The sequence below is a fragment of the Schistocerca piceifrons genome, unplaced genomic scaffold, assembly GCF_021461385.2.
Source record: "Schistocerca piceifrons isolate TAMUIC-IGC-003096 unplaced genomic scaffold, iqSchPice1.1 HiC_scaffold_2521, whole genome shotgun sequence".
NCBI classification, from domain to species: domain Eukaryota; kingdom Metazoa; phylum Arthropoda; class Insecta; order Orthoptera; family Acrididae; genus Schistocerca; species Schistocerca piceifrons.
Genome location: NW_025728467.1, coordinates 3,616,981 through 3,905,338, shown reverse-complemented (window position 1 = coordinate 3,905,338; position 288,358 = coordinate 3,616,981). Strand labels below are relative to the sequence as shown.

Genomic DNA, 288,358 nt, shown 5'->3' with positions numbered 1-288,358 from the left:
TTATACATGCAATGATAAAAACATTGTGCCCACAATTTCCCCGTGTAAAAAAGTCATAAACCACACTTAGCAAATGTAGGGGAACACCGTGGTCATGACCTAAAACATGAACGTTAATCTGACTGACAGTGTTGTTAAAGTGTGAAAGTGGTATGCCACTTCTCGATCTGTCCTGGCGTTCTATGATGGTTTTCTTTGCTGCGTTATTAATAAAATCAGATTGTACTGTTTCGACGATTAGCTGGTTCTAGCTGACAAGGTCTTAATTGCTGTCGTGTTGGATTTCTTGCTTAATAATTTCTGTTTTACGGTTTCTGTAGTCGATGAAAGTTTTCCAGTTGTTGTTGTCATTTTTGTCGTTTTTTGATGATGAGGAGGTGTTATATGGTAATGCTATCACCGTCTCAACGTCATTGCAGTGACTAGCCATTCGCCTTGCGCACATAATGTGATCTACTGTGGAGGTTCCAGCGTAACTGACGAAAGTAGATGAATTATTTAGATGTGCAATGAGGAAATCGCCTTTTTTTTTTTTTTTTTAATTCCTTCGCCAGCAACAGTTGATCTGGCATTAAGCTCTCCTGCCCATTGCGGGTTCGGGGGTTATAATAGGCCCGTGGTATTCCTGCCTGTCGTATCAGGCTTTATGTTTCGGCCTTTATGTGATGGCCGCCTGTTGGGTTTGACCTCCCTGTCTCAAAATTCTTCCAAACAGCGAGCCGATTGGGGAAGGGCGCCTTACATGGTGCATTGTGTCCATCGTGCGTTGAGACCTTTCGCCAGCTTATTCGTCGTTGCATTGCACTCCTGCCTGCTCTCCATCTCTTGGGCATGGCTACGTTCATTCCTGCTTTCCCGCCATGCAATGTGCAGTGCCGCTTTCTGGACTGACGATGCACATGGACTACTTGTTACCTAATATCCAGCACGGTAGCCAGTCCATTGTGGTGAGGCCGCCATGTACCCTGTTGGTTGTAGCCCCCTGACAACACAGGGATCGCTCTGCTGATGCCTGCGCCGTTAACTCCCCACGTATGCCAAGGAGAAGATGCCTATCTCCCTGGGGCATCGAGACTCCCAGCAATGGCCATCCTGCCAGGTGGCCCTTGCTGAGGCTGGGTGGCGCGTGTGGGGAGGGCCCTTGGTCGGAATGGGTGGCATCAGGGCGGATGACCCGCAATGAAGCGTGGTACATCATCTCTCGCTGGTGGCCAGCCGCCAGCAGTCTCTAAGCGTTCTCGGGCTCAATTTAACGCTCAGAAATACGATCCCAAAACGTTCCCCTCACTGGCCACGCCGTGGGAGGAGCGTAAGTCTCAGGATGGAAGTGACAGTTATTCACACCGGTTCCTAGTTTGTAAGAAAGCTGATGGGGAGTCTTTCATGTCCACAATGCCTCAGTTCTTCGTAGAGCATTTAGAGGACAAGTTTGGGGAGGTGCAGGGCTTGTCCAAAATGCGCTCTGATGAAAATGGCATCCTCTGCCCAGTTATGAAGGTTACTTGCTTGTGACAACTTGGGGGATGTTTCCATTACCATCACACCCCATAAGAGCTTAAATATGGTCCAGGGAGTTATTTACCATAGGGACCTTCTTTTGCAGTCTGATGACCAGCTGCACCCCAATTTAGAGTGTCGAGGTGTTCATTTCGTCTGGAGCGTTCATCAGGGTCCAAAGGATAATCAGATTGCTACTGGTGCCTTCATCTTGGCCTTCGAGGGTGATACATTACCAGAGAAGGTGAAGGTGATGGTCAACCATTGTGATGTCAAGCCTTATATCCCTCCCCTGATGCGGTGCTTTAAGTGCTGGAAATTCGGCCATAAGTCTTCCTTCTGTACTTCCAGTCTCACATGTCGAGATTGCGGAAGCCCATCACATCCCAATATTCCATGTGCCCCGCCTCCCATCTGTGTCAACTGCAGAGAGCATCATTCACCTTGCTCGCCAGACTGCAGGATCATACAGAGAGAGAAAAAATCATGGAATATAAGACCCTGGACCGACTGACCTATACTGAGGCTAAGAGGAAATATGACCAACTACATCTTGTTCGAATGACATCTTCATATGCTGCTGCTACAACAACCGTGTTAGCCCCATCAGCTCAGCGAATTCCAGCCCAATCGCCGAGCTGTGTAACTCCACATGCCTCCTTTCCTATGGGGTGCACTACCCACCCTGTTGCTCCTGCACAGCCTACCTCAGGAGCAACACCCCACCACCTATCGCGGACGTCTGTCCCTGCTTCTAAGCCGGAGAACTGTCCAACTTCTTCGGCTTCACTCGCCCGCAAGGGGCCCCTTGGGTCCCTCCATTCCCATGTTTCCACAAGGGGGAAGGATGATGCCCAACAGTCGCATAAGTTCCCACAGGCAGCTGGTCGTAGGGCTTCGTGATCCTCCTCCATCCCGAAGACTGAATTGCTGAAACAGCGAGAGAAATCCAAGAAAAAGACCTCTAAGACCAAGGTACTTGCGGTGGGGGCCTCCCCCCCCCCCCACTCACAACCTTCAAGCTCTGCGTCTGGGGTGGAGATTCTGACGTTCGCTGAGGACCTAGATCTCGCCGGTCCCTCAGACACGATGGATAGTACTTGCACAGGTGCTCAATTGGTGGCAGCAGATGACGTAGTGGCGTAATCTGCCTCCCCAGTCCCTTCACGACTTTCTCGGCCATGGACAATGTCATCCTCCAGTGGAACTGCAGCAGTTTTTCCACCATATCGCTGAACTCCGACAACTTCTCAGCCTTAACCCTTTCCTCTGCATTGCTCTTCAAGAAACTTGGTTTCCAGTGATGTGAACCCCTGCTCTCTGTGGCTATCAGGGTTATTATAGGAACCGGGCAACTTATGAAAGGGTATCTGGTGGTGTCTGCATCTATGTCCATCACTCTCTTCACAACGAGTCTGTCCCTCTACAAACACCTTTAGATGCTGTCACTGTTCGGGTGTGGATGCCTCAGGCTGTTACTGTCTGCAGTCTGTATCTTCCACTGGATGCTGATGTCTCGCAGCATGTCCTGGCTGCGCTGATAGCCCAACTGTCGCCACCTTTTCTATTACTGGGCGACTTCAATGCCCATAACCCTCTGTGGGGTGGAACAGTGGCAACAGACCAAGGCAGCACCATCGAGCATGTATTGGCACTGATTGACCTTTCCCTTTTAAATGATGGTGCCTTCACACATTTCAGTGTGGCGCATGGCGCATTGACCTTTCGATCTGCAGCCCTAGCCTTTAACTGTCTGTCCACTGAAGTGTGCATGACAACTTTTGTGGTAGTGACCACTTTACGATCTTTCTGTCACTGCCACAGCGTCACTCTGCTGGGCACCCTTGCCGATGGGCTATGAATAGGTACTTGTTCTTTTCCATTGCCACTATTGAGCCTCTTGCCAATGACGCCCTTTATGCGGCGGTTCACTTGGTCACCACTGGCATCGTTTTGCCGCAGAATCTACCGTTCCCTGTTCTTCTGGGTCCCCTTGGCGGAGGACTGTGCCTTGGTGGTCGCCTGAGATCTCGGAGGCGATTAACGATCGCTGGCGGGCGCTCCAGCTTCACAAGCCACACTCCTCTTAACACCTCATCACCTTTAAACCGCTCTGTGTGCGGGCCCTCTGCAATATTCGCCAACACAAGCAGGATTGCTGGGAACGGTATGTCTCCACCATTCGCCTCCATATTTCTCCATCACAATTTTGGGCCAAGATTTGGGGACTCTATGCCTATTGGACCCCTGTCAGCATCCCTACACTCTCACTCAATGGAGCAGTATGTACTGACTCTGACATAATTGCAAAACCGCTTAACAGAGCATTTTGCTCTGAGTTACACTTCTGCAACTTACCCTGAAAGAGTGGTTGGAATGTTGGAGGCATTCATTTCACAAGCACCACGCTGGATCCTAAAATATTCCTTTCAGTGAGTGGGAATTCCAAAGTGCCCTACCCGCTTGTCCTGATATGGCTCCTGGGCCAGATCGCATCCATTGTCAGACGCTCAAACACCTCTCAGCGGCCTGCCAGCGACACCTTGACCTTTAGAACCTTATTTGGGTCGAGAGTGAGTTCCCCTCGCAACGGCGGGAAAGCATCGTAATCCCCGTTTTGAAACATGGCAAGAACCCTCTGGAGGAGGACAGCTATCGCCCTATTAGACTCACCAACGATCTTTGCAAGTTGCTCGAACGCATGGTGAGCCGGCGGTTGAGTTGGGTACTAGCGTCTTGGGGCCTTCTGGCTCCATCTCAGGGTGGGTTCCGTAAAGGCCGCTCTGCCGCCGATAATCTGGTGTGCCTAGAGTCTGCCATCTGCACGGCCTTTGCCCGCCGTCAGAACCTCGTCGCAGTCTTTTTTTACATGCGGAAGGCATACGATAGGACATGGCGACATCACATCCTCTTTACTCTTCATGGTTGTTGTCTTCGGTGTCCACTGCCGATTTTCATACGAAATTTTCTGTCGCATCGTACCTTCCGCGTGCAAGTTGCAGCCTCGAATAGTTCCCTCCAAGTTCAGGAGAACAAGGTACCGCAGGGATCTGTCTTAAGTGTCTGCCTCTTTTTAATTGCAATTAATGGGCACACTGCGGCGGTGGGAACGTCTCAGCTTCCTTGTACGCTGACGACTTATTCCTCTACTATAGCTCCATTGGCATTGCAGCTGCTGAAAGTCAGCTGTAGGGCACTATCTGCAAGGCGCAGTCTTGGGTTGTAGCGCATGGCTTCCAATATTCGGCTGCCAAGACCTGCGTTATGTATTTCTGCCAGTGACGCATTGTTCACCCTGAGCCACGGATTTATCTTGACGGCGAACCTCTCGCTGTGGTGGAGTCACATAGGTTTTTGGGTGTGGTTTTGATGCCCAGTTCACTTGGCTGCCTCATATTTGGCAGCTTAAATGGATGTGTTGACAGCATCTAAATGCTCTGCAATGCTTGAGCCACAACAGGTGGGGCACCGACCGATCTTCCCTCTTACGGCTCTACCAGGCATTAATCCAGTCTCGTCTGGATTATGGGAGCCTGGCTTATGGCTCAGCATCCCCATCTGCGTTGCGGGTGCTGGACCCGATCCTACACAGCGGAATACGACTTGCCACTGCTGCCTTCCGGACCAGCAAGGTGCACAGCATACTTGTGGAGGCACGTGTCCCTCCACTGCGATTAAGACGCCAACATTTACTGGCCGCTTATGCTGCCCATGTTTGTAGCTTGCCCAGGTATCCAAATTATCGTCTCCTGTTCCCACAGTCAGTCGTCCATCTCCCAGAAAGTCGACCCCAGTCGGGTTGTAAGATCGCCGTCCGCGTCCGAGAGCTTCTCTCCGGGCTTATGGTTTTCCCTGTTCCACCTCCTTTCTGGGCTGCTCTGAGTACACCCCTGTGGCGTGTGCCTCGCCCTTGCCTCTGGCTTGACTTGGCACAGGGCCCGAAGGACTTAGTACCTCCGGAAACCTGCAGCCGCCGCTTTTATTCCATCCTCGCCATTTATCAGGGCTCTGGCGTTGTTTACACTGACGGTTCGATGGTTGATGATCGTGTTGGTATGCTTTAACTCTAGGGGACCATTCCGAACAACGTTCATTGCCAGCTGGCTGCAGCGTTTTCACTGCTGAGCTGGTCGCCCTCTTTCGTGCCCTAGAGTATATTCGCTCCTGCTCAGGTGAGTCCTTCGTTATCTGTAGCGACTCCCAGAGCAGTTTACGAGCAACCAACCAGTGCTTCCCTCGCTCTCGTGATGGCTGTCCAGGAGTCCCTGCATACTCTTGCCCGTTGCGGCCGATCTGTGGTCTTTATGTGGACCCCTGGCCATGTTGGGATACCTGGCAATGAAAATGTTGACCGCCTGGCGAAGTCGGCCACCAGTAAACCATCTCTGGAGATTGGCCTCCCGGCGACTGATTTGTGGGCAATCTTACGCTGCAAAATTTTCGATTTATGGGACACTGAATGGCGCAACCTGCCTGTGCCAAACAAACTCCGTCCTATCAAGGAGACGACGACTGTGTGGCGGACATCAATGCGGGACCATCGCAATGAGTCTGTTGTCCTCTGCCAGCTGCACATTGGGCACACACGGCTGACGCACGGCCACTTATTGCGCCGTGAGGAACCCCCTCTATTTCGCTGCGGCTCCGTTTTGTCTGTGGTCCACATTTTGTTGGTGTCGCCTTTTAGCTGTGCTCAGGCAGACGTTAGCGCTGCCAGATACGCTCCCTGCCCTTTTAACAGATGACTCTGCGTTTTATGTGGGTAGGGGGCTTTTATCGCTTAATGTAAGTGTTTGTCTTTTTGAGTTGATTCTGGCCTATGGCCTACGATTGTAGCCTGATTTTTTAATGTGTTTCTCGGTGGTTGGCTTTTCCTTTTTTGTCTCTATGGTCGGCCAAGCACCGTCACACTTTGTGTGATTTTATTTCGTCTTGTCTGGACTTTGTGTAAGTTTCTCTTGCCCTGTGTCGTCTGTCTTTTTCCATTGTCCGTTTTTATTCTTTGTAAGTGGTTTTAAGTTTTGGAACAAGGACCGATGACCATAGCAGTCTGGTACCTTTATTCCCCCAAAACCAACCAACCAACCAACCTTAATTCTCTGCATTGCCTGAGCCACACCAGCTGGGGGCTGATCAGTCTACCCTATTACGGATCTACCAGGCGATAATTCAGTCCTGTCTGGACTATGGGATCCTGGCTTATGGTTCAGCATCCCCTTCTGTGTTGTGGGTGCTGGACCCCATCCTTCACAGCGTGATGCGAGTTGCCACTGGAGCTTTCCGGACCAGCCCTGTGAACAGCATACTTGTGGAGGCAGGAGTCCCTCCACTGCGGTTACGGCACCAACGTTTACTGGCTGCATATGCTGAACACCTTTGTAGGTCGCCTGGGCATCCCAATTATCATCTCCTATTTCCTCAGTCTGTCGTCCATCTCCTGGAAAGTCGGCCCCAGTCGGGTTGTACGATCGCAGTTCGCGTCAGAGAGCTTCTCTCCAGGCTTGGGGTTTTCCCTCTTCCAGCTGTTTTCCAGGCCCTTCTGCGTACACCCCTGTGGTGTGTGCCCCGCCCATGCCTTCGGCTCGAATTGGTCCCTCCTGAAGCCTTCTACCACCACTTTCATTCCATCCATGCCATGTATCAGAGCTCTGGCGTTGTCTACACTTGCGGTTCGATGGTTGCTGGTCGTGTCGGTTATGCTCTCACTCTAGGGGACCATTACGAACAACACTCATTGCCGGCTGGCTGCAGCGTTTTCACTGGTGAGCTGGTCGCCATCTCTTGTGCCCCACAGTATATCCACTCCTGCTCAGGTGAGTCCTTGGTTATCTGTAGTGACTCCCTGAGCGGTTTCCCTCGCTCTCCTCTGGTGATGGCTATCGAGGAGTCCTTCCATAGTCTTGCCCGTTGCCACTCTGTGGTCTTTGTGTGGACCCCTGGTCATGTCGGCATCCCTGGCAATGAACGTGTTGATATGCTGTCCAAACAGGCTGTCGGTGCACCAGCCTTATCGATAGGGCTTTCGGAGAGTGACCTCAGGGAAGTTTTGTGGCAGAATGTATTTCGCACCTGGGGTGAAGAATGGCGCACCCTGCCTTCACCAAACAAACTTCAGGGCATCAAGGAGGCTACTGGTGCGTGGCACTCCTCCTTGCGGGTCTCTCGCAAGGAGTCTGTTGTCCTCTGCTGGCTGCACATTGGACACACCCGGATGACGCATAGCCACTTATTGTGCTGTGAGGACACACCTCTATGTCGCTGCTGATTCGTTTTGATGGTGGTCCACATTTTGTTGTCCTGTCCCGTTTTAGCTGTACTCAGGCAGACGTTTGCGCTGCCTGATTCGCTTGCTGCCCTTTTAACAGATGACACTGCCATCTCAGGCTTAGATTTGCGTTTTATTCAGGCAGGGGCTTATCACTTTGTCGTTTTTTTGTTTTGAGTCTCTCCTTTGGCCTACGATTTTAGACTGGGTTATTTTTGTAGTGTGTTTGTAGATGGTTGGCTTTTCCCTTTTTGTCTCTATGGTCGGCCAACCACTGTCACACTCTGTGTGATTTTACTTCCTTTTGTCTGGTCTCTGTCTGAGTCTTTCTTGTCCTGTGTCGTCTGTTGTCATCTCCATTGTTCATTTTTATTCTGTGTGGGTGTTTGAAGTTTTGGAAAAGGGACTGATGACCGTAGCAGTCTGGTCCCTTCAGTCCCACAAACCAACCAACCAACCAGCGAGCAGCAGCAGACTAGCACTGACCGACGGTTCCTAGCCTCCAGAGGGGCACTGTGGATGTTAGGCAGCGAACACTGGCGCCCTCCTACACTGGCCAGTCAGGGGGCCCAGTGAGTGGGAAGAGAAATTTCAAAGTTGATGCGACAGCTTGAGAGACTAAGAAGAGGAACAAGGTTGGTCATCACCTAGTATTCAAACTGGTCCCACGTGCTCCACATATAACAAAGATCGAGAGGGAAATGTGGTGCCATCATGGCTACAGTGAAGCTGCTGAACTGACTACACAAATAAAGGAAAATGCCCTGCGCACATCCTCTCTCACTAATCAGTGTGACACACTATGTGATCGAGAGTATCCGAACACCTGGCTGAAAATGACTGAAGAGTTCGTGGCGCCCTCTATCTGTAATGCTGGAATTCAGTATGGTGGTGGCTAGCACTTAGCCTTAAAGACAGCTTCCACTCTTTCAGGCATACGTCCAATTAGGTGCTGGAACTTTCTTGGGGAATGGCAGCCCATTCTTCACGGAGGGCTGCACTGAGAAGAGGTATCGATATCGGTCGGTGAGGCCAGGCACGAAGTCGGCGTTCCAAACCATCCCAGAGGTGTTCTGTAGGCTTCAGGTCAGGACTCTGTGCAGGCCAGTCCATTACAGGGATGTTATTGTCGTGTAACCACTCCGCTACAGGCCTTGCGTTATGCAGAGGTGCTCGATTGTGTTGAAAGATGTAATCGCCATCCCCGAATTGCTCTTCAACAGTGGGAAGCAAGAAGGTGCTTAAACATCATTGAGGCCTGTGCTGTGATAGTGCCACTCAAAACAACGAGGGGTGCCTGCCCCCTCCATGAAAGAAACGACCACACAGTAACACCACCACCTCCGAATTTTACTGTTGGCACTACAGACGCTGGCAGATGACGTTCACCGGGCATTTGCCATACCCACACCCTGCCATCACATCGCACGATGTCTGATGATTACTGAGGTTGCTGATGTGGAGTACCTGGCAGTAGGTTGCAGCACAATGCACCTAATATGGAAAAAGTATATTTTTGGGGGTGTCCGGATACTTTTGATCGCATAGTGTTTTTACATAAAAACTCATCTAGCCGCATAGGTATTAGAAGAGAGTGATTGAAAGTACTTTCGTTACAAAAAAAAAGTAAATAAGTAAAACATATAAGGCGTGTAAAGTGAATGAGAATGAAGTGCATGTCTTTCAACGTCAAAGGGAAATGGGACGCTCCTACTGTACGTCACCTCAAATAACGACAAGTCCATTGCGGTATGGACCGTCGAATTATAGGCACGCAGGACAGAGGGAAGATAGATATGCCAGTCATCGTGCCTGGAATGAACGAAATAAATTTAAAGGTTTGCAACAGTCTTGTGCACGCAATCGGTTCTCCCGTTGGTCTGCATACAAAGAGACTCGTCTGTAACTGGCGTATTCGCCGCACTTGGCATAATCGTTTCTTTAAATCTGAGGCAGATATGGTACTCTGATCTTTAACTATGTTATCAGGTACCCCACTGTTTAATAACGCATGTGCCACGGCACTCGCCAGTTAGTCTGGCATCGATACGATGGCCAAAACTCGAGATAAATGATCGACGATCGTGATAAAATACCTATTCCCTGCAGGTGTTGTATTAAATGGCCCTGAGGACATCCATCCCCAACATATAAAACGCTCTGGACGCATCTGGTAGTCTTTGAAGTGGAACTTCGCGATGCCCAATGTCGGCCCTTTGCACGCGTGGCACACAGTTCTTAACATACTGCTCCGTCTCCCGCTTTCTGTTGCTCCACTAAAACTGCTCTGCTACACGTCTATCCGTCGCACGTATCTCTCCGTTACCTGACAACAAATGATCACGAGCTTGCTGCAAAACTTCCTTCTCAAAAACAGGTGGAACCACCACAAGCGGTCGACACATCGTCTTTCTACACAACAGATCAACGTGAATAAAAAATAAGAGTGGCCGTGACTGAAATATGTGGCGCTCCATATATTTTGCCTGTGCCCCCTACCATCTTTCCACGCCCCTCCCTAACGTTAACATCAACGCTAATCAACGACTTAATGCATCTATGTCTGCATGTGATCTCGCTGGCTTATTAATTACATGGGAGATGAATTCACTGAGCTTAAGTATCCGCAGAATTAATATGGTAGACGCATTTTTGAAACCAAGCAACCATTTAAATAAGGTCTAGTCTGTCGCGACCTTAAGCTTCCTACCGTACAGGTAGAATCGAAAATACATACTACGTTACATGACCGCCAGCATGTCACTTTTAGACATTGAGTAGCTACGCTGTTACTGCAAAATTTGATAGTTACCTCCATTCTACCAAAGCTATCCACACTAACCGGAATCATCCTGTGAATGTCACGCACAAGTCCAAAACTCCAGCGGGCTACACAATGTGATCCATCCAACTCTTTACTGCTTGAGAGCGGCTCAATCACATATAATGTTTCTCTCTACAAATCAGTATCGACTGAAAGCCGCACTAGCTTCCACATACCTGCTGGTATTTTGTCCTGCTATTCAATCTATACTGAAAACGTACACAGTTCATTTGGCGTCGCCCCATGATAAGTGAACCGTGCGCCATTGCCTTAGTTGCAATTGTTTCTCCCAATTGAAACCAAGTTCCACTGAATTCTACTATGTGTTGCCAAAAATCAATCTTTGTCAAGTGTAGCGAAAGAATTGCTGAATAGTCCTCACCAATGCACAGCAATATTTCCGTCTGTTACCTGAACTTGGTTTCCCCAATCTCGGTACTGCTGTACCCAATGAGTCCACGCTTTTATCGCCACAGTCTCCACTTCTCAATGAGGAGCGGAATGATAACCTGCACAAGCGCCCTTGTGTCCATCAAGAATCTGTTCTTGCCACTCACCAAGCTTATTAAGCAGTATTTCATCTGTGTACTAACTTGTGCCATGTTATGGTCTATATTGATTGCTTTCCAATGGTTGAACCACTCTCGTGCATGTTTAACAGATGCTTCCCTTGCCAGTTCTCACCACCTTTTCCACCTCTACAGTCAAATGCCTGGTGACCCACTCCGCCACGTAACACTCTGGTTGTCTACATTGCTTCCCTATAAGCTCCTCCTAACAGCATATGTAACTCCTGATTTCAGAAGAAAACACTCAATGGCCCACTCTTTGCTTTGTTGCTATATCCATCTCCTCTATACATGCTGCGGTTTTAAAAGTTCCTGCTAAGTCCTCCGATTTCCCATTAGTACCTCCGTGACATCTCCGCAGGTATATGACGCAGAAAAAGCGCCCACCTGCCTCATGCAATGACACCGTATTAGCTTCCACACTCTGGCACCGCGCATATATCTTTGCACTCAGTTTATCGACTCTCTTAGAGAACACTTCCACAGACTCGTTGCTCTACATTGATAAAGTCCTTAGTGTCCATGTCAAAACCGTGCACTAGTTTGCTTTTGGTTCCGCTGGCACAGTCCAGAGGCCCACTTCTGAAACGACTCTACTTTGCTCAAGGGCTCGTGGTGTACAACATGTGCTTTGGCGTCCCTGCCAAACGCAGTTTCATCTGAACTCCCGTGCTCTGCGGCAGCGCACCTGATCTCGTTAATAAAAACTGTGGCGTCCTCCGTTGTCTTGCCAGAGAACGAAGTTACTAAAGTGACTACTGCCGGGTCGTTTTGAACAGGAAGCACACTGCATTCGGATCTGTTTCCGTGCAATTGCGACTGAATCTGACTCTCTTTCTTAGCTTCTACCTCACGATTAGTTTCGAATTTTGTCTACCTCTCGTGCTCCAGTTTCTCTCTTAACACGTGCACTCGCTGAGTTAAAGTTCCAGCTGCTTTCATACTAGTGGCAACACGTATTTCTCCCTTTTTGAGTAATCTACGTCTACCTTAATTAAACAGTTCAAAAGAGAAAAAAAGCACGCAGAAACTCCCGTTTAACCACATTACACGAAAAATTGAAACGCAAATTAATACCTCCGGCTAATCATCACCCATCTACTCTCAGCAGAGGTACTAGCCAGATGATGAAGTCGACAACACACAGAACAACCAGGTGCTACAGCACAGGTACACGGCAGTTCGTTCCGAGACAAATTACAGAATGAACACCTAAAAGGCACTACATTATCATATTCACCATTACCCCTAAACGAAGGTAACTAAATGGGTTCCTGTGGCTTTACAAAAGTAACTCTAAACGTCGCTTACTGTAGCTGACACCATTAATTCTGACACCAAGTGCTACCGCCAAAAGCAACGCAAAAAAGAACTAGACCCACTGAACGACATTGTGCTGAACTGATACCACCGAACCCACATAAAGTGCCACTGCCTCACTCACCACTCACTAAACCAACTGTCTCTCTCTCTCCAAACCATAGTGTTTTAAATCGATGAACTCTTTCTGACACGACTTGTTACGTTGCGAAGCAAAACGGCCAATCTCACAACAAATTGTTACGATCCCATGGTCTCAGGAGGCAGAATGTACCAGGATTACTGGGAGAGAAGGGTGAATCGGATCAGCCGTGCAAAGATGAATAGACAAGTTTGGCCTTGACCTTCATTCCGCAGAAGAATCCACTGTGCCCGTGTTGATTCAGACGACGGCGACGCGACATTCATACGAGTTTCAGCGCAAACACCACCGCCGGAGTCTGTTGCTACGGCACCTGACGTTCCGCCCCCTTGACATAATGGCTCCTGTCCTCGCCGAGGCGGTGTGGCCGGGGTGCCTGCCCTCCTAAGCGCGGCTGTCTGCTTATGGCCACCATGTAGGATGCGAAAGGGTAACAGCCAGCAGCCTTAGTTGTGGAAGAGGCACAGTACGTCCAGTAGCCCCCTCAGGGTGACTCTGTCGGTGATGGGGACAGCCTAGGGACCAGGAGGCTGTGAGGCCATGACCCAGCTCCATCCTTGCAGACGGCAGCTTGCAGCCTGCCGGACGACGTCACACAGAGAAGGAGACTGGTGACCACCTGCTCACAGCACCCATGCAGTGCCAAGTGTGAGACCTGCACTCCCACGGGAGTGACGTGTCTGTACCACAGAGCTTGGCCGTTAGGTCAGTGGGCCAGTTGGTTGTCGAAATCCATCTCTAGATAGTCGTTGTAGTTGGCTTGGAACTCAAACAATCGTCTTTCTGTCCAGCTCCAGACATGGGCAGAACATCAACACGACTGTTTACCTTGAGCCTCTGGACACCCTTATTTATACTCCTTTTCCTGTGCATCTGAGGTAGTTTTTCTGGAGGGGACGAGTGGAGTCCTCCTTAATAATTAGAACATCAACTTTTTCTACATCAGCTTCTTCTACCCCTCATCACCCCCTCCCCCTCACATGCAGCAAGTTAGACTCTGTTGTGACTGCAGTGTACAGGTATTTCATGGCACACAACGGCGCTTTGTCGCGCCTTATTACTCTGCACTTGTCACCACATTAATTGCTTATAATGCCTGCAGGCCATGCTTCCTCATCTGCGAGTGCTGTCGCAAACCTGCCTCGCAGAACTGATTGCTCAATAAGGACCTTTCCAGTGGCCATTAGCCAAATACCTGTAGGTCCTTTAACTTCTACCTTCTAGCCACAGCTGCGTAAAGTTTTCAAGAGTTCCGCAAATTGTGGCGCAGCAATATGCAGAGTACAAACCCGTCTTGACTGCTTGCATTAACAAACAAACTTCTGCATACACTGCATACAGTGGTACTAGACTAGTAACTTACCCACGAAACTGTATGATATACACGAATACTAGTGGGTCTAGTAGCATATGTCCAATTCAGAGCTGTAAGAATACTAACTGGCTATGAATTTTTTGTATCGATATCTCTGTGTTTTCCTTATGTCTTGTATATGTTAATAATTTCTCTTAACAGTATGTGCCATTAATTTATTGAGATCCATCACTTGCAAGAGTGTCCCTGATGCACATGTTGTGTCTTAGCCTCATTTTACAAGCAGACAGTACATATCTTTTTATAATCAGTATCTAATTAACATAATGTTTTCTTATTACTGTTTGTTACTATGGTTTAGGTCGATATGGTCATTCAAAACAAAGTGAATTTTTCTGATTCTTCTAAAATATTTAGTAGACATACTTCCTCCGTTGGCGGTCATATTGAAAGGCATTGTACTATTGGTTGTGCATTCCTGTTCTTTTTGGTGTAAGGGAAACAAAGACAATTTCATGATGGTGAGAATTCAGATGATCTGTGAACATTTTCTTGGGAATTCATGTCTATCCGTGGCATATGTCCACATGTTAACTTTTAAAAACCTTAAGGCCATATTTACAAGATTTTCTGAGGAAATGACAAATTCATAGTCGTACGGTGTTATGTGGTGCGAAAAATATTCTAAGGTTTTTTTTTTTTTTTTTTGCAGTACAGGTGTGGTCTGACACCAAATTTTTCCCAGTATGTTATGACAGTGCATAGACAAATGAAGTATTCTGGTTTATATAAAGCTTTCTTATGTTTTCCTTTTATTAATGTATAGCTTATTAGTGTAAATATTTTGAATAATATGTCACTGTAACCACATGAAGTTTGCCATTTCTTCTGTTTTTAGTTCAGATATTATGTTTCCTTCATTGAGTAAGTATTTTTTCTCCATACAGGTTCTTAAATATGTCAACGGGCGTGATTTTTGGTGGCAAAAGCAGTTGTTAATTATGCAGCCTGTGGTTATCTGGCGTGTGTATTCAAGTGAACTTTTTGTAATTTAGAGATCTAGAAAGTTTATTCTTTCTGTTGCCCTTGCTCAATACGAATTCAATAACCTTAGTAACTTATTCAACTATAAGTGGAATATGTATATATATCGTTGTGATTCATCAAATGAAATTAGTTTGTCATGTGCATATTTTCAGTAATAATGAAACCTACTATCCCATTGGGGTGGTTATAAATCATTTTTATGAAAATTTTGTGTGGACACATTAGCTAGTGCACAAGCAAGGCAGTTTGATAATGCTAAGCTCTATCCTTGTACATGTAATTAGTCGCATATACAATAATGAGCCAGTGCTAATGTATGATGTGTTTGTAAATTATGTTTAATAACTTAATTAGATTTGACAACTTATCCACTGTTGTACAAGTTTGTTCCATCTAAGACAAAATCTTGTGGTCTGTCTTGAATGTGATACCTGTAATGTGTTGTATCACATGACTCGAGCTCTTAATTGGACACTGATTTCTCAATATGTAGTTCTAAGTAAAAATGTAATTGATCTTTTGCGTGGTAGGAATTAAAGTTTAATCACGTTCTTTACTATTGGTTTGATACGACTGTTTTCTTTATGAATTTTTTGTTGGGTCTGCAGTTTAGAAGGAAATGGATTGCATTTTTCTTTTGCCAAATGGAAATTCAGTTTTAATTAAGAGTAGTTTAATTAGGGTTTTTTCACGTGGACTTTTTTTGCTGAATAGCCTTGTGTTTTTTTTGCTCAGTGTGTTTTTTTCATGATTACTGCTATATTATCTTTGTTAGTATTAAATAATTTGCCTTGATAGTTCATGTTTTCTCTCAAATGGTAGAGATATTTCCCATATTGAGGAAAAATATTGGATCAGATTAAACTTCCACTTCAACAAAAACTAATTTGAGAAAAAGCAAGAGAATACACGACCTAACATGATCACAAATTAATCATTCTCTAGGTGAATCCGATACATTTGCTCTATCAGGTGTTAATATTTTGAAGTGGCAGGTGAAAGAAAAAATATACTGGAGTAGGCAGAAGGAATTTTCAAAACAGTATCTGAATTTCACTGGCATGAAATTATCTTCATTTTCTCACTGTTAGAACAACAAGTTTAGTGACATTATATAATGGCTGCCAATTCCACCCGCCAGTGAAATAAGATGTATGCTAAACATTTTACAAGAAATTGAAACTTACAAATGCCTTATGAAATTTCGAGACATTATTTTGAACGAAGAGATGGAACTACAAAAAGGACCATTGAAGATTTCACCAATGTTAATCTAACTGGTTAATTTTAAAATACATTCCTTTCTTCAGATAATGTGTTAACATTGATGAAATTATTTGGAGGTGAAATTATGTAATCTGTGTTAAGGTCAAATTAATCATTATCTTTGGATGTAAAGCTCACTGCCACTGAAAACTACATAATAATCAAATTTATATGCTGATTACCACTGGCATAGAAGAAGATAAATATATAACTTACTTAAAAATGTCTTTGACATAAGCTAAGAAGTCAGTTTATGTAACCTGAAAGAAAATACAGTCGTATGTTAACTAACAAGAAACACTAATCTATTTGGAAAGATGTTTTGTCTTCTGTATTGCCAGTAGCGCTAATGATGGACAGTTACGCTCCTTACTATAACAGCAAAGAGTAAATAAAGATATTCCCTACTGCTAAGTTTATGCCAGTCAGCCCCAGTCAGTCACCAGCCCGGATGGCCCAAACGTTTCATAACCCAATGGAAAACGTCTTTTTGCCAGTTCAGCTTTTACAGTCACCATCTCATAGTATGTACATAAAATAGTCCCAGAGACGTACCCATTTGTTAAATTTAAATGTAGCACAGTAGTCATATCACCACTGAAGGCTCCAAATTATTCTCTTCCGTACAATCCAAGTTCTTACATATCAAAAATTGGTTCCTTGCCTCACAAATATCGGAAATCTTTTTCTTCTAACTTTATTCCCCATTCTGTTCTGATCATGATTCCTTACTTGTTGCTGCCAGCAGTCCCCAGAATCAGCAACTTCATTCATTACGCAAATACCTGGAATAATTAGATGAAAAATGGATGTGAAGAATCTGAACGCAGTACAAAACTATTCTTGATTTTGAGTAATGCACGTACGCCTAAAGATGTTTAAGAAACATAATAATCAAAGAATCTTAAGTGTAAATTAATGGAAAACCCTTCCAGGTTGGTAGATTTATCGGTTCCGATCTCAACCTATTTCTATATCTAACAAATTTTGTGGCTAGGAAAAGCATTTAAACAGTGATAAATGAGAGTCAGGTAGAATTCCATGAATTACGCTGCAACGACAGAAAACTGGAAAACTGATAAATTCAGTGCCTTGATACAGAGGTCCACCGATAATAGGTACTTTGTTCACCTCAAAATTATCTCTTATTACCAAATGAAGAACGTTACTTATAAGGTCCGTCCTTACCTGTATATACTCGTAAGATAAAATCCGGTTTCTGTTGGCGCGATTCCTTTCTTTGTACAATAACAGTTAGTTAAATTCCTACTGATATTCCCACCTCGATGTTACTGTCATCAAGCGTTTCGATCTTTCTACGTCCATCACTGTCAATACAGAGCTCTACAACTACTGTTTACTGATAATCAGTTGCTCCAATTCAGGTTTTTGGTATTCACAAGCACAAAAATTCAATTTTGGCAGTAAATAGGGTAATAAAATTATCGCTAAAATGGTGAACATAAAATCTCAAATTCTGACAGTAACTGAAGCTAGCAGCACATAAATATGCAACACATCAACTGCACTGGCGTAATAACATCAAAAACCTGGCACTGGGAAGAAGTTACGTCAGAACAAAACGTGTCAAGTAGAAAAAAATTTCAAAAAAGAGGATATAATGTCGTGTGAAGTAATGATGTTCCGTATGTAACTGGCTGTTAACATTGTTAATAATAACTGTTCCTCAGGAAAGCTACAACAGAAACAAGTAAGACACAATACCCTTATTATCTGGGGAAGAATGTTTGTTTGAATCTCGTTAAACATTCAGAGCTCACCGTATCATAATTGTGTTTCAAGCACAGAAAGTCCCACTTCTAATGCCCAGCGGTGTACAGTGCGACTGTTCGGTAAGCAGCTTCTACCTACTGGTTGTTTTCTTATTTTTTAGACTTTGTTGCTCATCTAGGGAACAACCGAGACATTTGTCGCAATGGTCTTTTAAACTTGTTACTATCAGTTTCGTAGATTGCAGGCAGGATTTAAATATATGATGCCAAAATCCAAACAACATTCTCAACTCACTTTGGGTTTCGTTTAACGCAAGCACGTTTATTGATTCCCCTTTGAGGTTGAATTATCACAACAATAGGGCTAAAGTTTCTCAAATTTACTGGCTAAAACTGTGCACGACATTATCTAGCATGAATTCCTAGAAAACTACCAAAGCTTCTTTTATGTCCAGTCACCTGTGCTCAAACTTAAATAGTTCCACAATAGCTAAACTTCGTGAAATTTTTCTGTCCAGCTCACGCTAAGATTGTTCAACATGCAAATACTTGCAACTCCGAACACTCGCTAACTCGTGGAAGTATTCTATGTTAAATCTGTCCAACTTGCGAGTATTACTACAACTTCAAGACACATACAAACATGAAAATATACCACTCTGAGATTGTCCCATTTGCAAGAATTATTGCAAGTTCGAAAACCCGCTAACTCGAGACAGTATTCTAAGACTACATGATCTGTTTATCAAAAATTTTGCATTTGCCCTGATTTGCTAACCAGCTGCATATAAAAGCATGTAGTGCACATCAGCCAAGTTTCCATTTGTTGCATGCCCTCTTGCTGGACAAGATCCTGAAATTTTTAATGGCACTTGTGTGTATTTGTTTCTTCCGTGTTAAATTAAGAATTACGCTGGTGGTAGTTATTCGTCATTGAATATTATAGACTTAAGTACTAACCTCTTTGCCAAGAGCTGGGAGGTGACAGGTCAGTGTGTTGCGTCTGCAAGAAACGACACAGAAGGTTTGGGCTATCTCTCAACTGTACGCTAGTGATGAGCGAGAAAGTGAGAAAAATATGAATAATGAATTGGTCTGGAATCGACATTGTGTAGGAGGGAAGTAATATTTTTAAGGTGGCTGTTATTTTAATGGACACTGCAAGGACTGTCGAATCAATACAGAAGGATAAAAGCCAGTCGTTTTCTTTGCTCCAATTTTTCTTTGTTTGTGTACTTCCATATTTCGTATTTTCTCACTACCTTTGCTGTCAATGTTATATTTTACCGTCTTTCATGCCATCGGAAATAATTATCTAACGATTATGTAGCATAACACATGCTCACACTCATGTCACGAGGGAAACACAATTGGCAGGGAACTAACAGGTTTGGAGTTAGCATTTTCAGTGCATGCGATGAGAACCTCTTACTGGGTCACAGCGACGATTGTTACGACACTTATTTTGTTATTATTTATTTGCTGGCAATTTTTAGTCAATTATTTTAGCTCTAAAATACAACATAGAATACATGCGAAAATTCTCATAGAACATGTAATGTATTAAGATAAGGTGTAAAATGTATTCATTTTTGTACCCATACTTATTACAAAACAGTAAAATGTCTACTGGCCACAGTTGCAGTGTGTCTATCCAAAGAGTTCCAGTGGTAACAAAAATCGATTACCAACGTTTAACACAATTATTGACACATGTAAGCAGTTTAAAATGCTATCACATTATACTCATTAAGAAAGATATGAGTACTGTTTCATTAAATGTTTATCATAGTAAGTAAAGCATTAACTCATTTGTAAAGTAAAGTTACTTGTAATGGAAATAAAGTAGTTTACGTATTATGGACTGCTCCTCTGACACGCAATTTTTCGGATTCAGAACTCAAAAAGCACACTACGTGCTAAGGTTCTACAGTACTCCCCCCATTCCTACACCACAGGTACTATTTAGAATTCTACATCACACTGAACCTCAGTGTTCTAGTGAGTAATTTAGCATCTCGTTGATGCCAATTTATTTTAAAGTCACATTTTTATATTTTTTGGCGGATTCAAAACAATTTTAACTTTCCTGTGTATTTAGTAAATCTCTTTATATTGCAGAGTAACATTCTGATATCAAAAATTTGTCTGAAAACAAAAATATGTACTTGCCCATTGTCTCTCTTGACCTTTTAAATGTGCCATGCTCTTGCGTGAACGTTACTGGCACTAATGAGATCTTCTTCACTTTCTATCTGTGTGTCTTCATCGAAATTCCACAACGTTTCGATGAATGCCTCTTCCATCATCTTCTGGCGCAATGTCGAGGTTCCATGGGTGTCCCATATATAGAATGTAACGCATTTAAGTGCAGATATGTGTATGTGGTAACTTAATATTTACGCTGTCACTGTTTTGGTGATTTCTTTATGTCGAACTGTCTTCTCGCAAACATGTCACTAATTTTTACTTGATGTTTTCTGCGTGGTCGTGAGTACATCACTAGGCAGACAACGCCTTTCGTTATAGACTAACCGTTTTCCATCCACGTGTTGACACTTCAGTCCCTGACCATCTGCCCAGGGTAGAATAGCCATTAATGGCTCGCTCTTGCCACACCTACTTGGAGATACCAACCAACCTACAAACATATGTCTTGTAACAGCTATAATTTTTGGTCTGCAAATGACGCGAATACTGTAGTAATGTCGAACGACATGCCGTCCTCAGTCAACAGCACAAATATCGGCACTTAACAGCCGTTACACCCTGTGTATACCTGAGCGGGGCCGACTCTCCCCAGGTGCGGCGTGTGGTGGGGGTTGTGGACCGCCGTTCGACTCTCGGTGCATTCAGTGCACAGACTCGCAAGGAGTGAACTGCTGGGTGCACGCTTGGCTTAAGGCTGCTAGAACAGGGTCCCTTGCCGAACTCAGGTAATAGCTGTCGTCCCTGCTGACGAGATTATCATGGAGCCTTATCTCACTAAATTCTTTGATTATACTCTCCCAAAATCCACTAGCTCGGCACACCAAATTCGCTTTCTCAAATTTGAACATATGCCCCTCGTTGAGGCTGCGTTTTTCCAGTGCTGATTTGTCTTTATGTCCCACATGTACGCATCTAGTGTGTTCCGTCCAGCGTTGCGGGATGCTGTGCTATGTTTGCCGGATCTATTGGGAGCCACACTCTCAATGAATGTCATATATACCCGGTATTCGCAAGTGTATATTGTACTTTACCGAACCAAACACATTATTCGTTTTTCGTAGTGATCGGAAGGTGGCCCTGATGTTACCTTTTTTCGAAGATTCTTCCAGTTTTGGCTTAGACGAGGTTCTGTTCATCTTCCTGTACCTCATATTTCCTGATGGCTGTATCATTCGTTTTCTTCGATGCACGTCAGTCTGCGCTCCGCTCCACTTTTTTTTTTTTTTTTTTGGTAACACACAGTGTTGCAGAAGAGCCAACACCGTGTTACTAGTGGAGGCCGAAATGCACGCGTTTTAGCTCACGCAGGCTGGCGTGACGAGGAAAGAACTATACTGACGTGACGTCTGGAACATGACAAGGAATGAGAATTCAGAAAGCGGACGTAATTCGTTTGATACTTAACTTTAATCCATTAATGATGACCGTCGCTCTTGACGATACATGATTCACAATATTATCTGTTCAGAATACATTCTTGAATATAGTACTTACAGTAACTGAATATGGCGCATTGCTAGGTCGTAGCAAATGACGTAGCTGAAGGCTATGCTAAACTGTCGTCTCTGCAAATGAGAGCGCATGTAGACAGTGAACCACCGCTAGCAAAGTCGGCTGTGCAAGTGGGGCGAGGGCTAGGGAGTCTGTCTAGACTAGACCTGCCGTGTGGCGGCGCTCGGTCTGCAATCACTGATAGTGGCGACACGCGGGTCCGACGTATACTAATGGACCGCGGCCGATATGAAGGCTACCACCTAGCAAATGTGGTGTCTGGCGGTGACACCATCGCCTGATGCTAGTTTGTTGCATGAACCTAGAGATCTGAGAGGGTCTTTTTCATAGATTGCATATCCTAGCGCACTGTCTGCATTTCCTCTTATTAGAATATCCAAAACTGGAAGACATCACTTATGTTGTAGCTCTGTCGTCAACTGTACAGTTTGATGGAAGCTGTTCAGGCGTCTGGGAACTAAGTCATGGCCCCTCTGCCATGTTCCCAAAAGGCGACGGTGTCATGCGCGTAACTTATTGGCACTTTATTTGGAAATATTTGCTATGAAAGTGACATCTACCATCGAGTTGCTGTGGATAAAACTGAGAGGAAACGTTTGCTTTCTTAACCAGTTCGCTATCGTTGAGAGGTTTGTGTTCCATGATAGGTTATCAGAGAACCAATGAGCATTTGCTCCATGTTTTTGCTACGTATTAATGACCAATTGATGAAGATAAACATGCTAATGGTTTGCAGAATTCTTAAAATTAGAGACTCCGCCTGAAGGTTGCGCTCTCTTAATTTTCGTTGTCACCGCTCTGCTCCACATTGTTGCATGGCTTCAGTTCGCGCCTGCAGATTGGCACCCTAATGAACGTATTTGCTAAACGGTTTGCTATCACACTTTCTTGGACCATTCGCCTCAATGAACTGCTCACACGTACCGACATTTGTCGCGTCACAAGCCGTACCCGTACTGAGAACCCGTAGCGTGAGTTACAAACTTGTAGCGATGCTCTGTCCACTGATGTGTGTCTTTCTTCTCCGTGTGTTGTCGTTTTCGCACATCTGTGTTCTGAAACACCACATGTCCCCCGAAAAACACTGTATGCTATATACCTTCCTGTGTTGCAAATTGAGATGATGGAAATAATTTTATTTTTTTTTCATATTAATGGTTTTCAGTACATCACGTCTTGCAGCTCTCAAATGTTCAAGGGAATTTTTTTTTAAATGTTTGCACCGAACCTACTAATTATTTATTGAATGACTGGTTTCTGATTTTGCCCATTTCCACAAGCCATCTATTTTGTACTTGGGGAATGCTTGTTGTGTGCAGCTATACTGATGTCATGATACTTATACGCAGCTCCGATATTTATTATCCTGCACGATGTAATCCACATGACTACCACGTTTTATATAAAACGGAGAATATGTTGCCACTTCGAACTGACAAATAAGCCTATGTGACACACAGTGTACTCTAGTGAGAACATATTCCTGCTATACATAAAATATTGTTATCACGTGGAGAAGATCATCCTGAATAACGAAGCTCTAAGTTACTCTTAAGTATGATAACATACTCTAGAGACAAAATGCATATCTTGTGAGAATGGGTGAAACGCCAAAACTACTTAGGTAATAAATAAAGAACAGCTTCGGTGTAAACATTTAAAAATGTCTTTCATTCTTTTTTTCATATTGTTAGCTCTCACTAGTTAAAATAACCATGTATTAACACAGACCATTCCGAAAAATAAAAAACAATAATAGATTGCCGTGAGAGGATGAAACCAGACTCCCTTCATCTGTCTGACGGTACAGCAAACACGCCTTTTCCACTTTTAGTTTTAAGCTAACTGAACTAAATAATTCGAGAACGAAAGCATTTAATGATTTCTTAGATACATTATTACTTAACTACAAGTCTAACAATTTCTAATAAAAATTTCTGGGTAAATATCTTCAGTGAGGTTTATTGGCGATCCCTTGGAATTTGTGAGTAATGCGTAAAGAGGTCCAGAGGCAAAATTTTGCTTCCTTTGAATTATAGACGCAAAGAGTAGGATTTATGATGATTGCAGTGAACTGGTAAAATAATGAATGGTATTTTTCAAAGTAACCTCGCCAGTCTCATAGTTAATTGCGTAGGTAGAAACTTCCGTTTTTAATATCATTTTATGTTTTGGTGGTGATAAACTTTCATAACTTCAGAAATTATGTAGTGCTTGTTCCACCGTTTTGAATAATAGTGAAATGATCTAATGAGTACAGGAAGACTATCACCTGAATGATAAGATTCAACTTTCAGCTGTACACAACCTTACGCTTCATCATTTCGACTGAAAGTGACTGTTTACCGATATGTGAAGATTAATGAATTTAGAAAATTTGTAGAAGTCTGTTTATCGCGCTAAGCCAAAATTATCAATTTGTATTTTCGTAATAGCATTCCCATTAAGATTAATGATAAAAGATTATAATGTCATAAGCTGACAACAAAATTGTTAGGAAAATTAAGGGCTAGTTTTCTGCGACGCTATGATCTCATAAAAATTGTACAAAGCTACTCATGAAAGTGTGGTTAGGACACTCATCTGAATTTGACCACTGCTTTCCTGTCAGCTGTCAAATGTTCATCCAAATGGCTAGTTACATCTGCGAAGTTGATAGAACAGGTAAAACATTGAATAGTACTTGTAGCCAAGATTATTTCATGTGAAAGAGTTCTGAGGCAAGCTAATGACTGTTAATTTACTATGAGAATTTCTCACAGTACTTCAAGATACATCTTATTAATCGATATCTGTGAAACAGTGACACATTTTATTAAAGCTGTGGCCACCAAGTAGAGTGGCCAATCATTAAATCAGAGAGCAACTGACAACTTCTCATCCTTGTACTATCTTGTTCCAGATACCTCACAAGTGGCAATCGATGTACTCTCTTATTGTACTCTTACAGGGACTCTTTAATATTCATCCTTGTTGAATTAATACGTTAGATCGCATTAGATGTACTTTTCATTCTCCAGATTCCTATCCCGGCTATCCTCAAGAAAATAGATTGTCTCTGGAAAACAAAAATGCACAGTACATATTAAGAATGATGAAAAGTTTATAATCTTTACACATATCCAAACTGATACAGTCATCATGCATGTGGATTAAATTGAAGAAACCTAAACATATTTTGATTTAAAGGATAATAAAAAAACTCCCACAAAAATTGTAAATATATAGAACTGAAGGGTGCATAGGATAATTTTTAGGCTGTTGTCACCACACATCGTCAAAGAGAAAAATCAGATTTCAACATTTATTTCCATTGATCACATCACTGCACTGGAGATATCAGATATTAATAATATATGCACAGCTCTCCATTTCACTAAGAAAACGGCTAGTCGAGCAGAAGAAATTAGCCACCAATAACGGGTTCTGGTAGTTAATGTGATACACTCCACCCAGATGAACTTATTATGCCTATAATTTCACACTACCAAACACTGACGTCTGCCTTTCGCCGTCTTTTAGGCGTATACTGTGGTGGAACATTTTGGAAGTTCCAAAATGAACACAACGCGTTTTTTCAAAGTTTCATGATAAAAAATAGCCTAGAAGTATGTTGTTAATGTCCTCGTTACTTTCGTTAACCGATCTTTGTAAACCATATATAAAATATATAGTTCTTATACAAAGGCTTAGCTTCAGCATATTTCAACATATTGGGAAACATTTCACTGATAACTGACTGTTTATTGCAATGGTCATACCATCTGTTACTGATTAGAGGTCATTAATATCCACTAGGAAAACTAAGGATCATAAATCGAATCTTGTGGGACTCTACATGTAAATAGTTCTTAGTTGGATGATGCATGATAGCTTAAAAAAGGACACTTTACCATTGACACCCCATGTTTTTATTCAGAGAGATACGGTTTCAAACACTTTGCAGCATTTCCTGTTACACCATAATGTTCTAATTAACATAAAGTATAGTCATTTACACAATAAAATGCAATTAATATATATATATATATATATATATATATATATATATATATATATATATATATATATATATTCCCACTGCTGTATGTGTAAATAGAATTCTTAATACCACAATGCAGTAGATGCCTGACGGTGACCTTGAGAACATTTTATCTGTGTCAACTGCTGAAGAACCATTTACTCAGTTCTTATACAAAGGCTTAGCTTCAGCATATTTCAACATATTGGGAAACATTTCACTGATAACTGACTGGCTACAGGGATAGCTTAGTATGTTACTAAACTCAGATAAACACTCTTTACATAACTTTGAAGATATTTTATCATAGCAGGTAGAATATTTTTTATTTTAAGATTTTTATCACGGATATTAATTCAGCTTTCATGGTAAGGATCATCTTCATACTACACGACCTATTTGCAGTGACGGTCTAAGATATTCCATTTTAGCACTTACTGGACTCGACAACCCCATCGGTTGAGTAACAGTGATGAAATGCTTGTTAAAATGTTTTGCAACACTGCATGCATCTGTCCATCTATCATTTAATCTTTATAGTATCAGTCTTCTTCATTAGTAACTCTACCAGTTTTCTCCTTCACTGTGTGGTATACTGCTATTATTATGATACCTTATGTCTCCATGTATTTCTCATAGTACTTTTGCGTAGCTTTCTGTATTACAATCTTCAATATTATGCTACACCACCAACTTGAGACCCGTTTCTGACTGAGAAATAATTTTCTTTTTGTTCTGCTAATACCTTTATTCCCTGAGAAATCTGTGGATTTTCTGTAGACTTTGCACTAATCTGGGTTACTTTTGCGGAATGATGATTTTAAAAATGGTTCAAATGACTCTGAGCACTATGGGACTTGACATCTGAGGTCATCAGTCTTCTAGAACTTAGGACTACTTAAACCTAACTAACCTAAGGACATCAGACACGTCCATGACCGAGGCAGGATTCGAACCTGCGACCGTAGCGGTCGCGCGGGTCCAGATTGAAGCGCCTAGAACCGCTCGGCCACTCCGGCAGGCTGATTTAAAAAAAAATATATAAGAATTTTATCAGTAAAAGTACCATATTTGTCATTCGTGCATACACCTCCCAGCTGATTCTTTTGAGGAGTTTCTAAAATAACCTAATTTTGCGTGACTGACTATTCTTTTGAATTAAGATTTTGTATCCTGATAGATATTCTCATTTAACAGAAGGAACTGAAACCCTGAGGGGCATTTGACTGTTGGTTTTGTAGTATATCTCTTGTTTATTGGACCTTTAAGTAAACATTTCATCAGTGGCTGTTTTTGGACAAACGACTAATCTAACTGGAAAGTTTAAAATATGGACTATGTTGAATAATAATGTTACCGAATGCAATAAATTCTTACTTGCCGGTTATTTAAGAAAATCTATATGAAATCACCAGAAACCATTATTTCCTTTTACATACTCTCAAATAGAGGAATCGCGTTTCGAAGTGATTTATGAACAGACTGCAATTTATTGCAAGTGTTGGGCATACAGTTACTAATACGAAGGGTTTAGTACGTAATTAAATGGCGTTTCTCAACTTTGTAAATAACAAACGAAACATCTCCTACAACGGTTTTTATTTCTAGTGACCAAATAATAAATCATTAATCATTTCATCATGTTATTTCGCTTTCAGTTTTTTGGTAGAAATCTTTAAATTATTATCTGAGAATGTCCATGTTTTAAAAGCTTCTTTGATATGTCCGAAGACAGCGTGAATGTCGCAGTGTGGTCGAAATTGGCGAACAGCAGAAAATAAAATTGTTGTTGTTGTTGTGGTCTTCAGTACTGAGACTGGTTTGATGCAGCTCTCCATGCTACTCTATCCTGTGCAAGCTTCTTCATCTCCCAGTACTTACTGCAACCTACATCGTTCTGAATCTGCTTAGTGTATTCATCTCTTGGTCTCCCTCTACGATTTTTACCCTCCACACTGCCGTCCAATGCTAAATTGGTGATCCCCTGATGCCTCAGCACATGTCCTACCAACCGATCCCTTCTTCTTGTCAAGTTGTGCCACAAACTCCTCTTCTCCCAAATTCTATTCAATACCTCCTCATTAGTCATGTGATCTACCCATCTAATACTGTACAGAATCGCCGCTCTGTGAAGCATTTGCGTTCTGTAAAGTCAGACTCCAGAAAGAAGAAAACTTGTTTTCTCAGTTTTTTCTTTTTTTTTTAAATGGTGGTGCTGCATTCCCATATCAAACGAATCAAATGGCATGCATCTCTACTTTCGAGACCAGTACAGATATAATGGTTGTAGAAGTAGGTATTTCGGGTTACAATATTTCGTAATTTGAGTGGTCGTTGGATAGAAGACAGCGTGTGGTCCATTGCCAGACACGATTACTTCTGCTGCTATACCTTCGATACAAAAAAACTGAAGTCAAAGCAGACACAGTATTTGTTTAAGTAGTAGAGTACATTGGGCGACGCTTGGAGAGTTGCTGAACGTGTCCACCGCTACTAACCATGTCATATTCCAGTATGGACCAGCAAAGCCATTGTGGAAGCACTGCCAGAGAGCTCCTCTGTGTGACCAGAATGCATCATTGTAAGGGAGTCGCCTGATGCTCCACACACACTGCACACTCTGATTCTGATGTAGTAAGTTTAACACTACTCACTGGAGGGCCTGAGCCACTAAGGCACAAGGCATCCCCATTTTCTGTGTGATGGACAAGAACACCCATCTGTACTGTGATGGCACAACGATGTGCATACAAGCAGCTTGCCATGTGGTGGTGCGTGTCTTCGATACTACTTAGTCACGTGTAGTGAACAAAATCCAAACTGACTGTCAAAGCAGGGTCTGACATAGTCTCATGTGCCATAAGACGAAAAGTTACAAGAAAATTTTCCAGCACACGCTTTTCTTGCGAATCAGCGTGGAGGTCAGGAGACTTTGGACGAATCAAACCTTACATCAGATCCCACTGGTAGCTGCGATGGCAAGTCACTTTTGAATGCTTTACGGTGTGGACTGATATTTCAAGTCATAATGATAAGCTGATAGCAATAGGGACCTCTGCTGTAGCTCCTGCACTGTCCAGGTCGCCAGGTCAGGACAGACTGAAAGAAGTCAAACAGAGACGTCAAAAAAAAAAAAAAAAAAAAGTAAAGAGAGAGGAGAGATACATATAGATATTGGTGGAATTTGATGGCCCTGTAAATGTTAGTGAGGTCTTTCTTTTTCAACTGCCTGTAATTGCCTTGAACCTTGGTAAGTGCCTTTGATTCAAATGCAATAGGCCAGTTAGTGGAGCCCCCACAGTGTGACATGTCTCGTATAAGTCAATTTTTGAGAAAAAATTACCTTTTCCTTATTCGTCCAATTATTATGGCCGAGGCTGCGAAAAAGACTCAACAACAGTTTGTGGACTGACTGTTGCTTTGAAGTATGCACACATTCTGAGACCACCTGACGGTTCCCTGAGAACAACCAAAGGCTGCGGGCACTAGCCTCCAGATATAGGCTTAAGCCGCCCACAGTCCTGCCACCGTTCTAACTGTTGGGCTAATGCCTCCCGTAAGAATGAGGGACAGGGCTAGCATGACAAAAGGTACACAGCGCACTGTGTTTTAATGTAACATGGGCTTCGAATCCTGACACTTTTCCTGAGTCTTCTCCAAACAGAGAACTCTACTTGTCACGGAAAGTACTGACACTGTCAAGTGGCACAGCTGAATTAACTCTCAGTATATTGCCATGAATGGTGAAACCAAACAAATCAAAACTGTCCATTCCAAATATATTCGTACTGTCAAATGAATATAAGACGTGAAAAAGAACTGTTTCCTCAGTGTCACGAAAAGTACCTGTCCCGCTGCACACGCCTAACACAGGGCTATCTTGACCAGTAAAGGATGTGAGGGTGGCAAATGGCTGCTCTAGCGGCAGGATGCCTAAACGTTTCAACGTTGCACGGTTCAGCAGCGTAACGGAAGCACTAGTATCGTAGTGGAATTTAATATTGTGGTTTCCCACACGCAAATCTACATACAACTAATTTGCTGCTTAACCACTGAGGAACTGTTTTTACAGCAACAGGTTGAGTCACTGAATTCTCTGGACGGCTTACTTACTGAGGGATAGAGTTCGGTTTATAAACTTTCCGTTTCCTGAAAGACTGCATGAACATCGTTTTTATGTCATTTCGCCTTGTTTTCTGCAGGAAAAGCCTCACGACAATGGTTCTGAGAACGTTCGTGCGCGCAATAGCAGCACGGGTAAGATTTACTTGTACGGTAGTCCGGCTGCGTACGCAAAATGCGCTACTTGCTAGCACAAAACTGGGACTTCGGGCCACGCCTGTGCTGCACGCTGGAGAAGAGCAGGGGAGTGGGGGGGGGGGGGGGGGGGGGAGGTGTCTGCGCCACAACGTTTCTTACTTTCCACAACTAAAAGTGCCGGAGCTTGCATATCAAGTTCTGTAACAAACTTTGACCTGTGAGTCTATAATAGACAAAACAGTATGGAAGTTCGGAGAACTCGACAATATGGGAACAGAAGCACGGCTATGTGCAATAGCAACGTTTTGAGTAATGCTGCCTCTGAGCATAACGTCACTGTAACTTAAGCCACGCGAACACTTAAAGTGATGCTGTCTGTGAAACGTTCTACTGTTACCCTACGTACTTCCGAGCCTACTGTGGAAGGAAAATGGAAAATGCGCTGGTCACTTGTGATGCTGTAGGCGTGGAAATGTGCTGTAAGCTGAGCCAAGGATTCCGCACAATGCACCTCTTTATCACGACGCGCTCTGAATTGCGGTGCGCAGTGCACATCACGCACCGGCTTTACTGAGGCTGGGGGTGGCTGCCGCTGTGGCGAGGCCAACGAGCTGCGTCACCCCGTGCAGCGTTTGTGGCAGCTGCTCAACGTGCTCGAGCCGGCTGGGGTGGCCGAGAGGTTCTAGGCACTTCAGTCTGGAACCGCGCGACCGCTACGGTCGCAGGCTCGAATCCTGTCTCGAGCGTGGATGTGTGTGACGTCCTTAGGTTAGTTAGGTTTAAGTAGTTCTAAGTTCTAGGGGACTGATGACCTCAAATGTTTAGTCTCATAGTGCTCAGAGCCATTTGAACCAACGTGGTGGCCCTGCAGCTGGACAGTCTGTGTCGGTGACAAGTCCGGCATTCGAGCAGGGAGGCGCGTGATACACACTATGGATCTTTGTACTTTTTGTCCGTGTATAGTGCATGAGAAGAACATGATTTGGGGATATGCAAGATGCAACAGTAGAACACAGCTTCTGACATCAGCTCTAAACTGGCAGGGTACAGAGCGGAGGAAAACGTGGATGACAGATATGGGTATGTCATACCATTCCCCTTCATCTGTAGACCAGAGTTCATCATTTTTAACCTCTGGTTAATGGTTTGCCGTCAGTGTCTCGTCCACTTACCATCAAATAATTTCATTCACTGACTCTTCTGAAGAACGTGCTGATCATGGCAACATTTGAATATCATCTATATCGAGGTAGGTCAGGATGGCACGGACCACTTGCAGCCTTGCACTGTGTAGCTGAAACATGAAATCACGAGTCTGGAAGGTAGTAAAGCAAGTTTTAATTCTAACCTAAAGCCATTTGTTCTGGATACTTCTTCCATCACATGACCGAATTTCTATTTAAACATGTGTATGTGGCACCCCACACCAACACACTGTACGCTGTGCAAGTATGAAAATGTCATATGCAATCAGGCAAGCTTCGTTCAGCTTGCAGACCACCACATGTGAAACGTGTACTGTGACGGTGTATGTAGACAGTGATTTGTCTGGAAAGGTGATGTGGTGCCACTCCTTTGTTCATTGCAATGCCACCCCTGCTCGGACACCACAGAAATGTCCGCCGTGCTGAGGTCTCGAGGTGCTCCTGACGCTGTCTCACTGCGGTTGTGGTTCTTGTTTTGATGCAAACGACCCATGAGCTATGGAGACACTGCATGGTGCCGAGTACTGGCAATCATGATACGCCGACCAATGCAAGCAGCAGTGTCGTGGATCGATTAGCTGCAGTCCCATGAGAAAGCGACACCGTCACAGCCAAACTGCGACATCTGCTGGTGGTGAGGCGTCCTTCTTAAACGATCCATAACACGATTTCCTCACAATAACTGCTACTGAAATATGATTTCTGAATGACATACTCGCAGCATAATCTTTTCTTGTGAAATGAGTGTAGATGACTTTGCTCCAACCTACAATGTGTGCCTGCGCTGAAATGCTGATCATTTGCATATCCAAGCATGTTTTGTGTGTACACTCGACAGACTGGATGTTTATTGCAAGAGGCCTTCGTGGTCGTTGTGTTGCAGATTCAGTGGACAGCAGCAAACACGCATTTCGTACAAAATTAAATTTCAAAAGTACACGGGTGTTATTTACCACACGTTGTTTTGTCTCAAAGACACTAACCTGTTTACCAAAGAAGATGCGGACTCCATGCCTCTAAAGGTCGGTGGTGAGTTTTGTTCCAGCCGCCGTCGCCGTTGTGATTGCTGAAGTATGGAATAAACACTGGAAAAAAAACTTTATGTTTCGAGTGTATAAGACTACTCGAATGATTAGAATTGTCTCCTAACTGTACTTTCGTAAAGAACTAAGAAATACAGTAATCAATGCATGGAAAATGTATTGGTCTACAACAGACGTGGCATTGGCTGGGGACTAATATCTTTAAAGTTTGAAAATAACTGTTTCTAAGGTATACAAAGCAACACAAAGCCGTCAATTCGCAATAAAAATGAGCAGTCATTAACGTGGTCCACATGAGTATAGAAAAAATTTCATTTTGTCATCCAACTTTACTTTGCTTCATGATTTATTTGTTCCAGGAATATGCCTCACAGACTGTTTTTGCAAGGGATTTTAGACAAGGTAATGTTCATGCCTACATGAACTCTTTAAATGAATAAAGGGTAATTACGAAACTACTAAGTGAGCGGACTACAGTTACGAACGTGAGTCTGGAACAGGTGAATAGAAAATGCATTCAATATTGTGGATGCGTGGAAGGTTATCACAATTCACCTTGTTTTGCAGACGTTATCTATGGATAACAGATTGGCCGAGACTTGGTAGCCCTACTTTGGTTGTATAAAACGACTACTTGCTATTGCTTGTACAACGCGAACATGTTCAAAAGTATCAATGCAAATCTGATAACCGCACTATTAGTAAGGCAATCCTGGTGGGAGCTGCCAAGTGAAAGGTAACTACAAAACATAAATGACTGAACTTAGCAAATTAATTAATCCTGGGAGCTGTTTCCAAGTGAAACAAATATCTGTAAGTCCCTCTCTAATTTAATTGAAATGACGTTGTGCAAAACTGAGTGAGAGCTGAACAGAATTACCAGTAGAAAGTTTAAGCCTTCCAAGTATGTAGTGCTCGCCATACATTAGTCTCAATAGGTTATCCTTTGTAGATATATCCCAAGCAACGCGCATGTCTGTGCTGTCTGTATCAGATTAGTAATTACATAAAGAAGATTCAAGGAAATATATGTGCGCCTAGTCATGGGAATAATATCATCACAAATGTGTCTACAAATTCACAGAAATTGTTATATGCATCAACAAAGGACAAAAAGTGCTTATATATTGTGCATCCGACTACAGTCATATTTCTGTTGCTTTATCTAAAAGCTCAAATAAAAACGGAAGCATGGGCACGCACTGGCATAGAAACAAGATAGTGTCTACCAATGGATAGACAAGAGATATTACCACGATTCCAGAAAAATTATCGGTGCTGCTTAAATAAATTTTACAGACTCATCAGTAGCTAAAGATGTGAACACTGACGTCACATACCAACAACCAAAAGAAAGTCAGATTAGCAATATAGAAAAAAAATTCAGGTTCTTACATAAATTACAAGTGAAAAACAGTAACGAAATCTACATTTATAACATGATTCTATCAAAGCTTCCCCAGAAAGGCGTCGGCTGGTGCACAACATGAAACTAATAAGAAAGTAAACATGGTTCCCAACCTTATGAAACGAAATAAATTCAAAATGTTCAAATGTGTGTGAATTACTGAGGGACCAAACTGTTGAGGTCATCGATCCCTAGACTTACACACTACTTAAACTAACTTATGCTAAGAACAACACACACACCAATGCCCGAGGGAGGTCTCGAACCTATGGTGGGAGGGGCCGCGCAATCCGTGCCATGGCGCCTCAAACCGAACCCAGTGCGCAGGTCATACCAACCTACAAGAAGGGTAATAGGCGTGATTCACAAAAATACCGTCCAATATCACTGTCACTAATTTGTTGTAGAACCTTAGAACATATTCGCAGCTCAAACGTAATGACGTATCTTGAACAGAATGACCTCAATGCCAAGCAGCATGAATTCCGAAAACATCACTCAGTGTGCAACACTACTCGCACTTTTCTCGCATGACATGTGCAAAGCATTGGATCAGGGAAGGCTGGTAGATGTATTTCTTGGCTCCCAAAAGGAATTTGTTTCTGTTTTATACCTAAGCTTATTGTCAAATAGGATTTTATGGAGTATAAAGTGAAATTTGTGACTGGGGTAAGGACTTTTTAGATGGGAGGACGCAGCATGTTATCTTGGACGGACAGTGTAACGTTCTCTGGCAGCACGCATCCAAAGAGAAAGTTAAAGGAACATTTCGATGTATAATGCTCACTGTAAGAAATAATTTCTATGTATTTCTGTTAATTGAATCTCAAAAGAACACTTAATTTTGTGAGGGAAAATGATTATAAATGATTACTCAAAGAGTGTGAAATACTATCTGTGGCGGAGGATGTGAAAACCGCCACAGAAGAAACGATATGTAATTAAAAATGACAAAGACTGTACAAGAACTAGTTAAGATATAAATAGGCAATATATTGTAATAGAATAGCTTGTCTTCTGCACGGACTGAATGGGAGAGGAACCCGTGACGTTGCATTAGGCTCTTAGGTAGTCTTCATTTGTCATAAGTCGATGATCGACGCCGTTTCTAGCTGCGATTGTAAAAGGTGTGTAAAGGTTTTAGTTGCTTCTGTTAAAATATATTTATTTAGTAAAATCTGTTTGTCACAATTACTGCAAAGTTCGCACCGGACACTACCCATTTTATTTAAGAAATTGCAGCATTTTATCGGATATCGCTGGCGGTGCGGAGCTGCACCGCGAGCGAGCAGTCTGCAGCAGCGGCAGATTTAAATATACGATCGCAGTAACGACCACATCCTAAAAAAGGTACAGGTAGAGGTGAAGGAAAATAATAAAGTGTTCCTTTTCACAGCATTCCAGACGCAGAATAAAAAGAGATAGTAGATTTTATCTTGTGCACTCACAGGTGGATACAAGCTGCAGCTTTTGTAAATTCTCATTCAAAAAAGTGATAAATTCTGAACATATGGTAAAGTGTATTTAAAAGTGGATAATTTTCATGAGAGCTTAGCAATATATAAAAAAAGAAAACATTTTCATATAGTAAAGCTAGTCTTATGCTTCAAAGCTAGTCGGGATATATCCAATTAAACAAAAATTCACTGCAACGTGAAAATGTTTGCTAAGTTCGATGGACAATAATATTTTCATTCTTGCAGAAACAGCTTTACTACTTGAATAAAAGAAAAACTTGAGTCATTATTTTGTAATATTCAAAGAAATTCATTTTTATTACTCTACAACAGAATATTTCATACGTAAAGTAATAATCACATACGGAAAATTTATTGCAACCTTGCATTTCTCATGTTCATCCATGTCTATGTTAAGTTCAATCTCAACGGTTTCGCAATCAAATTAAACGCAAAAAGCAAAGAAAGCTTAAAACCAGACGGTCAACTCCCGAATAATTGAAACAGACAGAACCACACTAAAACAGTCTTCATCAGAAGTAGAAGTAACTTAAGGTTTGCCCAGGGACGTGTGCTGGGACCCTTGCTGTTCATGTTGTGTATTAATGACCTTACACATTGTATCAACAGTTATTTCATTCTTTCTTTCACTGGTGCCATGTCCCGCGCTGTCGCAGTCGGCATTGTTAGGCACAGATTTCGCAAGGTTAGTGGAAAGGGGTGGCCGGATGCCCTTGCACCTAGACTTTATGGCTTACCCAAAGTGCATAAACCTGAAATTCCGTTGAGGCCAATTGTCAGCGCTACAGGCGGACCAACACACGAGTCAGCTAGACAGCTTGCCTCATTGCTGCAACCTTACGTTGGTAGGACTGACAGTCATATTAAAAATTCAGTTCATTTCATTGACAAGTTAAAGGAATCGAGCGTGGGCCCGGATGAGAGCCTCGTCAGTTTTGATATTGTGTCGTTATTTACCATGATTCCGGTAAACGAAGCTACATTATGCATAGCGGATATTTTTCCTACCCATATTGTGGCATTATTCCGACACTGCCTCGCCACAACCTCCTTTCAAAACAATAATAACTTTTATGAACAGATTGACGGGGTGGCTATGGGCAGTCCTCTTAGCCCTTCTGTGGCTAACTTATTTATGGAGACTTTTGAACAACGATCTTTGCAGACTGCCAGTAAGAGACCAGCCAGATGGTACCGCTATGTCGATGACACGTTCGTAGCATGGACACACGGAGCAGAGGAGTTGGATGCCTTCCTGACACGTTTAAACAGCATTAATCCGAAAATCCAATTTACTATGGAGACGGAAAGGAATGGGCAATTGAATTTCCTGGATGTGTCTGTGATTAAACGACGGGACGGAACGTTGGGCCATAAGGTGTACAGAAAGGCCACACGTACTGATCGTTATCTACGCAGAGATTCAAACCACCACCCCAGACAAAAGAAAGAGGTCTAATGAAAACCAAGGTAGACAGGGCGTACAAAATTTGTGAACTTGTGTATTAAAAAGATGAGATTGAATATCTACGGTCAACTTGCTTGTGATCGATACTAATGCCTTGCTGAATTATTCTTTAGTGTGCACCTGCCATGAAACTAGCATTATTTTGTTGTGGAAAGGTGGATTGGATTCAGCTGAGTGTGGTTTATGTTACTTCAGGTCCTATGTTATCCCTCTTCGGAAGTTTGTTTGGAAAGTTTCTAGACGTCACAGGGGATGAAATTCGAATCTTACACGGAAATAGCAGAATTATACAGATTAATAGCACTTGAGGGCGGAAATATTATTAAATTATAACTGTCAAAAAAGATATGAAGAGAAGTGAAAGACCAGGAGGGTAATGTTTGCGGAGGAAGGGAACAATCTGAGTTACTTAATAGGCTAGAAGCTACTCCAAGTCAGATTGGAGCGAGTCAGGTTAACGAGCAAGTAAACAGTCGTGTGACAGCTTTGGAATATCTTGAACACAGAGTAGAAGTATTAAAGGTCAACAGACAAAGCAGCATAGCAAGAATCAGAGAAGGTTGATCAACTTTCTACTGCTATAGCCAAACTGGCTGCTGGTGGTAAGTAGAGCTCGGATATCCCAGTGCAGGCCATTGTTTGAGGACTGAGCTAACAGTTTGTCAGGAGGCGCTGGTAGATGCACATGGTGACCACACAGCACACGTCTAACCAGGGTTGAAAGATAAGTCTGAATTAGGATTATTTACAGTAAATGTACAACACGATTTAGGCGTTAATGTGATAGGGGAGGAACAGGATGAACTAGCTACATAACCTGTCATAGGACTAAATGAAACTGAATTAGTAACAGATGTAGACGTAGCAAACCAAACTTTAGAAAGGCGAAGTGACTTCACACTTACAGTCGTTTTGAGAATGCTATTCTTACAAGGAGTAAATCTTCAAAACACGAATTTTTTTAAACTAACATATGCCTGTTTTTGTTGCTAAATGACCGTCTGTAATAGCCTCAGTGTGAATGGCAATTTAAACTCTCGTCTTAGAATCTACAGAATTTATGCAGGGTCAATGCCGACCTCAGTATGTGATACTTTGGAGGTACCGTATTTTCTGAGTTCAGGTGTCTGGTGTAACGTATGTAGTGTTTTTGCTTATGCCCTGATTTCGTTTATTTGTGTAACTAGACAGCTTGCAAGTCTTGTCCTTTGTGCTTATTTCCTCGTTTTAATTTTAATTTTAATTTTAATTTTTTATTTATTTATTTATTTATTTTTTGCATGAGTGAGGCCTTAGTTATATGTCTTGATATCTTCTTCCGTATGAGTGGCAATATAGCCAACGGTCTTGCCACGTTGGGTGTCACACAATCAAAAAAATTCAGCACCGTCAAATCTGGTTAGTATATGGCTGGGTTATCTTCTGGATAACCCAGGTGCTATTGGATTTGAGAGACTGATACTTGGTTGTTGCACAATATGAGTTATGACTACAGTTAAAACATGTGATGAAGAATTTAGTACTCTTGGGGAGTACTATTGATGAGAGGGTGTACAGTAATTTTCTTAATTACAAGGCCAAGTGAGATGATGTACAGTGCTCTTACACATGATTTGATTAGAGATGTGTTTACCATATGTCATGCGCGAATAAAATAGAAAGAAACATTCCACATGGAAAAAATATATTAGAAACAAAGATTCTGTGACTTACCAAATGGGTAAGCGCTGGTAGATAGACACAATAAAAAAAACACACACACAAAATTTCAGGCTTTCGCAACCCACGGTTGCTTCCTCAGGAAAGAGGGAAGGAGAGGGAAGGAGAGGGAACATTTTCTATGTTGTAAGGTTCAGTACATGCTGTGAATGATATGTAGGATGATTTATGACAGTTATGTTTAGTCTTTACTTTATACTTCATTTTATATTTCCTTGAATGAGAGTTATTCTTCTTTGACAGAAAAGAGTCCTTATGGAAGATATATGTAGGCACGATGCGACATGTTGTGGATATTTATACTCATCAGAAGTTTCTATTGTAGCTGTCGGGTCCCACAGTTTTCTGGGTGAAGAGATGGCTCTGTCCTAGTATGTTGAAAAGTAAGTTTTGATTGGCAGTGGTTGTTTCTTGATCTGTGTCAGATACGATGCGAAAGATGCCTCGTTTGCTCGACATTTGAGCCAGAGTGAGTACGCTGTGTGGATGAAAGTGAATCTGATGTGCTGTGAGGTTACCACTTGGCACTCAGCGCTTTAGTAGTAACTATGTATATGACGAGTGTAGAAAGCTCAAGATCACTCCTGTCGAGGCAGTGCATTTCGCCCTCCATTTTCTGTGCTGTTTTCTAGTATTATTTTGCACTATGTCTGTGTGAATGTAGATTTATTCAAGCACTGAGTGTTGTCTGAGAGTTGTTTGTAAAGGTTGAATATCTACAAGAAAATGTGTACCTCCACATGATACAAAATGAAATGATTCTCTGGGGTTGAGTGAGGCAAAGTGGGTTGCGTCAAGAGAAGTAATAAGGTCTCGATATGAATTTCGTTTCACTGATGCTTGACTATGTTTTATGATGGTTTCTCCAGATTTTCGTGGTGTTTAAGACTGTGCAACAAAGCAAGAAGCAGTAATAATTATGTCCGAGATTAATACTAGTATAATTTTTGTAGCGGGTAGATTTTGCGAACTTTGGTAGCTCATATTTGACGTCCGAGTGAAGACAGTGACGAAACATCGTTTACATTTGCCTGCGTCAGTTAGTGATCATGGCCTTCTTCTGTTGACGTATCCTGTTGTTCCTGTACGTCCATGTAGCATTTGAACCTCTTTGTCGACCTTCCATCTTCTTCTGAGGAACACAGCCTCTCAGTCGCCTCTTGCAACACTCTTTCTTTCTAAAAACATTCGAGTTGTTGTTCCTGAACATTTCTCTTTAACTTAAATGAAATAACTTATTGTGTGCTTCCAGAACTGTAAATTCGTGCAATTTATATCCTTGCATAAGTAAATCATTTCAGTCTTGCTATTAAGAGTTACTAAGTGCTTGAAAGTGTAACGTAGTGAAAGAAGTAAGGCAGCTGTGATTTGTCTCCTACGGTTTCCACCGATGAGAAATTACATGTAGAGTTTGAGTGAAGCTAGCCACACTATACCTGAATATACTGTGCAGCAGACTTGATAACATCCATTATTATTTGTACCCCTTGGCTGTGTTGTGCAATACTACGCAAGGGGAAATTTTGAAGATTTATGGTCTTATTATTTACAACACTACAGACTTCTAATAACTACCTGAGAGTCTGGTAAAGATTAATGTAATAGGAACGTATTCTACAAGCTCGTAATCATAGATCACTGTTGTAGAATTTAACTGCAGAGCAATCCATGTTCATCAATACTGCAGTAGCTCAATGTTCTTTTTAGTTGTTTTTTTTCAGAGCACATCCCAGAAAGGTAACAAAATCACGGTGCAAGTTGTAATGAATGACAAGGAGGCCATCAACATCCGCGTATCCAAAGGAACGACGCCGTAAAGCTGATGAGTGGGACTCTGGCTGCGGGCGAGTCTGCAGAAGTGACGCAGCTTTGCCGTTTCTGATCTGCGGAGAGTCGAACCCAGGATTAGCTGGCACAGAACAGGAGCTGTCTGCGCCGCCTCCCTGGACAACGCGTGCGAAGCTAGTGTCACTACTAACACCAGTGACGACTGCCACGATATATGCAAAAGAAATCTCACCACCAGCTCTTTCTGGTGATGTAATGAAACAGCGGCAACTGCACTCCAAGAAATACTGCACAGCGCTGTCACCATGAATAAAACTAAGAATATCTGGTGGGACAGGCTGCACAGTGCGGCGTAGACTCTCCTCAGCTTCCGGTAGCGGTCCGCAATTGGTCGCCGTTGGCATCTCACTCGGGCTGTAGCTCTCAGACACTGGTTGAGCTGGCGTAAGTCACTCCTCACAAGAAGAACGAGGCCCACATACCTGGCAACAGCGGTAAGTGCAATACCACATGAGAATAGTGTTAACATGTGTGTCCATTTCACTTCGTTACTCAGAAATTCCAACTTCACAGCAGTTACAAGTAGCGCGAGATAGCCTGCGAGTGCCACTTTGCTGGAGATCCTCACCGCCGCACTGGAGAAACGGCGCGACTCCAGGATGCCGCTGTCCCGATAAGACAATAGACTGAGGATCCTCTGGTACTTGTGGGTGTTTCCAAACAGGTCTGCTGCGACCGCCATCACCGTGGTGGCGTAATGCGTCGTCACATGGGCTATCAGCCACACAAAGGTGATGGAATCCTTTTTTCTCGCGTACATACCTTGAAACGAGTTTACCACATGTGCATTTATTACAAGGTTGATGACGAGAACAACAGCTGCGAACAGCGTACCAGCACGTGTCCTCCGTAGCTCACACTTCTCAGCGTCCACTGTGAACGGCGTCAACCCGATAACCCTGCAGACGGTGTGGTATGGTGCTGCAGATCTTAAGAGGTCTCGTCTATTCACCATTTCAACATCGGCTACCACTCCAGGGTGCCTTCGTTAGCTGTGATGAAAGAAAAACGTTCCCCAATTAGAGTAAGCAAGATGCTTGCATTAGAAAGAGAATTAATCTAAAACCATCGACATACAATTGATTATCAGAGTACACTCAGCCTTAAAATAGCACTTGCACGAGAAATGAGTTTCCCTTGACTCATGTTTTCATAAAGCATTTTGAGCACTATGGAGTAAACGTAGGCATGATTAAGAAACACCTTCATATTCACCTATGAAACTCATTGCAAGATTTACTGTTACGAATATGTTTAACGAGTCTTGCTTACACCTCAGAGAGAGACTGAAAGATTTACACATTCTGGGTAAAGCAACAAAATAAATAAAATAGTAAAGAAGGAAAGTTAAGAGGAAATATGGGATCATAGTGGGAACCGTTACAGACGGGAAGTGATGGCTGCCACATGAAGGACTTGTGTCGACAGTCAGCAAGGTAAGCCAAGCAAACCTAAATCATATGGCAGGGTAGAACTTCATATCCCGCTTCACCCATACACTAGTTTAGTAAGTCAGATTTTATCGACAATTTTTTTGCCAATATGATATGAGAGTGAACTGAGCTTTTTTGTTATCATGTTAAGGTAATGCTGCCTTTTACTTTATTTTACTTCTATTTAGGTGTAGTTTTTTTGTTATACGCTTTTTCGTGTAAAGTGGAATAGCAGCCATCGTTTTCTGCTATACTTTTCTATTTAAGTTAGATCTAAAAAGTTAATTTTATTATGGTGTTCATGCGCGATTGCAAATATATTTTTGTGTGAATTCAAATAATGGAATAACAATATGGTAAGAACGGAAGGCTGCTCACAACATGAGCAGACATTGAGCTGTGGACATGCACAATGAAAAAACAAGCTAAATACTGAGCTTTAGGACAAAGTCCTCCGCCAGAAACAGAAACCATACACGTGTTCAGACAAGCAAAACTCACACAGGCATGACCAATACCTCTGGGCACTGGGGCCTGACTCACGCCAAGTCGTGCTCCAGCACCCAGAGACAGGGGCCACGTCTGTGTGGGTTGTGCTTGTGTGAATGCGTGTGTGTTTCTTATCTCTGAAGAAGAATTTTGCTCTATAGCTCAGTGTTGTAACAGTCATTTTGGTCGAACCTCTGTATGACTCAACGCCTCCGGATGTGGTGAGTAGTAACCTACCCTTTCCATATTACTTGTAGTTTTGTAGTCAACATGCTGGGTGCCGAAGAATAAGAGCCAGCAGCCGCCAGAGAAGAAGAAGTAAATATTCCAGAATTCGAATCGACAACAGCTGCCACCATGAGTAACGTAGAAGTAAATATCCTCGGAGTAGTGAAGCAACTTAAATCACTTAATAAAAGCAAGTCTTCTGGTCCACACTGTATACCAATTAGGTTCCTTTCGGAGTATGATGATGCATTAGATCCATACTTAACAATCATATACAACCGTTCCCTCGACGAAAGATCCGTACCCAAAGACTGGAAAGTTGCTCAGGTCACACCAATATTCAAGAAAGGTAGTAGGAGTAATCCATTAAATTACAGGCCCATATCGCTAAAGTCGATAAGCAGCAGGAGTTTGGAACATATATTGTGTTCGAACATTATGAATTACCTCGAAGAAAACGGTCTATTGACACACAGTCGACATGGGTTTAGAAAACATTGTTCCTATGAAACACAACTAGCTTTTTATTCACGTGAAGTGTTGAGTGCTATTGACAAGGGATTTCAGATCGATTCCGTATTTCTGGATTTCCGCAAGGCTTTTGACACTGTACCAGACAAGTGGCTCGTAGTGAAATTGCGTGCCTGTGGAATATCGTCTCATTTACGTGACTGGATTTGTGATTTTCTGTCAGAGAGGTCACAGTTCGTAGTAATTTACGAAAAGTCATCGGGTAACACAGAAGTGATATATGGCGTTCCCCAAGGTAGTTGGGTTGTTTTGGGGAAGGAGACTAGACAGCGAGGTCATCGGTCTCATCGGATCAGGGAAGGACGGAGAAGGAAGTCAACCGTGCTCTTTTAAAGGAACCATCCCGTCATTTGCATGGAGTGATTTAGGGAAATCACGGAAAACCTAAATCAGGATGGCCGGACGCGAGATTGAACCGTCGTCCTCCCGAATGCCACAAGGTAGTGTTACAGGCCATTTGCTGTTCCTTATGTATATAAATGATTTGGGAGACAATCTGAGCAGCCGTCATTGGTTGTTTGCAGCTGACGCTGTCGTTTATCGACTAATAAAGTCATCAGAAGATCGAAACAAACTGCAAAACGATTTAGAAAAGATATTTGAATGGTGCGAAAAGTGGCAATTGACCCTAAATAACGAAAAGTGTCAGGTAATCCACATGAGTGCTAATAGGAACTCGTTAAACTTCGGTTACACGATGAATCAGTCTAATCTAAAAGAAGTAAATTGAACTAAATACCAAGGTATTACAATTACGAACAACTTAGACTGGAAGCAAATGTTATGGGGAAGACTTACAAAAGACTACATTTTATTGGCTGGACACTTAGAAAATGAAACAAACCTACTAAGGAGACTGCCGACACTACGCTTGTCCGTCCTCTTTCAGAATACTGCTGCGCGGTGTGGTATCCTTACCAGATAGGACTGACGGGGTACATCGAACAAGTTCAAAGAAAGGCAGCACGTTTTGTATTATCACAAAATATGGGAGAGAGTCTCACAGAAATGATACAGGATTTGGGTTGGACATCATTTTTTAAAAAAAGGGTGTTTTTCGTTGCACCGGAACCTTCTCACGAAATTCCAATCACCAACTTTCTCCTCCGAATGCGAAAATATTTTGTTGGTACCGACCTATATAGGGAGGAACAATCACCACGATAAAATAAGGGAAATCAGAGCTGATAGGGAAATATATAGGTGTTCATTCTTTCCTATACGAGATTGGAATAATAGAGAACTGTGAAGGTGGTTCGATGAACCCTCTGCCAGGCACTTAAATGTGATTAGCAGAGTATCCATGTAGATGTAGATGTAGATGTAGATGTAGTAGGTCCGCGAGATCGTTCCCAGGCCCCGTCCTTGCAGAAGGCGGCTCGGAGTCCTTCGGACGACGCCAGCCAGGGAGCGGAGGCCGGCTGCCCCCCTCCTCCCCGCCAGAGTGAAGCGCAAGTAAGTGTTGGACCCGCCTCGCCACGGGTGTGTCGCGTCTGTACGGCGGAGCGTGGCGGTTGATACAGCGGGTTGGTAAGCCGCCAGTATGCACTGCTAGAGGGGGGCCGTGGTTGGCCTTCTATTTAAACAGTCGTTATTCTCTCTAGTTCTAGAGGCGGATAGAACGACGACACATGTGATTGCCTTGAGCCTCTGGGCTCCCTTACATATACTCATTTTCCTATACCTGTGACATAGTCCCTCTGTAAGGGTGAGTGGTATGTCCCTTAAGAACTAGAAAATCTTGTTTTTCTTGCTCACTTTAGACCCGACGTACAGGTAGTTAGGAGCCGTTGTATTCGTCCTCGTCTCCACAAATGTTTATAGTGTTTGTGAGTGGTTTCATAAACCTGCCACGTGAAACCTTTGCGCAGTAACAACATCGCCAGTGCCTGCTACATCGGTCTGCTAACTTCTACCTTCTGGAGATAGCTGTCCTAAATTTTCAAGAATTCCATGAATCCATGACTACATTATTCGTGGCGCAGCATTCCTCATCACTTCCGAGAAGAACTGTCCAAATCTTCAATAACTTGCTCCCACTGAACTACCTCAATCCCCCCGACGCACAGTGTAACGTCCCCATACTCAGCTGCTTCCATACTTAACCAAATGCCACATAGCCCTATTATGCCCTTACATACTAAATGAGTGCTTAAAAGTTATTACCTCCAAGGTCAACGCTGGTCAACAAATCCACTGGTAATTGGTGTATTGGCACGTCTAAGCGTGTGCCTGCTGGCATATTACCCAGAAATGCAGAAACACGACACTAATGGCAGCCGAAACCCTTACTACTAACACACCGTGCTGCTGCTGTTTCGGGAAATGGTGTATAACGCTTCCAGATTTGTTCCCTCGAAAGTCTCTCTTACTGGGACTTTATTAATTTTCCCCACGAGTGCATACGATATGCATTGAGCCTGTTATTAAAACAGGTTAAATTTTGAATTCGGAGCCATTTCCGTTCAGTTGCAATAGAATCTGAATCGCCTTCCCAGCTTTCAGCTCACGATAAATTTCGAAATTTCTCTGCCTCTCGTGCTCCAGTTCATCTCTTAACGCTGCTTCTCGTAACGCTGCTTTCGTGTTAGTGATAACACGTGTTTCCACGATTTTCTGTACTGTAGTTGTACCCTAATTCAAGTGTTTAAGAAACACACACATTCACTTTTAACCATTGCAGACACAAGCATCTAACCACACATTAATCCTTCCAGTGAATCATCGACCATTTTCACTTAACACAGTTACTATCCAGATGACAAATTCGCCTACACTTAGAACAATTAGATGCTGCAGCTGTGGTATATGGCAGTTCGTGCCCCGACAAATTACAAAATTGACGCCTCAATGGCACTAAATTATCATGCCCATCACTATCCATTAACAAATACATGTAAACAGGGTTCTGTGGTTTCACAAAAGGAGCCCCAAATATGGCGTAGCCGAGCTCACACAATAACCTCTGACACCAAAAGAAAACATCAAAAATAACATAAATATAACTTGGTAGGAATGCAAGTTTAATCAGTTGTTTGCTTTTGGTGTGACAGGGCTGCTTTCATCATTAATTTTTGGTTGGGTCCAGAGTTAAATAGAAGATGGCTTCATCATGTTCCATTAATTTTCTTTGTTAAACAGAAGTTCCGTTTTACCAAGGAATAGGACAATGAATTGATATTTTCGGTGCCTTTTTTGTGAATGACGTTTTTTGCTGAATAACCTTAGCTTTCTTTTGATACACTCTGTTTTGAACACGTTTCTGCCATATACCATTTGTTAGCTATAATAATTTGGCCTTTATACTTCCTATTTTTTGTCAAACAGTAAAAATATTTCCTACGTTGACGAGAAATAGCTGATCTAATTAAACTTACAGCTCAAAAAACCCAGTCTGAGAAAAACCATCATAAGAAAACATAATGTGATCACAAATTTGCCATTCCCTAGGTCAATCCTGTAAATTTACACGACCATATCTTTATAAGTTGGCGTATGGCAGTTAGAAGCAAATATACATTAGAATATATACAAGGAATTTTCAAAACGATATTTTATCATATCTGAATCTGAATCTTCTTGGCAGATAAAAACTGTGTGCTGGACTGAGACTCGAACTTGGTACGTTTGCCTTTCGTGGCCAAGTTTTCTACCATCTCAGCTAGTTCTACAAGGCTCGCAGAAGAGTTTCTGTGAAGTTTGGAAGGTAGGAGGCGAGGTACTGTCTGAATTGAAGCTGTGAGGGCTGGTCGTAAAGTCGTGCGTGGGTAGCTCAGATGGTAGAGCACTTGCCCGCGAAAGGCAAAGCTCCCGAGTTCGAGTCTCGGTCCGGCACACAGGTTTAATCTGCCATGAAGTTTCATATCAGCGCACACTCCGCTGCAGAGTGAAAATCTCATTCTGGAAACATCTGAATATCACTGTCATGTAATTATCTTCATTGGCTCAAAGTTAAAACAACAAGTTCAATAACAGTATACAGTGCTTGTCAGTTACACCTACCAACGAAAAAGGATTTGTGTTAAATGTTTTACAAGAAATAGAAAGTTTCATATATATGACGAAACATCCACACAGTATTTTCAACGAACAGATCTAGCCAAAAAAAATTCATTGTAAATTTCATCAGTGTTACTCTAAACGTTTCATGTTGAAACACATTCCCTTCTTTAGATAAATTACTAACATAAACAACCTTATTTAGGAGTGAAATTATATAGTCTGTGACATAGCAAAGTTAATCATTATCTTTTTATGTATAGCACACTGTCATTGAAAACTACACAATCTCCAACTCTATGTGCTGATTAATACTGGCACATAACCAGTTTAGATTATATACGTTACTGGCTAATTCTCTGACATGTGCTAAGAAGTCTGTATATGTAAGATGTGTGAAAATACAGTTTTCACGTTAAGTAATAAGAAACACTACCACTCGACGTAAATCTGGAAAGATATTTTGTCATCTTTAATGCCAGTAGCGCTAATGATGTACAGTTGTACTTGTTCTTTTCGCAGCAATGTGTAAATGACGAAATTCTTGATTGTTCAGTTTATAACCCCAATGCCAACAGCCTGATGCCACGTATCTTTCGTAATGCAGCACGAAAGCTCGTTTTCCCGGTTCAGTTTTAATAACCACCATCTCCCAATGTAGTCTCAGACACCTACCTATATTTTAAACTCTAATGCAACACACTCGTCACATCACAAGTGGAAGCACAAAATTATTCTCTTCCTGCAGAACTTAAATATTACATACCTCCTAGTTCTTAGATACTAAAAATTAGTTCCTTCCCTCATCTGCAAGGAAAAACTTTTTTCTTCTAACTTTATTGCCAGTGCTGTCCTGATCATGATTCCTTACTTATAGCCACGAGCAGTCCCCGCTATCAGCAGCTTGATTCATAACATAAATGACTTGAATTACTAGATGGAAAACCGCAGGTGCACAAATTTTGAATGCAATACAAAATTATTCTCGCTTCTGAGTAATACACATGCCCCAAAGACGTTCAAGCAGTATAAAAAAATCAAAGGATCCTGAGTGAGAATTGATGGAAAACCTTACAGGTTGGTAGATTTATCGCTTTCGAGCTCAAACAATTTCTACATCTAAGGAACTTTGTGGCTAGGAAAAGATTTTAACAGTGTTAGATGGGAATCGCTTAAGAGTCCATGAATTCTGCTGCAAGCACAGAATATAGTAACCGGGAAACTGACAAAGCAAGTGCCTTACATAGAGCTCCATCGACATTAGCTAATTTTTTGACCTGAAAGTAATCTTTTATTATCAAGTGAAGAACGATTCACATAAAGCCCGTCCATATCTTAATACATTCTGAAGATAAAATACGGTTTCTGTCGGCATGATCCCCTGCTTTGTACTATAAAAGTCAGTTGAATTCGTACTGGTATTCCCACCTCGATGTTTCTCTCATTAAGCGTTTGGATCTTACGACGTCTAACACTGTCAGTAGAGAGCAATATATCTATGATGATCTGTTTACTTGACGGTCAGTTAGTCCAATCCAAATCCTGATATTCACAAACAAAAAAATTCAGTTTTGATTGTGAGTCACGTAATAAAATTTTCGCTAAAAAAGTTCGACATAAAACCACCATTTCTGACACTGACTAAATCTAGCAGCACATAAACATACATCACAGTACCAACTATATTGGCATAATAACATCAGGAAACTGGTACAGGGAAAATGTCATGTCAATACTACACATGTGGACTAGAAAAAAGTTTGAAAAACAGAATATAAAATGTGTAAAGTAATGGTGGTCCTTACTACCAAGCTCTTTTTAAGCCCTACCACTTTTGTTAGAGGTTAAAAAGTTCCGCAATAGCTAAAACTCATGACATTATTTTAAGTCCAGTTGATTCTAAGTTTGTCCAGTATACGAAAATTATTACAAGTCCAAAAACTCGCTGATTCATGGAAATGTATGTTTCTGTGTTGCATCTGCCCGACTCGAAAGTATTCTTAAAACTTCAAAATACTTACATACTCAGAAAAACTTTGAAAATGTCAAACTTAGAAGAATTATTGCAAGTTCTAAATGCACATGATTTGTTCCTTACAAATTTGCTACGTTTTCTGCCATCAATGCTCTGGTAATTTCACAAGTCCATAAACTTTTACTTGGAAGATTACAAACAATTCAGATCTCGACTTTCTCACCGCTCACATACACATACGTCTGTACTGCTCCAGATCTCCTGAACGACTGTTGTAGACCGAGATAGCCAAAGACTGTTGAAGCCTTTAGACCGTTATTCCAAAAGATCTCATACAATGTTTTCCTTACAGTATACCAAACATATAATATAGTTCATATATATATAGGGTGGTCCATTGATCGTGACCGGGCTCACGAAATAAGCGCCAAACGAAAAAAATACAAAGAACGAAACTTGTCTAGCTTGAAGGGGGAAACCAGATGGCGCTATGGTTGGCTCGCTAGATGGCGCTGTCATAGTTAAAACGGATATCCACTGCGTTTTTTTAAAATAGGAACCCACATTTTTTATTACATATTCGTGTAGTACGTAAAGAAATATGAATGTTTTAGTTGGACCTCATTTTTCGCTTTGTTATAGATGGCGCTGTAATAGTCACAAACACATGCTCACAATTTTAGACGAACAGTTCGTAACAGGTAGGTTTTCTAAATTAAAATACACAACATAGGTACGTTTCAAAATTTTATTTCGGTTGTTCCAATGTGATACATGTACCTTTGTGAACTTATCATTTCTGAGAACGCATGCAGTTACAGTGTGATTACCTGTAAATACCACATTAATGCAATAAACGCTCAAAATGATGTCCGTCAACCTCAATACATTTGGCAATACGTGTAACGACATTCCTCTCAACAGCGAGTAGTTCGCCTTCCGTAATGTTCGCACATGCACTGACAATGCGCTGACGCATGTTGTCAGGCGTTGTCGGTGAATCACGATAGCAAATATACTTCAACTTTCCCCACAGAAAGAAATCCGGGGACGTCAGATCCGGTGAACGTGCGGGCCACGGTATGGTGCTTCGACGACCAATCCACCTGTCATGATATATGCTATTCAATACCGCTTCAACCGCACGCGAGTTATGTGCCGGACATCCATCATGTTGGAAGTACATCGCCATTCTGTCGTGCAATGAAACATCTTGTAGTAACATCGGTAGAACATTACGTAGGAAATCGATAAAATGGGGGCCAATTATCTTTCCTCCCATAATGACGCACCCTACATTAACCCGCCCAGGTCGCTGATGTTCCACTTGTCGCAGCCCTCATGGATTTTCCGTTGCCCAATAGTGCATATTATGCCGGTTTGCGTTACCTCTGTTGGTGAATGACACTTCGTCGCTAAATAGAACGCGTGCAAAAAATCTGTCATCGTCCCGTAACTTCTCTTGTGCCCAGTGGCAGAACTGTACACGACGTTCAAAGTCGTCGCCATGCAATTCCTGGTGCATAGAAATATGGTACGGGTGCAATCGATGTTCATGTAGCATTCTCAACACCGACGTTTTTGAGATTCCCGATTCTCGCGTAGTTTGTCTGTTACCGATGTGCGGATTAGCTGCAACAGCAGCTAAAACACCTACTTGGGCATCACCATTTGTTGCTGGTCGTGGTTGATTTTGTGTTAGCAGAAGAGCCAACACCGTGTTACGAGTGGAGGCCGAAGTGCACGCGTTTTAGCTCACGCAGGCTGGCGTGAGGAGGGAAGAACTATACTGACGTGAGGTCTGGAACATGACAATGAATGAGAATTCAGTAAGCGGACGTAATTAGTTTGATACTTAACTTTAATCCATTAATGATGAACGTCGCTCTTGACGGTACTTGATTGACAATATTATCTGTTTAGAATACATTCTTGAAGTCATTAGTAGTAACTGAGTATGGCGTCTTGCTAGGTCGTCGCAAATGACGTAGCTGAAGGCTATGCTAAACTGTCGTCTCTGCAAATGAGAGCGTATGTAGGCAGTGAACCATCGCTAGCAAAGTCGGCTGTACAACTGGGGCGAGTGCTAGGGAGTCTCTCTAGACTAGACCTGCCGTGTGGCGGCACTAGGTCTTCAATCACTGATAGTGGCGACACGCGGGTCCGACGTATACTAACGCACCGCGGCCGATTTAAAGTTGACGTTTCACGTGTGGCTGAACACTTCCTGTTTCCTTAAATAACGTAACTATCCGGCGAACGGTCCGGACACTTGGATGATGTCGTCCAGGATACCGAGCAGGATACATAGCACACGCCCGTTGGGCATTTTGATCACAATAGCCATACATCAACACGATATCGACCTTTTCCGCAATTGGCAAACGGTCCATTTTAACACGGGTAATGTATCGCGAAGCAAATACCGTCCACTCTGGCGGAATGTTACGTGATACCACGTACTTACATGTTTGTGACTATTACAGCGCCATCTATGACAAAGAGAAAAAAGTAGTCCAACTAAAGCATTCATAATTCTTTACGTACTACACGAATATGTAATAAAAAATTGGGGTTCGTATTTTAAAAAAACGCAGTTGATATCCGTTTGACCTATGGCAGCGCCATCTAGCGGGCCAACTATAGCGTCATCTGGTTTCCCCTTTCAAGCTAGACGAGTTTCGTTGTTTGCAGTTTTTTCGTTTGATGCATATTTCATGAGATATTTGGCCCAGTCACTATCAATGGACCACCCTGTATATATGACGTACCATACAGGGATTAACTTTTGTCACCTTTAAGGTAATGTACTAAGTTTTTTCTTGAGTCTTCTAGATTTCTCATAAACTACAGTATTGTCATTGTAATCGTTAGTTTTAGATGTTTTACTGTGTGAAAATTATAAATATATAGGATTTAATATATTTGCACATAAATACAGTAGCCTAATTTATTACGATCCGACTACTTTCCTCACTTTATTACTTGTTTTGTGTACAACTGACTGTTTTATATTCTGTCATATAGTTTAAATTATCTTGTATGTGCAAGAATTCTGTTTATACTTTCTGATTGAGCTCTCCAGGCTCTATCCATTGGGACATAGTTCATTCATCTCGCCTAAGGCATTGATATGATATGAGAGTATTAATTTTTAAATTTCATATTATTTGCAAAACCTCGATAATTCATAAATCAGAAACTACTTGCCTGCTTGAAGGCATGTTTACAAGCAGACATCGGACTTTCCCCTATGTTTAGTTATGTTACAGCTTTCTTGGATTGGGTTTTACGAGATATTGGTCTATTTGGTAAGTATAATAGTCTCTCGTATCCAGCGCGGTGGCTAATGTCACGTTCCTCTCCAGTGACCAAGTGTACCTGGGTTTTGCCAGTCTACCACTTTACCTGCTCCCTGAAACAGCAAGGGCCTCCCACTGTCGAGCATACCTCGCATGACATTGGATATGAACCTGTTGATCCTATCAGTTCCATAGTCTCATGACTGTCGAGGGACTCCGATTGACGCAAACAGCAGTATTGTGGAGCAATAAGATGCAGTCATGATAAACCAAGATTCTGATGCTGTCGACATCCGGCAGGTAATGTTATATCTTAAACGAGGCACATCTCAGCCATCTTAGAAACAACTAACGTGGAAATACGGTTTTTGAACAAGAGACACCATGCTTGTTCTTCAGTTACATTCAATCTGTAGATGGCATTATTCCTATCCACGTTGTGCGTTTGCGCTGATATGCAAACCATCTGCATCTAAAATCATGTAGTGCACTTCAGTTAATTTGCCGTTTATTGCATGATGCCTTCGAGGTTAAAGTCCTATAGCTTTAATGACCATTGGTGTAGATTTGTTTCTTCCGTACTAAATTACAAACTAAATGGATGGGGATTACTGAAGCCACTGTTTCGTAGTATAGTAATTGTAGCAATTATTTTGATTTGAATTATTTAGTTGAGTTATTAAGTCAGTTTTTTGAAATTTACAAGTTTATTAACATAATAAAATAACGTACTTATTTTCAAGGAAAGTAAAGTCTTCAGAATAACAAGTAGGTTTTTCAGTGTTTTGTTTTTAACGGTAGAAGTATATGTTTCAGACTACAGCGATATCTGCTGTTCTGTTAGCTCTCCCTCAGTCAGAATCTCGGTTACATTTATGTTTGGTGTTGAAAAGTATCATTTGTGAAAGTTTCGTTTCGTAGAAGTTACGAATAAAACAGAATCAAAAGTAACCCCTGATTCAGCTTCGTTATTTAAGGATTTTAGTATGTGCAAGTATTGAAGTGTTACGATCTTACATTTGAGGCTGACTGGTTTAAAAATACTAGACTGCACTTATTATAATTTTGAACTCAAGCTCAATTCAACAGCAGTTAAACGATTTTCATGAGAAAGTTAACTTCCGATCGCAGCACACAGCGATCGGTCGTTTATTTTAGGAATTTGACCGACTACATTGTAACAACCTCTGTGACTTTCTGCTTGTAATCTGACGTGAAAACTTGATTACGACGAATATAAAGTGTCAAGACATTTGTTTTCAATTCTGAGTGCTTGCAATTAATTATAATTAAAAACAAGTAGTACTTGTTCATCGAATTAGACAGAGCTTGCTTAATAACGTGTTCTGAATAAACCATTTACGACGGTATCAAGCTACGTTACATCTGCTGTTACTGTTTCAAGAGATTTTAATGAAGTTCTTGACTCGTCCTGCCAGCTTTAAATAAAGATAAACTGAACAGGCCCTGTGTATCAAAGGCATCGTCACCCGACATCTTAATAAACTATATTTTAGCATTCATGCAAAAATACGAAAGGAGGAGGACCTACATTACTCGTCATACAGTATTATTATCTACGAAAGCACTAACCTGCTTCCCAAGAGCACGTAGTCCATTTGCCTCACCAGTTACGGCTGAGAGTTTTCACTGAGCCTTCCTCGGCATTTGTGGTTGCGCTGAGAGTTTTCACTGAGACTTCCTCGGCATTTATGGTCGCTGGTATAACATCTGGGTGGTGACTGATAAGTGTGTTGCGACTGAGAGGAACGACGCAGAAAGAAGGTTTGAGTTGTCTCTCAATAGTACATTCGTAATGCAAGAGAAACACATTGATTAAAACAGGAAAAATGAAGTGGTCTGAAACTGACATAGTGTAGGAAGGAAGTAATATTTTAAGGAAGTAATATTTCTTAAGGTGGCTGTCATTTTAATAGCCACCGCAGGAACCGTCAAGTCAATACAGAAGAATAAAAGCCACACGTATTATTTTCTGCTCCATAAATTTTTGTTTGCCCATTACAACATTTCGTATTTTCTCAAAGACTTTGGTGTCAATGTTACATTTTATCGTGCTTCGTACAATCGGAATTACCCGATGATTATGTTACACTACGTAGGCTCATATTCATCTTACGAGAGAAACACACAGGGGCAGAGAAGTAACAGGGAGGGAGTTAGCACCTTGAATGGAGGCAGTGAGAACCTGTTTCTGGGCCACACAGCAGGAGCGACGAATGTTGCGGCAGTTTTTTTATTATTATTTACCTGTTGACTATTTTTAATCAGTTATTTTAGCTCTAAGATACCACATACGTAGCATATGAAAATTTTCATACAACCCATAATATATTAAGATACATAATGAAACAAGATCCCACTCTTTATCGCAAAACAGCAAAAGGTCACCTGGGCAAAGCTACAATATGTCTAGGCATGGGCCTCCAAGGGCAACAAGAAATTTTTTACGTTTATATAGTATAATTATTGACATATTTAAAACGCTGCCAAATTATAGTCATTAAGAAGTATACTACTGTTCATAAGTCAGATGTTTAGCACAATATGTCAATATTAATTGGTTTATAAAGTGATGTTGAAGATGTTTTTCAATGTGAAATTGATTCATTAACTAATCAGGATATTTTTGGGGAGGGGGAGGGACAGTAGCAAGTTAATTATGTAAAAATTAAATATGTAGGATCTGAGAGAAACAAAGAGGATAAGATAAATTACTTGTTATGAAACAAATTAGCATACTAACTATGGATTGTTCCTGTGACAATCAACCAGGTGTAGGACCCAGATAGCACGCAACGTGCTAGTATACTAAAGTAGTCTTCCCTTTTGTTACACAACAGATTCCCAAATGTAGAGTTTTGCAGTACTTAACGTCACTGCTGTATTGAGTAATTTAATATCTCGTTGAAGCAGACATATTTTAAAGTGAAATTTTCTATTGTTTCTGTGCAGGTTCACAACAATTACTACTTTGTTCTGTATTTACCAAAGCTCTTTGCCTTACAGAATGACATTACCGATTTCAAAGATCTGTCTGAGAATAACAATACTTACTTGTAATTTTTCTCTCTTGACCTTCGAAACCTGCCGTGCTCGTGCGTAAACGTTACTGGCAATGTCGATATCTTCTTGGGGTTCCATCCGTGAAGCTTCGTCGAAATACCGCGACATTTTGATGAATGTCACTCCCATCACCTTGTCGCGAAATGTCGAGATTGCGTGGGTGTCCAATATACGTGATGTAACGGATATAAATGCTGTGGTACCTTGATAAGTACGCCCTTGAAGGTATTGGTTGTTTTCTCTCCATCGTACAGTATTCTCAAAAAGACCGCTCAAACTTTACGAACTGATGTTTCCTTCACTGTCTTAACAACACCACTAAGTTGACTGCACACTTCAGTGCAGACTAACCATCTTACGTCCACGTGTCCACACTTCAAAATCTGACCTGCTGCCCAGGGGAAATAAGCATTAATGGTATCCTCTTGCCACACATACTTGGAGAGGCTAACCAAACTAAAAGCGTAAAATGCTATAATTATGAGTCTGCTGATGACGCGAATACTGACGTAATGTCGTTCATACCACCGCCCTCAACGAAACGAACAACAGGATTACCTGCACTTATAGCCGTTACACCCTGTATACACCAGAGTGGTGGCTGTCTCTCCCCATGTGTGCCGTGTGGTGGGGGGCGCGGACCACCACTGGACCTTCGGTGCTTCCAGTCTTGATCCCGACCTCGCGAATCGTCAACTGCCGGTTGTGGACTCGGCTAAGGCTACCAACACAGGGTCCCTTGCCAAACTTAGCTGATGGTCCTTGCCTATCGACGAGACCGTCATGGAGCTTAATCTCGCTAAATTCGTTAATAATGCTCTCCCGAAATTCACTAGCTCGGACAACATGTTTGCTTTCTCAAATTGTAACGTAAGCTCTCGTTGAGGCTGAGTTTAGCAAGTGCTTATTTGTCTTTATACTCCAGACGTACGCATCTAATGTGTTCCAGCCACCGTTACGAGATGCTGAGTGCTGTGCTGCGTTCCCCCGAACTGTTGGCAGCGACATTTTTGAGGAATGTCATATAAATCCGGCATTCGCAAGTGAATTATGTCCTCTACCGACCTAAACATACTTTTCGTTTTTTATATTGATCGAAAAACGGCCATTTTTTTCCCCAGAGTTTCTCCCAGTTTTTGATTACAGAGTCCCAACACAGGGAATAAAGGCACGTTTCTGTTCCTCTTTCCCTTCCTCTTATTTTTGGATTGCTGTATCACTCAGTGCACGTCAGTCTGCCATTCGCTGTACTATTTTCTTGGCAGCATACAGTCTAAGCTTTTGCAGAGCATCTCTGCGCCAGTGATGTCGGCTCGTTGCATAAAGGTACAGATCTGAGTGGGTCTATTTTCCGTAAGCTGCATGTTCTAGGAGACCATCTGTATTACCTATTATCAGCATGTCCAAAACGGAAAGACATCTCTTATGTTCTAGCTCCATTGTCAACTCTATGTTTCCGTGGACGCTGTTCAGGCGATCCAGTAACTCAGCCAAGGCCTCTCTGCCACGTTCCCACAGGACGAATGGACATCCACGTAGATTATTGGCTCTTTATTTGGAACAGTTTGTGATGAAAGTTATATCTACCGTCGATCTAAAGTGTATGAAACCACCAAGGGGAAATGGTTCATTTATTAGCCCGTTCACTACCATGAGCTTACACCAAGTACGAAAATTATAGTGCTGGATATTAAAAATAGAGTAACACAAAGGACAGGAAAATATTCAGTTCTGTTTATAGTGCGACACTGCGTATACAGTACGGCAGAGGAAAACCTGATTAAATTTTTTCATTGTCTGAGGACAGACAGAGTGCAGCATAGCTTCAGTACGGCGATTGTACTCAGCTACACTACTGCCGATTATGGTAATATTGAGTGCTGTTTGGCCACGCAGCAGAACTGGAGCCATGTGCATACCAGTTAGTAAGTCTGAAAGTTATTTGCTGTGAATAGATCGTTCTCACCTAAAAAGATTACAGCATAATCAGCAGCAACAGCACAGCATGAAGAAATCGCGCCAGCGGAAATATGCTAAAGTAAAACTAAACTACTGGGACAAATATTGGGATGATTTCCTAATACTAAAAAATGTTGTTACTTCAAATGAAAATTATAATTCGTTCATTATGATGACAATGCTCTGTTTTAAACTTGTATTTCACAAGAACAAAAAAACTGTCAGGAAACCATAAGCTTTTCATTCTTCGCAAAACTCATATGATTCAATCCTTTTACTCTTACGCAAATTGAAACGAATTAAACGGAAGTCACCTAAACTTATTCCATGTCCGACACACGGCTACTCTCCGCTCTATGACTGAGCCAAAGATTCATAAATTCAGAGATGCCGCTGTTACTGTCGCGAGTCAGCTATTACACACATGTGCTTCACTCCCGTAACATGAAATTTCCACTCATTCTGAAACCATCCGCAAATAAATGTCCAGCCCACCTATAAAAGTCCATCTTTTAAGTGATGGAAATGTGAAATAAACATTAATTTATTTATTCCATTAGTTACAGAATTTGTGTTTTTGCCATCAGCAGCGAGTGTCAGACGTCGGCCTCGGAATCTTAGTAACGTGGTGAACTCAGTAAGCAGCCTGCACAGACTCGACAGTTTACACCAGTGGCTGGCTGAAGTGAGGTGTCACGGCGTCAGTACTTGGGCAGGCGGAGAACTGCCAAGTCAGGCCCCTGGGCCGCGATCACGCTCCTCTGGAGGCGAGGAGAAGAAGGCACGATGCTGCGAGTGTGCTGAGGTATCCCAGTGTGGACAGGAGCGACAATGGCCTGCAGAACTAGAGTGTGTCGCCACAAGACGGTACAAGACAGCGTGCAATAGGGGTGCAACATCTCTACGGAGTGAGCCAGTGAGTGCTCCCCAGGCTGCAGGCAACAGTTCGACACTCTGCAGCATCAAGCCTAGGTCCTGCTAGTAGCAGCTGGTTGGAGGCCACGTCTAGCAGCGGCAGCTAGATGAACCATACCATGACGGTGAGTGGCATGGAGCATTTCTCCAACTCTGCTGGCAGTGGCTGATACTGCCTGGCCAAAATTATCTGGGATTTTATCCAAGAAAGGTTCGCTGAGCCAGCATATCTTGTCAGACAGGACAGATAATAGCCAAGTTTTGGGCTAGGACATGTGCTAACTCTCGTAAGCGTTATTACAGCCTGGCTCCTTTACTTCTGCTGTGTCATCAGTGTTTGGCCGTGGTGGAAGCAATGAGCAGTAACTTTATATATAACAACCCCTGGATTGTGATTTTTGCTTCGTTAGCCCAGGCCATCCAAAGCTTCCAGCCACAGAAAGTCTAAGCGCCCTCCTCTCTCCTGCTATTCTGAACCTTCCTGCGTCAAGGAATGATGGCGACAGACATTATCTCTCCCATAAAAAGAACAAAGAAACCGTGGCACAAAAAAGTGTGATATTTAGAACATTGAGCTTCCACCTCTGGCGGTAACAATGGCTCTAAACACGCGGGGTATGGAGTCGAAAAAGAGTTTGATACAGGAATGGTTACGACATATCATTGTGCTTCTACGCTGTCCTGGACTTCAATACCATAGTGGTTGGTTACTGCTGACGGAATTCCAGTGTCTAGGGAACTTATTACTAGATAATTTCACTGGATGACACATTTGCAGATTATGGTAAGCTGGGTAAGGGTCGAATATGAACAGTGTCAAGGCAGATCATAACAGGACTGGTAGCCTGTGGCTTCGCAGTGTCGTGTTTCTGCATGATGTAATGGGGCCACCGGCCCGAGCAAAAGCATAATAATTATTCTTCATCTCATCGACGATGCTAACCAGAAATTATCGTGTAGGGTATCCAGCAACATCCCATAACAATACGCCGTGTGCTGCGTCCAGTGACAGTGTCGTCTTCATTACAGAGCCTTCCACACTCGGATACGTCTCTCGTGACAGTTTATGCGGAATAGAGAGTCGTCTGGAGAGATGCCGTGGTGCCACTCTTGTCTCCATACGTCTGCTGGTGAGCCTCCCTCTGCTCCTCCAAGAATGGTCGCCGTGCCGATATTCAGTGGTAATCCACACCTCGTCGCACTGTGCTTGCTGCGAGAAAGCAATCATTTCCTGACTCAAGGTAACTAATGTTACTATACGATGTTGTAGGGACGAGACGGTTCTCTCGGAATCTAGTTGCCTGTGACCATTGAGATCCGTGGTGTTGAGTATAGCCCTTCCGAAGCTATCAGTTTCATATTTACCCGGCAGTCGTTCGATGCCAATCGACGCGTGCAGCAACATTGCGGAATGATAGACTGCAGACCCGATAGGTTACGATACTGCTGCAGTCGAACTCCAAAATTTGTTGGTCCTTCTAAAATAACTTACGACAACCAACATTCAAAGGCAATTTATGAATGAGAAATGCGCTATGTAACCTTTTCTTGCATACAGGATGTAGATGCCCTTAGTTTTCCCTATTCTGGGTGGTTCTGCTGAAAGGATAACTAGTTGCATAGCCAAGTCTGTGGTACAAGTACACTTCATGCCAAATGGTCGTTTATTGCATGCCATCTTCATGTTCGTGTTGTTTCAATTTTAATGTGCAGCAGTGTACAAACACTTCTTATGTATTAAAATTATAAAATAAATAAAATAAAATAAAATATTAATTATTAATTATGTATGATAGTGATTGGATGTAATTAATATTTGCTTATCTGGAACGTGGACGTTTAATTATTCGGTATCAGACGCTTGACAATGGCTTTTTCGTAAATGTAATGTTATTCGTAGTTGACCGTGAAATAAGACTCAAATAATCGGACTTCGTATTTAAATCGTTTCCAAAGACTGCTGCGGTAGGTGCGGACTCAAATCTAAATCTCAATATTAGAATAATTTGCCAGCCAAGTCAATACGTCGTACAGAGGTGACTGTCTACTAAACATAAAAAGTTTACACAGTTAGTTAAATCAGATATATTCAACGAATAAGCCTACAGTTAAATAATTCTACTTACTTTCATAAATATAAATTCTTTACAGAATCGAGTGCCTAGTAAGATTGCAACTCGCAGTGTTCTTATATAACATCAAATATGGCGGTGTGCCAGTCAATAAAATATACGTGCTTCCCGCACCAATTGTTGTACAAGACCTCTCCTTCTTAATGAAACATAAGAGTATCGTAATTGTGTTTTGTTTTATCAGCGACACAGCGCTGCAGTTCCGTGCCATAGGCTTTATTTATTTGTCACAGATTAATTATTTAATTAAGATTTCGCGTTTCCGAGGAAACTCACGCACGGCATGCAAATGTGCCTTTATAAAATTCAACGCGAACGGGTGCCATTATTGTCATACATTCGTCTGTCTGAAAGATACTAACCTGTTTAACCAAAAAAAAAGAAAAAGAAAAATGCTTGGATGACTAGAGCTATGTCTCAGCAGCTGTACAAACTTAAACAACAAGGAAAAGGGAATAAATTTGTGGACAAGGGATTGGCCTGAGACAGACGTGGCGGTGGTAGGTGGTCATTTGTGTACAAGCGACAGCCATTTTAATATCCTGTCTAAGTAACATGGAATCGATACTGACTATCTTTCCAATTCACAAAAAAAGACATTAACGGTTAATGTGATGAAAGGGAATTCAGACGTATGCCAAAAAATTACATTTTATCTTATAGATTTTCTTAACTTCACAATTTATTTGTTTGTGAAATTTCTGCAGATCATTTTGTTCAAGCCTACCAGAGATCCTCGATATTAATGACCAATTATTTAATAAACTGCGAGTGGTTGGGTTCAGAAAAAAGTCACTACAGAAAGAAAGTTGCACAAGGAAACAGAAACTGCTTACGGCATTGTGGACGTATGAAAGGGCACAACAGAACCCCTTCTTGTGTACAGGCTATTTCTCGTTAACTGACTGGCGGAGGGATGGCACTTTGGATGCGAGCAGTTAGAATTTGTTATTGCGTAGTACGACTAGAACGCATTCATAAGTATTCATACGAACCTACAAACTGAATTATTATTTAAACAATCTTGACAGGAGCTGCTAAGTGAGAAGCAACTACCTAGAATAATGACTTAATGAAGTAACTCTGTTAATACTGATGGTTCTTGCAGACGCATGCATATTAACCTACTAAATGAATTATTAGTTAGACAATACTGACAGAAGTTTCTCAGTGATAGGCATCTACGAAAACTGATTGAACTTAGTAACTGAATTAATACTGGTGCTTGTTGCCAAGTGAATGCCGTATCTTAAGTTTACCGAGTTAATCATTGAATTTCTGCTCTGATAAACAGACTGGAGGCTAAACAGGCCAATCGAAAGCTTAGTCCGGTTCGAATCCTGCTCGGGCATGGATGTGTGTGATGTCCTTAGGTTAGTTAGGTTTAAGTAGTTCTAAGTTCTAGGGGACTGATGACCACAGCAGTTAAGTCCCATAGTGCTCAGAGCCATTTGAACTTACTTGTAATTTTTCTCTCTTGACCTTTTAAGGGGGGCAGGACGTCAAACGGGCTGACTTGCAGCAGGAGGACACCACAGGATATTTTAATTTCCACTGTCCATACTTTTACAAGTAAATTCATAAAACTTTATCAGCATGACCAGGAAGGATTCGGGATTCACTCTCATAGCAGTGGAAGTTCAAAAACATTACAAAATAAAAGTTTTTTACGTGTGAAATTTCATCATTTTTTATCTTATTTTTGGCTGCATTTGTTGCTATAGGTACACTTTCCTTCATAAGTAAGAGAGATTCTTCGATGAATTCTGCACGGCATGCAAACCATACTTACAGGTGTATGGAATTCTAGAATTTATTTAATTTATGAAGAAATGATTGAGCCGTTACATTTCAAACGTCATGTTTAGAAAAATCTAAAATTGTTAGTTATCTCAATTTCAACCACAGTTTTCAATAGATTTGGAAACTTCTCGAGTTTCATACAACTGTAAGTATGGTATTTTATGCTGCTCAAAATTCATCGAAGAATCTCTCTTACTAATGTGAGAAAAGTGTACCTATAGCAACAAATGCAGCCAATAGTAAGTGAAAAAAAATGATGAAATTTCACACGTAAAAAAATTTATTTTGGTGTGTTTTTGAACTTCCTCTGCTGTGAGTGTGAATCCAGGATCCTTTCTCTTCATGCTGACAGAGTTTTATGAATTTATTTGTAAACTTATAGGCAGTGGAAATTAAAATTCCCCGTTGTGCCTCTCCTGCTCCAAGTCGGCCCGTTTGACGTCCTACCCCCTTAAATGAGCTTGCTAGTGCGCGTACGTTGCTAGATGCAATCTTCTTGTGTTTCCCTTCGTACGGCTTCGCCGAATTTCCAGGACGTTTTGATGAACGTCACTCCCATCACCTCCTGGTGAAATGTCGATGTTGCGTGGGTGATGCATATACAGGGTGTAACGGGTATAAGTGCAGTGGTACTTTAATAAGTACAGTCATGAATGTGTTGGTTGTCTTTTCTCTCCGTCGTACAGTCTTCACACAAAGACGTCACCATCTTTATTACTCGATGTTTTCTGTACGGTCTGAACCACACCACTTCGGTATAGACTTACCGTTTTGCGTCCACGTGTCCACACTTCAACACCTGAGCTGCTGCCCAGTGGCAAATAAGTATTAATGGTTTCCTCTTGCCACACATACTTAGAGAGGCTAACCAAACTACAAGTATACGACTTGTGCTAGCTATAATTAAGAGTCTACAAATGACGTGATTACAGATGTATTGTCGTTCAATACACCGTCCTCTGTCAACAATAGGAATACCTGCGCTTATAACCATTACACCCTGAATATACGCGAGAGGTGGTGGACTCTCCCCAGCTGTAGCGTGTGGAGGGGGCGCTGGCCGCTATTCGACCCTTAGTGCATTCAGTGTTGCCCAGACTGGCGAAGTGTCAACTTCTGGGTGCGTTCTTGACGTAAGGTTGCCAATACAGGGTCCCATGCCGAACTTAGCCGATGGCCCTCGGCTATTGACGAGACTGTTATGGAGTCGTATCTCACTAAATTCTTTGATGATGCTCTCCCAAAGCCAACTACCTAGACGCAAGTTATTTGATGTCTCTTCGTCTTTATGCCCCAGGTGTACACATCTAATGTGTTCCATCCATTGTTGCGAGATGCAGTGCTGCGTTTTCTCGATCCGTTGTGGCCGACACTGTCTACGAATGCCATATGCATCCGGTAGTTGGTTTTCTTTACCGATCTAACCATATTTTTCCGTTTTCGTAATGTCGAAAGACAGCCAGTTTTTTTTCCCACAGTTTCTTCCAGTTTATGTTTATGGAGTGTCAACACAGGGGATAAATGAAAGTTTCTGTTCCTCTTTCCCTACCTCTTATTTGCGGACGGCTGTATCATTCGTTTTCTTCAATGCAAGTCAATCTGCGCTTCGCTCTACCCTATTCTTGGCAGCAAACATCCTAAGCTGTCGCAGAGTATCTCTGTACCAGTGACCTCAGCTTGTTGCATGAAGGTACAGATGTGAGTGAGTGTTTTTCTATAGACAGCGTGTCCTAGGGGACCATCTGTACTTCCTCTAATTAGCATCTCTAAAACTGGAAGATATTTCTTACTTTCTAGTTCCATTGTCAATTGTATGTTTTCATGGACATTGTTCAGGCAGCCCAGTAACACAGTCAGGGCCTCTTTGCCACATTCCCACTTGACGAAAGGTCATCCACGAAAATTACTTGCTCTCGTTTTGGAAATGTTTGCGTTGAAATTGATATCAACCGTCGAGCTAGACTGTATGAAGTCGCTAGAAGAAACGGTTCGTTTATTAGTCCGTTCACTACCACTGGGATATATGTGTCGCGTGATACGTTGCCAGAGGTCCATTGGGCATTTGCTGTTGGTTACTACTTTGTGTAATATTAGAGACTGCAACTGAAGGTTATGCTGTCTTAATTATTACCTAGAGTTGCGACTGTATGGCAGATGTTTTACTTTTATTTTTTGTGATGTGATTGCTTTTCCACTATTGAACATCCTAGGACGTGTATCATGGAGCTCTTGTAACGATTTTGCAGAATATGGGACTCCTTCCAAAACTAAATTAATAGCACTTACTCTAACCAAAGCGAAACCGAAAGTTAAGTTCAGAGGAGAAATTTCAGAACCATTCCTTATAAAAACACATTTAAGTCATGATGACTGTGTATCACCATTGCTGCTCAGCTATGCGCTGGCATATACATTATAAGAAGAAAATGGTACAAGGACCTCCCAAAGAAGTGCTAAAAAAATATAAGCTTGAATTGCTTGGGATTTTCTGACGATCTTAGTCTCCTAGTCAACAATGTTCACGCGAACAGGCAACAAGTTAAATTACTACAAGACATAGCACAGAAAAACTTCCTCAGGCTGTCATTAAAAAAAACAGGTTATGCTAACTGATTCACCACTTGTAAACAGAATAACAAGAGGAGAACAATAAATCAAAATTGTTGATCAATTATATGTCGGTGAAATCGTAACTTACAGTCTAAATGAGAGCCCATCATGTAAAAATGGAATAAAAAACTGAAAAAAGCAACTTACATTACCAAAAAGAAATACGACGAAAGAAGCCTCCCAATTGATGGTAAATTAAAACATTAAATAATGCTTAAACGCCCAAAAATGACTTATGCAATTGAAACCATCTTCAAAACAACTAATACACCAGAAATTGATAAAATACTCAACACAAAAAGAAGAATAATTAGGACATTTGTACATAAACACTATCAAATAAATAGGCATTGGAGAACAGCTTCAAATGAGTGTACAAGAAACAGCAATGAGCATAATCAGGAACAAGCGTTTATCGTTCTTTGGACATCTGATGAGAACACCAACAAACAGAATGAGCAAGGGAATTATTAAAAAATTGTGCAACAGTAAGAGTAACACTGAATGGACCATATAAATTAAGGAAGATATAAGGGAACTCCAAATTACAATAAATGAAATAAAAAACTAAACAGAGAAAATTACAATACTGCAAGACACACAAGCCAGGCTACAAATGAAGACTAATAAAAGAGCTACAGAAGAGTGATCTCAGACGGAGCTAGGAAGAAAATATCCGAAAGAATGAAAAAGTATTGGGCAGACAGATGGGCAAATCTCCTTCTTTAAGCAATAAATTTCAGTAATCCCTAAATAACCACTGCACTATCGGACTGTATTATTGCATTATTATTGAATTTCATTGTATTACTGAATAACAGCAACCTGTATAAACCTTTATATAACTGGCTAGAGTGTTCCAGTGAGGACCATAAAATAAAAAAATGAAATAAAAATAAATTCATTGTTTTAATTTCCCCTCTTGTGTTTCTGCGTAAACGCAAACTTAACTCACGCAATCTAATGGGGGGCAGGTGTTGTGAGAGGAGAGTTATATGTGTTCACCTATAGAAAATATTGTACTCTATTCAGGCACTTTATACACTGACTGAAAAACAATCGCAGCACCAAGAAGGAATAGTGTTTATATATACGAAAGATGATAGGCTCGTTCCTACTTCTGAAGGATGACGTCTGTTCACATTTCGCGCCAGTCCCATAAGAGTAGTGCCAGGAGCACCGCTATGAGGATGCAGATCAGGTTTTTTTTTTTATTCGTATGGCTGACACCACTTTAAAATTACAGGTGTATAACATTAATAATACTATATATAACAAGAATATGAAAATACAAAACTATCTAAACGTCAATATCTAGGTTTCTAATCCATGTAAGAGCCGTATCGTCAGCTTTCATGAGGTCACTCCAACTCTCTTGGTAGGAAGGCAAGAGGCATTCACCTCTAATGCGCTTGATTGTCTGTTTCGGAGCCCCACAGTCACAAACTGGAGACTTTGTAGCACAACATTTGTAAACAGAGTCTGCGCATTTTCATGCCCAGTACGAGCTCTATTCAGTTTGAGCCACAGTTTTCTGTCGAGTTCCGTGCCAGCAGTATTACAATTATACTTTCGAAACCACTCACGCTCTTCAGGATTTTCAATGATTTCACAGTTTTGGTTCCACAGGTCTCTCACCCCAGTATTACTGGCACTACCTCTTCTGCTTGCAGTAATGGTGGGTTTCTTGAACGGAGTCTATTTTGCCGTAAACTTGGTATGTCTTCCTGTATGGGTAATTCCAGGTTCTGCTCTAACTTGCGGTATTCCCTAAGGAAGGCCTCGCTTCTGCGGATTGCGTGTGGGTTGATGTTGCTCACGAGAGGGAGGGAATAAATCGGCGTTATTCGTATTGCCCCAGTTATTAAGCGCACAGTGTTGTTCAACTAAATGTCGATCAAGTTGGTGTGGCAGCTGTTTAGCCACACGGGAGAATAATACTCGGTTGCTGAGAAGACAAGCGCAATGAATGATGTGCACGAGGTATCTGCTGCAGCTCCTTATGCCATTCCACAAAATTTCTGAATAATGTTATTACGCGTTTTTATCTTGGCAGCAGTATTTTCAAGATGTTTCCTACATGAGAAGGTGCAGCCAAGGGTGACACCAAGGTACTTACAGTAGTTGTTATGGCAAAGAGTGTTCCGTTAAGTTTCACTCTGAGCTCCACGTTAGCTCGTTTGTTGTTAAGATGGAATGTACATACTTCAGTTTTACTTGTACTGGGTTTAAGTCACCATTTTTTAAAATAGGTACTCCTGACGACTAGATCTTTTGTGAGAATTGTCTCCGCCCATCCTAGATCCTTGGTTCTACAAGCAAGAGCAATATCGTCCGCGTAGCAAAATTTGGTTGACTTGGTATTGAGGAAATCGCAGATATATAGCTTGAAGAATAGGGGGGCTAGGGCGGAGCCCTGTGGTAGACCATAACTTCCTCTCCTTGCTCACAGGTTCTCAAAAGTAAACACGAAAATATCTACTGTTTATTTGGTATTGATGAGAGTTACAGTTTTTCGGCAACGGATTGTTTACAAATACAGCTCAAAAGGGAAATTGCTCTGAAGCTTTAAGGTTGGTCAGCTGGTTTACCTGGTTTCAAAACTGCCACTATTTTTGTTCTCTTTAGCTCGTTGGGCAGTGATCCACTGTCTAGGATTTTGGAGAAGAAACGCACCAGCCATTTCGCTCCACCATTACCCATGTTTATCGGAAATTCCGGTGCTTTACCTTTTTCTTTTGTTTCATGGCTTCATCCCATTCAGTCAGTGTAAATGGGGAAGAGAATTTGGATTCGTTTGGGTTCTGAGCTTTTAGAGAGGTGAGTTCTTGTTTAATTTTAGAAGCGTATTGTTTGTCATGGGATGATCTAGATGTTTCAACTATATGGTTAGCGATTTGGTTACCTGAAATACGAGGTTTCTGCCTGGATTTATTGGAGGGTCCGTCTGCAATATCGCTGTCGCCAGTTTCGCTATACTGTTCATAAAGTTGTTCACAATGTTCATTCCAGCCTGGTATGTATTCCTTTTTAATACCCAGGAGGAATAAACTTCTTCACAGCAGTAAGAACAGCCCCGACGAATCGAAGGTAGTTTTTGGGTTCTGATGGAATAAAACAGATATGTTTACCTAGGTGGTCAGCAAAACTCCGCCAATCAGCCCTGCGGAAGTTCCATCTATGTTGTGGTACAGATCTCGCTACTGGGACAGAGAGCTCCACATGCAGGATTACTGCACTGTGCTGGCTGTGTAGGGAAATTAGGTATGACCTCTCAGGATGTAGGCACTGGGTGCCCTCTGCATTCCCGGGACAAAAAGCAGAGATGCGGGTTGTAATGTCTTCGCCAAGCTGCCGATCTGAAATTTCCCAAATGCTTGTCATCATAAACAAGGTATAGATTTTCATTTTCAGCCCACTCGTTGAGTGCAACATCACACTCATTGTCACCTGCGTAGTTCCAGTGACCGTGGTGACCATTAAAAACTCCAGCATAAATCGATGGGTGGACAGTAATTGGCTGAACGTACAGTGGTCATGGCACAATTGGTGGATTGTAAATATTGTTTATAATGGTTTCCTCCTCTTGCGTAGAGACGTAATGGATCTCATTTTCTGAATCCGTTGACATGAGACGAGCTGCTCGATATTGCCAAGTGGCATTACCGAGAGGGAAAGCCATCGTTTTCGGCGTATGGCTATGGCGTGCCGGACGCACTGAGCCCAAACCATCGCGAACTGCGACTTTAGTGATGTCAAGCGAGAGCTCATTGGATAGCTGGATGCATGTCTGCTGTGTTTCCTGATGAACGTTGGTTCTGCCACAGCGCCAGTGACGGCTGTGTGTTGGTTAGGAGGCCATTGTAGGGCCTGCAGCCAATCTGTTCACGTGCCAGACGACACACTGGACCTACACCTGGAGTTATGGTCTGGGGTGCAATTTCATATGACAACGGGAGCACGTCATCCCGATTGCGAAACTGTACTTCAGTCTGGTTATTCGACCTGTTGTGCTGCCGTTCATGAATAATATTCCAAGGGGTGTTTCCCACATTCGAGGGAATATCGGACATCATGGGACGACAAACGTATTCCGGAAATTTCATTATTCTGCATAAATTATTTTTTTGCTGCAATTTTTTCCATCAGTGTATTTTAAAATTTTGAAAACATTTTTGTTTTCAATGAAATATTCTACGACATTTCATAGTTTACATTTTAGGGACCTAAGTTCGACATAAATCTCTTTAAAAGGTTTGCCGTGAGTGTAAGTAATCAGTAACTAACGAAATTAGTATTTTTAAAATTTTTGTGTGGTGGTCACAAAGTGTCACCCACGTCCTTGGCAGAACGTGTGAGTTATTATTGCTAAGTGTGTGTGCTAAAAGACAGTTTCAGGTACTGTACCCTACTTACAGATCTGTACCTCTTAAAAAAGGTGTTTTTATTATAAACGAACGATCATAAAATGTTGGGGCAACGGTGTGTACCTAGCGAAGAGATCTTTTGCTTCTAATTTCTGCCTGACAGAATTTAAAATGGAAGTGTTCGAAAACAGTAAAATAATTAAACTTTCAATAGCATGCAGCGCCTTTCAAGATCAATGCAATAATGAGGTTGATGACCCGTGTTAGACGTAAATACCAAGGTACCGAACAGTGCCGACATTAGGTAACACCTGGTCCTCCGCTAATTCAGAATTAAATATAATCAGTTTGACCATAATCATCAGTAACTGTTATCAGTGCTAGCGGGTGGCATTGGTAACAGTCGGTTATTTTACAACACGCTGAACATTCGTACAAGTGTCAAAACTGCAAACTAGTAATACGTTAGCTAACCACCTGTTGTGCGAGTTTACACAGTCAACACCGAATTCCTCATGTGAAAGAACATGTGAATGCTAAGTAAAAGATCTAGCAAATGGACTCAGTGATAGATTAGCGAAAGGACACTTCTGTCTGAAATAAAAATCCTGATCAGTAAGAATGTACTTTCTTTAAAAACAAACTGACAGTTCGGTTAAATAATGGCCTCAATTAACACTGGGACATCGAGTAGTTCGTTAGCAAAACAAGCCAACCTATTAAAGGTTTGGAAAGCGAGTGTCTGAAGCGTAACGTATTTCAGCTGCTCTAACGGGATGGAATATCCGATATTCATATCTACGACGCACTAATTCACTTCAGCTCAAAATGATGTTTGCCTTCTAACACTATACGCCGCAGTAACAGGTTCATCGTATTCATAAGAAGGTTGCACACTAACTGTTTGAGCTGGGCACAAGATGGTCGGTTGGTTTTCGGGGGAGGGGGGGGGGGGGGGGGTGGACTAAAGAGCGAGGTCATCGGTCCCATCGGATTAGGGAAAGATGGGGAAGTAAGTCGGCCGTGATCCTTCAAAGGAACTATCCACCACTTTCCCGAAGCGGTTTAGAGAAATCACGGAAATCATAAATCAGGGTGTCCGGTTAAGGGTTTGAATCGTCGTCCTCCGGAATGCGAGTCCAGAGTGCTAACCACAGCACCACCTCGATCGCTCTGAGCACACGTTTCCCGCGCTCGCTTTCTTGCCTTCGTTATTTCCCACATTTTCTGATAGAATAATTAATGTACACCGAGCCCTTTCAATAAATCAATGCACGAGTGGTGGAGTAATAACTGCACGACGCATATAGTTAGCGCTGTCGTGTGTTCTGTGGTTGACTCGCTTGGACCTGTTCTCCTGATCACAATTTTGATGTCAGATTATTCTTCACCGGCGTCAGTATACATTAATGCCGGACCACTAGCATCGCTTCAGGTTCATATTTTCATTTGCTGTCCGCAACTGAAGGTGTAATGCGTCAATCTTGTTTCACTGCGTTATACAAATTCAAAAATATTTCAAATTATTCTCTTTTTTTTACGAAGAACAGTTTATAATACAAAATCACAAATTAACGTTCACTCAGTAGCGGTTACAATGGATTCAAACGAAGTAATACAAAGCAAATACATCCATGTAAATTACTTATATGTTTGGGTCCCACTTTAATCGAGTTAGCGATACAAGATACCAGCATTTTCATTCAGTAGACTTTTGCGGTAGCTACAGAATTGGTCCAAACTCTCCATTAACCCACAGTCAAGTAAAGCACAGGATGTGGCAGAAAAAGGAACTATTTTAATTAATCTCTAGGAGTGGAATGGTATTATTGGCAACAATGTCAGTCACGCGTTCCAGACAGGTCCGCCATTTGCCGAGATGGAGCAGTGGACAGGGCCTGGGCGTGCTGTGGCTGTGAAGGCCTCTCACGAGGACGGTGGCTGTGCGTCGCTGCTGCTAGACTGGAATACCGCCGTCAATTCGGCGTTAGACGGAGTGATGCCTTACCGTCGGCACATGAAATCATGTTGTGGGTGAAAAACTGTGAGACAACGGGAAGTGCACTTCAGCTGAAAGGCCCAGAAGTTGTCACTCACAGGAACGGATAGAGGACGTTACTGCCGCGAGGATAATGCTCAACAGCTCCACAAGGCCCCTTACACGGCCAGAAAGCCACAGTTTGGTGCACTGCCTCCTCAATGGCCATAATCGATCCTTTCTTTTTTTGAAGACGAACGTGAACTCGCGACCACAGCCACATCTCAGCGGTATACTGCCATTGTTGGCACATTCCTCGCACCTCAACTTGAACAGCTTCCTGCCAATGACTACTGGTTACGGCAATATGGCGCTACGTCTCAGTTTGCTCAAATTTCAGTGGCAGCACTGCCCAAAGGGTTTGGCAACCACATCATTTCAAGGACTAGGGACATTTTGTGGCCTTTAAGACTAGCCGACTTATCGATCTGTGACTATTTCTTCTGGTAGTCCCATAAAAAAAGGGCGCAAGATAGACTCCTGCACACAGTTGCCGAACTGAAGGACAGCATTCACGCTGAAATCTGAATCATTGCTTGTACGTCCCATAAACGATTTACAGTGAAGATTGCCCGGTGGGTCAACGTAACAATGGTGGCCATCTACAAAACATCATTTCCCAAACATGAACGGTGCGTGAAATGGCAATACGCAAGGGTTTCGTAGTTGTGATTGAAAATTTCTTACAGTATATTTCTCTACCTGTTTCGCTGTATCCAAATAGACCCGCTTTTCTACTACGCACTGTATTTGTTAGCAGTTACAGATTTCTCCCAAATACGCTCACAGCCGCTACAACTCTCTCTACGCGCTTAGTACCCCGTTTACTGTAATCAATAATTCTTGAATTAGTGTCTCGATCATGCACACCTCCCCACAACTATTTGTCTGCGTCCCCCGCTACAGACTTCTACGCCAGCTACTCTCATTGTTACGTTCCGTGAACGCAGCACTGGTCCGTTGCTAGGCAATGTTCTTCTGAACCGGTCAACCGAGTTGCTCTTGGTGCATTTAGAAGAAGTTTCGCTGCTATACATTGCCGTACTTTTGCAACCGGGTGGACACCGGACACCTACTAACCAAGGTAAAGAACATACGTATTCTGTGATACACCTTAAATAGTCTGTGTACTGTCCTTTTCACGCTAAAAAGTATGGATTACGGAAGGCCGATATATACTTTCTTAGATGTGAAACAGCTGAAAATAAAAGCTCACTTGGGTGTACAAATGTGTCCAAAAAGTAAAACGTGACAAAATAATTCTCTGGGTACAGTGAATAATGAAGATTCGTTTCTCTGACACATGGCCAATATTCGTGGTTTGTTGACTCGCTTTTTATCGTGACGGTTACCATCTATTACTTTTGGGGCAACATTGTGTTTGGTTATCAAACTAACTTGACTGAAAGTCTGTTGGATTAGCTCCTCCTCCTTACACTGGGAAATTTTTGTGTTTTGGTGTTTAATGTATCGATCATGTTTAAAGTGAAATACTCAATGCTCCCTCGAATAATGATACATGTCAAACAGGCCGGTTAAACGTTATGCCTAAATTAGTCTAGTCTAACTTTATAGCTTATGCTCCTCTTCGTCTTTCATTAACTAATCTATTAGCTCTAAAACTTTGCTTTCACCATTTGCAATAAATGGCAGCAGCGGAAAGTGGTGATTTTGGTGGCAGGTAGTAAGTGTCATAAAACAAGCTGATGCATTTGTGAGCTTAGCGCCATCAGAATATTTGTCTGTTTGTGATGGCATCATAGAGATCTAGTCGCCTGTTAGGAGAAGAAATCTGCGGCAGAGACTCATCAAATGCTGGGAAAGGTCTATGGTGGAATAACTTGCAGAGAATGGTTTCTGTGCTTCAGAAACGGTGATTTTGACATCGAATACCGGAACGGCGATGGAAGAGAAAAGATTTTCGTAGCTATTGGAACCGACGGAAACAATCACAGGAGATAGTTCTCGAAAGCAGTTGATGCATTTGAGCCCAATACTGGAAGACAAATGGCCACAATACAGCGATCGTCATGAAAAGGTGATTTTGTAGCATGACTATGCCACGGTTTGAAGATGCCAAGTTAAGAAGTGTTGAAAATACAGAACAATAGTGTAAAACTATTTTAGCAAACGGACTTAACGAAGCGAAATATCGCGTAGGAGAGGGTACTGAAGAAAGATGGTGAGACTGCCGAAACTATACAGGCTAGAAAGAAGCAATTGAGGTCCCAGGTCTGGTTTCATGAAGATTGTAGGAGGAAGATACAAGATAGAAGAAAGGAAAGAGGCAATAAAAAGAATGCTGCAGAGGAGAACAAGAATTACTGTAAAAGAATACGAGGAGAAGAGAAGTGTGCCGGCCGAAGTGGCCGTGCGGTTAAACGCACTGCAGTCTGGAACCGCAAGACCGCTACGGTCGCAGGTTCGAATCCTGCCTCGGGCATGGATGTTTGTGATGTCCTTAGGTTTAACTAGTTCTAAGTTCTAGGGGACTAATGACCTCAGCAGTTGAGTCCCATAGTGCTCAGAGCCATTTGAACCATTTGAGAAGAGAAGTGCATAAGGAAATAGGAGGAAAAAGGGGGAATTTGAAAAACGGTGGATTGATGAATTAGAAGAGAGAAAGACTGCTCAGGAAACAAGGAAATTCTATATGCGGGTGAAATAAATAAATAAAGGACCCGAACTTAGAGCAGTTACCTGTAACGATAAGGAGGGAAATCTGATTAGAGAAAAAGATCAGTTTTAGACAGATGGGTGGAGTATTTTAGTGTACTGAATACAGAATCGGAAAACGATGGTGAGGTTAATGCTAGAATCGTAGAGGAGCTGAAGCAGGAAGTAAACAGAGAAGAAGAGTACCAGGTATCAGTCGACGAACCTACGCTGGCGAAGTTAACGGTAGTATTAAGATTCTTAAAAACAATAAAACTTCGGGAGAAGACAATATTACAGCATAAATGAGAAAATATGGCGGAGAAAAGCTAATAAGGGTTTTTTATGAGAGTATAGTGCAAAGAAAATATGGCTGGACAATGGAATACAGTAATACTCTGCACTCTACAGAAGAAACACGACAAAGCCGACTCTGCGAGTTATAGAGGAACTGCAATGCTCTATATAGTATATAATGTATTAGGAAAAATCATGGCTGGCCTTCTAACAGGATATGTATAAGAGTATCTAGGAGACCACCAGTGCGGTTTCGGAACTAATAGATCCCCTACAGATCAGATATTTTTCATCAGTAAAATCCTTGAAATATTTTATAACATCGATGTCCACCAGCTGTTCATTTATTTCAAACAAGCTTACGATAACATCAAAACGGATCAACTCTCGAAAAGGAAGGAGTACCCAACAAACTGGTAAGACTAGTTCAAATGACTGGAGGAGAACAGTTTTTAAAGCAAAGGTTGAGGGCGCATTATCAGAGTTATTTGAAGTTAACCGAGGATTGCGGCATGATAATGTGCTCTCCACTATTCTGTTCCATGTCGCCTTGGAGAGAGTAATACGAAAGACACAAAGCGGCAACCCTGTGGGACCACTGTTTAATAGAGTGACTCATGTATCTTGCATGTGCAGATGCACTGAAGAGCGAAAGAAATTCGTACACCTGCCTAAAATCGTGTAGGACCTCCACCAGCACAAACAAGTGCCGCAACACGACAAGGCGTGGACTTGACTAATGCCTGAAGTAGTGCTGGATGGAACTGACACCATGAATCCTGCAGGGCTACCCATAAATCCGTAATAGTACGAGGAGGTGGAGATCTCTCCTGAACACAGCCTCCTAGATATGCTCAATAATGATCATATCTGGAGATTCTGGTGGCCAGCGGAAGTGCTTCAACCCAGAAGAGCGCTCCTAGAGCGAAGCCACTCTGTAGCAATTCTGGACGTTTCGGGTGACGCATTGTCCTGATGAAACTGCCCAAGACCGTCGGAATGCACATTGGACATGAATGGATGCAGGTGATCAGACAGGATGCTTACGCACGTGTCACCTACGAGAGTCGTATCTGGATGTATCAGACATGAACACAAAACTGCACAGAGCCCGCATTACTACAGAGCCTCCACAAGCTTGAACAGGCCGCTGCTGACATGCAGGGTCCAAAGTTTGATGAGGTTATATCCATACCCGTACACGTCCACCCGCTCGATACAATTTGAAACAGGACTCGTGCGACCAGGCAACGTGTCTCCAGTCATAAACAGTCCAATTTCGGTGCTGACGGGTCCAGGCAGGCGTTAAACTTTGTGTCGTGCAGTCACCAAGGGTACAGACTGGGCCTTTGGGTACGAAAGCCCATACGATGATGTTTCACTGAATGGTTCGCACACTGTGACTTGTTGAAGGTCCTGCATTGAAATCGGAGAAATTTGTGGAAAGGTTGCACTTTTGTCACGCTGAAAGATTCTCTTCAGTCGTGGTTGGTCCCATTCTTGCAGGACGTTTACCCATCTTCAGTGATGTCGGATATTTGATGTTATACCGAATTCCTGATATTCACGGTACACTCGTGAGATTGTCGTAGAGGATAATCCCTCTTTAGTCGCAGCTTCGGAGATGCTACGTCCCATCGCTGTTGCGGCGACTATAACACCACGTTCAGACCCACTTAAAACTTGATAGCCTGTCACTGTAGCACTTGTTGTCTTACATAGGCGTTTCTGGCCGCAGCGACGTATTTTGAGTGTTTACATATCTCTCCATTTGAATACATATGCATAAACGAGTTTCTTTGGTGTTTCAGTGTATATTGATTTGTTATCCAGGAGGAAAGAGGACCTGGGAGAAAACTTTAAAAAAATTAGAAACATATGGAGCGGAGATATAGCTGACAATTTATCAGTCAATGTCCAAGTGTATATTAACAACTAGGAAAAGGTATGGTAAAGGAGAAATAAACATTAATTTGAGCGGGAAGGAATATGTGCACTGTGAGAGCTTAAACTATTTTGGACCCCTGATAACTGAGAATAATGATATGAGAGAAGAAATACATACATTAATTGCAGCTGGTAACAGGAGTCACTTTGCATGGATTAAAGTATTAAAAGCAAGAAGCCTTAGTAGGAATCTGAAGCTGATTGTGTAGCATAAAGTAGCGAGACCTGTGGTGATGTATGGTTCGGAGACTTGGACGATAAGGGAAAATGATGGGGAGTAGTTGGAGAGATGGGAAAGGAAATAAGAATAATAAACTACGTTGATTGAGGCGTGTGAAAAGAATGGAGGAGATCAGCACAGTCAAGCATGTTTGCAAAGGAAATCCGGATGGAGGCCGTATAAGGAGCAGACCAGGGATCAGATGGCTAGACAACGTGGAGGAGGACTTGAGAAGAATGGGAGTCAGAAGATGGAGAGCCAAGGCAGCCAGCAGAAGTGAGGGCGAGGTCCTACACGAGCTGCAACGGCAAGGAGTAAGTAAGTAAGATCTATGGTGATGGACCTATAAGTGAAAGTACTTGTAGATAATGGTTACAGCGCTTCACTAACGGTGATTTTGACGTCGGAGACCGGCATGAAAGTGGGAGTGGGAAGCTTTTCAAAGCGACTGACACCGAGTGAAAACAGTCACAAGAGATACTTGTCGAAAGCAATCGACACGTTTGAGCCGAACACTGGAAGGCAGACGGCCACAGCACAGTGACAGACATGAAAAGTGATTTTGCAGCATGACTGTGCTCGACCTACTGACGCAAAACCCGTCAAAACATACCTGGAAACGTTGAAATGGGAAGTAATACGTCAGTGGTCGTATTCTGCAGACATTGGTCCCCCTGACTACCACCTTTCTTAGACAGTTACACAAGGCCTGGCTGACCAGTGCTTCCAGTCATATGAGTAAGTGCAAAAGTAGTTCGATTCATGGATCTCCTCAAAAGACACCCAGTTCTTCCGCCACGGGATTCCTATGCTATCCGAGAGACGGGACAATGTGGTGACCACGGGCGATTTGCGAATGTGACGAGGTCTGAAATGTTAAATGACTTCACACAATTTCTTGAACAGCACATGGTTGGCTGTGCTTGAGATCTGTAAGCGTACCTGGCGCTGTACAAACATCAGCACGCTGCCAAGGCATTTACTAGCGCCAGGGAGCACTGAACTGTGTACAGCGACATCTTCTGGCGAATAAGTCTTTTGCAACGCTGCACACTGATCAGAGACAGGTCACGCCAAAAAACGTTTTCCTGTGTGCTGCTGTTCGTACCGAATCGGTTATCATTGCTACACCTCTCAAACTCGACCAGTTGCGGAATACTCATGATCCCCCTGCGGGTTCGGGAGTAAGAATAGGCCCGCAGTATTCCTGCCTGTCGTAAGAGGCGACTAAAAGGAGTCTCAACTGTTTCGGCCTTTAACATAATGGTCCCCTAAGGGGTTTGACCACTACCTTTCCAAATTTTCCGTTAGTGCGTACCATTTGGGGAAGGACGCCTAACGTGGTGTGTTCTATATCCATCTTGCCCTAAGATCTGGCACACCCGATATTGTCATCGAGTTGGACTTACACCAAGCTTCTGGCCACATCAGCTGCAGTGTGTTCTGGGTAGCATACATTCCGTCCATTGCACACTTCCATCTTTGCCCTCATGATATACATGGATATTCGACACCCGACATCCAGCATGGTAGCCAGTCCAATGTGGTGGGGTTGTCATGTATCCTCTTGGTGGTAGCCCACTGACTACACAGGGATCACACTGCTGATGCCTGAGCTGCTACCTCCCCACGTGTGACGAGGAGTAGATGCCTATCCCTCTGGGGCATCGGAACTCCCGGCAAAGGCCATCTTGCCAGTTGGTCTTTGCTGTGGCTGGGTGGCGCCCGTGGGGTGAGCCCCTGGTCAGAGTGGGTGGCATCAGGGCGGATGACCCACAATGAAGCGTGGTACATCGTCTCTCACTGGTGGGCCTCCACCAGCAGTCTCTAAGCGATCGAGGTCTAACCTCAACGGCAAGAAATACAATCCAAGACCATTTCCCTCCCTGGCTGCTCCATGGGAGGGACATATGGCTGAAGAAGGCAGTGGGGATTATTCACCCCGGTACCTCGTCTGGTTGATGGTGAATCATTTATGTCGATGAAACCTCAGTTTTTTTGGAGCATGTAGAGGACAAGTTCTGGTTCAGTTCTCATCAAAATAGGCATCCTCTGCCCAGTCAAGGAGGTTGCTCGCTTGTGACAAGTTGGGGGATGTTTCAGTTAGCATCACGCCCCGTAAGTGTCTAAACATGTTCCAGGGTATTATCTTCCACAGGGATCTTCTTCTGCAGTCCGACGCTGAACTACGCGCCAACCTAGAACAACGAGGTGTTCACTTCATTCGGCACGTCCACCGGTGCCTTCATCTTGGCCTGCGAGGGTGATGTCTTACCCGAAAAGGTCAAGGTGATGCTTTACCGCTGTGATGTAAAGCCATATATCCCTCCTCCGATGCTGTGTTTTAAATACTGGAAGTTTGGGCATATGTCATCCCAATGTACTTCCGGCATTACGTGTCGAGATTGTTGACGTCCTTCGCATCCCAATATTCCATGTGCCTCACCTCCCACCTGAGTTAATTGTGGAGAAAACCTGCTCGCCGGACTGTAGGATATTCCAGAAAGAACAGAAGATAAGACACTGGACCACCTGACCTACACTGAGGCTAAGCGGAAATATGAGCGGCTACATCCAGTGCCAATAACATCAACCTATGCCGCCACTGCAACAACGGTTCTATCATCTCCCGTGTCATCATGTGTGGTTGGCTCTATGATCTGTCAAATTCCACCTGCCCCCTAAATTGTGGGGGGCACTTCACTCCCTGTTGCTCCTGCTCCATCTAATTCAGGAGCAACACCCCCCCCCCCCCCAACCATCGGGGACATCTGTTCCCACTTCCCAGCTGGAGAAGCATCAGACTATTTTGGCTCCTCTCGCCAGGAAGGAGTCCCTTGGGGACCACCGTTCGCTAGTTCAGACCAGCGGAAAAGCAGACACCTTCAAGTGGCTTGAACAACAACTGGTCGCTGGTCGTAGGGCCTCACAGTCATAGTCCGTCCCTGAGACTCACCCAGTGAAGCCCTCCCAGCCTGAACCACCGAAGGCACAGTGAGAGAAGCAGAAAAAGAAAAAGGTTCCCAAGAATCCCGACATTGCAGTGGCACCCATCCCACCACTTCCTACAAGCTCAGTGTCTGAGGAGGAGGTCGAGATTTGGCGTCTGCTGAAGACCTGAATCTCGCTGGTCCGTCAGACACCATGGATGTCACTCGTACAGGTTCTGAATCGGTGGCAGCGAGTGAACAAGCGGCGTAAATTGCCTTCCTAGTCCCTTCATGCCTTCTCAGCAATGGACAATTTCATACTCCAGTGGAACTGCAGCGCTCTTTCCACCATTTAGCCGAGCTCCGACAACTTATCAGCACCCTTCACCCTTTCTTCTACATTGCTCTTCAGGAAACTTGGTTTCCAGTGAGGCGAACCCCCGCCCTCCATGGCTATTGGGGCTATTATAAGAACTGGGCAGCTTATGAAAGGGTATCTGGTGGCGTCTGCATCTATGTCCTTCAATCTGTTCACAGCGAGTCTGTTCCTCTACAATCACCTTTAGAGGCTGTTGCTGTTCGTGTGTGGACGCCACATGCTGTTACTGTATGCAGTTTGTATCTTCCACCGGATGGTGATGTCCCGCAACATGTCCTCACTGCGCTGATATCCCAATTGCCGCCACCTTTCTTGTTACTGGGCGACTTCAACGCCCATAACCCCCTGCAAGGTGGGTCAGTGGCAACAGGTCGAGGCGCCACCATTGAGCATGTATTGGCACAGCTCGACCTTTCTATTTTAAATGATGGTGCCCTTAGACATTTCAGTGTGGCACTTGGCACGTACTCCGCCATCGAACTGTCGATCTGCAGCCCTAGCCTCTTATTGTCTGTCCAATGGAGTGTGCATGATGACCTGTTTGGTAGTGACCACTTTCCGATCTTTCTGCCACTCCCACAGCGTCAGTCTTCTGGGAGCCCTTGCAGATGGGCTATGAATAAGGCGGACTGGGACTTGTTCTCCTCCATAGCCGCTATTGCACCTCTTTCAAATGAAGTCATTGATGTTGTGGTTCACTCGGTCACCACCGGCATCGTTACTGCCGCAGAATCTGCCACTCCCCTTTCTTCTGGGTCCCATCCACTGTTAGATGCTCAAACACCTTTCAGTGGACTGCCAGCGACGCCTCCTCGACCTATTCAACCGTATCTGGGTCGAGGGTGAGTTTCCGTCGCAATGGCGCGAAAGCATTGTTATCCCCGTTTTGAAACCTGGCAAGAACCCATTGGAGGTGGACAGCCACCGCCCCATTAGCCTCACCAACGTTCTTTGCAAGTTGCTCGAACGCATGGTGAGCCGGCGGTTGAGTTTGGTACTCGAGTCTTGGGACCTTCTAGCTCCGCCTCAGGGTGGGTTCCGTAAAGACCGCTCTGCCCCTGATACCTTCAGGGTCCACTGCCGATTTTCCTACGAAATTTTCTGTCGCATCGTACCTTCTGCGTGCAAGTCGCAGCCTCCCATAGTTCCTCCACAGTTCAGGAGAACGGGGCACCACAGGGATCTGTCCTCAGTGTCAGCCTGTTTTTAATTGCAATTAACGGGCTCGCTGCGGCGGTGGGAACGTCTGTGTCAGCTTCCTTTAATGCTTACAACTTCTGCCTCTACTATAGCTCCATTGGAATTGCAGCTTCTGAACTTCAGCTGCAGGGTGCTATCTGCAAGGCGCAGTCTTGGGCTGTAGCGGATGTCTTCCAGTTTTCGGCTGCCAAGACCTGCCTTATGCATTTCTGCCGGCGATGAACAGTTCACCCTGAGCCACGGCTTTATCTTGCCGGCTAACTCTTTGCTGTCATGGAGGCACATCGGCTTTTGGGTGTGGTTTTTGATGCCCGGTTGACTTGGCTCCCACATATTCGGCAGCTTAAACGGATGTGTTGGCGGCATCTTAATCCTCTGCGATTCTTGAGCCACACCAGCTGTGGCGCTGTCCTATCTACCCTTTCACGGCTCTACCAGGCGTTAATCCAGTCCCGTCTGGATTATGGGAGCCTGGCTTATGGTTCAGCATCACCCTCTGCATTGCGGATGCTGGACTCAATCCTTGCCACTGGTGCTTTCCGGACCAGCCCTGTGAACAGCATACTTGTGGAGGCAGGTGACCCTCCACTGCAGTTACGGCGCCAACGTTTACTGGCCGCTTATGCTGCACATGTTTTATCTTGCCCGGGCATCATAATTATCGTCTCTTGTTCCCTCAGTCAGTCGTCCATCTCCCAGAACGTCGGCCCCAGTCGGGTTGTGCGATCGCGGTCCACATCAGAGAGCTTCTCTCCAGGCTTGGGGTTTTCCCTCTTCCACCTCCTTTCCAGGCCCCTCTGTGTACACCCCCGTGGTGCGTGCCCCGCCCTTGCCTTCTGCTCGAATTGGCACAGGGCCTGAAGTACTCAGTCCCTGCAGAGGCCTTCCGCCGCCGCTTTCTTTCCCTCCTTGCAACATATCAGGGCGCTGGCGTTGTTTACATTGACGGTTCGATGGTTGTTGGTCGTGTCGTTTATGCTCTGACTCTAGGGCACCATTACGAACAACGTTCATTGCCGGCTGGCTGCAGCGTTTTCACTGCTGAGCTGGTCGCCATCTTTCGTGCCCTAGAGTATATCCGTTCCTGCTCAGGTGATTCGTTATCTGTAACGATTCCCTGAGCATTTACGAGCTATAGACCAGTGCTTCCCTCGCTCTCGTCTGATGATTTTGGTCCAGGAGTCCCTCCATACTCTTGCCCGTTGCGGCCGCTCTGTGGTCTTTGTGTGGACCACAGGCCACGTTGGGATACCCGGTAATGAACATGTTGACAACCTGGCCAAACAGGCCACCAGTAAACCATCTCCGGACATTGGCCTGCTGGAGACTGATTTGCGAGCGATCTTACACCGCAAAGTTTTCGAAATTTGGGACACTGAATGGCGCAGCCTAACCACGCCAAGAAAACTCCGTCCTATGAAGGAGACGACGGATGTGTGGCGGTCATCCATGAGAGCCACTCGCAGGGACTCGGTAGTCCTTTGTCGGCTCCGCATTGGCCACACCCGCTTGATACACGGCCATTTACTGCGCCATGAGGACCCGCCTATATGTCGCTGCGGATCGGCTTTGACAGTGGTCCAAATTTTGTTGCCCTGTCCCCTTTTAACTGTGCTCAGGCAGACGTTTGCGCTGCCTGATACGCTCCCTGCCCTTTTAACAGATGACACTGCTATGGCAGGCTTAGTTTTCCGTTTTATTCGGGCAGGGGGCTTTTATCACTTAATCTAAGTGTTTGTCCTTTTTGCATTGATTCCGGCCTTTGGTCTACGATTTTAGTCTGAGTTTTTAATGTGTTTCTCGGTGGTTGGCTTTTCCTTTTTTGTCTGTATGGTCAGCCAACCACTGTCACACTCTGATTGATTTTAATTCGTTTTGTCTGATCTCTGTCTGAGTCTTTCTTGTCCAGTGTCGTCTGTTGTCGTCTCCATTATTCGTTTCTATTCTGTGTGGGTGTTTTTAAGTTTTTGAAAAAGGGACCGATGACCGTAGCAAAACACAAACGAACCAACCAACCAATACTCATGAAATTATATGACTGTATATGTGTTTAACGAGTTTAACATTATACTGAAAGTGCCTACAAAGAGGAAACATCGTGGTATACAAAGTAAAAATAAAATAGATATAAAAAACAACCAAAACAGGAATCCAATTTCTTTCAAGAAGTTTGCCATTGGCAAGGAACCTGTTGCAACTAAATGAGATTGTAGCCTAATCGGATTTTGAGCTTTTTTTTAACATTGTTGTTTGTTACTTGCTAGTTTCTCAGTGAGCATAGAGTGCTATTTGTCACTTATCGATTAATATATAACTGCTTTGTATATCTTCAGTACTATATTATTTTCGAAAATGTGATGTGATATTGCAGTTCATTTCCTTTTGTGTTTCAGTAGTGCTGAGCCGTGGCCCTACACGTCACCATTCTTTCATTTCTTATTTTTACGTATCCCAGTATTTTGTTTCTTATAGCTACTATGTAAGTCAACTGAAGCTTACGTTTATCTTTTGCTTTCTCGCTGGTGTGGTACTGATTCCATCTCACTGATCTCCTAACAAATATCTTGCTGTGGTACCATCTGTTGCTACGTGCGTCCCTCTAGTGGAATACATTTGGTATTCAATTTTGGTCTCGTCTCTTCACGATTTTGGTTCCTCTTTAGATACATACTGCTATCGATAAAAATATCAGTACGGAGTCTGTTTCTGACACATGTGTATTACCGAGGAATGTCTGAAACTTTTTGCACATATTACGCCTAATTTTCTCAACAAATTTTATGTCAAAAATTCTAATAAAGAGAAGCAAATGAGATTAGATGTTAATCCGCAACTTGTCGTCTGCAATCGACATATATAGGGGAGCGCTGTCTTTATTGTACGGGCTCCTAATTCATACCCCAACTACAAAATACGTACCTCACGCACAGTACGACATTTTGTGACTTCGGCGTGAAATATGTGCTTCTTGGAGACATATTATCGGTTGGTTATTGAGGAACAGGTCATCTGAAGACAGCTTTCATTTTGTTGTAGGTTTCTTCTACCGTAGACTTTTTTTTTGCGCACGAGGATAAGAAAATTAATATTACAAGCTAAATGGCAACATAATATTTTATTTTTGATTAATGTACATGAAACAACATTAATTTACAGACGTGCATGACTCTGTATTGGTTGTTGTTGATTTGTTGGAAACTGACAAAAGGGGAAAGGCGAGGTTGCCTGTAATGTACCGCTAAAAGTTTCCGGTACAATTTAAGAAACTTGCTCCTATACTGGAGTTGAAAAATATGCTTATCATTATTAGTGCAACATAATGTTTAGATATGATGTGGTGCATTTTATCGTGCGGTTTTTATGCTAAGTTATTAATCGAACAATAATGTAGTATTATAACATGGTAACAAAATGGTTCAAATCGCTCTGAGCACTATGGGACTTAACTTCTGAGGTCATCAGTCACCTAGAACTTAGAACTACTTAAACCCAACTAACCTAAGGACATCACATACATCCATGCCCGAGGCAGGATTCGAACCTGCGACCGTAGCGGTCGCACGGGTCCAGACTGTAGCGCCTAGAACCGCTCGGTCACTCCGGCCGGCAATATGATAACACAAAGACGTTATGGAAAGTGAAGCGCAGATAAATTTTACTTAGTTGTACCAGTATATCTAAATGGCAATCATAGATTAAATGCATGTGGACAAATATAAAATGTCCCTAAGCTAAATACATCTACATCTACATCTACATCTATACTCCGCGAGCCACCTTACGGTGTGTGGCGGAGGGTACTTATTGTACCACTATCTGATCCCCCCTTCCCTGTTCCATTCACGAATTGTGCGTGGGAAGAACGACTGCTTGTAAGTCTCCGTATTTGCTCTAATTTCTCGGATCTTTTCGTTGTGATCATTACGCGAGATATATGTGGGCGGTAGTAATATGTTGCCCATCTCTTCCCGGAATGTGCTCTCTCGTAATTTCGATAATAAACCTCTCCGTATTGCGTAACGCCTTTCTTGAAGTGTCCGCCACTGGAGCTTGTTCAGCATCTCCGTAACGCTCTCGCGCTGACTAAATGTCCCCATGACGAATCGCGCTGCTTTTCGCTGGATCATGTCTATCTCTTCTATTAATCCAACCTGGTAAGGGTCCCATACTGATGAACAATACTCAAGAATCGGACGAACAAGCGTTTTGTAAGCTACTTCTTTCGTCGATGAGTCACATTTTCTTAGAATTCTTCCTATGAATCTCAACCTGGCGCCTGCTTTTCCCACTATTTGTTTTATGTGATCATTCCACTTCAGATCGCTCCGGATAGTAACTCCTAAGTATTTTACGGTCGTTACCGCTTCCAATGATTTACCACCTATGGCATAATCGTACTGGAATGGATTTCTGCCCCTATGTATGCGCATTATATTACATTTATCTACGTTTAGGGAAAGCTGCCAGCTGTCGCACCATGCATTAATCCTCTGCAGGTCCTCCTGGAGTACGTACGAGTCTTCTGATGTTGCTACTTTCTTGTAGACAACCGTGTCATCCGCAAATAGCCTCACGGAGCTACCGATGTTGTCAACTAAGTCATTTATGTATATTGTAAACAATAAAGGTCCTATCACGCTTCCCTGCGGTACTCCCGAAATTACCTCTACGTCTGCAGATTTTGAACCGTTAAGAATGACATGTTGTGTTCTTTCTTCTAGGAAATCCTGAATCCAATCACAAACCTGGTCCGATATTCCGTAAGCTCGTATTTTTTTCACTAAACGTAAGTGCGGAACCGTATCAAATGCCTTCCTGAAGTCCAGGAATACGGCATCAATCTGCTCGCCAGTGTCTACGGCACTGTGAATTTCTTGGGCAAATAGGGCGAGCTGAGTTTTACATGATCTCTGTTTGCGGAATCCATGTTGGTTATGATGAAGGAGATTTGTATTATCTAAGAACGTCATAATACGAGAACACAAAACATGTTCCATTATTCTACAACAGATTGACGTAAGCGAAATAGGCCTATAATTTTTCGCATCTGATTTATGACCCTTCTTGAAAATGGGAACGACCTGCGCTTTCTTCCAGTCGCTAGGTACTTTACGTTCTTCCAGCGATCTCCGATAAATTGCTGATAGAAAGGGGGCAAGTTCTTTAGCATAATCACTGTAGAATCTTAAGGGTATCTCGTCTGGTCCGGATGCTTTTCCGCTACTAAGTGATAGCAGTTGTTTTTCAATTCCGATATCGTTTATTTCAATATTTTCCATTTTGGCGTCCGTGCGACGGCTGAAGTCAGGGACCGTGTTACGATTTTCCGCAGTGAAACAGTTTCGGAACACTGAATTCGGTATTTCTGCCTTTCTTCGGTCGTCCTCTGTTTCGGTGCCATCGTGGTCAACGAGTGACTGAATAGGGGATTTAGATCCGCTTACCGATTTTACATATGACCAAAACTTTTTAGGGTTCTTGTTTAGATTGTTTGCCAATGTTTTATGTTCGAATTCGTTGAATGCTTCTCTCATTGCTCTCTTTACGCTCTTTTTCGCTTCGTTCAGCTTTTCCTTATCAGCTATGATTCGACTACTCTTAAACCTATGATGAAGCTTTCTTTGTTTCCGTAGTACCTTTCGTACATGATTGTTATACCACGGTGGATCTTTCCCCTCGCTTTGGACCTTAGTCGGTACGAACTTATCTAAGGCGTACTGGACGATGTTTCTGAATTTTTTCCATTTTTGTTCCACATCCTCTTCCTCAGAAATGAACGTTTGATGGTGGTCACTCAGATATTCTGCGATTTGTGCCCTATCACTCTTGTTAAGCAAATATATTTTCCTTCCTTTCTTGGCATTTCTTATTACACTTGTAGTCATTGATGCAACCACTGATACCCTCTTCTACATTCACGGAGTCGAAAAGTTCCGGTCTATTTGTTGCTATGAGGTCTAAAACGTTAGCTTCACGAGTTGGTTCTCTAACTATCTGCTCGAAGTAATTCTCGGACAAGGCAGTCAGGATAATGTCACAAGAGTCTCTGTCCCTGGCTCCAGTTCTGATTGTGTGACTATCCCATTCTATACCTGGTAGATTGAAGTCTCCCCCTATTACAATAGTATGATCACGAAACTTCTTCACGACGCTCTGCAGGTTCTCTCTGAGGCGCTCAACTACTACGGTTGCTGATGCAGGTGGTCTATAGAAGCATCCGACTATCATATCTGACCCACCTTTGATACTTAACTTAACCCAGATTATTTCACATTCGCATTCGCTAATAACTTCACTGGATATTATTGAATTCTTTACTGCTATAAATACTCCTCCACCATTGGCGTTTATCCTATCCTTGCGGTATATATTCCATTCTGTGTCTAGGATTTCGTTACTGTTCACTTCCGGTTTTAACCAACTTTCCGTTCCTAATACTATATGCGCACTATTTCCTTCAATAAGAGATACTAATTCAGGAACCTTGCCCTGGATACTCCTGCAGTTTACCAATATTACGTTAACTTTTCCTGTTTTTGGTCTCTGAGGACGGACGTTCTTTATCAACGATGATAATGTCCTCTCTGGTAAGCCGTCAGGTATTTTATCGTTTCGCCCAAGGGGCGGGGGGGGGGGGGGGGTCCCTCTAACCTAAAAAACCCCCGTGTGCACGCCACACGTACTCTGCTACCCTAGTAGCTGCTTCCGGTGTGTAGTGCACGCCTGACCTGTCTAGGGGGGCCCTACAGTTCTCCACCCAATAACGGAGGTCGATGAATTTGCAACCATTATAGTCGCAGAGTCGTCTGAGCCTCTGGTTTAGACCCTCCACACGGCTCCAAACCAGAGGACCGCGATCGACTCTGGGCACTATGCTGCAGATATTAAGCTCAGCTTGCACTCCGCGTGCGATGCTGGTTGTCTTCACCAAATCAGCCAGCCGCCGGAAGGAACCAAGGATGGCCTCAGAACCCAAGCGGCAGGCGTCATTCGTTCCGACATGTGCTACTATCTGCAGCCGGTCACACCCAGTGCGTTCAATAGCTGCCGGAAGGGCCTCCTCCACATTACGGACGAGACCCCCCGGCAAGCACATCGAGTGCACACTGGCATTCTTCCCCGACCTACCCGCTATTTTCCTGAGGGGCTCCATAACCCGCCTAACGTTGGAGCTCCCTATAACTAATAGGCCCGCCCTCTGTGACTGTCGGGACCTTGCCGGAGAATCGGCCACTGGCCCAACAGGCGAGGCATCCTGTGGTGGCTCGGAAACGATGTCATCACCACTAGGAAGCACCCCGTACCTGTTGGAAAGGGGTAAGGCAGCTGCCACGCGGCCAGATCCCACCTTCGCCTTTCGGCCAGGCACGCGCGAGCCCACCACTGTCCGCCATTCACCCTGGAGTGATGGCTGACCGGTAAGATGCTCACTGCCGGATGACGCAGCGACATCAGGGGTTCCATGTGATTCCAAGGCCACCGAAGTAGGCATAGGTCTCACCACAGTTGCCCCAACGCCACTACGAGCCGACGCCTGCGCCTCGAGCTCGATGAGCCTAACAGACAAAGCCTCCACCTGCCCCCGAAGAGTGGCCAATTCTCCTTGCGTCCGCTCACAACAACCACAGTCCCTACACATGACTATGTTTACCCTACTCTATACGGTGACAAATTCCCAAGATAATCTTCTGATGAGCTACTCTGATAATCAAGAAACACTCACTGAAATACGAGACGCGAAAACTACGCTAGGTTTTCCCAGAAAAACTATTTAAAAGCTAAGCGCAGCAAATAAGTACAAAAACGCTTTCTACAAACAGTACTCGCTGCTGCTGGTGCTCTCGCTCTGGCTGTCACAAGACAACTGCTGATTCTAGTGACTAGTGGCTAACGGCCGCGAAACAAACAAAAGACGGTTTTAGGGCGTTTTCTGTTCTAAACGATCAAGAAAACACTAAGAAATCTAACACGAAAACTACGTAAAGTTTTATCAAGAACTGTTAGTTACTATGCAGAGCAGATAAACACAAATAGAATCCCTTCCTTAGTGGAAGGTCGTAAACAAAATGCAAAATAAACGCTTTATACAAACAGTACTCGCTGCTGCTGGTGCTCTCGCTCTGGCTGTCACAAGACAACTCAATATTGTGAGATATAAAGAAAATAAAAAGGAAAACGCTAACGGGAATGTTAAAATGTTTTCCAACGAAACTGACAACGAATTGGCATGATATACTCTTACATTTCAAGAGATAATGTTCGATTTAAGCTTCTCGGACGTAAGAGAACTTGTGTTAAACTTGGCAGAACGAGTCTGCTTGTCCCATAATTTCGATGCAGAAGAAACAATGACAGACAAAAAGTATGCTGGGGTACCCATCCAAGCAAAGGTGAAGAAAATTAGAACTACAGCTAGACCTGTGAAATGGAAGTGTATCGGAGACTGTGGGAGGCCATCACAGAAACTCATTCCTAAAACACAGAAATGGTGTAGTGAGTTTTTGGTGAAGACCGAATGTATGAAGTGACCAGACGCATGAAATAAGAAAATATGGGCTACTGCCAAGTGTACAGGGATAGCGAACGGAGGGAAGTGTTGTGAGAACTAAAACTTGGAATATTTCCTTAAACTTGGACTAATACGTATCTTTAAGTACAGGGATATAGTTTATAAGGGACTTACAGATTAAGAAACCAGATTCTCAGTTTCTTCAGCCTGTAGATGTTTAGAAAATTAAGTGTAGTGTGTTCAGTTTTCCAAGATTTTCAGTTCCTAGAATCGGACAACGAGAACAAAATCCGACAGTTAAGGATGGGAATGTATAAATAATGTTATAACGCACTTTACACTCTGTAATAAATAAAATCTCAAAAGTGGTACAGTTTAGACAACTCTTACACAGTTATTCAGGCTACTGTACGTAGTCTTAAGGAAAATATTATCTTAATAGCTACGAAATGACTTCTCTCTCCTTTTGCTTAATTTCAGCGTATTCGCTATCGATTGTACTATTTATTACAATTTCCACGGTTGTAATTTTGACTTTCAATCATTTTAAAGTGGTTGAATGTACTGAAAACACAGCAATTATCAATAAAACGCATAAAAAGGATTTAAGCCTGTGTTCAATTTATTAATGTTGAGAACTGCTGTGTTCCCAGTACAAACACAATTCTATAGTTTCTCGTTTATATTTCGCTGGTATCGAAGTCAATAAGAAATGCGACACTGTAGTGCAGCTTACGTCTACTCACAGATTACATCTGGTATACTTATTTGTTTGTGTGAAACACATTAGCAGGTAAACTGAAGTGGGACAAAGAAACGTAGATCTACATTTACATACATACTCCGCAAGTCACCGTGTGGTGTGTAGTGGAGAGTACCCTCGTTCCCTGAACCAATACTAGTCATCTCCTTTCCTGTTCCACACGCAGCTAGAACGACGCGAAAACGACTGTCTGTGCACTGATGAGGCGAAACTTACGACCACGTGCTTAATAGCGTGTCTGTTCGTCTTTGGAACGAAATGCATCACTCATTCCGCGTTTCAAGGATCCGGCAGTTTGTTGACAGGTTTGTGGAGGTATGTGGTATTCTGTGTCTACGGACAGATCATGTAATTCGCATAAATAACGAGCCGCTGATATACATACGTGGAGATGGGGCCAGATATCGACCAAGATGGGTTCCATAGGATTTACATCAGGCGATTTTGGTCGTCTAGACATTTACGTGAGTTCACTCCTCAAACCTCAAACCATTGTAGCAAGGGTCCTGTTCTGAGACACGAGCAATTAGACTGCTTGAAGATGACACCGCTGGCGGGAAAGACATCAAGCATTAAGGGATGCGGAGGACAACGTCTCGCAAAGCGTAATACTGCTCCCACCAACCTGTGTCCGTGCTGTGGTGCACGTCTCGAGCCTCTGCTCACTTCGATGACGGCGCTTGTGGAGACCACCAATGACTTAGTTTAGCAAAGGTGTGATTCACCGTATGGGTCGACGCGTTTCTATTAATCGACTGTAGAATCCCGATGGCCCTTTGACTATTGAAATCATAATTGACGATGTCGTTACCTCTTCGCGCACCAGCATTGTGCTCTTTTGGCAGACATGTCACGGATCATCATTTATCCTACTTTGTAGAACAGACGACTCTCTAAATTTCCACCATGAGAAGAAACTCGCTTTCCCTTCAGGAAGCATCTCCGTAATACTTGCGTATTGTTCGGACCTACCAGTAACAAATCTAGCAGCGTGTCTCTCTATGCTTCGATGTCCTCGCTTTTAATCCGACCTGGTACGTATCCAAACCAAATAAGCAGAATTCAGGCGTAGGTCGTACTAGTGTCTTACATGCGGTCGCCTTTACGGATGAAGCACACTTCCGCAAAATTCTCCCAATGAACCGCAGCTGACCATTCGCATTCCCTACCACAATTCTCACATGCTGGAAAGTTACGTCCAGATATTTAAACGTCAATGTGTCAAGCAGGTCACTGCTAATGCTGTATCCGAAAATTACGGGTTTGTTTTTCCTACTCATCCGTATTAACTTACATTTAGCTCTAGATGCCATTCATCACACCAAGTAGCAATTTCGTCTGAGTCATCTTGTATCTTCTTACTATCAATCAACTTCGACACCTTCAAGTACAACACAGCATCATCACCAACCAACTGCAGATTGCTGCGCAACCTCTTCACAGATCATTTACGAATATAATAATTAACAATGGTTCTGTCTCACTTCCCTGCGGCACTCCTGACGAGGGTCTTGTCTCTGATAAAAATTCGCCGTTGAGGACAACATACTGGGTTCTATTAGTCTTCGAGCCACTCGCATATATGGGGATCTATTCCATATGGAATCTGACTGTTTCCCTTATCCGTAATTCGCAGTATAGCATGTGAGAAAAGAGCATGAGTTTCGTATGGGAGATGCTTTCTAAAACCATGCTGACTCGTTGACATAAGCGTCTCATAAAAAATTTTCTTCATACCATTAAAACTGGGAATACGTTCACACATTCAGCAGCAAGCCGATGTTGCAGATATTGGTCTGTAATTTTGCGAGTCCTTTCGTCTGCCCTTTTCTTAGACAGTAGTCAAATTCACAAACCACCCATTAACCTGCATCTTACCCAAAACCACCTTCCATTCAACAGCAGATTAAAGCTTAACATGTTACCGTCGGCTTACCTTCCTTCACGGTACATCCCCGCTGTCTTTCTTCCGTCCACTGGGGAATCAGTATTTCTGTCTCATACTCAACACTGTCCAGATTTCCTCGAAACTACCTATTTCTTTAGTTATTCCCTTAAACTCATCTGCTAACTTTTTAGTATTATTTCTTTCTCTTCCCCGGAACAGTCATCCAATTCCTCAGATATTACTCCACCATAACTAGTTGACTTGTACTACTGTTGTTTATCATTGTTTCTATCCGAAAGGAATGAAACATTACGTGATAATTATGTAACACAATTTTGATAGCACGGGCATGACTGTAACAGCACACATTCACTTTCCGTAGTGTTGGTAGTAGCAGTATTGGTATTATTAGTATTATCAGGTGCAATTCATGAGCTAGGCTAGGTCCAGCGTTGGCTCTCCCAAGTCAGTCTAGACATAAGAAAGGGCTGAATTCCTTACTATTACCTCGTAAAATAAGTATGTAAATAAATTGATTTACAAATAAGTGAGTTTTATGTAGAAAATATCCTATAATTGTAAGTTGTTAGATGCACCCAAATTTCCTTAAGAGCTATATCTCGAATGATATACAGGGTGTTACAAAAAGGTACGGCTAAACTTTCAGGAAACATTCCTCACACACAAAGAAAGAAAATATGTTATGTGAACATGTGTCTGGAAACGCTTATTTTCTATGTTAGAGCTAATTTTATTACTTCTCTTCAAGCCACATTAATCATGGAATGGAAATACACAGCAGCAGAACGTACCAGCGTCACATCAAACACTTTGTTACAGGAAATGTTCGAAATGTCCTCCGTTAGGAGGATACATGCATCCACCCTGTAGAGTATCCCGTATGAAATCATGATAACGTGTTCCATTGAGCGTAGGTGGACGAAACTAAAATGAGCTCTAACATGGAAATTAAGCGTTTCCAGACACATTTCCACATAACATCTTTTCTTTACTTGTGTGTGAGGAATGTTTCCTGAAAGTTTGGCCGTACCGTTTCGTAACACCCTGTATGTTGGTGTACAGCCACATAATCACTAGAACTCATAGGACAATCAGCGATACAGTTAATGATCGCCAGTTTTCCATTTTCGTTATTCTTAGTTACAAAAGACCGCTATCGAACATTGTACAAATTTCGATATCAGATATATTAATCCCCGAAGCCTGGAGGTATTATTAAATTTATCTGCTTAATAACAGACTTTTCGAGGGTTCACCAGCGCGTACAACTAAATACTGCTCTTCACAGAACTAGTTTTCAGGGGTTTCTGCCAAAAACTATGCTTTACAGAAACATGTGGTTATGGGCGGCTCTGTTACTTCAGTACGACAACAGCTCATATGTTCAATAAAGAAAATCTTATCAGAGTCATTTAAAAATATTCTCAACTCAGCTTCATTTATACTGAGGTGACAAAGGTCATGCGGTAGCGATATGTACGTACACAGACGGTGTTAGTATGGCGTGCACAAGGTGTAAAAGGGCAGTGCATTGACGGAGCTTTTTCAGATGACTCATGTGAAAATGCTTCCCTTTGAACGTGGGACAGTAACTAGTGATTCACGCATGGGATATTCCATTTCGGTAATCGTCAGGGAATTCCGTATTCAGAGGCCCACAATCTGCTGGAGTACGCCTTCGCCAGCACACGGGTCGGCACTAGGAAACACTGTATACCAGGCGCTGAACTAGGCGTCCCTATGAGAAGAGGAGACCAGGACACGCCCGCAGGCTACGCGCCGATGACGCACCCTGGGCCGCGTGCATACAGGCAGCCGTCGACGACCGACCTGTCTCCCTCGTCAGCCCCCCTTTTCTCCCCTCATCTGTCCGGGTCCCCCCCCCCCCCTCTCCATCTGCCTTAGGCTGTGGTGTGTCATCTCCGTAACAACTTTTTAGTGCAGTGTTTAAGTGAGTGTTCAGTGTTGAATTTCCGTCATTTTACAATTTAAAAAGTCACCGTTTTTATCGCCTGCTTTTATTGTTTATTATCTTCTTATTATGTTTTTAAATATTCTGTTTAGGCTGAAGAGCGGCGCACTAAGCTGCGGGGAGGGGGAGGGGGGAATTGAAACCCAATACAGATAAAAGAGAGCTGTCCCATTCTCTCATCTAGGTACACTGCTCTATTATGTCGCATCAAGACTCAGTTGGCATTGCATCTCAATATGTCGCACTGTGGTCTAGTCTCCCACAACGTTAGTCGTCGTCTCGCACCTTAGCTTGCTATGGGGAGTCGTTAGTCACAGTATATAGGTGTGATATGGACAGGGACAAGAGTGAAGAATTAGTACATGATGTTTGATTGTTGTTAACCAAAGAACTTCAGATTGGACATCATGGAAATTAAGTACCACGTGTGCATTTTTTGTTGTAGTGTCAGGAAACCGTCCACCCACCTATCATGCTACCCTCACCTCATCCAGCCAGGAACGACAAATCCTCACAAGAGGGCACAACCACAAGTGGCGACGAGTCTGGTCGACAAGTTTTGTTTACTTTTCATGTGTTCTAGGTTCCTGCCAGGAAGCTATCGTTAATGATTCTACATACATCAAAAAAAGTTTTGCATCACCCTGGTTCCCAGAACTCCTGAAGACAGACGTCGCCTGTGGATATTTTACCACAGACATAGTACTTTCGACTGTTCAGAGATGCCATTAAACTCAGCCAAAGGTTTAAACAACTATGCTTGAGCAGCGCCTATTAGACGAAGGGTTCCGACAGCCGATCAGTTCCAGTCATTCCACCAGGAAGGAGATACCCGGCTCGCATTGTCTGTAGTTGTACCATGCCTATATAGTCAATACCGCATTCTGATCGCGTCCTCATTTTTATTTTGTGCCAGGAAGGGCTCTCAACAAGGGAACTGTCCAGGCGTCTCGGAGTGAACCAAGGCGACGTTGTTCGGACATGGAGGAGATATAGAGAGACAGGAACTGTCGATGACATTCTGCCTCGCTCAGGCTGCTCAAGGGCTACTACTGCAGTGGATGGCCGCTACCTACGGATTATCGCTCGGAAGAACCCTGACAACAACGTCACCAAGTTGAGTAATGTTTTTCGTGCAGCCACAGGATGTCTTGTTACGACTTAAACTGTGGGAAATAGGCTGCATGATGCGCAACTTCACTCCCGACGTCCCTGGCGAGGTCCATCTTTGCAACCACGACTCCATGCAGCGTGGTACAGATGGGCCCTACAACATTCCGAATAGACCGCTCAGGATTGGCATCACGTTCCCTTCACCGATGAGTGTCACATATGCTTTCAACCACACAATCATCGGAGACGTGTTTTGAGGCAACCTGGTCAGGCTGAACGTCTTAGAACACGAGTGCAGCAAGGTGGAGATTCCCTGCTAAAACTAAATGTCATGTGACTAGGGTCTCCCGTCGATTAGACCGTTCGTTGGGTGCAAGTCTTTCCTTCTGACGCCACTTCAGCGACTTGCGCGTCGATGGGGATGAAATGATAATGATTAGGACAACACAACACCCAGTCTCTGAGCGCATAAAATCTCCCTCCCAGCTGGGAATCGAACCCTGGCCCTTCGAATTGACATTCTGTCGCCCTGACCCCTTTTTTTTAACTCATTTTGTTCCTTCTCGTTCGTTGCATCTGCTCGGGGCGGACGTCGTAACACATCTGTTAAAGTTCGTCGTTGGTCAATTAACTCAGTTTTTTTTTATTACAGAGGGCAACTAAGCCTCTAACCGAACACGCTGAGGTACCGTGTCGGCGAGGGTAGACGATTCCCTGCTATCTTGGGGTGGCATTATGTGGGGCCGCTGGCGGTAATGGAAGGCGCCGAAAGGCTGTACGATACGTGTTGCCATCCTCCCAACGATAGTGCAACCATATCGGCAGCACATTGGCGAGGCATTCGTCTTCATGGACGACAATTCGCGCCCCCATCGTTCACGTCTTGTGAATGACTTCCCTCGACTAGAGTGGCCACCATGTTCTCCGGACATTAACCCTATCGAACATGCCTGGAATAGATTGAAAAGGGCCGTTTATGGACGAGGTGACCCACCAATCCCTCTGAGGCTTCTACTCAGAATCGCCGTTGAGCTGTGGGACAATCTGGACCAACAGTGCCTTTATGAACTTGTGGATAGTATGTCACGATAAATACAGGGAAGCATCAATGCAAGAGGACGTGCTACTGGGTATTCGAGGTACCGTTGTGTGCAGCAATCTGGGCTACCACCTCTGAAGGTGTCGCTGTCTGGTTTTACAACATGCAATGTGTGGTTCTCATGATCAATAAAAAAGGCGGAAATGATGTTTACGTTCATTTCTATTCCAATTTTCTGTACAGGTTCGCGAACTCTCGGAAACGAGGTGATGCAAAACTTATTTGATGAGTGTAGATCGATTACAAGTACTGGATATAGTATGACAGTTGTTTGAATAGGTTGATCATTTACGAGAAATGTGTATCTTCACACGATACAACGTGAAATGATTCATTTGGGTTGAGTGAGACATGGCGGACTGGTCATGGGAAGCAATAATGTGATTGAGGTCTCGATATGGATACCGTTTCATCGGTGCATCGCTATGTTTAATGATGGTTTCTCCAACTGACGTGATGTTGAAGACTGTGTTGGTCCCATTTCTCTATGCAGCAAAGCAACTAGCAGTCATGTTTACGTCCGAAATTAACTCTAGTATAATTTTTGTGCGTAGGTTCTTTAAGCTGCAGTCGCTCATGTTTGACGCCCACCTGAAGACAGTGACGAAACATCGCTTACTACGATAGCTAGGGGCCGTGGCCTTCTTCTGTTGACGCATCCTGTTGGTTTCTGTACTTCGATGTAGCATTTGAACCTCTTTGTCAACCTTCCGTCTTCTTCTGACGAACACAGCTTCTCTATCGTCTCTCTAAAAACATTCGAGTTTTTGTTTCTAATCTTTACTGGGTCACTTAAATGCAATAACTTATTGCGTGGTTCAAGAATTATAACTTTCCTACAGTTTATATCTTCGTTTAAGTAAATCCTTTCAGTCTTGCTATTAACAGTTACCAATTGCGTGTAAGCTTAACTTAGTGAAGAAAGTAGAGCAGCTTTGATTTGTGTCCCACGGTTTCCAGCGATGGGAGGCTACATGTTGGTTTTGAGTGAAGCTGGCCGAACTATAACTGGATATATTGCACAAGAGACTTGAATACGTCCAGCTTTGTACGCCTTGGCTCTATTGTTCAATACTAAGCAAGGGAAAATTTTGAAGAAATGAAGTCTCGTTATTTACATCACTACAGGCTTTTAATAACTACCTGAGATTCTGGTAAAAATTAATGTAATAGCGATGTATTCTACAAGTTCGTAATCATAGCAACACTGTTATAGGATTTTAGTGCAGGACAACCCATATTCACCAATACTGCTGTAATAATATTTAGTTCACTGTTCATTATATTTTTTCAGGGCGATTCCCAGAAAATTAACAAAATAATGGTTCAAGTTGTAACGAAAGACGATGAGGCCAATAGCATTAGCGTATCCAAGGGAACGATGCCGTAAAGCTGATGAGTTGGACTCTGGCTGCGGGCTTGGCGGTAGAAGTGACGCAGCTCTGCCGTTTCTGAGCTGCGGAGAGTCGAACCCAGGAGTAGCTGGCACAGGACAGGAGCTGTCTGCGCCGCCTCCCTGGACAGCGCGTTCAAAGCCGCTGACACCATTAACACCTGTGACGACTGCCACGATATAAGCAAAATATGTCTCACCACTAGGTGTTTCTGCTGCTGTAATAAAAGAGCAGCAACTGCATTCCAAGATATACTGCACAACACTGTCACCATAAATAAAACTAAAAATATCTGGTCGACCGAAATGACCTCCTGGGACACGTTGCACAATGCGGAGTAGACTCTCCTCATCTTCCTGTAACGATCTGCAAGTGGTCGACGCTGTCATCTCACTCGGGCTGTAGCTCTCAGACACTGGTTGAGCTGGCGTAAGTCACTCCTCACAATAAGTACGAGGCCCACATACCTGGCAACAGCGGTAAGTACAATACAACTTGAGAACTATGTTAACATATATGTACATTTCATCTCGTTCCCCAGACATTTCAACGTCACAGCAGCTACACGTTGCGCGAGAGAGCCTGCATACACCACTTTGCAGGAGATCCTCACTCCCGCAGTGGAGAATTGGCGCGACCCCATGATGCCACTGTCCCAATAAAGCAACAGACTAAACATCAACTGGTACTTGTAGGTGTTTCGAAACAGGTCTGCGGCGATCGACAACGCCGTGGTGGCGTAGTATATCGTCATATAGCCTACCAACCACACGAAGGTAATGGAGTCCTTTTTTCTTGCGTTCATAGCTTGCAACCAGTCCTCCACATGCGCTGTTATTGTTATTTTCATGACGAGAACAAAAGCTGCGTACAGCGTACCAGCAAGTGTTCTCCGTAGCTCACACTTCTCAATGACGACTCTTAATGGCGTCAACCCGAATACCCTGCAGATGGCGTGGTATCGCGCTACAGATCTTAAGAGGTCTCTCCTATTCACTATTTCAACATCGGATCCATCCCAGGATGCCTACGTTACCTGTGATGAAAGAAAAAAGTTCCCCAGTTATGGTAAGCAAGCTGCTTGCATTACAAAGAGATTTAATCTAATTATTTATTTAGCGTATGGCAAGTACAAATCACGTATGAAAAATCTAAAAGTACATAACACACAAAACAGTTACAATATCACAAACAAACATCTAGGTTAGAAATATAATCGATTGCACTGTTAGTCGCATTCATGAAGTCCTTTGTTGGCCCAGGGTAGGCCTCAGAGGGCATTCTACCACGATATGGTGAATTGTCTGCCTGTCATCGCCGCAGTCGCACTGTGGTGATGGCACTATGCTCCATTTGTACAAGGAGTCCGCACAACGGCCGTGGCTCGTCCTGACCCTGTTAAGGGTAGACCAGATTTTGCGGGGCAAGTCAAAGCCCCGAGGTCTGTTAGATGTTCCCAATAAGGTGTTAACCTGAGGCGGTGTCTTTTCCTCCCATTCTTCTCTCCAGCGGTCCTCAAGAATAAAAGCGTTCTTTACCAGATCTTTGGCACTTGCGAGAGGGGGGTGTCTGGATTTCAATCTATTTTGCTCAATTCCATTACTCAGGGTGTGGATAGGAAGATCTGGGCTATTTTGGATTTTTCGACACTCCCTGACAAGTGCGTGTTCTCTGCGCAAATGTGGTGGCGGGATATGGCTCAATACAGGCAGCCATTGGACAGGAGTTGACCTGATCGTTCCAGAGATAATCCTCATCGTTTGGTTCAAGACTGCATCCACCTTCTTGATGTGAGCACTATTTAACCATATTGGGGAACAGTACTATGCTGCAGAATAGACAAGTCCTAGTGCAGAGCTACGCAGAACGGAGGCAGTGGACCCCCAACTAGTGCCACAAAGCTTTTGGACAATGTTGTTTCTAGTTCTGACTTTTTCAGCAGTGTTTACAAGGTGTTGTTTATAGCTCAATGTTCTATCGAGTGTCACGCCCAGATACTTTCGTGTTCTATTATATGGAAGAATGCCGCCATCAAAGCGGATCTTGAGCTCTTTGTTTGCTAATTTGTTATTCAGGTGGAAACAAGTGGCCTCTATTTTGGATGGGCTGGGTTGGAGCCTCCAGTCACGGAAGTATTTTCCTAAAGTGGTCAAATCGCTGGATAGTGTGATCTCAGTTTCCTCCATCATTCGATGTTGTGTGGCCAAGGCCCAGTCGTCCGCATATCCGAACATTCTGGATCTCGTCCTAGGCATATCGGCTATATACATGCTGAAAAGCATTGGAGCCAGTACTGAACCTTGGGGCAGGCCATTATTAAGTTTCATGAATTTACTTCTGTTGTTACCGGTGACAACCTGGAATGGTCTATTGCAGAGCATTTAGTTGATAAGGTTAGCCGTTTTTAGACATGGCACGATGCGGAGGAGCTTATAAATCAGGCCCTGTCTCCAGACAGTGTCGAACGCCGCCGTCAGGTCAACAAATACCACTGATGTTTTTTGCTGTCTTTGAAAGCCCGCCTCGATGTAGGTTGTTAGAGCCAGGACCTGATCCGTGCAGCTTCTTTTCGGCCGGAAGCCCGCCTGTTCTACCGGTACAGCCTCCAGGATGACTTCGCTCATTCTGTTGTACTTAAGTCTCTCCAGTAATTTATAGATCATGCTGAGTAAGGCGATTGGGCGGTAGCTCTGAGGTTGGTCACTCGGTTTGCCCGGTTTTAATATGGCAACAACTTTAGCCTTTTTGAGAGTGTGCGGAATTTTTCCAGTTTGCAACACGTTAGAGAAGAATCGCGCAAGCCATAATCTTGCAAATTTACCACAGTGGAGCAGAAATTCTGGGTGAATCCCATCAAACCCTGGGGCCTTTCCTGGTTTTATATCGTTCAGGGCCATATTTAACTCTTCGACTGAAAAGGGTTGGGAATAAGATGTATTGTTCTCTGCTGTCGATTTTAGCTCTTTAAGCTCCTTTTTAATTTTTATAGTATGGGCTCGTTCCTTTGGGGCCCTGGACGTCTTGCTGATGTGAACCGCAACTGTATTTGGGGACATAGCACTGGTCATTCGCAGATTTTTACCTCCACCTCCAAGTCTCCGAAGCAAAGACCTCGCCCTTCTGCTTGATCTTGTAAAATCCATTTGTTCTCCGGTCTCCATCCACTTAGCACGCCTGGCCGCGTCTAGGCTACGTAATAGATCGTCTGCAATTTCTTTATCCCCATTGTCCAGAAACTGTCTATAAAGCCGTTCACTTTCCTCGCTCCATCCTGGCACATATTCGTTTCTGAATCCTCTGGGCATACTAACTTTAGCTGAGCTGATGACGGCTCCAACAAATCTTTCGTAGTTCTTATACGTTGGGGGTATCCATCCAAGGCATTTATCAAGTTTCTCCGAGAAAGCAGCCCAATCTGCCCTCCCAAAGTTCCATCTAGGACGAGGATAAGAGGATATCAGGGGAATAGTAAGACCTATTTCTAAGAGCACTGGACGATGCTGAGAGTGGGGGAAATCCTGAAGTACCCTGCGAAAGACCGGCAGGGGTTTGTTGTTCTTGTCAGTTGTAACAAAACTGAGGTCAGGGCAGGTCTCAGTTAGCCAAGCGGCTGATTTATATGTACCTCGGTCTTTGGCGTCAAAGATTAGTTGAGTATTATGATCTTCTGTCCATTTCACCAGGTCTTCGCCGTTTTGGTCAGATATTCGATATTTCCACAGTTCATGGTGGCTATTAAAGTCACCCACGTATATTGCTGGGTGAGGCAGGGTTTGAAGGGCTTGTGGGGGCCACGATTGCCCTGGAGGCTTGTATATATTATTTATTGTGACTTCACCCACTTTTATAATGACCTCGTGAATCTTGTTTGTGGTAGATGTTGATACGAGAGCCACTTCTTCGATATTTCTCCTGACGTATGTTGCCGTGCCATAATGTCTGTGGTGTGTGGCGCCTATTAGGCCATTGCCAGATACTATGCTCCTTGATCTTAGCTGCTCGTCATCTTCAGTATGGGTCTCCTGAATTGCGACTACGTCAATGTCGTTCTTTGTTAAAACTTTATGCAAGTACATGCATTTGGCTCTACTTATGCCTTCAATATTCAGGTGGCAGACTCGAAACGGCGATCCGAGTTCTCTAGTCAAAGGGTTCGTTTTGCTAGAATTCATCGTGATTTGCCGTGACCAGGAGATCAACTAAGGATTATCTGGTCGCCTGTACTTTGCTAGTTCATTTAGCGTTACCCAGGGTGCACGTGTAGTATTCTACTACGGACGCGAACTAGCTTTAAAATTAACGACATACGACTGATTAACAAATTACACTCAGACTTGAGATAGCACTTCCAACATAAATGAGTCACGGTTCCACAAATCAATAGGAGAACAATGAAGTAAACATAGGCATTATTAAAAAACTCCTTCCTAGTCACTATTTTCAGGCATCTGAAATCGATACAAAGGCACGACCATTATAGAAAAACAAAACGTAACCATCCAGTACAGTTGCTGCATCTTACAGACCGCGAATACTGAAAACTGTATAAGTTTTAGTGTAGAGCTACATTCAGCAAAGTCAGCTAGACTGACCTTGCCGTAATACATTTATTAATTACTACAAGTATTAATATTGTTACGCAAAAACCACCTATCAAGCTCATTGCAAAGTTTACTGTTACGAATATCTTTAAGTAGTCTTGCTTACATCTCAGACAGAGTCTGAAAGATTTCAACATTTTGGGTAAAGTAACAAAATAAATGAAAATAAATAAGACGTAGAGACAGAGAGTTAAGAGAATATATTGTATCGTAATCGGAACCATTACAGACGGCGCACTAAATCAGCTGGAGAGGGAAGTGGTGGTTGCCACTTGAAGGAGTAGTGTCGACAGTCATCAAGGTGAGCCAAGCAAACCTACATCGTCTGGCTAAATAGAAATTCGTATTCCGTGTCCCCTAAACATGAGTTTACTATCTCAAATTTTGTGGAAATTTATTTTGCCAGTATAGTGTGACAGTAAACTGATCTTCTTTGTTATCATATTGCTCGTTAGTGTAATGCTGCCTTTATTTTATTTTGCTTCCGTTTAGGTGTAGCTTTTTAATAAGAGTTTTGTCGTTCAAAGTGGAGTAGCAGCCATAGTTTTCTTCTCTTTTTTGGTATTTAAGTTGGATCTAAAAAGTTTATTTAATTATGGTGTCCATGCTCGATTGTAAATACATTTTTGTGTGGAATCAGATAATGGAATAACAATATGGGAAGAACAGATTGCTGCTCATCACAAAGACGAGGAATTGAGCTGCAGACAGGCACAATGAAAAAACAGCTTGAATCCTGAGTTTCAAGACAAAGTCCTTCTTCAGAAATAGAAAACACACACAAATTCAGACAAGCACAGTCCACACAGCCATGGTCATTGTCTCTGGACAGTAGGACCTGACTTGTGCTATGTCGTGCTCCGGCGCCTAGGGACAGTGGTTGTGTCTGCGTGAGTCGTGCTCGTGTGAATGCGTGTGTGTTACTTATTTCTGAAGAGGAATTTTGCTCTAAGGCTCAGTTTTGTAACAGTCTCTTTGATGTACTCCAGACGTAGATCCTCAGAAATTTCTTCCTCAAATTAAGGCCGGTATTTGATATTAGTAGACTTCTCTTGGCCAGAAATGCCCTTTTTGCCATAGCGATTCTGCTTTTGATGTCCTCCTTGCTCCGTCCGTCTTTGGTTATTTTACTGCCTAGGTAGCAGAGTTCCTTAACTTCATTGACTTCGTGACCATCAATCCTGATGTTAAGTTTCTCGCTGTTCTCATTTCTACTGCTTCTCATTACCTTCGTCTTTCTCCGATTTACTCTCAAACCATACTGTGTACTCCTTAGACCGTTCATTCCGTTCAGCAGATCATTTAATTCTTCTTCACTTTCACTCAGGATAGCAATGTCATCAGCGAATCGTATCATTGATATCCTTTCACCTTGTATTTTAATTCCACTCCTGAACCTTTCTTTTATTTCCATCATTGCTTCCTCGATCTACAGATTGAAGAGTAGGGGCGAAAGCCTTTTCTTACACCCTTCTTAATACGAGCACTTCGTTCTTGATCGTCCACTCTTATTATTCCCTCTTGGTTGTTGTACATATTGTATATGACCCGTCTCTCCCTATAGCTTACCCCCACTTTTTTCAGAATCTCGAACAGATTGCACCATTTTATATTGTCGAACGCTTTTTCCAGGTCAACAAATCCTATGAAAGTGTCTTGATTTTTCTTTAGCCTTGCTTCCATTATTAGCCGTAACATCAGAATTGCCTCTCTCGTCCCTTTACTTTTCCTAAAACCAAACTGATCGTCACCTAGCGCATTCTCAATTTTCTTTTCCATTCTTCTGTATATTATTCTTGTAAGCAGCTTCGATGCATGAGCTGTTAAGCTGATTGTGCGATAATTCTCGCTCTTGTCAGCTCTTCCCGTCTTCGGAATTGTGTGGATGATGCTTATCTGAAAGTCAGATGGTATATCGCCAGACTCTTATATTCTACACACCAACGTGAATAGTCGTTTTGTTGCCACTTACCCCAATGATTTTAGAAATTCTGATGCAATGTTATCCATCCCTTGTGTCTTATTTGACCGTAAGTCCTCCAAAGCTCTTTTAAATTCCGATTCTAATACTGGATCCCCTGTCTCTTCTAAATCGACTCCTGTTTCTTCTTCTATCACATCAGACAAATCTTCACCCTCATAGAGACTTTCAATGTATTCTTTCCACCTATCTGCTCTCTCCTCTGCATTTAACAGTGGAATTCCCGTTGCACTCTTAATGTTACCACCGTTACTTTTAATGTCACCAAAGGTTGTTTTGACTTTCCTGTATGCTGAGTCTGTCTCTCCGACAATCATATGTTTTTCGATGTCTTCACATTTTTTCTGCAGCCATTTCGTCTTAGCTTCCCTGCACTTCCTATTTATTTCATTCCTCAGCGACTTGTATTTCTGTATTCCTGATTTTCCCGGGACATGTTTGTACTTCCTCCTTTCATCAATCAACTGAAGCATTTCTTCTGTTACCCATGGTTTCTTCGCAGCTACCTTCTTTGTACCTATGTTTTCCTTCCCAACTTCTGTGATGGCCCTTTTTAGAGATGTCCATTCCTCTTCAACTGTACTGCCTACTGCGCTATTCCTTATTGCTGTATCTATAGCGTTAGAGAACTTCAAACGTATCTCGTCATTCCTTAGTACTTCCGTATCCCACTTCTTTGCGTATTGATTGCCCACATCTCGTGGTCGTGCGGTAGCGTTCTCGCTTCCCACGCCCGGGTTCCCGGGTTCGATTCCCGGCGGGGTCTGGGATTTTCTCTGCCTCGTGATGGCTGGGTGTTGTGTGTTGTCCTTAGGTTAGTTAGGTTTAAGTAGTTCTAAGTTCTAGGGGACTGATGACCATAGATGTTAAGTCCCATAGTGCTCAGAGCCATTTTTGCGTATTGATTCTTCCTGACTAATGTCTTGAACTTCACCCTACTCTTCATCACTACTATATTGTGATCTGAGTCTATATCTGCTCCTGGGTACGCTTTACAATCCAGTATATGATTTCGGAATCTCTGTCTGACCATGATGTAATCCAATTGAAATCTTCCCGTATCTCCCTGCCTTTTCCAAGTATACCTCCTCCTCTTGTGATTCTTGAACAGGATATTCGCTATTACTAGCTGAAACTTGTTACAAAACTCAATTAGTCTTTCTCCTCTTTCATTCCTTGTCCCAAGCCCATATTCTCCTGTAACCTTTTCTTCTACTCCTTCCCCTACAACTGCATTCCAGTCACCCATGACTATTAGATTTTCGTCCCCCTTTACATACTGCATTACCCTTTCAATATCCTCATACACTTTCTCTATCTGTTCATCTTCAGCTTGCGACGTCGGCATGTATACCTGAACTATCGTTGTCGGTGTTGGTCTGCTGTCGATTCTGATTAGAACAACCCGGTCACTGAACTGTTCACAGTAACACACCCTCTACCCTACCTTCCTATTCATAACGAATCCTACACCTTTTATAGCATTGTCTGCTGCTGTTGATATTACCCGATACTCATCTGACCAGAAATCGTTGTCTTCCTTCCACTTCACTTCACTGACCCCTACTATATCTAGATAGAGCCTTTTCATTTCCCTTTTCAGATTTTCTAGTTTCCCTACCACGTTAAAGCGTCTGACATTCCACGCCCCGACTCGTAGAACGTTATCCTTTCGTTGATTATTCAATCTTTTTCTCATGGTAACCTCCCCCTTGGCAGTCCCCTCCCGGAGATCCCAATGGGGCACTATTCCGGAATCTTTTGCCAATGGAGAGATCATCATGACACTTCTTCAATTACAGGCCACATGTCCTGTGGATACACGTTACGTGTCTTTAATGCAGTGGTTTCCATTGCCTTCTGCATCCTCATGTCGTTGATCATTGCTGATTCTTCCGCCTTTAGGGGCCATTTCCCACCCCTAGGACAAGAGAGTGCCCTAAACCTCTATCCGCTCCTCTACCCTCTTTGACAAGGCCGGTGGCAGAATAAGGCTGACTTCTTATGCCGGAAGTCTAAGGCCGCCAATGCTCCATATTGCTTATATTTTTCTATAATTTGTTTGATTCAGTGGAATATATCTATTTATTTTTCTGATCGGTCTTGTAATGTTAGGGTGTTATCTACACACCCGTACAAGAAGTAAATATTATTAATCCATGCGAGATGGTATAAGGAAATTAGTTGTCAGTATGGTGTAGTGACATACTAGCAAGTGTACCAACAAGGAAGTTTCCTTTTACTAAACCGTATTATAGTACATGAAGTAGGTTATTGGACTTGGAATAGTTATGGGAGAGCTACAATTTTAGTAAAGCAATGAAATTCGTCTACAACTATTGCGTTCATCTGACGATGTGTGGGTATATTATATTTGACAATTTCAATGGTCACATCAACTGCTCCGTTGGTGAACATGTTGATTACATTCAATAAAATGTTTTAAATGGTGTAGAATGTCGATGTCAATAATTTGTTGTATCATTTCACTCAAACTATTCACTGTATACTGACTTCTACTTATACAGTCTTGAGCAAGTATATACACTACCTTGTTTTTTTAGTCAGATTGCAAAGCTCTTATATAGTTTATTACTAGATTGAGAGGGCTGCTACGTATGTGGCTTTTTGGTAGTGACTGCAATGTATTTGCAGATGGGTTCATTATGGAGCAATATGTATTCTTCTCTTTTGTCAAGTAACTGTTGAAAACTATTTAGAGATTTTTAATTGTTTATGCAAATGAAACTCGAAGATTCTTTTACTACAGACTGTCTTCAACATGACCGCTACTCTATTCCCTTGTCAGTTACTATTGCGTTGCTAGTGTTTATTTTCTCATAAATGGTACCGATGGTTTACATACTGGGGAAAGTGTCAGATAATATGAAACGTTCATGTCAAAAGTCCAAGTTGAGAATAATTATCAGAACACACAACAGAAGACAAACTTGTCATTCTACGGAACAACCCTGTAAATTCACACATTCAGCAGTGTATAAGTTAAAATGCGGTTGCCATGAAATAACAATCATAGGTCTAACAGAAATATTTCAAAACAATATTCATGGAATTTTCGAACTTCATTGACATGAAACTGTCTTCACTTAGTACACACCTAAAACTACAAAAACTCAGTTAGTGACGTAACACGATGCCTGGCGGTCCCAGCGACTGCTGAAAACCGTAGGCAAGTAAATATTTTAGATGACAACATGAAGTTTTACATATGTGACGTAACATCCTGCATTGCTTTTAACACAGAGACGGGGTTAAAAGACAAAAAATGTATCGAAAATTTCACGAATTCTCTTACAAATGTTTACTGTTGAAATACATTCCTTTGTAAGGCATTCTGTTAACAATGTAATGTACAAATGATTAGGTGTAACCTGTGATCAGTCAAGTTAATCACCTTTGGATTTAAAGTACATCACATTTGACAGTCATCTGCCATATCTACAGGGTGAGTCAAAATTATGTGAAGAATTTTAATTTTGTTTCCTTTTTTACTCCAGTATGTTAGAACCGATGTCTGATAAACGCACACTTGAGCAGAGAAGAATGATTGCAAGCTTACTGGGAGTTGTGCTGCCGGTGAGAAAAGTGTGACGAAGGCCTGCAGAACGATTTTCAGGTAGATGGTCACCTGCTCGTTTACCAGATTTGTAGCAATTGGATTAGTAGCAGACAATTATCAATAAACTGTATTGCTGAATATTGAGTGCATTAGCTGTGTTGATCAGGTTGAGACTCTGTATAACGAAAACTCGGAGCAAGTCGTTTTTCTCAAATAGTATTGATATAATTATGACTCACTCTGTATGTGCTGAATACCGGTGGCATACGCTCAGGTAATAAAATGTAAATTATTGACAAAAGTTTTTGGCATGTGCAAAAAAAAAAAATATACGGAACTTGTTGGTTATATGAAAATATAAACTGATATGGGACACTATGCACCTGGGGAAATTGTCTTCTGTAGTGCTGATACCGCTGGAGATGAGTATGTATCCCTGTTCTAATTTGGAAATAAGTAAATAAGAATATTATCTATAGGAAAATTTACGACAGTCAGCCTCAGTCTATCACCAATCCTTGACAGCTCTGGTCTGTTGCGCTCGTTATATCTGCATATTCCATCTGTCTTTCGTATCCCAATACTTAAAGAGTCTTCTTTGCAGTTCACTTTTAATAATCTGCACCTCACAGGGTATCAACTAATTCCAGAGAGCAAACCATCGTATTAACTTTCATACAGCACACTCGTCCTATCAGAAGTGAAGGCTCCAACTCATTCTCTTCCCACAGAACTGAAATACTACGTGTCTCCTAGCTCTTCTTCTTCTTCACCTTTCCCGTTTACCAGTTGGCTACGGGATCGAAACTGTTATGTGTGCTGAAGCAATGCTGGTGACTGTTGGTGACCAGATACCGTTTCTGAAGCGACCACCCCCCGTGGCACACAGTCTGTGTACCTCATCTGTCTCCGTCTAGTGTACAGCTCATATCTGAGTGCGAAAGCTTCCTTCTGAATGTTTGTGCAGCAGGTATCTGGAGCGGGGTGGGGGCTACAGCCCAGTATTTACACTGGGGCCTGGGGGAAAGCGCATAAAAGCCACCTCTAGGCCGAGTGGCTGAAGAACGATCATCGTTAATGCGAGAGGAGAATTTGCGCGACACGTATCTTCAAATACTGTTCAATGAAGATTAAAAAGTGTGTGTAGTGAATACTCAATTGGGCTTGTTTAAATATTTGGGTTTGCCTCTTGCCAGGGCTTCTGCACCCGCCATTTTCCAATGGTATTTTGAACAGCTGACTGCTCAAGGTCCAAACTGTTCAAACTATTTTGACGATAATGTCATAGCAGGTCGTACACCTGAAGAATATTTGCAAATTTGCGTGCTGTGTTTCGTGTGTTATCTGATGCAAGACTGAAGTGTAGACTGGACAAGTGCGATTTTTTTAAACCTGAATTGAATCATCTTGGTCATGTCATAAAACGTCAAGGTGTAAATACTCTTTAGTCGCATTTGTTAGCTGTACGAGATTTGCCTGTTCCTCGCAATGTTACAGAATTCCAGTCAGTTTTAGGGAAAATGAACTATTGTATTTGGTTCATACCGAATGCTGCACAAATTACAGCTCCATTGCAGCGCTTGCGTCGGAAGAATCTCTCCTTTGTTTGGACAGTTGAGTACCAAGTAGCTTTTCAAAAACTCAATACTTAGTTCACTTTGATCCTGACAAACCGTATGTATTGCAAGTTAACGCTTCCTGTTACGGCATCGGTGCCGTACTTTCGCACAGAATTGGTGATGTAGAGAGGCCTATTCATTTCGCCTCAAATGTGTTGTCCAGAGTTCAGTGTAACTATTTACAAATTGAGAAGGACGCTTTGGCTATTGTGTATGGTTTCACCAAATTCCACCATTATTTGTATGGCACAAAATTCTACTTAATAACGGATCACAAGCTTTTTCGGTCCTTGTTTCATCCCACGAAACCGGTTTCTTTCCGAACCGCCCAAAAATTCCACAGACGGGCTTTGTTATTGTCTCAGTACCAGTAAAAGGTTGTGTATCGCCCGACTGCTCAGCATGGTAATGCAGACGCACATTCACGTCTTCCGATTGGCCCTGATACAGATTTTGGCGCTTCTGCTGCATGTCGTTGCCACATCGATGCTCGTTTCAATCTTATCCGCTGAACTATAGCTAAAATACACAGGCCACGGAACCTGATCCAGATTTGTACATTTCACTAACATTCATTCGCACATCTTGGCCTCGTTTCATGTGTAGCATAAAGAACTCTGTCGTGAGCCGATACTTTGCGTGTCGGCGTAGCCTCGCTATACAGAAAGGGGTGATTCTTGTTCAGAATAACAGTGGACATCCATGTGTGTTGATCCCTAAAGCTTTGCCAAAAGGTGTGTTCTAGTTACTTCACCAATGGGGATTGTTCGGACGAAACATTTAGCGCGTCGACACTGTACGTGGCAGGGTATGGACGCCCAAACAGAACAGATGACGTCACAGACTGACGCAGGTGCGGAAAATCAGTCTGTTCCGCCAGAACATCACCATGGCAATGCGTGCACATAGACTTTGCAGGACCTTTTCGGAACACTCGTTGGTTGATTGTGGTTGACTCATATAGCAAGAGTACTTTTGCTGTGCCAATGAACTGGACAGCGTCACGTTGTGTTGTCCTCTATTTTGTGCCTCGAAGGTTTACCTGAAGTAATAGTCTCAGACAACGGACCTCAGTTCACGTCAAACGAGTCTGAAACTTTCTGTGCACGCAATGGCATACAGCATGTAACTATCGCACCGTTCCATGCACAGTTAAGCGGCGAAATGCAACGTTCAAACAGTAAATGGCCAAACTTCGCTCCGCACACACCAGGGATGAAGCATTGGAGCTGTTTCTCGCCTCCTATCGTTCGCACCCACGAGATGCACCATCGCCGGCGGAATTTTTGTTGATAATTCTTCCGGGTTATATGGGCGTGGTCCATGGAATTCTTCTATTCCTAACGTTTCGTCCAATACTACGTTGGACATCTTCAGAGGTATGGCTGGTCCTGCTGGACTCCGGCAGGACTCAGCAGGACCAGCCATACCTCTGAAAATGTCCAACGTAGTATTGGACGAAACGTTAGGAATAGAAGAAGTCCATGGACCACGGCCATATAACCCGGAAGAATTATCAACAACAGTACCATCCGGTCGTGAAAGCCTTCATTGCCGGCGGAATTGCTTCACAGCCGGCGCCATCGGACACTGCTCCACCTGCTCCACCCTCCTCAGCATCCGGCGACGAAGAAAGGCCGCAAGTATCGCTTCGCGTCGCATGTTACTGTCTTTTACAGGGTGTTTAGCGGCAGCAGATGGTGGGCGCGAGGCGAGATCGTCCGTCAGCTTGGCGCATGCATGTACCTTATTTCAGGTTCAGACGGCATGTAGCACCGCCATCAAAATCAACTTCGCCACTGCCATGTGCACGGTGATCTTTCTGTGCCTCTTGACCCAGATTCATGGATCCCGAGGACAGCGCGGCCACATCGGCCGCCAGAGAGTGTCATCACGACACCGCGGGACGATCCCATGGAGACGGAGCCGCCGCCTTCTCCAGTACTACCACTGGAGCTGAATCCGCCCACACAGCAGCAGTCGACACCTTCCACATCAGTTTATTGGCCGGTGGAGGTGGATGCGTACCCTTCTGGTTGCTTTCCGGGGAACGTTTCCAGGGCGCAGGCCGGACGGAGCGGTGCGAGCCGAACCGGAAGTTCGACGCCCCCTGCAGCCACAGCTTCCGGTCCAGCGCAGCTTCCACCCCCCGGTCTCCCCCGCCGTTGCCGCGCTCTCTACCCGACGACGGTCCGTCTCCTTGAGGAGGGGGGGGGGGGGGGAGAGGGGGGAATTTTCCGGCGTAACATCAAGCGTCGGCACGTAGGCATGGAAACTCACAGTAGAGAAGGCTGTGAGACGACCTCAGCCAATAGTACGCTGACTAGAACGACACCACTATAGGAGCGGCATCTGTACAAGGACAATGTAAGTGCTCCTCCAGCTAGCTTCGATCGCACTAGAAGAGCCGCACTAGAGCTGTGATATAAACTCTATAGCAGTAACTTATGAGCTTGGATGATCTGCTTGCATGGAAATTCTATATATCGAGAGACATTAATTGTTTGCATGTCGCCATTTGCTTGTTGCCCATCTTGGTGGAAACGCAAGTGTTGTCAATTTAACATATTGAAATAAACTCTATTAATAGGATTTGTTGTTTAGCTATCCGAGAAAGGAGATTCCTAGGCACCCTACATTCCACGATTGGGCAGGATCCCACAAATAGGATCAGTCAGGTTCTTCGGAAATCTTCAGTCACCTTCCTTGGCCCATCAGTTGATGGTCACCATAAGAGCGCCTCATGCTCGGTGTTCTTCTTGCTGTAGAATGATTCTACTTGCCTCAACATTATCTATCCACTCATAGGTATTAACACTGATCCATCATATCATATCTAGAAACTTTTCGACAAACTCATTCTCCTTTTGTGATACAACATTGAAGTGATCTCGATAGAATCTAGCGTTGTGCTGTTTTATATTGGCTGTCCTGTTCCTTATACCACTGTACCCACCTCTCTTTGTTTCCTCAAATCTACTATATTTCAAATACAAAGAGTACACTGCTGGACATTAAAACAGAGCAAAAAAAGCATAGTCAATAATTTAGTTGTATTTTTAGTGCAACATTATGTAACGCTTGGCAGAGAAATACTTTATTTAATTTTTTCATTGAAGATGTACAAGGTGCAGAGTGGTGTCATAATTGCGCTTGTATTCAGGTGTCCCGCTGCTGATTATGGTGATTGTGAGTGTTATTTAGCTGCATAGAAGAATTTCAACCAAAGAGATGCCAGTTAGTAGGTCAGCGAAGTGTGAAAGAAAGATTAATTTATCCATCCCATTACTTATAGCAGTTGATTTGCTGCCCTCAGCAGCAAGTGTCAGACGTCGGCCCTGGATATTAGTAGTGTTAAACTCAGCTAGCAGCCTTCACAGACCAGCCAGTTTGAAGCGGTGATAGGCCAAGGAGAGGTGTCAATGGCGTCAGCGCTTTGGCAGGTGGAGATGTGTCTAGTCAGGCCCCTGGGCCAGCGTCAGGCTGCTGTGGAGGCGAGGAGATGCAGGCACGATGCTGTGAGTGTGCTGAGGTAGGCAGTGTGGGCGGGAGCGACAGTCGTGTGCAGAACTAGTGAGCCAGCAAAAGACAGCAGCCGAGTGTGCATGCAGTAGGGACGCAATGACTCCTCGACTGGTCAAGCCGAGGTGCGAACCCTAACCCACTGTCAGCCAGTGAGTGGTCCCCTGACTGAAGGTACCAGGTCGACACTCTGCAGCATCGGGCCTAGGTCCTGCCAGTAGCAACCAATGCAGGTCACCTCTAGTAGTGGCAGCTAGATGAATCACATCAGGTCAGCGAGTGACATGGAGCATTTCTCGAACTCTGCTGGCAGTGGCTAATGCTTCCTGTCTAAAATGGGCAGCATTAATGTGAGTTTCACCCACGAACGGTTTGCTGAGGCAGCATATCTTGCTACATAGGAAAAATAATAGCCAGGTGTTGGTCCAGAACGTGTGGTAACTCTGGTCGGCCTTGCTACATTCTGACTCCTTCACTTCTACTGTGTCACCAGTGTTCGGCCCTGATGGAGACGGTACTCCTAGAAGTATGGTAACTTTGTATATGGCAAGGCCTGAATGGTAATTTTTGCTGTCAGACCGGTCCATTCAGAGCTTCTATCCAAAGAACGCCCAGGCGCCCTCCTCTGTCCTGCTACCATGTACCTTCTTCTGTCAAGTAATGATGGCTACTGACATCAATCCGGCCACACTAAGTACAAAGAAACCGTGACACAACAAAAGAGTGACATTCATAACACAGAGCTTCCACCTCTGATGGCAACAGTGGCTCTAAACCTGCAGTCTACGTAGCCGAAACGGAACTGGATCATTGATATGGGCACATCATTCCATTGTGCTTAAACTTTGTCGTGGAGGTGGTTAATTAGTGATTAAGGCATTCCAGTAACTCTATAACTTATTACCAGATAGTTTCTCTAGATGACACATCCCACAATAAGCTGAGTTGGGCAAGAGTTGGATATCAACAGTATCAAGGTACGTCATAATAGGATTGGCAGCCTGCAGCTTTATAGTTTCTTGTTTAGATGTAACGTCATGGGGCCACCGACCTGATAAGAAATGCAATAACTATTGTTCATCTTATCGACTATGCGAACCAGAACTGATCGTGTAGCGTACCCAGTGACATCCCACACCAACACGCCATGTGCTGTGCCCATATGACAGTCTCGCGCTGACTTCAGAGGCTTGCGCACACGGATACGTCTCTCGGGACACAATACGTAGAACAGAGACTCGTCTCAAAAGATGCTGTGGTGTCACTCTAGTGTCCATTGTTGCCGTGCCTCTGCTGGTGTACCTCCCTCTGTTGCTGAGATTCCGTGGTGCTCCACTCGTCGTTGCACATCGCGTATACATTCTTGCCTTGCTGGAAGCAAGCCCATTTCCCGACTCAAGAAATGTGATGTTACTGTACGATGCTGTAGGGCCGAGCCAGTCCTCTCGCACTCTAGTCGCGTGCGATCCTTGAGGCCTTTCGTGGTGTTCGGCAAAGTCACTATGATCTCATCAACTTCATATTTACGTGGAAATCGTGGCACGCCAAACAACACGTGCAGCAACATTGTGGAACTGAAGACCCGATATGTCATGATACTGCTGCAGTCGAATACCAGAATGTGTTGGCAGACAGTCCACGTTCTTATGCAAATTACAGTAATCAACATTCACATACTATTTATGAATAAGAAACCCCTCTGTCTAACCTTTTCTTTTATACAGAATGTGGTACAAGTAGTATTCACGCCATTTGCTTGTTTCTTGCGTGCCATCTTCATGTTCGTGTTGTTTCACTTTTAATAGGCAGCAATTTACAAAAATTTCCTAATGTATTAAATTTCAAGGCACACGGGTGCCATTATTATCAAACATTACTTTGTCTGAAAGACACTAACCTCTTTACCCTGAAGACGCGGACCATGCGTGTACAGGTTCGGTAGCGAGTTCTTGTTCTACCGGCCATGGCAGCTATGGTCGCTGAAATAATGCATAAACACAGGGAACAGAGAGTTACGTATCTTTCGACTGTGAAAAAATACTTGTATGACTACAGCTATGTCTGCATTCGTAAAGAACAAGGAAGAGAAAATGAGTGCATGGAGAATGGATTGGCCTATAACAGACGTGTTGGTGGTAGGTATTCATTTGTTTCCAAGCGAGAGCCACTTTAATACCCTCTCCGAGGTAAAATAGAATCAACAAGGACTTTTCTTCCCAGTCCCGAATAAATAGCATTAGCCATTAATGTCATGAACGGGAATTCAGGGTTACAACAAAAAATTACATTTTGTCATATACATTTTCTTACCTTCACAATTTAGTTGTGCGTGTAGTTCGCAACATAGGCCGTATTTCTGCAAATAATTTTAGTAGATGTAATGTTCCAGTCCGCTTGAGTTTCGCGATATTAATAATGGATTATTAAATAAAATGCGAGTGGTTTGATTCAGGAAAAGTTCACAAGAGGAACAGAAAAAAAAATGGCTCTGAGCACTATGGGACTTAACTTCTGAGGTCATCAGTCCCCTAGAACTTAGAACTACTTAAACCTAACTAACCTAAGGACATCACATACACCCATGCCCGAGGCAGGATTCGAACCTGCGACCGTAGCGGTCGCGCGAATCCAGACTGTAACTGTAGCGCCTAGAACCGCTCCCCCCCCCCCCCTCCCCCCACCCGGCCGGCCAGAGGAACAGAACTGCGCAAGGAAGCAGAAACTGATTCACGGCATTGTGGACATACAGAAGATCACGACAGTACCCCTTGTTCTGTACTGGCTATTTGTCGTTAACTGACTGACCGAGAGTCGGCACTTTGAATGGGAGCAGCCAGAATTTGTGTTTGCATAGTACGACTCGAACGCACTGAAACATATGCATATAACCAACCAACTAAAATATTAGTCAGACAATCTGTACGGGACTTCCCAAGTGACAAGCATCTACAAAGCATTCTTGAAAAATCATTCATTCCATCTTAAAGGAGATGTTGGGTTACAGGCCTTTCCAACCGGTATTTGTATTCTGTGTTGTTGTGACGCCAATTATTTACGACAACTGGATCCTTATTTAATTTTGTAGAACTTTTAACTGACTCTAGATGGATAGCTGAGAGTAAGATGTTGTTCATTAAGTTTCTTTCGTGCCATGTTCCTGCATATGCCTTACGCCTGAGGGAAAAACCCCTCTGTCGATAATAAACCCCGGTCGAAATTTGTTGCTCGTTGTTCGTCTTACGTTCGTTCATATTGTCTCAGTGGTCTTGATAATGCTATAGTATGATTTTGTAATTCGTTGGTGTAGAAACGTTTCTGTCTAATTCTGTGGAAGACGCGAAACTTTAAAATCTTGCCGCTGCAGAGAATATTATCTTCTGCTATAGGAGTTGATTGAAGTAATTTTGCTCAGTAAGTTGTTCGCCTGTATATCAGGCTGCTACATTATCCCAAATACTTGTAGATGCTCTTGGTTTGTGGACAGTTTCATTGAGTTCTTCGTTTTCCAGAGGATTCTGTTGGAGTGAATTGGATACTGCTTCGAGAAAAATATAGGGGAAAATGAACTTTTGAATTTCGGAAAATTAAACGTTGTATTATTGGGCTACAAGAGTGATTTTGTGAGTCTGTTGTTACGTAGTCTGTTGATCCCGAATCTGGTGATTTCTTCTTTTACTCTGTGTAGTATGTTCTTGGTTTTAAGTGTTTCGTAAGGAAGTTAGTTTTGAAGCTATACCGTCGATCTTCAGCAGTGTGTTCTTGGTTTTAAGTGTTTCGTGAAGGGAGTTTGTTTGGAAGCTATACCGTAGATCTTCAGCTAATAGAAGCATCCTCTGGTTAGCAGACAGAGTTTATTTTTTCGTTTCATTAGAATGTAAGAAGAGAAACTGGTAGCTCCAGTCCATTTGTTTGATATTTCGTGAGACGTACAAAATTATGTCGGCTTTCAGCTTGTTTAACCTTTTCAGTCCTTGACGTTTAGTTGTGGAACAATTTCTTGTCCACAAAGTCGAATGTAGAGTTTTGGGTTATCCTGTAGTCGGCGATTAGTAAGATTGCCATGTCTGAAAAGGAAAGGTTTACTTTTTGGTGGATTAGATCAATCAGATTCTCCATTTACTGGGCTACGTTTCAAATTTGCTGATGTAGCTGTTGACTTGTTCATTGATTGCATTCGAGTTGGGCGCATGACACCAGTAAGTGTTGTCATCTGCATATAGAACCATGTCTTCATTCCACCACCGGGGTCTTGGGATATCTGCTGTGTATATCGTGCATAACTAAGTGGATATGACGGCAGCCTGAGGCACTCCGGGTCTGGGTGTGGAGTAGGATGATTTTTGATCCCCGTCTCGTAGTTGTACTTTTCAGTTTCAAATGAGTTTAGCTATTAATGGTACTACTGCAGGTGGGAAGTGGTGCTTTAGCACTTTGTGAAGATGTCTGTACCTTATCAAAAGCGCGTTCTGTGTCCAGAAAGAGGGTAGCAGTTGCACCTGTGAAATTGCAGGCTTCCGCTGCATTCCTAATTAGCCTTAATGATGGATCAGCGGGATTGTGTTTCTGAAACCAGCTTGTTCATGTGATATAATACTATTGTCTTCTGCAAAATGTTGTAGTATGTTGTTAACTTTGTCTTTCAAAGTCTTGTCAATTATTTATAATTATTTTTATATTTCTAAGTTTGGTTTCAAAGTCGGTTTGCTGAGTGGTGAGTTCGACACGGTTTCTTCTTTATTTCATGTAAATCACAAATTGTACAAGGTTGAATTCCTTCAGTCCAGGTATGAAAAGACTTAACGGTTTCCTTGGGGGTCCCGATTTTCAATGATAACAATTCTAGTTAGAACACTCAGATCAATCATTACTGGGATCTCACCGGATTCTGTGGACGTGCTGGAGTTTCATCTCGAGTTACGCCTGGAGCGTGCCTTTTAAAAACCTTCGTCGTTATGTATCTCAAGAGATTCCGTTTCATGAGGAGAATCATTTGTTTAGCAATGAGTAGCTGGTTGTTGGGCGCACTGAGATTGTTGAGGCTACTGAGATTGTTGGGGTCGGTTGGTGGCTGTTGAGATTCGACCGGTGTCGTTGCGTCAGATCTGATGATTTTCTCGCGTTTTTTGTTTAGCATGAAGAACGTTGACTCTGCATGGTGGAGATGGGATGACCTGAGCGTTCTCTTCATACAGTTTGTTTTGGACATGATTCCTGCCATATACCATTTGCTTTTTTTACTGATTTGACATTCATAGTACCTATATTTTGTCAAACAACGAAAATATTTGCTACGTTGAGGAAAACTAAGAAATCAAATTACACTTACACCTCAAAAAAACCCAGTATGAGAAAAATAAACATCATTATACGCAACATAATGAAATCACAAATATCTCATTCTCTAGATCAGTGCTGTAAATTCACTCGACCTTGTGTTTATAAATTGACGTATGGAAGCCAAAATAAAATATACATTAGAATAGACAGAAGGAATTTTCAAAACAATGTTCATACCACATCTGAATCTCACTGCCATGATATTATCTTCATTGGCTCACCGTGAAAACAACAAGTTCCACACACCAATGAACAAGGACATGTGCTAAATATTTCACAATAAATAGAAAGTTTCTTATATATGATAAAACATCAAGACATTATTTTGAACGAACAGGTTGAATCAAAACAATTCATTGTAAATTTCACCAATGTCATTCTAAATGTTTCATGTTAAAACATATTCCTTTCTTTAGATAACGTGTTAACGTAGATAACACTATTTAGGAGTGAAATTATATAGTCTGTGATTTAGCAAAGTTAGTCATTATCTTTGTATGTAATGCATCTTCCATTAAAACTTAAACAGTAACCAAATATATGTTCTGATTTCAACTGGTATACTATCAGTTAAGATTAAATATGTCACTGGCTGACGTCTGCTATGTAATTTGTGTGAAAAACCAGCTGTCATATTAACTAATAGGAAACAGTAGTCACTCGACGTAAATCTGCCTCGAAGTATATTTTCTCTTCTCTAATGCTAGTAGTGCTACTGATGGACGTTTGCTTTTGTTACTATCCCAGCAATGTATAAATAAAGGAATTCTATGTTGTTCAGTTTATGTGAGTCAACTCCAGTACCAACAGCCCTCGTGCCTCGTACTTTTCGTAATTCAACACAAAACCTGTTTTTTAATGGTTCAGTTTTAATAATCACTATCTCCCACTGTATAAAATAGTCCCAGAGACCTACCCATATTTTAAACTTTAAAGTAACACACTCATCACATCAAAAGTGAAAACTCAAAATGATTCTCTTACAGCAGAACTGGAATATTACATATCTCCTAGTTCTTACATACTACAAATTAGTTCCTTCCCTCTCCAGTGACTAAGTGCACCTGGATTTTCCTACTCTACCACTTTATCTGCAGCGCCCTCTTACTGTCGAGGATACCCCGCATGACGTCGGGTATGAACCTACTGGTCCCGTCAGTTCCATAGTCTCATGACAGTCGAGAGATCCGATTAAACCAAACAGAATTATCCTGGAATAATAAGATGCAGTGTTGATACACTAAGATTCTGATGCTGTCGACATTCGGCAGGTACTGGTATTTGTACTTCTCGTTCGAGGCATATCTCAGTCATCTCAAAACAAATAACGTTGAAATACGGTCTGTGAATGAGGGACCCCACACTTGTTCTTCAGTTATATTCAATATGCAGGTGGCTTTATTTCTATCCATGTCGTGTGTTTGCGCTGATATGCAAACCATCCGCATGTAAAAGCACGTATAGCACTTCAGGTAATTTGCCGTTTACTGCTTGTTGCCTTCAAGGTCAAATTCCTGCTGCTTTAACGACCATTGATGTAGATTTGTTTCTTCCGTGCGAAATTACAAACAATATGGGTGGCAGTTATTTGTCATTGAATATAATTCTGTATGAAACCACTAACCTGGTTACCAAAACATGTGGTCCATTTGTCTTCGCAGTTACGGCTTAGAGTTCTTACTGCGCCTTCCTCGGCGCTTTTGGTCCCTGAAATAACATGGGGGAGGTGACAGATATTTATGCCGGGTCTGTGAGAAACGACGCTGAACATTTGGGCTGTCTCTCAATTGTACGTTGGTAATGAACGAGAAACACATTGATTAAACCATGAAAATAAAGTAGTCTGTAGTTGATATATTGCAGGAAGGAAGTAGTTTTTTAAGAAAGTAATTTTTCTTAAAGTGGCTGTCATTTAAATAGCCACTGCAGGAACCGTCGAATCAATACAGAAAGCTTAGAGTCACTTTTTTTCTGCTCAGTAATTTGTTTCTTTGTTTACTTCAATATTTCCTATTTTCTCAAACCGTTTGATATCAATGTTATATTTTATAGTGCTTCGTACTATACGAATTTATTATCTAACGATTATCGAGCTCAACGTAGACTCATGTACATCTCATGAGAGAAAAAAGTCGGTCAGAGAAATAACGGTTAAGGAGTTATCACTTTGAATAAATACAGTGAGAACCTCTTACTAGATCACAGAACTTGAGCGACGATTGTTACGACAGTTTTTTATTATTATTTATTTGATGATTATTTGTTAAGAAGTATTCGACTATTCTTACACTAAATGTTTAGTACAATATGTCAAATATTGAGTCTTTTGTAAAGTAATGTTGAAGGTGCATTATACATGGGAGAGCGATTATTTAACTAATAAGGATTTTTCGGGGTGGGGTTAAGGGGCAGAGGGGCGTTTCTTCTATAAAAAACGAAAAGTATTTGGAATCTAAAATGATCAAGGGGAATAAGACAAATTACTTGTAATGGAAATAAATTAGTTTAGTTACTATGGACTGTTGCTATAACACGCACTCAGATACAGAATCCAGAAAACACGCTACATTCTCATATACTACAATACTAACCCACACCGCTGAAACACAGATTCTTAAATTTACAATTCTGCAACATTAAACGCCACTGCTGTAGTGAGTAATTTAATATCTCGTTGAAGAAGACGTATTTTAAAGTCACATTTTTTGTTGTTTTCTTTTGGCAGGTACAAAACGAATGTTATTGTCTTCTATATTTATCAAAGCTCTTTGTATTACAGAATAATATTACCTATGTCGAAGATCTGGCTAAGAATAATAATACTTACTTGTATTTTTCCCCATTGATCCTTCAGATGTGCCTCGCTAGTGTGAGAACGTCGAGATTGCGTGGGTGTCCCAGACACAGGGTGTAACAGGTATAAGTGCGTTGGTGTCTTAATAGGTACGCTCATGAATATGTTGGTTGTCTTTTCTCTTCATCCTACAGCCTTCTCACATATACGTCACTAACTTTATGACTTGATGTTTTCTGCCTGCTCCCAACAACACCACTAAGTCAACTACATCTTTCGGTATAGACTAATCCTTTTGCGTCCACGTGTCCACACTTCAGCACCTGACCTGCTTCCCACGGGAAAATAAGCATTAACGGCTTTTTCTTTCCACACATACTTGGATAGGCTAACCAAAATACAAACATATGACTTCTGTAAGCTATAATTATGAGCCTGCAAATGACTTGATGTAATGTCGTTCAATACACCCTCCGCAGTCAACAGTAGTGATATCTGCACTTACAGCCGTTACGCCCTGTATACAGCCGAGAGGTGGCCGACGCTCCCCAGGTGTGGCGTGTGGTGGGGGGCGCTGACCGCCATTCCACCCTCGGTGCATTCAGTCTTGCCCAGACTCGCGAAGCGTCAACTGCCGGGTGAGTTCTTGACGATAGTCTGATAGTAAAGGGTTGCATGCCGAACTCAGCTAATAGCCCTCGCCCCTGTTGACGAGAGGGTCGTGTTTCTTTCTCAAATTGGAACGTATGCTTCTCGTTGAGGCTATGTTTAGCCAGTGCTGGTCTGTTGTTATGCCCCAGGCGTACAATCTAATGTATTCCATCCATCGCTGCTAGATGCTGTGCTGCGTTTTTCCCTTTCCTTGACGCTGACAAGCTCAAGGAATGCCATATAAACCTGGTACTCGCAAGTGTATCTTGTCCTTTACTGAGATAAACATAGTTTTCGTTTTTCGTAGTGGTCGAAAAATGGCCAATTTTTTTTTTCGGAGTTTCTCCCAGTTTTGGCTTAGGTAGCCCCAGCACAGGGAATAAAGTTGAATTTCTATTCCTCTTTCCCTTCCTCTTATTTGCGATAGGCTGTGTCATTTGTTTCCTTCAATGCACGTCAATTTTGGCAGCATACAGTCTAAGTTGTTACAGACTATCTCTGTGCCAGTGATGTCAGCTCGTTGCATGAAGGAACAGATCTAAGAGGATCTTTTTTCCATAGACTGCATGTCCTAGGGGACCATCTGCATTGTCCTTGTTAGCACGTCCTAAACTGGAATACATCTCTTACGTTCTCCGTCACCGTCAATTGTTTGTTTTCATGGACCCTGTTGAGTCAGTCTGCTATCTCTTTGCCATGTTCCCGCAGGACGAAGGGACATCCACGTAGCTTATTGGCTCTTTATTTGGAAACGTCTGCGATGAAAGTGATATCTACCGTGGAGCTAGTATGTACGTAGTCAGCGAGAGGAAATGGTTCGTCTTTTAGCCTGTTCACTACCACTGGGAAATATGTGTCGCATGATAGGCTGTCAGAGAACCACTTGCTGTGTGAGAACCAGTTGAATATGCTGTATGTTACTACTATGTGTAGTATGGGACGATTGAGAGCATTAGAGATTGCCCTTGAAAGTTGTGCTGTCTCAATTATTACGTACAAATGGGAGAAATTTATCACCTTTTAGAACAGAGTGGAGTTTATAGAATTTCCTGCACTCTGTGTGGCAAATTATATGTAGATCAATCAGTTAGTGCTATAACTCCTAGACTAACTGAGCATGAAGGGAGTTGGAGACTGAGAAAGAAATAGTTCACCTTCGTTAAACATGCTCTGACTGAATGTCATCCATATGATATGAAGTGTGATATTCTGCATAAAAGAACTAAGGGGAGAAAGCTAACACTACTTGGAACTCTGGTCGTTAATAAACCACACTCAAAGAAACCTCACTTTGTCCTTAATGACCAAACACAGTTCCATTACTCATCCTTATTAAAATTGTAGCCAGCTATTATGCCCCTCATCATTGGCTAATAAGCTTTCTGTAACTGTTGTACACCCACATTCCATAGCCTTTTTCTTCCCCTCCCTTTATTTAGTCTGTTCATCACATCCACCAGTTTGTCCATATGACGTATGAGTCCATGCCATTACTCATTTGTAGAATATTTCTGTTTTATACGCTCACGTACTTTTAATATTTGAATATACTGTAATATAAGATTTATTTATTCAGAGCCTCTTTAGGTGCTTCAAAAATAGTTGAAATGGCTCTGAGCACTATGGGAGTCAACATCTAAGGTCATCAGTCCCCTAGAACTTAGAACTACTTAAACGTAACTAACCTAAGGACATGACACACATCCATGCCCGAAGCAGCATTCGAACCTGCGACCGCAGTGGTCGCGCGGTTCCAGGCTGTAGCGCCTAGAAGCGCTCGGTCACTCCGGCCGGCCTTTGGGTGCTACATCATACTTGTTTCGTATCGATATAGCCTTATAAGTCACACATCTTTGTACAGCATTCTATGTACACTTATAGATTCTTGCTGAAGTTCTGTGGATTAGCTGTTTAGCATCACGTTATCTAACGATGGCCTGAGAGGCTGAAAGCCAGTTCATAACAAACTAGTAAATAGTATTGTGGAACACTAATACTTTGTATTGAAGTTATTAATATGTATAATTTCCTCCAAAAACCGGCAGAATATTCTATTAATATTAATGTTCATTTTATATGTGGTTGATTCCTTAATGAGGTAATTTTCTACATCCATTGTGTAGCTTCTTCTTTCAGTATCAGGTCTGATTTGATGAATGACTAGTTTCATCATATGATTTTCATGAATATTTTGATGTAATATAATGGATTTATCTGAATAATGTATGACATAACGAGAAGATACAGGTAAGAACTTGCGTATGTTGCGAATCTCAAAGCGTGACGCGTGATTATCAGTGGATATTTTCTATGTAGTGAGGTCCAGTATGTGCTGTGAATTTTATGTGGGGGGATTTATGCCGGCCTCGTTTAACCTTTACTTGATATTCAGTTTGATTTTTCCTTGAATGGGTGACCTTCTTTGATAGAAACCAGGCCTTATGGAAGATACGTGTAGGCACTTATCTGATATGTTGTGGATATTTATATTTTCCAAAGTTTCTGTTATAATTCTATGGTTCCGCAGTTGCCCACATGAAGAGATGGTTCCGTCATAGTATGTTTAAAAGTGAGCTTCTATTTGCAATGATTGTCTCTTGGTCTGTGTGAGATGAGTGTATGGTGTGAAAGGTGCCTCGTTTGGTCGATATTAGAGTCATAGCGAGTACGCTGTGACGATGAGAGTGAATGTGATGTGTAGTGAGGTTACCGCCTTAACGCTTAGCGGCTTATACTGACTGCGTATGTGGTGAGTGCAGGAGGCTCAGTGTCACTCATGTCGAGGCCGTGCATATTTCGTCTTTCATTTTGTGTGCTGTTTCCGACTCTTGCTCCGCCTTGTGTCTGTGTGAGTGTAGATCTTCTACCATCACTGGACGTGGTGTGAGAGTTGTTTAAAAAGGTTGGCCATCTACGAGAAAACTTGTACGTCCACATGATACAAAAGTGAAATGATTCTTTCGGGTGGGGTGATAAATAGTGGATCGCGTCAAGGGAAATAATAATTGTTATTAAGGTTTCGGTATGGATCCCAGTTCACAAACGCTTGATTCTGTTTTATGATGATTATTCCAGGCTGTCGTGATGTTCAAGACTGCGATAGTCCCATTTCTCTATGCAACTTTACGTCCGAGATTCACACTAGTATAACTTTGGTAGCGGTAGGTTTTTCTACCTCCAATAACTCTTATTTGATGTCCGACTGAAGACAATCACGTAACACCGTTTACATTCGCCTACGTCAGGTAGTGTTCGTGACATTCTTCTGATGCCACATACTGTTGTTTGTTGCTGTAGCTCTGTGTCGCATTTGAACATCTTTGTCAACCTTCGGTCTTGTCCTGAGGAACACAGCTTCCCTAGAATCTCTTGAGACACTCTGTAACCACTGAACACATGCCAGTTGCTGTTCCTGAACTTTTATTAAATGGTTCAAATGGCTCTGAGCACTATGGAACTTAACATCTTAGGTCATCAGTCCCCCAGACTTAGAACTACGTAAACCTAACTAACCTAAGGATGTCACACATATCCATGCCCGAGGCAGGATTCGAACCTCCGACCATAGCAGCAGCGCCGTTCCGGACAGAAGCGCCTAGAACCTATAAAGGCACATTTGCATGCCGTGCGTGAGTTTCCTCGGAAACGCGAAATCTTAATTAAATAATTAATCTGTGACAAATAAATAAAGCCCATGGCACAGAACTGCAGCGCTGTGTCGCTGATAAAACAAAACACAATTACGATACTCTTATGTTTCATTAAGAAGGAGAGGTCTTGTACAACTGGTGCGGGAAGCACGTATATTTCATTGACTGGCACACCGCCATATTTGATGTTATATAAGAACACTGCGAGTTGCAATCCTACTAGGCACTCGATTCTGTAAAGAATTTATATTTATGAAAGTAAGTAGAATTATTTAACTGTAGGCTTATTCGTTGAATATATCTGATTTAACTAACTGTGTAAATTTTTTATGTTTAGTAGACAGTCACCTCTGTACGACGTATTGACATGGCTGGCAAATTATTCTAATATTGAGATTTAGATTTGAGTCCGCACCTACCGCAGCAGTCTTTGGAAACGATTTAAATACGAAGTCCGATTATTTGAGTCTTAATTCACGGTCAACTACGAATAACATTACATTTACGAAAAAGCCATTGTCAAGCGTCTGATACCGAATAATTAAAAGTCCACGTTCCAGATAAGCAAATATTAATTACATCCAATCTCTATCATACATAATTAATAAATAATTAATATTTTATTTTGTTTTATTTATTTATTTTATATTGGCGACTGCGTGTCGGACTTGTTATTTTGTCATTTGTTACATTGTTCTCTTTGTTTCATGTGAAAAATCAACTTTCTGGACCTGGACGTGAATGTATGAGAAATAACAAAAATCTGAAGATATTTTCCAATTCTAAAATTTTGCGGGAAGACGCAATGAAGCTTCCAGCAAAATAAGGTAAGACGCAGCATCTTTGCATTGGCAGGCTTGACCAGGCGCATAATTCAGTGTATTAGCTCTTCAGTAGATTCTGTAGTATTTCTTTCGCGCGTAGCAGTTTTCAGTGATAAATTTCATTCTCAGTGCTTTTCCTTAAACAATAACTTCTGCAACAATACCAATACACGAGTGTACAATATGGCCGACTTCTGTACGATACGTTGTAACATGGCCAGCAGCCATTAAGAATGATCCGATATTCAGTTTACATTTTTAAATTAACAAACAGCCATTGTTGCTACGAGCGATTCATGTTCAACTGCATTTTATTTTAAAACCAGTGTCAAACTTTATTTTCTTGAAGCATACCATACCTGTGGCATGGTCATAACTAGAAAACAATACGCAAAGATGGAACAGCAAAGACATACTATTCAGACGCATTCCGACTCGGACGAGAGACAAACGTTAGAAAATGATTTTACGACATCAACCGGTAGTGACGATTCATCAACTATTGACGCAAGTGTTAACGGAAATTTTGACAATAGGCCGTCCACCACAAAAATTTCAAAGTCTCAGTCAGAGCCCATGTTAATACATGACGACACGTCTAATGACGGGCGGAGGCAGAGACCTTGCAAACAGTAAACATTGCCAACATGTTACAAATGCTAATGAAACAAAACGCAGAAAATATGGCAACCTTAAGGATGCAGAACGCGGAAAACATGGCAACCTTAAAGACACAAAATGAACAGTTAAAGACACAAAATGAACAGTTAAAGACACAAAATGACGAAATTAAATCTGACCTCATAGCAATCAAGGCATGTAATGACACTTTATGTAAACGTGTGGAACTTATAGACGCCACACTGACCAAACAGATGACTGAGCTCAGTACGAAATTTTCCAAGCTTAATACGATACAAGAAAAGACTACAAATGACGTAGCACTTTTACAGACACAATTAAAAAACCTTAATGTCACGTGTGAAGCTCTTACTGAACAAATTCAAACATATCCTTCAGTACACGACAACCTTGAAAAACGAATTACTGACGTGCAGAATAAATTTGACGATGTTGAACAACACCTGACTGACATCTTACAATCTGATGCCACAGCTCATTTTCAAAATATTAATAAAGAATTTCATGATTGGGTAGAGAACAAAGACAAACATTTTGATAGATGCATACGTGAAAATTTACCAACAATTGTGCACGACTCCGTAGCGGAATACATCACAAATAACAAACAGCTGATTAGTGACGCAGTACAATCTGTCACTGCACCCATGAGACAATTCACCGATCAACCACAGTCTGAATGTAACGAAAATATCAGTCAAAATGTACAGTTCAGAAACCAATATACATTCGAGAATGACGCACACATACCGCACACGACAAACACACAAGAACAAAACACACCACGACAACAACACATACCACGACGTGCAAACACAAACACAAGCTATTATCATGGTAAACCACAGCAACATTATCGTAATTACTCGCCAGCTGAACATTGCAGTAATTACAGTGGAACAAATCGATATCATAATGCAAAGGAAGAAGAAAGCTTAATAAAACACAGGCAATTTCAGACTTTTATCCCAGAAAAACGAACCATTCATCCGGTGATTTTTCTTAAATCTTTTAGTAACGCATTTCCACGCACTTGGAGTGACCGGAAAAAGATTTCATATATTGTCGGTTACATCCAAGGCGATGCAGCTGTCTGGGCATACAGTCAAGCTGACGTATGCACCACGTACAGTGAGTTTGAGCGTGCCTTTCTGAACAAATTCTGGTCGCAATCCGTCCAGGAGCGACTCAGAAGACAAATTTTAGAACCTGAAACTTTTAACAGTAAAAATGGTAACTTACGCAGATATTTTGGAAAATACTTGAACATGGGACATTTTTTGGACGAACCAGTCGCAACACGTGATATACTCCGTGCGTTGAAGGCCAAATTGCCTTTCAACATTAAAGAAAAACTCTTACATATTCCGGATGACGATCCAGATTATTTTTTAACAGCTTTAGATTCGGTTGACATGTTACTAGAAGATCAGCGCTTCGCGCGGCAAAACAGCAGCCGCAATGTTTATACTAGTGGTATGCAAAACATGCAGGCTTGCCAATTCAATTCTGGCGCGCCCACAGTTGGATACGCGGTACAGCAAAAACAGCAAACTCACATGGCGTCTCAATACGGAAATCAAAATCAACACGCGTATTCCAATACAAACAACAGTTACAACAGTAATAACATTCCATGCGGCAATCCATACAAAAGGCACCGCGGTAATAACAACAACGGTAACAACGGATACAAATGTAACAACAAAAACACAAACAGAAATAGAAATAATAATAACTACGAGCCAAGACAGCATCAAGGCTGGACTCGTAGCGATCTATACTTTCATTCAAACACTGCTTTACCACAGCAGCCACCAGGACAAAATTGGAGCATACCTTACGACCGACAGGTAAGTTATGATGCGCAACAGCAACAACATCCGCAAAAGTTTGGAGATCACAACAGGCAATATCCGAATGTGAATATAATAGAAATGACACCTGATACACAACCTCAATCTGTGTCAGTACCTAATACAAATGCTAATCAAACAAACTAGAAACAGTCACTTCTATGCCCCGGGTCGTGGCTGAAGAATTCTTGGGGGGCGACTTCAATGTTAATCAGTTATTTGACACCACAATTGAACAACAAAATATTGATATGCCTAATAATTCTAAACAAAAACTACCTGTTTTCTTTATAAGATACAACTACAATGACAATATATCAGATGAACTTTTGCAAGACAGTACACAATGTCGTTCAAACACAAATGAAATTGTTTTAGCATCTACTACTGGTGTAGTAGGTGGGATTCCAACTACTATTATCTTAGATACAGGTACAGCTGTGAGCGTTTTGTCTTTTAATTTCTATAGAAAGATGTGTGAATTGGAGCCTGTGCCTGAGTTTCCCGCCCAAAACTGTAAAATAACTACTGCTCTAGGTAATAAGTCATGTAGGGTTACGAAGCAAGTTTTTGTAAACATTAAAATAGGTAATGGAACCGTACAATGGCCATTCCTGGTTGTACAAAACCTTGTGACAAATTGCATATTAGGAATAGATATTATGAGCGAGAAGGACTGCATTATAGACTTCTCCAAAGGTAAATGTATTTTAAATGATAAAGGCAGTGTAATTATTATTGATTTGGACAGGAGAACTCTAAAGCATGACAAACACTGTACAGGATACAAGGTTCAGTTAGTACTTGACAATGACATTCAAGACATGCAAACACACTTATCTGACACAGAGCTAATGGACTTGAAAACATTGCTTGATCATAAGATAAATGAAGCTACAGCTCTCAGTGTACATGAACTTATAAAACTACAGGAAGTGTTATCCAAATATTTACAAGTTTTTACCAAACGATTAGGTGTTATCAACACATATGTGTACAAGATTGAAGTTAAGCCTCACAAGATCTTCTACCTCAAGACATATAACGTACCGTTATCTCAACGACCTGCTGTGTGGCAAGAATTAAAGGAAATGTTAGACTGGAAGGTCATTGAACCATCCACCTCACCTTACTGTAGTCCTCTACTTGTTGTCAAAAAATCAAATGGTATCATTAGGCTAGTGTTAGACGACGAACAATTAACGAAATAATTTTACCGGTTCACACAAAACCCGAAAATTTAGAAGAGCAATTACAGAAATTTCTAGATGCAAAATATTTTTCCACAATAGATCTCGCTAATTCATTTTGGCAAGTAGGTATCACTCCTGATTCTCGGAAATATACTGCATTTATGTTCGGGGGGCGAACCTATCAGTTTTGTGTTCTACCCTTCGGGAATGTCAGTTCTGGGGTATTCATTACAGCCCTGGATACCGTGCTTGGCGATGATTTAGTTGAGACAGTCACACACTATGTAGATGATATACTGATAGCTACACAGTCTTGGAATGAACACGTTGACACACTTCAAAGAATTTTAGAAAAATTTGCACAAGCTGGAGTCACAGCCAATCTTAGAAAATCAAAATTTGGTTGCAGTGAGATAAAATATTTAGGACATATCATTAATTCACGGGGCATACGTCCTGATCCCAGTAAATTAGATGCTACCAGAAACTTTCCTAGCCCTCGAACTAAAAAGCAGTTAAAATCATTCCTTGGGCTATGTTCATTTTTCAGACGTTTTTTACCACAACCACTTTTGAACAGTAATCATTTGCTAAATCTACTCAGAAAGAATCAAGTTTGGATCTGGTCGGAACAGTGCCAGAATGACTTTAATACAATTAAACAAGCTTTAGTGAATGCAAACATATTGAGCCATCCAGATTTCAATTATAGATTTTTGTATGACTTGTGACGCTTCACGTACTGGCTTGGGCTGTTGCTTATTTCAAGTTGTAAAGAATAAAGAAAAGGAACAGATAAGAATTATTGGGTTTGCAAGTCGTACTCTAACTGAATGTGAGCGTACATACTCCACTACGGAGTTAGAAACACTTTCCATAGTCTGGGCATTCAAGAAATTCAATTATTATTTATTTGGAAAACATACAGTAATTTATACCGATCACCAGGCCCTGACATTTTTGTTAACTTGTAAACTTGTACATCCTAGACTATCACGATGGGCAGTTACTCTTCAGAACTACTCTTTTGAAATTAAGTACATAAAAGGTAAGGACAACACCATTGCCGACGCTTTTCTAAACTTCCACAAGGTATGAATGAAACCAACAGTGACTTAGAAAATATAAATGACTACAGGATTCTCTTAATTCAAGACAAGCAGTATCACCAATATTATATTGATATGTGCAGAAACATGGCTAAATTACAAAAATCTGATCCTCACTGGTATAAGAAACACAATCATCCTTTGACTAGGTATTACAAGTTACACAATGATGTGTTATTTTATCGCCGACATCCAAATGCTACTAACTGGTGTGTATGCATTCCCAAAGAGTCTGAACGTAATTTGATTTGGCACACACACTTAATTTGGGGTCATTATGGGACGAAAAAGTGTTTGGCAAAGCTCAGCACATACTGTTATTTTAGCAATATGAGAAAAAAATTTACAGGGAACTGAAAACATGTGTCATATGTCAAAAATCAAAACCTCAGAATTTATCCACAAAAACAGATTTACATTCTATTTTACCGAGTAAACCCCCGGAAATTCTGTGTACTGACATCAGTGGACCGCATCCAGCAAGCTCTGGAGGCGTCAAATATATCTTAGCTTTTTACGATATATTTTCTAAACATGTAAAACTTTATGCTTTAAAATCCGCCACTGCAAATGCTATAATACGAAGATTCTCAAGTGATTACCTGACGCACGTGGGAAAACCTAAAGCAATTCTGTCAGATAATGCAGCATACTACTCTGGGTACAAATGGAGAAATTTCTTGAAAGACAATAACATTAAAAGTATATTTATTTCAAGGTTTAGTCCACAATGTAACGCGACTGAGAGACTTTTCCGACAACTAAACCGATTCATGAGGACCTATATTTCATCAAAACATACTAATTGGGTGTCCTACCTAAGTCTTTTCGAAGACGTACACAATAACTTAAATATTTACAATACAAATTACACACCTAACGAGATCATGTTCAATTGCAAACAGAACGATCAATGAACAGAACCATTACCTAAGTTGTCAGACAGGGAAATCACACCTGAACAGAAAATAAAAGAAGTATTGACTACACTGACACATCACGCACAGATACGAAACAAACATCGCATAAACATAATAAAAAGAAAACAAAAATTGAAGGTAGGAATGCTTGTACTACTTCTTACTCATCATAAATCTGTAGCACTCAAACGACGCAATGCTAAGTGGCGTCTGCTATATGAAGGACCTTATATAATTGTTAACATACCGCATCCTGGTGCGTATCTGTTACAACATCCTAGAACTAACAAAATTATTGGGCTATACGCACACCGAGATCTTAGAGCATTTCATGCTAAATAATGTCAAAGTCATACCCATGAAAACATTGCTAAGCAACTCGCAAAACTCTGTTTGCTACAACACAGCGGTTCCAGTGACGCAGTTGAAGACAGAAGAACTTTTCTTTCAACGCCGCGTTACCATCGAGAAGACTGAATGTTAAAGTAAAATTTATGATTACGTAGCAGTGAATGATATATTAATTTTTCACGGAACATTTGTGACTGTAGTTACCACTGACTCGGTATGACACCTGACGAACCGACAGACGTCATCTGTGAAGCGATCTTTTACTTCGAGAAATAGATTAGACGCACATCTCTCAGCAAGAAAAGCATCTACCAGTAGCCAAGGCCACACAGACACTATACACACACGCACAAAACGCGAGGAATCGAAGAGTTTTCCGTCTCTTATTATTTTGAATATTTATTGAGTAGTGAAAATGCCTGGTCTTGCCTACTGATGTAATGAATGTTGTGTCTAACCTATCTTAATTTCAGATGACATCACAAAAAACATCGATAAAATCCCAGCAAAACCGTTAAAGAGGACGTAAATATCTGCACTTCATGTAATCAAATGTGACACAATGTAATAATTTATAGCTATGTAATGATGATGTAAACATGTTTATGTGTAACTGTATTATGTTTATGCTAAGAAAATATGTGACGTGTATATGTATGATTACTTATGGTTTTTTTTTAAACTGATGTATAATGTAACTGTAACTATGTGAAAATTTGAACGATAACGAGTGCCAAAATGTGAAAAACTTAAAAAAAAAATGCGTAGTGAACCACTGTTCACGGACATTAACGTACATTACTAAGTCTGCAACTACGCAGAAACCTATGTGAAAGAAACTGTTAGTGACATTCATCATGCATCGTACCTTTGTAAACGCAATGAACGATTTCTTTGATAAGTAACTACGAACATTTAGGTGAGCTATATTTTGCAAAAAACTGAAAATGTAAAGTGCGTAATTGGTGCATCGTCTAGTGACATCTAACTTCAAGATGTTAACTGGATTAAATGGTCACAACGTGCCTGTCCAGAAAACAACACGACGAGTGGAAGAATTTTGGTTGGAACTTCAGAGAATGGAATGTTCTCGAAATGTGACGGACACACTTACCTGGACTGTCCAAGGATCGACGCCAGCTATATGCCGTCCGACGTTGTGCAACCAAGCGTCAACGGAATATCGAAAACGAACTGCATATGGACCAATTACTCGACGGGTCACGTCTGATCTGTAATAAACAATGCTTTTTGTCACAACGAACTGCATCACAACGACTATAATGGAAATAGGAAATGGACATGCTTATGTATCAATCACGTTGTTATACAGCGATGTTACTGTGATCAAAAAACTTTACCACGACGACACTACCCTGTGAAAAATTATTGTGCAGCAGAGGAATATAAACTGTAATAACGACACGATGTGTATAGGTCAATGCACCTGAAACAAAAAGACATTTTTCTTTGAAGCATTTCAATGCAATACTATGTAACTAAGAACATTCAACAATCTGAAGTTGTATTGTATTATAACAAATATTGTAATATTAAAACTAAGTTACCTGTCATAGAATGTAGTCTTCATATGTAATCTTGGTGGAATATTTTCTTTGTGCAACGACTAAGAAATGCGCGCGCACACGAACAATATGAACTGCAATTCTGTGCCGCGTGATCTAAATTTACGATATAACGGCAGTGCCGGAGTCACACAGACGCTTCTGCGCATGCGCGCACTCTATTTGGCCAACATAAGAACTTTTACGGCGCACGCGCGTCATTCAAATTTGGTATATAATATACTGTATAATGTATGTCATGTAAATAGTTGTAGATAACTTAGATTTTCTTGTGCCTTTAGGTGAATTGCTCGCCTGCAGGTGTGTCCTTTCGCCTCGCAATTCAGGGGGCAATATAAAGGCACATTTGCATGCCGTGCGTGAGTTTCCTCGGAAACGCGAAATCTTAATTAAATAATTAATCTGTGACAAATAAATAAAGCCTATGGCACAGAACTGCAGCGCTGTGTCGCTGATAAAACAAAAACACAATTACGATACTCTTATGTTTCTTTAAGAAGGGGAGGTCTTGTACAACTGGTGCGGGAAGCACGTATATTTCATTGACTGGCACACCGCCATATTTGATGTTATATAAGAACACTGCGAGTTGCAATCCTACTAGGCACTCGATTCTGTAAAGAATTTATATTTATGAAAGGAAGTAGAATTATTTAACTGTAGGCTTATTCGTTGAATATATCTGATTTAACTAACTGTGTAAATTTTTTATGTTTAGTAGACAGTCACCTCTGTATGACGTATTGACATGGCTGGCAAATTATTCTAATATTGAGATTTAGATTTGAGTCCGCACCTACTGCAGCAGTCTTTGGAAACGATTTAAATACGAAGTCCGATTATTTGAGTCTTAATTCACGGTCAATTACGAATAACATTACATTTACGAAAAAGCCATTGTCAAGCGTCTGATACCGAATAATTAAACGTCCACGTTCCAGATAAGCAAATATTAATTACATCCAATCACTATCATACATAATTAATAAATAATTAATATTTTATTTTATTTTATTTATTTTATAAACCGATCGGCCACAACGGCTGGCTGAACTTTTATCTTTCTCTTAAATGCAAAAATTTATTATGTGCTTCAAGATTTATAAATTCGTGAAATTTATACCATTTCTAAGTAAATCATTTTAGTCTTTGCCATTGATAATTACCAATTGCGTGAAAATTTTACGTATTGAAGAAAGTGCAGCACTTTTAATTTGTTTACTATGTTTTCCACAGATGGGAGGTTACATGCTGGTTTTAAGTGAAGCTAGCCACACTATAACTGGATAAACTGCACAACAGGCTTGAATCCGTCCATCACTGTAGCCCTTGGCTTCGTCGTGCACTGCTAAGAAAGAAAAAATTTCAAGAAGAAGGTAATACCATTTACAATACTACAGACTTTTAATATCTATTTGCGGTTCAGGTGAAAATTAATGTAATATGAGTGTACTGTACAAGCTCATAATCATACCAAAAACGCTATAGAATTTTAGTGCATAGCAGGCCATGTTCACCAGAACTACTGTACTTTTCTTTATTCTTCAGAACACTTCCCAGAAAGTTAACAGAACCACGGTACAAGTTATGATGAAAGACAAGGACGCCACCAACATCCGCATATCCAAGGGAACGAAGCCGTAAAGTTCATGAGTGGGAGTCTGGCTGCGGACCAGGTGGTTAAAGTGGCGCAGCTCCACCGTTTCTGCGCTACGGAGAGTCGAACCCATGAGCAGCCGGCACAGGACAGGAGCTGTCTGCGCCGCCTCCCTGGACAGCGCGTGCGAAGCCACTGCCACCATTAACACCTGTGACGACTGCCACGATATAAGCAAAATCTGCATCACCACTGTATGTTTCTGCTGCTGTGTTAAGACTACGGCAACTGCATTCCAGGATATACTACACACCACTGTCATCACGGATAAAGCTAGCAGTACCTGGAGCGCTGAAAGAACCTCCTGAGACAGGTGGCAAAGTGCGGAGTAGACTCTCCTCAGCTTGCAGTAGCGATCTGCAAGTGGTCGCCGCTGGCATCTCACTTGGGCTGTAGCTCTCAGACACTGGTTGAGCTGGCGTAAGTCACTCCTCAGAAGAAGAACCAACCCCACATACCTGGAAACAGCTGTAGGTATTATACACTGGAGAACAATGATAACATATATGTCCATTTCATTCCGTACCACAGATATTCCAACGTCAGAGCAGCTACATGTAGAGCGAGAAACCCTGTGTACACCACTTTGCAGGAGATCCTCACCGCCGCGCTGGAGGAATGGGGCAATTCCAGGATGCCACTGTCCCGATACGACAACAGAGTAAAGATCCTCTGGTACTTGTGGGGGTTTCTAAACAGGTCTTCGGCGTTCGCCATCACCATGCAGGCGCAGTGTGTCATCATGTAGGTTGCCAACCACACAAAAGTGATGGAATTCTTTTTTCTCGTGTTCACAGCTTGCAACTAATTTACCGTAAGCCCTGTTATTCCCAGGCTCATGACGAGAGCAACAGATGCGTACAGCGTACCAGCAGTGGTCATGCGTAGTTCACACCTCCCAGTCTCCACTGTGAATGGTGTCAGCCCGAAAAACCTGCAGATGGTGTGGTATGGTGTTGCAGATCGTAAGATGTCTCTTCTGTTCGCCATTTCAACATCGTCTAGCACTCCGATATACCTTCGTTACCTCTGAAGAAAAAGTTCCCCAATTATAGTAGGCCAGCTGCTTGCATTACACAGAGAATTAATCTAAAATTCTCGAATCACTCATAAATTGTTGAGTATGATGTGTAGGTAAATTTTGGTTGTTTCGTCGTATGTCCATTTAAAAAAATTAAGGAGACAGACCTTGCTGTAATACGTCTGTTAAATACTACAAGCATTATTATTTATTCATAAAAATCACATATCGGGCACATTGCAAAGTTTATTGTTTTGAGTGTCTTTAAGGAGTCTAGGTTACATTAGAGACAGAACCTGAAACATTTAAACATTCTGGGTGAAGTAGCTAAATAAATGAAAGTAAATCCAACAGAAAGTTAAGACCAAATATTTGATCATAATGCGGAAAGCTGCAGAGGGCGCACTAAATCCCTTAGAGATGGAAGCGATGGCTGCCACTTGAAGGAGTAGTGTCAGCAGTCGTCAAGACAAGCCAAGAAAACGTATATCTTCTGGCACATTCGAAACTCATATAACATTTCTCCCATATACGAGTTTAGCAACTCAGCTTTCATCCGAAACTTTTTTGCCACTGTGGTATAACAGTGAACAGAGATTTTTTTGTTACCACGTTTTCGTGTTAGCGTAATTTCGTCTTTTATTTTTATTTACATGTACGTATAAGTTGTTAACATAAACCTGATGGACTGAAGTGGGATCGTAACCATCGTTTTCTGCTTTTTTTGCTACTTAAGTTACATCTAATTTTTTTATTTTATTATGGTGCTTATCCCCCCATGAACCATGGACCTTGCCGTTGCTGGGGAGGCTTGCGTGCCTCAATGATACAGATAGCCGTACCGTAGGTGCAACCACAACGGAGGGGTATCTGTTGAGAGGCCAGACAAACGTGTGGTTCCTGAAGAGGGGCAGCAGCCTTTTCAGTAGTTGCAGGGGCAACAAACAGTCTGGATGATTGACTGACCTAGCCTTGTAACACTAACCAAAACGGCCTTGCTGTGCTGGTACTGCGAACGGCTGAAAGCAAGGGGAAACTACAGCCGTAATTTTTCCCGAGGGCATGCAGCTTTACCGTTTGATTAAGTGATGATGGCGTCCTCTTGGATAAAATATTCCGGAGGTAAAATAGTCCCCCATTCGGATCTCCGGGCGGGGACTGCTCAAGATGATGTCGTTATGAGGAGAAAGAAAACTGGCGTTCTACTGATCGGAGCGTGGAATGTCAGATTCCTCAATGGGGCAGGTAGGTTAGAAAATTTAAAAAGGGAAATGGATAGGTTAAAGTTAGATATAGTGGGAATTAGTGAAGTTCGGTGGCAGGAGGAACAAGACTTTTGGTCAGGTGAATAGAGGGTTATAAATACAAAAACAAATAGGGGTAATGCAGCGGTAGGTTTAATAATGAATAAAAAAATAGGAGTGCGGCTAAGCTACTACAAAGAGCATAGTGAACGCATTATTGTGTTCACGATAGACACGAAGCCCACGCCTACTTCAGTAGTACAAGTTAAATGCCAATTAGCTCTGCAGATGATGAAGAAATTGAAGAAATGTATGAGGAGATAAAAGAAATTATTCATGTAGTGAAGGGAGACGAAAATTTAATAGTCATGGGTGACTGGAATTCGACAGTAGGAAAAGGAAGAGAAGGGAACGTAGTAGGTGAATATGGATTGGGGCCAAGAAATGCAAGAGGAAGCCGCCTAGTAGAATTTTGCACAGAGCATAACATAATCATAGCTAACACTTGGTTCAAGAATCATGAAAGAAGGTTGTACAAGAATCATGAAAGAAGGTTGTATACATGGAAGACCCCTTGAGATGCTAGAAGGTTTCAGATAGATTATTCAATGGTAAGTCAGAGATTTAGGAACCAGATTTTAAATTGTAAGACATTTCCAGCCGCAGATGTGGACTCTGACCACAATCTATTGGTTATGAACTGTAGATTAAAATACGAGGGCTAGTAGAAATCCTTGGGTAAGAGAAGAGATACTGAATTTAATTGATGAAAGGAGAAAGTACAAAAATGCAGTAAGTGAAACTGGCAAAAAGGAGTACAAACGTGTCAAAAATGAGAGCGACAGGAAGTGCAAAATGGCTAAGCAGGGATGGCTAGAGGACAAATGTAAGGACGTAGAAGCTTATCTCACTAGGGGTAAGATAGATACTGCCTACAGGAAAATTAAAGAGACCTTTGGAGAAAAGACAACCACTTGCATGAATATCAAGAGCTCGGATGGAAACCCAGTTCTAAGCAAAGAAGGGAAAGCAGAAAGGTGGAAGGAGTATATAGAGGGTCTATACAGGGACGATGTTCTTGAGGACAATATTACGGAAATGGAAGAGTATGTAGATGAAGAAGATATGGGAGATATGATACTGCGTGAAGGGTTTGACAGAGTACTGAAAGACCTAAGTCGAAACAAAACCCCGGGAGTAGACAACATTCCATTGGGACTACTGACAGCCTTGGGAGAGCCAGTCCCTACAAACCTCTACCATCTGGTGAGCAAGATGTATGCGGCAGGCAAAATTCCCTCAGACTTCAAGAGGAATATAATAATTCCAATCCCAAAGAAAGCAGGTGTTGACAAATTTCCGAACTATCAGTTTAATAAGTCACAGCTGCAAAATACTAACGCGAATTCTTTACAGACGAATGGAAAGACTGGTAGAAGCCGACCTCGGGGAAGATCGGTTTGGATTCCCTAGAAACGTAACACGTGAGGCAATACTGACCCTACGACTTATCTTAGAACAAATATTAAGGAAATTCAAACCTACGTTTGTAGCATTTGTAGACTTAGAGAAAGCTTTTGACAATGTTGACTGGAATACTCTCTTTCAAATTCTGAAAGTGGCAGGGTAAAATACAGGGAGCTAAAGGCTATTTACAATTTGTACAGAAACCAGATGGCAGTTATAAGAGTCGAGGGACATGAAAGGGAAGCAGTGGTTGGGAAGGGAGTGAGACAGGGTTGTAGCCTCGCCCCGATGCTATTCAATCTGTATATTGAGCAAGCAGTAAAGGAAACAAAAGAAAAATTCGGACTAGGTATTAGAATCCATGGAGAAGAAATAAAAACTCTGAGGATCACCGATGACATTGTAATTCTGTCAGAGACAGCAAAGGACTTGGAAGAGCAGTTGAACGGAATGGATAGTGTCTTGAAAGGAGGATATAAGATGAACATCAACAAAAGCACAACGAGGATAATGGAATGTAGTCGAATTAAGTCAGGTGATGCTGAGGGAATTAGATTAGGAAATGAGACACTTGTAGAAGTAAAGGAGTTTTGCTATTTGGGGAGCATAATAACCGATTATGGTCGACGTAGAGAGGATATAAAATGTGTACTGGCAATGGCTAAGAAAGCGTTTCTGAAGAGGAGAAATTTGTTAACATCGAGTATAGATTTAAGTGTCAGGAAGTCGTTTCTGAAAGTATTTGTATGGAGTGTAGCCATGTATGGAAGTGAAACATGGTCGATAAATAGTTTGGACAAGAAGAGAATAGAAGCTTTCCAAATGTTGCGCTACAGAAGAAAGCTGAAGACTAGATGGGTAGATCACATAACTAATGAGGAGTTATTGGATAGAATTGGGGAGAATAGGAGTTTGTGGCACAACTTGACTAGAAGAAGGGATCGGTTGGTAGGACATGTTCTGAAGCATCAAGGGATCACCAATTTAGTATTGGAGGGCAGCGTGGAGGGTAAAAATCGTAGAGGGAGACCAAGAGATGAATACACTAAGCAGATTCAGAAGGATGTACGCTGCAGTAGGTACTGGGAGATGAAGAAGCTTGCACAGGATAGAGTAGCATGGAGAGCTGTATCAAACCAGTCTCAGGACGGAAGACCACAACAACAACATTGTGCTTATGATCGATTATAAATACGTTTTTCTATGAAAATAATGATCCAACAATGACAATATGGGAAGAATAGCTTGCTACTCACCACACATAGCAGGCATTGAGTTGCAGATCGACACAATGAAAAAAGAGCCTGAATACTGAGCTTTGAGACGAAGACCTTCTTCAGAAACTGAAAACACACACATATTTAGACAAGGACAACTCACACAGACGTGGTCACTGCCTGTAAGTACCGGAACCCGACCCATGCTAAACCAGGCTCTGTCGCCCAGAGGTAGTCGCCATGTATGTGTGAGTTGTTCTTGTGGGAATGTGTGTGTGTGTTTTCTATTCCAGAAGAAGAATATTGGGCTAAAATTCAATATTTTAGCAGTGCTTTTGAGTGAGCCTCTTCTTCATGTTGTGAATAACAATATATCGTCTCCATATTGTTAATATTTTTGAGTAATTTATTCCATTCAGTGGAATATATCTATTTATTTTTGTGATTGGCCTTGTAATGTTAGTATCTCATCTACATATCTGTAGAAATATTTAATTTTTTAAATCCATTTGAGATGGTTATAACGAAAATAGTTATCTGTATGGTGTAGTAAAATATTAACCATTGTACCAGCAAGGTAATTTCCCATTACTAAATCTGATTCTAGTACATGGATGGTTCATAGACCTTGGAATAACTGTGGGAGTGTTAGAATTAATAAAATTCGTCCATAACTATTGCATTTGTATTATGATGTGCGGGTACATGGTCTCACCAACTGTTCTGTTGGTGTACACGTTGATTTCTTCCATCAAAATATGTTTTAAATGGTCTGGGATGTTAGCATCTGAATAAGTATATAAATCACATATTTTAGTCAGAATGCAAGGCTGTTTATACAACTGGAATGACAGGGTTTGTCTCTTTATGGATATTTGGTAGTGACTACAATTTATTTGCATTTGTGCTACCATGGGGCGAAACGTTTTTTCCTTCCGTCAAGTGAATGTTCAATATTATTTGGGGTTTTTCATTAGGACAGACATTAGCTGGTTGGCTGTTTCTTTTATACAAATGCTGTTATTTTTGTTGGACACTTAGCTATTCTTTTAGTAGAGACTATCTTGACTACTACTGAATTCCCTTCTTCAGTTCCTACCGAATGGCTAGTGTTTAATGGTTCACAAATGGTACCAGTGTTTCCATATTGACGAAATTATCGGATAATATAAAATGTTCATGTCGAAAGTTCAAGCTGGGAATAAGCATCAAAACACACACCACTCCCTACAACAATGCTATAAAGTCAACCATTCAGGAGTGTATAAGTTCAAATGGAAAATATGAACGTTACTGACATGAAAGTGTCTTCATTTAGTTCACACTTAAAACTAAAAAAAAATAATAATATAAAAAAACCATTCAGCTAGAGACATAACACAGTACCTGGCAGTCCCAACCATTGTTCAAAAACTTTGCCAACTAGATATTTTAGATTAAATATGTAGGTTCACATACTTGACAAAATATCCTGACGTTTAATAAATGAAATGACGCTACTTCAGAGACTTCTCTGGTCTCAAAGAGTTATGATTTTGCGTATACAGACTGAAGAGGCAAGTAAAAATTTGTACCAAGGTCAGGAATCGAATCCGGGTCTCCTGCTTATTAGGCAGGTGCGTTATCCACTACGCCAAATTTTCACTCGCCGCTTCAGTGAGTAAGTTATTGACAAAGGTCTTTGGAATGTGCTGAAAAGAGTATATGTAACTTATACGTTGCATGAAAAATAACGTGTTGGAACAGTATACACCCGAGGTAAACGGACTCTGCAGTGCTGATACTGCTGATGAGTGGTATGTGTCGCAATTGCAGTCTGGAAATAAATAAGAATATTATGTATAGGACAATTTATGAAGGTCAGCCTCTTTCTATAACCGATCCTTGGCAAGTCTCGTTTAGTGCCCTTGTTGTATCCTCACATTCAACTTATCTTTCGTATCCCAACACTTAACAGACTTTTTCGAGTTCAGGTTTAATAACCTTAGAGCGTATAAAGTGGTCCCAGTGAGCAACCCATCTTATTAAATTTAATGTAGCACACGCATCCCATAGGAAGTGAAGGCTCCAACTCATTCTCTTCCCACAGAACTGAAATATTATGTAACTCCTAGTTCTTCTTTTTCACTTTTGCGTTTTATCAGTCCCCTTCAGTATCGACATCGTTATATGCACTGAAGCAATCTTAGTGACTGCTGGTGACCAGATTGACTTCCTGACCGCATAACTCCCTATGGGACAGAATCTGCGTGCCAGATCTGTCTGCATCTAGTGCACAGCTCATGTTTAAGTGCGAGAACATTCTTCTGAATGCTTACGTAGCAGGTATCTGACTCAGGATGGAGGCTACAGCTCAACATCTACACAGATGGATGTGGAAAGCCACCTCTAGGGTGGCTGGCCAAAGAGCGCTCATAGTTAATCCGATAGCAGAAGCCCATCTGAGCCAGGGTCACCTCCCCGAATCCCTGAATGTTGCGTTAATGCACTAAATTATCTGAGCGGGTATGTATCTCCTAGTTACTACATGCCAGATATCAGTTATTCCCAGCATATGTATCGTAGATCCTTTTTAAACCAACATTCCTCCCAACATTTTCCTAATCATGATTCCTTACCCATAGCTTCCAGCAGCCTCGCTGTCACCAGCTAGTTATGGAAGCTTTCAGGAATAAGTGTAAGAAAATAATATGTTTAGGCAGCGTGAAATTCGAAGAATGTATAGGGTGAAACGCCTCTTGTTCGACAGATTTATCGCTTCTGGATTCCCTCAATTTCATCATCTAAGGAATTTTGTGACTAGGAAAATGTTTGTGAAGGTCAGAGTCGGATATTCTATAGAATTTCACTTACTCCCTTAGCGACACAGAATGTATTCGTTAACTTAATATGGAGTTCATCGAAGATAAGTACTTTTTTGACCCAAAAATAACTTTAATAGTCAAGTGAAGAATCTTTCATATTAAATCCATCCCTATGGGTACCCATATAAATACTGAAAATAGTGTCCACTTGCAGTCAGCATGATTCCCTGCTGCATACTAGTAAAGTCAGTTAAATTCGTTCTCGTTTTCTCACCTCACTGTTTCTGTTACTAACCATTTGGGTCTTATGGTGCGTAACACTGTCGGTGTACACGTTTATCACACCGTGTTTCCTGACCTTAAGTTACTCCTATTCAAATCATAGCAATCACTAAAATTGAAAATCTGAAAGTGATTCGTATTCCGCACTTCTCATGAAAAACTTAGATGTACTCTACACTACTCACATAAAGACAAGGTATTAAGAACTAACTGTGTCATGACTGTAGCCCACATACAAAAATAACATCCCTGGGCATTAAAAATACAATGACAAGAGGAATACCAGTTAGCTGAATTGTAATTATTGTGCACGTACAATGTACTATGAGAATATACATGTGGTTTGGTGACATGCAAGATGTGACATGTATAAGATACAGCTGCGACCTGTAACAGCAACATTGGATCAAAATCGGCAGAATACCGGTTCGAACTCAACTTTGAAGACAGATACAGGTATTTCAGAAGTCTATAAGTGGGCATGTACGAACCAGAAAACCACTGGTATGAGCAGTGTCAGGTTTCAGCTGATACAGTTGTGCTTACTGTGTATGTTCAATGTCACCCCTGGGGTAGGGGGGCGGGAGGGGACGGAATGGGGGTGGAGGTCAGGAACTTGTGTCATCATGTTCTTGGTTAATAATCTCATGACTCCACTGTTCTTGGAGAATAGGGCTCATTTGGTTGTGGGTCCTATATGTACTAACAAATAGTCAAAAGACTGAGAAGCGACTCTTCTCAATGTTTTTAGAATCATGGTCTCATGTGCTCAACTGACAACACACTAGTGTTGAGCAAGTTGAGCAATGAAGACTTTAACAGTTGTATTTGCAGTTAAAATCTATCAGGGAAGTGTTTTCACAGACCTCTGGGAGGACCATAACATGACTAGTTGGTAGCAACTCTTTTAATTTTTCAATTGTTGTTTGACGTTTTTGCTGTTCATTGAAACTGCAAAGCTTCATTCATCAAGTGAATGAGTGATCATGGCATAATAGGAAACCTCTGCGTGAACTTCCTATAGCAATTTGCTAATCTTGGAAACCACTGTATCTTCTTAGTCATTGGAAGAGATAGAATATTTCACACAGCCTTCACTAATCTGTTCTCCATACTCGCTAATTACATGTTCCAAATAATTCACTTGCTTCAGTGCAAAATCTGTCATTTATATCGTTAATATGAGGCATGAAGAATGGACCTTTTAAAAAATTCCTTGCTTTATATCCTTTGCAAATTCAGTAATGTCGTCGAGATACACTATACACTTCTATCGCCTCATCCATCCAACACTCACTGAAACGCGACTGATCATTTTCTGAATCAAATGGCTTTCACCGATACTGAGAATGACCCAAAGGAATTATAAATACAGTTTTCTCCTGCATTACATCTACTTGATAATATCCATGTGGAAAAATATTTACATTGCGCCAAGTACCCTATGTTTTCCATAGTACTTGGTGCTGGATATCTGTCTGTAATCGTACATGCATTGAGGAACCTGTAATAAAAGGAGAAGTGATATTTCCTTTTCTATCTGAAGACATCTTAGACACTCTTACGAATGGTGTACCCTATGGACTTGTGCTTTCCTCGGTGATTGCTGGTGAACAACCCTTCCATTACTAGCTATAGGTGGGGTAACCTGTATGGCTTTTGACGCACAGGTGACTGGGTTTAGACTGGAATCCTATGCTTCGCGAGAGTTGTTGCTAATGGACGCAAGGATTAAAAAGCTCCCTCAATTCCACAAATTATTTTTCGATTGCTACTTTTTCCAATCATTCAAAATCTATCACTTGTGTGCATTGTGGCATTTATATCAGTGGCTTGCCCGTGGATGGAGTTTGAACTTATCCTGCCTAGATCATTCTTGTCTAGAACATCCAAATCGGCAATCAATAATCTTTAGAGAGCTTTGAGGCCTCGGCATCAAAATTATCTACGTTTATCAGCACTACTTGTTCACCATTTGTTTCACCTACACGCTTCTGCCTGTGAAACACTGTTAAGAAACCAGATCATCATTCTTCTATAGTGTTTCTATCACACACAATAACTCTGCAAGTTGCCATCACATTTAACAGTTGATTATTTGCATTTCGTATTCTACAATTATATCCCTTACTCCTGTAGTCCAACTCCTGGTCTTCTACTTTCCCACATTTCTTACACTGTAGCTGGCTACACTCCCCTTCACATTTGACCTAACAGTCTACAGCGATGGAAATTCACATCTGTAGAGGATACAGTCCTCCTATTGAGACATTAATCGCTATACCTGTTTCTTCCAGCATACTGAGTTCACGAATAGAATCAGATAGGTTTTTCAGAAATTCTTCACTTAATTTCCATCGCACATTAGGCAGCAGTCCCCATTAGAGAGCCTCTATTGCACTGTGTTCGGCTTCCTGTAGAATGATTTTATTTTCTCAACATTATCGCTTCGTTTGTCGCAACACACTTTCAGTCTTCATACTACCCGTTCTATAGATTATATATATCGTAAATGCAGACAGGATTTAAATTTATGATGGCAAAAATTCAAGCAATATTCTCAACTTACATTGGGTTTGGCTTAGCATAAGTATAGTTTAATGATTATCCTTTGTGTTGAATTATCACAGCGGTAGGACAAATGATTCTTACAAAAATTAACAAAACCGTTCTCCACATTAGCTAGCATATACTCCCAGTAAACTATCAAAGCTTTTTTAAAGTCCTCCCACTGGTGCTGCATGTTATAAGCTCTGCAATAGCTAAACTTCATGAACTAATTTTAAGTCCATTTCGTACAAAGTCTATCATATGTGCCAATACTATTACACTTCCAAAAACTCGCTAACTCATGGAAATATTCTGTGTTGCGTCTGCCCAACTTGCAAGTATTCTTACAACTTGAAAATGCTTACAGATTCAAAAAATATGCTAATTTGAGTATGATCAACTTGCAAGAATTATTGCAAGTTCGAAATACTGTCTAACTCGCGAGAATATTGTAAATGCGCATGATCTGTTCCTAAAAAAATTTCTACGTCTTCCGCCATCACTGCGCTGATAATTTCACAACTTTACAAATTTTTACTCGTAAGATTACAAACACATGCAGATCGTGACTTACTCACTACTGATTTATAAATACGCCTCCACTGCTACAGATCTCCAGAAGGACTGTTCCTGACCAAGCCCTTAGAGCGTCGTTCCAAAAGATCTCGTGCAAGGTTCCTCATGCATTTTACCAAACACATATCATATATTACACATATACATATGACATGCCAGACTAAACTTAATTTCTATCACCTTTAAGATAATGTACTTCGCTTTCTGTTGAGTCTTTTAGATTTCTCATAAATTACAGTAATACCACTTTTATCACTGTTTTACGATGTTTTACTATGTGAAAATTATAAATATATAGGAGTTAATACACTTACAGAAAAGCAAAGTAGCCTAATTTATTACGTTGCGACTATTTTCGTCACTTTATTACTTATTTTGTGTAAAACTGAGCTTTAGTAGTATAGAATACATAGTCTGTCATATAGTTTAAATTATCTTGTATTCTTCTGATACCCTCTGACCGAACTCATCAGACTCTATCCATTGAGACATAGTTCATCCATTTCAGCCAAGACGTTGATAATATATGAGTATTACTTTTTAAATTTTATATTATTTTCAACACTTAGGTAATTCATTAATCAGAAACTCCTTGTCTGCTTCTGTAAGTGTGTTTAATTATGTGATCAGGTTTTACGGGATATTGGTCTCTTTAGTAAGTACGGTAGTCTCTCGTTTCCATCATGGTGGCTAGAACGTCACGTTCCTCTCCAGTGCACCTGGGTTTTCCCAGTCTATCTATCTGCTCCCCGAAACTGCAGCGTCCTACTACTGTCGAGGATACCCCGCATGACGTCGGATATGAACGTATCAGTTCCATAGACTCATGAGAGTCGAAGGACTGCGATTAATGCAAACAGCAGTATCCTGGAACAATAGGATGCAGTCTTGATAAACCAAGATTCTGATGCTGTCAACATTCGGTGATGATGATGATGACGATTAATGGCGGAGGACCCTAAACATCTAGGTCATCAGCACCTTTGCATTAATGTTATACCGAAGAAGATTTTCATAATCTATGGAAGGAGATAAATAACCTGGAAAACTACGTTTAAACCCGCTACGGGAAATTTAAAGCAATCCCAAAAGGGTGAGGTTCAGAAAATCCCGTAATAAAACCCCAGCGACACAAAGCGGGATAACGAAATAAAATCACGGAGAAAATACCTGGAAAGATGCTGTTAAAAAAGGGGCAAATAAATGTGGCTGGATGACGACCCAAGCACTTTATTACACATTAAGATCTCACACTAGGTATTTTGGGAAGAAAACCGGACACCACGCAAAATTTTAAGCCTCGTAATCAGCTAAAATAGAGGGAAGACCCAGTTCAACCCTCAGTTTGTCATATAAAACACACTCAGTTAAAGTACGTCGTACTGTCAGCTGTGCCGCTCATCTCTCACATACTGGGGGCTCCGCCCGACGTAAGAGGAAGCCATGTGTCAATCGACAACGTCCTACTCTGAGTCGAGTAAGGGCTGCTTCTTCACACCGTCGCGATCGGAAGTCTTGATGGAACATAGATTATTGTTCCTCACTTCCAGCCACTGGGACTCCCACCAACATGTGGCCATCCTGGTCACAAATGAAGCGACAGCCCGCAGAGGGACTGAACAGCGGACAGGAGGAGGAAGGGAGCAAGCATTCTTAGCAGCAGCATCAGCGAGTTCGTTTCTCTCAAATCCAGCAAAAAATAACTTCCTTGTTTTGCCTTCGCAAGAGAAGGAGAGCGTCCTGCACTTGTTGCACCATTCGGCCTGCTGGGTACACCTGTCCAACAGCGAGAAGGGCTCGTTGAGAGTCGAAGCAGATTATAAACTTTTTCTCACGACGCCGTCTCCATTGCCCTCAGGATAGCAAACAGTTTCGCGTAATAAACTGAAAACTGCTCTTGGAGCCCTATCATGAGGACAATGTCGTGGAACACGACGGAACAACCGAAAACATCTCCCTGCTTAGAACTATTCGCATAGATGGTAATAAAATCTGGGTGGCTACGTAAAATATCATTAAGTATTAATTTTAAAAATACGGCCTGCTTACAATGCTTCTTGTAAGCAGTCAGTTCTAAAAGCAATCAGGGCCTCGCTAGTAGTCAGGGGGAGAGCCTACACCACCCCTGGCTTTGGACCTGAATGCACTCCACCTGTAAAACTCAAGGCTCTCCCTTGCACGGATCCCAAATGGCCGTGTTCCTTGTGGTCGATGATCGAACAGCCCTTCCAGTGGCGGCTGAACAACGTATCTGGATGCTGCCGATGTAGGAACGGACAGTGCCCTACATTCTTGGCGTACCACGAGAAGGAGACGTCGAATAGACAGCGGAGGCTCTCCAGGCTCCGCACACAAACTAACAACAGGGCTCGTGCTATAGGCACCTGTTGACAGCATAATACCCTCGTGGTGAACTGCATCCAGTATTTTAAGGTATGAAAGCCTCGCTAACTCATAAACCTGGCATCCGTATTCAAGCCAGGATGGCACAAAGCCCTTATAGAGTTGGAGCAGACGCGCTCTGTCGGCTAACGAAGGCCTATGACTGACACTTTTAAGGATGTTTAAGCCCTTGAGACCTCTCCGTTTCAGTTCTTTAAGGTGCGGCAACCATGTTAACTTCTCATCAAAGGTACGACGCATATACTTCACCTTTCCCTTAAAAGTGAGAACGGTGACCCCCAGTTTTAAAAAGGGAGAAATTAAACAGACCGCGCGAACGATTAAAATCAGCACAATCCGTTTTCTCTAATGAGAATTTAAAACTTGTGGTGCAAGACCCTTCCTCCAACCGCCTGATCGTCAGTTGCAATTGCCGAGTAGCCGTGGTGAGGTTGGAGGATGCACAGAAGATGGAGAAGTCGTCCACAAACGAGAAAGATAGTACTGGACGTCGCACTGTGGTTGTAATGCTATTGATTATGATGGCGAGAGCGGTGACACTTAAAACAGTCCCTTGAGGGACACCATTCACCTGCTTAAAACGCTCAGACAGGACATTGCCAACCCTGTATCTAAAATATCTGTCCGAGAGAAAGGACGGCATGAAGGTACGTAGACATCCACGGAATCCACACTAATGAAGCTGCGACAAAATATTATGCCACCAGGTAGAGTCGTAGGCTTTTTCCAAATCGAAGAAAACCACGATAAGGTGTTGCTTACGAAGGAAAGCTTGCTCAATTGCAGCTTCGAGTAGGGTCAGGTTATCGAGAGTGGAGCGGTACCACCTGAACCCACACTGGGAGCGACTGAGCAGGGAACTGGTTTCCAGAATCCACACTAGGAGCCGATTGATCACACGCTCCAGTGTCATTCCTATTCAGCTCATTAGGCTAACACTAAGATAACTACCAGGGTGTGTCCGATCCTTTCCTGGTTTTAAAATTGTCATTAAAATACAGTCCTTCCAAGAGTTGGGAAAGTCGCCAGTTATCCAAATTTTATTGGAGAGCTGAAGGAGGACTTCCTTCGACTGTCAGTCCAACTGTTGCAACATACTGTAGGTTATTAGGACGCTTGCAGGGTTCGCATCACAAGCAAGTGACACTGGAGAATCCAGCTCCCACAGAGAGATAGACTGGTTGTATTCTTCCATGATGGTGGAACGGAAATCAAGATCGGTCTTCTCCTGTGACTCCCGATATCGACAGAAGTGTAATCCTGGCTGGAATCGTCCATAATGGATTTATATGATTCAGCTATTGTCTGAGCTATATTCCTTGTCGATGTTACAACAGACCCGTGTATTCGTACAGCTGCTATTGGCAGGCGAGAGTTGTGCCTTGAGATCCTCCTAATGGCATCCTATACTTTACATGTGGGTGTGGACCTATTGATGTAGTTCAGGAACTCTTGCCAAGAGCTGTGTTTGCTCTCCCGAATTATTCTCCTCGCCTTTGCATGCGCCATTCGATAGCTTGCAAGGTTCTCATCTGTAAGGTATCTTCTAAATCTGCACATTGCTGCCCTCGTGATTGCAAAACGGCACTCATCGTTCCACTAAGGGACAGGTCACTTCCTAGGTTTTTCTGCTGACTTTGGGATGGATGCATCAATGGCATGGTGAATCATAACTGTAATGCGATCCACCCAATCCTGGATGCCGTCACGTTGCTCTAAAACCTTTAAAGCATCCAGTTAGCCTTTCTGAACAACCATCTCGATGGCTTTCTTTCAGGATCTTCTCCATCAGGCAGATGGATCCAGATAAGGAAATGGTCACTACCAGAAAGGTCATCGTCCACTGCCCACTGATCAGTGTCTCTAAGCGCAGGCGAGCAGAAGGAGAGGTCTATGGCCGTAGACGAACCTGTAGTGGTGCTATAATCAGTAACTTGACCCATATTCAACAGTATGAGATCTGTTGTGTGCAGTAGATCCTCAAGTGGTGTGAGAACTCCATAGTGCACTCTGTGCATTGAAGTCCCCTAAACCGAGGAATGGGTGGGGGAGAGATGAGTGAGGACACCACTGTCAAGAGGCTCATGAGGTGGTAGGTACAGGGAGCACACAGTAAAGTCAGCGTGGGCTACTATCCCAACAGCAACTGCTTGTAGTGTTTTTGTTAAGGAAATAGGTGAGGAGTGGTGTCCTTCATGAACACTGTAACCCCACCTTTTGTCCTATCACCAGTAAGGTCTTCTTTTCTGTAAAGTACAGATGTGTTAGTCTAGTTAAAATGAGTCTCTTGAAGGCAAAGGCAAAGGGGTCTGTCCTGTACAAGGAGTGTCAATTCCTCCAGATGAGTCCTGTGCCCATTGATATAACAATGGAGTGCGGGAGCCATTTCATCAATGTGGTCTTGATTTGCTCCTGTCTTTGCTCCAAGATGGTGTGGCGCATGTAGAGCGAGGCAGGGTGGTGGGGTTGACTTTGTCTGATGATGAGGCATCAGAATCCATGATGGTCTCATCATCAGTCAGACATGCCAGAATGACATCTGATGGCACCTGGGTCAGCTTTCGACCCGAATGTTGAGTTCCTTTCTCCGCTCCCATTCCTGGTAAGGATGAGGGGGAAGGGGGGTGGGAGAGTCACAATTCTTTGAAAAGAGTTGACGTTGAGAGACACTCTGCTTTTTGGGTTCCTTTGGGCTGCGCCCTGCGGAAGCATTACTGGTTTCTTCCATTGTAGCTGCCTGGATCGCTATGTCTTCATTCGGCTTTGGCACATGCAGGTGCAAGTATAGGTGCTAGTGGTGGATAATGGTACACTGGACATCGTTTGAGTCGAAGCGTCGACCTTAATGACAGGTTTCTGTAGTATAAGAAGTGGCAGACAGGGGTTTCATTGCCTGATAGTCCTTTTTGGCTTCTGCTTAGGGGATCTGCTTGGTCACTTGGATTTCCTGAATTTTGCATTCCTCTGCAAAAACAGGGCAGGCTCGGATCCAGACTGGGTGGCTCCCAGAGCAGTTAATGCAGACTGGTGGAGACGGATAGTCCATCTGAGCTTCATGGGCTGCCTTTCCACACTTCCCACAAGTCGCTTCGCCTCTGCAACTTAGCGTTGTATGGCCAAAACGCTGGCATTGGAAGCCTCGCACAGGCTTAGGTGCATAGGATCGAACCCTAAGTCGGAGTAAACCTGCCATGATGTGTCCAAGTAGCGTTGGAGAATTGAAGGTCACAATAAAAGTGGCAGTCTCCTCAGTCTCTCCATTGGTCTAGCGTATCCCTTGTTCCACACCTATGATACCCTGTGGTGCCCGTTCTTGTTTCAGTTCAGCAACATGTATGTCCACAATATCACTGTAGGTTACCACACCTTGGCTGGAGTTAGGGGAATTATGCAACTCATCAATGATATCGTACTCACCCAATTTCTGTGACTTCATAAGAAGTTCCATCCGCTTTGCCTGGTTAGTCTCAACAAGCAAAGAACCATTTCACAACCGTTCAATAGCCAGCCAGCCCTTCTAAGCCTTTGTGGGTATAGAAGGGAGACACTTTTTCAAACGACGCCCCCCCCCCCCTTCCTCTTGATCACTACAAAGACGTTGGAATTCATGACTCCTTGAGCCCCATTACTGATAAAAAGTTTATTATCAGGAGGACTAGCCTCCCTCATTCTGTTTGATGAATGGGTGAGAGAACTCCCAGGCTGTAGACCCTACCCACTGGGAAGAGGAAAAAAAGATTTAGAGGGTTCCATTTCGGTCCCACGAGCAGCTAGGGAAATAAGGGTCCACTCAGACAGAGCCCCGCATGCCTGAGTAAGCCTTATACGACTGAGGTGCGGCGGCTTCCCCAGACGCTGCCCGCTGACGAATGTTCCACCTCAACAGCCATGCATCTCATCAGCGAGCAGCACACCTTGAGAGTGAGGGGTTGTTTACAGAGGTTTATTCCATCCTCACGATCCGGGCAGTGAAGCTAAGATCCCCATTCCTTGAAACACACTACGTTCCACCGCCGCGCCACACGGTGGTAGCTGAAGCGTGCCCAGAGTTTGCGGTGGCAGGGGTCTGGCGGCGCTTACCAGTCCTTAGCTCAGGAATCGTGGGGTCGCCAAGCCCGTACTCAGCAAACAAATGCTGAGCCCTTGAGATCGTCGACATTCGGCAGGTACTGGTATATCTACATACTACACGAGGCATATCTTTGTGATCTCAGAAACAAATAACGTGGAAATACTGTCTGTGAATGAGAGACACCATGCTTATCCTTCAGTTGTATTCAATATGCAGGTGGCGTTATTCCTATCCACGTCGCGCGTTAGCGCTGATATTCAAACCATCTGCATGTAAAAGCATATAGTGCACTTCAGCTAATTTGCCGTTTATTGCATGTCGCCTTCAAGGTCAAAGTCCCGCATCTTTAATGACCGTTGGTGTAGATGTGATTCTTCTGCACTAAATTACGAACTACTGGGGTGGCAGTTATTCGTCATTGTATACTATTACTTATGAAAGCACTAACCTGTTTCCCCAGAGCACGGAGTCCACTTGCCTTGGCAGCTGCGGCTGAGAGTTCCTACTGCGCCTTCCTCGGCATTTGTGGCCGCCGAAATAACATCTGGCAGGTGGCAGATACGTAAACTGCGTCTGTGTGAGGCGACGCAGAATGTTTGGGCTGTCTCTCAGCTGTAATGAACGAGAAACACCTTCATTAAAACATGAAAAATGAATGGTATGATATTGATATTTTAAGTAAGTAATATTTTTAAGGTGGCTGTCATTGTAATAGCTACTGCAGGAACAGTCGAATCAATACAGAACACTAATAGCCACATTTATTTCTGCTCCACAATTTGTCTACTCCAACACTTCGTATTTTCTCAAGACCTTTGGTGTCAATGTTATATTTTATCGTGCTTCATACTATCGCAATTAATTACCTAACCATTATGTAGCACCATGTAGGCTCACATTCATCTCAAGAGAGAAACACAGTCGGGCAGGGATCTAAGAAGTAAGAAGTTAGTACTTTGAATGCCTGAAGTCAGAACCTCTTGACTGACGATTGTTACGACAGTTTTTTTGTTATTATTTATTTGTTAACTATAATTAGTAGGTTATTTTAGCTCTAAGATACCACATACATTACATGTGAAAATTCTCATATAACACGTAATATACACTGAAGCGCCAAAACATTGGAATAGGCATGCGTACTCAAATACAGAGACATGTAAACATGGAGAATACGACGCTGCGGTCCGCAATCCCTATATAAGACAACAAGTATTTCGCGCATTTGCTAGATCTGTTACTGCTGCTACAGTGGTAGGTTTATCAAAATTTAAATGAGTTTGTACGTGGTGTTACAGGCGGCGAACTAGCGATGGGACACAGCGTCTCCGAGGTAACGATGAAATGGGGGACCTTCCCGCACGACGAGTTCACGAGTATATCGTGAATATCAGGAATCCTGTAAAACATCAAATCTCCGACATAGCTGCGAGCAGAAAAAGATCCTGCAAGAACGGGACCAACGACGACTGAAGAGAATGTCCTTCAGAAAATAAATCAGGTAACACCACAGTCAATTGAGTAATACTTCGTTTTGGGCTGAAGGCAGAAACAGGAAGTACATTGTCGTGAATAGGAAGACCAAACAAATGAAATGAATCAAATCCAAAAATATTTTCACAGGTACCTGAACGCAGAATTGTAAATGTCCTTGTTTTGGTGTGAGACTGGAATGTGGCAGGTAAACAACGCGTACCAAGTAGCGGAATGCCCTGACCGTTATCCTCAGTAAGTCGCGCGCAAGATTTTCTGAACTGTGCCGAGCCCAGCTGTTCATAAGTGGCACGATTGAGCAACGAAACGGAAGTGTGAGTGCCTAACTGAACAGCCTCTGACACTCACTAAGGTCACAAACAGTTTATCTCACTGTCGTTGCACGGCATTTTGGCGGGGTGAAGGCACATCCTGTATTTAATCATTACTAGTACCGGTAGCCGGATAGTAAAAAACTAGATTCTCTGAATGTGAAGGTGCTTCACACTTATGAGAGCGAACGTGGGTAGAGTTCTTTTCCTGATGCAAGTATACAGACTGCACATGAGCTGTCATTCCAGAAGCAAAGCAGGTCACGTTCCACGAGGGGAAATTTTGTCTTGACATGATTTCACAGCAGAAACATGCGTTAACGCTTGTTTACTCTATCCATGGCGCGGTGGCTAGTTTGTGTGTGGTGGTTGGTGGCAAGACCGTATCTGTTTGTCACTCTGTGTTACACTGCAAATGAGAGCTACCTCAAAGTTTTCCACGGCACTATCACATGAGTCCTGATGTTCAGTAACTTGTAACACTTGTTTCAAAGTAGGATCTGGCACATTGTACATAGTTGCATCACGAACCATTGTTTCACTACATTTGCCGTCCACAGCTACATTGCAAACTACACTGCCGTGTCAAAGACTGAAGTTCAGTGACCTATTGATGGTATGTCTGTTCTGACCTTCCCCACAATCGAAATAACATGTAACGAGCTGCAGCCACCTGCACCTGATCCTCGTATTACTTAGTGAGGGCAGAAACTAATTCTTCAAAAACCAGCAACTCTACTAGTCGAGAATAACTTCTGAGGGAGTTGGTAAACACCTATACCACCCATTGACGTGAAACGAGAAAGTTTCACAGTACACTGCACTTGAAGTGTAGCACATTGAACGTCGAAATGAACGTAGTGCTCGTTCCATTCCTCTTGTTGTTCACTGCATGTAGCTTGGACGGTGGAATAGCACGGAGGCTGTGTCGTGGACGTGGCTGTCTGTTGTGGCGAAGTTGATACAGCACTTGCTTGTGTATTAAGCTATAAAACATACTTATTTAGCTCGTAAATTTTGATTCGCTAACACAAAAACCCTCCGTCTCCTCACATAGGGTGGGGTATGAGAGAGAGCAATTTGTTATTTATCTGTAACCGTTTTCCACACAAAAACGAGAACATGAATTTTCTTGAACTAGAGCGCCAACTACCAAGAATCAAAACAATTAATGAAGACAAAATGTACGTAGTTTTTTATGTACAATCTCATTCTGCAATAAAAGGGGGTTCCCATTTCAAATTTTGAAGTTGCCTCCCGTCCCAACCCCAGGGGGCTGGGGTGGCGGGCTAATTTTAGCACCAACAGATGTCCCCCTCGAAAATAATCATCTTTGGATTCTACACATTCTTTCGTGTGAAGCGTATTTTTCGAGTTATTCTGGTTTGCCAACTTAAAATTTACACTCTGTATATACAAATAACTGATCTTCTTGAAATTTTCTTGAATCTTTGCATGGAATTGAAAGTTGAGCGCTGCCAGCCCACCGTTGTTCTTGAAGACAGCTGGGCGTATGATCTGGGGTTGGATTTCATATGACAGCAGGACCACTGTCCTGGTTACCCCACGCACACTGACTGCCAAATGCTACGTCAGTCTGGTGATTCGACCCGTTGTGCTGTCATTTATGAATGGCATTCCAGGGGTGACTTTCAACAAGATAACGCTCGCCTGCATACCGCTGTTGAAACCAAACATGCTGTACAGAGTGCCGACATCTTGCTTGGCATGCTTGACTACCGGATTTGTCTCCACTTGAGCTGATATCGAACATCATGAGACGAGATATATTCCCGAAATTTCATTACTCTACGTAAATTATTTTTTGGTGTTTGGTTTTTTCCGTCAGTGTATTTTAAAATTTTGAAATAAATATTTGTGTTTTTAATGAAATATTCTACGAGATTCCATAGCTTCTGGTATAGGGACCATTGTGAGACATAAAGATCTCTCTAAAAAGTATGCTGTGAGAAATTAACGAAATTTGTATTTACTTTTGTGTACGTGTGTGTTAAAAGATAGTTTGAAGTTCTAGACCCTACTTAAACATTAGTACCTCTTTAAAAAGTATGTTGTTAATATATGTCAACAACAATTAAAACATTTTGTTTTTTCTTAGTTTTTACGGTGCGCATAAAGTCCCCCCGCCTCCTTGAGAAACGTTGGTAATGCGAAGATTAATATTACAGGTGTTTGAAAATTATGTCTTTATTGTCAATACACTGAGTTATTCGAATTTTGATTTTACGTTTGAATCTGGCTGGCATAGAGATGGATGTGCGGGCTACTGCTGAGAGTATATTGTCCTTCCAGTGTGCAAGAGTCCTTGGACGATCGCTGTACGGAATGGATTCTGGAAATCCCCTAAGAAACGTCACAAGGGTATAATTCGATGAGGCAACTGTCACGGAAGATCAGATGAGGCGCCCGGAGGACTTCCCTGCAAAACAGGCAAATCAGTTCGCACTGTATGCGCCGTCGTCCAAGCTACATGCAACTAAGCAACCACAATATTAATTTGTCCAAGAAGGGGCAAGAAACAGTCCTCAGTCATGCTGAATACTCTCCGAGAATTCACGTTTAGTGTATTCTCAACACTGCACACCAAAGTGCTACACGTAATGGATGCGTAAGGGCTGTCTGGTCCTCTCGTGAAGTTGTCCAGGTTTGTTAGCCCACTAGCACGGCGTGTCTTGTTTATTGGCGCACTCAGATAAATGAAAGTGTGCCTCGTCACTAAAGAACAGCAGCACAGTGCGTGGCAACTGTTCAAACAAGTCTCCACATGCACTTTTTCGCAGCAATAAAATCGCATTTTGACCCACACCCAGTTTATATGGGTTAAAATTGGACGCGTGGTGAGAAAATCGTCTCACAGAATGATAGTAAAGTGTAAGGACAGCGGTGTGTGTGCCTGCCGAGCGACGACGAGATAAATAGCTTCTACGTTTTTCAGCTATCAGAACGTAAAATGGAAATGTTCAAAAACAGAATAGTAACTAAGCTTACAATAACATGTATTATTTTTGAAAATCAGCGTAATAATGAAGTTAATGACCCGCATTGGGCGTAATTACCAAGGCATGTACAGTGCTGGGGTTAGGTAACACCTGGTCCTACACCGATTCTAAATAAAATATAATCAGTTTGATCATAAACATCAATAATCAGCAGCTCCATCGTAATCGAATGTCCAGCATTCACATCTATGATGCACTACTGACTTCAGATCAAAAGGTTGTAACGTTAAACATCGCAGTATTAGGTTCATTGTATTTACATGAAAGCTGCACACTACCTGTTTATGCTGGGCACGTTGCTCGCTCTCGCTTTCTTGTCTTCGTTATTTCCCACACTTTATGATGGAATAATTAACGTACTTTGATGCCACTCCGTAAGATGTTATACATTTCAGTTGTCCGGAAAGATGGACACAGCCCAAATTAATATATGGCAATAAAAGAGTATGAAGTTTGAATTAATAGACAATTAGTTATTTTTATTTAACTTCCTGGCTTGGTTTTAAGGAGTTATCACAGTGGATAAAGAAACATACAAGAATACTGAGTCCTTTTAATAAGTGACCACGCGAGTGATGGGTTATTAATTGCACCACGCATATCGTTAGTGCCGTCGCGTTGTAGGCGAACCATTTCTTCTGTGGTTCATTTGCTTGGAACTGTCCGGATCACATTTCTTTGGCAGGATTATTCTTCTCTAAAGTCAGTTCATTAAGTCAGGACCACTAAGAACACTTCAGGTCTATCTTTTCATTCACCAACCAAACCACTGACTGGGAAAACAAACGTTCTTCACATCATGTTTCCACACACCCATGTCTCCAGTACGCGCCAAAACTTCGCAAGTATCTTTCTTGATATTTGTGGTACCATTACTCACAACCGAAACTGTGTTGCGTGAGATTCTGTTTCAGCACTTTATATAAATCCAAACATATTTCAAATGATACTGTCTTTTTTTTTTTACGAAGAACGGTTTACGGTGCAAAAGCACATCTTTACATAGGTTCAGTAAATATTACAATGCATTCCAACGAAATAATATAAAAGAAATACTTTTATATAAATTTCTTTGGGTCCTGTTTTAATCCAGTTACGATATAAAATACCAGTAGTTCCATTCAGTAGATTTAGGCGATAGCTACAGTGTTACTCAAAACTCTCTTAGCCACATAAATTACAGGTAGTGGCAGAAAACGGGCAGTTTTAATTAGTCTCTAAAAGTCGAACAGTATTATAGGTCACACTGAATGTCTGTCGTCTTTCGGATAGGTCCGCTATTTGCCGAGATGGAGTGCTGGAGTGGGCCTGAAATCGCTGTGGCTGTGGAGGCCTTTCACCTTTCACAGGAACGTTGAGCGCCTTGCTGCTGCTAGACAAGAATACCGTCGTCTGTTCGACCTTAGGCGGAATGATCCTGTACCAGTTGCACATGAAACCACGTTAGGTGAAAAATTATGTGAAAAATTATGAAGCAACGGGAAGTGCCCTTAAGCTGAAATCCCCTGGAAGAATTAGAAGTTGTCAGTCACAGGAACGGATAGAGGAAGTGCAAAATGATGTCACCGAGCGAGGTGGCGCAGTGGTTAGCACACTGTACTAGCATTCGGCCATCCTGATTTAGATTTTCTGTGATTTCCCTAAATCGCTTCAGACAAATGCGGGGATGGTTCCTTTGAACGGACACGGCTCCCGTCCCCATCCTTCCCTAACCCGATGGGACCAATGACCTTCCTTTGAAAGGTCACGGTCGACTTCCCTCCCCATCCTTCCCTAACCCGATAGGACCGATGACCTTGCTGTTTGGTCCACTCCCCAACCAACCAAGTAACAGTCCAATGCGTTCTGTGAGACAGATTGTGGTTCTAGTGGGATTGTTCAACCGCAGTGTGCACCGAATTTTACGGAACAATTTAACGTTACAAATATACAAGATAGATGTTGTGCATTAGTTAAATGAAAATGGTTACGAAAAGCAAATACATATGTCTGTTGAACTGTTTACTAAAAGTAGGGACAACGAAGTTCTTAAGTTTGCTATGGCTGAATTACAATGCACATTCTTATCGCAGCGGTTGTGTCACCAAACAAAACTGCCGTTACTGGTGCGACGATAGTCCTCAGTAACTTCATCAACGCCCCTCACACAGCCAGAAAGTCACAGCAAGGGGCGCCGCCTCCTCAGTGGACATAATCGACGCTTTCTTTTTTGAGGATGAACATTTACGTGCAGTGGGCAGGGGGTTTGTTAACCACATCGTTTCAAGGAATGAGGATATTTCGTTGCCTTAAAGGCCTCCACACTTATTGATCTGTAACTATTTATTTTGTGGGTCCCTTAAACAAAGGGTGCGTGCTAGAAGCCTACACACGATTGCGGTACTGAAAGACACCATTCAGACGGAAATCAGAAACATTCCTATAAATATGCTCGTTCGTGCCGTAAACGATTTGCATCACAGATTGTCCGTCATTGTCACAATGTTGGCCATCTAGGAGATATCATTTCCAAAACAAGAACTGTGCGTGAAATGGCAATACTCAAGGGTTTCGTTGCTGTGTATGAAAATGTTTTACAGTATGTTTGTCGGCCTGTTTCGGCACATCGATATCGGTCCGTACTTCTGCTACAGTTTTCTCCCGAATCGGCTCACAACCATTACAACGCGTATTTAGGCGTGTAGTACCCCGTTACTCCCACTCCTCTTCTTTGCAGATTTCCAGTTACTCTGCGAGTTTTGATCCAGGATACAACTGATTGCCAGCCAGGAACAGGACGTGGGTTCCCACTACAACTTCCTTTCTATGTCAGGGCTGCCCCCTCCCTCCTGCTTCTCCATTCTCCCCACCACATCAGCTCCTGATGTCAGAGTTCTACACACCCACCAAATCTATCCTTCATTTCCGTGTTCCCACTATCCACCCTACCACCTTCATTTTCAGTATCATCCAACGGCTTATATACTAACTCGCGCACTCTAACCCACTACAGAACAACCAAAGTTTAATCTTCCCACAACTTTTTTATCCAGCGCCGGTCCTTCATCTTTTTAAACGGTAGTACGTTGCTCCTTTTTAATCAACATCACAATTTTTTCAACTTATTTTAAATATCTATTTTGTCTTTTTATTCTTGTCTGTTGAACTGTTTATTTCTGTTTTTATTTGAAAGGAAGAAAACACATTGTATTTTGTAAGTATCATCGAATAATCAGCATTTTATAATCTTTAAAAACGTTTTTAAATTCTCCACCCATAAACCTTGCTGTAATGTCCGTACTTACATTTTGTAAAGGCATTTGGCTCAAGAGCGAAATATTGTAGCGCAGGAAGACCACCTCCAGCACATATGTGGCGGGAACGACGAAATAACAATAAACAAAAAATCAATAGTTGGGTCGAAAATTCTGAAGTGCATACGCGATGTACGCTGCTCTGCCGTGATCCGTCAGCCGTTAGAAAAGCGAGCCTCTACGACAACGGCGTGTTGCTCCTTCGGCGAATGCAATGTTCCTACTGGTAAACAAACTTTCCGAACAACTGCTTCGAATGAGACCATTCCCATCCTCTGCTACCAGGGCTCGCTTCACCCCAGCTCACCCCACACTGAATAAAAGCAGTAACCTTCGTTGCCACATCCTTTGCGGGAGAAGAGGCACGATTGGAAAAAATCTACCTTCATCACGATAGCGCACCTGGACAAAGACGTGCTTTGGCAGTGGCAAAACAGACATTTGAACTATGAATAGTTGCAACTTCCATCCTGCCGTTTTGGCGCCTTGACTTTTACCCGTTCCTACGTATAAAAAAATCTGTGAATGAATTTTTTTAGAATTATATGGGATATTGCGCACACACAGAATCAGACTTCGAAGATCAAAGCTACCAACTGAAAGGTAATGGACAATATAAAATGTCTTGAAAAGAGCATTTACTAACAAGTTTCTTGCTTTAATTATACACTCTAATACAAAAAAAGACGACTGTGAAGGAATTATCTAAATGGAACGTAAATACAGTAGTAGACGTGCTGTACATGTACAGACAAATAAACGTTCTCCCTTTCAGAATAGTTGAGCATATCAGTAACCCGTTGGTCCACCTGTGGTCCTTATGCAAGCACTTATTCTACTTGGCGTTGACTGACAGAGTCGTTGGATGTCATCCTGATGGATATTGTGCCAGATTCTGTACAAATGGCTCGGTGGGTAACCAATATCACCAGATGGTTAGAGTGTCCTGGCCACAACGCTCCAGACGTTCTCAGTTGAGGAGAGATCCTGAGGCCTTGTTGGCCAAGACAGAATTTGACAAGCACGAAGACAAGCTGTAGAAACTCTCGGCTTGTTCAGCGGGCATTATCTTGCTGAAATGTGAGGCCACGATGGCTTGCCATGAAGTGGAAGAAAACGGAGTGTAGAATGTCGTCGACCAACCGCTATGCTGTAAGGGTGCCGTGAATTAGAAACTAAGCGGTCCCGTTATTAAAGAAATGACACTCGAGACCATCACTCCTGCTTGTCGGACCAAATGGCGAGCGACACTCAGGTTGGAACTCCACTGCTGTCATGGGCGTCTCCAGACACGTCTTCTGCCTGAAATGGCATTGATTGGTGAAGAATTGTCTCGAGTGAAAAGTCTCGGTGACCATCGAAGACCTCTCTAAAGACGATCCAGGCAGTTGTGGGATACCAAACTGACTGTAAATGGACGAGTTAAATGCTCACACCTGTCACACAGAATCGTAAAGAAGGAGGGACAATCCACTACATGGTCTGTTAAGACATGTTTCGAAAGGAAGTGGAATTGTCATCATTCATGCTGGCGCGTAGGACGGCTTTGTATTGAATGTGTACATGAGGTTAAGACAACGGCCAGACGACAGGGGCTTATCACAGCGACATACATTCCTCAACTTATTAAAAGTGGTTCAGGGAGAAATTGATACCTAATCTACTTCCTCATACTGTCCGTGTTAGATATAACGCCCCTTATCGCAGTAAGTATCTGTCTCGTGCTACAATATCAAAGTCCACGAGAAGTGAAATGACGTCTTGGTTAACAGAAAAGGAAATTTCTTTAAAAAAGAACGTATTGGGCCCTAGTTGTATTTATTGATAAAATGAACAAACCAGAGTACATCACTTATAAAACAGACAATATTTTAACCGAACATGTCATACTGACGTACGAATTCCTCCATACCACCCCTAATTGTATCCTACAGTGCAGATATGGGCAAGAGTCAATGACGGTGTTTCTGAACGTAATATGCCTTTTTGAATGGACACGTTATTAACAAATTGATGACCAAATTGCTCCCACAGCAGAAGGAGACCGGAAGAGATGCTGTGAGCACGCAAATAAAATTAGAGAGCAGCACATTTCAAGTTTAAAGCTTGCTGGACCAAGCGCTAGTGACTATCATAAATGTGGAAAGTCGAACAGATTCCAACAGTGATAGTCATAGTGATGCAAGCAGTAGTGATTCCTCAATTGAAGATGAAACTGAATCAGCTGACACTGCCAGTGGAAGTGAAACAGACGTGGCTACCGAAAATGAAGAAACGTGGGGTGGAGCGTTTCCTAAATGTGTTTTGTGTGTGGAAATAGTGATAGTGAAATATCCATAGTAGTATGTCAACCGACGAACTTATTATGTCTAATGTGGAATTGCGTCTGCAATTAGTCTAAAAATCTTTGAACGTGTTATCAACAGTGTAGCTACTACATACGACCAAATCGTACTTTTAGCACGGCAATGCTTGTAAAACAAATCCACTTAATGCCTCCAGCCCAGTGTCCTCTGCAGGAAGTGCGCACCGATGTTCATGTGTTGACGCTATGTTGTGTATGGCCACGTTTATATTTTTTGTGGCCACTAACTTACATGTATATCTGGTTATAACGCAAGACTTATGTACCTGGATGATTTAATGATGAAAAGACCGTCCGAAACTAATCAATAAATAAATCTTCCCGTGCAGTTTAAAGTCGCCCCCGAAATGTTACTGCAATCAATAATTCTTGAATTGGTGCCTCGTTCATTCTCACCTCCCTACAAATAGTTGTCTGTGTCCCACGCTGCAAACTTCTACGCCAGCTGCTGTCATTGTTACGCAGCTCTCGTCCGTTGCTCGGCAACGTTCTTCCGAACTCGTCAACCGAGCTGTTCTCGCCGCATTTAGAAGAAGCTTCGCTGCTGTACATAGTGGTATTTTTTCAAGCTGGTGGACACCAGGTGTGTACTGATGAAGGTAAAGTGCATACTTCTTCTATGTTGTTAGTTACGTAAACTGTGTTTTGTCCTGTTTACGCTAAAACGTACGGTTTATGGAAAGCTAATAAGTACATTCTTAGATGTGAAAATAAATGCTCATTTCGGTGTATAAACCTGTACAGAAAGCAAAAAATGACAAAATAATTGTTATGTTGCACTAAAGAATGAAGATTTCCTGTCTTGACAGTTGGAAACAGTTCCCCGTCAATTACTTTTTCGTCACCATTGTGTTTCGTTATCAAACGAACTTGACTAAAATTCTGTTGGATTTGCTCCGCCTGCTTGTAGTGTGACATTTTTGTCGTTTGGTGGTTAACGTATCAGTCAGGCATAAAATGAAATACTCAACGATCCCTCGAATAAAGACACAAGTGAAACAGATCGGTGCCGCGCGGAGTGGCCGCGCGGTTTGAGGCGTCCTGCCACGGACTGCGCGGCCACTACTGTCGGAGGTTCGAGTCCTCCCTCGGGCATGCGTGTGTGAGAGGCGTGGGATATCAATGGTTGTCTGCTCGCAGATCGTTGCAGTATGGACTCAGGTTCCTACAGCGGAGTGAAAGAGAACAGTAGCACCATTACCAAGAGCCTCCATTAGAAACTCTCTTTGTAAAACTGCTTTCCACTTAACTGTACCTTAGAAATGACATATATTATAGCAATTGTTCTTTCGCTCACAAGTCTACTACAGTTCGTGAAATTATAATTCGTTTGTACGAAGGCAAGGGTGAGAGCATCTGGGACCGCATGCTCCACGAACACCCGGAGTACGGCACGAATGGCGACAATGGCGACGTGGCCTGCGATTCGTACCACAAGTACCAGCAGGACGTGCAGATGCTGAAGGCGATCAACGTGAGTACTCGCTGTTACATAAATGTGGTATTCAGTGAATCTACATTGTCAGTGTCGCGGTAAGCCGTGGCACAATTTGTTGATCTTCTTCCCACATACCAGAACGTAATTCCCTCATACAGTATTTAAGCAATTTAGACTTAGCAACAACGTGTCTATCCTACTTGGTGAATGATTCCTGCTGCCATGGTAGAATACATACAAGATAATGAGTTTAAACCGATGTATCTCCTTTAGGCGTAATTATGCCCTTTGTTTACTTACCTAGAGTAAAAGTAACTTACTGATACCGCGTAAAGATTGCGTGCAGTACTTTAAATGCAATCTGCTCAACAAGTATCACAAAAATCCAGATATTGCGACGGTAAACTAATCTTATCTACCATTTACAATAAATACTTGAACAAGTGATATTGTGATATTAACTCTTCCTGAAAGTTTAAAGTTCACGAAATCTGATCATTTATTCTATCTTTTGTTACTCACGAATTAAGATAACAGAGATACTTAATCGTTTAACGGGGATACTGTGAACAAGACAACGGTTCAAAAATGGTTTAAATGGCTCTGAGCACTATGGGACTTAACTTCTGAGGTCATCAGTCCCCTAGAACTCAGAGCTACTTAAACCTAAGTAACCTAAGGACATCACACACTTCCATGCCCGAGGCGGGATTCGAACCTGCGACCGTAGCGGTCGCGCAGTTCCAGACTGTAGCGCCTAGAACCGCTCGGCTACTAGGGCCGGCAAGACAACGGTCAACTTCAGAGATATCGTTGATAGATTTCAAAATTCCTGTTTGCATTTTCTATTTATTTTATATATTTTTTTCTTCCATTAAATTATTTTCTATCTTGTTAATAACTTTTACCTACAGTCTGTGTATTAAAACCTATATAACAAAAGAAACAAGTTTTGAATCTTTCGTATGTAAGTACGTGAAGTGTCTTATCTTTCCCTTTTCTCACTTTGTTTGATCTCTGATCCTGGAGAAATAAAAAAGAAAGTTATTTTCTTTTGAAATTAAGGCTTTATCATTCATTAAAGTATGTTCATCGTGTTCACTAATATCAACTGGCTCCTGAATCTTTAAGACAGAATGTTATTCTTTAAGGGCTGTCTGGCAGTTTCACGTTATTGTCACTTAAGATCGATTACATGTGCTGAAATCAAGTAGTGATGCCCTAATTTAGCTTTGCCTACAAAAAAGTTAGTTACTGCCACCACCACTTGATCCCTAAAAATTTAACAATCAAGAACATCTCTACCATTCAGACGCTGAAGAATTTGTTACATACTCGATTCTGCTGATCTTGTTGGGTGAAGAGCAAATTAACTCGCTTGAAACATGAATTTCCCGGTTATGCGGATGTAGTCGCCGCTGCATCAACAAAATTTCCTCTTGAGCATGTACATGCACTTGAGGTAATATATATACAGATCCTTCACACTCCGTGAGATCACAAACACTCTCGCTTGAAATGGTTCTGTATAGGACACCCACTCGTATTTCGCACCGGAGCTAATTGGTGCTTACCTCATTCTAATACTATACGTGTTATCGATAAACGTTGTGTTTACGACCTTTTGGGGTCTTATCAATCTAACATCCTTTATTATGCAGTATCCTTAAATTGACAAATGAATTGAATTCATTTACCGAAGGGTAAAGGAACAATATATGCATATTACTATTTAGAACGGCATGAACTGACTATAGACAGAAAGTTTTAAATTTACTTGACAACCTTTCCGTAGCAACCTAAAGACAACTTCTCCAGTGACTTACCCATTCTCGGTCTGGCAACTTAACTACGCCAGGATCAATATCGTACTGTCATCAGAGCCATATTACAGTTCAGGAACGATGAAAATTAGACAAACGTTATTAGTACTCTTAAACAATGTTGTCGCTGCATTCGTTGGCCATTAGTGAAGTGTGCAGCGGTTGACCACACGCTCGCAGTACACCCTTCGCGGCCACGGAGCTGCAACATAGGTAGCTACTCTTGGCCCCAACTGTTTGCGCTACCTTTCTCCTTCTTTTTATCTACAATGTATTTGACACAAAATTTGTACATCAAGAAATTTTCACGATTATATATCAGTTTTATTATCATGGAGCTCATTTCCCACGGTTTATAAGCTAAGAATGGCCTTTAAATGTAGTTATTCCATTAGTTTTAAGCTCGTGTAAATGACTTTTTTCTTGCTAGATATGCAGTTTCGAGACCACCACATTAGCAATACTGTAACCATACTTTTAAGTAGATCCAATTGAGGCTGGAGCTTTATAACTAGACTTTTTGTGCCGCCTCTAATATAGTAAATATTGTTGGACTAATCACTTTCTATACGTGCTCTAACATATGGGCATTTGACATTGGTATTTATAATAAAACCTGATATCCTGTATCTATCTCAGTTATGTCCAGAATTTTCCACACATCACACATTGCATTTAAAGAAATCTGTAGCCCTGTCTGCACTTCTTCAATAATTTTTTTTTCCACTAGCAGATCACATTCTTCTCGTGTAGCAACTATTTTCAGCAAATACTCGAGTTTGTAATTTGGACTTCCATTTCCGCTTTCTTTTGCATACAAGTAAGATATTAGCTAGACAGAAAGGCGTCATTTCTACAATAGGAAATTGTTTAAGTCCTTTTAGTATATTGCTCCTTTTCCTTGAGACCTGTGGAATAACATGGTACCCAATCCTAGTTTGGCAACAAATATGTTTGACAGTATAGTGTGTAACAACGTTCTACAATGAGAATAATACATCTTTGACTATAATAGGAAAGCTTATGTTGTTGTTGTTGTTGGAGCTTGTGTTAACAATTTTCACACAGTTTACAGGTAAATAATTAAAACTGTAGGCAATCAGAACAAAGTTAATTTTTCTCGGTCTTGATTGGAAGATTTACTTGTACACCAGTCAACGTTTATGTATTCTTCTAACCTCAGCAGGAAAATTGCAGAACACTGTTAATCTCAGCAACTATTCTGTAAGCTGTCCAACTGTTTGCACCACACAGAAACGATAGTCACAGAATGCAGGGGAGCATAATAGAAATACTCTTTCTTGGCATTTAATACAAACAGACAGTCTTCCACAGAAGCAAGCACACCATCCATTCTATAGTTACAAATCGTGGCCTGCAATCTGGTAACAGCATATTCTTTAGCTTAGGAAAATGTAAAAGTTTCTTATGCACACATATAAAGGACACTTCATAAAATAAATAGACGGTTTCTGATATAATTGTTCAGTTCTTGGCTAATGATTTGACGTATTAATATGATATTTATCTTTATTCTACAACTGGAACTCACACATATTAAACTGTCTATTCAAAATGTCTTATTGTTGCTCACAATCTCACTGCTGTTTCCTTGGTAGTCGTCTTGCACACAGAGCTCATGGTTTGATGTAAGGTAATTACACATCTCCATTTTGTTAAAAATCCCAGAAAACTCTTGCGTTATATCCAGACCCACAAGGAAATAGTCATCTTACCATAATTGCTTCAGTGTCCAGCTCATACTAGAGAACTGACCACTTAGATATCTCTTAAAAGTACCACATATCTCGCTCTTTAACGTTATAGACCGTCCGTTCCCTAATGGTTCTTGGCAGTCCACTTGTACACAGCTGCAGGCCTCTGACAGCAACATGATACATGTGAAGCCCACATCTCATGTAAAAAGAGACACAAGACATGTGCAAGTTTGAACACAATAACAAGTATCCACTTGCCTGACACCTACACATCTGACCACCATCCCCTGACTTCACATACATGAGACTGGGAGGAAGAAGTCTCTTTTGGAGTTATCTGAAATGAGTGTACGCTTGTACGAAAATGGAAGGTTTTGAAATGTGGTGCTGTAGAAGAGTGTTGGAAATAAGATGGGCAGATCGAATAACTAATGGGTGTATCCAAAAGAGGAAGAATACTTTGTGGCACAACTTGACTATAAGAGCGGACAGGCTGATGAGACACATTCTGCGGGGTCAGAGAATCACCAAGTTGGTAATGGAAAGAAGTATGGGAAGTACAAATTACAGAGGAGACGAAAGCTGAATACAGTAGACAGGTTCAGAAGAATATACCAGGTCGCAGTAGCTGTCCAGAGATGACCGGGCTCGCTCAGAACGAAAAGGAGAAATGGTTCAAATGGCTTTGAGCACTCTGGTACTTAACATCTGAGGTCATCAGTCCCCTAGAACTTAGAACTACTTAAATCTAACTAACCTAAGGACATCACACACATCCATGCCCGAAGCAGGATTCAAACCTGAGACCGTAGCGGTCGCGTAGTTCCAGACTGAAGCGCCTAGAACCGCTCGGCCACAAAGCGAAAAGGAAAGCTGCATGAAAGTTTCCTACGTTTTACTTCTCCAGAGTTACAAGAAATTTTTCTGTATGTCACGTCAATTTTTTCTGCAGTTATATCTTATTCAATAAGGTTTCTATACTGTTTCTTCATCCGTCCCGATACATTCTACTTTTACTTGCCATTAACTTCGTTCCCTGGCCAGCTATAGTGTTATTTTCTTACCTCATTCATAAGATTCTTGTAATGTTTTTCTTATGTTGTTAAGATTGGGTATTTCTGCGTAATACATAACTCTTTGGAGTTTTGTGTACAAACGATGTTCTGTCGTGCCTTAATTATTTTGCTTTACTACATTTTAATTCTTGTAACTACTTTCATGTCGTTATATAGATCATTGGTCGTTACCTCATATAAATTGCACTCCATTTCATACTGTCCTAATTTTGCAGCTTTCTGTTTTGTCGTATACCACCTCTCCTTTATCTTGTAGAGATTCAACCTACTGCTCATCGAAACTGCACTATGTTTTGAGTCTACTTCAGCCCCCGGGCGTGCTCTGCAGTGCAGAAACTCTCTTTTTCTAACGAAGACATACTCAACTTGATATCTTCAGTTACCTCATACATATCCAATATTCTAGTCGATCTATGTTTGCTTTCCAACCACATTGGACTATACTAGTTTTTCATCCCTCTTCACAGTTTCAACAATTTCTCTGCTCATACAGAATATTTTATTAAAGTTTTCGCCATTCTTGCAGCGGATAGTTCTGGTAAAAAATAAAAAAAATCTTATTAACATATGACCAGAAGAAACATTTTTGGGCTGTGGGACATTTTATCGACTGACAGGCATATGTCTGTTGGCACTAGAGGAGGTGTTCCATGGATTCACTACTTATCGTTACCAGTCCGGCAGCCTTGGTTCTCAAAGAATGACAGATCTGTGCGAGCACCTGGTTGCCTTCGGATTCGGTTACAAGCGTGCCACAGACTTTCCAGTAAAGTGTGCAAGTTGACAGTGGATCTAGAACATGACGGTGACTTTAATCGTCCTCAGCGTTATAACTGTAAGGGATTAAGATTAGGTGAAAGGGGAGGGGACCTAGTCGAGCTATAGACATATCACTACACGTTTGCGTCAGGCACTGTCACACGAGGCGCAGACAGAGCAGTGGTGCTCCGTAGTACAGTAAGAGGCTTTATTGCGTGTGTTACGTCTGACAACAGTATTAGTGCTAGAAGCAGAAGTACAGAGGCACACACAAACAAGTAGAAATGTGTAACGAACGTCAACAAGGAGGCACCCTACACCATTGTGCGTGGGCCATTCTACGCACAAGTAAAATGGCCCAATTATCTACAAATATTTGGGCCCAACCATTTGGCCAATATTAACTCCGTGAGAATGTGAGGCACTCTTTCCAAATTCCTTGTATATTACGTCTATTTTCTCATCGTCGGCTTGTTTCAGGCACATAAAGGCCTGTGCAGTGGTGGCTGGTGCGCTTAGTGTCGGAGCACGAAAGAATGTTTCAGTAATGACGTATCAATTTTGAATTTAAGTGTTTTAAGGCGCCCTTTGCCATGGTGGTTATATTAGAAAGGCCACACAGATATTAATATCTTTTCTGAACCAAAAAAAGCACACGAGATATAGAAAACAGTATATACCAGTACCTAGGTTCATGCTGTATTGCTCAGTGAGACGGTTTTGTTAAAAAGATGCGAAGTACCCTTTACCAAAACTGTTTCACTGGGGAACATCGTGTTGTGGTTCGTCCTTTAAACAGTCGCATGAACTTGGAAATGACAGATATCGGGAATAGTGACCAGGGGACAGAAAGGTAACCGACACCGCTCAACAGAGACAAGGACACTGGACCTAGTGAGACAACCGTACGACATAAGGGTACGCAAAATAAGTCGCTCTCTTCTAACGTCTGTAGGTCGCTGGAGGAGCTAAGAGTTCCTAGTAATCGGAAGAAGAGCAGCTCATTCCAGTTTCGAAGAAGGGTCGTCGAGTAGACGCACAAAACCACAGGCCTATATCTCTGACGTCGGTCTGTTGCAGAGTTTTGAAACGTGTTTTATGCTCGCGTTTTATGTAATTTCTCGTGACCTAAAGTCTGCCCCGCAGGAATCAACATGAGTACCGGAAACAACGGTCGCGTAAAAACTACCCCCTCTGTTGAACCAGGCGCCCGAGATAACAGTAAACAACAGGAAATATCGGTACATCTCGGCAGCGCGGCATAATGAACAAAATACGAGCGTGCGGAATGTCAGACCAGCCATGTGACTGAAGAGTTTCCAGCAAACAGAACACTGTAGGTCATTCTCAACGAAGAGGAATAATCAGACGTAAGAGTAACTTCGGACGTACAGCAGCGGACTGTTATAGGACCATTTCTTTTCACGATGTATATGAATGAATTAGTGTAGAATGTCGGATGTTCCGTGAGGCTTTTCGCGAACGATGCTGTTGTATACAGGGAAGTCACAACGCTTAGAAAACCCTTGTTCGACCAACACACGAATGTTTCTCATCCGTGTGCGATGTGTACCAGATAGGGTCGATAGAGGAAACTGAGAACATCCGAAGAAGAACGGCGCGTTTCGTTACAGGTTGATTTAGTAAGCGCGGAAGAGTCACTGAGATTCTTAGCTTGTTCTATAGGCGGATGGTGCAGCAGAGGCTTTCTGCATTACAGTATGGTTTACTATTAACGTTCCGACAGTGCACGTTCCTGGAAGAGTCAGCCAACATATTGGTTCCTCCTACGTACGTCTCTCGAAGTCATCGTGAAGGTAAAATTATAAAGACTCCAAATTACACGGAGGCATGCCAGCAATAGTTCTTCCCGCGAACCAATCGCGACTGGAACAGGAAGGGGGGAACTGACTGTAGTGCATAAAGTACCCTCCGCCGCTCACCGTAAGGTGGCGAGCAAGGTGTAGTTTTTCAATGTAATGTTCTATCACCCATATTTACTCCGACATTTATTCTTTAGGTGGCGTCATTTGACTTTTATGCCTCACAAAATGTTACGATTCTGATACCCTGCATTGCTTATCCTAATATTCACGCTTATCCTAACATTTCTTTCAGAAAATTGGACCTCTTTCTGTTTATGAGCTCGTACTGTATAATCATTCAAAATCTGCGTCCCATTAATCTGTCTCACAGACTGGAAGATTTGCAAATCATTAACTGCAAACTGTTAACTTTAATGGCGCGATCTGCATGCAATCCACATAAAATGCATGGTTACGCTGCTATAGCACACAGGGGCGTGGACCCAACAATAAAGCTTGCTGTTCTGCAGCATTTACTGTAGCTCAACCATCATCACCTGTCGCATGTTCCTACTCAGAGTGACGTCTGCATGTAAATGTGATACATAAATTGCACATTCATTTGAAGATGACAATAAGTTCTGTACTCTATAAGAGACATTACTTAAAATACATTACTCGCCATTCAAATTGCTACACCACGAAGATGACGTGCTACAGACGCGAAATTTAACCGACAGGAAGAAGATGCTGTGATATGCAAATGATCAGCTATTCAGAGCATTCACACAAGGTTGGCGCCGGTGGCGATACCTACAACGTGCTGATATGAGGAAAGTTTCCAACCTATTTTTCATACACAAACAGCAGTTGACCGGCGTTGCCCGGTGGAACGTTGTTGTGATGGCTCGTGCAAGGAGGAGAAATGCGTACCATCACGTTTCCAACTTTGATAAAGGTCGGATTGTAGCCTATCGCGATTGCGGATTATAGTACCGTGACATTGCTGCTAGCGTTGGTCGAGATCCAATGACTGCTAGCAGAAAAGGGAATCGGTGGGTTCAGGAGGGTAATACGGAACGCCGTGCTGGATCCCAACGGCCTCGTATCACTATCAGTCGGGATGACAGGCATCTTATCCGCATGGCTGTAATGGATCGTGCAGCCACGTCTCGACCCCTGAGTCAACAGATGGGGACGTTTGGAAGACAACAACCATCTGCACGAACAGTTCGACGACGTTTGCAGCAGCATGGACTATCAGCTCGGTGACTATGGATGCGGTTACCCTCGACGCTGCATCACAGATAGGTGCGCCTGCAATGGTGTACTCAACGACGAACCTGGGTGCACGAATGGCAAAACGTCATTTTTCGGATGAATCCAGGTTCTGTTTACAGCGTCGTGATGGTCGTATCCGTGTTTGGCGACATCGCGGTGAACGCACATTGGAAGCGTGTATTCGTCATCGCCATACTGGCGATGGCATGATGGTATGGGGTGCCATTGGTTACAGGTATCGGTCACCTCTTGTTCGCATTGACGGCAGTTCGAACAGTGGACGTTACATTTCAGATGTGTTACGACCCGTGGCTCTACGCTTCATTCGATCCCTGCGAAACCCTACATTTCAGAAGGATAATGCACGACCGCATGTTGCAGGTGCTGTACGGGCCATTCTGGATACAGAAAATGTTAGACTGCTGCCCTGGCCATCACATTCTCCAGATATCTCACCAATTGAGAACGTCTGGTCAATGATGGCCGAGCAACTGGCTCGTCACAACACGCCAGTCACTACTCTTGATGAAGTGTGGTATCGTGTTGAAGCTGCATGGGCAGCTGTACCTGTACACGCCATCCAAGCTCTATTTGACTCAATGCTTAGGCGTATCAAGGCCTTTATTACGGCCAGAGGTGGTTGTTCTGGGTACTGATATCTCAGGATCAATGCACCCAAACTGCGTGAACATGTCAGTTCTAGTATAATATATTTGTCCAATGAATACCCGCTTATCATCTGCATTTCTTCTTGGTTTAGCAGTTTTAATGGCCAGTAGTGCATCATACGAAACACCAGTTGCAATCCTGCTGCCTTAAACCCTTTATTACCATGTCATGTAATATAAATTGTAAAGCTATAACGTGAACTACGTTCTCATCTATCGACCTAGATGCTACCTCGTCGCTACATATGAAAAATATACGCTACCAGGAAGAAGTCATGTCGCTGCTACCAAAACAGCTCTCCTCTCTCTTTAGAGTTCAAACTTGAGATTCGTTTACAGTAGTATGCCATTCCACTTCCCTCCTCCTCACTTCCGCGTATGTTGTGCAACCCCACAGCATTCATAACGTGGTGCATGTGTGACATCCTTGGGCGTCCTCGACGTTTCTTCCCCTCTATAGCTCCTGCTATATAGTTCCACTGATATTATTGTGTTTCAAAATGTGCCCTACCAGGTTGTCTCTTCTTCTTTTGAGGTGTCTCCAGAGAGATACGGTTTCTGGTACTCTTGGCAGCACCTCTACACGGGTAACTCGGTCTTTCCAGCTGATCTTCATCAGCCTTCTACAGCACCAGATCTCCAGAGCTTCTGGCTTTCTTCTCTCCTTTGTACATCAATAATTTTTTATGAGTCGCCATTGAATGTACCTAACCACATGAACCATGGACCTTGACGTTGGTGGGGAGGCTTGCGTGCCTCAGTGATACTGGTGGCCGTACCACAACGGAGGGGTATCTGTTGAGAGGCCAGGCAAACGTGTGGTTCCTGAAGAGGGGCAGCAGCCTTTTCAGTAGTGCAAGGGCAACAGTCTGGATGATTGACTGATCTGGCCTTGTAATAATAACCAAAACGGCCTTGCTGTGCTGGTACTGCGAACGGCTGAAAGCAAGGAGAAACTACAGTCGTAATTTTTCCCGAGGGCATGCAGCTTTACTGTATGGTTAAATGATGATGGTGTCTTCTTGGGTAAAATATTCCGGAGGTAAAATAGTCCTCCATTCGGATCTCCGGGCGGGGACTACTCAAGAGGACGTCATTATCAGGAGAAAGAAAACTGGCGTTCTACGGATCGGAGTGTGGAATGTCAGATCCCTTAATCGGGCAGGTAGGTTAGAAAATTTAAAAAGGGAAATGGATAGGTTAAAGTTAGATATAGTGGGAATTAGTGAAGTTCGGTGGCAGGAGGAACGAGACTTGTGGTCATGTGAATACAGGATTATAAATACAAACACAAATAGGGGTAATGCAGGAGTAGGTTTAATAATGAATAAAGCAATGGGAATGCGGGTAAGCTACTACAAACAGCACAGCGAACGCATTATTGCGGCCAAGATAGACACGAAGCCCATGCCTACTACGGTAGTTCTAGTTTATATGCCAACTGGCTCTGCAGATGATGAAGAAATTGAAGAAATGTATGAGGAGATAAAAGAAATTATTCAGGTAGTGAAGGGATACGAAAATTTAATAGTCATGGGTGACTGGAATTCGAGAGTAGGAAAAGGGAGAGAAGGAAACATAGTGGGTGAATATGGATTGGGGGAGAGAAATGAAAGAGGAAACCGTCTGGTAGAATTTTGCACAGAGCATATCTTAATCATAGCTAATACTTGCTCCGAGAACCATAAAAGAAGATTGTGTACATGGAACAATCCTGGAGATACTAGAAGGTATCAGATAGATTATATAATGGTACGATAGAGATTTAGGGACCAGGTTTTAAATTGTAAGACATTTCCAGGGGCAGATGTGGACTCTGACCACAATCTATTGGTTATGACCTGTAGATTAAAACTGAAGAAACTGCAAAAAGGTGGGAATTTAAGGAGATGGGACCTGGATAAACTGAAAGAACCAGAGGTTGTACAGAGTTTCAGGGAGAGCATAAGGGAACAATTGACAGGAATGGGGGAAAGAAATACAGTAGAAGAAGAATGGGTAGCTCTGAGGGATGAAGTAGTGAAGGCAGCAGAGGATCAAGTAGGTGAAAAGACAAGGGCTAGTAGAAATCCTTGGGTAATAGAAGAAACATTGAATTTAATTGATGAAAGGAGAAAATATAAAAATGCAGTAAATGAAGCAGGCAAAAAGGAATACAGACGTCTCAAAAATGATATCGACAGGAAGTGCAAAATGGCTAAGCAGGGATGGCTAGAGGACAAATGTAAGGATGTAGAGGCTTGTCTCACTAGGGGTAAGATAGATACTGCCTACAGGAAAATTAAAGAGACCTTTGGAGAAAAGAGAACCACTTGTATGAATATCAAGAGCTCAGATGGAGACCCAGTTCTAAGCAAAGAAGGGAAAGCAGAAAGGTGGAAGGAGTATTTAGAGGGTCTATACAAGGGCGATCTACTTGAGGACAATATTATGGGAATGGAAGAGGGTGTAGATGAAGGTGAAATGGGAGATACGATACAGCGTGAAGAGTTTGACAGAGCACTGAAAGACCTGAGTCGAAACAAGGCCCCGGGAGTAGACAACATTCCATTAGAACTACTGACGGCCTTGGGAGAGCCAGACCTGACAAAACTCTACCATCTGCTGAGCAATATGTATGAGACAGGCAAAATACCCTCAGACTTCAAGAAGAATATAATAATTCCAATCCCAAAGAAAGCAGGTGTTGACAGATGTGAAAATTACCGAACTATCAGTTTAATAAGTCACAGCTGCAAAATACTAACGCGAATTCTTTACAGACGAATGGAAAAACTGGTAGAAACCGACCTTGGGTAAGATCAGTTTGGATTCCGCAGAAATTTGTTGGAACATGTGAGGCAATACTGACCCTACGACTTATCTTAGAAAATAGATTAAGGAAAGGCAAACCTACGTTTCTAGCATTTGTAGACTTACAGAAAGCTTTCGACAATGTTGACTGGAATACTCTCTTTCAAATTCTAAAGATGGCAGGGGTAAAATACAGGGAGCTAAAGGCTATTTACAATTTGTACAGAAACCAGATGGCAGTTATAAGAGTCGAGGGGCATGATAGGGAAGCAGCGGTTGGGAAGGGCGTGAAACAGGGTTGTAGCCTGTCCCCGATGTTATTCAATCTGTATATTGAGCAAGCAGTAAAGGAAACAAAAGAAAAATTCGGAGTAGGTATTAAAATCCATGGAGAAGAAATAAAAACTTTGAGGTTCGCCGATGACATTGTAATTCTGTCAGGGACAGCAAAGGACTTGGAAGAGCAGTTGAACGGAATGGACAGTGTCTTGAAAGGAGGGTATAAGATAAACATCAACAAAAGCAAAACAAGGATAATAGAATGTAGTCGAATTAAGTTGGGTGATGCTGAGGGAATTTGATTAGGAAATGAGGCACTTAAAGTGGTAAAGGAGTTTTGCTGTTTGGGGAGCAAAATAACTGATGATGGTCGAAGTAGAGAGGATATAAAATGTAGACTGACAATGGCAAGGAAAGCGTTTCTGAAGAAGAGAAATTTGTATAGATTTAAGTGTCAGGTAGTCGTTTCTGAAAGTATTTGTATGGAGTGTAGCCATGTATGGAAGTGAAACATGGACTATAACTAGTTTGGACAAGAAGAGAATAGAAGCTTGTGAAATGTGGTACAACAGAAGAATGCTGAAGATTAGATGGGTAGATCACATAACTAATGAGGAGGTATTGAACAGATTTGGGGAGAAGAGGAGTTTGTGGTACAACTTGACAAGAAGAAGGGACCGGTTGGTAGGACATGTTCTGAGGCATCAAGGGATCACAAATTTAGCATTGGAGGGCAGCGTGGAGGGTAAAAATCGTAGAGGGAGACCAGGAGATGAATACACTAAGCAGATTCAGAAGGATGTAGGTTGCAGTAAGTACTGGGAGATGAAGAAGCTTGCACAGGATAGGGTAGCATGGAGAGCTGCATCAAACCAGTCTCAGGACTGAAGACAACAACAATAACATTGAATGTATGCATAACGTAATCCACGGTAAGCCGTTTAAATTCGCATACTCTCAGGTAGACGTGCTAGCAGCTCTCTGACAGAGGGTTTATTGCACCCTGTACAGCAAGACTTTTGCTGGAAATACGGTCGTCGAACGTTTTCGGTTTGTTGATGTAATAATTTTCTCTGACAGAATGTCAGAATAAAAAAAATGTAAGAATGCTATTTCTTTCCTGACACTGTTCCTGTTTCGTTATAATATACTTAACCGTGATTTTTGTTATCATTGTCACATGCCTGCTCCATTCTCCATTCTCGTGAAGTGTTTCGTCCCTTTGCTCAAAGATCAAAATGTATTCTCAACTGTACTCGACTCTCACACGTAGTGTACTACACGCTCTTGTTTATTTATCTATGTCATTTAAAATTTATAGCATAACTTTTGAAAGAGACCTACAGTATGGTTAATATATTCGTACATTCTTCCCGTACTCTTAGAATGAATTGGTCAACAAGGACAGCGGCGCTGTTTTCATAAACTTACTTACGTATTTTATTCTGTTTTGTTTACGGACAAGCGGACGTGTACCGTTTCTCCATTGCCTGGACACGCATCCTGCCCACTGGAGACCTCGACGTCATCAACCAACCGGGCATCGACTACTACAACAATCTCATCAACGAGCTGCTCGCGAACGGAATCCAGCCTCTGGTAAGAGAGAAGCATACATGCAGGTGTGACCAAAGAGTCGTTATGCAAGTATAGGTTTCCATATGTAGTCGAACGTTGTTATAAAGGGGTTTCTTTGTCTGTCTACACCGTTTCATTTGTCTTGTGCTAGTAATGCAATGGTACATTAGCGTAAATAATACTGGATCTAGTTTACTGGCCATAAGTATGTAAAAATTAGGGGAGAGGTGGAACTTTCGGGCACATTGTTGTCTTAGATTCAAGTGGTTCAAATGGCTCTATGAACTACGGGACTTAACATCTGAGGTCATCAGTCCCCTAGACTTAGAACCAAGTAAACCTAACTAACCTAAGGACATCACACACATCCATGCCCGAGGCAGGATTCGAACCTGCGACCGTAGCAGCCGTGTGGTTCCGGACTGAAGCGCCTAGAACCATTCGGCCACCGCGGCCGGTTTGTTAAGTCATAAGCTCAAAACTTGTCTATATAGGACACAACGTGTTCTTTCGCAATCTCGGTTACGTGCTATGCCCCATTCATGGTTCGAGTAGTGTGAATTACGTGCCCAGATTTTATTAGACGCCAGTAGAAGATGACCGCTAGGAAACATGAAATTAGGTACTCAGTGTTGTTTATACCACGACCATGCTTGGGGTTACTCTAAAACAGTGTAACGTTCCAAGTGTACGTTACGTGCGGGAATTGCTGGTATAAGAACTGATCCACAAGTAATATAAGACTTTGGTTTCGTCACTTCAAATCACCTTTCGAAGAGTGAATTGAGGACGAGTTGTCAGTGCCATGATTTGAAGGCAGGAGTGACAGCTTCACGATTACAAGTAGTCTGCGTAAACCAGTTACGTTGGCCAGTGATGCGTTGTGTCTACGGATGGTATTAAGCCCTTCAGCATCACTAAGGAATGAAGATAGTGCATTGTACCGCCGAAACTGCTAGCCAACAATAAATGACGTCATAAAGACGGCTGTAGGTTTTGAAGAAATCAGGTTCAGCATCAAGTTGCAGTCGTTATAAGTATCGATCGTAGCAGGATTACCACGTGCAGAGACTATAATCAAGAGAAGTCTATAAAATCATATCATATTCTGCAGAAATATGCTCAAGTCAACAAGTAAGGTTAAGATAATGAGGTGAGCCAGCATTTAGACCCATTTTTGATTGTCTGGTCTAGTCCAGATGACTATTTTCTCTGTGAGCGTCCTGGCTCAAGCTGCAATCTACACACTGGTAGGCCATACCCCCTTTGCTGCGAAATCGTAATTGCTAGTACACAAAGAGAGAAAAATAGCTATAACGTGAACAACAACCTGTCTCGAAACGACCGGCCGGTATGGCCGCGCTTCAGTCTGGAACCGCGAGACCGCTACGCTCGCAGGTTCCAATCCTGCCTCGGGCGTGGAAGTGTGCGCTGTCCTTAGATTAGTTAGGTTTAAGTAGTTCGAAGTTCTAGGGGACTGATGACCTCAGATGTTAAGTCCCATAGTGCTCAGAGCCATTTGAACCATTTTTTTTTTTATCTCGAAACATCGCAATTTCGTTGAGTTCCATGGAATGCATTTTTTCCTCCTGTAATAGACATATACAAGGTGATTTTGACAAAAAAAGATAAATTGCAAGAAATGATCCTTGATACGATATACAGCAAAATAGAATATGAACACTTCTGACGGGAAATTCGCACGAAGAGAAGTACACCCAATTCAAGCTAGAGATAAAAAATATTTGACTGTGTACGTTACAAAGACTGAAAACGTACATGACAATACATCACGGAAGTGGAAATGTTCTGTTTGTACTAGTGTTTTGGATCCACTCTCAAATACGCATTATTTCCAACTTCATGAGAGTGTTTCTCCCTTGAAACGCACTTTTAGCCATGTGTCCATATGACTTCTTGTCCTCTCAGCCATAGTTTCCTGCAGTTTGTCTCCAATTAGCAAAACCACCCTGAACGCTGAGGTAAACCTGATTTTGGAATGGACAGGGAACCACTAGATTTAAGACTGAAAAATGTAATCGATGGGCAACAAGTTATGGGATCTGGAATTTAAGTTCACGAAGCAAACTTGTTGTGCAGGTGACAATGTACCACTGGGACCTGCCGCAAGCGCTGCAGTACATCGGTGGATGGCCAAACCCAATTCTCGCTGACTACTTCGTGGAGTATGCCAGAGTGCTGTTTGAAAACTTTGGAGACAGAGTGAGTATCGATGGCTCCAGTGTTTATCATATCGGTTCCTGCTCACTGTGATTACGCCTCTGACGGCTGTCGTCTCGCAGGTGAAGATGTGGACCACGTTCAACGAGCCGGAAGTGTTCACCACCGGCTACGCTTCCGCGGAATTTCAGGCCCCGTCACAGAGCGCTCCGGGCATCGGCGACTACCTGGCTGCACACACCGTCATCAGAGCACATGGACTCGTCTACCGCCTCTATCAAGAACAGTTCAGGGCCAAGCAGAATGGTATGTTTCTCACTGTTGTTAGATCCTGCACGTATCACGCTTTCTCGAATTAATTCAGTCGGTCAACCTGATGATTACTTCTCGTGTATGATTCACGACTGTTCCCGCATCCTACCAATAGCTCATCTTCAGTGACTGTTTTCATATCGCTGGATTCGACGAAGGCGGCCTACACCATCACCGAGTGGTTCAATAGATTTGACTCCCGTAGTTTCTCTCTGGAAAGTTATAAAACTGTTTATAAGGACAAATCTACTATAGTAGATGATATAAAAGGCCGTATTCCTACTGACTGCGCAGAAACTTCCGCTGAAGTGCTACCGTGCTTACTTCAGGCTTTCAATGACAGACTGGAGCCTTGTAATGAGGCTGGTGGGTGGCGTACTGAACACCACACTCGAAGGGCAAACTTCTTTCTTCTTCAGAATCCAAAGTATTTGTTTATTCAGTTTTTTTTCGTAAGTTAGTGCTGACACATGGAACAGTATCTACAATTTTCAAACTACAGTTGCTCGTGGACTTCTACCAGAGGAATCCATAACACAAGCACTGACATTTTGTTAATGTCGATGAGCAAGTTCCATTTGAAAATATATACCGTACTGGGTGAACCAGAACTCCACCAACAAAATTTTGAAAGTTGTTAGGAAATATTTTCCAAATATTTTGGTACAAGTTATCTGTGTTCTCCTTGCAGGCTAACAACATTTCGTTTGCTTTCTTAACCGTTGTACCGGTATTATGGTGAAAATTTGCAAAGCAATGCAAATGTCGACGGCATTTCACTCACGGTACTTGCTGTTCACAACAGTAAGGTCTACTTTAATACTGGTCCTCAGGCTTGCATTCAGTATTCCTCTGTCCAATCTGGGATTTGTTTCTCTGGTAGTGGTAGTTGTACATTAACAGCGGTACATAGCGGCCTGGGCGGATTTACTGAGGGAGAATAGGCCAATGTGCTAATCGTCTATTGGTTCACTGAATGCAGTGGAAAAGCAGCTATGTCCAGCTGTCCCCACAGTGACAGCAAGCATATCAGAGTAGTTTTGCGTAAATATTCGCATCCTTTCATGCTACTATGTTCTGCTGATTGTGTATTGCAGGATTTTTTCAGTGTTGTGAAAGTATTTTCACGGAAACAAACATAATACTGGTCAGAAAGCTGAATAAATCATAATTATAATATTCTGAACAAGCCATCAGAGACCACAGGTGGGATTTATGTGTGAATGTATGTCCAGCAGAGGGGGAGAATGAGATGGACAGAGTGGGGAGGGGGGTAGGAGACGGAAAGAGGGACACAGGGGAGGAAATGTGTTGTGCAGGTAGTATCGGTATGCTTTGCACGGGCTACACATACAGATGAGTAAGGCAGAGCAGAGACAGTGGGGTAGGGGGGAGGGGAGGAGAAGAGAAGGAGGAGCTAGAAAGTGTGAGAGGGGGAGAATGAGGAGGACAGAGAAAGTGGGTAGAGGATATGAATAGAAAAAGAGGGAGGGAGTGTATGAGAAGATGGAGAGACAGTGAGTGAGAGGATGAGATGAACAGAGAAGGCAGGAGGAGGCGATCAGAGTCTGAGGGGAGGACAAACATACAGATGGGGAAGGGGTGATCGACAGGCAGAAGGGGAGCAAGGGGAGATGCAGGAGGGAAGTGGAAGGTGTAGGGGGGTAGTGAACAGGGGACGAGGAAGACAGAAAGGATGCGACAGAGTGAAGGGAGAGGGAGAGCTGGACACAATGAGGAAGGAGGAAGATAGGCTCGGAGTGAGGAGCAGAGGAGGTGGAGAGGGAGGAGGACATGGAAAGGCAGAGACAACGAAGAGAAGGATATGTACAGAGGGAGGGAAATGAGGTGAACAGAGAGCGGGAGAAAGAAGTGGACACAGTAAGGGGGGAGGAGGAGGAGGCATGTAAATACACTACTGGCCATTAAAATTGCTACACCACGAACACGACGTGCTACAGACGCGAAATTTAAACAACAGGAAGAAGATGCTGTGATATGCAAATGATTAGCTTTTCATAGCATTCACACAAGGTTGGCGCCGGTGGCGACACCTACAACGTGCTGACATGAGGAAAGTTTCCAATCGATTTCTCATACACAAAGAGCAGTTGACCGGCGTTGGCTGGTGAAACATTGTTGTGATGCCTCGTGTAAGGAGAAGAAATGCGTACCATTACGTTTCCGACTGTAATGGATCGTGCAGCCACGTCTCGATCCGTGAGTCAACAGATGGGGACGCTTGCAAGACAACAACCATCTGCACGAACGGTTCGACGACGTTTGCAGCAGGTTGGACTATCAGCTCGGAGACCATGGCTCCGGTTACCCTTGACGCTGCGTCACAGACAGGAGCGCCTGCGATGGTGTACTCAAAGACGAACCTGGGTGCACGAATGGCAAAACGTCATTTTTTCGGATGAATCCAGGTTCTGTTTACAGCATCATGATGGTCGCATCCGTGTTTGGCGACATCGCAGTGCACGCACATTGGAAGCATGTATTCGTCATCGCCATAGTGGCGTATCACCCGATGTGATGGTATGGGTTGCCATTGGTTACACGTCTCGGTCACCTCTTGTTCGCATTGACGGCACTTTGAACAGTGTACGTTACATTTCAGAAGTGTTACTACCCGAGGCTCTACCCTTCATTCGATCCCTGCGAAACCCTACATTTCAGAAGGATAATGCATGACCGCATGTTTCCGGTCCTGTACAGGCCTTTCTGGATGCTGAAAACGTTCGACTGCTGCCCTGGCCAGCACATTCTCCAGATCTCTCACCAGTTGAGAACGTCTCGTGAATGGTGGCTGAGCAACTGGCTCGTCACAATACGCCAGTCAGTAGTCTTCATGAACTGTGGTATCGTGTTGAAGTTGCATGGGCAGATGTACCTGTACAAGCTATCCAAGCTCTGTTTGACTCAATGCCCAGGCGTATCAAGGTCGCTATTACGGCCAGAGGTGGTTGTTCTGGGTACTGATTTCTCAGGTTCTATGCACCCAAAGCGCGTGAAAATGTAATCACATGTCGGTTCTAGTATAATATATTTGTCGAATGGATACCCGTTTATCGTCTGCATTTCTTCTTGGTGTAACAATTTTAATGGCCAGTAGTGTATATGCGTCAGATGTGTATGTGGCGTGGGCAGAAGGTATACAGGGTGTCTCTCTCAAGGGTCGTCTGGCGAATTATCTCTTGTGCTTCGACAAATATTTTCAATTTCATTTTTGCTTTGTGTAGTTGGAGTGAGCCCAAGTAATTGCTACTCGTCTCGTCTTTCATACGCTGCCCTTTGTCGACGGAAAGCGCCGGTTTGTTTGCCATTACAAAAAAATTATTTTTAAACCGGAATTTTACGTGCCTGCTAGATCGAGCGCTGCCAAATTAGTCTAGTCCGATACTCGTTTTATCGACATGTATTAAGAAGGACAGTAAAACTGTAACGGAAAACAGCAATCCAGAAGCGACTCAGTAGCGTTACGTGGTTGGCGGTGGCTGTAAGCGGGGGCCAGGGTTGTGCTGTCGCTGATGGAGAACTGGCTACAACAGTCAGTTGGAGACATGTCTGTCAAATGCTGTTCCTTCACTTTGGCCAAAGAGGAAAACATCAGTGAAATGCACTCCACAATAAGCTTACTGCTTACGTTTAACTGTACTTCTTTATAAATTACGAAAGGCTGCTCATTTTGCAATATTATTTATTTTCATTCAGCTACCGTCAACTAACCGGAGAATGTAATATTTTGATACTTTAAACGTTTTTTGGAGAACCATGTATGAAACCATTTTACTGCAAGTACGCTCAAATTCAAGTATACTGAATTTTGGACTATTGAAAACAATAAAGAAAATTTTTTCACACAGCAGTCATAGTATTGCTATCAAAATAAGTAAATATGTTGAAGCGCCATTAACTTTTATTAACTTGACCGTCTAAAATACTCAGAATATCAAACTTATTACTTTCATTTATCATTATCACTTTTACGTTTGAAGAATTCTGGTTGCTGCGACTGCAGGCCTCTGTTGTATCATCTCGACAGAGTTCCACGTTGAATCGTTGTTCCACTTAGCAGTAATTTTTGTTGCTGTCTTATTGATAGTTGTAGTAGCTGCTATTTAATAAGCCTACAACTGCCACTAGTTTATGGTGGCAACTTAATCCACATTGTTTGTAATTAATGGTACGATACTTGCAAACTTTCTTCACTACACTACAATGAGCTTCATCAATACGATAATGGAACAATGCACATTACATTCGTGCAGTTCTAAATAATGTAAAACTTCCTTCATGCTAAGTACAAGTACTGTATTTTATTAATTTACTAAGTGGAAATCTGTTTCAGGCACCGTAGGAATTACGTTAAATATAACGGGAAGAAAACCAGCCTCAAACTCCAGTGAAGACTTGGAAGCAGTTGAGAGGAAGTATCAGTTTGATGTAAGTATGGTAAATGCTACGATAACAGACCTTCTGCGATTGTTCTAGTTAGAAAATTAGTTTTGCCTTGTTCCAGTGACCCTACTTCAGTACGTTATCATCAGATACCTTCTTAGCCAACAATTCCGTTAGCGCCATTCAGTTATGTCTATGCTTGAGTATAATACCAAAGGATTTGCAGTGTGATCACTCCTGGGAAAACAACTTGAACCCTCATATCTCAATATAAATGCGTGATTTCTGAAAAAACTGAAACTTTTTGTGAGGGCTGTATTTCTTGTGTCGTTACTTTTCAAGAATTACATCCTTTCCAATCCGAACCAAGAAGAGTGGAAACAGAGCAGTGTAATCCCAGATGAATAATACGTTAAGGAAAATTTATAGCGACTACAAGTTGTTGTGCAATAACAATAAGTGAACCTTTACAATGAAGTTCATGTGGGCGCCTCAGATCCTGCAGACTATTTCATATGTCGTGTACTGGCCTACTTCAATAGCTTTTAAATATATCAGAAACAGTAAAATTCCGAGAGGTGCCGGTATCCTTTTGCACAGTAATGGAGTAATTTTGTAGAAGGATTTTGAAAAGACTAGTCAGTATATTTCTTAATTTTAAATTTTAAGTTAATTTATGATTATTTTTAAATACCTCCAGTTGACAGTGGTAGGATCCAACCCCACGTGTCAAAAACACACAAACTACGAATAAAGTCTGTACTGAACTCTTGAGAACATTGGAGATGACAGCCGAGGAGAGGAGTAACAAGTATAAAGCTCCTGGCATTAATATATCTTTTCATTTTTCATACAGAACTTTTTGCTATAAGTGAAATAATATGTGATGACGTGTAATAAGTTTACAAAACTTCTAGATATATTTAAAAAACAGTATAGGTGCCGCGAGATTATAAGTTCATCAGTCATGCAGTCTATCTACGTTTTATTGTTTGCATCAATGATACGTTTGAGGCAAGTGCACTGGTAGTGACAAACGTTTGTCTTGATATTGATCAGGTTGGGCTCTACGCACACCCTATCTTCAGCCAGGAGGGGGATTACCCGGCGGTGGTACGTCAGAGGGTAGACGCTAACAGCGCAGCAGAGGGGCGTCCCCGCTCACGGTTGCCAACTTTCACTCAGGAAGAGATTGAGTACCTCAGAGGTAAATATGCACCTATTAGCAGCGTCATTTCCTTTAAAGCGGAATATAGAACAACTCATGCTGTGATTTCTTCCACAGAACATAAAATTTAATGAGATTACTTTTTGCCTGTAGTTGCTCTAACTTTGCAACTTCTTCTACATCTACATATATACTCCGCTAGCCACAAAGCGGTGTGTGGTGGAGGGTACTATTCACGCCAAAGTCCTATTTCCTCCCCTCTGTTCCACTCGTGGATCGCTTGAGGGGAAAAAAAAACGACTGTCTGAAGGTGTCAGACGAGGGCCAATTTCCATTATCTTTGAATGGTGATCATTGCGCGATTTGAAAGTTGGTGGTAATAATATATGCTCTACATTCTCGGCAAAGATCGGATTTTGGAATTTAGTGAGTAGCCTCTTCCGTTTAGCACGTCGTCTATCTGCAAGTGTGTCCCACTTCAAACTTTCTATGAGATTTGACACGCTCTCGCGATGACTAAATGTACCGGTCACGAATCTTGCCGCTCTTCTTTGGACCTTCTGAATTTCTTAAATCAGACCCAACTGGTAAGGGTCCCATACAGACGAAGAATACTCTTAAGACTGGACGAACTAACGTATTGTAAGCAATTTCCTTTTTTGATGGACTGCATCGCTTCAGGATTCTATCAATAAACGGCACTCTAGAGTACTTGTGTAATCTCATCGTTCCATTTAAGATCATTTCGAATAGTCACACACGGATACTTAATGGATGTTACCGCTTCCAAAGACTGGGCATTTATTTTGTACTCGTACTTTAATGGGGAGTTTCGCTTTGTTATACACAGTAGGTCACACTTACTAATATTGAGAGATAACTGCCGGTCATTACACCACGAATTTATTTTCTGCAAATCCTCATTGATTTGTTTCTTCTTCATGTTCTTCTTGTTCAACCTCTTCTTCTTTTCCTTCTTCTTCTTCTTCTTCTTCTTCTCCATCAGTCTCTTTGGAATCAATAGCTATGCTTTCTCAGTATGAGATGTTCTCAACGACAGTGTTCCATATTAATTGACCCTAGTACGACCTAAAGAATCAAAAAATAAAAGCACTTCACTGGACTGAATGTAAAACATACATTGATGAACTCGTCTAACAGCGTTTGGACCGCCTTTGGAACGTACCTCACAGCAGCAGTCCTGTGCGGTTCAAAGGGTTCAAATGGCTCTGAGCACTATGGGACTTAACATATTAGGTCATCAGTCCCCTAGACTTAGAAATACTTAAACCTAACTAACCTAAGGACATCACACACATCCATGCCCGAGGCAGGATTCGAACCTGCGACCGTAGCAGTCCCGCGGTTGCGGATTGCAGCGCCTAGAACCGCAAGGCCACCGCGGCCGGCGTCCTGTGCGGCATGGATTGTAAAAGTTCTCCGCAGTTTTCTGGAGGTATGTGGAAGCAGAGGTGGCATGATCCCTGCGAGCTCGTAGGTACAGAGCTGGCGCCCAATAGCGCCCCATAAGTGTTCCACGAGGTTCAGACTAGGTGAATTTGTTGGTCAAGACATCTACCAGTTCACTATCATGCTCCTCAAAACCAGATGAGCATGATTCTGGCTACTTGCCTGTAACATTTATCCTGCTGGAAGAGGCTGGCGCCCCCTGTGGAGACATCAGGCACGAAGCGATGAAGGTGATCCACAATAATGATCATGTAGTTCACACCTGTCATGGTCCCTTCGATTACTGCTACAAGTACCAAGGAAGATCAGGTGAATATCCCCTGTAGCACTAAAGGCCATTTCCCTATATTAAAAATATGGTTCGGATTGTTGTTATTTTGTAATTAAAAGTCAAAAGTCATTAAATTCCAAGATTTGGTCACATGATCGAAAACGCACTGTTATTGCTGAAGCTCTGGTGACGTCACACGCCAGGAGTAACACGAAGCTCTATATGTGTTACGAGAGTGTTAGCCGTAGTTACTGGTACACATGTACATTAAATGCCTTCGCAGCTGCGAATATGAACAACCGTCAGCTGCATAATGGGATGACTTCAATGAAAATTTGAGCCGATGTTTCCAACTTACCCTCGGGCTACCTGAGCACGACTGACGGTCAGACCTAAACTTCGGTATGTCGTCAACCACACATCTACAACCTGTACTCGTACGTCCATTATGTGTACTCCTGTACAGGGGCGGCATTTTATTTGAAAGTCACTTGCTCAGTGTCGGCAGATAATTACGATACTTGACTGTTTCCCGGAAATCGTCTTAACTGGTTAATTATGTCATCGTATGTTCAGAACACGTTTATGTGATGCCGCTGACGTCACTGTCTAGTACTTCCGCTACTTATTCACCTGTGTTACTCCGAATTATGATGCAATGTTCCTTGGAACATGCATCGTATGGAAGTTTCTAGTGTTTTTCTTTCGTACATTTTTGCAAACGGTGTAGTTATTTAGTGATGGAAAATGCGTTTCCAACTTCTAAGTAAAAGTGGAAAGGAATTTTGTGAAGACTGACTGCGGAATCCTTCGGAAAGTTGATGCGTGTATGTCCTCTTCGTTCTTCGAAACAACCCAGATAATCAAGTTCCGGAAATAAGAAACATGAAAACTGCACTGCATGGTGACTGGGAAGGAAGTACTGTGACACAGCAATAAGTTGTAAAATTATGTTAAAAGTGAGGGAATCTGGAACTGTGTTATTTGTTCGGACCATGCTAAAGGTTTTCCAAGGCTGCTTGTGAAAGCCTGCTCAATAAGAAACGTTGGAAACATTTTCATTCAGAAGATAGTTCTGGCAGTTAATATCTGTAGTTGTTGCCAGAACTATTACTGTTTTCCAAGTACCTCTTTTTTCAGTTTTCAAATTTTCAGACAGCGTCCTAACACTCGTGGGGATCCGCAGAGCACCGTCGGCTTACATACTGCCATGTTCTGTTCCTCCGTGTCATTAATTTAAATCACCGGAAAATTAGCTCTACGAAATATGCAGTTTACGCAGTAGAACCTTAAAGTATCCGTTATTTTACTGCATATGTAAGTGATGCTGAAACACTGCGATCTAAAAGTGCTTAAGTAGGACCGACTTTCACTTTCTTATTACATTTCGTCGTGGGTTCCAAGCAGTGTTCAATTTTTCTCTTTGTCAGAATCACACAGCTTTACATCAGGTTGAATGGAAACAGTTGTAAGTGACAAATTATTGTCTTCGATGACTTGTTTGGGGAGTATAATGCGGTCGGAAGATGTTAAATGGTGTTCCAGAGTCATCGGAATAAGAGCTACCACACGCATTAAATACAGTTTCTTCACTCCAACTTTGTGATGTATCTCGAACTGACCAAGTGTAAAATGAAGTTACTAAATGGCAATTTTATAGAAATGTCATATCATATAGAATTTAAAGCTACTACATAACTGTATTACGAATAAAGTAAACTTAAAAAGACACCAGTATTAAGTGAAGAGAAGAGGAGGGGAAAAGAAAAACAAACTTCCTCCGAATGAGAATCGGTCTTGCAAATATTGCATTAGACGTTCAGCATGCTATCTACTACGCTACAGGCTATAATGTGTTCATAGAGATGATGATGATGATGATGATGATTTCTGCTTTGTGGGGCGCCCAACTGCGCGGTCATCAGCGCCCGTGTTCATACAGTGTCTACTTACATCAAAATGATGCTTACAGAAATAAACTCACGTATTGGGCATTTGATCTTTATGAGCGAGTTGCTACCTAATTTTACTTATCTTCTCAATTTTTGGAACGCTCAAAAACAATTTTTTTCCGGAGTTTCATACTGTAGATGTATTTGTTCAATGGGGTACTACCAGCCCATTTTCCGAAAAGTAAATTCCAAAACAAGGCATCACTGCGAATAAGCAGCGTAAGTACTAAATAGTGACGGCACAGGCATCACATAAGCGTGTTCTGAACGTACGATGACATAACTAACCAGTCAAGACGATTTCCGGGAAACAAATACCGTATTGTGCCTACAGCAGCCTGTGTCCGTTGTATGGTGCTTGTTAAGTTTAGCCGTACGTTTGGATGATGGCGTATGTAGTCACGACCGCTGACTTAGTGTAAGAAAAAAAAAAAAAAAAAAAAACACGACTTGTGAGACCAGGTGAGACGTTTCCATTGATCCATGGTCCATTCTCGACGATTTCGTGCTCGATTTCGTTGGGTCGTCATGGTAACACCGAGCGGTCGTCTGCTGCGAACTGCTGTGTTAACAATGTGCGTCGAGCCGTGTGCTCCGAAACACTTGCGCCTGTACCAGCAGCACTGCACGCCGTCGTTAAATCTGCCCCCTACTGCCGCCTACCCTCCTATGCAGAGCGAGCGAGGCTTCGACTTCCATGTCCTGCGATGAGGAGTGGCATCCAACACCTTTGTTTGCTCGCGGTGTCATAAACCCTTCAACACATGGATTCTCATGACAGTAACACGCCATCAGCCGACCAGGTTCGCCGTTTTCGGGATCCACGTGCCCAGATGCGGTATCATAATAATCGGTCCTAGGTCAAAGTTTGTTTTCCCCATTTGGGCCCTCTTGTCGTCGCTGGAAAGATAGCCCAGCGTCTTTTCGTCGCCTGTTGATTTTCCTTGGCGCGCTCGCAGCACCACGAGGCGGCATTCGGCCCCGCAATGGGGGTTGTTTGGGGGAGGAGACCAGCCAGCGAGGTCATCGGTCTAACCGGATTAATGAAGGGAAGTCAGCCGTGCCCTTTGAAAGGAACCATTCCGGCATTTACCTGGAGCGATTTAGGAAATCACCGAAAACCTAAATCAGGATGGCCGGATGCGGGATTGAACCGTCGTCCTCCCGAATGCGAGTCCAGTGTGCTAACCCTACGCCACCTCGCTCGGTGCCCCGCAGTGGCCAGTGGCCGTTACACGCTGCACCCGTATCTGTCTTGGACTAGATATTCCACAAATTAACTATGTACTTGTGTTAACCGCTAATATTTAACTCTTTCGTTGCTAGTTCCGATGCTGTAGCGCTATTCTCAAACATTCCTTTCTAAACATAAGTAGAGCTTCAGGAATTGAGAATGCGCTTTCGACCCAGAAATTAGTCCTTTTTGTATATGTATTTTGTTATTATTGAACAATATGAGGCCACGTAATTCATCCTTTCACATGCCTTCATTAGGAACGTTATTTGAAGTAGAAGAAAATGGATTAGCGACCACATTCAAAGTGCCATGTCAAATTTACCGCAGGCCTGAATCTCTTCTTCCCCTAAGAAATGGAGAAATGAAACTGTTAAGATATACTTTATAGGAGATGAAAAACTGGAGGTAGATCGAAGATATGATTCTGTAGCGTGAGTAAAGTGTGGTATAGTACTGAACCTTCAAAGAATGATTCACGAACACAACGAGCTCATCCGTTTTGGTGCCCTGTTGGTGAATTGAAATGAAGGTTGCTCTCAAAACTCCTCGAAGTTTCATTTCAATCCACACACTTGAGATAATCAAAATTTAAAAATGAAAGTAATGTCAGTGAACGTCAAGAAAAGAAATGAAATACTTACAGCATCCTATTTCCAGTTTGAAAAGTGGTGTTTATTCCATTTTCACATCCAAAAAGTTGAACTATTGTCCACGATTTTTGATTAAACCGTATTGAGCCTACACTACAGTTTTCCACTGCATTCGAATGAAATTTCAGGGGAAATTCAATGAAGATGGTATATGTGCATAAATATATATGTGAAATATGTATGTCTGTATGCTGCGAAGCCACGGGCAGAAAGCTTGTTTATTCAGGCTCCTTTATATGCCACTGGTGCCCAGTGACCATGTCAGGTTCCACCTTGACTGCTTGTCTGATATAGAAGAATGGTTTGAGAATGGGTCTACGACCTGGAAACTAGCAGTAAAGAGAGAAATATAAATCATCGTCATCATCATCATTTAAGACTGATTATGTCTTTCAGCGTTCAGTCTGGAGCATAGTCCCCCTTATAAAATTCCTCTATGATCCCATATTCAGTGCTAACATTGGTGCGTCTTCTGATGTTAAGCCTATTACTTCAAAATCATTCTTAACCGAATCCAGGTACCTTCTCCTTGGTCTGCCCCGACTCCTCCTACCCTCTACTATGAGTCTCTTGGGTAACCTTGCTTCTCCCATGCGTGTAACATGACCCCACCATCTAAGCCTGTTTGCGCTGACTGCTACATCTATAGGGTTCATTCCCAGTTTTTCTTTGATTTCCTCATTGTGGACACCCTCCTGCCATTGTTCCCATCTACTAGTACCTGCAATCATCCTAGCTACTTTCATATCCGTAACCTCAATCTTATTGATAAAGTAACCTGAATCCACCCAGCTTTCGCTCCCATAAAACACAGTTGGTCGAAAGATCGAACGGTGCACAGATAACTTAGTCTTGGTAGTGACTTCCTTCTTGCAGAAGAGAGTAGATCGTAGCTGAGCGCTCACTGCATTAGCTTTGCTACACCTCGCTTCCAGTTCTTTCACTATTTTGCCATCCTGTGAGAATATGCATCCTAAGTACTTGATACCGTCCACCTGTTCTAACTTTGTTCCTCCTATTTGGCACTCAATCCGTTTATATCTCTTTCCCACTGACATTACTTTCGTTTTGGAGATGCTAATCTTCATACCATAGTCCTTACATTTCTGATCTAGCTCTGAAATATTACTTTGCAAACTTTCAATCAAATCTGCCATCACAACTAAGTCATCCGCATATGCGAGACTGCTTATTTTATGTTCACATATCTTAATCTCACCCAGCCAGTCTATTGTTTTCAACATATGATCCTTAGGTTGCAGCCTTGTCTTACCCCTGAAACTACTCTGAACCATTAACTCAATTTACCGTCAACTCTAACTGCTGCCTATCTATGTAAAGACCTTTAATTGCTTGCAAAAGTTTGCCTCCTATTCCATAATCTCGTAGAACAGACAATAACTTCCTCCTAGGAACCCGGTCATATGCCGTTTCTAGATCTATAAAGCATAGATACAATTCCCTGTTCCACTCGTAACACTTCTCCATTATTTGCCGTAAGCTAAAGATCTTGTCCTGACAACCTTTAAGAGGCCTAAACGCACACTGATTTTCATCCAGTTTGTCCTCAACTAATACTCGCACTTTCCTTTCAACAGTACCTGAGAATATTTTTCCCACAACGCTGATTAAAGAGATACCTCTGTAGTTGTTACAATCTCTTATGTTTCCATGTTTAAAGATTGGTGTGATTACTGCTTTCGTCCAGTCTGATGGAACCTGTCCCGACTCCCACGCCATTTCAATAATCCTGTGTAACCATTTAAGACCTGACATTCCACTGTATTTGATGAGTTCCGACTTAATTTCATCCACCCCAGCCGCTTTATTGCACTGCAGTCTATTGACCATTTTCTCCACTTCCTCAAATGTGATCCTATTTCCATCATCATTCCTATCCCATTCTACCTCGAAATCTGAAACATTACTGATCCTATTTTCACCTACATTGAGCAACTCTTCAAAATATTCCCTCCATCTGCCCAAGGCATCAACAGGTTTCACCAGCAGTTTTCCTGACCTGTCCAAAATACTTGTCATTTCCTTCTTACCTCCCTTTCGAAGACTGCTAATTACACTCCAGAATGGTTTTCCAGTAGCTTGACCCAAAGTCTTCAAACCTGTTTCCAAAGTCTTCCCAAGATTTCTTCTTGGATACTGCAGTTATCTGTTTGGCTTTGTTTCTTTCTTCAACATAACTTTCTCTGTCTACCTGAGTTCTAGTATGTAACCAGTTTTGGTACGCCTTCTTTGTCCTTTTACAGGCTGCTTTGACTGTATCATTCCACCAAGCTGTTTGCTTCATCCTACCTTAACACACAACTATTCCAAGACATTCTTTAGCCATTTCTGGTACTGTGTCCCTGTACCTTGTACATTCCTTTTCCAACGACTGTAATTGACGACATTCAACTAACTGGTACCTTTCTGAGATCACTGTTTTGTACTTGTGCCTGATTTCCTTATACTGAAGTTTCTCCACTCTTGTCCTCCTACGTATGGACCTGACCTCCTGCACTTTCGGCCTCACAATACCAATTTCATTGCAGATTAAATAGTGATCATTGTCATCAAAGAATCCCCTGAATACACGTGTGTCCCTCACGGCCTTCCTGAATCCCTGATCTGTTATTATATAGTCAACGACAGATCTGGTTCCCCTGCCTTCCCAAGTATACCAGTGAATGTCCTTATACGAGGGCAGTTCAATAAGCAATGCAACACATGTTTTTCTCGGCCAATTTTGGTTGAAAAAACCGGAAATTTCTTGTGGAATATTTTCAAACATTCCCGCTTCGTCTCGTATAGTTTCATTGACTTCCGACAGGTGGCAGCGCTGTACGGAGCTGTTAAAATGGCGTCTGTAACGGATATGCGTTGCAAACAACGGGCAGAGATCGAGTTTCTTTTGGCGGAAAACCAGGGCATCTCAGATATTCATAGGCGCTTGCAGAATGTCTACGGTGATCTGGCAGTGGACAAAAGCACGGTGAGTCGTTGGGCAAAGCGTGTGTCATCATCGCCGCAAGGTCAAGCAAGACTGTCTGATCTCCCGCGTGCGGGCGGCCGTGCACAGCTGTGACTCCTGCAATGGCGGAGCGTGCGAACACACTCATTCGAGATGATCGACGGATCACCATCAAACAACTCAGTGCTCAACTTGACATATCTGTTGGTAATGCTGTCACAATTGTTCACCAGTCGGGATATTCAAAGGTTTGTTCCCACTGGGTCCCTCGTTGTCTAACTGAACACCATAAAGAGCAAAGGAGAACCATCTGTGCGGAATTGTTTGCTCGTCATGTGGCTGAGGGTGACAATTTCTTGTCAAAGATTGTTACAGGCGATGAAACATGGGTTCATCACTTCGAACCTGAAACAAAACGGCAATCAATGGAGTGGCGCCACACCCACTCCCCTACCAAGAAAAAGTTTAAAGCCACCCCCTCAGCCGGTAAAGTCATGGTTACAGTCTTCTGGGACGCTGAAGGGGTTATTCTGTTCGATGTCCTTCCCCATGGTCAAACGATCAACTCTGAAGTGTATTGTGCTACTCTTCATAAATTGAAGAAACGACTTCAACGTGTTCGTAGGCACAAAAATCTGAACGAACTTCTCCTTCTTCATGACAACGCAAGACCTCACACAAGTCTTCGCACCCGAGAGGAGCTCACAAAACTTCAGTGGACTGTTCTTCCTCATGCACCCTACAGCCCCGATCTCGCACCGTCAGATTTCCATATGTTTGGCCCAATGAAGGACGCAATCCGTGGGAGGCACTACGCGGATGATGAAGAAGTTATTGATGCAGTACGACGTTGGCTCCGACATCGACTAGTGGAATGGTACCGTGCAGGCATACAGGCCCTCATTTCAAGGTGGCGTAAGGCCGTAGCATTGAATGGAGATTACGTTGAAAAATAGTGTTGTGTAGCTAAGAGATTGGGGAATAACCTGGTGTATTTCAATGCTGAATAAAACAACCCCTGTTTCAGAAAAAAAATGTGTTGCATTACTTATTGAACTGCCCTCGTACATTCCACATTTGTTAAAATCTTTGGAAATGCCATTTACAAACTTTGTAATGTAGATTTCAAAAGAAGTTTCAGCTCGAAACTAGACATCGAATGAAAAATAAAATATTTGCAACTTGGACTGGTTTTTCTTTCTACCGACTAACAGAAGTGCTGATCCTGGTTACTCCAACATGCTGTAAGTTTGTATATACGAAGATGTTTACTATTGAAATTTCGAGAGAGCACTCTCTCAGAAGAGGTGGACAACATGAGTTTCCCCATATTATACATATCACGAAATTATCTCGACTAGAAAATTCGATAAATTAAAATTAATACAGAGGCTTAACGACAGCGATTTTCAGCCGTGCCATTCGCGAGTGGAACAGGGAAGTACTACCCTCCGCCACACACCGTTTAGCAGCTTGCCGGGCAGGAACTAAATTATTAATGTATCATCTACATCTGTACCCCGCAAACCACCATACGGCGTGTGTCAGAGGGTATACTGTGTACCACTGTCATTTCCTTGTTCTGTTCCAGTCGTAAATGGTTCATGGGAAGAACGATAGGTGGTAATACTCCCTGGGTGTGCTCGAGTCCGTCTAATTTTGCCTTCACGTTCTTTTCGCGAGGTCACGTAAGTGACAGTGATATGTTGTTGGCTGATAAATTTAGGAACGTACACTCTTTTAACTTTATCAGTAAAGCAACCGTTTTCCTGAATGCTTTCTTTGAACCGTCTGCGACGGGAGTTGCCTGAGTATCTCCGGAATGGTTTTCGCGCTCACTGTGTGAACCCGTGGGGAAACAGGTGGCTCTTCTATCACCTGATCGAACGAGTGTTTTGTAAGCTACTTCCTATGTTGATGAGCTCAATTTCATGACTGTTCTTGCAATTAACTTTAGTATGCCATCTGTTTAACCTCCAGTCAGTTTTATGAAGTCTTTCCACGAAAATCGCTCCGTACTCGCACTTCTGGGCATTTGTAAATGTTACTCCTTCCAGTGATTGTTCTGCAAGAGGATACAATAACGGATTTTTCTGCCTGTTTACACACAAAACGTTACATCTGTTTGTGAAGAAGGTCTTTTAAAACTCCCTGCACCAATTGCAGATTTTCTGCAAGTCTTCCTGCATCTCTACACAGTTTGCTACCTTTGCAACTTTTCTTTTACGAGCACCGTAAACGAAGAGGCACGTGGATCTTCCGACGCCATCCGCTATGTCATTTATAAGGAGGAGGGCCAGACGTAAGAACGAAAGTAGCTTTCGCTCCATGAGTCACTGCCAACCGACATTTCTCAATGAAACTTTAACCGTCCATAGAAGGAACACGTACAGCACAGCACAGCACAAACGGTAAATAAAAGTATTCTAAATGAGAGGAAAAGAGATTACACCTTTATTGAAAGACTATAAATACAGCGAAGTAACCCTGCTGTATGGTGGTCCCCTGACCGTTACAAAAAGAGGGACACGTTTAATCAGGACGGACGACAACGCACGCTCTGCAACTTGCTCCCATGTTGGGCACAAAGTCTGTAAGGAGTTTTTGTGGTGGGGTGTTTCATTCCTCCACCAGGGCGGACCACAACGGCAGCATGGTCTCTGGTTCATGTGGTCGTACTGCAGTACGTCTCCCCAACGTATCTCACACGTGCTCGATGAGGTCTCGGTAGTGGGAATTATTGTTAACTGAACAAGTCTATTCTCCGGATATCCTCTCGTTCCAAGAACTGCTCCACATGCCCTCTTCGATGCGGTCAGGCATCGCCATCCTCAAAAATGGGGTCAGGAGCGGCTGTTCCTTGAAAGGACGGATTTGGGGAAGGAGTAAGTTGTCATAGTAACGTTCACCTTCGAATGAACCGTGTTCAAAGATCTGCGATGGCGCCAGGTGTGCAGGGATTGCACAATCGACGAATCATGTCGCTTACTCTTCTCGTTTGAGAGCAGAGCCAGTGATTCTGGACGTTCCCTCATCTGGCGAGAGGTGAGAATACGTAATTCACCCAGGAACATTGTCGGACATGAACGTTTTGGAAGTCCAGATTTTGTGGTATGGTGAGGCATAATGTTGTAGCGGCAAATTAACCTCGAAAGATTTGAACACAGTACAGCCTCTGGTCAACGTCATTGTGACACTGTACTGCTTCCCATGTGAGTATTTTCGGATGTCATTCGTCCGTCACTTCGTGTTTACGACTCCGCATCTCAATCGATATAAAAGCAAAAGTTATAGAACGGGAACACGTTGCTGAACATGTGTTACCGTCCGTGGGGATCACACACCCTGCTAAGAGGCACGTCCAGCCTTTTGTAAAGTCCAGGGCACATTCACCATTCGTGGTCACCTGAGTGTAGTTATTGCCTTTGACTATAAGTGGCATTTATATTCGTCTCACTGAGTATTCCTTGTTGTTACCTTATGTACTGTAGTGCAGCTATTCTTTCTACGTACGGTCCAAGTTTCACCGAGAAATGATAGTTGTCTGTGACTCAGTGGGCGTAAGTACATAATTACACACAGCAGTTTACATTCTATGGAAACTAAAGGCATAGTTACACAAGCACAATCACTAGAAATGCTCCGCTTCTCCAGGACCAACGATACAAAGCTGATAGGAAAGGAGAAAGTTGTTTCGTATCCCACTAGGTCTAGTGTCTCATTCTCTGTTGAGTGATTTCAGATGCTTTTCTATCCCACAGTCGCTTATTGTGGTAGGTGTCATTTCGAGACTCGTGTGACGTATCAAAGGAGGAACTACAGTGCAGTCTTTCTCGGTGAAACAGTTCTGACGAAAAGACTTCTGGTAATACGGCTTTCCCTCTGACATCCTCCGCTTCGATATCACTATGATCCGGGAGTATCTATACTGCTGATTTCGATCGCAAGACCAAAACATATGAAGGTTTTGTGTCAAGTCGGTAGATGGAATCTTATTTTCGAGTTCGTTGAGCGCTTCATGAGTGCCACTCCTTAAGCTGCTTTTGGCTTCGTTCATGTTTTGTTTGTCTCCGAGACTCCGCGTACGTTTAAATTTGCAATGGGGCTCTCTTTGCTTTCGTTGCAGCTTTTTATAATCATTGTCGAACAACGACGTATCTTTTCCATCCCTCGCAACGTTGTTCCACACATATCAGCTGTAAAAGCGTATTGTACAATTCTTTTGAATTTTGTACATTGATGTCAACATTGTCAGTCCTAGATATGTAAATTTTTCTTTGGCCGATTAGCTAATCCGAACTCTTGTCGCTCTTGTTAAGCGGAGATATATTCCTACGTTTCTCGCTATTGCAATATACACTCCTGGAAATTGAAATAAGAACACCGTGAATTCATTGTCCCAGGAAGGGGAAACTATATTGACACATTCCTGGGGTCAGATACATCACATGATCACACTGACAGAACCACAGGCACATAGACACAGGCAACAGAGCATGCACAATGTCGGCACTAGTACAGTGTATATCCACCTTTCGCAGCAATGCAGGCTGCTATTCTCCCATGGAGACGATCGTAGAGATGCTGGATGTAGTCCTGTGGAACGGCTTGCCATGCCAATTCCACCTGGCGCCTCAGTTGGATCAGCGTTCGAGCTGGACGTGCAGACCGCGTGAGACGACGCTTCATCCAGTACCAAACATGCTCAATGGGGGACAGATCCGGAGAGCTTGCTGGCCAGGGTAGTTGACTTACACCTTCTAGAGCACGTTGGGTGGCACGGGATACATGCGGACGTGCATTGTCCTGTTGGAACAGCAAGTTCCCTTGCCGGTCTAGGAATGGTAGAACGATGGGTTCGATGACGATTTGGATGTACCGTGCACTATTCAGTGTCCCCTCGACGATCGCCAGTGGTGTACGGCCAGTGTAGGAGATCGCTTCCCACATCATGATGCCGGGTGTTGGCCCTGTGTGCCTCGGTCGTATGCAGTCCTGATTGTGGCGCTCACCTGCACGACGCCAAACACGCATACGACCATCATTGGCACCAAGGCAGAAGCGACTCTCATCGCTGAAGACGACACGTCTCCATTCGTCCCTCCATTCACGCCTGTCGTGACACCACTGGAGGCGGGCTGCACGATGTTGGGGCGTGAGCGGAAGACGGCCTAACGGTGTGCGGGACCGTAGCCCAGCTTCATGGAGACGGTTGCGAATGGTCCTCGCCGATACCCCAGTAGCAACAGTGTCCCTAATTTGCTGGGAAGTGGCGGTGCGGTCCCCTACGGCACTGCGTAGGATCCTACGGTCTTGGCGTGCATCCGTGCGTCGCTGCGGTCCGGTCCCAGGTCGACGGGCACGTGCACCTTCCGCCGACCACTGGCGACAACATCGATGTACTGTGGAGACCTCACGCCCCACGTGTTGAACAATTCGGCGGTACGTCCACCCGGCCTCCCGCATGCCCACTATACGCCCTCGCTCAAAGTCCGTCAACTGCACATACGGTTCACGTCCACGCTGTCGCGGCATGCTACCAGTGTTAAAGACTGCGATGGAGCTCCGTATGCCACGGCAAACTGGCTGACACTGACGGCGGCGGTGCACAAATGCTGCGCAGGTAGCGGCATTCGACGGCCAACACCGCGGTTCCTGGTGTGTCCGCTGTGCCGTGCGTGTGATCATTGCTTGTACAGCCCTCTCGCAGTGTCCGGAGCAAGTATGGTGGGTCTGACACACCGGTGTCAATGTGTTCTTTTTTCCATTTCCAGGAGTGTAGAATCCTACTCAACTGTGCTATAACGGCTTTACTACCGGAGGTTCCCTTTTCTACTGCGTCGGAAGTTCTCGCCTGTTGCTGACCAGGATGTCTAATATGTTATCTTCCCGAGTCGGTTCCCTGATTAGGGACTCCAGTTTATTTTCGGATAAGTGATGTAGAAAATTTCACATATTCCCCTGTTCCTACTTCCAGCCTTAATCACTTGAGTCTCCGAGAACAAATCTGCATCTGACTGTTGTTACAGAACTCAATTGCAAAGAACAAATTAGCAGCAGACTCACTTTTATGACTAATTGTGTCGCTTGACAAGGTCACAAACATGCCTAGCCACCTTGTAGTTTTACTACCTGGACATCTGAGACATATTTCATGCTAGTGAGATCTCATTTTGCCTGAATGGTTGTTAGATCTTGTTCATTATGTTCCTCATCACCCCGTAGGAGTCTTCCTAAGAGTCGTATACAGCATTTATACGCAGATTGTAGTAGTATTCTGTCCTAATTTATGGATTAAATAACTACGAAACTCCCCACTAATAGATATCACAGTAGATGGAAAAGGAACTGTAGATCCAATAACAACAGATGAACTCAGTAAAGCTTATAAAGTCTAAGAAGGAAGAAGGCATGAGAATGTGGTGATATGAACTCTAAATTTCTTCAACTGTCCATATCGCCAACGCAAAAGGATTTGATTAGGTAACACCAAAAAAATTACTTCAAGTCTTTTTACGCAAAGGCCTTAAACAAAATTAGTTAGAACGATCATGCGTATGACAAAACATGTATTAAAATGATTGTGCAGTGATGAAAGTTGAAATAATACCTTGATTTAGACAAGGATGGCCTCGGTCACCAAATCATTCTACTTTGCTTATCATGAACAATTTCCATATATTTCTTGTCACCACATTTTAATGTATATAACTTTACCACAGACTCAGTACTATTTGAGAACTGCCGTATTACTTTATTTGGAAAGCGAGAGGTCCTACAACGTTGGTTGTATGCGCTTGAGAATGTACTCCAATCCTTATCATAACCCCACAGTCGTCCAACGTCTCTAGAGACGTGTGCTAATGTGCTTCCCCACATTAAAGCGCTGATAAGACATGGCGCTGTGTCGCCTGTTAAGTGCCGGTGTCAGTGCGCTCGTGGGACATGAAATCAGTGTTTGGTGGAAAATTACGCTGCTACGGTTTCAGTCATAAACGTCTTGGGAGCTTCTAAAGACTCGAGCACTCGTGGCAGTGCATGTGGCGATCCGTGAGGCTGGGTCAGCACGCCAACGACTAGCTCCACCCCAAGCCACTTTCTGCCACGGCATTGAAGAAGACCTTAAGTCAATGCTAAATGCTCACCACCACGTAGGCAGAAGATTTTCACGTGCAACACAATAATCACAATTCGCAATGAAAACATGCCTACTAACGGGAATGAGATCCACTGAATTCCATACTAACAAGGGAACCTCCCCATCGCACCCCCCTCAGATTTAGTTATAAGTTGGCACAGTGGTTAGGCCTTGAAAAACTGTACACAGATCAATCGAGAAAACAGGAAGAAGTTGTGTGGAACTATCAAAAAAATTAGTAAAATATAGAAACTGAGTAGTCCATGCGCAAGATAGGCAACATCTAGGAGAACGCGAGATCACGAGCGCCGTGGTCCTGTGGTTAGCGTGAGTAGCTGCGGAATGTGAGATCTTTGGTTCAAATCTTCCCTCGACTGAAAATTTTACTTTCTTTATTTTCGCAAAGTTATGATCTGTCCGTTCGTTCATTGACGTCTCTGTTCACTATAATAAGTTTAGTGTCTGTGTTTTGCGACCGCCCCGCAAAACCGTGCGATTAGTAGATGAAAGGACGTGCCTCTCCAATCGGAACCGAAAACATTTGATCGCAAGGTCATAGGTCAACCGATTCCTCCACAGGAAAACACGTCTGATATATTCTATACGACACTGGTGACGGCATGTGCGTCACATGACAGGAATATGTTGTGGACCCACCTAACTTGTACACTTAGCGAATGGGTAAAAAGATACTTCTACCTTACCCGATTTAGGTTTTCTTGTGGATGTGATAATCACTCCAGAAAAGTGATGAAAACATAAGAGTTTGTCACATAAACTGAAAATAAAAAATCAATCTTTTCACTCGGGGGAAGACTTGAACGTAGGACCTCTCGTTCCGTAACTGCTCTCGCTAACCACAGGACCACGGCGCTCCTTAACTCCCATTGTCCTTGATGTTGCCTATGTTGCACATGGACTACTCAGTTTGTATATTTTACTAATTTTTTTCATAGTTCCACACAACTTCTTCCTGTTTTCTCGATTGATCTGTGTTCAGTTTTTCAAGGCCTATCCACTGTGCCAACTTATAACTAAATCTGAGGGGGGTGCGATGGGGAGGTTCCCTTGTAAGCACTTCGGTGGAGACCAGATAACTGTGCTGCAGAAATAGTGGCCACCTATTCGACAGGAAGAGAACACTTCGGTTCAACTCCACACGGCTCTAAACAGCTGAAACAGCTACCACTTCACAAATGGCTGAATTGGCAGTATCACGATGAAAGAGTGGACACGAAGATTATCCTTACGTCATCAACTCGGGAGAATGTCTCGTAGCAATGTAGCAACGCGAAACACCTGAAGAGGAATGTGCGATACTACTATATAGGCAGCTTTGAACAGTGACGAAATTGTAATGCCTTAGTGTGACATCACCTATTGTAGTACACTTCGAACTTATTTGCTCTACACTATTGTTTGATTTCATATTTGTGCTCGTTCCGGAATAAATTACATTTCAACCTTTGAAGCGTCTCTGGAACAATAGTATTTTGTAGTAGAAATAAAAATGGGATCCGCTGTAAAGCTTTCTTTGAGATACCGATTCGTTCTCTCTCTGTCATACCATTACTCTAAGACTGAGTACCTCATTCGTAACTGATATTATCTTTCACGACGTAATATACAGTGCTGACAAAGGACAGTGGACATCTATACGAAAATATTCAGCAGACAGTGTTATCGTGTACAAAATATAAGAATGGGCAGTCGTTTGACAGAGCTGTCCTTCATTGTCAGGTGATTCATGTGAAGTGCTTTCGGGCGTGATAATGGCTCCACGACAGGAATTAACAAACTCTGAACGCGTAATGGCAGTTCGGAAATCAATAGGGAATTGAATACTTCAAGGCCCAAATGGTCGACAGCGGGTCGAGAATACCAAATTTTGGGTATTACTTCCTGTCACGGACCGAGGGCAGCTGCATTTGCATTAGGTTGTCAGTGCTAAAAGACCACCAACACTATGTGAAGTAACTGCAGATACCATTGTGGGACTTACGACGAACGTATCCATCACGAGATTGCTCCGAAATTTGACGTTAATGGGCACACGACTATGACAGCACACGACTGACGGGAGTGCCTTTGCTAACAGCACAACATCGCTTGCAGCGCCTCTCCTGGGTTCGCGGCCATATTTATAGAACTCTACACGATTGGAAAATTCATAACATGCTCACATGGGTCGCAGTTTCACTGGGTAAGAGCTTACTGTAGGCTTCGAGTGTGTCGCAGAACCCACGAAGGCACGGACCCAAGCTTCCACAAGATACTGTGCAAGCTCATTCTGTCTCTGTAATGGTGAGGGCTGTGGTTACATAGAATAGACTGGGCCTTCTGGTCAATCTCAACCGAGCATTGACTGGAATTAGTCGTACTCATGTACCTGGATACCATCTGTAGCCATTCATGGATTTTATTCCTATCGATGACACTGCGCCTTGCCACCGGGCTACAATTGTTAAAGATTGGTTTGCAGAAAATTCTGGATAATTCGAGTGCACGATGTGGCCACCTAGATCACCCGACATGTACTCCATCGAACATTTATGGGGCATAATCGAGAGGTCAGTTCACGCACAAAATCCTACTTCAGCAACACTTTCGCAAATATCGACGGCGGTAGAGGCTAGAGACAGCAGGGGACATCCGACGACTTGCTGAGCCCATTCCACATCGGGTTGTTGCACGAACCCTTGCAAAAGCATGTCAGACTCGATGTTAGGAGGCTTTCGTCACCTCAGTGTACAATTCGCGTAATGAAAGCTCCCTCTTCATTAAAAGTTCAAAATATTGCCAGAAATGTGATTTAGTGTTCATTACCAAATGTGACACACAGGCGTCTAGCTCATTTCAGCGCTATTCGATAAAATTATAATCCCCACTTTAAACTATTAAACGTCTAACTCACTTTGTGAATACTCGAAAGCATTGCATATATAGCGTCACATATTCCGTGAGATTGTTACAAAAATTAAAGCAACAAAGATTTCAGCTGGGTGGAAGTTACCAAGAAGTGCTACAATATAAACACGTCATCAGAGTTTTATCTATCATAGGGAATCCAGTAACCAACCAGGTGCCCGAAACACGCTTCATCATCCGACAGCAAAGTTTTATACGCCCGCACTAACTTCCTATACAGATAGTGAGACAGAATAATCTACGTTATGCTGATTGTAATTCAAATCTCCTGCTAAAAGACGAATAAGGAGTGACACCAAGCCACTGGATCATACCTGTTATCACTGATGCGTCTCGTGCCCCCAAAGCTGGAGCTAAGACTTCTTGCGAAGCTCACAAGCTCGGAATGAGATTTTAACAGCGGCTGTTGTGCTGTAACAAAAGCTCTAACACTTCGCAACAGAATATCAACAGTTTCTTTGAGGTTTAACTAAGCGCACGAATTCGTAATGACACTACGATAGCCTCGGCAGAAATCGCAATGATGCTAGGCAACGACTCGGGCCCTTCTCCACCGACCGTGCATTGTTGCGAACGTTCCCATGGATCGTCACTGAACAAAAACGCCGTGAATTACACAGAGAATTCCGCAGTGTTTTATCGGAGATGTTATGCGCGCATTTTGTATTCACTGTTGTTTAGAAAGGTAACACATATAATAACCTAAATACAATTATGCATGGATGCCGTGACGTTGGTCCTTAAATTATGAGCTATAGAAAGACCTCGCGTCGTTAAAGGGTATATGTATATGGATTAAAATGAGTTAAAAATGAATAAAGAAATTATTGAACTAACGTACTACTGGAAATATATAAATTTACTCTCGTACAGAACAGAGAGGCGAAAGTTAATAGAAGTTCGAGTGGCTTAAAAATGTCCGTACCGAAGCATACAACTATCATCACCACACCTTAGCGAAAGATCTTGACAATTACCCGAGAAAAATACGGACAAACCCAAAATCGCTATGTGTGTCTTATACTTCTATCCAGTCTCTCGTTCACCAGTCTAGTGCGACTGCAAAAGATAGCAGAAGCGTAGCCAAATCTTATATTTCGCGTTTAAGAAACCATTCACGCGCGAGAATCGTGCAAACATCCCGTAGTTCGACCACTGCACAGACTCACGTATGGAGGACATAGTAATATGCATCCCTTTCGTAGACAAGCAGGACAAAACTGAAAATAATTAGTTTGCCATGTCCAGACGGAATACCGATTAGGTATTACGAACAGTAGTCTTTGGTATTGCCCTCAGTTAGCTTGTATTTATAGCGAATCTCTACCCAGTACCGGGTCAAGGAACGGAAAAAATCGTTGCAGAACGGCAAAAGAACCGACCAGCAAAATTACAGACCAATTGCCTTAATATCGGTTTTTTGCAGAGTTCTTGGCCTTATTCTCAATTCTAATACAGTAAATTCCGTTGAGAACGAAAGTCTTCTGTCCACGAATCATATTGTTTTGGAAATCATCTCTCGTGCCCTTTTCTCATATGACACCCCTCGAACCATGCATGACGAGCAACACGCGCATTCCATATTCCTAGTTATCTGAAAAGCGTCTGACACAATGCCCCACGGCAGATTCTTAAGGGCGGTACAAGCATACAGATTACGTTACCTAAAGTATCAGACGCCAGTACGTTGTCTTCGACGGGGAGCATTCATCAGAGTGAAGGTCTCCGTCAGATGTCCCCTGGAAGTGTGACAGCACAGCTGTTGTTTTCGATATACTTAAGTGATCTGGTGGAGAGAGTAAGCACAGTCTGCGACTGGTTGCTGAAGATGCTGTGATGTAAGGATAGGTGGCATCGTTTAGTGACTGTGCGTGTATACAGTATAAGTTAGACAAAATTTCTAGTTGTTATGGTGAATGGTTAGTAGGTGTCAATAAAGAAAAATGTCAGTTAATACATATCAGTAGGAAAAACAAATCCATATTATTCGAATACAGTGATGCTAGTATACTACTTGGCACAGTAACGTCGACTGAATATCAAGGCCTAACATTTCAGAGCGATATAAAATGGAATGGGCATGGGAGGGTGATAGTAGGAAAGACGTAGGATCGACGGGTGTGTCGACAGGGGGCGGCTGTTTCAAACGTAGCGCCGGCCGCTCGCTCCATGTGACATCACTCGGTTCCGTAACCTCTAGTTGCTGTCCAGCTTGCCTCCTGCATATGCACCACTCCAGTCCTCTCTGGAAGGCTCCACACGCTGCCGTAACATCTATATAAGTAGAATAGCGATCCTACACAGGCAGTCATAGATTTCAACTCCTGATGACGATGTCCCAGGAAAATCGAGTGTCTTATTCGAAATGACGCGGCTTGTAAACCGAGTAGATTTTGTAGAAGCATGCTACATAGAAAGACTCCGACATCACATCTTATGAAGCTCATTGTGGTTCGAAAAATATGTAAGCCACAATAATCTCACCAAAGTCACTCAAAGGTTCTCCACGTGCCTTGTGTAAACTAGCTGTTATTAGTAGATCAAAGGACTGCTGTTGATATGTAAAGTCAAGTTCAACGCCCCCTCAGGATATGGCTGTCGAATTTCTCTGTCTTCTGCATTATTATTGGTGTGTATTACTATTACATTCTGCATGTGATTGGTAATAAACGGTCTGCGACGATTTTCACTTCCCTGAATTGTGGTGTGAGGTGACATGGGATATATGAATTTTCAGATATTATATTCCTGGCAGCTTGTTTAGGCATATCAGGTGGTACTGTAAAATATTACCTGTCCACATCTACATGCAATTGTAGGCGCAATAGTTACCTGGATATTATACTATTATCATCTTCTCCATATTAATTCACATACACCTAGACTTCCAGCTGTATGTCTTTCTCTGTCATATCTTCATGACCATCACTCTAATCCACATTTCCCAAAATTGATTCATCATCACTGGTACTCTTATATGTACCTGCTAAAGAGTCGTTGAGGTCTTAGCCCTTTTCAGTCATCATCCAATATGAGTAAAATATATCACCGCCTACTTCAACAAAACACAAATTCTGTTTGTGCATTTATTGCAGGAATGCACGTCTTTTTTTTCCTGTGGACTGGTTACAACAATGGACACATAAAAGTCTGTTGAGAAAGCGTTGATCCCAGATTTTTAGCTATCTTGTAAAGTTGAAACACAACATTCAAAATCACATTTTCTGTACTTGGGGTGATTCCAGACCTCAATTAAAGAAATCAAAATTATTATTGTACACCCCGCAGAACAATCTTGAGTAGTTTGGTCATTTATAATAAAAATAATAATACATACCTGGAGGACGAGAATCCTTTTTCAAGGTTGAAACTGTTTCATTTAATGTTACGGGACCTTGGGATGTAAAAGGACCATACCTATCAAGCAAGAGTTGCTAGGGTGCTGATATAAACAGATCTGAGCTTACGGTGCCTCTAGCGCCGACTGCCATTGTTCTCTGTACACCAACATATTCGTATGCAGTGATGTCTGGGATGTTCGGCCTGGAATCTCATCAGCCTGACAGTCCCCCGCCATACCGCCCGACAACCCGGAGTGCTACTCTGGGACGCCATTTCATTTCACAGCAGGATCCCTGTAGTTGTCATGCGCGGCAGCACAGCGGTACGTTGTCGATATTCAAGCCCCAAGTCGTTGCTCTTCATTGGGAAGCATCCAGACTTACATTTCAGCAAAATAACGTCCATCCTATTACTGCTAGACTTTCTGCTACTAGTCGTCGTGCTTCCCAAACCCCTGCCTGGCCACCAAGGTGGATCTCTCCAGAACTGAGAACGTTTGGATAACTATGGACAGTGGTCTCAGCCAGTCCGGGATTCTGACAAAATAACTCTCCAGTTGCTCAGAATTAGGCAACTTACTCCTCAGAAGGACATCCAACAACTCTGTCATCAATGCCAAGTTGCTTGCGTAATGGCAAGAGGTGGATGAAAACGTTATAGACTTCTCCATTTGTGAATGTCTATCTGTTGAATAAATCCCTCAATTTTTCTGGAACTATAATTATTAGTTTCTCTGTACATGTACATTACTTCTTCCGATTTCCGTCCTATTCAGATAATTACTTTCGTGATGCGTCGGTTTTCTTTCATTCTTTCTCTTTTATTTTATTTTACTGCTTGTTTTGGGTTTGGAATGTGTAAAATGTGTTAAATAAGGACATAACAGGTGGTCAGCCGTAAACCTGTTTAAGCAATAAGACCTGCTTTTGCCTGAAATGAAATCAACGGGATCCATCCTTCCCAATCTGACGCCGGTGTCTCTCACTACCTCAGTCGTTTATACCTGACGTGCTATGGTCGGATGTTTATACATACCTCGAACAAGTTAGCCTAATAGTGTATAAGATTATAGGAAACCATTTGGTCTCTTCATGCTTTTCGTATTTCGGAAGCGACAGTCTGCGTTCGAATAGTAATGGCGGCTGTTTTGGAGACGTACCGTGTGGCGTCCAGATCGTCTTCCCCCTCCGATGGGTCGAGGGCGCCAAAGACACTGTGGTCCAGAGAACTGACCAGTTTGGCACATTAGATCTTTTTTGGTACGTAACTACGGTTAAAAAATTGTCTCAACAACCGTATGACCACGACAAAGCTTCTCTGGATGTGGAAGCCACCATTTCTGATGGAATTTCCTCGTTTTGTCTGAGAGTTCCCTTTTGCTGTAACTTTTTCCTGCAATAATTCTTCAAGCAAACGAACATTTATGAAATATTATGTATTCCAATATTGTTGTATTTCCTCTCAGTGTCGCTCGTTGGTCACTGGTTTGTTTTGTCTGATCAGGCCCCCAAAAATTGATTTCTTTCCTCCGTCACGATACTCCACCAGTTTGTTCTTGTTACTAGCAATGCACCTTCCTTCTATATTACTACAATATACAACATCCTCTAAAGTTCTTTGTGAGATGAAATTGTTCCATACATTCTTTGAGTGGCAGTTGAACTACATGTTATTGGTTCAGGTGGAATTTTCATGGTACTTTATACTCGAATTCTGCTGCATGATGGCAGTGTTTTACTCCACTGAGTTCCATAAGGACCAATAAATAAACCAGAATTTCTGTAGTCTGTCTTCACTTGGAACGATAGAAAACGTGGATTCATTTTTCTTGGGACCGTCATCTTCCTGATCCAAAAGAGCTTTATGTTCAAGTCCTTCAGCAGCTCATGATTGAAATTCTAATCTTATGTATCTATGATGATGTTATTTTGCTTCTGTCACATAATATTGAATTCATGCTGTAAATAAACGATAAAAGTACCTAGCACAATAATTCTGTTCATGACACTAAACTTACGGTCATCTCAAGTAATATTGGAAAGTGAGAAGCCTTTTCAGGTGCTAGGAAAGACTTAACATTAAGAACCATCGCTCAGATATGTTCTTTTATAGTATGTAGGCCACCAGTAACTGCAGTTGATGAAAGAATCAACATCCACTCGACCAATGGAATGTTTTATTTTTTCAACAACGTCATACACTGTATAGTAACTTTCCTCAGTCCACCAACATGTACCAGACTAGTCCCTGTGTGGAGTAAAATTGCGAGACCCGAGTTATCGTGCTAACAGGTTTGCTTTTTGCTGTGAACAATACACAGATCCACACAGTACCAAAACTGTCAATAAAAGAAAACGTATAAATTATGGACTAGCTGACTCTTTGCAGTAAGCGATTCATGCGTCTCAAATAGCCACACAGACCAAGCCCCTTCACCTATGGTTTTTGGACTTGCTAGCGCCACACGAATTAGCTATCAGCGATGCTCTGTCAGAAGCGCCGATGTACGCGCCTCTCCCCTCCAATATTCAGACATGCACTTTCCATGAAATGCGTGTAGTGTATTGTGCAAGCGTAGAGTATGATGGATTTTTAAAGCCCCAGTCCCGTGTCTACACCAAGGACGAGAGGTACAACGCATAATGATGTTTTACAATGTTGATGTGTAGAAGGTTATGAGTTCAAATCTTAACAGGTCCTTCAAATTTAAAAAGGAAAGGAAGGCAGAACCTGGAAATTCGGTTCGATTCCCGCCTGTACTAAGTTTCTTTTCATTTTATTTTATTCCTGACACTCTTAAAATTTTAATCATAAAATTTAAAGATAGAGCTGTTTAGTCATTGTATGCATGTCGTATGTAGGTGACTCTCTATACAGGGTGAACGTTAATAAAACTGGCAAACTGCAGGGGCGGTTTGCTGACTGGAAATGGAAGAGAAAATGTCCTACGAACGTGTGTCTAGAAACAGATAGTGTGCGTGCAAAGACAAAAAATCGTCCCGGAACAAGTTACAGATCTGCATCGCAAAGACGTCACAACAGATGTTCAAAGTGGACTCCATGGGATGCAGTGCACGCATTCACAGGTCTCATCACGGATTGCCGCATTTTTTCACACATTCTGGCTTCTCTCCAACTAGCGTCACAGGCATTGTGAACACACTGTTGAAAGGTCTGCACATCAGAAACTGGTTCAGCATGCACAACGCTTTTCAGATGCACTGAGAGGTAAAATTCCAGGGGATTTAATTCCGGTGCTCTAGCCGGCCATGCTACAGGGCCTCCGTCTCCTAGCCAACGTCCGGAGAAGATGAGGTGTTGGTGAAATGTAAATCGGAAGTAGGGTGGTGCTCTGACATGCTGAAATCAAATAACCTGTCGTATTGCCAAAGCCACATTCCCAAGCATCCCAGGCAGAGTATTCCGAAGGAGGTCCAGGTACGTTGCTCCGTCGAGGCGTCGTGGAGTACTAGTCTGCGCAATTGTGTGATCGTCAAGATCCCTGCCCACACACTGATGCTGAACCGACGCTGATGAGACGCCTCAACAACTCCTCAAGGATTATCTGTAGCCCACAGATGACGATTATGTAGTTTGAGGATGCGAGTCTAGTAAAGTTTGCTTAGTCATTAAAGTGGACTGATGAGAGAAGTTCCATAATTGTAATGTTCTGATGTAAGAAGCATCGACAAAATCCTTCCCATAGAGGAAAATCCGCTGTAGATAATCCTAGCTCTCGTTGCAGGTTATAGGGATAGCAGCAGTTGTCATGCAAGACAACAACAATCGTACGTTGACTACACCATGTTGATGGGCCACTGGCCTGGAGCTTGTACTAGGGTTCGTCTCAATATCATGTACAACCTGGTCCTCAAAATACGATGCACTCAAGCCCTCCCGCTGCCTACTTGCATGTTCGTCTATCTGAAAGGACCCAAAATCACATAAAGGCCGAAAAAGGTTGTGATGTAGCTGGTGCCCAGTTATGGTATTTATTTTGGTATGGCTCCCAGTGTGGGGCGATCTCATTGGTAATTTTCATGTTATGATGTCATGCACTAAATTCTTTTTTCACTACAATAGAGATACAGAATATATAACTACGCAGCTTTTGGGATTCAGCTATATTCTCTCTCATCACTTTTCCTGATCATTCACTTTTGCGCAGCTGCAATTTCAGGTTTCTCTTAGCTTCCGGACTCACTGTAACTTGAAGTATAAATTGGTATTGGAAACAATCACACAACTTACAAGTGTCGTTTCTAGGGATCTGCAAACAAAACAAACTTAGCATCTGACAAAATAACACACGAGAGGTCACAAATATACACGAGAAAAAGCAACGGACCCAAGATGGAAACTTGAACTCCACATTAATTAATTCCCAATCACATGAAGACTGACTGCTTATTTCACAGGTATTTTGCAACGGTGTTCTCTGTTTCCTGTTAGTCAGGTAAGACTCCAACCGTTTTGTAGCACTGGCAGTGACACTATAATATTCTGTGATCACACAGTCAAAGACATTTGACAGATCACAGAGAATGCCAGTAGCCTCTAATTTCCTATCTAATGAATTCAGTATGTTCTCACTGTACGCGTAAATAGGCTTTTGTATATGGAACCCTTAAGGAACCCAAACTGTGACTTGGATAATATATTATTTGCACACAGATGCTTAACAAGACGCTTGAACACAACAACACAACCTTTTCAAGAGGCTTAACTTCAGCCTATTTTAGCGTCTGGAAATGTTCCACATATCAAGAGATTGATTACACAGGTAACTTAAGATAGGACTCAATTCACATAAATGCTGTGATTAATTTTGTTGACATGTCATCATAACCACTAGAATAATTTGATTTTAGGGATTTTGTGATAGTTGCTACTTCTTTGGGAGAAGTGAGTGTCATTTACATTTTACTGAAGTTATTTGTGGAGACTGTTCTTAGATATTACCATTGCACTGTATTCTGATTCTGATAAACCCAATCTGTCAGTCACAGAAACAAAATACTTGTTTTAGAGGTTTGCAAACCAACATGCACTTGTTGCCAATGTCTCATTCAATTTTATAGCTATCTGTTCCTATTTCTTTCTGGTCTCACCTGCCGCAGTCTTCGCTGTATCCCATATAGTTTTTATTTTGTTACCTGACGTAACTTTCTTTTCCTCATAATAAAGCTGCTTAGACTTCTGGATTACTTTCTTCAATATTTTGCAGTAGTCGTTGTAATGTATTGCATTGTTAGCATCAGAACTGTTCCTACATAGTTGACACGGTTTTCTTTTTGTCACGCTTGATACTTTTATTCCTTGCGTAATCCGTGGCTTATTTTTAGACTTCTGTTTAATTTGAGTTACCTTTAGGGGAAAACAATTTTCATTTGAGAAAATAGTTGTCAATATGTATCCAGTTCTAGTCTTTGAGTAGTCTCTTAAAGGTCTCATTTTTTAATTGATTTATTCCCCTCCTGTACCCGGATTTAATAGATTTTATATCCTCACAAGTTTCAAAGTTTACCATAAGACGATGCATATTATGAACAGACGAATGACAGTGTTACTGACTGTAATAATTGCTCACTAACAGAGCTTTTGAACTGAATGTGGCCTCTGACAACCTGCCGATCAGGACACATACAATTTTTGTCAAGAGAGCTCTTTCTCTCACCTATATATTGTGCACCATATTGAAAAACGCTCCTATCACAGCACAAAAAGGACGGACGTGTCCTGGGCAGAGTTAGGGATGTTAAAGAAGGGAACTACTTTTTCGACTTATATGGCAACTTTAATGACGTTTAAATCAAAATATCTAGACATATTCTCACTTTTTTATTTGCTAATGTTAATATCCATGTCATGTAATATAATGCATTGTGTCACGTAAAGTAACATGATGAATGATGTTGTATCGTATAACATGACGCATGCCATCATGTCATCCATCATGGCGTCATGTCTTGCAGTTGTAACTGGGTAACCTCTTTTGATGCTAGTCAACTGTCAGGATGAGCATTTCTACGAAGGGCATTTGATTCTAAAGTATTATTCTGACTCAAAACAACTCCTACTGAATGATCACTTGCGTCACAGGATAAAATAAATTCTTTATTATAATCTGGGTAGGCTAATACTGGGCTATGTGTTAACTTATCTTTAACGGTTTGAAATGCCGATTCACAATCTTCAGACCAATGAAATTTTGCTCCCTTTTTCAATAATTGGGTTAAGGTTCAGGCAATTTCAGCAAAATTTTGAACATATTTTCGGTAATACGATGCGAGACCAATGAAACTTCGTATTTCCTTAATGCATTGTGGCGTTGGGAGTCCTTAACTGCCGAAATTAATCGAGCATCTGCTTTAATTCCTTTTTCACTAATGACATGCCCTAGGTATGTAACCTCTGTCAATGTAAAACTGTATGTTTCCAAATTTAATGTTAATTAGCTTTTCTAAGATCTTTGAAAAACGTTACACATACGCACAGCATTTTCATTATTGTCTTCTACACCTTCTTGTAATTGTACACCGTGAATATAGAAAATCAATGATGTACATCCTAATGACTTTACTGTGCCTCCTCCTACCCCACTCAATCTAAACCTTGGAGGATAATATTTCTTTCCTCCAATGCATTCATTACTCACTATCGATACGTTTGCGCCTGTATCCACCAGTATTCTTGCCTCTTTATCCTGTATGGTCGCAGATAACCAGCATTCCGCCTTCACATTCGCGTTAATGGCATGAAATTTTATTGGGAACATTTGGCGGCGGCTCCGACATTCCCGTTTGAGTTTAACTGATTTCTACTTCCAAAAACTTTCTTAGACCTGCATTCCTAGAATGTGTGACCGATTCTTTGAGAATTAGCGCATTGAGGTTGTCTGCAGTTTTTTGCTATATGTCCCTGTCGATCGCACCTAAAACATCGTACTCCTGCTGAAAATACATTTCGCTTCTCCTTGTATCTGGTGGAAATGTCTATTTCTTCGAAAGCCGTCACCACAGATACAGCTTCCACTAAATTTTTAGGAAACTCTGCCCTGACACGACGGGACGTTTCAGGAGGTAACCCACGTAAAAATGTATGCAGAAGTCTATCTTCTGCCTCTTGTAAAATAACTTTATTTGCTTCATCGCTAGTTGTCAACTGATAGGTGTTAACAATAACTTTTCTAATCCTATCTACAAAGTTTGCTGACGATTCGTTTTGCCTCTGAGTGATAGTGTTTAATTTTTCCCTAAAAAATCTACAGCTGTTCTGTTTTTGAAAACGTTTAAGTAATCCTTTCTACAATTCCTCATATGTTGGAGCATTCCGTAATTCTTCATGGTACAATACGTGTGCTTTAGCCTCTCCTATCAATCTTAACTTTGTCATTTGTAAGAGCTGTTCATCTGACCATGATTTTAACTTTGCATCTGCTACTAAATCATCAAAAAAGGCTGTTATGTCCTCGCCAGCTTTACCTGAAAATGGAGTTACCAAGGATGCTGCTGAGCAATCTAGGGTGGGAGGGATTGAACCGGTTTTCCTAACCTCACACAACTGTTTAAATAATACATTATTATCATTTTCAAGCTGTGCTAGTTGACTAATTAAGCTCTGAATAGCTTCCTGAGTAGAAACCGCTTGTGGTGCTGACTCTGACTTTGTACGATTTCGTGTCATCATTTTGCAAACTACTAGTTACACAATCCTACTACACTGAATGAAAGGATGTTTAAATATTTTCGACGAACTCTAACAATTATGAGAGAAAATACACTTCTAAATAAAGAAAATATTACGACTGCTATGCAAACCTCTATCTTTTCACACATTAAACAGTACTAACTGTGGACCTTTAGTGACTGTCATTCACACCTCATATTGAGCCAAGGGTTTCTTCTCTGACACCAAATGTAGCTCTTCTGACACTAATTGTAACTGGGTTTTCTCTTTTAATGCTAGTCAATTGTCCGGATGAGCATTACCGCAATAGGCATTTGATTCTAAAGCATCATGTCAGGTTTAAACACACTAAATAATTACTTTTTCTCTCTTAACAACATGTGGGCAGGGTGGGTTCTTCCTTGGCTCGGGTATGAGGTAGAATGAAACAGCATTATTACATGAGATAGCTTTTATTGAAAGTTTTGTACAACTGTTTCCTTACTGGATGTTCTAGCTGGGAGAGCGGCAGCTGTGTCGTTTGCGTAGCCTTGCTGCGTGAGCGGCGGCGTCTGATTACGCCTGGCGGTGTGTATCTCGCATCGCTGTTTCGCCCAGTTGACTGGAGACGCGCCTCGTGCTGTGGCCCGTTTAATTATTGAGAACGAAGTCGTGAATCGGATGGTGATACCTCGGATGTGGCGTCCCAGTGTTTCCCTTCTCTATGCGGCCGCGTGTGTCTGTGTTGTACGTCGGCCAGCGGAGAGGCGTGGCGGGGGAAGGAAAGTGTCCCGGACTCGAACATCGGACTCCAGCTTGACAGTCTTCGGCTGTCAGACCTTCATCAGCAGCTCACAGGTGACTGCTGATGTGAGGCCGTCTCCTTCCCGTCCTCACGAGTCACCCGGGTACGTAAAAATCAATACCTTTTAACTTCTGTCTTCTGGAGGCGAGACTGCGGCTTGCTATTCCATCACAGCGGCGGACTTGCTGCTTCTGTATACGATGTAGTCTCTTCCTGCATGACGATCATCAGCTCCAAAACTGAACTGAAAACTACTACTCGTCTTGGGCCCACTGCGTCACGCGTATTTATTCACTTCAGTTCACTGGAGGTGAACGACTTCACAGTCATTGCCTCTTCTGTCACATTGAAAAGCTTCTCAAAGAATCTTCTTAACGTCGGTCATTGGCTCTTGGAATGTAGGCGAGGGCCTTTGATGACATGTGACAATTGAGAAACACGTGAGCCGGTCGGGCGATACCCTGACGGCTGAATCGATAGCGTCAACTTATGTGAGGAGGGCGGCTTCTCTTGAACGTGCTGACTTCACGGTCATTGGCTCTTCTGTCACTGCTGCTCTGTCCGCTGTTTGACAGTGTGTAATTCTTCTAAACTAAAGTAAGTTTTTCATTTATTGGCTAATTTCTACTTCACTTCACATTGATTTTACTAATTTATTCACCTATCTTAAGTACCACTCAATAACACAACAGGCATCATGCCGACTTCGGTCCGAGTGAGTAACGCTTCGAAACGACTGGGCTTGGACCCGTTCCTAGGAGTTGAGTATTAGTTTCCGATGCACCCTCGCAGATCTACTGTAAACTGTGGACCTTCACATTGACTCTAAACACAGACATTTCATCGGTATTGAATACAACAGGCACCATGCCGACTTCTGTCCAGGAGAATAATGCTTCAAACGGTCTGTAACTGGAAACTCTCCTGGGATTTCAGTAGTAGTTTTCGATGCATCACTGCAGGTTTACTGTAACCCTTGGCCCACACATTGGCACTGAAACTTAGAAATTGCATCGGGATTCAATACAACATGCACCGTGCCGACTTCTGTCCAAGTGAGTAACGCTTCAAACGGTCTGTGTGTGGAACCTTTCCTGGGAGTTCAGTAGTAGTTTCAGATGCACTAATGCAGGTTTACTGTAATCCTTGTACCTCTACGATGACGATGAAACACATAAATTGCCTCGGGATTGAATGCAACATTCACCACGCCAACTTCTGTCCAGGTGAGTAACGCTTTAAACGGTCTGAGTTTGGACACTTTAATGGGTGTTCAGTAGTAGCTTTCGATACACCACTGCAGGTTTTCTGTAACCCTTAAACCTTCACAGTGACGAAGAAACTCAGAAATTGCATCGGGATTGAATAGTACAGGATCGTTGCTGACTTCTGTCCATGTGGCTATCGCTTTATTCGGTCTGTGTTTGGAACCTCTTCTGTGTGTTCAGTAGTAGTTTCAAATTCACATATGTATTTTTACTGTAATTCTTGTACCTTCGCATTTACGATTAAACACAGATATAGCAATGGGATTGAATACAACAAACACCATGCCGACTACGGCCCGAGGCAGTAACGCTTCGAAAGGACTGGTCTGGATCCTCTCGTAGGAGTTCAGTAGTAGATTGCGATGCATCGTTGCAGGCCTACTGTAAACATTGGACCTTTGCATTGAAGATGGAACACAGACATTGCAGCGGAATTGAATACAACATGTACCATGCCGACTTCTGTCCAGGGGAGTAACGCTTCAATCGGTCTGTTCATGGAATCTTTACTGGGAGGTCAGTAGTAGTTTCCGATTCACTAATGCAGGTTTACTGTAATCCTTGGACCTTCACATCGACGATGAAACACAGGAATTGGAACTGGATTGAGTGCAATAGGCACCATGCCGACTTCTGTCTAGAGGAGTAACGCTTCAAAGGGTCGGTGCTTGAAAACTTTCCTGGGAGTTCAGTAGTAGTTTTCGATTCACTAATGTAGATATACTGTAACCCCTGGTCTTTCACATTCACGATGAAACACAGAATTTGCATCTGAATTGAATACAACATATACCATGTCAACTTCTGTCCAGGTGAATAAATCGTCTAAAGATCAGTGTTTTGAATCTTTCCTGGGAGTTCAGTAGTACTTTCCGATACACTACTGCAGTTTTTCTGTAGCCCTTGGACCTTCACTTTGACGATGAAACACAGAAATTGCATCGGTATTGAATACAAGAGGCACCATGCCGTCTTCTGTCCAGGTGAGTAACGCTTCAATCGGTCTGTGTGTGGAACATTTCCTGGGAGTTCAGTAGTAATTTTGGATGCACCACTGCAGGTTTACTGTAAACCTTGGAGTTTCACAGTAACGATTAAAGGCAGAAATTGCATCGGGATTGAATACAACAGGCACCATGCCGAGTTCTGTCCAGGTGAGTAACGCTTCAAACCGTTTGTGTTTGGAACCTTTCCTGGAAGTCCATTAGTAGATTCCGATTCACTAATACAGCATTACTGTAATCATTGTATCTTCACATTGACATTGAAACACAGAAATAGCAACGGAGTTGAATACAACAGCCACCAGCCGAATTATAGCCAGGCAAGAAACGCTTCAACCGGTTTGTGTTTGGATTCTTGTCTGGGAGTTCAGTAGTAGTTTTCAATGCACCAGTGCAGGTTTACTGTAACAAGTGGAGCTTTACGTTGAAGATGAAACACAGAAATTGCGTGAGGATTGAATCCAACAGGCGCCATTCCGACTTCTGTCCAGGTGAGTAACGCTGCAAACGGTCTGTGTTTGGAATCTTTCCTGGGAGTTCAGTAGTGTTTTTCGACGCACCACTGCAGGTTTACTGTAACCCTTGGACCTTCACATTGACGATGAAACACAGACATTGAATCCGGTTTGAAGTCTACAGGTACCATGCCGACTTCTGTCGAGGTGAGTAACGCGTCAAACGATCTGTGTTTGGAACCTTTCCTGGGAGTTTAGTAGTAGTTTTCCATGCACCACTGCAGTTTTACTGTAAACCTTGGACGTTCACATTGATTATGAAACACAGAAATTGCATCGGGGTTGAATACAACAATCACCATGGCGACTTATGTCCAGGTGAGAAACACTTCAAGCGGTCTGTTTTTTCAAACTTTCATGGAAAATTTCGATTAACTAATGCAGGTTTACTGTAACTCTGGGGCCTTCACATTGACGATGAATCACAGAAATAGCAACGGGTTTGAATACAACAGTTACCGTACCAAATTCGGTCCGAGTGTGTAACGCTTCGAAAGGACTGGGATTGGAACCCTTCCTAGGAGTTCAATAGTAGTTTCCGATGCACCCTTGCATGTCTACTGTATACCTTGGACCTTTACATTGAGGATGAAGCATAGAGATTGTATCGAAATTGAATACAACAGGTATCATGCCGGCTTCTGTCCAGGTAAGAAATGCCTCAAACGGTCTGTGTGTGGAACATGTCCAGGGGGTTCAGTAGCAGTTTCCGATGCACCCTTGCATGTCTACTGTATACCTTGGACCTTCACATTGACGATGAAATATAGAAATTACATAGGGAATGAACACTACAGGCACCATTCCGATTTCTGTCCAGGTGAGTAACGCGTCAAACGGTATGTGTTTGAAACTTTCCTGTGAGTTCAGTAGTAGTTTTCGATGCACCACTGTAGGTTTACTGTAATCCTTTGACCTTCACATTGACGATGAAACAAGGAAATTGCATCGGGATTGAATACAACAGGCCCCGTGGCGACTTCTGTCCAGGTGAGTAACTCTTCAAACGGTCTGCGTTAGGAATCTTTCCTGGGAGATCAGTAGTAGTTTCCGATTCACTAATACAGGTTAACTGTAATCCGTGGACCTTCATGTTGACGATGAAAGGCAGAAATAGCAACGTGATTCAATGCAACAGACACCATGCCGACATCGGTCCGAGTGATTAATGCTACGAAAGGACTGGGCTTGGAGCCTCTCCTAGGAGTTAAGTAGAAGTTTCCGATGCACCCGTGCAGGTCTACTGTAACCCATGGACCTTCACATAGACGGTGAAAGACAGAAATAGCAAGGGTATTTAATACAACAGGCACCCAGCCGACTTCGGTCCACGTGAGTAACGCTTCGAAAGTAGTGGCTTGGAGCTTCTTCTAGGAGTACAGTAGCGGTTTCCGATGCACCCTTGCAGGTCTACTGTAAACCTTTGACCTTCACATTGACGATGGAACACAGATATTGCATCGGATTTGAATACAACAGGCACCATGCCGGCTTCTGTCCAGGTGAGTAACGCTACGTCGGTCTGTGTTTGGACCCCTTCCCGGGAGTTCTGTAGTACTTTCCGATGCACTAATGCAGGTTTACTGTAATCCTTGGACGGAACACAGAATGTGCATCTGAACCGAATACAACAGGCACTATGCAGACTTCTGTCCATCTGAGAAACGCTTCTAACGGTCTGTGCTTGAAACCATTCCTAGGAGTTAAACAGGAGTTTCTAATACACCACTGCAATATTACTGTAACAATTTGACCTACACATTGACGATGAGATCACAGAAATAGCATCGGGTTTCAATACAACACGGACCATGGGGACTTCTGTCCAGGGGAGTAACGCTTCAAATGGTCCGTGCTTGGAACCATTGTTGGGAGGTCAGTAGTAGTTTCCGATGCACCACTGCAGGATTACTGTAACCCTTGAACCTTCACTTTGACGATGAAAGTCAGAAATTGCATCGGGATTGAGTACAACAGGCATCATGCCGACTTCTGTCTAGTCGAGTTACGCTTCAAACGGTCTGTGTTTGGGACCCTTTATGGGAGTCCAGTAACTGTTTCCGATGCACCACTGCAGGATTTCTGTAACCCCTCCAGCTTCACATTGAATTTGCATCGGAGTTGATTACAACAGGCTCCATGCCGATGTATGTCCTAGGGACTAACGCTACAAACGGTCTGTGCTTGTAACCATTATTGGGAGTCCAGTTAGTTGCATGAACCTCTCCTTGTGTTAAACAATCAATGTGAGGCTTTGAGGGTTCAACTAACTGGAAGTGGTGCATCGGTAAAACATTTCATGACTCCCAGGAGGATTTCTATACATTGGCCATAGGCTTGTTACTCGCTCATGGAGTAGTCGGCAGGGTAGCATTTGTATTGAATAGCGACAACTTTTCTGTGTTAAATCGTCAATTTGCGGGTGAGAGGATTACAGGAAACTGGCAGTTTGCATCGGAATGAAGATACATGACGCCCAGAAGAAGTACCATACATTTGCCTTAGGCTAGTTACTAACTCGTGGAGAAGCCGGCAGCGATGTTTTTGTACTGAATTGCGACGCAGTTTCTGTCTAATGTCGACAATTTGAGAGTGCGAGGATTACAGTAATCTGGCACTTTGCATCAGAATGAAGGTACATGAATCCCAGGAGAAATTCCATACATTGACCATAGGCACGTTACTCGTTTGGAGAGAAGTCGGCATCCATGTTTTTGTTATTTCATAGCGACGCCATTTCTTTCTTAATTCGTCAATTTGAGGGTGCGAGGTTCATAGTAAATTGGTAGTGGTTAATCATAAAGAAGCAACATGAGTCTCAGGAGATGTTCCATACGTAGTCCGTAGCCGAGCTATTCGCTCGTGGAGTAGTCAGCATTGATGCTTTATTATTGGAAAGCTTTTCTTGTGTTAAGGTATAAATGTGACGGAGCGAGGCGTACAGTTAACTGGCAGTGGCGCATCGGAAAAAAGCTAGATGACTCTCAGGAGAAGTTCCATACGTTGGCCGTAGCCTTGTTACTCGCTCGTGGAAAAGTCAGCAGCAAAGCTTTTGTATCGAATAGCGACGCAGTTTCAGTGTTAAATCGTCAATTTGAGGGTGCAAGGGATACATCAAATTAGCAGTGGTGAATCGGAAAAAAGTTACATGAATCCCTGGATAAGTTCCGTAAGTTCACCGTTGCCCCATTACTCGCTCATGGAGAAGTAGGCTGGGATGCTTTTGTAGTGAATAGCGACGCAGTTTCTGTGTTGAATCGTCCATTTTAGTGTGCGAGGGCTACAGTAATCTGGCATTTTGCATCTGATTGGAGCTACATGACTCCCAGGAGAAGTAACATACCTTGGCCTAGGCTCGTTACTCGCTCATGGAGAAGTCTGAAGCGATACATTTGTATGAAATAACGACGCCATTTCTGTGTTAATCCGTCAATGTGATGGTGTGAAAGTTGTCGTAAACTGGCAGTTTGCATCGGAATGAAGCTACATGACTCCCAGGAGAAGTTCTATACATTGGCCATAGGCTCGTTACTCGCTCATGGAGTAGTCGGCAGGGTCGCATTTTTATTGAATAGCGACGACTTTTCTGTCTTAAATCGTCAATTTGAGGGTGAGAGGGTTACAGCAAACTGGCATTTTGCATCGGAATGTAGATAAATGACAGCCCGAAGAAGTTCCATACATTGGCTGTAGGCTAGTTACTCGCTCGTGGAGAAGTCGGCAGCGATGCTTTTGTTCTGAATAGCAAAGTAATTTCTCTGTTAAATCGTCAAATTCACAGTTCCAGGATTACAGTAATCTGGCAGTTTGCATCGGATGAAGCTACATGAATCCCAGGAGAAATTCCATACGTTGACCGGAGGCGCATTACTCGCTCGGAGATAAGTCACCATCGATGTTTCCCCTATTTAATAGCGACGCCATGTCTGTCTTAAGTCGTCAATTAGAGGGTGCGACGGTTACAGTAAATTGTAAGTGGTTAATCGGAAAGAATCTACATGACTCTCAGGAGATGTTCCATGCGTTGACCGTAATCTCGTTACTCGCTAGTTGGGAAGTCGGTAGTGATGGTTTTATATTAAATAGCGACGCAATTCCTGTGTTAAATCTACAGTTGGATGGTGCGAGGGTTACAGCAAACTAACAGTGGTACATGGGTAAAAAGTTACATGAATTCCAGGAGAAGTTCCATACGTTAGCCATAAGCTTTTTACTCGCTCGTGGAGAAGTCGGCAGCGATGCTTTTGTATCACATAGCGACGCAGTTTCTGTGATAAATCGTCATTTTGAGGGTGCAATGGATACACCAAACTGGCAGTGGTGCATGGGAGATAAGTTACATGAATCCCAGAAGAAGTTCCATACGTTGAGCGTAGGCTCGTTACTCGCTCATGGAAAAGTATGTTGGGATGCTTTAGTATTGAATAACGAAGCATTTTCTGTGTTAATCCGTCAATGTGAGGGTTGCCATAAACTGGCAGTTTTCATGGGAAAGAAGCTAAATGACTCTCAGGAGAAGTTCCACACGTTGGTCGTAGACTTGTTACTAGCTAGTTGGGAAGTCGGCAGTGATGATTTTGTATCAAATAACGACGCAATTTGAGGGTGAGAGGGTTACAGCAAACTAACAGTGGTGCATCGCAAGAAAGTGCATGAATTCCAGGAAGAGTTCCATACGTTGGCCGTAGGGTCGTTACTCGCTCGTGGAGAAGTCGGCAGCGATGCAACGACGCAGTTTCTCTGTTAAATCACCATTTTCAGGGTGCGAGGGTTACAGCAAACGGGCAGTGGTCCATCGGAGAAAAGTTCCATGACTACCAGGAGAAATTCTATACAGTGGCCGTAGGCACGTAATTCGCTCGTGGAGTAGTCGGCAGGGATGCTTTTGTCTTGAATAGTGACCCATTTTTTGTGTTAAGTCGTCAATTCGAAGGTGTGAGTGCTACCCAAACTGGAAGTGGTGCGCCAGAAAAAATCCACATGAATTCCAGGAGACGTTCCATGCGTTGGCCGTAGGATCATTCCACCCTCGTAGAGAAGTCGGCAGCAATGCTTTCGCATCGAATATCAGAGCAATTTTTGTGTTAAATCGTTAATGAGAGGGTGTGAGGTTTAAAGTAAACTGGCTGTTTGCATCAGATTGAAGCCACATGAGTCCCAGGATAAATTAAAGGAGTTAACCGTAGGCGCGGTACTCGCTTGGAGAGAAGTCGGCATCGATGTTTTTGTTATTGAATAGCGACAACGATTCTGTCTTTAATCGCCAATCTGAGGGTTACAGTAAACTGGCAGTTTGCATCAAAATGAAGCTACATGACTCCCAGGAGAAGTTCCATTCGTTGGCCATAGGCTAGTTACTCGCTCGTGGAGTACTCGGTAGCAATGATTTTGCATTGAATAGCGACGCAGTTTCTGTGTTAAATCGTCAATTTGAGGGTACGAGGGTTACAGAAATCTGGCAGTTTGCATCGGAATGATCCTACATGACCCCCAGGAAAAGTTCCATACGTTTACCACAGGCACGATACTCGCTCTGAGGGAAGTAGGCATCGATGTTTTTGTTATTGAATAGCGACAACATTTCTGTCTGACATCGTCAATTTGAAGGTGCGAGAGTTACAGAAAACTGGAAGTGGTTAATCGGAAATAAGCTACATGACTCTCATAAGACGTTCCATACGTTGTCTGTGGTCACGTTACTCGCTCGGGGAGTAGTCAGAATCGATGCTTTAGTATTGAAAAGCGACGCAGTTGCGTATTAAGTACAGTAAACTGGCAGTGGTGCATCGGAAAAAAAGCTACATGAATCCCAGGAAAAGTTCCACACGTTGGCCGTATTCTCTCTACTCGCTCTGAGGGAAGTAGGCATCGATGTTTTTGTATTAAATAGCGACGCAATTTCTGTGTTAAATTGTCTCACCGTCAAGTCGGCAATGTGGGGATGCGAGGGTTACAGTGAACTGGCGATGATGCTTCGGAAATAAGCTACATGTCTTCCAGGAGAGGTTTCATACGTTGACTGTAAACACGTTAGTCGCTCGGGGAGAAGTAGGCATGGATACTTAAGCATTGAATACCGAATCAATTTCTGTGTTAAAATCGTCACTGTGATGGTCCAAAGGTTACAGTAAACTGGTAGTGGTGTATAGGAAAAGAGCTACTTGACTCCTAGGATAAGTTGCATACGTTGACCATAGGCGCGTTACTCACTCCGGGACAGGTCGACTTGGATCTTTAAATATTGAATAGCGACTCAATTTCTGTGTTAAGTTGTCTATTTGAGGGTGCGAGGGATTCAGTAAACTGGCAGTGATGCATCGGGAAAAAGCTAAATGACTCCGAGGAGAGTTCCAAACGTTTACCTCAGACGTATTACTCACTCCTTGCGAAGCAGACATGGATTCTTAACTATTGAATAGCGATCCAATTACAATGTTAAATCGCCAATATGAGGGCGACAGAGATACAGTAAACTGGATGTGGTGTATCGCAATACAGCTACATGACTCCCATTAGAAGTTTCATACGTTGAGCGCATTCGCGTTACTCGCTTGGCTAGAAGTCGGCATGGACCCTTTAGTACTGAATAGCGACGCAATTTATGTTTCAAATCATCAATGTGAGGGTGAGAGAGTTGCAGGAATGTGACATTGGTGCACCGGAAAAAACATACATGACTCCCAGGAGAAATTCCATACATTGAACGTAGGCGAAATCCTCTCTCGGCGATAATTCGGCATGGATCCCTTAGTATTGAATAGCAACGATATTTCAGTGTAAAATCGTTAATGTAGGGGTGCGAGGGTTGCAGGTACCTGACAGTAGAGCATCATAAAAAAAAAAGCTACATGCCTCCCAGGAGGAGTTCCATACGTTGACCTTAGGCGCGCTATTCGCTCGGGGAGAAGTCGTTATGTATCCTTTAGTATTGAAGAGCGACGCAATTTATGTGTTAAATAGTCAATACGAGGGTGGGTGTGATACAGTAAACTGGAAGTGGTGCAACGAATAGAAAGCTAAATGACTCCCAGGATGTGTTTCAAAACCTGAAAGTAAGCGCGTTACTCGCTCGGAATGAAGTCAGCATCGATCCTTCAGTTTTGAATTGTGACGCAATTTCTGCGTCCTATCGTGAATGTGAGGGCAATACTGTTACAGTAAACTGGCACTGATGCATCCAAAAATATCTACATGACTCCCAGGAGGTAGTATGTAAGTTGACAGTTTGCGCATTACTCGCTCCGGCAGAAGTCGCATGGAACATTTAGTATTGAATAGCGACGAAATTTCTGTGTTAATCGTCACTGTGCGGGTGCGAGGGTTACAGTAACCTGTCCGCGGTTCATCGGAACGAAGCTACAGGATTCCCAGGGAAGTTCCATACAGTTACCTTAGGCGCGTTATTCGCTCGGGAAGAAGTCGCATGGAACATTCAGTACTAATTTGCTAGGCAATTGCAGTGTTAAATAGTCAGTGTGAGGGTCCAAGGGTTACTGTAAAATGGTAGTGCTGCATCGGAAAAAAGCTTCATGACTCCCAGGAAGTTTCCACACGTTGACAGTAGCCGCATTACTCGCTCCGTGAGAAGTCGGCATGGATCTATCAATACTGAGAAGCGACGCAACTTCTGTGTTAAATCGTCAATATGACGTCCGAGGGTTACAATAAACTGGCAGTGGTGCATCGGAGAAAAGCTACATGTCTCTCAGGACAACTTCCATACGTTGACCGTAGGCGTGTTACTCACTCGGGGAGAAGTCAGGATGGATCCTTTAGTATTGAAAAGCGACGGAATTTCTGTGTAAAATCGTCAAATTGAGGGTGCGAGGGTTACAATAAACTGGCAGTGTGGGATCGGAAAAATCTACATGACCCTCAAGAGAAGTTCCATACGTTGACGGTAGTCACTTTGCTCGCTTGCGGAGAAGTCGGCATGGATTATTTAGTATTGAATTGCGACGCTATTTCTGTGTTAAATCGTCAATGTGATCGTGCAATGGAAGTGGAAACGCTCCCTAATCTTCTTTCCTCCTTTCACTGTCCATCTCCTCCGTCCCCTCTCATTGTCTATCCCCTCCTCCTTCCCCGTACCTGACCTTGTATCCCCCTTCTCATCTTGTCCACCCTCACTCTACATGTCTTCCTGCCTCCCCTCTACTTCCCATTTCCTGAAACTGGCAATTGTTCATCGGAATAAAACTACATGACTCCCAGGAGATGTTCCACACGTTGACCGTGGGTGCTTTACTCGCTCGGGGATAAGTCAGCATGGATCATTTAGTGTTGAATAGTGACGCAATTTGTGTGTTAAATCGTCAGTGTGACTGTGTGAGGGTTACAGTAAACAGGCAGTGTTGCATCGGAAAAAGCTACATGACTCCCAGGAGGTGTTCCACATGTTGACCATAGGAGCGTTACTCGCTAGGTGAGAGGTCGGCATGGATCCATGAGTATCGAATAGCAACGCAATTTCTGTGTTAAATCGTCCATCTGAGGTTGGTAGGGTTACAGTAAACTGGCAGTGGTGCATCGGAAAAAGCTACATGACTACCAGGAGGCGTTCCATACCTTGACCGTATTCACGCTACTCCCTCAGGGAGATGTCGGCATCGATCCTCTAGTATTGAATAGCGATGCCATATCTGTGTTAAATCGTCAACGTGAGAGTCGCTCGGGTTACAGTAACCTGTCATTGGTGCATTGGAAAAAAGCTATATGACTCCCAGGATGTGTTCCATATGTTGATCGTAGGCACATTACTCGCTCGATGTGGTGTCGGGATGGATCCTCTAGTGATATGTGAAGTTCCTGCGAAACTTGACTACATGATCTGCATGGACTTGGTTGTGGGGGACATAGTCAACTTGCTTTTAAGAGACACAACGACCCATTGCATGGCACTTCAGAATGCTGCCAATTTCCGGAAGCTACCTTAGACATTCTTTAATCCTCTTGGTGTCTGGTGCCACATTCTTGGAAACAGAATGAATCGGCCTTTTCACCATAACAATAGATTAAACTCCACGTACCAATGCACGATATGTCCCTTCTCCTCAAATGACACCATTTTCACTTCGACGAACAATGACGAAAGAATGACAAAGCTCCCAACGCTGAAAAAATCAGGCAGAAACCTAATGTCATTATGCACACAAATAATAGACGTGAATCAAAGAAAGATGCATTATTTACATCAACAATGAATCGGCTATCGAGGAGCTTGTAGATATTGCGCTGACCTCACAATGCTCCTCTAAGATGGCGATCTTGTGCACTTTGGATCCAGTTGTCAGAACCCCTAGCTGGTAAAGGTCTTTCTGTAGTTGATACTCCCATCGCTTTCTGGGTCTTCCGGTTGCACGGATACCATCACGTCTTCCAATAAGTACTGCTTTTGCCCATTAGGTGTCTGATCTCCTAGGAATGTGGCCTGCCAAGATTATAATCCGATATTTCTCTCTCTTTTTTCGTGATTTCTATTAGGCTTTGTGAATTATTCATATTAGCATAAACATAGGCTATTATAAACACCAGTAACAACTGCCAAATAATCTAGCTGACGTTTTAGACATCAATAAAATAATGTAAACTACTCTATTAACTGTAATATCTAAAAACAGTTAAAATGATATTAAAATTGAAACTTACCTGGAAACCGTTTAAACAAGATTTCAATACGCAACTTTGCCGAAAACAGCAAATATAATAAATTTGTCTACAAGGTCATAATAATAATAATAATAATAATAATAATAAACCCCGTGGAGGCCTGGGAAAAGAATAGGCCTCCGGTATGTTCTGCCAGTCGTAAAAGGCGACGAAAAGAACAAACCACTAATAGGGCTAACCCCTCTTTTAGTGTGATTAGTTGGTTCAGGACAGAACTAAAGAAGCCTCGGACAAGCGCCGTCATGGTCGGGGACGACGCTTGAACCCTATGCCCGCCCACAATGGTAACTACACTGCTAGCTAACTGGAAAATGATTTAAATCTAAATAGAGGTGTTTTGCAGGATATGCTTCCTGCAACCACCCTAGAAGGAAAACAAAGACAGAGGATGAGATGGTCAGATGAAGTTACTCGACACCTCATGTTCTGTTAACCAAGCAACAAACCTAGGAACCAACACAACTGGATACAGATCACAAGTATACACAACATTTATTACCAGTCGTAAAAGGCGACGAAAAGAACAAACCACTAATAGGGCTAACCCCTCTTTTAGTGTGATTAGTTGGTTCAGGACAGAACTAAAGAAGCCTCGGACAAGCGCCGTCATGGTCGGGGACGACGCTTGAACCCTATGCCCGCCCACAATGGTAACTACACTGCTAGCTAACTGGAAAATGATTTAAATCCAAATAGAGGTGTTTTGCAGGATATGCTTCCTGCAACCACCCTAGAAGGAAAACAAAGACAGAGGATGAGATGGTCAGATGAAGTTACTCGACACCTCATGTTCTGTTAACCAAGCAACAAACCTAGGAACCAACACAACTGGATACAGATCACAAGTATACACAACATTTATTACCAGATACCCAGAATTAAAATGTTTAACAGAACAACGACTAGCTGATCAGATCCGTGTAATAATCAAAAATAACAGGATACCCCAGTCAGAATTAGAAAACATCAAACAACAAGTACAACAAATACTGGAACAAAATAATGTGCAATCAGAAGAGAAAGAAAATACAGTAAAGGACTCAAACGTCCCAGAGCAAACAAACAAAGAACAACACACATCAATTAAACAATCAGAGGAAAACGAAATCTTAAGACAGCCACCAGAACAAGCACATAGAACACGAAGTGACACACATGTTAGATATAGAAGAAAAATTTCAGCTGACACATATAGAGAATACAAAGACACAAATAAAGACATTAGACCATTCTTGCATAGACCGCCAAATAACCCACAAGTCGAAACAACAGTAAAAACTATCAACACAATCATACACAACAAAATAAATGAAAACACAACTATGGAAGAGTTACAATTAATGTTTTATATAGGAGCACTCACTACACTAAATATACACACTAGGCAGAGATCAGAACTAACCAACACACAGAAGAAACCCACAAAACCAGCATGGCAACACACGCTACAGATCAGAATAGAAAAACTGAGAAAAGACATTGGACAGCTAACACAATTTATAAGAAATGAAATGTCAGAAAAAAACGAAAAAGGTTAGGTAAAGTCTCACAACAAGAAGCGATAGAGCAATTAGATGAAAAGAAGCAGAAATTACAAGCATTGGCCAAACGACTTAGACGATACAAAAAAAGTGAAAATAGAAGGAAACAAAACCAAACATTCAACACAAACCAAAAGAAATTTTACCAGACAATAGATAAGACACACATTAAAATAGACAATCCACCAAACATAACAGACATGGAACACTTCTGGAGCAACACATGATCAAACCCAGTACAACATAACAGACATGCACGGTGGATACAAGCAGAAACAGACACATACAAGATGATACCACAAATGCCTGAAGTGATAATTTTGCAACATGAAGTCACCCAAGCAATTAATTCTACTCACAATTGGAAAGCCCCTGGAAAAGATAAAATAGCAAATTTCTGGCTAAAGAAGTTCACCTCAACACATTCACATCTAACTAAATTATTTAACAGTTACATTGCAGACCCATACACATTCCCTGATACACTTACACAAGGAATAACTTATCTGAAACCTAAAGATCAAGCAGACACAGCAAGCCCAGCTAAATATCGCCCCATAACATGCCTAGCAACAATATACAAAATATTAACTTCAGTCATTACACAGAAATTAATGACACATACAACACAGAACAAAATTATAAATGAAGAACAAAAAACTGTTGCAAAGGAGCACGAGGATGTAAAGAGCAACTGATAATAGATGCAGAGGTTACATATCAAGCTAAAACTAAAGAAAGGTCGCTACACTACGCATACATTGATTACCAGAAAGCTTTTGATAGTGTACCCCACTCATGGTTACTACAAATATTGGAAATATACAAAGTAGATCCTAAATTGATACAGTTCCTAAACATAGTAATGAAAAATTGGAAAACCACACTTAATATCCAAACAAATTCAAATAATATCACATCACAGCCAATACAGATTAAGCATGGAATATACCAAGGAGACTCATTAAGTCCTTTCTGGTTCTGCCTTGCTCTGAACCCTCTATCCAACATGCTAAATAATACAAATTATGGATACAATATTACTGGAACATACCTACACAAAATCACACATTTGCTATACATGGATGATCTAAAACTACTGGCAGCAAGAAATCAACAACTCAACCAATTACTAAAGATAACAGAAGTATTCAGCAATGATTTAAATATGGCTTTTGGAACAGACAAATGTAAGAAAAATAGCATAGTCAAGGGAAAACACACTAAACAAGAAGATTACGTATTGGATAACCACAGCGACTGCATAGAAGCTATGGAAAAAACAGATGCCTATAAATATCTAGGATACAGGCAAAAAATAGGAATAGATAATACAAATATTAAAGAAGAACTAAAAGAAAAATATAGACAAAGACTATCAAAAATACTGAAAACAGAATTGACAGCAAGAAGCAAGACAAAAGCTATAAATACTTATGCTATACCAAAATTGACCTACTCATTTGGAGTAGTGAAATGGAGTAACACAGATCTAGAAGCACTCAACACACTTACACGATCACAATGCCACAAATATAGAATACATCACATACATTCAGCAACAGAAAGATTCACATTAAGCAGAAAGGAAGGAGGAAGTGGATTTATCGACATAAAAAACCTACATTATGGACAGGTAGACAATTTAAGAAAATTCCTTATAGAACGAGCAGAAATTAGCAAAATACACAAAGCAATCACTCATATAAATACATCGGCTACACCACTACAATTTCATAACCACTTCTACAACCCTTTAGTTCACATAACATCAACAGACACGAAGAAAGTAAATTGGAAAAAGAAAACCCTACATGGTAAGCACTCGAATCATCTAACACAGCCACACATCGATCAAGACGCATCCAGCACATGGCTAAGAAAAGGCAATATATACAGTGAGACAGAAGGATTCGTGATTGCAATACAGGATCAAACAATAAACACCAGATATTACAGCAAGCATATTATTAAAGATCCCAATACCACAACAGATAAATGCAGACTTTGCAAACAACAAATAGAAACAGTAGATCACATCACAAGCGGATGTACAATACTAGCAAATACAGAATACCCCAGAAGACATGACAATGTAGCAAAAATAATACATCAACAGCTTGCCTTACAACGTAAACTTATAAAACAACACGTTCCCACATACCAGTATGCACCACAAAATGTACTGGAGAATGATGAATACAAATTATACTGGAACAGAACCATTATAACAGATAAAACAACACCACATAACAAACCTAACATCATACTCACCAATAAAAAGTAGAAATTAACACAACTAATCGAAATATCCATACCCAATACAACAAATATACAAAAGAAAACAGGAGAGAAAGTTGAAAAATACATCCAACTGGCTGAGGAAGTCAAGGACATGCGGCATCAGGATGAAGTTGACATTATACCAATTATACTATCAACTACAGGAGTCATACCACACAATATCCACCAGTACATCAATGTAATACAGCTACATCCAAACTTAGATACACAACAACAGAAATCCGTAATTATTGATACATGTTCAATTACCCGAAAGTTCCTAAATGCAATATAACATATACCGTACAGTAAAAAGGAAGTCAATAATTCTGAGAAATTTCTTGCTCACACTAAGACCTATGTTTGAAACTAGCAGACTTCTCTTTGCCAGGAATTCCCCTTTTGCCAGTTCTAGTCTGCTTTTGCTGTCCTCCTTGCTTCGCCCATCATCGGTTACTTTGCTATCTAGGTAGCAGTATTCGTTAACTTCATCTACTTCGTGACCATCAGTCCTGATGTTTTCTCTCTGTTCTCATTTCTGCTACTTCTCATTACTTTCACCTTTCTATGATTTACTCTCAGTCCATAATCCGTACTCATTTTACTGTCACACTTCTTCACTTTCACTGAGGATAGCAATGTTGTCAGCGAATCGTATCATTGATATATCACCTCGAATTTCAATCCCACTCCTGTGCGTTTCTTTTATTTCCGTCATTACTTTGTCGATGTACAGATTTAACAGCAGTGGTGAAAGACGACACACCTGTCTTACACCCTCTTTAACCCGAGCACTTCGTTCTTGGTCGTCCACTCTATTCCCTCTTGGCTCTTGTACATGTTGTATACTACCCTTCTCTCCCTGCAGTTTACCTTTATTTTTATCAGAATTTCGAACATCTTGGCCCATTTTACGCTGTCTAACGCTTTCTCCAGGTGGACAAATGCTATGAATGTGTCTTCATTTTCCGCAACGTCAGAATTGTCTCTCCGGCGCCTTTACATTTGGTAAAGCCCAACTGATCGTCATCTAACATACCTCAATTTTATTTTACATTCTTCTGCATATCATTTTCGTCAGCAAATTTCATGCATGAGCTATAAAGCTGACTGTGTGATAATTCTCACACTTGTCAGCTTGCCGTCTTCGGAATTGTGTGGATTATTTTTTCCGAAAGTCAGGTGGTATGTGGCCAGATTCATAGATTCTACAAACCAACGTGAACTGTTCCCCAATGATTTTAAAAATTCTGATGAATTTTATCCATCCCTTCCACCTTATTTGATACTAAGTCCTCCAAAGCTCTTTTAAATTTCGATTCTTGTACTGGATCCCCCATCTCTTCTAAATCGACTCCTGTTTCTTCTTCTATCACGTGAGACAAATCTTCCCCCTCACGGAGGCCTCCACTGTACTCTTTCCACCTATCCACTCACTCCTCAGTATTTAACACTGCAATTGCCGTTGCACTCTTAAAGTTATCAACCTTGCTTTTAATTTCACCGAATGTTGTTTTGACTTTCCTATATGCTGAGTCAGTCCTTCCGACAATCATTCATTTTCCGATTTCTTCACATTTTTCATGCAGCCATTTCGTCTTAGTTTCGCTGCACTTCCTGTTTATTTCATTTCTAAGTTTCTTGTGTTTCTGCATTCCTGAATTTCCTTGAACATGTGTATGCTCACTTCTTTCACCAATCACCTGAAGTATTTCTTCTGTTGCCCATTGTTTCTTCGCAGCTACCTTCTTTGTACCTATGTTTTCTTTTACTGTGGTGTCACCGCCAGACACCACACTTGCTAGGTGGTAGCTTAAATCGGCCGCGGTCCATTTAGTACATGTCGGACCCGCGTGTCGCCACTGTGTAATCGCAGACCTAGCGCCACCACCAAGGCAGGTCTCGTGATACGAGAGAGCACTCGCCCCAGTTGTACGAGAACCTAGCTACCGCCCTAGTTGTATGAGAACCTAGCTACCGACCAGTTGTACGAAGCCTTCTCTCTCATTAGCCGAGAGAGACAGAATAGCCATCGGCTAAGTTAATGGCTATGAACTAGCAAGGCGCCATTGGTATCAGTGCCTATAGCTTACGAGTATTCAAGAGAGATGTATTCCAAGGACTAATAAAAAGATAAGTAATAAGCATCTACATACTTTTCTTCTTATTCATTTATAAGTTCTCATGTTCCAGACTTCACGCCCGTCTGCTTTAGCCGTGCGTGCACTATCGGCTACAGCGTTAGTCTAGAGTTCATTTTCAGCAATCTCAACTTCACGGTGTCGGCCCAGCTACCGACACAACATTTATTGGCGACGAGCAAAAGAGTTTGTATTAATTCGTTTGCAACATTGGCGACGATTTAAAGTGTTCTGATTGCTTACATTTAATTGTGTCATGGCTTCGCCACATTCTCCAGATGTACTGTCCGAATTTTATCGCTTGCAGAATCAGCAGACGCAGGCGTTACTGGATGCCCTTGGACAGCTCGTCCAGGGTCAACGTACCATTCAAACCGATGCGGCCGCCGCCGCTTCTTCGCTACCGCTGCCTCTAAACGCTGTTGCACCTCCCTTTCGACCATACGTGGCAGCCGATGAGACGTGGCAAGAGTGGTCTCGCCAGTTCAACTTCCACCTTGCTGCCTACAGAATTCAAGGTAATGAGCGGCAGCCGTTTTTGCTTTCTTGTGTCGGTGTGTCCACATACCGTGTGATAGTGAAATTGTTTCCCCGACGAGACGTAGCAACTCTGTCATACGAGGAAATTTTGTCTGCATTAGATGCCTATTTCAAAGAAACAGTTAATGTGGTTGCAAAACGGTATACGTTTTTTCGTACAAAACGTACGGCCGGTCAAACTAATAGGGAGTGGGTAGCAACATTGCAAGGACTTACTAGGGACTGTGCCTTTGAATGTGACTGTGGTCTTTCTTATTCAGATACAATGGTGCGTGATGCAATTGCACAGAACGTTTCTGATGTTCGCATACGGGAGCAAATTTTGAAACTAGTTAATCCCTCCCTTCAACAAGTGATAGACATATTGGATAGACAGGACACACTTGACTGTGCTCAGGAATCTTTTGAAACTTCGCCAGCCGTGTGTAACATTAACCGGCCCGCTGGACGCGCTGCGCGGCCCGGTAACCGGGCCTTGCGCACGTCGACACAGCGACCGCCGCGTGCTAAGCCAGGTGTGCCGCGCCAGCCCACAAATGCAGTGAAATCATGCCCGCGGTGTGCTACTAGACATTCGCGTGAACATTGCCCGTCACGCCAAGCTATTTGCTTTTTCTGCAATAAGAAAGGACATGTTCAAAGTGTTTGCCAGAAAAAGCTCAGATCAGACAATCACAATCATTCCAGGCCCTTTGCTTCGCGCCGGAATCGAACCAAGGACACTCAGGCTCGTGGACCTTCGCCTATGGACATTCATGTCGTTAATTCCACTTCGTCCAGTGACACTTTCTCTAACAGTACCTGTGATCGTCCCACAAAAACTGTGCGACGACGTCGCCGGAAATCACGTCACTTAGCAAGTGATTCTGTACCAGTGTCTGTTCCAATTGCACAAAACAGTCGCTCGTGTCGTCAGCAGAACAATAAACTTTTTGTGGACTTAGACTTTGAAGGCAAAGTGATACCATTCCAGCTCGATACCGGAGCTGCAGTTTCATTGCTCAATCACGACACGTACAAACAACTGGGCGCACCTCCGTTGCGTGCCGCAAATGTTTAGCTAACTACATATTCCGGACAGAAAATTCCTGTGTTAGGACAGTGCAGCCTTCTTGCAACATACAAGGGACAAACAAAACTGGTGTCATTTTACGTTCTTCGTTCTTCTACGGCAGTGAACTTGTTTGGTCTAGATTTATTTCAGTTGTTTAACATGTCTATTGTAAATCAGGTCCTATCAGTGAATCAGACTGTGCCTACAGACAGTGTTTCTCGGCTGTGTGACGAATTTGCAGATATTTTTGCACCGGGCTTAGGTTGCGCTAAAAACTATGAAGCACATTTAGAACTGAAGGTAAACGCGCAACCGAAATTTTTCAGGGCGCGCAATGTTCCCCACGCATTGCGTGATGAGGTCGCAAGAACGTTACACGATCTCGAATCACAGGGTGTAATTGAACGTGTGCAAGCTTCTCTCTGGGCCTCACCCTTAGTAATTTTGCCAAAACCTTCCGGAAAATTGAGACTTTGCGTGGACTTCAAGGCCACAGTGAATCCACAGCTAGTGACTGCTACTTTTCCTTTGCCCCGCCCGGAAGATCTTTTTGCTAAACTGTGCCCGGGAAAATATTTTTCAAAGTTGGACCTAGCCGATGCGTACTTGCAAATACCGGTGGACGACGAATCCCAGCGCGTATTGGTGGTTAACACGCATCTTGGATTGTACCGCTTCAAAAGACTGCCATTCGGGTGTGCATCCGCCCCTGCCTTGTTTCAGCAATATTTACAAACTATTTGTGCGTCGGTCCCTACTGCAGCAAACTATCTGGACGATATAGTGATCTCCGGACAGACAGAAGAAGATCATCTTGCGAACTTACGAACATTATTTCAGGTCTTGCGGCAAAATGGTCTTCGCTTGAGGAAGGACAAATGTGTGTTTTTTGCTCGTGACTTACCATACCTGGGACATGTCATTAATGCCCAAGGCATACATCCGAGTCCAGAGCACCTCCGTGCCATACAAGAATTGCCTTCCCCTCAAAATGTGAAACAGCTACAGAGTGTGTTGGGTAAAATTAATTATTACAATAAATATGTGCGCAATGCCTCTTCCATTTCAGCTCCGCTTCATCGCTTACGCCGTAAAGGTGTTCCGTTCGTCTGGACGACGGAATGCGAACGCGCCTTTCGCCAGTTGAAATCGGCGTTGCTTTCTAATACTTGCCTTACGCCATTCGATCCCCAGAAACCCCTTTTGTTGATGGTAGATGCATCGGATTTCGGGATCGGTGCTGTGCTTGCGCACAAAGTTGGCTCCCATGATCGCCCTATTGCCTTTGCGTCCAAATAGCTCTCGTCTGCGCAAAGAAATTATTCACAGAAAGAGAAAGAAGCTTTGGCTCTCGTGTTTGGTGTTACTAAGTTTCATGATTTCTTATATGGTCGTCACTTTACCATCATCACAGACCACAAACCTTTGACATCGCTTTTTCATCCGACCAAGCCTGTACCTCCACGTACAGCGCAGAAATTCATTCGCTGGTCTATTTTCCTCTCGCAGTACCGCTACGATATCTTGTATCGGTCCACTGCTAAGCACGGAAACGCCGATCCGTTGTCCCGTTTGCCTGTTGCTGAGGATAAAGCATTCGATTCTTCCGAACTTGCTTGCATGTTCATTGATTCGGAAACCGATGAAGTGGTCGAATCGTTTCCGATTGATTTTCGTCGTGTCGCTACAGCCACAGCTGCTGACCCTGTCCTTGCTCCTGTTTTACGTTTTGTTGCTACGCAATGGCCTTTGTCAAAGTCTCGGATCGAGGATCCGTTGGTTCGCCGATTTTTTGCTCACAAGGACAGACTTTTTGTTCGACGTGGTGTTTTGTTGTTGCGTTCTGATAATGATCAGTCCAGAGTCGTGGTCCCACGTTCGTTACAGTCCTCTGTTTTACGGCTTCTTCACCAAGGACATTGGGGTATAGTGCGAACGAAACAACTTGCTCGTCAGCACTGTACTTGGTTCGGAATCGATGCTGCGATTACGAATATGTGTTCTTCGTGCCCGGCGTGTGCCGAACAACAATCCGCACCGCCGCGGAAAGTCTTTGCATGGCCAAAAGCCACTTCCCCTTGGCAACGCTTGCACATTGATTTTGCTGGTCCATTCTGGAATGCTCGATGGTTGGTTCTGGTCGACGCCTTCAGTAATTTTCCTTTTGTTGTCCGGATGTCTTCCACGACGTCCTCCGCCACCATCCAAGCGTTGTCTGCTATCTTTTGCATTGAAGGTCTTCCGCAGACTATTGTTTCCGACAATGGCCCACAATTCATGTCCGCAGAATTTCAGTCTTTCTGCCAGGCCAATGGTATTCAACATCTGACATCCGCGCCGTTTTCGCCTCAGTCCAACGGTGCCGCTGAACGATTGGTCCGGACTTTCAAGTCACAGATGTTGAAATTGAAAGAGTCGCATTCTCGGGAGGACGCATTGTTGCTCTTTTTGTCTTCGTATCGCTCTCAGCCCCGAGATGGTCGCTCGCCGGCTGAGTTGCTCCACGGTCGTCCTCATCGCACCTTGATGTCTTTGCTGCATCCGCCGCATCAGGTTCCTGTGCAGCGGCAGACTCCTGCTTTTGCTCCAGGCGACGTTGTATTTTATCGCAACTATCGAGGTTCACGGTGTTGGCTCGCAGGGCGCATTCTTAGCTGCCTCGGCCGCGCGATGTATTTGGTTTTGGGGGCCTCTGGTGAGGTGCGTCGGCATCTCAATCAGCTGCGCCTCTGTCGTCGCTCGGGTTCTGCCGCTCCCCGTCTGCTTTCAGCGACGGTGCCGTCCGGTCAGCGCCCTGGGGACCCATCTACTGGCTCGCCTCATCCCCAGGTGTTACCGACGATGCCTTCCATTTTGCCCCATGGCGACGCGCCGCCGCCGCTGCAGCAGCAGCAGCCGCCGCCGCCGCCGCCGCCGCTTGTTCTCCCGCCGGCGCCGCCCGCATTCGACGCTTCGTTGCAGCCGCCAAGCGCCTCCCAGGGTCACGCGCCGCCGATCGCTTCCCGTGACCAGCTGTCCTCCGCCATGGAACTCCCGCCCGCTCCGGACCACATGACGTCATCGCGCGTCGGCTACCCCGACGCAATGGAGGTTGATCCTTCGGTCCCTCCTGTCTCTTTACGGGCGCATACACCGCATGTTGACGTGCACCCTGGACTAGTTTTTCAGGCGTTTCCTAGCTCCCCTCGGACCGAATGGCCGGGTGCGGGTGGCACAGCCTCGCCTGTTGTTAGGCTCCCCACCTCATCGCATACGTCAACATGTGGTCCTCCCCACGGCGGGCGGAAGCCTTATCACACGACCGTTCGCCGATTTGCGGGGGAGGAATGTGGTGTCACCGCCAGACACCACACTTGCTAGGTGGTAGCTTAAATCGGCCGCGGTCCATTTAGTACATGTCGGACCCGCGTGTCGCCACTGTGTAATCGCAGACCTAGCGCCACCACCAAGGCAGGTCTCGTGATACAAGAGAGCACTCGCCCCAGTTGTACGAGAACCTAGCTACCGCCCTAGTTGTATGAGAACCTAGCTACCGACCAGTTGTACGAAGCCTTCTCTCTCATTAGCCGAGAGAGACAGAATAGCCATCGGCTAAGTTAATGGCTATGAACTAGCAAGGCGCCATTGGTATCAGTGCCTATAGCTTACGAGTATTCAAGAGAGATGTATTCCAAGGACTAATAAAAAGATAAGTAATAAGCATCTACATACTTTTCTTCTTATTCATTTATAAGTTCTCATGTTCCAGACTTCACGCCCGTCTGCTTTAGCCGTGCGTGCACTATCGGCTACAGCGTTAGTCTAGAGTTCATTTTCAGCAATCTCAACTTCACGGTGTCGGCCCAGCTACCGACACAACATTTACAACTTCTGTAATTTCCCTGTTTAGACACGTAAGTCTTTTCCAACTCTACTGCTTACTGAGCTATTCCTTACTGCTGTATTTACAGCCTTAGAGAATTTCAAGCATATCTCATCATTCCTTAGTATTTATGTATCCCACTTCTTTGCATATTGATCCTTCCTGACTAATCTCTTAACCTTCTGCCTGCTCTTCATCACTACTGCATTGTGATCTGAGTCTACACCTGCTCCTGGGTACGCCTTACAATCCAAAATCTGATTTCGGAATCACTGTGACCATGAAGTAATCTAACTGAAATCATCCCTTATCACCCGACCTTTCCCAAGTTTCCTCCTCTTCTTGCGGTTCTTGAACAGAGTATTGATAATAAATAGCTGAAATATATTACGGAACCAAAATCTTCTTTCTCCTCTCTCATATTACGGACCACAATTAGTCTTTCTCCTCTCTCATATTACGGACCTCAATTAGTCTTTCTCCTCTCCCATACTCTCCCGCAACATTTTCTTCTTCTCCTTTCCCTACAACTGTGTTCCAATCCCCCATCACTATTAGATTTTCATCTCCCTTTACCTACTGTATTACCCTTTCAATATCCTCATATACTTTCTCTATATTTTCATCTTCAGCTTGTGATGTCGGGCCGGTCGGAGTGGCCGTACAGTTCTAGGCGCTACAGTCTGGAGCCGTGTGACCACTACGTTCGCAGGTTCGAATCCTGCCTCGGGCATGGATGTGTGTGAAGTCCTTAGGTTAGTTAAGTTTAATTAGTTCTAGGTTCTAGGCGACTGATGACCTCAAAAGTTAAGTCACATAGTGCTCAGAGCCATTTGTGATGGCATGTGTACCTGAACTATCGTTGTTGGTGTTGGTGTGATGTCGATTCTGATAAGAACAACGCAATCACTGAACTGTTAACATTAACACACTCTCTGTCCTACTTTTCTATTCATAGCTAATCCTACTGCCGTTTAACCATTTTCTGCTTCTGTTGATATAACCCTACACTCATCTGACCGTAAATCGCTGTCTTATTTCCATTTCACTTCAGTGGCCCACACTACAGCTAGATTGAGCCTTTGAATTTCGATTTTCAGTTTTTCTAGCTTCCCTACCACATTCAAGTTCCTGACATTCCACGACCCGACTCGTAGAATATTATCCTTTCGTTGGTTATTCGATCTTTTTCTCATGGTCATCTTCCCCTTGGCAGTCCCCTCCCGGAGATCCGAATGTAGGACTATACCGGAATCTTTTGCCAGTAGAGCGCTCATAATTACTCTTTTTCAATTACAGGCCACATGCCCCGTTGACACACGTTATGTGTCTTACATGCAGTGGTTTCCATTGCCTTTTGCATCCTCATACCGTTGATCATTACTGATTCTCCCGTCTTTAGGTGCATTTTCCCACCCCAATGGCAAGAGATTGTTCTGAACCTCTGCCCGCTTCTCCTCCCTCTTTGACAAGGCCGTTTGCAGAATAAGGGTGACCTCTGTTAATGCGTCAGGATTAGCAAGGAGGGGAGAGCTGCACTCGTGAAGAAAACATTTTTATAGCCACGAATGTTTAATGCCGTAAACAGGCAGGCCTAGAGAAGCAGCCGGGACTGAATGGGCAGAGAGGCGGGGAGGAGAGGAGGGCGTCTGGTCGGTTTGGAAGCTGCCAGCAGGTGAGAGCGGACGGCGCCTCCTCTCCCGGCAGCAGGCCGCCGTTCCACCCCAACTTGACCACCTCAAAGCCTCCCTACTGCTGGGTCAGTTCGTAAGACGCGCAGTTCGGTAGCGTTACCTCGGCAGCAACACGTGAGATTAGCTGCTGATGGTTCGACACTTGAGTATTAGAGTGGTTCTATCCCGTTTTGGACAACGTGACTATGACACTGAAACTTACTGCGAGGCGGAAGGCACTGACAAACAGAAAGTGAAAAGTAAAAATCAAATTTTTATACTAGTAAACCCATTCAGCAACGGCCCCCACTGTACACTTCTTATGCCGGAAGTCAAAGATGCTAGCTCTACACTAAATCAGTACAGCTGTAATCGTTTCCCACAGATGGATACAGAGTTGAACTTGGTACCATTCTTCTGCTTTCTGGACAAACAAGCTATTTATATTTCGTGGTAATTGGAACCAATATTTTGTATTTTCACAAAAATACCACTGCTTTAGTGGATGCCAGCCTATAATCAAAGTCATCCATTTTCATTTCCTTAGTCAACACAAGCATGACGAGAACTATTTTCTGTGGATCCTTATTGTGCAACAATCTTGCCCAATATTCGTACACTTTAAGTATTTCATGTGTTACAATAGAAGTAAGAAGGTTATCATAGTATAGTAATCTGTTTTCATTCGAAATCGTCCTTGATAAAACTGCTATTTCTCCTGATGCATAATTTGGAAATTCCCACTCAAGAGCTTGATTTCTCCATTTATGTCCGCAGTACTCTTACGCAACAGTTAGAAGCTCCTTTTACTAGCTTCATTTGTTTGTGTTGTTTTATCACAAAAAGTGGTACTTACCTGGAAGAAAAACATTTAGAAAAATGGTAATAAACCTAACACTAAAAGGAGTCTGATATTTACGGATGTAGATCAAGGAGTTGTGGTCGCGTGAAAAAATATAGTAAAAAGGAGTAGCGTTGCTGCCTTTGAATCATGGGGTCCTGGATTCGATTCCCAGCCGGGTTAGGAGTTTTCTCTGCCTGGTGACTGGGTGTTTTCGTCGTCATCATTTCATCATTATGATTTGTGAGAGAGACTAAATTGGAGTGTGAAAACTAAATGGACTGTGTAAAAATTGGGACTTTGTACGGACGCTGAAGAACGCGCAGTTGAGCGCCACACAAACCAATCATCAGTGATTTAAAATAAAAATACACTCCTGGAAATTGAAATAAGAACACCGTGAATTCATTGTCCCAGGAAGGGGAAACTTTATTGACACATTCCTGGGGTCAGATACATCACATGATCACACTGACAGAACCACAGGCACATAGACACAGGCCACAGAGCATCCACAATGTCGGCACTAGTACAGTGTATATCCACCTTTCGCAGCAATGCAGGCTGCTATTCTCCCATGGAGACGATCGTAGAGATGCTGGATGTAGTCCTGTGGAACGGCTTGCCATGCCATTTCCACCTGGCGCCTCAGTTGGACCAGCGTTCGTGCTGGACGTGCAGACCGCGTGAGACGACGCTTCATCCAGTCCCAAACATGCTCAATGGGGGACAGATCCGGAGATCTTGCTGGCCAGGGTAGTTGACTTACACCTTCTAGAGCACGTTGGGTGGCACGGGATACATGCGGACGTGCATTGTGCTGTTGGAACAGCAAGTTCCCTTACCGGTCTAGGAATGGTAGAACGATGGGTTCGATGACGGTTTGGATGTACCGTGCACTATTCAGTGTCCCCTCGACGATCACCAGTGGTGTACGGCCAGTGTAGGAGATCGCTCCCCACACCATGATGCTGGGTGTTGGCCCTGTGTGCCTCGGTCGTATGCAGTCCTGATTGTGGCGCTCACCTGCACGGCGCCAAACACGCATACGACCATCGTTGGCACCAAGGCAGAAGCGACTCTCATCGCTGAAGACGACACGTCTCCATTCGTCCCTCCATTCACGCCTGTCGCGACACCACTGGAGGCGGGCTGCACGATGTTGGGGCGTGAGCGGAAGACGGCCTAAGGGTGTGCGGGACCGTAGCCCAGCTTCATGGAGACGGTTGCGAATGGTCCTCGCCGATACCCCAGGAGCAACAGTGTCCCTAATTTGCTGGGAAGTGGCGGTGCAGTCCCATACGGCACTGCGAAGGATCCTACGGTCTTGGCGTGCCTCCGTGCGTCGCTGCGGTCCGGTCCCAGGTCGACGGGCACGTGCACCTTCCGCCGACCACTGGCGACAACATCGATGTACTGTGGAGACCTCACGCCCCACGTGTTGAGCAATTCGGCGGTACGTCCACCCGGCCTCCCGCATGCCCACTATACGCCCTCGCTCAAAGTCCGTCAACTGCACATACGGTTCACGTCCACGCTGTCGCGGCATGCTACCAGTGTTAAAGACTGCGATGGAGCTCCGTATGCCACGGCAAACTGGCCGACACTGACGGCGGCGGTGCACAAATGCTGCGCAGCTAGCGCCATTCGACGGCCAACACCGCGGTTCCTGGTGTGTCCGCTGTGCCGTGCGTGTGATCATTGCTTGTACAGCCCTCTTGCAGTGTCCGGAGCGAGTATGGTGGGTCTGACACACCGGTGTCAATGTGTTCTTTTTTCCATTTCCAGGAGTGTACTTATTGTCATGCTGCAATTTTCATTATATGAGAAAAAATAATCAGTGCGTTATGTATTTCCAACACCAATCCACGTACCAGTACTTCATACAACAACCAGAGTAGGGGGGGGGGGGGGGGGGGGAAACCACATACACACATTCCTGTCTGCAAATACACATTTTAAATGTATGTCAGCGTCACACAAATAGTGCGTTTAGAAAATTAAAAGCTAATTTTGCGATTCCTTAATTTCTCCAGGCGTATTAGTTGATCAAACAATCCATGGGTGTACTGCCGGTGCGTAGTGTCCAATGGGCACAAGACAACAGTTTCCAGACATGTCCCGTCGTCAGGTGCTCTGACGAACTTATTTATTTATTCTTATATCTTTCATTCCACCTGAAGGAGACGGTGGCAGGAGGGAAGCATAGACCTTCCCAGCCAATAGTTGTTTGTGCACCTGTGACTATTTAGGTAACTGGTTGCTTATTTAATTTTGCAGGACTTTTCACTGCATGTAGATGGATGGCTGAGAGGAAGATGATGTTCATTAAGTTTCCTTCATACCGAATCCCAGCATTTTCCTTATGGCTGAACGAAAAAGGTCTGGGTCGATGAAATAGCAGTAAGGATTAGTTGCCTGTTCGTCAGGTATCTTCATATTATCTCAGTGGTCTTGATAACATAGCGTGATCTTGGAATTGTTGATGCAGAAAATTTATGTGTAATTCTGTAGAAGATGAGAAACTTTAAAATCTAGTCGATGTAGAGACTATTTTCTTTCTGTGGGTGTCCATCGAAGTAACTTGACTGAGTAGTTTGTTCTTTCTATATCAGGTTGCTACATCATTCCAAATCCTTGTACATGTTCTTCATTTGTGGACAATTTCACTGATTTCTTCGTTTTCCAAAGGATTATGTTGGGGTGCATTCGATACTGCATCGAGAATAATGTAGGGAGGAAAAGCATACTTCAGTTTCGGAAAATTAAACGTTGTAGGATCGTACTGGAAGAGTGTTTTTGTAAGTTTGTTGTTACGTAGTGATGTTAAACCTGAATCTGGTGATTTGTTCTTTTATTCCGTTAGTATTATCTTGGTTTCAAATTTTTAGTAAATCGGTGCATGGGTAGGAGCAGGAAAAGGTGAAAATCCCTCAGTACTGCAGTGTGAATTAAAATCACCTTTACTTTAGTAACAAGAGTAATACATAACTTTGCCCTGAGGTGCGACGCTGAAGCAAAGTGTCCCAGCCGTCTGCTCTTGATCAAATGGGCTGAAACAGGAGCAGAGCTCCAAGAGCTCTGCAGCTCCGGCCAGAGTGCGCTGTCGTCGGTGACCCGTAGTGCCAACTTATGAACCTATGCCGTGGCATTGTTGCTATTTATACCACATAACCTGAAACGACGCACCGTCGTTGAGCATGGCTTCCGACGGCGGGTGGCCGGCGGCGCAGCTGAGGGGCCGGACAGTGGAAATGCCGGGGCGCGCTGTCCACCCGCGACCCCGAATTGCTCGCGAGGGGGCGAGGGAAACGACTCGTGGAGAACCTGCCCAGGCCGTGCACCGGCACTGGGTATGCTCAGATGAGGAGACAGAGCAACTACCTCCATGGGCAAAGGTGACGACGGTGGCGTGACGTCAGCCCGTCGGTTCTGCCACTGCAGAGGAACACAGCGGCGGCGGCGCTGTGGACGTGCCCTTAGCGCTAGGATTTCACCCGGAACAAGTCCCACCCATTCACCCGCCTCCACGCCTATCCATAGTGTAAGGCCCTCTCCTGAACTGTCGCCAGTTCCGCAAACTCGAAGCTACATCAAAGTTGTTATCATCACAGTCCAACACATGTTACACTGTGATGAAATTCAGTAATGATAAGAAATTTAAGTTTTTCTGGGTAGTAATATAACATGAATTCGCATTATTAAAGAAATAAAAATATTTATAGAGAATTGAAACCATCGCCAGCAATAGAAAACAAAAAAATAACGTGATGTTATTTAAGGGCAATAAGGACAAATTTTCATTAACTAATTCACTTATTACAATACGTTTATTTGAGGGAAACAGAGCAAACACACAATGCTGAAACAATGGTCTTCAATCTGTCATGTTGGTAGTAAAGCCACGGATGCAGTCGACTAACTCTTGTCTGAAATCAACGTTATATAGAAATAAGTGAAAGTCGTTTTGTTTATGTAGGTCCTCATAGTAACTCACGAAAATAAAAGAATATAAGAATGCCATAAAGTAGAAATTCCTAATAAAAGCAGTAAGGTATTTTCTTATGTGACATATTTCGTTAGTATTTGCATTCAGTGAATTTTAACTTGTAAATTCTTCCAATACTATACCTGTGCATTACAAACGACGTTTAAAGATTTGTGGCTGTTTCTGTGTGATTAATGTCCTCTATGCTGTTGCAAACGTTGCGGGAAAATAATCTGTTATTACCTGTCCTGTCTATTTTTAACAAAAAGATTTAATAATGTCATAAATGTCAATCAAACCATTTTAAAAAATTGTAATGATGTGCATGTTTGTCACAGAGCAGTTATGGTGGAAATAAATGCTGCAGTGTTTCATGGCTTTAAAACGCCCTTCATGTTGTGCTAGCTCTTCTTCCACCCCTAAAACTTTTCAGCAAAACTATTCAATCAATAACACGCAAAAACAGCCTGGATCGATCTAGCAAGACCAGAGTAATTTTGATGCCCTCTGGAATTATAATGAACACTGGTGCTTGTTTCGCATATAGTGTCAGTTCCTCTTTCTCCGAGCAAATTATTCTTTGAGGGTAGGTTATCCCTGTTTTAGCTTCGGGTGCTTTTTCTCACACAGAAGTATGTTTCTTCACAGGCTATTCATCTGAATACTGAGTTGTCGTATTTAAAGAATTCAGTGCTTAATTGTTTTCTCTTATGTTTGCTGTGGAAGTACCGTACCGGGCACAGCTGAGGCCAACTGCACGTTTTTTGTAACGTGTCTTTTAATTATCTGGTAAAATTTAAGACCTAGCAAGATATTAATTTAACATTCACTCCGAGTGCAGCCGAACGCGGTAAATCACGTGGGTCAACTGAAATGATGCTGAGGCGCGGAACAGAGACCGGGAAAACCGGGGATGAGTGGGTGGGACTAGTTCCGGGTGAAATCCTGGCGCTAACGATTCCTGGGCGGTGGCGACGATGGCCGGAGTTGGGGCTGTGGCCGCAGTGAGAGGCGTCCGTCCGGTGCAGGGACCAGAGCGGCAGTGGCCTACAATTCCGCCGCGAAACAACCAGCGGCAGAAAACCGAGGACGGCACGACTGGATCTGGTGTTGCTTGAAATCGCCGGAGGGACCAGAAAAATAAGGCGCGGCCAAGCTGGCGAATAATGCGCCCCTGCTCCCGGCGCTGCCTGCCAGAGAAAACGCGATAGAACACCAAATCGTGCAGTGCAAAGCCAGAACGAGGCGAAGCAGCGGGAGCGCGCGGCGGCGGGTGCAATTGCTGCAGGAACGACCGATGGGCGCGGCCATGTTGCAGTTCCGCTGGGGAGCGGGTGCCGCGCGGCTGGGAAGGATATGGAGCAAGGAAAGTCCAGTGCGCGCGCTCGCAAGAATGCGTGGCGAGCAACTTGGTTGTTGTAATGGAAAACACGGCGGGAGCCGCGGAGAGGCCCGCGAACAACACAGTGGGGGAGTACGGACACGACCAACGAAGCACAGAACGACTGCAACAAGATCGAACAACACAGTCACAAGGATACAAACACGTCCACTCTTACACAGAACGAGGAAGTAAGCTGTCTAGCGCGAAGCGAGGTGTAAACCGACGTACGCGAGATTAGACTGGCTGGCTGAGTTTTTTTTTTTCTTTATTGATTTTCAATTCCCCCGAAAGGGGGCGGGCTGGCAGCAGCTTACTACGCTGCTCTACAGCCTACAGACTTTTTTTTTAAAAAAACGGAAGAAGAAAGAAACAAGAAAAAACAGGCGATAAAATGGTGACTTAAAGTGTTAAATGGCGTAAAAATGCGGAAAGTTAAAACAGAAAGCAAATGGGGTTGGCAATGTTGTTAAAATACACAGGAATCAGACAAGTAACATAGTAGACATACAATTAAAAAACATGGCGACAGTGTGGTTTCTGTTCGCAAGAGATAAAAAGAGCACACTCAGCGACAGTATGATGGCTGTTCGCTACACTTCCCAAAAGACACAACACGGAGCACTCCGTAAAACACTGCACGAAAATGGCGGCACAAAGATGGCACTCCCGATCCAAGGGAGAAGGGGGGGGGGGACCTGGAGTAGGGGGAAAAACAAGGAGGGAGGAGAGGAAAAAACGAAAAAGGGGGGGGACCAAGGAGGGAGAGGACTAATAAAAGGGGGAGAAGGGCAGACGCGAGAGGGAATGAGAGGGGGCAGAGGAGGGAAATGTAAAAGGACTTGGGGGAGAGAAGGGGGCAAAGAGAGGGGAGGTGTGGAAGAAAGAGGATGTAAGGGGGGTAGAGGGAGCCCGGGAAAAGGACAGAGGAAAGGAGGGGGAGTGAGGATCAGAGTTGATAGGAGGGATAAATGGAGGGAGAGAGGGCATCATCTGGGAGTTGATGGAAGCCACCTTGGGAAAGGAGATGTAGGGTGTAGAGATGGAGGGTATTGGGGACACAACGGTGAAGACGTGGCAGGGGGCGGGGACCGGAGAGGAGAGGAGCAACCAGGGGGTGAGGGGGTTCAAGACGGCGGGAGGTGTAGAGGATGTGGATATATTTCGAGGAATAGGAGCAGATGGGGGAAACGAATGAGATCATAGAGCATCCGCGTGGGGGACGGGAGGCGTATACGGAAGGCGAGGCGGAGTGCATGACGCTCAAGGATCTGGAGGGACTTATAGAATTTGGAGGGGGGGCAGATATCCAGGCAGGACTGGCATAACAGAGGATGGGCCGGATTAAGGATTTGTAGGTGTGGAGGATGGTAGAGGGGTGCAACCCCCATGTCCGGCCAGAGAGGAGTTTGAGGAGTCGGAGGCGGTTGTGGGCTTTGGATTGGATGGAGCGGAGATGATGGATCCAGGTGAGGTGACGGTCAATGGTGAGGCCAAGGTAGGTGAGGGTGGGGGTGAGGCGGACAGGACGAGCACAGACAGTAAGGGAGAAATCCAGGAGCCGGAAGGAGCGAGTGGTACGACCTATGATGATTGCCTGGGTCTTGGAAGGGTTGAGTTTCAGGAGCCACTGGTTACACCATGCAGCAAGAGGGTCAAGGTGATTCTGGAGAAGGCGTTGGGACCGTTGGAGGGTAGGAGCGAGGGCGAGGAATGCGGTGTCATCAGCATATTGCAAGAGGTGTACTGGAGGGGGGGGGGGGGGTTGGGGCATATCTGCCGTGTTCAGGAGGTAGAGGAGAGGGGAGAGGACAGAGCCCTGGGGCACACCTGCAGAGGGGTAGAAGGTGTGGGAATTGGCATTATGGATGGTAACATAGGAGGGGCGGTGGGAGGGCTGGCTGAGTGCGAGGCAGGCGCTTAAGTATGCTATTGGGGGCGCCGCTATTGGCCGCTGGGACCACGTGTTCTGCTGTGGCGCCCCCACACTAAAAGCGGGCGAGGAGGCGCGCGCCGCCACAGCTTACGGTGCGATGGCGCAGAGACCTCTACACGTCTTCGAAGTCCATGACTTCTGGCGCGGATTCAGATTGCGCAGCGCGCGGTACCAGATCGATCATCTGCGACATATGTACGCACAAAACGACTGGGGGTGGAAACGGGGTTGAGATCAAATGGCGAATGCCAGTAGCAGCACAGAACGCTTCAAACTCTGAGGACACGAACTGGGGACTACTGTCGGAGACAATAACTTCAGGAAGGCCTAAATTAAAAAAATAGACGTCAAAGCGCGAACAGTACGCGAACAGATGTAGTAGAAGACATAGGTACAACAAAAGGGAAGTTGTTGTACGCATCAATAACTATCAACTGGAGGGTGTCCCAGAAAGGACCCGCAAAATAAACATAAATGCGCTGCCAAGGCGCAGTAGGAGTCTGCCACGTAATGAAGCGCTGGCTGGAAGCAGATTGATGCTCCACACAAGAGCGACAACTAGCAAGCAAATTCTCAATGTGTTTATCAATTCCGACGCGCTATTTGCTTCGTCTGCAGGACACCCTAATGACCAGCGTGCAGCAATCTGAGGATTTCCCACTGCAACGAACGAGGTACAACCACACGAGACTGATCATTGTCAGTTCGTAACAAGATAACACCGTGGTGTACAGACAAGTTGTGATGTTGCGCAAAGTAACGTCGAACAAGCGGATCACAGATCTGCGTAGCGGATTGAGGCTATTGAGTACGAAAATACAGCAAAAGAATCTGCAAAGAAGCGTCGGCAGCTGTCACGGAAGCAACGTGACGAAAATCCACTGGAAAACAATCAGCTAATTCCTTATCTTGCTAATCAATAAACATGCAGGACAGTTCAGAAGAATTAAACACTTTGTAGGACTGATAGGCAGACGAGACAAAGCATCAGCATTGCCATGCTGGGCCGTAGGCCGAAACAAAATTTCGTAATTGTAGTTAGACAAGAAAAAAGACCAACGTTGCAACTTTTGTGCCGTACGGGCCGAAACTGACTTTGACGGGTGGAACAACGACGTCAAAGGCTTATGGTCGGTGACCAAATAGAACTTACGACCATACAAAAAAATCATGAAACTTTTGGCACTCAATATACAATAGCTCAAGCTTCTTCGATTTGAGAATAGTTTTGCTGGGTAGAATTGAGCAACTTAGACGCAAAAGCGATCGGGCGATCGACAGAATTAATGCGGTGCTAGAGAACCGCTATGATGCCGTGAGAAGATGCGTAGACAGCAAAAACAACTGGTTTGGAGGGATCGAAAGGAATCAAACAGCGATCACTCAACAAAGTAGATTTGAGCTTGTGGAAAGCAGATTCGAGATTGTGGAAAGCAGATTCGAGCTTGTGGAAAGCAGATTTGAGCTTGTGGAAAGCAGATTCGAGCTTATGGAAAGCAGATTTGAGCTTGTGGAAAGCAGATTTGAGCTTGTGGAAAGCAGATTTGAGCTTGTGGAAAGCAGATTTGAGCTTGTGGAAAGCAGATTTGAGCTTGTGGAAAGCAGATTTGAGCTTGTGGAAAGCAGATTTGAGCTTTTTCGTAGCATCACTAGAGCGGAGCACATGGAAAGACACTGTCCTGGTCGTTGCACCATTTGTGGCTTGTAAACTACACACGACGAGCACAGATTTTCTGTCCAGTAAATGCAGTCAGCGTGGAATGCGAACGGCGAAGCGGGGGCGAACCAAGCAAGTATACGTCGATCTGTTCAGTAAAGAAACTGATGCACCAGTGTCCAGCTGCAGGCGAACAGAACGTTCACAAATGTTCAAAGTCACAATAAGTTTCCTCGCATCGCGGTGAATGCAAGACGAAGTGTCCGGCAAAACTTGATTCACATGACAAGCTGTCTAAGCACATGAAGTAAAAGGCTTTGAATAAATGGCATTAACGTCCATAGGCTGATGTGAATCATGGCGGTTGCCGTTGCAGTGACGCCCACGCGAGTCACGCGAACGGGAGACAAGTTGGGAATTAGAGCTTCTCTTACTACACACAGCTTGCACATGTCGTTTCTTATTACAAAAATAACATTGTTCTTGACGGGATGGGCAACTATCCCGTGTGTGGGCACGAAAGCAGTTCGGACATGATTTGAGTTTCTTAGTGGGTGCCTGGTTTGAACCATGTTTACATGCGCGCCAACGGGGCGGCGTGGCTGGCTTGGAGGGCACGTGTTGTGCCGCACTAGCAGTACACACACCCGGTGTCAAGTCGAACGCGGAGGTAGCCATGTCTAATGTGTCTTGTCTGTCTAGCAAGTCCACTACTTTCTGCAAAGACGGGTTTTTAAATTTGAGGATTTGCTCGCGGATGCGGTGATCCGCCACGTTCTCCGCAACAGCGTCTCTAATCATATCTGCATATGAGCGTCCACACGAGCAATTAAAGTCACAATCAGAACTTAGTCCCTGAAAGTCCGCTAAGCAAGGTTTATTCGACTGAGTAAGGCAGGGCCGGCCAAACGCTGCACAGTGTGCAGACGTGAGGAAGTGCTGCACATGTGCGCACGTGTGCGACAGCGACATCTGTTATTAGACATGGTCCTAAATGAACGGCGGCGGCTCCACTTCCCTGTTTATGTGGTACAAGCAAGAGCGCCACATACTCAGTCTCGTTTACCCCTGGTAACCGTAACCTTAACAGAGAAGTACTGAGAAAAGGCAAGTACTGAGGAAAAGCAAAGGACGGGAGATCTATGTTCTCAGTCGTTTAAAAATTACTGGGAACTGCAGTTCTTTTTTGTAGCCGTTGGTGAAAACTCACAGTGTTTGCTATGCCGCCGAATAATAGGCGACCAGCGTAAGTTTTCAATTGAAAGACATTACAATACACATCACAAAGACGAGTGTAGTGTACTCAACAGTGAAGAACGGCAAGCAAAATTAAATGTACTTAAGAAAATGGGTGAGACACATCAACTCCATTATCATTTCTTATGACCCGTGAGAAACGTGTTTGGATTTATTCCTTTCATAATTAAAAATTATTGTTTACTAACTGTGCATTATTGCCTCATTCTGCTCCATGTTACATTATTATCAGGAAAGTTGGTCATTAAACCGATTGTTCCAATGTATACTTACATTTAGGGTTTTTTTTTTTTAATGTGTGAAGGGGTACGCTCAGCTGAAGTCGATAAAACGTAACATTCATCCAATTGTCGGTTATTATGCAGATTTCAGACGGAACTGATGAAAGATGAAGCAATAATTGTATAGAAATAGGAGGTGATCATCGAGAGCTCTGCGGTTATCATTCTGTTAGAGGTCAGTGAGACAGAAATTATGTGGGAGTAACTGAGGGCACCGAGAATTAGTTATGGGAAACCTTGCTTTAGTTTAAGAGTTATTTGAAATCACGAATAAGGTTCGTTGGAAGTCGCTCAGTGCTCTCTTTCTTAAATACTAGATCAAAAACATTACGCGTATTTACGTGCTGTCAGTCAAGGTGCCTTAATAAAAGCCACGGTTGTTAACTACATTACTTGTCTTACTGGGTTAAACTGTTAACATAAAAGTAGACGTCTCAGTGAGTAGACTGTGACGGTATGTTGTATGCTGCGAAGTGTGGCTCGACCTGGGCGACGTATTCTGGCCAGCGTTCAACGTCAGGACTGAAGGCACGAAATGGAGGCGCCGTCGGCGACTGCGTCGGTACAGGCGGTGGCGTCGGAGGCGCCCAAGTAGCTGCAGTTTGTAGCGTGACCAGTCCATTTATGGCAGCAAGCAGCTGCGTCAGTTGCTGTGTCTGAAAACGTTCAAGATCGGACAGCGAAGTCTGTTCCTGTGGCGAAGCCATGGTTTACACAAATTAAAGTCTTATAGTGAGGCTAGCACGAAAAGAAAGCAGTACCGAACAAAAAAGGAATTGATAGGAGAAAAAAAGGGGACACCTCGTCGCCAAATTTTGTATCCTGCCTGGAAGGCGGCGCGTATGTAGGAGCAGGAAAAGGTGAAAATCTCTCGGTACTGCAGTGTGGATTAAAATAACCTTTACTTTAGCAACAAGAGTAACACACAACTTTGCCCTGAGGGGCGAAGCTGAAGCGAAGTGGCCCGGCCGTCTGCTCATGGTCAAATGGGCTGAAAGTGGAGCGGAGTTCGTAGAGCTCTCCCGCTCCGGCTAGAGTGCGCTGTCGTCGGTGACTCGTAGTGCCAACTTATGAACCTATGCCGCGACGTCGTTGCTATCGATAGCACAGACTACATAATCCATGCTTGCGATCCATATTACAGAATGCGTCGGACAAATATTTTGTATGTAAGAAAGGAATTGGTTGCTCCACTCCACGTGTTCGGTATTTCACGAAACGCACTAAATGAAGTCGATTTTCAACTTATTTCATATTTCTAGTCGTGTTTCCCTGCTGATTTGAGGTCATCTAGATAGATTCCAAGATATCTGACGTTTAATTGTGGAGTAATTTCTTGTCCCCAGTGTCCAAAACGAAGTTTGTGAGTATCCTGTTTTTGGCGATTAATGATATTGCTATGTCTTAATACGAAAAGGTAACTTTTGGTTGGATTAGGTCGGATTCTTCATTTACTGAGCCAGGTTTTAAGTTTGTTGATGTAGCTGTTGGCTCGTTCATTAATTGCATTCCCGGTGGATGCATGACACCAATAAATGGTGTCATCAGCGCACGGGACCATGTCTTCATTCTGTCACCTAGGTATTGGGATGTCCGCTGTATATATCGTACATAAAGTGGAAATGAGGGCACCGTGAGGGACTCCCGCCTTGGCTGTGGAGAAGGACGATTTTTGACACCAACTCCTATTCTTCTGTTTCAGCTGAGGTTAGCTAAAAATTGGACCAATTCAGGTGGCCAGTTTCACTTTAGCATTTTGTGAAAACGCGCATTTTATATCTTATCAAAGGTACGTTCTGTGTCCAGAAAGAGGATATCAGTCGCATTTGTTAAATTGCAGGTTTCTGCTAGATTGATAGTCTTAATAATCGATCAACGGTACTGTCACTCTTTCTGAAACCAGCTTGTTCTTGTGGTATAACGCTGTTGTCTTCTGGAAACTGTTGTAGTCTCTTATTAATTATTTCTTTCAAGGTCTTGCACATTATTGGAAGTAACGTGGTAAGTATCTATGAGTAAGGATTGTTCTTGCGTTGTCCACATTTCGGAATCATGATAATATGTGTACGTTTCCACTGGAATGGTAAAGTTGTTTTGAGTTAAGGCTGAATTAAATATAAGTTTTAGTTCTTGAACAAGTCTCTGCAGTAGAAGTAGTTTAAGGTGTAATCGTCCAAACGCATCACTTCCAGGGGCTGTATTTTTGCCACTTAGTATATTCTGTTATTTCGGTCAGTAGTGGATGATCGGCTGGTGTGATATTTTTGTATAGAAGTGAATGAAGTTCCCTACTAATAATTTCCTCGTGGTTGTCGTCAAATTTGGTGGTCTGTGGATGGTCGTGTATTTTTTCGAGTAAATAGAGGAATATTTCGCCCGTCTCCCTTTCGTCCACCGTGATGTCCTCATCGAATTGTAAATCCGGTTCTTCGGTGACGGTTTTGCCCTTGATTCTCTTGAATGTATTCCAAAACAGAGTGGGGTTACGTTGGTCAACTGATGTTCCCATCTGTTTGCCCCGAGTCGACAAATCTCTGATCTAACTAGATTGTTAGGAGGGTTCCATTGCTGTTTAGCCATTTCATTAGGGTGCAATTTAATTTGGCTACATAATTTTCTCTTTTCTTTGATTAGGTTAAGAATACGTGTAGGAAGCCTGTGCATGTAGTCGCTTGCTTTAATCATAAATATACTCATGAGTGATGCTAAATCTTATTATCTTCACGCAAAGAAATGTATTACCTTCTCAATAACCTCCAAATCGTGAGCTCATCCATAATTTTGTATATGAAATTAGTGAATGTACTCATAGCAGTTTTGTTGCCTAAGACTCCTGGACACGTTCACAACGCAAACTAATAATCAAATTAATTAATGTAAGAAGACTTAGCCTTCAATTGCTTGTGTACCCATGTACCAGCACAATAAACTAAAAGCAGTGAAGAGTTGAGGAAGTATGAATGAGAACAGTGGCATATTTAAGTTTACAAAATAATGACAAATTTCATTAATCCTTTTATAAGTACAACTATCTGATGAAGCTTAAACAAAAATGACAAACACAGATCAGAAAAGGGAATAATGTTTGTTTGGCAAAGCATACATTGGGACGGAAGCTATACAAAGTCTCCCTTGAATGACTTCGTTGATATGAATGCACCGTGGGGCCCAACTTTATATTGGTCCGCAGCTCGTGGTCGTGCGGTAGCGCTCTCGCTTCCCGCGCCCGGGTTCGATTCCCGGCGGGGTCAGCAATTTTCTCTGCCTCGTGATGACTGGGTGTTGTGTGATGTCCTTAGGTTCGTTAGGTTTAAGTAGTTCTAAGTTCTAGGGAACTGATGACCATAGATGTTAAGTCCCATAGTGCTCAGAGCCATTTTGAACCCAACTTTATTCAAATGGAATAAACTGCGACCAAGTATACCACAAACTGTGGTTCACCTGATAACGGGAAGCTGTGAATACATTTAACAAACTTCCACCGGCGCAGCAGTGTTTCGCCCTTTGACTTTGATTCAGGCGGCAGCAGGAAACGGCGCGCTGTGGGCGAGGAGCGGTTCGCTCGGCAGCTGTAGTGTTCTGACGTGTCCGCGAAAATGTGCGAAGTGAGCGGTCTGGCGTTCTGATTATCAGAACGCGGGAAACTTCCCTTTCAGACCACTGAAACCCCGGCAGATTTCAGCGTGAGGTGCACCCGTTCACTGTTCTGGCCAAATCAATCTGACTCACAGGCGCCACGGTGTGTACTGGAATTATCAAACGTCAGACGACCGACTCAGGACGAATGCGTTCACCCTCATGACGCACAATATGTGCAATGTGATATGCAGTTCCACTGTCAGTACAGCTGGAAACTGACACTGACTCTTAGTCCACCACAAGATACAGACAACAGGTCTCACCCACTATGGAAAGGCCCGAAGTTCTCCACTAGGGAAAGATCGGACGACGACGAAGGCAAAGAATCACAATCAATTTCCGCGAAGCCCCGGTACGGGAGCCGAATCAGCAAAAACCAAACCGCCTCACATTGCAGAAACCAAGCGAACTATCCACTGTTCATTGAATCTTCCCTCTTGACTCTCCTATTGGCCTGGTAACCAATCCCCACATAGCTAGGGTGTTCCCGCGCTTGCTGAGCAAACCTCCATTTTGCACATGACGAGGGGAGCCAATCAGCGACTCCAAATTTCCCTTGTCCGAAAGAAGATGATTTCAGACTAGGGAGGTGTCGTTATCAGGGTAAGCATGACCATGATTTGGCGAAAAAGCATCTGCCTACACGAGGTCATATCCCTCATTTCCGGGGAGATCTAATCTTTCCACGCTAAACCTTTCCAATTTCTGAAAGAATGGTGTTAAGCTTCCCAAATAGCCGTGCCCATCAAATATGTTTCTGGCGCTGGCTAAATGAACACGGCGAGCTCCTGGCGTCAGGGGGACCTACAGTCTTTCCTCCTGTAGACAGGTACACCAGCTGTTCTGTCAGTATCGTCCCAGGATCTAACATGAGAATGCACAGACCTTTATGACCTTCACACTGTTTACACAATAGCTCAGTATACAGCAGTCTTTCTTACATGGCTTCCTCCACCCACTTTCTGCTAGCTGATCGCCGTCACTTGGCCGAAGACAAATGTTTTATGACCCGCCGCCCTTCAGTCTGGTCCTAAGTAGGAGGAGGAGAGGGCTCCGGTCAGAAATCTCTCTGCAAGTACGACTCACTGGCGCTGCTTCCAAAAATCACTCACAAAGACAGGTCACTGCACTCAGCATTTTGGTCCTAAATTCACCTCTCCCGTGTTCTCTGTCACCTCCACTGTGGCTGCTTGGGTACACGTTCTCTTCAGGTTACACATGCAATGATAAGAACACTGTGCCCACAACATCCCCGAGTAAAAAAAGTCATAAACCACACATAGCAAATGTAGTACTGGGGAACACAGAGGTCATGACCTAAAACATGAACGTCAATCTGACTGACAGTGTTGTTAAAGTGTGAGAGTGGCGTGCCACCACCCCTCAACCTGTCCTCAAGTTCTTTGATGGTTTTCTTTGGTGCCTTATTAATAAAAGCTGGTTACAGCTGACAAGGGTTTAATTGCTGTCGTCTTGTATTTCTTGCTTAAAAATTTTGTTCTAGTGTTTTCTGTATTAAGGTTTTTGGAGTCGATGATAGTTTTCCAGTTGTGGTTGTCATTTTTGACATGGATAACTGATGTCTTTTTTTTTATCATGAGGAGGTGGTATCTGGTAATGCTATCACCTATTTCTACGTCATTACAGTGACTAGCCATTTGCCTTGTGCAAATACAAGTTATCTATTACGGAGGTTCCAGCGTAATTGACGAAAGCAGTTGAACTATTATCGAAGTGGATTACACTGTTGTTTAGAGGTGCAGTGGGGAAATCGCAGTTTTTGTTGTTGGTTCCTTCGCCAGCAACAGTGGATCTGGTATTAAGCTCTCCTGTGATGATTTCTGGGCCAAGTATAGAAATGTAATCAGAGATATATTGGTAGATCCCTAGTGGAGTGTACATATACGGTTTCCACGAAGATTGGTTGCCTATGTTTTCCTACTTTTTACGACAATAGCTAGTTGTGTCTTCATGTTTTCCGGTAAATGAGGTCTTATAACAGCCAGTTCTTTTGTATGAAAGAAGGTGGCTCTTCCTTGTGTACATCTTCCTCTGCCTGTTTTGGGATTGTGACCCGTGGCATATGTAATCGGGAAGACTTATGTCTTTGGTGATGCATTTGGTTTCAGTAATTCCAATAAATGTAATGTTTCATTCCAGAATTAATTTTTCTAGGAGCTCATCTTTAACAGAAAAACCATTCTCGTGAACAAAGCATATAGTATCGCTGTCTTTTCTGAAAGTGAATGTGAAAAGATTACCAAATTTTTAGATTGTAGCAATAGGTTAGACTTGGGCAGATGAGTCTGACGTGTTGCAGATGTAGATGTATATGTTGCTCCACACCTGCGTAATTTTCACCTACACGCATCAAAAACGTTTTGTATCACCTCGGTTCCGAGAGTTCCGGAACCTGCACAGAAAATTGGAATAGAGATCCTTATAAACATCATTTCCGCCCTTTTTACTGCTCATTAAAACCACATATTGCATGTTGTACCACCATACAGCGTGACCTTCAGAGGTGGTGGTCCAGATTGCTGTACACACGGGTACCTCTAATACCGAGTAGCACGACCTCTTGAACTGAACCCCCTGCGGGTTCAGGGTTAGAATAGGCCCGTGCTATTCCTGTCTGTCGTAAGAGGCGACTCAAAGGAGCCTCAAACGTTTCGACCTGTTTGTGATGGTCCCCTATCGGGTTTGACAACCATATTTCCAAATTCTTCCGAAGAGCGAACCAATTGGGAAAGGGCGTCTTACGTGGTGCATTGTGTCCATCGTGCATTGAGACCTTTCGCCAGCTTTCTCGTCGTCTCATTGCAGTCCCGCTCATTCTCCATCTCTTGGGTGCGATTTCCACAATGCACTGTGCAGTGTTGCCTTTTGCGGAGACGACGACCATGGACTTCCTTGCACCTAATATCCAGTACGGTAGCCACCATGTACCCCGTTGGTTGTAGCCCTCTGACAACACAGGGACCGCTCTGCTGATGCCAGCGCCGTTAACTCCCCACGTATGCCAAGGAGTAGATGCCTATCTCCATGGGGCATTGGGACTCTCGGCAATGGCCATCCTGCCAGGTGGCCCTTGCTGAGGCTGGGTGGCGACCATGGGGAGGGCCCTTGGTTGGAATGAGTGGCATCAGGGCGGATGACCCGCAATGAAGCGTGGTACATCATCTAAAAAATGGTTCAAATGGCTCTGAGCACTGTGGGACTTAACATCTATGGTCATCAGTCCCCTAGAACTCAGAACTACTTAAACCTAACGAACCTAAGGACATCACACAGCACCCAGTCATCACGAGGCAGAGAAAATCCCTGACCCCGCCGGGGATCGAACCCGGGAACTCGGGCGCGGCAAGCGAGAATGCTATCGCACGACTACGAGCTGTGGACTAAGTACATCATCTCTCGCTGGTGGCCAGCCGCCAGCAGTCTCTAAATGTTCTCAGGCTCAATTTAACGCTCAGAAATACGATCCCAAAACGTTTCCCTCCCTGGCCACACTGTGGCAGGAACGTAAGTCTCAGGATGGCAGTGACAGTTATTCACCCCGGTTCCTAGTTTGTACAAGAGCTGATGCGGAGTCTTTCATGTCCACAAAGCCTCGGTTCTTCGTAGAGCATTTACAGGGCAAGTTTGGGGAGGTGGAGGGTTTGTCCAAAATGCACTCTGGGTCAGTAATGATAAAAACGGCATCCTCTGCCCAGTCATGAAGGTTACTTGCTTGTGACAAGTTGGGGGATGTTTCCGTTACCATCACGCCCCACAAGAGTTTAGATATGGTCCAGGGTATTATATTCCATAGGGACCTTCTTTTGCAGTCTGATGACGAGCTGCACGTCAATTTAGAGCGTTGAGGTGTTCATTTCGTCCGGCGTAATCATCGGGGTCCAAAGGATAATCATATTTCTATCAGTGCCTCCATCTTGGCCTTCGAGGGCGATAAATAACCAGAGAAGGTTAAGGTGATGGTGTATCGCTGTGATGTCAAGCCCTATATCCCTCCCCCGATGCGATGCATTAAGTGCTGGAAGTTCGGCCATATGTCTTCCCGTTGTACTTCCAGCCTCACATGTCGGGATTCCGGATGCCCATCACATCCCAATACTCCATGTGCCCCACCTCCATCTGTGTCAACTGCAGAGAGCATCATTCACCTTGCTCGCCAGACTGGAGGATCTTACAGAAAGAGCGAAAAATCATGGAATATGAGACCCTGGACCAACTGACCTATACTGAGGCTAAGAGGAAACATGACTGACTACATCCTGTGCGAATGACTTCTTCATATGCCGCTGCTACAACAATCGTGCTAGCCCAATTAGTCCAGAGAATTGCAGCCGGATCGCCGAGCCGTACAACTCCACATGCTCCCTTGCCCATGGGGGGCATTACCCACCGTGTTGCTCCTGAGTCACCTACCTCAGGAGCGATACCCCCCCCACCCCACCCCACCCATCTGGGATGTCCGTCTCTGCTACTAAGCCAGAGAAGCGTCCAACGTCTTCGGCTCCTCTCGCTTGCGAGGGGTCCCTTGGGTCCCTCCCTTCCCAGGTTTCCACAAGCAGGAAGGATGACGCCCGACAGTGGCATAAACGCCCACAAGCAGCTGGTCGTAGGGCTTTGTGATCCACCTCCGTCCTGGAGAGTGAATCGGTGAAGCCCTCCCAGCCAGTGAAACTCAAGGATCAGCGATAGAAGTCCAAGGGGAAGACCTCTAAGGCCAAAGAACTTGCTGTGGAACCCACCTCACTGCAACCTTCAAACTATACATGAGAGGATGAGGTGGAGATTCTGGCTTCTGCTGTGGACCTAGATCTCGCCAGTCCCTCAGACACAATGAACAGCACTCGCACAGGTGCTCAGTCGGTGGCAGCAGGTGACCCAGCGGCGTAATCTGCCTCCCCGGTCCCTTCACGCCTTTCTCGGCCATGGACAATGTCATCCTTCAGTGGAACTGCAGTGGTTTCTTCCACCATCTCGCTGAGCTCTGACAACTTCTCAGCCTTCACCCTTTCCTCTGAATTCCTCTTCAAGAAGCTTGGTTTATGGCAATGCAAACCCCTGCCCTCCATGGCAATCGGGGTTATTATAGGAACTGGGCATCTTATGAAAGGGTATCTGGTGGCATCTGCATCTATGTCCTCCACTCCCTTCACTGCGAGTCTGCTCCTCCACAAACGCCTTCAGAGGCTGTTGCTGTTCGGGTGTGGATGCCTATTACCGTCTGCAGTCTGTATCTTCCACAGGATGGTGATGTCCACAGCATGGCCTGGCTGCGCTGATAGCCCAATTGCCGCCCCCTGTTACTGGGCTACTTCAACGCCCATAACCCTCTGTGCGGTGGATCAGTGGCAACAGGCCAAGGCAGCATCGATGAGCAAGTATTGGCACAGCTCGACCTTTCCCTTTTAATTGATGGTGCCTTCACACATTTCAGTGCAGCGCATGGCATGTACTCAGCCATCGACCTTTCGATCTGCAGCCCTAGCCTCTTAGTGTCTGTCCAATGGAGTGTGCATGACGACTTGTGTGGTAGTGACCACTTTCTGATCTTTCTGTCACTGCCACAGCGTCGCTCTTCTGGGCGCCCCTGCAGATGGGCTAGGAATAATGCTGACTGGGACTTGTTCTCTTTCATTGTCACTATTGAGCCTCTTTCTAATGATGCCATTGATGCGGTGGTTCACTCGGTCACCACCGGCATCGTTACTGCCGCAGAATCTGCCATTCCCTGTTCTTCTGGGTCCCCTCGGCAGAGGACAATGCCTCGGTGGTCGCCAGAGATAGCTGAGGCGATTAAAGATCGCAGTTGGATGCTCCAGCATCACAGGCGGCATCCCTCAATGGAACACTCCATCGCCTTTAAATGGCTCCGTGCGTGGGCCCGCTGCATCATTCGCCAACACAAGCAGTAGTGGTGGGAAAGATATCTCTCCACCATTGGCCTCTGTACCTTTCCATCGCAGGTTTGGGCCAAGATTAGGCACCTCTTGGCTATCGGACCCCTGTCAGTGTACCTGCGCTTTCACTGATTGGAGCAGTCTGTACTGACTACGACTCAATTACAAACCGCTTTTGCGCTGAGTTCCGCTTCTGCGAATTACCCACTGGCCTTCTGCTGCGTGAAAGAGTGGTTGGAACATCAGAGCCTTTCATTTCACATGCGCCACCCCGAACTGTACAATGTTCCGTTCAGTGACTGGGAATTCCAAAGTGTTCTAGCCGCTTGCCCTGATATGGCTCCCGGGCCCGATCACATCCACAGTCAGATGCTCAAACACCTCTCAGTGGACTGCCAGCAACGCCTCCTAGACCTTTAAAACCGTATCTGGATTGAGGGTGAGTTCCCCACTGCAATGGCAGGAAAGCATCGTAATCCCCATTTTGAAACTTGGGAAGAACCCACTGCGGGTGGACAGCTACTGCCACATCACCCTCACCAACGTTCTCTGCAAACTATTTGAATGTATGGTGAGCCAGAGGTTGTGTTGGCTCCTGGAGTCTCGGGGCCTTCTGGCTCCATCCCAGGGTATTTCCGCTGAGGTCACTCAACGACAAATAATTTGGTGTGTCTTGAGTCTGCCGTCCGCACGGCATTTTCCAGGCGCACACATCTGGTTGCCGTCTTTTTTGGTTTACGGAAGGCCTACGACACGACCAGGTGCCACCACATCCTTGCCACGCTCCACGAGTGGGGCCTCCGTGGTTCGCTCTCGATTTTTATATGGAACTTTCTCTCCCTCTGTACCTTCCGTGTTCAAGTAGGAGGCTCCTTTAGCTCTTCCCATATCCAAGAGAATGGGGTCCCACAGGGCTCTGTTTTGAGCGTTCCACTGTTTTTGGTCGCTATAAATTGCCTAGCAGCAGCTGTAGGGCCGTCAATGTCACCCTCCTTATGCTCTGACGATTTCTGCCTTTATTTCAGTTCCTCAACCATTGGTGTTGCTGAATGCCAACTACAGGGAGCCATTCAGAAAGCGCAGTCATGGGCTCTCGACCATGGGTTTCACTTCTCTGCCGACAAGACCTGCGTTTTGCACTTCTGTCGACGATGGACAGTCCACCCTGACTCTGTCCTTTTTCTTGATGGCCATCTACTACAGGTAGTCGAAACGTATTGCTTTTTAGGACTGGTTTTCGACGCCCAACTAACATGAATCCCCCACATTCGTCAGCTTAAGCGAAATTGCTGGCGGCATCTAAACGCCCTCCGCTGCCTGAGCAACACCACTTGGAGGGCAGATCACTCTACATTGCTGCGGCTCTACAAAGCCCTACTTCAGTCATGACTCAAGTACGGGAGTGTAGTGTATGTTTCATCAGCCCCTCGGCCTTAAAGCTGCTTGATCCACCACTGCGGGGTCCGTCTAGGACGGGCGCTTTTCGAACTAGTCCAGTGGCCAGTCTCATAGCGGAGGCTGGAGTCCCTCCATTGCACATCAGGCGCCGCCAACAGCTCGCCCACTATGTAGCGCACGTCCATAGCTCTCCTCAGTATCCGAGCACTGTGTTTCATCTCCCGGAATGGCGGCCCCAGTCAGGGACAATGATCGCTGTGCGTGTTCCTTCCCTACTGTTGGAACTCGAGTCCTTACCTTTCCAGCGTCTCATGCGGGTCCATACACAAATACCTCCATGGTTTATGTCTTGGCCAAAAGTACGGCTGGACCTATTACGCTTTCGCAAGGACTCTGTTCCTCCTGAGGCATTCCGCATTCACTTCTTATCCATCCTTGACGAATATCAGGGTTCTCAAGTCATCTATGCTGATGGCTCGCTAGTTGATGGTCGCTTCAGCTTTGCCTATGCTCACTCGGCCCATGTCGAAAAGCGCTCCTTGCCGGATGGCTGCAGTGTCTTCACTGCCAAGCTGGTGGCAATCTCTCATGCCCTTGAGCATATTCGCTCCTGTCCCGGTGTGTCCTACATCGTATGCAGTGATTCGCTGAGTGGTTTACAGGCCATTGATCACTGCTACCCACGCCATCCTCTGGTAGTTTCCATCCAGGAGTCAGTTTATGCCCTCGAACGATCTGGTCGATTAGTAATCTTTGTATGGACCCAGGGGCATATCGGAATCCCGGAAAACGAGCTTGTTGACAGCCTGGCCAAACAGGCCTCTGGTAAGCCGCTTCTGGAGATTGACATACCCGAACCTGACCTCCTATTGGTGTTACGCTGCAAAGTTCTCAGGATTTGGGGTGCTAAATGGCGCAGCTTAGCTATGCCCAATAAATTCTGCGCCATCGAGGAGAGCACAAATGAGTGGAAGTCTTCTCTGCGGGTTTCTCATAGGGACTCTGTGGTCCTCTGCCACCTTTGCATCAGCCACACTTGGCTGACGCATGGCCATCTTCTCGGGCGTGAGGCCCCACCATGTTGTCACTGCGGCTCTGGTTTGACAGTGGCCCACCTTTTGGTGGACTGTCCACATCTCACCGCTCTAAGACGGAATTTTAATCTCCCTGACTCCCTTCCTTCTATTTTAGGCGACGATGCCTCCACGGCTAACTTGGTTTTACATTTTATACGTGATGCTGGTTTTTATTCTTCAGTTTAAGTTTTATTTCCTGTTTTTTTGTCTCCCTGTGCTTTCTATCCTAGTCCTTTTGGTTTAGAGATTTTAATGTGTTGCAGAGTGGCTGGCTCATCATTTTTCAGCCTCGTGATCAGCCAGCCCGGGTCATCTGCTTTACTGTTTTAAGCTCTTCTGCCTGTTTATTGTTTGTCTGTGGTCTTGTCTTCTCTTGTCCTTGGTGTGTTCAGTTTTGTGTTTTTTTTCTATTTGTCCCTCTCGAACTCCTGTGGTATCTGGTACGTTTTCCGTTTTAATGGAACAAGGGACCAATGACCATGCAGTTTGGTCTCTTTAAACTTCAAACCCACCACCACCTCTTGAACTGATGCATGCCTGTATTCGTCGTGGCATACCACCACAAGTTCATCAAGGCACTGTTGATACAGATTGTCCCACACCTCAACCGCGATTCGGCTTAGATCCCTCAGAGTGTTTAGTGAGTCACATCGTCCCTAAAAAGCCCTTTTCAATCTATCCCAGTCATGTTCGATACGGTTCATGTATGGAGAACATGTTGGCCACTCTAGTCGAGCGACGTCGTTATCCTGAAGGAAGTCATTCACAAGTTCGGCACGATGGGGCCGCGAATTGTCGTCCATGAAGACAAATGCCACGTCAATATCCTGCCGATATGGTTGCACTGTCGGTAGGAGGATAGCATTCACGTATCGTACAGCCGGTACGGGGCCTTCCATGACGACCAGCGGCCTACGTCGCCTGCACATAATGCCACCCCAAAACAGCAGGGAACCTCAACCTTGCTGTACTCGCTGGATAGTGTGTCTCCAAACACGTCTCTGACAATCCTAAGCAATCCATTCGGCATATTGCTGAGCCCATTTGCACGACGCTGCATGGTGTCGTGGTTGCAAAGAGGGTCCTCCCCATGGACGTCGGGAGTGAAGTAGCGCACAGTTTGAGTCGTAACACGATGTACTGTAGCTGCACGAAAAACATTATTCAACATGGTGGCGTTGCTGTCACGGTTCCTCCGAGCCATAATCCGTAGGTAACGGTCACCCACTGCAGTAGTAGCCCCTGCGTGGCCTAAGCGAGGCATGTCATCGACAGTTCCTGTCTCTCTGTATCTCCTTAATGTCTAATGTCTCCGAGACGCCTGGACACTTCCCTTGTTGAGAGTCCTTGTAACAATGCCGACGCAATCGAACAGCTGTATTGACTGTCTAGGCTTGGCTGAACTACAGACAACAAGAGCCGTGTACCTCCTTCCTGGTGGAATGACTGGGCTAATAGGCGCTGCTCGTGCATGATTGTTTACATTTTGGGCGAGTTTAGTGACATTTCTGAACAGTCAAAAGGACTGTGTGATACAATATCCACAGTCAACGCCTATCTTCAGGAGTTCTAGGAACTGGGGTGATGCAAACCTTTTTTTGATGTTGGTTTCGCAGAACCTTTCTGCAAATTGTTTTTATCGTTTCAGTAATGAGGGATCTACGTTCCGGTAGAATGTTGAGTAGTGCAGCGGCGAACACACGCAGAAAGTTTCCAGTTTGTAAGCATTCAGCGTGGGGTAAGGTGGTTCTTCAGTGCACTTGATCTTATCTCTTCTGTCAGTGTGAGCCGTGGTAAAAATTGTTGTTTTGAAGAGCGCGCCGCAGCGTGTAATGTGAAGCAGTCGCTCTCCGTTCCTGGCGGTGACGCCGCTGTGGCAATCGCAGCTTTGGTGTCTCCATTTGGTGGGAAAGGGGAAAGGTTGCCTGTTCACGTGTATTTAAGGGGCGCTATGAGCTCGCCAGTCGGAGTCTGGGTCAGTCTCTTGTCCGCATTTGTTAGGCAGCTAGTGTCTGTCTGTTGTTCGGGGGGCTAGTATGTCTGTCGTTCGGATCAACCCTTAAAGCCGGCAAGATGAGAGTCTTTCCACTCCGCCAGTAAGAGAACTCAGCGAGTGGTCACCCGGTCGGGGCTTAGTTCCTGCATCTGAGTCTGCACGTTAGGCCGCCAGTCTGCTCGAGTTTCCTCAGGCAATGGTCATTGGCGGTTGGATCGATGGGTTGGTCGGTCGCGCATTAGGACACCAGATGACTTGTCCGTCTTAAGCGTCGGCGCATGTGAGGTCGCCACGTGAGTCCAGTGGGCCACGGCGTATAGCGAGGGGCAGTGACTTCGCGGTCGACACGAGAGCAACAGGAGTCAACCCACGACATCAGTCTGGCCGGTGCGAGCTGCGACGCCGTGAGAGGGGAGATCGGCGCGTCTTCCTGCGTCCGTTGAAGCGGCTGGCAGGAGACGGTTCGGGAGAGCTATTTGGGGGTTCTGCGCCAGGTCTTCTCGAGAAATCGCAGTTTATTAGAAGTTAAGTGATTGGTGATATGTTGTTTGATTTACTCTTGTTAAATTCTATTTGTTTTCTTGGTGAGGTCGCCGGCAGTTTTGCTTTGGGGTTGTCCCACCATTCTTTTCCGTTTGTTTATAAATTGGGTGGTCAGTTTTTCCCTTGTGGAATAGGGGCGGGTTAGCGGAACCTGCTGTTCGGGTTGTTCGGTAATCTCCCTATCAATCTACCGTACGTTAGTAGCTGCCTCTGTCATATGTGTCGGATTTGGTGTGTTAACGAATTTATTGCTTGGAGAGTAACGACTTAATATCTCAAATATGTTTTGATCTTGGGAAATTTTGATATTATTGCCTATGATCTTGAGAGGCGGTATCTGTGTCCGGCGGAGCATCTTAATTATTGTCTGGCCAACCTTGTAGAATTTTACATAAGATTGCATTTCATGGCCTTTTATTTAAATGACCATTTTAGTAAATAATGTCGACACCTTTCACCGTAAGACTTTTCTTAGAAGTTAAAATCTAGTTGCACCGTCAGTGGCAAGGTTAATATTTTAATTGTTAGTGTTTTGTACCATTTTCATCCCTCGTACAGGGGGTGCATAGTTTGTGTCCTTGTGTAAATTGTTAAAACTCTTAGTTTAAAGTAATCTGGTGTGTTGCAGATTTGCACCAGTGTAGTCTTTCAGAGTCTGTTTTGAGCGGTCGTAACTACGGCTAAGTCAAAAGGGAGCGGCAAGGTTCTCTGCCCGAAAGCTCATACAGTCAAAACTTGTTTCTTTCTACCTATGAATAAATTGTAACTTTGATGTTTAGAGGGTGCTTTCTGATTATAATTTTAAATATGTTTCTTTTATAAAATTGCTTTTAGGCACTATTAAAGTGAATGAAATTCCCATTTGTTGAAAGGAATTTGGTTATGTTTCAGCAGTTACTCCCTGGCAACTACTTACATTCTTACATAGTGTGATTAAATGTGTTAATGTTCTTGATGAATAGCTAGTAAATAAAATAAATCCTTAAGAATATTCTTTGAAAATAAATCACGGTTCACAGTGGATATGGGTTGGTCCTGGCATTTTGAGCAATTTAGATCGTTAGCGAGGTGAGTATCATTACAATTGCTGCAGTCAGGTTTTTAGAATAAAATTTGCACTGAAAATCAGCTGAGATCCACTCCACTTCCCACATTTGGATTCGTTGCGACATTTTTCGAAGGCCTGTTGAAAATTGTTGCATTCTTTGAATTGTTTGGATTGCGAATGGAGTGGATTGTGTAGTTGAAACTTATGTAGTACGCAGTGCATCCTGAAATGCTGTGAAAGCAGTTTCTCTAAGGTTTCCTTGTAATCATAGATGACACGTAATGTTTTGCTGGGTCGTTTGGTGAGTCGTGAGTAGATGCGGGTTGCTTTTTTTGAATGGGTATCCCCGCATCTTTAGTTACTCTTCGACTTCCTGTTTGGTGACATCATGATCGACACTACTAATGAGGCCACTTAGGAAGGGTCCACGTGGTTTCCATTCAGGTTGCGATTTACTGCGTGAGTTGATAGTTGCTCCCAGTCTGTATGTGGTCCCAGTTGTTTTCTTTAGTTTGATTTCAAAATCAGTTTCGCAAGTGCTGAGTCTGACTTGGTTCATTCTAAAATTAGTGTCAGTCACAAATTACGCTAGGTTGAACTGTTTCAGTGAAGACATGAAAAGACTTAGTAGTTTCCTTGGGGTCCAGATTTTTAATGATAACAATTCTAGGTTGAATGTTCACATCAAACTTCAGAATCGTTTGTTTGACAATGAGTACCTGGCTGGTAGTCGGACTGAGAATGTTGAGGTGGCTCAGATTGTTGAGAGTCAGTTGGTGACTCTTGAGATTGGCCTCTGTGGTTGTGTCACATATGTTGTTTTTTTGTCAGGTTTCTTGTTTGGCGTGTACAAAGTCATTTCTGCATGGTAGAGATGGGATGACTGAGTAGCCTGCAAAACCTGCTCGCATTTTCTAGTTCTGGCCTTTGTGCCTTAGCTTTGGTACATGAGGGCTGACTGACCTAGGGATAGGACAGTGCCCTGCAGTAATTCTAACTTTTCGTCCTGGGTCTAGCACATCAATTGGGAGGCGCCACTGTGCTCCTCGAACCATTCCATCACACTTCTGGCACTGTGATGTGGCACATTTTGTTGAAAAATGCCACTGCCATCAGGAAACGTGATCGTCATGAAGTGGTGCACGTGGCCTGCGACCAGTGTACGATACTTTTTCGGCATCATGGTGTCTTTTACGAGCTCTACTGGACCCATGGATACCGATGTGAATGTTCCCCAGACCACAATGGAGCCACTGCGAGCTTGTCTCCTCTTGCAGTGCAGGTGTCAAGGAGGTGTTCTATTGGAAGATGGAGGATTCGCACCCTTCCATCGGCATGATGAAGAAGTTATCGCTATTCATCAGGTCATGTAACTCTCTGCTACTGCTCCAACGTCCAGTGCTGTTGGTCGCAATGCCGTTTCAGTCGTATTTGGCACAATCACTGGTCAACGCTGCAGAGGCCCATTGTTAGGAGTGTTCAATGCACTGTGTGTTCAGACATGCTTGCAATCTGCCCAGCATTAAAGACTTATGTCAGTTCCGCCAGAGTTCGCCACCTGTCCTGTTTTACCTGTCTGCACAGCGTATGATGTCCGACATCTGTAATGAGGGGAGGCCGCCCAGCTCACCAACGTCTGCACAAGGTCTCACCTTGGTTCCACCACCTGTTGTAGACATTCATCACAGCTCTCCTCGAACACCTGCCAAGTCGTGTAGTTTCCGAACTGCTTATGCCCTAACCTCCAGGCCACCACAATCTGCCCTCAGTCAAACTGGGTAGATGACGCGCATTCTCCATCCTGCACACAGATAGCAAGCTCACTGATACTACATTCCTCATGTGTGTGTCTGACTAACAGTCATTTCTCGACAGGTGATGCTACTGTCATCTGGATGAGTTTATAAGTATCGCAGGTCACTGGTCATAATGTCCTGGCTGATCGGTGTACACTCTTATACACTCACCATAAACACCCCCAAAAACTCAGTCATTTAGCTTACTTACGTGACCTCGACCTATATGGCACATCATGCACCATATGTGTCTCACCAATTCCAGGTTCCTGCTTATTACCTATTGTAGCTTTCTTCTCCTGGTTGGTTGTCGATACGTGCAGTATCCCCTTTAACATTCCTTTAAATGGCGTCATGCGACACACGTGTATAACAGACGTTTTTGTGTAAACTGGACCTTCACATTGACCAGTGAGGTCGTTTCTACAATCTAGTAAGGTCCTTAGTACTTAGCTAAAAATTTCTTTATATTAGTGTCTGGTATACAGGGATTTGTAACTTACCCATTGTCCCACGCAGTACTAAGCAGCTTGTCTATGCCTCTGTTCACCTGTTCCTGTCGTTCTAGCACCTTCGTGTTTGCCTTCTGTACATTCCTACAAACTTCCCTCATCCGGCCTTAATTTAGCAGACAAGACGTTAAAAGCGGTGCCTAATCTTTCTCGATGATATGTGAAATGATGAGAAATCTTGTAATAGACTAAGCACATGCGGAAGGTTTTTTTCGGTTTAGCATTTTCGTCGTATGCGTCTATAAAAATGTTCCCAACTCGATAACCCTAATACTCATTACCACGTATTCAGGATAAGGCACCGTACTTTTACCACGTCGAGGGAAATTTTATTCATGATCTCTCTCTTGCTCTAAGTGGGAAGAGTCCAGATTAGGCTATTAGCGGTACCGCAAGAGCAACGCCAGTACCGGATCTGCATAAACCAACCCAGCCGTAACATGAAAAGACGTAAAATCCTTCCGTCCTTACAAAGACCGCCGACATAATGCATTAATTAATTACCTTGCTAATCACAATGATTTTACAGGTGACTTGCAAACTATTCCTATGTGAGGGGGGTGGGGGGGGGGGAATTTCAAGTGATTGAAATAAAAGTAAATTGATACTAGTATTGCATCTTTATTAACAAAAGATGAGAAACAGGAAGTTTTACAAGTACAAAAAGTGAACCTCGTTATTCTTACTCGCTCTGATGGCGTTAGAACATGACCCTATGAAACGGGGGGTCGGGGGGTTGAAGTGAGGGAGATGGTCCAGCATGACAAGGCAGGTGTCCGGATACTTCCGATCGCATAGTGTGTCCCGCTAATTAGTGAGAGAGGATGAGTGCAGGGTATTCTACTTTATTTGTGCAGTCAGTTCAGCAGTTTCATTGTAGCCACGATGGCGCCACTTTTCCCGCCTCTATCGTTGTTCTATGGGGAGCACGTGGGACCAGTTTGAATGCTAGGTGATGAACAATGTTGTTCCTCTTCTTAGTCTCTCAAGCTGTCGTATCAATTCTGAAATTTCTCTTCTAGCTCACTGGGCCCCCTGATTGGCCAGTGTTGGAGGACGCCAGTGTCGGCTACCTGACACCCCCAGTGCCCCTCCGGAGACAAGGAATCGTCGGTCAGTGCTAGTCTGCTGCTGCTTATGGCTGGAGATCCGACGACGAGGTCCCGTATCGGTAACCGTGAGTGTTCTTTTTGAACTCCAGCTTCATTGGTTACAATATCGTGAGCGACTTAGAAAATGGATCATTTAAGCACGCTCATAATTATTTTTTCCGATGCTACGTCCCCAAATCTAAGGATTTCTTGCTCATTCTGTGTTTTGTATCCGACCTGCGTCCGTTAAACGTGAGAAATCGGTTGTTGTTCGTATTAGGGCTTTTCTTCACTGTTTCTTTGTGATATGGGCGTTGAATTAAGATTCTTTGAATTGCAACCTTTGTGAAACGGGCTTTGTTTTCGTGCTAGATCACGTGACCATGTGGCGAGTGGCTGGCCTTCCGTTCTGTTGATTCCATTGCAAAGGTTCACACTCTTTGTTGTTATTATAGACACTGAGACTTACTTGACTGACAACGGGAGGCCGCTTTGCCGGCTTCTTATCCTAATACTCAGCACTTGTTCTGTTTAGTTTACAGTAGCGGCGATCGTATGGAGATAACTTCATTCTCGCGTTAAAAAGTAAACTTTTAGTCACGATAGACAGAATTCTCACTTCTTTGCGCGCCAAAAACTAATGTGAGAAAATGCAAGAGAATACAGGACCTAATATGATCACAAATTTATCATTCTCTAGCTGAATCCCATACATTTATTCTATCAGGTGCTAATACGTTGAAATGTGGCATGTGAAAGGAAATATATATTCGAGCAGGCAGAAGAAATTTTCAAAACAATATTTAAACCACATCTGAATTTCACTGGCATGAAATTATCTTCATTTTCTCACAGTTAGAACAAGTTTAGCGACATTACATAATGGCTGCCAAATCCACCCACCAGTGGAAAAGGATACTATGCTAAACATACGTGTTACGACTTCTGCACCAATTGTTATCAGCAGACACAGTGGCTGCGCCAAAGGCTGAGACGGCGTGGAGTTGTTCAATTATTTATTGAACTTTCTTTACAATGTCTCCCTCGTCGTCCCTGCCCAGCCCTGCGGATCCCTCCACCTGGCTGCTGCTGCGTAGATTGTCCAACAAAAAAAATGCACGCAATGCGCGCTGCTGATCACAGTCGGGAGCCTCAGGCCACCAGTGTTCCGCTGAAGCCAGGATGCCCTGTGGTTGAGATGAACTCGTCGCCATTCGGCGCCCCAGCACGGGCACGCCCAAGGAGACGCGTCGCCGTGAGGTGAGCTGCCGACGCCTGCTGCATCGGTGGCTGGGAAATCATCAGTCGCGATGTCCTCGAGGTCCCGTCATAGATGGACCACGCGCCGTGGAACCGGGTTGCCGTGAACTACAGGCATCAGTCCCCCGGCGGCGCCTGTGACCGACACCACGCTGCGGCCGGTCCTGCTGGAAGTTCTCGCTGTAGTTAGTCAGCCAGGGTGCCGACCGAACTCGGGCCGACGTCCAGAGCTGAAGTAGACATCTGGCAGCTAACAGATGACTCCTGCGAGCTGGAACAGACTTCTGAAATTGTCACCTACGAAGATTGAACATTTGGTCACTGACCACGTCCGTCCTCAGATCCGAACTGCTTCCTAATGGCTTCTGTCTGTTGCTGCCTGCGCTCCACTATTTATATCCAGAAGGAGGACGTTTTGTACCCTCAGTGGTAGCGTTTTGTTATTACTCCCGCAGTATATTGCAGCATAACTTAGCGTCCTGGCCTCACTTCCCCTTACTCAGCACTCTCCAGGCTTCGCTCGGCGCTCGGTATGTATCCTTGCGTCAACCTGTTGGTAGACTACTCTTGTCAGCAAGGCTATTTGTGCCTGCCTTCTTCGCAACGCCTCGGTCGCCGGCGTGCGTCTGTTTTGCCATTCTCTTCTGTGTGAAGCAACGCTTACTACATGTGCACGCAACACTGCCTCCTCCTAAAAATTTAATTCGTCCCCTAATTTATCCTATACATTAACTTTAGTTCTATCCTGTATACTACTTCTTCCCTATATACATCCAGGTTGCCCTGGCTCATGTCCTACTGGTAATCCATTCTACAGGAATCTCGTGGAGCGGTCTTGCATTAACATGCTGAATCCTCCGTTATAATAAGACATATACCACACTGATAAATACAATCAACATGGTAATAGTACTGGTTGAAATACCAATGGTCACTATGCTACGTTTCCACCTGGTACCATACTCCTCTACATGCCTTAATAATTGCTGCATTGAAATTTGACCTGTCTCCAAATCAACTAGCTTATCTATCGTTTGCAATAGTATAGCATCCAAGGTGTTGTTAATATACGCCAAATTTTCTCCTGGAGTGATGCTGAATGACCCATCTGGCCAGTACAACGTCAGATGAGTATCTGTAACCTTGATCACTCCCGTGACTGTCGCTGGTAAGCTGAAACGATCCCCTACTATGTCACAATTTGCCCTGTTGATTAGCAGACCACTGTCTTGTGATTCCATCTCTGTGGTTGCTGTCCAATTCCCATTGTCATAACACTTGGCTGATATTCTCTCCGTAGCGAATACTGAAAACAGCCAATGCCTCCAAACTTGCTGAAAATGTGGCGTAGGCTTCACTATTATTCTCCGACACTCTGAAGCTTCTGCTTCTGCCCTAAATAAGTGGATCTCACACGACTCCTTGCCCGGGAAAAAAACTCATGATGGACAAATGAAAACTGACCCCGTTAGACATCTACTCAACTCTAAACTCGACATAGTAGCATGAGTATCCCCCTCCTTAGAAATCAATAAAACCTCCTGTGTCCTGAGCTATACGCCCTTCCCCATGCCCTCCCATCTGATCGGATAAGGATGCACTGTGTAACAGTGATACTGTCTCTCCACACTAGTTACTGGAAATCTTATCTCTATATTCATCTTAACTAGATCCGCTGTTACCTTAAACCTAGACATATGATAAAGTGACATACTCGCTTCAATTATCAGCACTATGTGCTCTACCCCCTCTGGAAACTCTCCCTCTGCCTGCTTCAGGCTCTGTCTGAATTTTTCTGGTGACATCATCACACTCACCCGCCCGTCCAAAGCATGATGTACTGCCTCTTGCAATTCATCCATCCTCACTCGTGCATCACCAATGCTGTTAAACAGTTCCCGCAGCAATTTAGCCAATTCCAGATCCTTTCCACTATATCCAATTGCGTTTTTACCTCTTGCAGATCTGTATTCAATAATTTCTGTGTTTGTTCTATATATGCTAGTAACCCTGTAGCCACCTAGCCATCCCACACCCTACAAGTGTCACATTCAACAACTCTGTACCTAATCCCCGTATCTCCGTTGTGCGTATATCCACCAATTTCCCTATGCTTTCCTCCCTGTCGCGAATAACTGTTAAAGAATTGTTCAAACCCTCAATATCGTCTCTAACCGCTGTTCCAAAAATTGTTTTCAGCAACTTCCCACCTGCATTCAACCAACCCCCTCTTACTCTCTTTCTCCTCCCTGGAATCATGCCCACGACTTGACGCAGTTGTTCCCTTATTTCCATACGTGACCTATCCAAAGCCTCGTACTCTTCTTGCACGTCCCGTAATACTCCGTTCTTAGATGCAACCATTTCCACACTCGATACCAGCTCCTGTAGCTGCCGCATCTCTTTCCTTACCTGCAGGATGTTTAGTGCCAGCTGAAGCGTCCACTCGTGATTCGTGAAGACCACATCCAGTTCTTTCCCGAACAACACCTCACTTTGCAACAGCATATTCTTTACCTGGCCAGCTTGTGTCAGCTGCCAGAGGACTACGCCCCATACTATCCACTTGTACCCATCCTGCGTCACCTACAGAATGGAGAGAGAAGGAAAAAACTCCCATAACTACTCTTTAATACCAATAAAATAACCCTAGTCCGTGCACAAAAATAATACACACATGATAATTATTGCTAACTACACATCCCTCGAACGCAACATATACTTAATACCCAGTTTACTGTCTGCTTCTGGCGCTTCTTTTCGCTTTCTGCCAGAAGTACATATACATGGATCTACTACCCCCTGGAACGCCTTAACGCTACTAACGTGAACCACTGTTGTCTTAGTAGGCAATTGTAATTTTACATTGACAGGTGATGTCATTTCCACCACCTGGTACGGTCCCTGGAACTTGTTTATGAATTTCTTGGTTCTCCCTTTTGGAGCATACGGATTACCTAGTAGCACACATTGGCCTACTCTGTACTGTGGCAACTTCCTCATTGTACCTCCCATCCGTTCTTGTCGTTCCAACGCTTTCATGTTATCTCGTCTAACTCTCTGCCATACCTCCTTAATGGTTTTCGCAAATTGCCTTACATGCTCGCCCTCCGCTCCCAGCCTTGGACGAAGAATGTCAAAAGGTGATGGCATCTTCATCCCATACACCACTTCGTACAGGGACAGTCCTGTCGACGTATGTGCCTTACTATTATATGCACTGGTTACGAATTGAAAGTACACATCCCAGTCGGTGTGTTGACTATTTACATAGTGACTCAACATCTTAGCAATCATGCGACGCACTCTCTCCATCCATCCGTTTGCTTGTGGATGGAATGGACTAGTCCGTAGTTTCTTTACCTTCAGTAACTTACACAGCTGCTTCATCAGATCAACGTGAAATTAATACCTTGATCAGAGATTAAGGACTGAGGTATCCCATACCCGAGTAAGCAATTATTAACTAAAGCTTGTGCCACCGTACTTGCTTTCTGATCTGGTAATGCGACCATGACTAAATAGCTAGAAAAGTGGTCAATCACTGTTAACACATTCTTATTCCCTGCTGCAGTCCTATTAAATGGGTCTAATACATCAATTCCGATTTGTTGGAAAGGTCTGTCTGCCTCTGGTAATCTTTGAAGCTGAATCTTTTGATGGCTCAAGTCTGCACACTGTGCGCATGGCACACAATTCCTGACATACTCGTCCACGTCTTGACGTCGTGTCCTCCACCAAAACTTCTCCGCTATCCGCCTATCCGTAGCTCTTCTCCCGCCATGTCCTGAAAGAAAATGGTCATGCACCTATTGCAAAACTTCAGATCTTAACGCTGCTGGTACGACGACGCGCGGGCCGCATTTCGTCGACCTGCAAAGTAACCCGTCCTGTACTAGGAAGTGCGTTTACTTTCTGAACAATTGGCAATCACTATCCACGGCTTGTGCCCTTTTCCACTCATCTTCAGTCACCTCTGTTACTTGTAATACTGCCACTTTCCTGCTCAATGCGTCAGCATTGGTATGTTTCACGCCTAGCTTGTGTATTAGCTCATAATCGAACTCACTGGGTTTCAGCGCCCATCTCACTAGCCTACTCGCTGGGTCTTTCAGACCTAATAACCATTTCAGAGCTGAATGATCCGTCACAACCTTAAACCTTTTACTGTACAGACAACATCGAAAGTACGAAATCCCGTATATTGCCGCTAACAATTCCTTCTCCATGGTGGAGTAATTTTGTTCCGCCTTGTTAAGCTGACGAGACATGAACGCAATCGGATGTTCTTTGCCATCAATTTCTTGCCCAAGTACAACCCCAAGAGCGTGATTAGACGTGTCACACTGTAGTATAAACTCCTTCGAAAAGTCTGGAAACTTCAAAACTGGATCCGATGTCAGTATACATTTCAACTCTTGAAACGCTTTCTCGCACTCTGACGTCCACTGGAAGGTAACTCCTTTTCTTAGCAACTTAGTAAGTGGCCTCGCTATTTCTGCAAACCCCTGTACGAATTTTTAATAATAGCTCGCAAGACCAATATACAATTGTAATTGTTTAACTGTTTGTGGAAACGGAAAATCTCGTACTGCAGAAGTGAGACGAGGATCTGTCTTTACCCCGTCCCGACTAATAACATACCCGAGATAATTTACTTGTACTTGCGCAAAATGGCATTTGTCGAAACTTAATGTTAGCCGTGCTGCCTCTAATCTTTTAAACACCTCCTCTAACTGTTCCACATGCTGCTCTATCTCTCTTGAAAAACTATGTCATCCAGATACACCGCGCATTTTTTCGGTTTCAACCCGTGAAGGACTACATCCAACAACCTCTGAAATGTTGCTGGAGCGTTTTTTAGCCCAAACGGCATTCTTTTAAACTCGAAGTGACCACAATGCGCCATAATGCTGTTTTTGGCCTGTCCTCTGGACATACTTCAATCTGGTGATAACAGCTTTGCAAATCCATAGTGGACGAAAATTTACACTGCCCTAGGTTGTCTAACGTTTCTGTGATATTCGGAATCGGATACACGTCTACCACTGTCCGTTCATTCCAATGTCTGTAATCGCAACAAAAGCGAAATTTTTTCGACCCGTCCGTTGTCATCTTCAGAACTAGGACCACGCTACTAGAACAAGGACTATTACTGTGCTGGATTATCCCATCTTCCAGTTGTTGCTCTATTAATTGCTCTAGCACTGGTTGTAATTGTTTCAGTAGTCCATATGGTTTACAATACACCGGAGCGTGATTCCCTGTCGGAATACGATGCTGTGTTATCGGTGTAGCAGGTAACGTACCCTGTGCTTCAAACAAAGCTTTATACTATAGTAATAATGTTTCCATACCCGAACAATCATTTCCTCTCAAATGATTTACCTTGTCACAAAGTGCAAATGTGCTGACGGTTTGCTTTACATCATAGTCTAGCCTCGAACTATCGATGTCCTCTTCATCCATTAACTCTACTGTGGCTATTACTAATCCCTTCGGCAGATCGACATCATCGCGTCCGAAGTTATCTTAACTCACCGGAACCATAAACTGCCCATTTATTTCCGTTACCCGTGATACACTCCTACAAATAAAGCAATGCTTTGTCTAAAACCTCATTATTCGGTAGTGGCTCTACCAAGAATAACCCCTGCTGTGGCACATCGACATCCACCGGTACCCAGATCAATTTCCCTGTACCTGTTCGTACTTTGTCACACGAAATCACCTTTAATGCACTTGTACGCAGTTTAGCTGGTATCACCTTAGCTATCGGTGCACCTTGCGACTCTGAAACATTTGCAATGGCTGTACCCATTGAGAACAAGTTCCCATCGAGTGCCAGCGTATGTTGCGAAAGATCAATTTTGGCGTCATGTTTAATCAGAAAGTCCAGTCCAAGTATCGCTGAAAATCCCTGTCCCACAGTTGACAACACCTTCATTTTCTCCCGGAACCACACATTCCCCATCTTAAACTTGAGCTCTGCTGTCCCTGGTGCATCTAATTTTTATCACCTACTGCGCACAATCTGTATCTCGGAGCTTCCAATGATTTATTGCCCTCAAGGTCCACACTGACAACTGATACATGCGCTCCAGTATCCACTAAAACTCTTCGCCACTTATCTTTTATCTAATCCATCAAACTACAATCCGCCTCTTCGTGCACTCTGAGTACCTCTTTTTACTGGGAATGCCTCCCGACGACAGGAGCACTCCCTTTTTCGTTTAACAGTTTTTACCTGCTGTATCATTAACCTGTTTCTTGGCTTTACACTGCTATGTCTTATGCACTATTTTCTGACAATTGAAACACTGTGGTTCCCGACATTGTCCCTTAAAATAACCTTGCTTCCCACAGCGGTAACACTCTTTGGAGGACGAAAAAATTTTCTTGTCATTGCGACTTCTAGTGGCGCTATCCACTTTCTGCAAATGTGTAGCTACGCACAATGCTGCTGCTGAGTCACTAGGATTTTCCATCCGTATTCGGCGAGACCCCTCGCAAAAATGCGTCTAAAGCTCCATTCTCTGCTTCTTTAAATATAAGTTCATTTGCACTCGCATCTTGCGTTAACTCTTACATGTGCGCATTCGTTCTCCTAATTCTGTCTGAAAATTCTTCTACCGTTTCACCCCTTTTCTTGCATCATCCTCCCCAATTTTTCTCTAAAAGGTCTGGCACTGTTTTGTTTCCTAAACCTTTGCAATAATCCCTCAGCCAACTCTGTGAACTTAGTAAAATCCCTAACCCTTCGTGGTATGCCGCATAAGTCTTTGCGTCACCTACTAACATTAAGCTCGCCATTTGCAAACAAGAGAGCAGTGTTAATTCCTTTGTTTTGCTTTATCTTGTCTTAAAAAGTCGATGCATATAATTTAAGTTCAGTAAATTAAATATTGTGTGTGCTCGAGTGCAAATGGTTCCTTAAACGCTGAACTATCTGCCACAGCCCCCAGGGACTCAGCAGTCATTTGCTGGGTACGGTCTTGGCGACCCCGGGGTTCCTGAGCTGGGGACTGGTAAGCGCCGCCCGTCCCCTGTCACCGTAACCTCTGAGCATACTTCAGCGACCACCGTGCGGCGCGGCGGTGGAACGTTGTGTGTCTCAGGGAATGGGGATCTTGGCTTGACCGCCCGGATCGCGAGGATGGAATTAACCTCTATAAAAAAAAAACTCAATCTCAAGATGTGCTGCGCGCTGATGAGATGCATGGCCGTTGAAGTGGAACAGTCGATAGCGGGCAACCTCTGGGGAACCTGCCGCACCTCAGTTGTATAAGGCTTACCTAGGTACGCGGGGCTCTGTCTAGGTGGACTTGTAGTTCCCTAGCTGCTCGTGGGACCGAGATGGATCCTTCGAAATCCTCTTTTCTTCCTCCCAGCGGAAAGGGTGGGCCGCTGGAAGGTTCTAACACCCAGTCTCTTAAGAAGGCCCGTGCAGTCAGTCCCCCTGACTCCGGCGCTTCTTTAAACAGTCCAGTCTTAGGTAACAGAATGCATTCTGGTAATCCGAATGTGTTTCTCATTGTGAAACGGAAGGAGGGTAGTTTTGAGAAGGTTTCGCCCGTCTATATACAAAAGGGATTGGAGGGAATCTGTGGCTCCTAAAAATCGGTGAAGCGCTTACGTAATGGGACCTTATTAGTGGAAACTTCCACTTCCCAGCAAGCAACTAACCTCCAATCTGCTAAATGCCTTGGAGAGTATGCCATAGACACTGAACTGCACAGCACCTTGAACTACAGCAAAGGTGTTGTGACGTGCCGGGATCTAGTTGACATTCCCAAGGAAGAACTGCAACGTGTGTGGACTCCGGCAGGTATCGTTGATGTTCAGCATATCATGAGGAGGGTTGATGGCAATCTTGTCAAATCCGACTCCTTTATTCTAACCTTCAATAGCACGAAAATTCCTGAACATGTGAAAGCTGGCTTTCTTCGCCTTAGTGTGAGGCCTTATTTCCCGACCCCAATGCGCTGTCTCAAGTGCCAGCGTTTTGGGCATATCACCTTAGGATGCAAAGGCGACGCGACTTGTGGCAACTGTGGTCAGGCTGCTCATGACGGAGTTGGTTGCTCCTCTCCAGCAAAATGTATCAATTGCTCTGGGAACCACCCTGCTTGGAGTAGGGACTGCCGAATATTTTTAGAGGAACGCAAAGTCCAGGAAATAAAGACAACTAAGCGTATCCCCTATGGTGACGCCAAGAAGATCTGTAAGTCGATGCAACCTCCCACATTTGCTACGTCTTTTGCCTCCCTGGTTCAGAAGCCTACTCCGAAAGTCGATGCCTCCACGCAGACAGAGGTGGTGAGTGTTGGCACTAATACATGCAGCTGTCAGTGCACTTACAACGCAGCCAGTGTTTCAGAGCCATTAGCCCCTATTCTAATGGCAGACAAAGGTACTGTGGCGAACTTGGGCCAGCCCCTGACGCCTCCTACAGCTGAGGTTGTTCCGAAGCCCTGTCCAGCCATTACTACTCCAACATCAGCTCCCCCAAAGCCCACCAAACCGCAGAAAGCTCCCGTACAGCAACAACAGCGGGTCAAATCCCGTAGTAAACCGTCTGACCATGCAGATGTAGTTTTCCGTGAGGCTTCTTCTGACTCTTCCCCAGAGTTGATGGAATCCGATGTCTGTGTCGGGAAATCATCTCGCCCCACGCCTGCCCCTCCACCTGCTGCAGTCTCCCCGCCCCGTCGGAGAGACAGGATGAAGGTGTTACCCCCATAATAGATGGCTCCCTTACTCCAGTGGAACTTGCAAGGGTTCAGGACGCATGTGGAGGAACTTCGTCTACTCTCTTAGGGTAGACCACTGTGTCTCTGTCTCCAGGAGACGTATTTCCATCCATCATACTCCCCTGAGATACGAGGCTATACACTCCACAAAAAGGACGACCTGCGTGGAGAGAGAGCTAGAGGAGGCGTAGGTATTTTCGTCAGGACGGACTACCACTCCTCGCCTCTCTCACTTACGACGACTTTACAGGCCGTCACTGTGTCCGTGCACGTGCGTCATCCATTGACTGCATGTTCACTTTACTTGCCCCCACGTGATGCTCTTGATGAAGCGGCCCTCACCGACCTTCTTACACAGCTCCCCCAGCCGTTCATTATTTGTGGTGATTTTAATGCCCACAATGTGCTTTGGGGCTCTGCAATTACCTGCCCCGGAGGTAGAGCAGTTGAGAGGCTTCTCCTGTCATCCTGTGCCTACTTGCTCAATGGAGGACAGAGTACTCATTTCTGCACGGCGACTGGGTCGTTCTCTGCCATTGATCTCTCGCTTTGCTCTCCAGCTCTTGCTGCCAGTGCTCACTGGGAAGTGGTTGCTGACTTGCACGGCAGTGATCATTTCCCAATCTGGATTCACCTGCCAGATGGCATGGGGCCCGAAAGGAGACCACCACGATGGGTGCTCAGTGGAGCTGACTGGACGCTTTATAGCCAGTTGGCCCAATTCGAACGCTGTGCGAATGTTGAGATGTGGGTGGATGATATTACCCACACGGTCCACCACGCCGCTGCAGCGTCCATTCCACAGTCCACAGGCCACCGGAAAAGGCCGCCTGTGCCTTGGTGGCGTGCCGACTGCCGCTCTGTAATCAGGACCAGGCGTGCGGCTCTGAGTCGGTTCAAGTGTCGGCCGACTGCTGAGAATCTTGCAGCCTTTCGGGTGGCGAGGGCAAGATGTCGCCGCATTATTCGTGAGAGCAAGAAGAGGTCGTGGCAAACGTTCCTGAACACCATTAATCGTTCCACCAAAAGTTCCATTGTGTGGGGGACCATCCGGAGAATTTCTGGCAGAGGAGGGAGGTGCCCCATAGCTGCTGTAATGACTAACGGCACTCTCCACACGGATCCGCGAGACATTGCCCAGACTCTGGCAGCGTATTTTGCCACAGTTACTGCAACAACCAGTCAGGATCCAGGTTTCCAGCGCCATAGAGCGGTTGCTGAGAGACGTAGTCTGAACTTCCAGTCCACCTCTCATGAAGTTTACAAATGCCCATTTTCTATGTGGGAGCTGGATTCTGCAACGTCTGGAGCTCGTGACACATCCCCTGGTCACGACAGGATCCATTACAGTATGCTATGGCACCTCACAATGCGCAACAGAGAACTCCTCCTCGCACTTTTTAATGACATTTGGGTGTCGGGTCAGTTTCCTGAGGCGTGGCGTAAGGCAGTTTTAATCCCTTTTTTAAAACCTGGGAAAGACCGCACGAGCTCAAGTAGCTACCGTAGTATTGCCCTCACTAGTTGCATAGGGAAGACCTTGGAGCGGATGGTCAACCGCCGCCTTGTCTGGATGTTAGAATCCCGGCAACTCCTTAGTCGGTTTCAGTGTGGGTTCAGGAGGTTTCGTTCCACCTTCGATAACCTTGCCCTCCTGGAGGCGGCTATACAACAAGCTTTCCTCCGCCGTCATCACCTTCTAGGTGTATTTTTGACATCGAGAAGGCCTACGATACCACTTGGAGGCGTCTCATCCTGGCGCAGCTTCACGAATGGGGTTTTCGTGGTTGTCTTCCTCTTTTTATTCAGTCTTTCCTCTCGCCACGATATTTTAGATACCGAATTGGTGACGTCCTGTCTGATCGCTTTGAGCAGGAGAATGGTGTCCCTCAGGGTAGCGTTTTAAGTGTGATTCTGTTTGCCATCGCTATTAATAGCATTACGTCCATAGTGAAAAGTCCTGTCCAGTGTCCTTTGTTTGTGGATGATTTCTCTTTGTTCTGCTCTCCTTCAAGCCTTGCAACGACAACTCGTCAGTTGCAACTTACGATTAGGCGTTTGGATGACTGGGCGCAGAAGAGTGGATTTAAGTTTTCCACCGAGAAGTTTGTAGGTGTTCTTTTTAACCGTTCTCGTTCGATTTTAACCTTTCCTGAATTGCGGTTGAGGGACACTATTCTTACTTTTAAAGACACGGTGAGATTTCTGGGGCTCATTTTTGACTCGAGGCTTACGTGGTTACCTCATCTTAAAGACCTGAAACGGCGGTCGCTTCAGGCCTTAAGTATTTTAAAATGTCTTAGCCACAGTACATGGAGAGCTGACAGGACTTGTCTGCTCCAGTTTTACAGGGCGTTTGTGCGATCTCGGCTCGATTATAGGTGCACGGTGTATGGGTCTGTGAGGCCTTCGTACTTAAAGATTTTGGACGTTGTCCACCATGAGGGGCTTCGGTTGGCCACTGGGGCATTCCGAACTAGCCCCATACCAAGCCTCTGTGCAGAGGCAGGTGAACCGCCACTTCATATGCGGCGACGGCTACTTACGGTACGCCAGGCGTATAAAACTTTGTCCACACCCTACACACCTGCCTACCATAGCGTTGCTCAGCCTCCTCTGGCACGGTTATTTCATACCCGGCAACGTGCGACGCAGCCCTATGGGATTCGCGCACAGCATTGCCTCGCTGCGATGTCTGTGGATGGTCTTCGTGTTTTACGTCGCGGTTGGAGCAGATCTCCACCTGGGCTCCTCCGGCGACCCAAACTTATTTTAGATTTGGCTCGTTTTAAGAAGGATGACACGCCAGATTTTACATTCCAGTCACTGTTTTTTAACATTTTAGATGTGCATCACGGTTTTACTGCCGTTTACACGGATGGCTCCAAACAGGAGAATTTCCTTGGATGTTCTGTGGTGTTCCCTGATAATGTTACCCGGATTCGTCTCCCTGCTGAATATACCGTTTTCGCAGCGGAGCTCCACGCGATCCTGAAGGCACTGGAGCAGATGCATCGTGTTCGGGGCGATCGATTTCTTCTCTGCTCCGATTCTCTTAGTGCCTTACAATCGCTGCAGAACCTATACCCGACTGAGGAGATGGTCCAGCTGATACAATACCAACTGTACTTGCTCCAACAGCGGGGTAAAGAGGTACCCTTCTGCTGGGTGCCTGGTCATGTCGGCATATGGGGCAATGAACAGGCTGATCGGGCTGCCAAGGAGGCCTGCAGGGAGCAGGATGTGGTCCAGTGTCCTATCACCTTGCAGTCAGTCATCGCTGCACTCCACAGGAAGTGCATGGAGTTGTGGGAGGACGAATGGCTGGCGGTGACGGCCAATAAACTGCGGTCGGTAAAGTCAACCACTCGGCCGTGGCGTTCCTCCTGCCGGTTGCTCAGGCGGGAAGAGGTGGCCCTCACACGCCTTCGGATCGGGCACTGTCCTCTCACACATAGCTTTTTATTACGGCGGGAGGATCCTCCGTTTTGTGATGCTTGTGGTGTGCCCATCTCTGTCCGGCACATTTTAACAGACTGCATTTTATACCGTGATGCACCGGCAGAAGCACAAGTTGATGGGGATCTACCTTGTGTTTTAGCTAACGATGAAGCGTGTGTGTCTAGGGTTTTTAAGTTTTGTGATGTGTCTGGACTCTGGCCTAAACTTTTAGGCTGGAGGTTTTAGTGTGTTGCAGAGTGGCTGACTCCTCCCTTTTTTCCTTGTGGTCAGCCAGCCACTTCCATCTGCTACATTGTTTTAGCTCCCTCTACCATTTTCATCCTGTGTTGTCCATGTTTCACTGCTGCCGCCCTGCTTCATCCCACGCTTCGGTGTGGGTGAGCACATTTTTTCAATGATTGTTCCCCGTGTTTTATGTTCCGTTTCATGTCAATGTTCTGAGGTTTCTTTTTTTTTTTTTCTTGACACCCACCTCACTATGATACTGCACGGGCGCTGAAGACCTTGCTGCAGTGCGCCCACAAAACCCCTCTACTACTACTACTACTACTACTATCTGCCACACCGGGAAAGACAATACCCTTGCATTCTACACTATCGCTTCCCGAACCTGACTGAGTATTTTGCAACAATTGTTGCTCCATCCTCTGCATTTGCTGCTTTTGCAACTTATTTTCTTCAGTCAGTTTCATAACTTGCTCTGTGAATGCGACTACAGCGTCACTTGTCCTGGTTGCACGTGTCTCTGGCATTTTCTGTGTGGTGTACCTCACCTCACAAAAATAAAATTATATTACACAGAAGCAAGTTAATTCCTAGCATGTCTAATGGCAAGCTATCTAGACATATCACATTGCCTCGTTACATGACCATAGAAGCCACACACATAATAAATGCTTGGTACAAATTTATGGCAAGGACTGACATGGCCTGTTAATCCACACACTACACATTTAGATGGTATTAAGTTAACATGACTATCATTCCCACCAAACTGTGATAAGTCTACAGGGCTGCAGGGCCTTTCAAATGACACTCTCAAATCCATTAACGTTGCCCTCAACATATCTAGCTACACATAAAGAAATTTAGAGAGAAGGCAGTTGCTGGACTCACCATATTTGGTGTTTCTCGGTTGCCAAAGGCTGAGACGGCGTGGAGTTTCACAATTATTTATTGAAGTTTCTTTACAATTTCTCGCTCGTCGTCGCTTGCCAGCCCTGCGGATCCCTCCGCCTGGCTGCTGCTGTGTAGATTCTCCGAGAATGCGCGCAACGCGTGCCGCTGATGGCACTCGGGAGCCTCAGGCCACCAGTGCTCCGCTGAAGCCGGGATGCCCTGTGGCTGAGACGAACTCGTCGCCACTCGGCGCCCCAGCACGGGCACGCCCACGGAGCCTGCTGGAAAACCATCAGTCGCGATGTCCGCGAGGTCCCATCATGGACGGACCACGCGCCGTGGGGACAGATTGCCGTGAAGTCCAGGCGTTAGTCCCTGGCAGCGCCCGTGACCGAGACCGCGCTGCGGCCGGTCCTGCTGGAAGTTCTCACTGTAATTCGTCAGCCAAGGTGCCGGCCGAACTCGGGCCGACCCCCAGAGCTGAAGTCGACATCTGGCGGCGAACGGATGACTCCTGCAAGCTGGAACAGACTTCCGGAATCGTCACCTACGAAGATTGAACATTCGGACACTGACCACGTCCGTCTTCAAATCCGAGCTGCTTCCTAATGGCTTATGTCTGTTGCTGCCTGCGCTTCACTATTTAAATCCGGCAGGAGGACGCTTATTTCCCTCGGTGGTAGCTTTTTGTTATTACTCCCGCAGTACATTGCAGCGTAACTTAGCATGCTGGCCTCACTTCCCCTTACTCAGCA

General features: G+C 43.5%; 1 protein-coding gene across 1 annotated transcript; it reads left to right on the top strand.

The window, feature by feature from the left end:
* The first annotated feature begins 135,347 nt into the window (after nt 1-135,347).
* LOC124743721 (myrosinase 1-like) lies at nt 135,348-248,604 on the top strand. Its single transcript, XM_047248887.1, has 11 exons — nt 135,348-135,470; nt 135,869-136,020; nt 136,111-136,241; nt 164,736-164,873; nt 178,501-178,634; nt 180,714-180,836; nt 180,917-181,100; nt 185,461-185,555; nt 186,570-186,717; nt 242,577-242,743; nt 248,515-248,604. Exons 1-11 carry the CDS (start codon nt 135,348-135,350, stop codon nt 248,602-248,604), a joined length of 1,485 nt encoding a protein of 494 aa, XP_047104843.1.
* The last annotated feature ends 39,754 nt before the right edge of the window (nt 248,605-288,358 follow it).

Bases quoted from the DNA above. Each gene is read 5' to 3' on its own strand.
- LOC124743721 (XM_047248887.1), top strand. From the start codon at position 135,348: ATGAGCAGCCGGCACAGGACAGGAGCTGTCTGCGCCGCCTCCCTGGAC. The intron at 136,021-136,110 runs GTAGGTTGCCAA...TGTTATTCCCAG, and splicing joins CAGGCGCAGTGTGTCATCAT to GCTCATGACGAGAGCAACAG. The intron at 181,101-185,460 runs GTATGTTTCTCA...AATCTGTTTCAG, and splicing joins GTTCAGGGCCAAGCAGAATG to GCACCGTAGGAATTACGTTA.